The sequence below is a fragment of the Tamandua tetradactyla genome, chromosome 15 (genome assembly GCF_023851605.1).
Source record: "Tamandua tetradactyla isolate mTamTet1 chromosome 15, mTamTet1.pri, whole genome shotgun sequence".
Lineage (NCBI taxonomy): Eukaryota > Metazoa > Chordata > Mammalia > Pilosa > Myrmecophagidae > Tamandua > Tamandua tetradactyla.
In genome coordinates this window covers 85,267,652-85,511,444 of record NC_135341.1, presented here as the reverse complement: position 1 = coordinate 85,511,444, position 243,793 = coordinate 85,267,652, and the positions used below count along the sequence as shown (strand labels likewise).

The 243,793-nt window shown below is 44.5% G+C and overlaps 2 protein-coding genes and 1 non-coding gene across 23 annotated transcripts; 1 reads left to right on the top strand and 2 right to left on the bottom strand.

Moving 5' to 3' along the window:
• Positions 1-2,710: 2,710 nt before the first annotated feature.
• ZBTB38 (zinc finger and BTB domain containing 38) lies at positions 2,711-107,928 on the bottom strand. 18 transcript variants are annotated; one of them, XM_077130273.1, is made up of 6 exons: positions 107,691-107,928; positions 69,545-69,672; positions 53,955-54,020; positions 52,998-53,365; positions 40,735-40,836; positions 2,711-7,364 (listed from the first exon to the last, which is right to left on the bottom strand). In XM_077130273.1, the coding sequence occupies exon 6, from the start codon at positions 7,362-7,364 to the stop codon at positions 3,795-3,797; it is 3,570 nt and encodes a 1,189-aa protein (XP_076986388.1). In that variant the 5' UTR covers positions 40,735-40,836; positions 52,998-53,365; positions 53,955-54,020; positions 69,545-69,672; positions 107,691-107,928; the 3' UTR covers positions 2,711-3,794. The 18 variants fall into 18 exon arrangements, 17 of the variants coding, with proteins under 17 accessions (XP_076986388.1, XP_076986385.1, XP_076986387.1 ...); XM_077130270.1 differs by lacking the exon at positions 107,691-107,928 and adding an exon at positions 71,317-71,731; XM_077130272.1 differs by lacking the exon at positions 107,691-107,928 and adding an exon at positions 70,777-71,022.
• Positions 81,837-81,967, top strand: LOC143658165 (small nucleolar RNA SNORA31). The gene has a single exon (XR_013163174.1). It is a non-coding gene; the product is annotated as a small nucleolar RNA SNORA31 (small nucleolar RNA).
• An 18,017-nt stretch (positions 107,929-125,945) lies between the features above and the next one.
• Positions 125,946-218,393, bottom strand: PXYLP1 (2-phosphoxylose phosphatase 1). 4 transcript variants are annotated; one of them, XM_077130265.1, is made up of 7 exons: positions 218,322-218,393; positions 192,705-192,921; positions 180,235-180,351; positions 151,255-151,413; positions 150,250-150,376; positions 139,375-139,514; positions 125,946-128,310 (listed from the first exon to the last, which is right to left on the bottom strand). In XM_077130265.1, exons 3-7 carry the CDS (start codon positions 180,311-180,313, stop codon positions 127,373-127,375), a joined length of 1,443 nt encoding a protein of 480 aa, XP_076986380.1. In that variant the 5' UTR covers positions 180,314-180,351; positions 192,705-192,921; positions 218,322-218,393; the 3' UTR covers positions 125,946-127,372. The 4 variants fall into 4 exon arrangements, with proteins under 4 accessions (XP_076986380.1, XP_076986381.1, XP_076986383.1 ...); XM_077130266.1 differs by lacking the exon at positions 218,322-218,393 and adding an exon at positions 217,724-217,811; XM_077130268.1 differs by lacking the exons at positions 180,235-180,351; positions 192,705-192,921; positions 218,322-218,393 and adding an exon at positions 178,077-179,207.
• Positions 218,394-243,793: the final 25,400 nt, after the last annotated feature.

The following is a 243,793-nucleotide window of genomic DNA, read 5'->3' as shown; positions in this document are numbered from 1 at the left end:
ATTAAAATGAGTGTGTACAAACAGGGTTACCTTGCATGATTTTTTATGCTTTTAATTGAGTTACTTTACCAATTGTTACAAATTCTTTCAACAGGAAGTCTGTTGTTTTGCTAGATAATAAAGATTTAGTAGATAGCATTATCACATTTTGGTTGTATTTGGTTTGGATTGCCCTTCGAATAAAGAACTGCTGCTCCTGCCCTGTCATTAGGGCGTGAACTGAGTGGCTTTTCTGGGTTGGGGATGGGTGGTGCTGCCTGCCACTGGCAACTCCCCCTCACATTAGCCCTTGGGACTATACCTTGAATATGATTAGCCAAGGTTAGACGTGCAGTGTGTGAACAGAGAATATTTTTTTTTCTTGATGTGAAAAATTACTAGCTTAGAATATCATTAAAATTTAGCTCAATATTCTAAAAAAAAGCATACAAACTCCTAAAACCTAATTTTATAGGACAAGCTCCCAAGATGGAAGAGAAGTCTATTGCCTCAGGCGCTGAGGCCTCAGGTGCGGCCGAGCCCAGCGCTCGCCTCCTTCCTGCCCCGCGCCGACATTCTCAGTACCGCCCCCTCAGGGCCGCATCCCCACATGCGGCCCCGTCTTTATCCTAGTTCTCTGTTCAGCTTTGGAGCCAGGCAGACATGCTGGCTGTGGGATCCTCTCAAAGTCACTGTCAAATGCAGAGAAGGGCTCTGCTTCCCAGGCCTGTCAGGGAGGGCTGAAGGAGACAGTCCAGGTAAAGAACTTTGCCAAATGCCTGGTATTCAACAAATATAATTTGTTTCCTGTGATGAATGGAGCAGATCACACCAGAGAACTTTTCACTCTTTGATCTATCATAGGTTAGACCTATCCAAAGCACTGTCAGAAGACTTCGATTTCTCTTATTCTGCCTTTTTTATTTTTAATGCCATATTCCATTTGAGACCTAAGCAGGAAGTGGGTACCATGGAATGCAAACAAGCAAGGAAACTGAAATGCACAGAATGAATAATATGTGAAACAAAGCTGTGACTCAGAAGATCAAAGAGCTGCTTGGCTGCACAAAAGAATTAACATTGAAATATAAGAGACTTAACATAGGAATAAGCTATTTTAATCAAGCAAAAACAAATTTATATTCATTATTTCTAAAAATAAAATTAGACTTTTCCAACTCTTAACATCTGCATTTAATAATATCTTCTAACCAAAATACAGATGCTAAAACAGCAAATTACAATATATCTTGCACAGCATAAAGTATAGCCACTGCTTACACTTAACTTTTATCCTAGTTGGTCGTTATGTACTCAACGCATACTTAAACGTCACGCAGAATAAAATTTTCACAATTAACAAAAAATGAGACAACGCTGTCTTAAAATGGCTCTGCTATAAATTGTATAGAATATACAGAATTACAAAGTCAAGTATTTTTTTATCAAAATATACACCCCTCCCTGAAACTAACACAGGCTATCAACGTTTTAAACGAATAATACATTATAGAAAATATTTGCAAAATTATTTTTTCATGTATAAATATTCTGCCATATTTACTTTGGTCTAGAATTATCAGCATACAAGTCCACTTAAAAAATATCCACATATAAGGGTTGGGAGACACCACTACATGTAATGATTTTATATTTTTTGAGTTACCTCAAATCAAAATGGCTAAGATACACAGTTATTCTCCTTGATTCATAATCCTAATTCTGATCAAACAAATTAGTGGATCCCGGATTGCTTATTCAATATTCTAATTATCAATTCAAAATGATTTCCATAAGACCTTTATGAAAACCCAAACAATGCAGGTATACATATATACAATGTATAAAATTAAGTTGAATTCGCTTGCATTTTCCCATTTTCCTCTACTATATAATACTGTATGTAGGTGAAAGTAGATGAACAAAAGATAAATGCAGATACAATATTGGGGTTACTGAAGAGTAAAGTATAAAAGGTCAGCTTTGATCATGTCTGTTCCAGGTGTTTGAATACTTCCTTGCCCACCCCAATCCATACTACTTCTTCCTGGACACCTGGAGAGAGGCCCTGGCGTTCTCTGAGCCACTCCTTCCAGCAGCAGCACTGCAGCCTCGCCCAGCGGTGGTTTCTATCTAGCAGACCCAATGAAAGTGAATGGCTGCAGGCCCCCCTTAACCTATGTTCCAGTTTCTGCTCGTACTGGTGATCAAAGGGTAGGAATGTTTTCTTTCTCTCCTATTCTGGTCTAAAAAGTAGGAATCATGAGTTCCAGCTTCCCAGGAACCTAGTTCACGTGATGCAATATCCTGAAGGACAATTAGATTTTGAAGGTAAAATGATGGTGCGGGTCAGCATAAAAGAACATTAAAAAGCCTGGAGTGTGTTCAGCAGGGGGCTAGGTGTCTGCACACACTGAGGACAAGGCATCTAGCTTTGTGGACGACTTCTGAGTCACTTAAGCAAGGGACAGAACCCTGTCCTGCCACCGAATCCCTCCCCACCCTGTTCTAAACATAGTTAAGGAAGGCAGTCACTTCCTCTTGCACACTCATTAATGGGTGTGTGGGGGGGTGATGGTGCCCCTTTGCCTTATAGCAATATGTACTTGTGGGCTGCATAATCTCTAAGAAGGCTAACAATTGTAGGGCTGAGGTTTTCTGTCACTTTCTGGTGCCTGGGAATTTACCACCCTGTGTGCGCCTTATGCTAAATAAATATCCTGGACACGTCTTTGGTGGAGTGGGGATGACAAGTTTATTTGAACCCTTGAGACTGGTTAAGGTTGGCCTGGACTAGACCCCACCATCCATGGCCTTGTGATGACTGGAAGACCGCAAAAAGTTTCAGCAGAATTTGACCCCTCTTCATTCTCTGAAGCAAGGCCACTGCAAAGTAATACATGCATGGAAAATCACAGGGGGTTCTCGGAGGCCCCCCACCACCCCATCACCACAGTTAAGAAGTGGACTGAGTGCTTTCTATGATGTGAACAGACCAGTTCTAACAGCAGCGCGGCCACAACTTCAAGAAAACAGCTTTCCATCTAAAAGCACATACATGCTCTCAAGTCATTTAAAATGCTTTCTACTGATTTTTACATCAGTCCTCCTCGTTTGCAGATCTGCTGCTCATCATCATAATTCTCTACAAGGGAAATGGGCAGGAAAAATTACAGTGATTTATATATATGCATTTTACAAGATTTCTGTTGCAGAAAAGTAGTTCTAGAGAATGTATGAATGTCGAGCTTAGGTTACTCATTTCGCACATATTTTCAGCTATATATTGTTAAGTATTTCATACGTATCCATTAATTTAAATGAATTTGAATAGTGCAGAAGCTGGATGGGAAAAAGACTGCCATAGCTCACGCAGCTTTGCACATATTTGTAAAAATGACATTTTCATGAAATCTGACCCTTATTTTCTCCAGTGATTAAAGACAGTTCAGCAGCCAGTTCCTATTAGCACTTGCTAGAAAGAGTTTTAAATTAGGCTAAATTTAAACTCTTTTTTTCACTGGTAGAAATGCCACAGCTAAAAACTTCATTAACTTTCACAAGAGACTTGGGATATTGGAGGTTTCAGCTATTTTGCTTTTGTGCACTTTGCATCAAGGTAATGCTAAAACCCAAAGCAGATATAAAAGTATCCTTTTTCTAGACTTTTCACAAGTGAGATTTTGTTTTTGTTTTGTTTTACGTATCACTCCTTCATGACTGTTACGTGAACAAAACTAAACCAAAAACCAAAAAAAAAAACAAAACAAAAACACCCAACTTTTATTTCTGAAGAATTTTCTAACTAACGCCACTTAAAGGACGACATTTTCAACAATGGTTTGTACATTATCCTTTTGGTCACTGTCTTCTGAATCAATGAAACGATTTTCCAAGAGATTTGAGTTTTCATGGCACATGTCACCTTCTATTTTTTCCTGCTGACTTGGACTTTTGAATAAGTGTTTCTTTTGGTGCATTCCAAGGGCAGCGGCTGTTTTGCAAATTTTGGGGCACTGGAAGCAGGCATAGCCCTCCCCGTTATGCTCCCGAACATGCCTCTGCTCGTGATTCCGTTTTGTAGAGAGATACAAAAAACTCTGAAAGCAGAACTGACAGTGGTAACGCTTTTCGCCTGTGTGGATTCTTTCGTGGATTTTGAGGGTTTCGTTCAACGTGAACGCCTTACTGCAATACTGACAGATGAACTCCTTCACGCCCAGGTGGATGCGTTCGTGTTTCTGCAAGTTTCCTTGCACTGAGAAGCACCTTCCGCAGGTCTTGCACTGGTATGGCTTCTCTCCTGTATGGCATCTCATGTGCATTTTGAGCGTGGAAGGGCTCTGGAACTGCTTGGCGCAGAGCTCACAGGTGTAAGGCCTGGCGGTGAGGTGTCGGTGGGGCCTCGCTGGGTTCCCAGCGGCTGCTGCTTTGTCTCCATCGCAGAGTTCACACTGCAGCTTGGGCATCTCCTTGTTTTCTTCTTCCTCAAAAGCCTTATCCTGAGGGCCCTTCCCCACAGCACAGTCCAGCTCTGCTGGGTATTTACACTTATTGCTTGGGCTCCTGTTTCCATGCTCTTTCCTCCAGTTGACTTTCCTCATTTTCTTCAGCTGCCTAGACTTCTTTTTGGGCTTGTAGTTGTAGTAAGGGCGCCACGGCTTGTCGGTGGAATCCTGGTCGCTTGTGTCATCGAACATCTCGCTCATGTCCACACATTCCGACTGGCAGAGCCCGAGCGGGCTGCCAGTGCTGGCCTCCGGGTCACTGTCTTGCGGCAAACTTTCTTCCTGCGTTTGACATTTGGGTTTTCTTCCTCTTTTATAAAACAGCTTGGATCCTAGGATATGCCTCTTCACAATCGCCTCATTCCCGATTTTCACTGTTATCTGGCAGAGGGGCGCCACACTGCTGTTGGCGGAGGTTCCCGGTAGAGCAGGTTTTGCAATGTAGGTTTCAATCTTACTGGTTTCTCCAGCGGTATTTGCAGTTTTAACCGGAGACCCTCCGGGATCGACAGTAGATTTTGGCTCCTCTGATATTTCTCCTCTGTTGCATGGTGTCATTTTTTTTTTCTCCTTAATGCTTTTAGGTCTGCTTAGGACTCTGCCCACTTTGTCGGGCTCAGGCCAGCTGTCCTCTTTCAGGGACTGACCAGCAGCCGGGTCCGGAGGGGCCATGGCCGCCAGGGCGTTGCTGTGCACGATGACCGAGGGGAACCGGCTGCTGTGCACGATGACCGAGGGCGCCGGGCCACTGTAGCTGATCACAGAGGCCGAGTTCTCACTGCCCTTACTCACAGGCAAGACTGGCGTGTCCCCTGCCTGGGGGGCAGAGCTGGCAGCGTTTTCACTGGAGGAAATGGACACCTCAGAAGAGTAAACGTTACTGGCAAGATCGATTTTCAGCGCTCCCTCTCCCCACTTGGTGCCCTCTGCATTTGGGACCTTTGTGGGAGGGGGTATGTCCTGACACGCAGGTGCTCCCAGTGGCAAGGCTGGGCTGTCTGTCAGGGTATTCATGCTGTCTGGGAAATTCAGTTCACGTAACTGAGAGCTGTGTGCGTTCTGAATAACATAAGTGCCAGGTGCCGACTCATTCCTTTGACTGTTTTCTCGAGCATTTTCATAGGAAGCATTTCGGTAGCTCTTATAAGGAGCTCTCTTGCATTTCATAGGCAGTAGTCTATAAAGTTTATATGGATAGACACTAGGCTTCAGGCCTCCATTGGCTGTTTTTTTACTGATGGAGAGCCTGTGATCTATGGCATGGAAAGACTTCTGATGGTTTTTGAGTATATAGTAAGTCATGAAAGTTTCAAGGCAGAAAATGCACTGATAACGCCTTTCTCCTGTATGCCAAATTTCATGTCTTGTCCTGTATTCAGCCAATGCAAACACTTTGTTGCAGTAATGGCAAGGATACGTTCTTCTCCAAGAGTGAACGTTTGCATGTCTGCGGAGGCTGGATAAAGTCACGTAACTACGTTTGCACACAACACAACTATAGAGCATTTGCCCGTTAACAAATTTAACCATGTGGTCTGTTTCTGGCAAGGTACCTCCTGTACTGGGAAATTCACCAATCCTATTCTCAGCTAACAAAGGTTCTGAGCCTGTGAATGAACCTCCATTTTGGCCAATGGTAGGATAGTTTTCTAAAAAGCGTTGGTCTCCTCCAGGAATGGGCATGTGGTTCGACCTCACACAGATCTGCTCGTGCCGACCCAATCTGTTCAGGGTGGTGAACTGCTTGTTGCAGTGCTTGCACACTGGAGGCTCCTGGGCTGGCTTGTGAAGCTGCATGTGGGCGCTGAGCAAAGCACTGCTGTCAAAGGATTTGGAACAACAGCTACAATTGTAAACAAGAGGTGGAACCTCTGCGGCCGGAGGCCCAGGAGCGTCAGAAGATTTATCCTCCTCTTCCCTGGGAAAACTGGCATCTCCTTCATTGTCGGGAGAAACTGAACGAGAAAGAACTGCAGCTGGCTGTGGACTTCTTTCCTGATTAACCTCTAAGTTGGAGACTGGAGGGGCTGGTATATTTTCTGCAGGGGATTCAGAATCTTGGGGTATGGGGAGTTTCTTTGGCTTTCGGCATGTTTTCGGCTTTGCTGCAAGAGCATCACAATTTTCTTTACCTGTTTTACAAGGGGAGTTGCTCTCAGGTTCACGCACAGGCTGACTTCTGTAAGCTTCGGCCACAGAAGAAACAGCATACGAGTGCTCTGCCAAGGTACGGACGGGCTCGGCCTCATGGCACACTTCAGTCCTCTCTAGGCAAAGGCTATTTGTCCTCATGGAGTCCGAGACCTTTTTGAAACTTGCCCTCAAGTCCAGTGGAGAAAACATGTTATTGCTATTTTCTGTTTCGATGATGGAAAACGCATTTGTGATCCTTGGCCCATTGGTGATGGCTGGTTCTTCATGCCTTTTGTCATTCTTTTCTTCTTTAACCACTCCCTTCTCGGTGATGCAGAATACATAGGGGCCCGGAGAATTGGAGAAGTTGCGATCGGTAAGATCTTCTAAGAATGATATTCCCAGCTTTTTTCCTGCTGCTGCAAGGTCAGTGACTGTTTCCTGTCTCTTAACAACAACTGTGGAGCTGTAGATATAATTCAGTATTTCTGTAAACACTTCAGCTTTGAGATCATCCAGTTCTAGGACATGGCTGGAAATACAGATTGTATGGCTCCAAAATATATTTTTGAAATAAAGGCTTGATGCAGCCAGGACATTGCTGTGGGCTTTAAACTTGGTGTCCTCCACGATGATGGTGACGTCACACAGAATGCCCCGGATGCGCTGCTCATTCAGGATGGAGAGCACCGTGTCACTGTGAAAGCTGTCCTTGAGGTCTCTGGAAAGGGACATGACTGTCATCTGAAACAAGAGGAGAGAAATGGTCAGAGGGCCTTCCAGGAGCAGCTTCTTTATTACTAGGCCATTTTCAATAAACCTCCTTTCAAATCCCTTTTCTTAGTACGAAAATCTAAGATTTCATCTCATTCTGTTGTTGCTCCCAAGATTTGGAGTCAACATTACAAACTAAGCCTTTTTCTCGCTCCAGCCTGTTTTCATGACACTGCTGATGGTTGTTATAGTTGGAAATCCTCCCACAACTCTTTCCTCTTCTTTCTCCAGTGTTATAGCTATAGATACATGCCCAAATTTAGGGGAAGAATTTTTTTTTCCCAAACGTCAAGTGTCTCATCACACTCAGGGCTGCTGCACTGAAGCCCTGGAGTTAGGAAATGCCAAGGCCCTGCCATGAGCCTCCTACCTATTTTCAAAGAGAACCCTTGAAGTTTTGATTCAAATACAAGTCCTGAAGCAAGAAAATAATTATTTTTTTTAAATAACGAGTTTTCACTAAGGAAGCAGTGCCTATGAGGAAGTACTGCCTGCTCAGAGAAGAAGCAAAACCTGGAGGAAGCTTCCCAAGTTTGTGGCTCTGATGGGTCCCAAGCTTTCCTGCTGGGCCCCCCAGTCTCTGCCCTTCTTCAGCAAAGACCATCTCTGTGTGCAGGAGGTCTAAGCACGAAGGCGCCTTCCCTACTGCACTGCTGGCCCATGCAGCACCCAACACAGGTCTTTCCTGGTCTCCCCGTCATCATAGCCAAAGCAGACTAGGCTTTCAAAAAAGAACTCTGAGGTGCCAAAGGCAAACAAAAAGAGACAAAATATGAAACCAGGAAAGCATTTTCTGAGTCTGCAATAATGAATCCCATCACAGGTTCCTAAATTAACACAATGTAAAGGCTCAGTGGCACTTGTTCTGGCTGAGGACCCCATCTCTGTTGTCCCCCGAGCCCAGATACTGTTGTTCTCTCTGAGTGAACACTGTCCTACACCATGAGCCTGGGCTCTTAGGAGTTGAGCCGCCTAACCAACAGTCTAGTGAGGGACAGTCACAAGCAGTGGCTTTCAAACTTACCCATGCTGAGAAACACACAGCACACAGGGATCTGAGACACAAATGAAAGTAACACTTACCCTTACTATGTGTGACACAGTCCATCCTGTTCTGTCCTATTTCTTTTTAAAAATGTTCACAGAAACTCGCTAAATAAATTTCACTATCCACTAACAGATAACTCCTGCATGTACAAACTCAAAAACACTGGCCTAAGGGACATACTAATAAGCTACTTATCCTGTTTCTTTGCACCATCCCCTACCAAGTAAGGCCTGCATATAGCTTGATGGTATTTCTTTAAAATCCTCAGCCTCAAAGTCTTCCCAGTGCTAGAGTATGAAATCTAGTTCCTGATATTTACTCAGGTTGGAGAGACCAGATGGCCACATAAAGAATCTCTCTTCTACCTTTTGTGAAGCTGCCATTATAAGCTGTGCCCCTTATGTTGTTTAGTATCCATTATGTAAGGATTCATTTGATAAGTTCTGTTATTGCCTCAGCCATACAAAAAAAGTACATTTCTACAAATTCTTCAGTTCAGATGAGAACAATATACTTGTCACATTTCTCTTTTAATTTTGAGACATGGAAGTTTAGAACTAACTTTTTTTTTTTTTTTTTTAATTACATGGGCAGGCACTGGGAACCCAACCCAGGTCTCCAGCATGGCAGGCGAGAACTCTGTCACTGAGCCACTGCGGATCTCCCAGAACTAACTTTTATCACCAATTACCACCATTCTTGGTCTGGGCTTCTGGTGTAACTACTGTCTCACTTTAGTTAAGGCTAGTTCTTTACTCTTGTTTCCTGTATTTGTCTTTAAATGTAATCTTTCTAGAAGTATGGAGGATTAAATCTATAATGAAGAGTAGAGTCAAATGAAGTGCAATGTATATGATTCCTCTCCTTCCTTTATGGGAGAAAGGGGCATCCCTGGACAGATCTCAGGGATTTGACCTTCGCTGGATTATAAACCAATGACATGCTTTGCTGATGTTTCTCTTGCCTTCCTTGAGGTCTCTGCTCTGGGCCCCAGTAGGACCTACCTGCTCTCCTGACTCATATATTCTTACCCTGCTTGGCTTCTCTAAGGTCATTCATTATTTCAGTTCTTCATCCAGTTAGATCTGGTGACACACATATTACAAGATTTAAAAAGGGGGCTTGTATCTCAGCTTAGTTCTATGCTGACTTCATCTACTCTATCTTTCTACCCCAAAACGTCTGCTTCTTTCAAAAAAACTCTACTGCAGCACCTTGAATCTCCCACTAGGATCCACTTTCATATGGGAAACATAATTTTTCATGGCTTATTTTTGGAGCCAAGTCCAATACATGCTCTGGGGTGTTCTGGTTAGATTATAAGCCCACCCAATTCTGTAGGATTCTGTGATTCTTTCCCTGATTGTTCAGTTAGAATGGTTAATAAAAGGCCAATGTTAGGGCAGTGCAACAGTGGCTCAGTGGCAGAGTTCTTGCTGCCATGCCAGAGACACAGGTTCAGTTCCCGGTGCCTGCCCATGCAAAAAAAAAAAAAAAAAAAAGGCCAATGTTAAAACTTAATTAATATTTCAATCATACTTACAGTTAGAATAACAGATATACAGTAAGAAACATCATTATACATGTTATTAAAAACCCTTCGAGGGTGGTGCCATGGTGGTCCAGTGGCAGAATTCTTGACTACCATGCCTTCTAACTTTGGAAACACCAAGTATGCTATCTTTCAGGGGAATACTGACCACCGCGTGGCAGAAATCCTATGATTTTTCAAAAAAAAAACTATGATTTTTAAAATCATAGTTGCTCTATTGCTAAGTAGTATCCTGACTAGCCTTCTTACTACACACACAAAGTTATTTTTGCGTCAATGCTATCCAGCAAATATGCCAATTCTTACCACGGAGATATGGAGGTGACTAAATGAGATGTCTACCCTCAAGGAGCTCTGAGTCTAGGGAATAAAGAAACTTGTGAAGCAATAATTGGGCTCCATGATGCTACACAGGAGGTACTTAGAGGATGAAGTGATGACAACTTCTATTTACAGGGGCCCTGGAATGCTTGGCATCAATGAATTAATAAAACAGGAGCCTGGCAAGAAACTCTAAGCAGAACAAAACAAAGTACAATAATAAAGGGGCACACCATCCCCTAGGGGCCATGGTAGGGAGGCGGTGGGCACTGCCACCTCTCCGGCACCCACAGCAGGGCCAGCCACATTCAACAGCTTCTGTCTTTGAGTAAGATGGGCCAGAAAGGAAGGAGAGGGTCAAATTACAGAGAATTTTCAAAAGCATTCCCCACAGTAAATTTTACAGTGCAGGTAACCGAGAACCATCAGGAAAGTCACAATCATATTTGAGTTACCAAAAAAAAAAAAAAAGAAATCATGCAGGTGGCTGTGTTAGGAAAGGATCTGAGGGAGGCAAGCTGGGGGGCAGCAGACCAATTAGTAGGCATCCTGGTGGTCTGGACAGAGAGAGCCTCAAGAAGAGTGGGCGGACCACAGCTAAGCAATGGGATGGCGGCAGGGATATCCGGACTCAACAAATATTCATTACACAGCTGCCATGTGCAAGGCATCAGACTAAGTGCTATAAGAAAACAAGAGTTCACTCCTCCTTTGAACAAATGCTTCTGGAATACCTACTGTGTGCTTTGAGATGGTGGCTCCCAAACCTGGTGATCAGAATCACCGAGGGATCTTTAAAATAGGACAGACTCTCCAACACCCCCCTGCCCCCACCCCAATTCTGATTTAGAATAGCTGGAGTGAGACCCTAGAATTCACATGCATTTTTATACTTCATTTTATGACTAAGTAATACAGTCATATGACACCAAATTCAAAAGGCATCAAGAGTGTACACTGAAGGGCGGGCCGCGGTGGCTCAGCGGGCAAAGTGCTTGCCTGCTATGTCGGAGGACCTCGGTTCGATTCCCGGCCCTAGCCCATGTAACAAAAAACGGAAAAACAAAATACAATAAAACAAGAAAATGTTTAAAGATGTTTCCCTTTCTTCCTTCCTTCCTTCCTTCTATCCTTCCTTCCTTCTCTCTGTCTTTCCTTTAAAAAAAAAAAAAAAAAAAAAAAAAAAAAAAAAAAAAGAGTGTACACTGAAAAGTCTCCTTCCTTTCTCCTCAAGAGGCTCTTCGGGTGGTTTTTATCAACCAGCCAAATGCAGGCCTGAGGTCTGACACTAAAATCCTTCCCTAAAGGCTTGCAGTGTAGCGGGGAGGAGTGTTTGTGAAACAATTCAAAACAAGATTCACAGTGAACCTGCAGGATCAGGCATGCAGGGAAAAGGTTTGGGAATTCAGAGAAGAGAGATTGTTTTCAGACTGGGTGGGAGGCTCAGGAATGGGCTGGGAGGGAAGGCAGAAGGGAGATAATTGGTAGAGACCTGGAGAACTAAGTGACATTTACTGGATCCTGATGGGTAGAATTTAACTCTGTAGATATGGTGAGGGGGCAAAGGGAGAAAAGGGAATTTCAGGTAAGAGGCACAGAGTTAGAGTTTCAGCCCCTCAAGAAGTTTATATTCTAGGAGTCAATACAACAGGTTACAAAAGACTCCAAATCTGCAAATGCAAATTGCAAAAGCAAGCAACAGCTGTTAAGGATGCAATTTAAAGTCTTTAAGACTCTAGCACCCACTTTTCCAATCTTAATAGTGACCGAGACCTAGACCATCAAGTTTTGTCACAAACAGCCTTCAGAGCATAGTTATCGAGCTCCTTGGCTGATCTCAGGAAGCGCTACAGTTAAAAGCCCAAGGGAAACAAAGAAACCAGTTCTAAGTTTGCAGAGCAAAGGGCACCTGCTGTAGGTCATTGGGCAAATCTGGTTCACCCACAGGTTTCATATGACCACATGGTGTTTTTTGAAACATTGAGTTAATGTTGAAAATCTGTATGATTTAATGTAAAAATCTGTACACCTGTGCTTGAAAATTAGGAAGACAGGGCCACTCTGGGGTGACAAGAAGGGCTAGGGTGAGTAGCCATGTCCCCTCACAGTCCCCACTGAACACCAGACCCACCTGGGTTCTCAGCCCCTGGGGGGGCACGACCTGCCTTACCCCATTACCCAGTTCAGCCCCTGGGGGGGCACGACCTGCCTTACCCCATTACCCAGTTCAATCTGAGTGACCAATAAGAACATGAAGTAAAGTGACAAAGGACCCACAGATCTTATCAGACATACCTGCCTTAAAAAAAAATCCCAAAAATGAAAATTAAGACTTACAAAAGCAATCATTTGAGAGGGCAAACGTTCTCACCAAAAATCAGTATTCTATGATTTAAAATAGTTAAAGTAACTCCACTACATTTCTTCATACAAAGTGACTTACAACAGAAGCCTGAGGAGATCCTGTCAAAAGCTGACAGCATGTTTCAGAGAAAGAAGTATAAATTGGAAAGAAGGCAAGATTTAATTTGCATATAACTTTCTAAAATGTTTTCTGTAAAGCTGTTTTGTGCAATAACTCACTATTCTCAGTAGTATTAAGACAGAGTGGATAAGAAAAAGGCTAACAAAAATGTTACAGATGTGAAACTTCTGGTGAACCAATATTTTTTAAAAATAACTAATCTGTAATTAATAGCCATGGTCATCAGACTTATGCTACTACTTCTTCTGGAGTCTGTATTTTAGCCATAACAACTTTCTAAATACACCTTAAAAAGACAATAGATGTACGGATAGTCTGCATGCACATACAAATACATGTACGCACATATAAACGTGGACATATGCTAAGTGTAGTTATATTTTTAAGCATCTATATATAAAATAGGGTGAACATATAATTCAGCATCCAAAACAGGGCGCTTGAGAGGGAAAGGAGCTAACTAATAATTATTCCAGGGCAAAAGGTATACATTGGGACTGTCCCCAGGGAAATCAGACGGTCATTCTGTATGTGTGTGTGTACATGTACAGGTACATATACATGCCCACATATACAAAGTATATATGAACCTTTATATAAAGTAAATATAAAACTCTATATAAAATGCTTTTAAGCATTTTAACAATTTTATAAATAAAAACATACTTTAAAATTATACTTTATATAAATATCACCAGGAAATTCTAGCTAGTTAGCCTATTTGGACTCTTCTGCTGCTTTTGTCTCCTCCCAAATTCTAGCCTTTTTTTTTTTTTTTTGCATGGGCAGGGACCAGGAATTGAATTCAGGTCTCTGGCATGGCAGGGAGAACTCTGCCTGCTGAGCTACCGTGGCCTGCCCAAATTCTAACCTTTTATAATAAATACTAATATATAGATATTAATACATATAATGTAAACATGGACACAAGCCACTTTTGATGATTAAAATGAAGTTTCTTCACCTGCTTTTAAGAATAGCTTAAAAAAATAAAATAAACCCATGCTTACAGATTCAAACAGTACAGAAGTGTATTAAGGCAAAAAGCAGAAGTCCCCTTCTCCGTCCTAACCTTCCCACCCCTATATACACACAGTCCCGTCATTGGTTCCTTTTCCCATAACTTGGGAAGATTTCTACATTCATCTGTATAAAGCTTTAGGAGAAAAACTGTATTTCATCTTGAAGTGATGCCTCAATCCTAGCTCACAGCTCTTCTGCCTGGCAATTTTTATGCTGACCCTTATCTCAAGTGACACCTTCTCTGGATAGCCTCCCTCCCCTGGAATTTCTAGTTTGGGGTTCATACTTTTAGGCTCATATGATTTGTGATATGCTTACTCACATTTGCACTTTACGCACTTGCAGGGTTCACTTTACACTTCTGACAAAGCTGACAGTGAGCAGAGAAGAACTGGCTTCTCAGACCCTGAGCAGCAAATCGCTTACCTTTCATACAAGAAAGTGACACCCTGTGTTAAATAGTTCTTAATTTAGAGAAAAGTGGACCCAGAAGAACCCAAATTTGACTCTGTAGAAAGCAAAATTACTTGGAAAATAAAAATGAATGTGTGCCAATTTTTTTCCTGGTTTTCTTCTAACAGACATTCATAAAGCATATCTCAAGGACCTCTGGATCTTCCAAGATACTTTCAGCAGGTTCTGGAGGTGAAAACTACTTTCATAATAATACTAATATGCTATATGCCTTTTTTCATTGTGTTGACATTTGTATTAATGGTGTAAAAGCAATGGTTGATTACTGGGCATCAAGCTGTAATAACCAGATGAAGGAGTACAAATTACCAATTTCATTACATCTTGACCTGTGAGTACACATTTTTAAAAAACTCTGTGTGACAAAACGGGGAATTCAGATAAAACATTTCTAGTGTATACTGAAACATCATGGTTCCATCGAGTAAAAACATTTGGGAGGTTCTTTGAGTTAAGAACTAAACTCCAGACTTCCGGAGAAGAGGGCGGCTTAGTAAGACGCACGGGTCTTAGTTCCTCCTCCAGAAAAGCAACTAAAGAAACAAACAATACGAAACAGCTCCCGGAGTCACGACAGAGACCAAAAAGACAGCATACCCCATTCTGGAATGGCTGAACAGGCAGGGAGAATCCGCTGCGGTGAGATACCCGAGGGGCGCGCGTTTTCCCGGCCGGGGCGGCTGGCGACTGGGGTCCCCTCCACGCACGTGGCTCCCCGGTCTGACTGGGAACGTCGGATAGTGGGGCCCTCCCGCCACGCTTGGCATCTCGGGCCAGCTGGGCAATTTGGACCGGCACTCCCCCAAGCCGCAGCGGCCGGCGACCCCCCCACCTCCACGCGCGGTTTCCCAGGCCTACTGCGATTCGGATTGGCAAGTTAAAGGAGCCACAGCATCTTTTACTGGTGGGCCCCGCAGACAGACGAGCGCCACGAGCGCCACCTACTGGGCAGGAAAAGAAAAACAGAGCCCAGTGATTTCACAGAAAAACCTTTCAACCAGCCGGGTCCCATACCCAGGGAAATCTGATCAAATGCCCAGATACCAGCAGAAAATAATGGATGACACTCGGAAAATTGAAGATATGGCCCAGTCAAAGGAACAAACCAATAGTTCAAATGAGATACAGGAGCTGAGACAACTAATGCTGAATATATGAACAGAAATGGAAAAACTCTTCAAAAACCAAATCAATAAATTGAGGGAGGACATGAAGAAGACATGGACTGAACAAAAAGAAGAAATAGAAAATCTGAAAAAACAAATCACAGAACTTATGGGAGTGAAGGACAAAGAAGAAAAAATGGAAAAAAACAATGGATACCTACAATGGTAGATCTAAAGAGACAGAAGCTACAATTAGTGAACTGGAGGATGGAACATCTGAATTCCAAAAAGAAACAGAAACTATAGGGAAAAGAATGGAAAAACTTGAGCAGGGGATCAGGGAACTGAATGACAATATGAAGCGCACAAATATACGTGTTGTGGGTGTCCCAGAAGGAGAAGAGAAGGGAAAAGGAGGAGAAAAACTAATGGAAGAAATTATCACTGAAAATTTCCCAACTCTTATGAAAGACCTAAATTTACAGATCCAAGAAGTGCAGCGCACCCCAAAGAGAATAGACCCAAATAGGCGTTCTCCAAGACATTTACTAGTTAGAATGTCAGAGGTCAAAGAGAAAGAGAGGATCTTGAAAGCAGCAAGAGAAAAACAATCTGTCACATACAAGGGAAACCCAATAAGACTATGTGTAGATTTCTCAGCAGAAACCATGGAAGCTAGAAGACAGTGGGATGATATATTTAAATTACTAAAAGAGAAAAACTGCCAACCAAGACTTCTGTATCCAGCAAAATTGTCCTTCAAAAATGAAGGAGAAATTAAAACATTTATAGACAAAAAGTCACTGAGAGAATTTGTGACCAGGAGACCAGCTCTGCAAGAAATACTAAAGGGAGCACTAGAGTCAGATACGAAAAGACAGAAGAGAGAGGTATGGAGTAGAGTGTAGAAGGAAGGAAAATCAGATATGATATATATAGTACAAAAGCCAAAATGGTAGAGGAAAACATTATCCAAACAGTAATAACACTGAAAGTTGGTGGACTGAATTTCCCAATCAAAAGACATAGAATGGCAGAATGGATTACGACCCAGCAATACCACTGCTAGGTATCTACTCAAAGGACTTATGGGCAAAGACACAGACGGACATTTGCACACCAGTGTTTATAGCAGCATTATCTACAATTGCAAAGAGATGGAAACAGCCAAAATGTCCATCAACAGACGAGTGGCTAAACAAACTGTGGCGTATACCTACGATGGAATATTATGCAGCTTTAAGACAGACTAAACTTATGAAGCATGTAATAACATGGATGGACCTAGAGAACATTATGCTGAGTGAGTCTAGCCCAAAACTAAAGGACAAATACTGTATGGTCCCACTGATGTGAACCGACATTCGAGAATCAGCTTGGAATATATCATTGGTAACAGAGACCAGCAGGAGTTAGAAACAGGTAATTGGAGCTGAAGGGATACAGACTGTGCAACAGGACTAGATACAAAAACTCAAAAATGGACAGCACAATAATACCTAAGTGTAATGTAACTATGTTGGAACACTGAATGAAGCTGCACCTGAAATATGGTTTTTTGTTTGTTTGTTTGTTTGTATCTTTTGGTTTTTGTTTTTTTCTTTTTCCTTTTTTTATATATATATATTTTTTATTAGTATTATTATTTTAATTCTCTTCTCTATATTAACATTCTATATCTTTTTCTGCTGTTTTGCTAGTTCTTTTCCTAAATCGATGCAAATGTACTAAGAAATGATGATCATACATCTATGTGATGATACTAAGAATTACTGAGTGCATGTGTAGAATGGAATGATTTCTAAATGTTGTGTTAATTTCTTTTCTTTTTTTTATTAATAAAAAAATTAAAAAAAAAAAGAACTAAACTCCACATCAATTTTTTTTCATGGAGTGCTATTTTTATTTGAATGAATAACTGATAAACAATGGTTATTCAGACATGGGCAGAAATATTTTTTTAAAAAATGAACTGAGCCTGTTACCTCAGGGAGAACAACGTCATTTTGTTGTTAATGATAAAGTTTGACTTCAAGTGAAAACAAGAATTCTGGAAAACTTGTATCTGCCATCATGAACATGATTTTTCCAATATGTAATGACTTTTCTGATGAGGCAGGTGGTGATGCTAACAAATGTGATTTCTGAATACTGTGTAATGTATTTGGAAGAGTGGCACAACTCTGTGTGCCAGTATTTTCTGAATGACCAATACATGTTGTCAGAAAAAATTATGCATGAGTTAAAAGGTACAAGGGAAACCAGTGGATTTTGATGTAACTGTAAGTTCAATGATAAGATTTTGGATTTCTGCTGTAACCAACTTTCAGGAAATACCACTTGTTGAGTTTTGGCATAATTCAAAGAATATCCGCAATCAACTGAAAAAGGCTATTTAAAAACTCCTCCTTTTCAACTAACTTTTTGTGTGAGGGAGAATTTTCTTACTTCAACCAAACAACAAATTGCTACTAGGGCAAAAGCAGGTATGAAAATTTAGCTGTCTTCTATAAGCTAGACATTAAAGATATTTACAAAAATGTAAAACAGTACCACTCTTCTCGTCATTTTTTTTTAAAGAAACTATGGTTATTTTTCACAAACTATGCTATTTTATCATGTAAAGGGTTTATCATGATTTTTCATGAATAGTTTAAAATTTCTCATTTTTAATTTTGAATATGATAAATATTAATAAATACAACTCAGATAAGCAAAAAAGTTCTCTGGAGCCTGCGCTGGTTTGAAAGTGATGTATGTACCCTAGAAAAGCCATGTTTTAATCCTAATCCCAATTTTTAAAGGCAGATGTTTCTTATACTCCCTATTCAGTACTATATGTTTGAAATTGTAATTATATCATCTCCCAGGAGATGTGATTTAATTAAGAGTGGTTGTTAAGATGGGTTAGGTGGAGGTGTGTCTCCGCCCATTTGGGAAGGTCTTGATTAGATTACTGGAGTCCTATAAAAGAGGAAACATTTTGGAGAAAGTGACAGATTTCTGAGAGAGTAGAGAGTAACAAAACCACAAGAAGCAGAAAGTCTACCAGCCAGTGACCTTTGGAGATAAAGAAGGAAAATGCCTCCCAGGGAACTTCATGAAACCAGAAGCCAGGAGAGAAAGCTAGCAGATGACGCTGTGCTCACCATGTGCCTTCCAGGTGAGAAAGAAACTCTGACTATGTTCACCATGTGCCTTCTCACTTGAGAGAGAAACTGTGAACTTCACTGGCCTTCTTGAACCAAGGTATCTTTCTCTGGATGCCTTTGATTGGACACTTCTATAGACTTGCTTTAATTGGGACATTTTCTCAGCCTTAGAACTGTAAACAAGCAACTTACTAAATTCCCCTTTTTAAAAGTCATTCTGTTTCTGGTATATTGCATTCTGGCAGCTAGCAAACTAGAGCAGGGCCTCAATGATTTGTAAGAGTGTAATGAGCTCCTAGGGCTGATAAATTTGAGAACTGGTACTCAAACCTGTAAGAGAAATGTCCAAAATAATATTTTTTTAAGTACTTAAAAATTATTTGACTTGTTAAAATAAATCACATATAAGCTTAAAAGAAGTAAAGAGAAAGTGAATGCAAGTAGAGTAAAACACAAAGCAGAAACCCCCAAGAGCTAGATGGAGACCAAGAGACAAAGAAACACAGATAAGCACTGAAGTTGCACAGACACCCTCCCTACAGCTGTCCTTCCTTTCCCAAGTGTGAGCAGATGACTCTCACACCTGAGCATGGCTGAAAAGCCAGGTGGAACCATAGTTCCTGCCACACTGTTCCCAGGTGGAACGTGCTCCCTGGTTGGCACAGCTGCTGTCTGTGTTGGGTTTGCAGACTCTATCACTGCTGGCGCCCTTCCTTCCAAGTCCTTCCACACTATTCCCAGGTGGAACGTGCTCCCTGATTGGCACAGCTGCTGTCTGTGTTGGGTTTGCAGACTCTATCACTGCTTGCGCCCCTTCCTTCCAAGTCCTTCCACACTGTTCCCAGGTGGAACGTGCTCCCTGATTGGCACAGCTGCTGTCTATGTTGGGTTTGCAGACTCTATCACTGCTGGCGCCCTTCCTTCCAAGTCCTTCCACACTATTCCCAGGTGGAACGTGCTCCCTGATTGGCACAGCTGCTGTCTGTGTTGGGTTTGCAGACTCTATCACTGCTGGCGCCCTTCCTTCCAAGTCCTTCCACACTATTCCCAGGTGGAACGTGCTCCCTGATTGGCACAGCTGCTGTCTGTGTTGGGTTTGCAGACTCGATCACTGCTTGGTCCCTTCCTTCCAAGCCTCACAGGTCAGCCTGGCCTCAGCATCCTGTTTGTCCTAACGTTTCCCTCCTTTCACCCTTACATTCAGCCCCTCCCCATCTTTTTCTTAATCCCGATTTTAAGCACCGGTTCACTCATTGTGGGACTGGACTTGGAAACAAGATGAAGCAATTCTTGGCAATGACTTCACCAACTATCTTCAGTATTTCCAGCTTAATTAAGTCTCTCTTCCTTCAAATAGTTAAGGCAACTTTATTGAGATGTATTTACTGAAATACACAAAAATAAAAAGAGAAAACTTAAAATGCAAGTTCCCACAAAAGCTCTAATTCTCAGAGTGCAAAAAAAATAAAAGGTCCAAAAACCTTTAAAGCTTGTTAGCCAACATATCTATTATGAAGACCTTTATAGGACATGTAATTTTATCAGAAATCTTGAAGACTTTAGAGAGAGGCATGAAATGATCCCTCCCAGACTAAGCTCTTAGTGTGAGCTAGTAGTTACTCACTCAGGGCCACTCTTCAGGGCCAGGCTGAACCTCATTTTTCTAAATCTTCCCATCAGAGGAAAAGGCCACGAACCCTCTTGCCAGCACCCTTAGCCCATCAGTTCCTAATGTACGTAAAATAACAAAATGGAATCAGCAGAGTGACATTCCCCTTTCTCGACTCCCAGTCTTCTTCTATAAAAAGAAACTCAGATATAAAACCCAACTAAAAAAAGAACATACCGTATTAGGATGCTGACCTGGAATCTTGCAAAAGTCAAACTTAAAATCCATTTTGGGCCAGTGCAGCATGCATATCCAGGCAGACCCTACTGCAGGGGTTTTCTAGTCCCTGTGGAAAATTTTCTAACAAAGAACACTTTGCTTCAGTGATCTGGCTCCACCATCCCACACACATCTTCGCAGTACATTTTCTCACAGTCATGTTGGGTGACTACGTCAGAACTCCTCACGTGACAGGGTGTTAGAAGCACACGCATCAGATCTCGAAAACAGATTACAAAACAGGAGCCCTTTATAGCGTCAAGCTGTGTCTAGGAAAAGGAAAATCCTCTTGATTTCACCTTCCAAATGCAGCTCAAAGGAAGGCAGAGAAGAGCTGCATTTATCAGACTTTAATGCATTTAGCTATCAAATTCAAAAAGGCATAGTATGACCAGGGAAATTGTATTTCTTTTAAACTGAAATTCAGGTGGTTCTAAAGACCAACGTCAGGAAACTGTTAGAATGCATTCGACAGAGAGGCTAGCTTGGACAAATCTTACCTGAATATACTATCTTGAAAAGGTAAACATTCGGTTTCCAGGCTTGTGCTTGCGTGCACACAGACTGTGAGAACGAGTATTGTCAGATTCATGAATGATTCAATGTACCCAGTTAAATATTTTAGGTTGCTTGCTAAAGATAAAAGAGGGGGGAAAGGTCTTTTGTATCTCTTTTCCTTTTTGAACCACAGCAGTGTTTCAGGGAACCCCATGTAACCTGGGGGTTCATTTTGGATCAAGCTTGCCCACACACCTACTTGCCCAAGAAACCTGGCAAACAGGCTTAGATTGTCTATCTCTGCAGCCCATGAGTGCTGCATCTGTTTCTTGTTTCAACCAAGTTCCACTGACACTCAAGAGTTGCTAATGTGGACGGCATTTTTAATCTAAATGCTATGGGTGTCAAGTTACCCACAGGACCAGGACAGAAGGCATATCCCCTGGAATTTCTCATTTTAGGGGTGAGTTTATCATCAAGAGTCGGTTTCAAAGCCAACTACCATTCGCTGGTGAGCCTAAAGGGTCAGCTGACTTAATGGAGGCAGATGCCTTCCTCCCGGGTGACCACTACCTCTGGGGGAGGAAGTGGGAGAGCTGGTGTGCCTTCTGGCTTTGAACAAGAATGGACCTAGTCAAATTTTAGGTCATCCTAAAATGGATGAAGCACCAGCAGCTGCTTTTGTGTTAAATGGTCTAAATCTACTCTGTCTACCCCACACCCATTCTCTACTCTCATGTCCCTCAGCAAACCCACTTTCTGCCGACTCCCCCACAAAGACAATGAATCACAATTTACACTGGTTCTTTCTGGGCAAACCAGAAACTGGACAGAGAGGAGTGAGTGAGACAGAACACAGGAAAAGCACCTAGTGCAGAACCTGGCATGAGGTAAGGTTTCACTGAACATCAGCTGGAAACAGCTTGAGAATTTACTGTGCCCTGCTCTTTTAGTTACTACCAAGAGACTGCTTATGCAGCCCACTCTTCACACAGCACACAGGGTGACCTTCTAAAAGCAGAAATGAGATCATGTTAAGCCCTGCTTCAAACTCTTCAGTGGTCTTCGTGTGGCATTCGAACTTAAAAAATGCAGAGCCTTCACTGTGGCAGACAAGCCGGGATACCATCGGAGGCCCATCCCACCCCCTAACTCTCCTCTCCGCAGAGGCTCTGGAGCTCAGGCCACTCTGGGTCCACTCCCCCACTACGCCCCTGCCACCCAGGCCTCTGGAACACACTCGCTCCAGCTCTGCCTGGGCCAATGGGCTAGCTCTCATCTTTCAGGCCCATCTCAAATGTCACCTGTGAGGGGCCATTCCACCTTGCCATCTGCTCCCTCTCTTTTACTTGTTCTCACATTGCTTATTTCCTTCATACCACTTCATCACCACATACACCTGCTTGTTTACTGTCCATTTTGCCCACCAAAAAGTAAGGTCCGGAAGGAAAGAGGCCTTGTCCACCCGGTGCAGTGCTGTATCTCAAGGTCCCAGCTCAGGCATGGCAGGCACTCAGTAAAGATTTGGGAGTGGACAGTAGGAGTAGCTCGGCACCTAAACACAAAGGAGGCTCACTCGATTAAAAATGCAAAACTGTCCTTTCTAAACCAAACCTGTTCTGCTATTTCTTTTTTCCATAGCATTCATAACCTTCCACTATTCTATTCATTTATTGTCCCTTTGCCCTACTAAAATTTAAGCCCCACACGGGCAGTGATCTTTGATTTTTCTTCACTGATGCCTCTTAAGCACTCAGAAGGCTGCCTGACACATAGTTGGCCCTCAATAAATATTCATTTAACAAATGTTCTGTCCTAAAAATAGACGCATGCTTGTGAATCAGTATGATATAAGGACAGTCACCTTATACTCAACACTGTCAATTACAATTTCCAAATGTCTTCCCCAATCAAGTCTGAATATAATTACTTTTCTCTGATACACTTCAGGTAATGAAGCACTTCATATAGTAATTCATTTGCTCATCTCCACGATTCTGTGAGGCAGGCACATAAAATGAAGATGCTACTACACACCTCTTAGGATACAATGAATGAACACAACATCCAGGAGCTGATGTAAGTACCATGCGTATAGCATAGATGTGGCACGTGAGGCCCAGAGAAGCAATAAGCTCATAGCAGAGCCCATCATTTCTAACAGGAACTGCGTCCAGTCCACTGCACTGGCACACATGCACAGTTGTAGGGGTGTCACAGCAGCGTGACTTGCTCTACCCAGCACAAAACAGCCCTGCACTGAGTTCAAACCATAGGCAAATGGGATCACTGCTGGAGGAGCAGTACAGGAACAGAGCAAGGTGGGTGTCAAGAGGTAGGGCCCATGGGGAACAGCTGGTCCAGGTCACAGGTTAAGGGGTCACTGAAAGATGCCACCAGTCATGAGGGAAGCTGGCCATGGGTCTCCGAGAACCAAGACAGGCTGACCACTGCTGGATGATGGGTCCCGGGCCTGGGGCCCTTCACGCCTGGCTGGTGTGCAACAGCTGTGTGGTGCTTTCGAGGTGCCACCCACCATGTACCAGTCACTGCATCTGTCCCACGGCCCATCCTCACAGCCAGGAGCTGCTAATCTGAAGTGAATGCATCTGGAGAATGAGTTTTCAACTGCTGCCCCCCCCATGAACCCCCAGGTAAGTATTTCGATTAACCCTTCAATTACAGGCCTAGTGATGATACAGTTTCAGTGACCATGAGGCTGACGCTGGAAACCCACTGGTTAGGAAAGAGGCCAGTGGGTGTGAAGCCCCAGGGGAGCCCTGGGGGAGAGAAGCTGTGGGGTGGGCTGGCTTCCATTGTGAGCCATCTCCCTGGCGGTGGGAAGAGTCTTCTGGCCAAAACAGAGCTGCGGCATGATCAACACGGCTTGTCCAAATCCCAAATTCAAATCCCAGTGTCCTTATCAAGGCTTGCGAGACCCTCTTTGATGTGGCCTCATTTCCTGCCACTGTAGCCCACACCAACCCTCTTCCCGCTCAGGAGGGCAGTGGCACAGGCCACTTCTGCAGCCTCGACCCCTCCCTCCAGTCAGGGTCATCTGCTGTGTACTTGCGTGCACTTTTCTTTCTTAATACATATACAACTGTAATTAAAATTCACTTGACAAATGCGTGCCTTTACTGGCAGAATATAAATTTGATGAGGGCTGAGATGATTCGCCACAGCTGCTCCAGTTCCCAGCACTGTACATGGCACAGGATAGGTTTTAATAAATTTTTACTAAATTAATGAAAAAACAAAAAGCTCCCCAACACTAACCTTTTAGAAGTCACAATTCCTGGCACTGTTACCAAGCTTTCTGAATCTAGTGCTAAGTCAACAAGAACTGGCCTGTATTCCTCACCTATGCTGACGGGGGTCAAGGCATTTGTTGAGCATAAAAAAGTCAAGAAGGCTGCTCTGATATGGGGGAGTACACAAAAATGAAAAACAAATCAACCCTACTGGCCTAAAACTGAGCTGCTCAGGACAAGCCAGGGCTGTCCACTGCCCAGAAAGGTGTTACTGCTCAACATGTTAAAACACTGAAATATACCTTGGAGACATTTAAAATCACTTATTAGGGTTTTGGCTTGAAGGAAGGAGAATAATCCTTCAGGCTCCACCAATAGGCTTTGATCAGTCTCTAGGGATTTGGCCTTGGTCTCCTGAGCACTTACACTGAATTGGCAAAACTTCTTACAATTAACTTTAAAAAAAAGCACTAACTCGTTTTTTCTGAAAAAGTTGGCAACACATGGTTTTAGTGTAAGCCCTGGTGTTGGGTGTTTGGAAAGAAGGTCTTAGTTGCTACACAATGCCCTTCCGTCACTGACACCCAAGGGCCACTAATCTCTGCCAGTGCATTTAGCTTTCTTGCAATGTCCCTCACTGGAGGGGCTGATGGACCAGGCAGAGCACAGAGGGGCCTGTGGTGGGTTTCTGGGTCAGAAACTACGCATGCTCATGCTTCCCCGTGCTCCAATCTTGTGACCCCTCCAAAACCACATACATGCCTCCTTCCCACCCCAAACAGCCATCGGTGAGACTGGAAAACACATCGTAATAGTGTGCTCATAATGATGTTCTCATAAGAGCATGCACATCAGACTCCCTGGGGGGCCTCTAAAATATTTAAAATAGGTGCTACCACTAACACTGAATCAGAGTATTGGGAGAAGGGGTCTGGGCAGACTGTGCTTTTTGGCAGGTGATCCACTGTGCAGCTTGCTGATGACAATTCATGAGCATACCACACACAGTGCACTTGACCTGGCATGGGACTTCTGACTCCGCCAAGGAGGCAACAGTGCACAGTGCTCCTACTTTGTTCGTGGAGCCCCTCTGAGCAACCCTCTGCAGGGGACTTAAGAGTGACATCCACATCCCACCACAAGTGCATCAATGTTCCCATTTTGAATTGCTCATTTGGCAAGGAAAGTTCACCTCGTTATGTCAGCCCTGGACTGCTAACAAGCACCGACATGGGCCTGGCACTGCTCTATGCACTGCACAACACCATCCTGTTTGCATCTCACAGCAACCTCATTTTGCAAATGATAGAACGGAGGCTTAGAGAGGCTGTGTAACTTGACCAAGGCCACCCAACCAGGGAGCCACAGACTGGCACTCAAATTCAGGAAGCGTGGCTCCAAAATCCACTGTTCACAATTTCAGATTCAGGAGCGACAAGGATTTAAAAACTTCGGTTTCTCCTTGACATGAAGTTCACAAATACTAGAGGCAAACTATGGAAGTCTCATGGAGCAGCACCGCAGCTTCCTCACCGGCGTGTGTCAGTGAACTGCAGCGTGACTGTGAACAGGGCAGCCTGTCCCGGGCATGGCCGTGTCTGTAGAAGCTGAGGGTGAGGACAGCTGGAAGGCGACTGCCGCCCTTGTTCAGGCAGGTAACCTGTGCCGGCCTCCATCTCCCACCCGGAGGACCCGTTCCTCCAACTGGCACAAAGATGCCATATGGACTACCAGATGGCCCTGGCCGGTGGGGTCTGGCTTTGGGTAATGGTTAACATTTAAGGGAAATTCAGAATTTTCTGTAAAAAATTGACTTAAAATTTATTATCTCAAAAAAAAATGACTGTAAACTTCGAAGTACTATATGACATTCACAAAACTAGACATTTTGGTTTTTTGTTATCATTGTTTGCTTCCCCTTCAAGAAAGCCTTTGCCAAATGCCTACTGTGCACCAGGCATCGAGCAAAGCAGCACAAGGAGGGGCACAGAAATGGACAGCAGGAAAAACTGACGCTACAGAGCTAGGAGACCTGAGAGACCCCACAGCACCGCATCAGTCGATTCATGAACTCGGGCTTGACCTAAGGACAACTTAGGCCACGGCTGTGCAGTCAGTCTGGCACAGTGACTGAGAGCCTGAATTTTGGTGTCAGAGGTGGACTTGGCCCTAAAACTTTCTAGCTGTGACCTGTGGCAAGGTTCTTATATGTTTCTGTACCTCAGTTTCTTCATCTGTAAAATGGAAGTAATAATAGAAGCTACTCCATAGGGTTGAAATGAGGATTAAATGATAATGCCTGTAAGGTACCTGGCCTAGAGTCTGGCACAAAAATCAAGATTAGAAAACATCAGCAATTATTAACATTACTATCACCAATTAATTATTAATTGTCTCAAGTGAGAGGAGGAGCAAATGTCAATTAAGTCTTGACCCCAGGTCTGAAATCTAGAGAATGTGAAATTCCTCAAGGGTAGGAACCAAATCCTATCCTCCCAGCCCCCCTCACCCTGCCCCCCAACCCCCCAGTGCTTGAGGCCCCATCAGGGCTCATGAACTGACCACTCGTCCCGATGCAGAGGGCAGCGCTGGCTGAGCCCTAGCCACAGCACCCAAACGGGCATTCAGTTCCGAGTATCATCTAAATGACAGCCTCTTCTCCTTACTTGCACTGTTTGACAGTCCCTTTAGCTACATGGAGAAAGGCAATAATTTAAATAAAAAATATTCAAGTTGGCTATTTATTAGCAAGTCTTACCGGTAAAAACAAACAAACAAAAAAACTTGGTAGGAAGGAGGCCCAAATAATCTGTTTAAGACAAGCACTTAGATCACCTATAAATTTCCATTATGTATATTTAATTTAACCCTCTCAAGTCAGAAACCCTCTCAAATTTGGCTATGAATTTATGAATAAAGATGAAGCTAGAGTATTGCCTGTCTATGGGGCTATTTGTTTTGCTGACACAGTGACACACTTTGACCTTCATAAAGAAGCCTCCCCTGCTCTGCCTCCTCACCTCTCTTCTGTTTACAAACTCTTGGCAGGCCACATTTGCTCCTTTCTGTAGAAGCAGAGGGGATTTGGGGAGTGCAGAGTCTTGGGACCTTTTCTCTCTTAAACTGGGAACCTAATAACATATCAGTTTGGTTATGCTTTATTTTGAGGATAATTAGATGTTTTAGATTTTTATTGTAGAAATTTTTTAGTTTAAGTCTCAGTTTAATGGATTCATTAGTTTGTGGTTTATTCAGTGAAGAAAAAAAAAACAACTAAAAAACCCTAAAAATTTGTTTTCAGTTTGACATTTGGCACATCTCTGTACTTTTTTCTGAGTTTTTGTTCAAGCTTCCATTGGAGTCTTGATTAAATTATTTATAACGATCAAATGTACTCTAGTTTTCCTTTTCCTCTTTCTCTGAGACATCCTTTTCTCCTTCTGATGGTTATCTTTAGCCTCAGAGGGTAGGGTAGGGCCCCTGCTCACATACTTCTGGGTTCAAACTTCAATACTGTCACTTACTAGATGTATGAACTGGAAAAGTTATTTAACGTCTCCAGACTTGTTTTCTTATCTACACAAAAGAGAGGATAGTGCAACTTTGTTCTTACGAAGATTAACTGAAAAATAATGCAGTATTTCATTCCACTTGTTATTGTTCTTTTTCACTCTGATAATTTTCCATGACTTACAAATTCCAGAAAACAGAACAAAACCTACAACTGTCTTCTCTGGTCCATCTCTAAAGAAGACCGTTACAGATAATAGCAACCAATATAAGGCCTCATGCTTGAAAGGGTATTCAAAACAGGGGTCAGTTTATAATTGGGGATTTCCCTGAAGTTGAAGCAGGGAAGTGAGTAACCTGGAGAGTCACAGGCTCCAAGGGCTTCCAGCGAGTCCAGGTATGATTAGATCTGTAGGCTATGCAACCAGGAGCTGCAGGATTCAGGCCAAGCTGATGCCAGAAGAAGGGAAATCAGTTTCTTTGTAAAATTGTTTTACAAATACTTACCAAATAAGGGACTGTGGGTAATGCATAAGAGCACCCATATTAAAGTGCTTGGGAGAATATGTTAATATTTTAGGTGTGGTGATATTTATAGATATTTACCCTCAAGAAACAGATGCATCCATCACAATTTAACATTAAGATAAACATAGCCAGTGACTGTGTATTAACAGATGCAATATTAGAGACTATTATTTGGGGAGCCCTGCATGCCCATTAAATATATTACCTGCCAAAGCTCAACTGCAAAGTATAACCAGAAAAGGGGCTGGGGTCCTGAATAATCAGGGAGAGTGTCTACCCCTTGAGCAGCTTCTACAAGTTGTCTTCCAACCTGGGAAAAGGGCCCTCAAGTGGCTCTCCTAGACCTGCACCTTAGTCCTAGGTTAGATTATTATCTAGTCTCTTCACACACAAAAACAGCAAAAAGACAGAGGCGGTCAGTCTCACCAAAGTGTCAGGAGACTGGGTCAGGGAAGCCAAAGCATTTTGTATGAGGTCTCTGTCCCCTTTATATCTTCACTCCTTCCCATCCTCCCCTTGGTGGGGAGGCGGTTGAAGCACATTAAGGCAAGTAATGTTCTGAGTGGCAGTCAGTACAGGCAAGAAGGAGCGGAAAAAGAGAAGAGGGGTTGCAGTGTCCTGGCCCAGGAGAGGTGGGATCAGAGGCAGGATACAGAGAGAGGGAGGTCAGAGAGGAAGGGGCTCCCTTCTTGGGAAACAGCACCCACATGTGCTGTTTCATGACTCCTGCTGCACCCGACTGCTTGCTCTTTCAGGTGTCATGGGCCCAATAGTAGGGTCTGAGTAATTAAATTCCCCAAGGCATCCGAGAGCAGGCCGTCCCTCTTAAAACCATGTCCTCTTGTGCACAGCCCTTTTCTGGTGGTAGCTTTTTCACTACTGTGCTTTTAGGGTTCCTTCACACTTGATGACCACAGCCCATGCCCAGTTCTCAGACAACCCTGTGTCCACAACGTGGCGCTGAATCTACACAAAGAAACACTCTTGGGTCCCAAGTGGCTGGTAATTCCTGTCCCCAAACCTTTCTGAAAATGGGGAGAAGAGTAAGCATCACCTCAATATAGGCAGTGGCTGGGGTGTTCTAGTTAATGAAAAGCAAAAAAAGCTTGCTTCTTAGTGGGGTGTGCATTCTAACTCATTCTTCGTTTGCCACAAATAGATCTTACAGATTCTTCAGGCCTGCGGCATGGACCACCCTAGCCAGTGTGGGTATCTCCTCCGTGGAGAAGTCCTCACCCAGCAGGAGCAAGGTGCCATCAATAGGAGGCTCTGTAACCCAACAGCCCTTTGAAGGTTCACCTTGCAGATCCCTCTCCTGGCCAAACATCTCCAATTCCTTAAGCTGTTTTGCTGAAAAGAGAATTTTATAGACAAAAGTAACTTCTAATTATCTATTCCAACCCTCTTATTTTATATGACAAAACTGAGGTCATAGAAATCAAATGACTTGCTTAAGAACTCATACATGACTAAAGCAGGTTTCTAAATTTCCATACTCCTCTCTATACCCCCACTCCTCAAATGACAACTGCTCAGTTCTCACTTACTACCAGTGTGACCTTGGAAAGTACTCAACCTCCCTAAGTCTCAGTCTTATTCATAAAACTAAGAGGATAAAACACACCTCCTGGAGAGTTGGAGGGTTAAATGAGAGTACATAAGCACAAAGCAAGTGTACAGCAAATGATAAATGATGAACAACAGAATAAATAAATAATACCACATATAATGCACAGACTTTTTCTTTTGGGAGGGGGCATGGAATTCTCCTTTCTCCCCTTGTTTCCTTTCCTTGGCTTCCAAACATCCAGTGCTGCATTTTTTTAACTGCAGTCTCAAAACTTATTTATTCTGGTTTAATTTAATTGTATTCATTTGGTCCACCATTTCCAGCCTGCTGGGATATTTTAGAATGTCAATTCTTCCTGGAAATACATTTATTGATCCCTTAAAATGACACTGGTTTCTGCTCCAGAAATTTTCAGGTAAGTTTTGGATGTGATGTCTGCGGCCAGAAGTAATGACTGGGCTCTGCGCTGCCTCCGGAGAGGAGCAACACGTGCAGGCGCTCCCCACCCATTCAAACCATTCGAGATCAGTGCTATCATGCTGACGACTACTTGGAAAACATTTTTTAATCTACTAGAATATAAAGCTTGGTTTTGAGGAAGTGGAATCCACACTATCAGCAAGTGATCCAGTGAGGAGCAGCTCCAAACAGTTTAATATGTGAATACAATAATACGCTAGGAATTAAGACACTGAGCCTGCACAGTAAGTTCTTCACTTCAGATCCAGAAAACTTCAGAGCTGCTGGAACTGAAATTGTTGGAAATAATCTGAGATTTAAAGCACACACTCACACAAGGTATCAAGCTCCTTGGAGCTGATGGGTGGTCCCTGACTCAATGCAAACCCTACCCATCTACATTCCCTCAGCATAGCTGTTTCAATAAGCAAAGCAAGACTCTGATTTACCTTCCCTCATGCTCCCTAACTAGCTCACTCCATTTGCTTTTCACGGGTGTACATGCTGGCCTCCTCCTACCCTGCCCCTCCCCAGGATTCAGACAGACTGTGATTGTCTCAGTGGGGCACGTCCACTTCCGGGCAGAACCCCTCCTTCCCACAAGGGCCACTTTCTGGGCTAAATATAGAACAAAGATACAACACTCAGCCTTATCCTGTTTAGCCCAGTACAACTCACACATCACGTGCACACACAATTTCATTTTCTTTCTTGCAACACCTCGCAGACCATGAAATAATATTTCCATTTCAAAGATGAAGATACTAAGGCTCAGAAAAATTAAGCAAAAATCTCAGCACTACATAGCTTATAATTGGCAAGATTGGGTTTTGAACCCAAGACGCTGTGACTGTTTTTAAAAACTCTTTCTGCCACCCTTGGCAAGGAAAATCATATTTTTATTCCAAATGTTAATAAACATAAACCACCATCTCATCTTTTGATTGATAGTTTAATGGTTGTGTTCGTGTTAGGCTAAATTCAGTGTCAAACACGTAGCTGCCACTCAGTGAACATATTGTTAGCTATTTTTACCAACGCAATGAGTTTTTCCTGATCAGTCTATATACCACTAACACACTGCTGACCAAGGTGATCACCCATGCATTCTACACATTCTCTGCCTTCCTTCATTATCTGATCATGGCGTTTTGTTTGTTTCTGTAAATTGGGAATAGTAATACCTGAGAAGGTTACTGTGATAGTTAAATAAGGAAACTAAAGTAGAGAGCTTAGCAAGCAAGTATTTAATCAATGGCATTACATACTACTTATTACTATTACTAATAAATTTTCAGTATGTTCATCAAAACAAAGTAGTTTTATTTTCTTAACAAGCGTTAGATGAAGTGTAATGCAGTAAGGGTACAATACGCAGAGAAACAAAAAAATTACTTCATCCCCTTGGCTTTGTTTAATCTTTTATTTCCTCCCCCACTCAGCAATCTCTTGGAGCCCACAGTCCGATGAATCTAATATTTATATTGTGCCATCCAGTTTGCCACAATATGACCATTCTCTATACACAGCTCCATTTTAAACATTTATATTACCTCTCTGCCCCTTTAGGTATTTGAGTTCCAGACTCTTGATCTATGAAAACATAAGCATAAATCACTTACAGGTTTTGTTCTGCCTGGAAATTTTAAATCTTTGTACAGTGACTCATTGTCCTAAAATTTACATGGCAAGATGTCAATGTTCAAGCTCTCAAAGCAACTGAAGTGATCCATCTTAACGGAGCCTCGGTGGTGAGATGTCTCAACAAGGGGTGCACTGGAATCAGGACTATTTCTTCAGGGCCTCTCAGGTGTGTTCGCAGAGGGGTGGATATCAAACTCTTCACTTTGCTCCTGTGACTAACTATAGTCTGCTCTTAATCAGCACTTCATGAAATCAGATTTACACTGTCAGAGGTACCCATATCAACTTTTTAAAAAGGGTCCTCTACTCATCATTAATACACGTTGTAATGGGAAAGCAGTTACTTGCTGAGCAATGCACAGGCCTTAATCAGTAGCTTCTTCCTGGCTCAAAAATATTCTGAGTTCATGTCATGCTCTAGCTCTGTAGCACATAAACACAGTAATTCCCCAAAACTAGAGCACTGAAATGGAGCTGGACCACCTGGCAGTTAGGGCTTCAAAACAACGGAGGCAATAAAACATATTCACCAAGATCTAGGGGCCTGCAGGGAATCTGCAAGAAAGCCTCAAGGGGACAATGGTGATCCAAGGAAGCAAACTTTGGTCTGGAGAGCACTGCAAACTCTCCCAGGTGCTAGTGGGGAGCTCCAGAGGCAAGGCTGAGATGGCTTTGTCATCCTCTGTCTGGCCTCCTCCCACGCGTCAGCAGACAGCCCTACATTGGCAGTGGATTCCCAGCTGGTTCCAGACACAAAAAAACAAATGTACAGAGGTTGTTTTTATGGAGCCTTGGCCCGTGGCTATTTATTTGGATCCACTTATATATTTGCATATACATTTCCTTCTCCCCTGGTTTCCACAGGCCTTCCTCCTGTGTTTTCCATCATTTCTCCTCCACCTCCCATTTTTCCACTTGAAGCCACTGCTAGCAAGAATGGAATCTGGAGGGAGGCCAGACATGGCTGCACAGACCTGAGGGAGCATGGGATTGTGACACACGGTCACCTCTTTCTAGGGCTCAGGAGACGTGGGTATTGCAGGGTCATCAAGCAAGCTCTCCAGTAGGTATGTGGGAATAGTGAGATACACAGGAGCTTTTCTACTGAGGAAATGCTTCAAAAACTCTGGCTCGTCACACAAACGGATGCACGGTGGTTTGGACAAAAGAATTCAACTGGGAAAAAAATAGTTGGGGGTTGTGGGGGAAATATTAAAAGAACAAAGTTCTAGTTAGCTTTTAGCAATTCTGCCTAAAGAAAATTTTAACTAAAAACTGAATGAAGATTTCTGGTGGCAGTCAAGTATTCAAAGAGTTCCCCTGCTCACCTGTTTTAGAGTGAAATTATCTGGGGTTAAAGAGGTAGCAATTACATCAATAAATAAGCTACATACTTTTTTTTAAAAGTAAATCTCTCTAAACAAATCTCAAACCCACTGCAGATAAAAACTCACAATATGCTTTAAATATTCTAATTTTTTAAAATTTAAAGAACAGGCTGTTCTTCAGAACAGCTCGAGTTTCTGCTCGTGCTTTCATTTTAGAAAACAAATGTTCATAGACTCTACAGTGGGAGGAGTTTCACACAGGGATTCAAACCCACAGAAAATGGCCACCGGGTTTTAGAAACCTTAACACAACAAACAGGGTACCCAAGAGGCCCTCTGAAAATACAGGGCACTTACCTTTCACAAAGGACAATACATACTGCATTTTTTTCCAACCAGAAACATAAATCATGGCCTCCAATGTATTGTTTGCTGAATGCTTCAAAGACTAATCACCAGAACTTTTATTATTCTCCCTGAGCGAGGGAACCTCAAGGGGGAAAAACAGGTCACCTTTAATGTAAGATAGCTGCTAGGATTGGAGGTAAGACTACCGTTTGAACTTCATAAAATAATTTAAAAGATCTGGAAAAGTATTTCTTAAAATAGAAGTATAAACCATCAGAAGCTTATCTTTAAATAGAAAAGAAAGGCTTAAAATAGATAATTCAAACAAGACAAAAAGTTCTTGATTGATTTCCTGAAAATGTCACAAAGGAAACAAAATATTGAAAATGGTAAGTACACAACAAAACAGGGTTAGAAACAGTAGTGAATATGTGATGTAGAAAAAAAGGTTTTCCCCAGTAACTTACGGTATTTCTGAGCAAAATGTCAACTCAGAGCATGTAACATGGCTAAAGAAATCCAGAACTGCTAGACCTTGAAAGGAACATTTTAAAAGGCCAGTTGTTTGGATGTTTTTTTTAAAACTGTATTTAGCATGCCGCTAGGCATAAGCCAGATTTCTAAAGTCCAAGCAAAACCCCATTCAGGGCTTCATTTTATTTCCATGCCACTCGCTCCCTTTCCTGTCTGTCCTCATGACTTCTGCTTCCTCAAGTGGTCCCCTGCAGCCCACGCTAGAGCCAAAGTGGGCCCCCAGCAGGGCAGCAGCTGCCCAGTGCTGTCTACGGGGCCACACCTCCAGCTTCACCCCCGACCTGGAGAAACCCACTTTCTGAGCTCAGGTCGGGTTTAAGGTGGAGCAGATCAAGACACTGAGCATGTTTGGGGGGGGGCGGGATCCTCACTTTGGTCTAAGAGCCAATCAGTGTTCTGTCAGAGCTAATAAGAATCTCCATGCTTGCCCCCAAATGCACATGTCTGGGGAAACTGTGGATCTGAATGCAGATTTTCCTTGCCTGGCAAGATAATAAATTTCAGCTTTGTTTTCAGTGAATTGGTGGTCTCATTATCTAATAATTGTAATCAATTTGACAAATAATCAGAAGTTGCTGTGACACAGAAACAGGAAAAAGAACACAAACAAAATGGGACCTGGAACAAGTATCCAACTCACAAGGCAGGAAGTGACAGCTCCTGTCTTGCTCACTTTGCACAAATAACCCAGAAATAACCGAAATAACCTAGGGCGCCCCTCCGGGACTCACAGCCAGGGGCTTTCTCATGGAGTACACCCTGCCACGAGCACGCAGACCATCGACCAGCAGGATGGGCGATGCGAGCTGGGCCTTTTTCTCTTTCTCCTTGAGAAAATGTGTCATTCCTCTCAAAACTTAATTGTTGTACAACTTAGTAATTTTCATGTGCACAAGAGAGGAAAAATGTTTTAAAAAAACAAAACAGGAAACAATTGTCCTTCTGCCTCTCCCAGTTTGAAAAACTTTTTTCTTGACTACTGGTTCACAGGATGTGTATTTTGGAAGTATCAAGAAACAGTCAAAAGAAAGAAAGAGAAAAAGAGCCCAGCTGACTATTTGAAACTAAAATCAAGGGCTGACCCAGGTCTTCTTGGGCTTGAAGCTGATGCAATTTGGGGGAGACCATCTATAAAGAAAGACAAAATGGGCAAGAATCCAAGTGCTTCAACTGGCCCGGAAGCTGTCTGTCTGCTGGAAGCCCAGCACAGATCACGGTCAACTCTCTTCCACAGAAGAATTTCTTTAAGCTTTGCGTCCTGCCACCACCTCCCAGTTTTCCTGATAACCTGTCTCAGAAGATGGGGTTCCATTCCCCGTTCACCACTAACTGTGTGACCCTGAACAAGTCTTAGACCTGACCTGACTGCCATTTCCTTAGCTGGTATGTGAAGACTTTAGGCTAGTTTATTTGTAAGATTCTTTCTAGCCATAAAATCAGAAAACCATATGGTTTCTGGCACCCTATTTTGTCAACTTTTGACTGATTCCCAGCCAGTCCCAACCTTTCTGTGAGACTCTTCCTTTTCTTCAGTACAATATTCCACCCTTAAATTCATGCACTTTACTCAAAAGTGTATGGGGTGAAGAAAAATAACAACAACAACAAAAAAAATGTATGGGGTAAAGGCAGAATCTCAAGTCGACTAATTCTAGTATACTTATGTGGACATGGGGGGAGCTTTGAAATTGGGATCCCTGGAGGATCTCAGACATGGTGTTAACCCCATCTGCTTGTCCCAGCATCTCTGCTTTTCTGCTGCCAAGGAAATAGAATATACTGCACCTTAAAGCTGGCAAGAAGGTTAGCCATCATTGAGCCAAGCCTCCTCTTGTTCAGGTGAGGAAACCAAGCCATTAAAGTGATGTGACCTTCCAACCTAAGGGTGCACAGCTGGTCGCTGGTAACAAGTTCCGGCCTCCAGCCTCTTCAACCCTGGTCTGGGCTCTTTCCCCACTACCTGCAGAATTCCTTGGGGCCCAGAGGGTAGTCAACAAGTATCCACTGGGTATTCTGGTCAGTCCCCCAGGGAGATGTTTTAAGCTTTCAACTGGCACAGCCACACTGGGAACATCTGGCCCAGCCCAGCAACAGGGCCAGCTATAGCAAACTCAAATTGACTGAACTTTTATCAGGGCAGAAATCCATTGGTGTTCTCACTGTAAAAGAAAAGCTTGGGGCAGCACACTGATGGTAGCTAAGAACAGGGTAGGGAGATGTGGAGGCCACACAACGGGGTTCAGATCTGGTACCTGGCACAGAGCTGATAATTGCTAAGTATTTGTTAAACAAGTTCGAGTTTGTACATTACCTCTCCTCCTCTTGCTTCATGTAAAAAATGCTGAGGTTACAACAATATCAGAGACAGGGTCTCTGTCTCAATATGTAGCTGAGCGGCAGCATGGGGCATGGGGAGAAGCAGCTAGGCTTTGGCATCAGGACTTCAAACACTCCTCACTACAACTTTGGCCAAGTCACTTAGCCTCTCTGTGCCTCAATTTCCACCACATCTGGTTGTTCTGAGACTCTAATTAGATGGCTGAGATAAGGTACAGAACAACCTCCATGGAAGTCCGTTCTGCCCTCTTGCCTTGGGAACAGGCAGAGAAACTGTTCCTAAGCAAGGCTACAGGCCAGCAGGCCTCCTCTTCCAAAAGGAGCAAACCATCATCATGATGCTGGTATTTAAAAATGACTCAACATAGTTTTTATAAATATATTCACATTAAGTCACCTGGTTTTAAAAGATGTGTACGCAACATAAGGTTCAATTCAACATACAGCAAGTATGTTTTATATTCTCTACACACAAAACTTCAATATCAAACATACATATATCTTAATCCTTTCTCATGAATAAGTAAGGAAGAGAGCTACGACTAGGAAGAAAAAAAGATAAAGTGCTCTTCTCATCTATAAAATGAGTTCGGGATAGATGAACACTATGAACTTTAGCTTAAGAACTATATGGTTCTAAGACAGAGAATGCAGGAGATAATACAACGACAGAGATGGTGTCCACCAGAAGTCAGACAGATAAATACATCAAAATAATTTAATGGCAAGATTGTGCTATGTTGCCGCCATCAAATATGTTGCCAAAAACATTTAAAGCTGCAGTGGGTTTTGCAAACTCTGGCTTAGGGACAGGGTGTCAGCATTTACTCCACTAGAATAGCAGCTGGTTTAGGGGCTGCATGCCACCCGATGCTGCTGTGGGTCTAAGGCAGATGGCTTCCCGACCACTATCAGCCCCTGGCTGTCTGGGACAAACACAATCCATAAAACATCGTTGCTGCAAATACAAACTGCTTGAACATAGATACAGCTCTAATAGAAACAGCATCTGAAATCGGCAATTCCAGTCAGGTTTATCTCCTCCTTAGCTTCCCAGAAAATGACATCTGCTAATCTTCATTACCTACAGTGCTTGTTTAAAGTACATTTTCCCAGGCCCCTCCCCCAAATCCACCAAATCAGAATCTCTGGGCCTGGGAGATTCTGGGAACCTGAAGGCCTGGGAACCTACATTTTTTTAAGTTGTCAATATTTTTTTTGGGGGGGGGTACCTACATTTTAATAATCTCCCCAGTGGGCAGGCCACAGTGGCTCAGCAGGTAAGAATGCTTGCCTGCCATGCCTGAGGACCTGGGTGCGATTCTCGGTGCCTGCCCATGTAAAAAAAAAAACAAACAAAAAAAACTCCCCAGGTGGACTCTTATCCATGCTAATTTACAAGTCACTTGAACTATCACTGGCAAGATCAGCTATAGCAGGAGGTATGCTCCTTCCATGATAAAATTAACACATTAAAATGAGTCCAAAAGATAAAGCTCTGTATGTAGATGCACAGCACACACACATTCACCTATGACAACTATACACACTTGTGAGGTAAAAGGAACCAATGTTGATTAAATGTCTATTATGGTATAAATCCTAATCAAATTATATATTACCCAATCTTCAAAATAATATTAAATGAATTATGATTGGAAAAGTTATTCTTAGAGGAAAAATAACTTTTCTAAAGTCACAAGCTTGGAAAAATGGCCCAATTAGGTTGTGAAACTATATTTATCTGACCCCAGTCTTCTCATTCCATTGTACAAAGCTCGTACCTGCATGAAAACACATGCACACATATATACATACACACACATTAAAAAAATAGCCATAAGGTAAAAAGTAATGGAATTTCATTACTTTTAGAAACTTTTTTGCATCAGCAGACATGTTGTTTTTTTTTTTTTTTTTTTTTTTTAGGTGCATGGTCCAGGAATCAAACCCGGGTTTCCTGCATGGATGGTGAGCATTCTACCACTGAATCACAGACATATAATTTTTAAATGACTTATTCTATCAAGGAATATTCTGCTGACAATGGAATAAAGTACCTGACTACTATCAAAACCACATTTAACAGTCTGAATTTTAGCAATCTAGCATTGGTTGATTCCATGGGTTTCCTGGGCTTCACACCTCCCATCCCACCCTCCCAACCTCTCTGCAGAGGCTGACACTCCTAGGGAAACCCCCTTTCCTTGCCTTCGGGGGTTGTATTCATCTGTGGTTCTTCCTTGCTCTGCTGCCAGAGTCCTCTCTGCCTCCCTGGGCCCTTCTCTGGTTCTTCAGAAGACTCTGTTCTCAACGTTTTTCTCCCTATATTCTCTCTCTGAAAAACCTGTTCTCCCACCTCTTGACTTTTTGTTATATACCAACAACTCCCTGGCTTTCTCTGGAGCACAAAATCCTATTTGTCTGGGAGACATCAGACTTGACTTCAAACTCAGCATCTCTAAAATGCAGCTCCTCTTTCCTCCAGATTTCCTTCCACAATTATTTTTATATATTTTATTACCTCAACTACAAAACAGAATGAGAGGGAAGGGGACAGATCTTTTTGCGGCTGAATCCTTCATTCTCTCTACCAAAGAGTTATGCTCGTAGCATGTACTCAAATATTTGCTATATAACATTTACAGAACTCCTTCAAGTTTACAAAATATATTCACATTTCATAACTCATTTGTCTTATTTGGGCTTAATTTACTACAAATAGTATTCAGGTCCTGTAATCGGATTTCTGTTGCTTATTGCAATTATCAAAATGCTCCCTATCTTTCTATCTTATAAAAGTTTTCTCTTAAATTGCTTTACTTTTGAATACTCAAAGAGTCTTGTGTGGCTTACAAAACTAACAGAGGGGAACATTTCGTGTCACAGGAAGCTCTCTTGCCAAACTGCTTTTTTCCTCTGTCTATGAGTTAAGTATACAATTAAAAAGGCCTCTATTAAGCAGGAGACAGTAATGGCAAAGTCCAACTTAAAAGAGAAGTGAGAAACTACTTTCTAAACGAGTTGCCAATTGAAATTCTATTTATGGGTCAATCTCAAATATACTGGGAGGTGATATTCCAGTATATTAACAATACAAAATGTCTTAACAGTCAAACAAATAATTCTTTGCTAAGAGACCAAACATGACTAACATCCTGATTGTAACAACATAATAATCTGTTTGGTCTTGAATATCCAAGTGCTTATAGGAGCTCAATAAACATTTGTTGAATGAACAAATAAATGAATTAATTCAGATAAGGCTCTACTATTGTTTATAAATTGAAAGCATACATTTTAACAGATGGATGGTGGTGTATATTTAAAGTTGAAAACAATGCAAAACTGAATTGATGGGCAAGAACTCTGATATGCCTGTCACTCTGGACTCCTCCTGTGATGGAGCCTACTCTGGCTGCTGGAGAAGCAAGTGAATGAGGAGGTGAAAGTCAGGCAGTGCCTGTTTGACTACATCTCTGTGGAGTTCAGATTGTATGCTACTCCAAGGCAGGTACTTTACCCTGGACTCTTGGTCCTAGCATAGTGTCTTGTTTAGGTTAAACGTAGGATGAGATGCAAAGCCCTCCACGAGCTGCTTCCAATTTCGTATCTCAAGTCTTTACATCTATTCTCCTTACCTCATAGGAATATTGTCAGGCATAAATTAAAATACTGCATTTAAAGCCCTTAGCACACTGCCTGGCATATGACAATTGTTATTATCACCATCTGGGACTTCGCTGATGCTTCTAAGATAGCATTAATGTGCTAAGTACTTTTCTGTAAATGTCCTGGGCCCTTTGCGCTCCTATCCGCAGTGCCTAGCACAGGGGTTGCTCCATTACACACCCTGAAGCTGGTGTACCCCTGAGCAATGGAGACCTGAGTTCTAGCACTGCCTCTGCTTCTTTTTACTGGGACACCCTAAAGAATCACCTAACCTCTCTGACCCTCAGTGACATTTCTTGGTGCCTCCAGCCTGGGGAAGCCCAAGATCTATGATGTGAATTTCAGAAGTTCCCACGACAATCCTTGCCAGAAATGGAACAAAAAACCAGCTGTCCTGACGCCCCATTTACTTAGCTCCCCCTTCATCACAGGGACCTCACACATCACATCTCCTTAACGGCTACTTTAATACTATTGTCATTTTGTAGTCCCAAAGCCTGGTGGATCACTACTGTGAATCATGCACCCCTTAAGAGTCCCTCAGTAAAAACACAGAAGAAAAACCATTTCTATTTCATGTGGACTAAGGAGAGACATAAATTTACTTACTTCAGTTAGAACAGAGCAGCCTTAACAGAGTCAGTTTCCTATGTTTTGCAAATCACTTGAAAATCCTCCGTTCTGAGTCTTCCATCTCCTCCACATCAAGATCTTAAAAGAAGAAAAGAAAAAATTAAATCACAGTGTCCCATGACTAGACAGATTTGACATTTTCAGTAATGGCAGGAATTGTAGTTAGCATGTACTGCATACCTACTATAAGACAAGCAGTGTACAAAGTGATTTACACGTTACCTCACTTAATCTTCATAACACTCCTCAGATGTAGGAACATTATTCCTTGATTTTACGGTTACGGAAATGGAGGCTCTGAGAGGTTACAGAATTTGTTCACTGTCATCCAACTCAAACCCAGGTTCAAGTGATTTCAAAGTCCTGGCTATCAACCACTAAGTAAGGGTTTTAAAAACTTTCCTGACAGTGACCCACCATTTAAAAAAAAAAAAGAACTATATTATAAAAACTGAAAAACAGAGTCTCATAAAACAGTGCTTATGCTTATTACGTGCAACCATTTCTGCCATTTTCTATTCTGTTCTATTTTTTTTCTATATTGCTCTATATATCCTATATCTTTTTTCAAAATTCCAGTAGCAGCCCACTAAACCGATTTCACAATCCACTAATGGATCCCTGCTCTTCTTGGAAAAACACTACACTTAGATACAATACCTCCTATGCTTATTAACCATGAGATTCTGACTAAGTAGTTGAACTTGACAATTAGAAAAGTCTTTAACCTTTAAAATATGTATAAGGCTCCATAAAGAGTTTCATCTATAATGGATCTGTAAAGCAGATATTCAATTAGGGCCAAAGTCCAGGATGGAATTAGTCACTTAACCTGCGGCAGAGCGGGAGTTATAAAGAGGCACCACAAACCGACTAAACTCTAAGGTGAATTCTTATATACCCTGCAAAGAAGTGGCTAACAGCGGACCATTGTGTTGTACCAACACAGCGGACCTAACTCCTGCACAAGTACAAGGCTGAGATTGCAAACCCTCACGAAGGGCCCACCTGTGCACGCCGCGGTCAGTTTTAGGGGCTTGGTGTCGGACGCAGGAAATTGGCAGGTTCCTGTGGGGCCAGGACCGCGGTCCGATTCACAGTCCCAGGAAGGAGACGGCGACTGTCGGCGCAGTTCTCGAACCTGCGAGCCTGGAGCCCACACTTCCCCAGCCCTCGCGTGCACATTCCCCCGTGGCCCCCGCCTCTGGGCCTCGGGATGCGGTGCAACCTGCCTGCCTAACCCCGGCCACCGCCCCCCTCAAGGGCGCACGGCCCAGTCCGGCACCTGCGGGCGCGCCCTGCCCCGCAGCTCTGCTCCCGGCGCCTGCGACACTGGAGAGCGCTGCGGGAGAGTCACCCAGGCGGGCTTCGGGGCTTCCTCCTGGGCAGATGCGGGGCCAGCAGGATGCGCCCTGCGCCCGCCCGCCCGCCGCGCCGCGCCGCGCCCACCCTGGCTCGGCTCTGGACCCCGCGAAAGGCACTTACGGGCCCGGCTGCTCCCCGGCGGGCGCGCTTCCCCGGGGGTCCATGGCGCTTCCGGACCCGCGAGTCCAGTCGCAGCGCCGCACAGCACCGCCCAGAAAATGGACGCCGGCGGATCGGCTCTGCCGGCCCGGCCCGCCCCCGGCGCGGGGCAGAGGACGCGGCCCGACCCCCGTGCCCGCTCGGGCGGGGAGCTGCGGGAAACCCCGCGCGGAGGATGAGGCCTGGAAGGCCTCAGCGGCACAGGGGTCTGGGCCCACAGCGGATCGACAAGTCCCCAGACCCACCCAGGGGGCGGCGAGGGCACCCACGACGGTCCACGAGTCTTTAAAGTCCAACGCAGGAGCGGCGGCGACGTGTTGGGGTTGGGGGAGGGTGGGGGACATGAGAGGCCCCAGACCAATCCGGGGGGCCGGCGCCTCAGACTCCTCTGGGAGGACAGCAGAGGCCACGACCACAAGCTGCCAAAAGAACAGCCCAGCTGGCCAGTGACGGGTCCATGGCCATAAGTCCCCGTCCGCACAGGGGTCCCTGGGCAGCCCACCTAGACCCCAAGACGGCATCTTAACCCTGCACACTTGGGAGAGGCTGGACTGCGAGAAAGTCATGTGCATTAAATTAAAACTTTAATCATCTTCTCAGGAAAAGGGTGTCACCTATACTTTCCCATGGCTGTCAGGAGAGGCCTGGATTTTTTCCAAACATAGTATAAAAGCTATTCCACGCAAAAGACCCATTCCTCTTCCTTAAAGAAACGGCACTGACCTCCTGCTGGAATCTTTCTTCCTAGATTCGGAGACTGCTCATAGAGACAGTATTTACTGAGGGCCTGCCACAAACTCTCCTTGTGGAGCTAACAGCCTAGTGCACACTCATTTACACGTTTTTGTTTGTTTTTAAAAACAACAGTACTGCGTCCTCATAGTACTGAATCTTATTTTAAATTTTTCTTTAGAAAAGATTGATCCCCAGGCTTTAACTTAAAAAGGTAAAACATCTTTTTTTGCTTGATTCACATCCTGGAATTCACTGTTTGCAACTCTGCACCCCAGTTGCTGACCATCTTATGAGTGTAATCATTTTGACAATCAAGTAGATCACATCATTAAGTACAAAGTCCGTAAAACATTTTATAATAACCAAAGGAAAATAATATTGATTCCATGTCAAATTAAAGAATCATATAATTTAAAAAAAAAAAAATAAAGGAGGGTTTTGAAAGTTGGCAGGTTGGGCAACATGCATACACATGTACACTAGCAGTTCTCAACCTCCTCGATGTCAAGTACCCTTTATTCTCTCCACAGGCCACATGCTTAGAAAGATCTACTCCATAAAGTTGCATTTATTAAGTAATGATTCATCTTCCCCCTTAAAATCTGGAATAAAACAAAACAAATCAGAAAACCTGAAATGTTTTTGTATATCAAATTGCCAATCAAAGCTACAAAACCTGAGCTAACTTGTGTTAACAGTGGATTCCAACCTACAGAAACTTGTGGTCTAATAGCATGTTTGTATGTTTCCATTGAGTCTTTTGGAGTCTCTGAAAATCATTCAAAGATCTCCGTGAAAACCGAAGTGCCAGGATTGGTTGGTAAGTGCTACTAGGAGGTAGTGCTCGCTGTGCTCCCCTGGAAATGGAAGGTGGAAGGTGGTAGAAGAAAAGCGATCTGGCCTTTGGATTCAGTTTATCTGAGTTTGAAGCCCAGCTTTACCATTCACAAGGCCATATACTGTGCAACTTCAGGCATGATATTTAACCTCCTTCAGCCTCAACTGACTCATCTGTAAAATAGGGCTAATTTAATAAATGCCTACCTTGTATGGTTTTTTTTTAATAATTAGATGAGGTAATGCATTATGCAAAGCATCTACAGTAGTTCCTGACACACACTAAATGTTCTGTAGGCACAAGCTGTTGTGGCTGTTGTTAGTGCTGGAAGTCAGGTATCCTGAGCTCTAAATTCCCACCATCTGAGGGATAGAAATCATAGAATTTGCCAAGCAACCCTTATACTCTAGAAACTTTCTATGCTTCACCTGCCAGACTCCCAGGGTGAGTGACATAGAGGGTTTAAACCCAGGTATGACTCCACAGCCCACCTTCTTGTACTGCTAATGCGTTCTCAGTGGTACCTTGATCGGATACTGTCAACAGCTTGTTCAGGTCAAGTCAGTTCTGGTTTTCCTAAGAGGCTTAGTACATGAATGGCTCCTTACATTTACTTGGGAATTCACAAACAGTGGCGTTTATTTCTCATTACAGTCAAATGTTTCCCCAGAAGCAAGTAGATTTCCCCAAATTGTTATTAGTAACTAAATACCATGGCAATGGTTTCAAACGCCACAGCCTAAAACTTATATAAGCAGCCTGTCCTTCAAAATTTTCCACCCTTCCTCATAACCAGTCAGATTCTCTCTCTTAATCATTCTTCTGAGTATGGGGAACTATCTGGAAATTTCCAGGAATATCCCAACTTGTCATAATTTTATTCTTTTCTGTAAAGGTTTATTCTTTCCAAAACAAATATATTTTCTTTGTCTTTATAATACTTTTCATTTCAATATTATTTGCAAATCAGAAAAAAATCTCAACATCTCAAGATTCTCTCCACGCAAATTTCTACCAGTTCACCACCACCGCATCATGGCTCCCGATCCTTTCCCAGTGGCCCACTCTCGGAGGCTTTCCTTGCTTTCTACCTCATGTCCTTTAATTCCCACACAATCTCTGTTATGCTATGGATGCCTGCTTGTGCTTTCTGAATGGGACCTTTGGCTAATTTATTGCTAGCTGCTCCCTTTCTTTTTAAGGTTTCAATATTGTTGTGATCTCACATAAAAAGACCAAAGCGATGTCCCTTTTAAAAGCACATGCTTCCTCTGTTTCCCACCAGGGTTAGGAATACATAACTCATCCCATCTCCCATACTTGGAGCCCTCTTTATTTCCTTATTTACTTTTTTCCCTTTTTCCTTCATCCTGTGCTCTTTCACTTGGCTTCCCTTATATTTCTGCTTATCTCTCTCCCTTAAAACTTTTAAGGTTGTCCCTATTCAAATCATTTTCTCTAATTTCTACCACACTCCTGAAACATCTTGAGATTATTTTAACATCTTCCAAAGCTCCTGAAGAGACAGTGTTTAGAGCAGGTGTGTCGACTTTGGATGCCTCTGGGAACCAGACAGGTAAACGTGGGACGCTGCCTGATGGAAGTGGTAGGAGCTAGGACCTACAGAAATTCATACTCCACTTAAATGGGTGGGTGGGGGTGGGGATGGAGAGGGCTCACTACCCAGGCCTAGATGATTTTTGCCATTTGGGAATGCTAGCCCTGTGGAAATTACTGACAGCCAAATTCTGGATTTCTATAAAAAAAAAATGGAATCTGAATCTGACCAAGCCTCTAGATGTAACTACCAATTTAATGGGGATATGTGAAACAGAGGAACATGTTAAGAACACCAAGAGATGCAATCATCAAATTTCAGACTGTGGGAAACTCTATGGATAAAACAGTTTCTTCACCAATTTTCTTTAGCTCAATAGCAAGGATAAAAGAAAGAGAAGGGAAGCCTACAGAGTAAATGAAACTGTACTATATTGCCCTTATTTGGACCTGTGATTATGAACAAAACAAATTGCTTTAAAAAAATGATCTAATTGAAGAAATCTGAATGCTGGCTATGATATTTGATGTCATTAAAGAATTATTGTTATCTGTTAGTATGATAATAGTACTGGGGTTATTTTTCTTTCTTAGTAACCCATATATAAAATTATCTATCTACATTTTAAAAACTTATTTGGAAATATTTCAACCTAAGAAGAGTTGCAAGAATAGTACAAAGAACTCCTGTATACTCCACTCCCAGATTCAATTATTTATTTACTTAGTTATGTTTTTTCCTGAACCATCTGAATTGTAAGACATCATTCTCCTTTATCTCTAAGTACTTCAGCATTCATTTCCTGAGAAAAGACATTCTTTTAGAATCTTTCAGAGAATCCTACTGAAATATTTAGAGATAAAATATGATAATACAGAAGGGGATTTAAATGAAACAAGACTCCCAGCAGTTGAGAATTGTTGAAGCTGGGTGATGGCAATACAGAGGGTTTATTAAACTAATTTCTCTGCTTTGACATATATTTGTGATTTCCATCATAAAGTTGTAAAAGGCCATGTTAATGAAGGATTTTTAAATGGGATGAAATGCTTATGCTATGATATTAAGTGAAAAGACAGATATACAACTGTCTAAAAATATATTATCTCAACTAATACAAAATTCACCATGAATAGATAAAAGACTGAAAGGATATATGCCAATATGCTGACATTCTAGTTACTTCACAGTAGGTATAATATTACTTTTACAATGATTTTTTTAAGTAATTAAATAAAAATTAGATAATAAGAACAGTGGCAACCGATTTCAATAAAAAAAATCTTATTAGAAGTCAAAACACACATGTGGGCTGGATCTGGGGTCCCCAGTTTGCAGGCTTTGGTTTAGCAAAGGAGTTGACAAATTATGGCTTGCAGGCCAAATCCAGTCGCCTACCTGGCCTTATATGGTCCACAAACAAAAGAATGGTTTTTGCACTTTTAAATTACTGGGGGAAACAAATCAAAAGAAGCAGAATATTTCATAACTTGAAAATTATATGAAATTCACATTTCAATGTCCATAAATGAAGGTTATTGGAACATAGACACAGTTATGCATGTATCTATGGCAGTTCATATGCTATTATATGTAATATTATATGTTATTATTTTATTTTTATTCCATCAATAAAAATTTTGTGGGAATTTGTTTTTTCCTTTGTTATATAAGTACCTATACAACCACCTCAATTTTTGCAGGTATTTTGGGTATATCTCTAGTCTGAGCTTTGTAGAAGACCAAAAGCACTTGGCCACAGTATATGTAAAATGTCTGCTTGTTTGATTTAACGCTTAACCAGATATAGTAGAGTGAGAGGAGAGTAGAGGGCCCTCCGTCATCCTCAGCACATAAAATAGGAGCCTGGAGGGAAACTTCCTAAGATCCTGGGATCAATTGCCTTCAATGACATCAATCTGTAAGCTCTTTATAATCGCTAGCATCAGACAATTAAGCCACAAGGCCAACATTATGACAGAAGCCAGGCTGGACATCATAGCACCCTGCACGTACGCAGCAGGCCTGCAGCCTGCATTTAGGGGCTTCAGGAGCCTTCTTTTTCTAATTGCAACCCCCCACCCTCACCCTTAGCATGCACCCCCAGCCCCAGGACCTACCCAGCAGCATCTCCTTTTGTTTTGCCCAAGCCTGCCTCCTGACTGCTCCTTTTGTTCCCTCTTTCTTATTTTCTGCACTGGCCCCACTCCACCCTCTACTTGCTCTCCCAGTCTGCAGCATCTCCCCATTTTGCCTCCCAGATGCCACCCTCTTCTCTTTCACATCTTTTCCCCAACACCCTGTGGATTTTAGAGAATTTTTCAATAATGTAGCTCCCCCGCTTGCCTACTGAAGTTTCCCCTCTTCCCTTCCTCAGCTGAAGAAAGAAAAGGCAAAAACAACACAGCAACAACACAATCACAAGGGCACTGCCCTTCTGGGATTTAACCACATTCTCAGCTGGTGGCTTTTGTTTTGTCCTCTCACTGGCTGGTAAGGCCCTCGGGGCAGGGACACCACGTCATGCTCGACACTCAGGAAGGTGGGCAGGACAGCGAGGCTCTAATTAGAGCAAGGCTTCAGAGAGGATGGGAGATTTTAGAAGGCAAAAGGAAAGGGGATTTCAAAATATCCATTTGGCCGCAAAGGATGAGGTCTATTTTATTATTTAAAGCAAATCATGAAAGCTCTAGTGCTTTTCATGACTGCAGAACAAATGGTTACATTGGCATTTAAAAACAAAGCAGCACCAGGAAACAAACAGGCCAAAGGCAGTTGTAATATTGTGAGTGTAGAACACGGGGCCAGACTGGCACTCTGAGCAGGAATGGCTGTAGGGGGAAGGGGCCATTAAAGGAGAAGACGCAAAATAAGTTACAAGATCAGAAGAGCAATTTTCTGGTCAATGAGATGTTTAGGCAACGAGAGTCCCATGCTGGAATGACCTAATAAAGACAAGGGGTCTGACAACTGGTCTCAGACTTCTGCTGCCCAGAAAGCTTCCAGAGAACAGCCAACAGGAGAACTCCCATTGGCAACTAGGGAAGGCAGAAAAGCAAAAGCACCTTGCCTGCATCAAAGACTCAAATTTATGCATTCAAGGGCTTCTGTACTTAACATCTGCTCACAAATGAGACAGAGTCGCAGCTGTTATTGAGGTCACCTGGCAATGCAGGCAGGCCAACTTGGAGCAGGGCAGCTAGACATACGGTGGCTTATTAGAAGCCAAAACATCATGGAAAGGTGGTGAGGCCAAGACCCAGGGTCCCAGGCAGGAAGCATCCTTGCCATCAGCAGATTGACCCCCAAAACCTCAGACTGGCCTTTAAGAAACAGTACAAAGGGCACTAAGAGACCCAGCAGCCCCTTCGTTTTGCTCTCAATTGTGCTGGACCATAGTCGGTTCTGCCGGGACTACAGCAGGGTCTGTTTCACAGTGCATGCTCAACAACTGGCTCGCAGACAGGAACTGAATTGTTGAAGGCCCCTCCCCCACTGGCGGGCAATACTCTCCTATGAAGGACCAGAGCAAGCTTTTCTTTATGCAGGGTTTGCATTTCAGGGCCACTGAAAACCCAGGGGAGCGCAAGGAGGCAATAACGTGAGGGCCAGCAAGGCCACTTCTACTGTGTGATAAGCAGCCCACTACATCACAAATCAATTTTAGAAGGATCCTATAGTTTCTAACTCGTATAGCAAACTAGTCCTTTTTCCTCCAACCGTCAATAGCACATTAACCTGAAAAGCATAAAAGAATTTTGGTTCTTAAGAAGAATCTCCTGAGTGCTATTTGCTCCAATAGAGAGATATCACCCCACGTACGGTCTTTAGGAAGCCAGCGACAGGCAAAGACGGCTGTAGAGCTAAAGCACTTTGGCAAAACTTAAACTTCACTGTGTTGGGAGGCATTAGAGGACAAAGACAATCTATGGGCAAGATGGGGAATCCCCTTCCTCCATTTGCCTGTGAACAAAATGAAAGTAAATGGTGACCTTGATGTTTTGTTGTGAGTTTAAATTCTGGAGTTCTTATGAAAAATAAAGCAAGAGACCTCCCAGAAATTTCCTTGTGCTGAATAGTCTTTTTTCTGTGGATTTCTTGGGTTTGTACTAAATCTTTGCCAGAATTTCATCACCACCAAGGACTCCAATGCCCTGAGTCACACCACACTGTCTCAGGAAGCTTCATTGTGGCCAATGGTCTAAGACGTTGAGCAACGGGCAATAACTCTTAGGAGTTTGGCTAAAACCAGTCACCAGGGCCCAGTGTACTGTCACTGTGGGCTGAAACTTAGCTGGGTAAGGCTTGTCCCACAAAGTTGTCATCTCTGGCTCTGAAATAGTTCAACACAGAAAGGAAAGTCTGCATTCTGAGGACAAGCGCTCCCTCTGCCTGGTAATGTTCCCCGCTAGATCTCCACCCAACTAGACTCTTCTCATCATGCCCATCTCCAGTTAACTGCCCCCTTCTCGGGAAGGCTTTCCCTGACCAGCCATTCCAAAGTGCTCTCTCCTGTCTCCAGGCTGCCACCCTCACTGTTTTTTGTGGGGGTTTTTTTGCTTTTATTTTTCTTCACAACACTTGTCTGCTTTAGATATTTATTTACATACTTATTTTTGTTCACTCCCCTCAACTAGAGGCAGGTTTCACGAGAAGTAAGGCCTCTGGTATAACAGTGTCTGGCATATAGTAGGTACTTAATAAATGTGTTGAATAGTTAATTATCAAGAGTTAAGAACAGCATTTCCCATGGAAAGGAGCTATTGGAAAGAACCACATATTACCAAGAATTCAAAGATCTGTATTACTTAGTACTAAAGAGAAAGGTACTAGATTTTTTCTAGACCCTTCTCCCCATACCAACTATCGAAGAGGCTCTAAGTCACGGCCTGGCCAGCAGTCCATCTACAGATAGTCCATAAAAGTGGTTAAGGTAGGCGAACATCACTTCAGCAATAAGAAATGCAATCTTGCTATTTCTACTGAGGTAAAGCCTGGAAAAACATTTCCTATTCCCCAAAGAAAAAAGGAGTTGAGAACTGTATACTATAAATCATTCAGGCAGAAAGCCACAAATTTGCCCATTGCGTTTTGAAGAGAACAAAGCAGTTGTTTGCACATCTTCCTGTCACACCTGCTCTGGCCTGCCCAGTATAAACACCTTGGCCCAAAAGCATACATGGGTTAAGCATAGTCTTTTAAACAATGAGAGGGAGTAAGTACCATCCTCTACAATTGGCAGGAAGAGTTTCTAGCTAATGTAGGAAATTCACTAATAATTATAAATGGGTAAGTTTAGGAAGGTTTTGTGCCTTGTAAACATTTCTGTGAAATATGAAGGGAAAGCATTAAGGCGAAACACAACAAAGTAATAAATGATAATTATTCTTCTATCCACTGGCCCATTTATTAGAATGACAATGGTGCAACATGCTCCCCAACAGTCTTATTTGGCTTTCTAGCTTCTTGAATTGTGTTTAAAATTCTTTTTGGCAAGACCAAGAGCCATATAATTAAGTAATGCCTCAAAAAATTATTATATATGAAAATCTACAACAAGATGACGTAACCACACTTTTTGACGTAAAAACGAAAAGGTTCGACATTTTATAGGGAAATACACTGTTGAATCTATCAAGCATTCATTTTTATGGTGAAACAATTTCACCGCATCCATCTAATCTTGTAATTAAGATTCAAATGGGTTCAAAATGAGTAATTTGTATTGGCCTATCAAAACAGAAGATACAGTAGTTGTCATCTTTCTGAATAGCAGTAGTGTTTTAATTACAGATGCCTGGCTCATTATTTGCCAAAAAGCGAATGGCAATTAGCTTGATCCTACTGCAACTGTTCATGTACTGGCACTAAAATAAATAGGCAATACTGAATCAGGTTTCTGACATTTCCCTTCAGTTTACGATCTTCTGATTGATGCTATACTCAAAATGCACTCAGCATTTTAAGTCACAGGCAAGAAGGAAAATGGCTTCTGCACAGCCGAAAAAAAAAAAGGTGTTGCAGGAAGAATATTTCACAGCAAGCCCAGAGAACAAAATCACTGTAAGATGAATCATGTTCTAATATAATTGAGCCAGAAAGACTCCAGGTAAAATAGTTGTCAGCCTCAAAAAAAAAAAGAAAAGAAAAGAAAACACAACAACAACAAACCATTAGCCTACAAAGGGTTTGATTTTATAGACAGTGCTGTGGAGTATTAGACAAACTGCTTGGATAAAGCAACCAATTGCGCAGATGGTGTTGAATTTCAATGTTCTTCACAGGGGAGCTAACTTCAGGCAGGTTTCAGGTTTGGCATCCTCCTCCTCCCCTTAACACACCTACAGAAAAAGCTCGGTGCATACTTTTCGTTGGGGATGGGCTTGGGTTTGGGTCCTTCCGTCTTCTGAGAGCTCTGAGACTACCAACGGAGGGGTCCAGGAAACAAGAGCATAAGCATTTTCTGGTATTCAGAATTTCTGAAATACCTTTTGTTTCAGTGGCGCTGGTGGACTTGTGATAATGAAACTACACTTTTGTACACAAACCTCGACCAGCATTTTGGAGCACATTACAAAGAAAACCTTAATTTAGAAAGTAATGAGGACAAAGAAGGAAGAAAAAACTCCCATTGTGCAAGCTTTCTCTGATGTGTAGAAATATGGTTTAATTTTTAAAGCTTGAAGATTGCATTTAAAAACATCTAAAACCAATTCAGGCTCTATTTGTGAAGGAAAAGAACTGTAAAAATTTCAATAAACATTTGCTCCTTTTTTTAAAGACCTTTTGCATTTATGTTACAGCATTTTTAAATAGGATTTGGTTACCAAGGAAACAGTTTCTGGCCCGGTGTTAACGTGAAACTAAAATATATTTGAGAAGTTATGCTTAAAGGAAAAAGCTCATGAAATTATTTTTTGAAAAGTGCCAGAATTTGGTACTTATAGAACCACAGCTGTTTGGTCTGCAGTGAACCAGTCCAGGAGCTCAATGAAGCTCTGTTTCTTCTAACAGGACTATCTATATTTAATATTTGCCCCTTTAAAAATTGTAACTCCTCATGTCCCCTCCAAATACATATACAAATAGTCTATTTATTCTTATATATTACTTACGTTTGATTTGGGAAGCATATAAGTCTTTATTTTCATCTTTCATAAAACACGTTTAAAGACCGCTTCTTAAAATTTAAATATTTTTAACATTTCTTATTAAGCTTATTTGCGCTCTTCGAAATTATCCCTAGAAACCCATTTATTTTTAGTTTCAGGCTAAAATGGAGCTGAATCAATAGACTTTTAAAAAAATTCCTTTGTTGTCTAATGGCGCCACACCTATTATACATTTTATTTTTTAAAAGGAAAGCATCATCTCACATTTACAACAGAATCATTCTATAAATTTTTAGAAGCTACATATTTATGTGATATATCAATAGGAGAGGCTATCCAATTTAATACCCTCCCCCCAAAAAATCACAACTGCCTTTTTAAAATTTTTGTTTTAAAAGTCATATTTTAATCCAACTAATGTTCTTGCTGTACGGCTCAAAATAATCTATAAAACATGCAAATTTGAACCTACCTGTATGTATCACTTAATGCAGTGCTAGCATGACAAGACACAGCCATTTTTATGGAAAACGATGGAGACCAACCACCTGATTTCTCCGTCTTCTTGCTCACAAGTTTTAGATGTAATTGTCACACACACACAAAAAATTTCATACGCAGAACAGCTTGAATGTACTGCGATCACGAGAACTGAATTTATCAACAGGAAAATAGGATTGAAAAAAGAAGTTTCTCATCCAAGGTTTCTCTGAGGCTGAAAACCAAGGAGATGGTGTGTTGAATTTTTTTCCCTTCCTCCTCTGAGAGTTCAAAGCCGGGAGCTGACCACTGCAAAGGCCACTGTCACGTCTGCTGAAAATCAAGTCACTGATACCAGCGCTGAAAATACAAATTTGACAACTCAAGTTGTTTGCAACCACGGAGTGCAAAAGAGTTAAAAATAGATTCTACCTTGCCTCCTACCTGCATAATAAATACGTAAGTTTCAAGTGCTTTAATTTGATATTCACATAAATTAACAACACAACATACATTATTTAAAAGACAGCAAATGCAAGAAGGAAGGGGAACACCATCTGGTAGCAGAGTTTTGTTGTTGTTGTTGTTTTTAGGATGTTTCCCCCCCCTTTGGCTTTGTTTAAAAAAGAAAAGGTAAAATCCTATTTTGAATGTGATGAAAAACAAACATCCAGAAGCAAGTGAATCGGAACTGAAAGGTGGTGTTGAGATATTTATCTAAGGCTGTAATGAGGCAAAAACAGGTCTTGGCTACCAGATGATATGGCATACCGAGCATTTACATACCCACATCTCAACTACCAGGCAACGTGTAATGAATTCTCTACACAGCATGCACACACAGCACAAGCACGGCTAATCCTGCTGCCATTTTAGGCTCGCAGAGGCACGGTACGCACTGCATGCAGCACACGAGCACTAGGGAAGGAGGAGGCAAGGGACAGCTCACCTTAAATGCAGTATCTGATTAATGTTGTAAGTGACATTGCATATCAGCCTCAGAGTCTTGGTTCAACTGGGTAGGAGGGAACAAAGAAAAATGTCATCAACTGGTGATGCAAGATGAGCCCAATCACCAAACACTGTTTAGCAAACTCCAAATTCCGCAACCAGACATAGAAGGCATTTCATACACTTAAGCAGAGCTGCTGCACAATGAATATGTCCTGCTTCTGAGAATCCAACAGTCCTTTTGCTAAGGAAGAAAATAAGCTGGGATGAATACTGACATATCCTCTTCTTGAAGAAAGCTCTCAGTTCAGTATGTATCGGTCCGGATGCATTTGATAGATTGCTAATTTCATAGAATTCCTAACAGCACCAACAAAAAGAACTTTTAAGCTACTGCAAAGTATAGAATAATTCTGATGAAGGGCATAGCATTTCTAGATTGTTTTTCAAAATCCTAGATGGTGCTGGCAGGCTTGTAGAAGAATGCATGATCAGCTGTCTGTATCTGTGCTATAACCTTTAACCACAAGCAGTGTAAATGTATCCTGCGAAACGTATCTGAAGTACTGAACGGCAGATACCTCCCCAGACAGAGTTCTATCAAAATGTGAATGAATTTTCTTAAGCTTAAAAGCAAAATTAAATCAGTTCAGAAAAATAAATTGGTGCTGGTTCCTTTCGATATACAGTTTACTTTCATGAGCGACAAAAGCTATCCTTAGTAAACTGACCTAAATAATGCTAAGACTACCAGCAGCATAATATGCTTGCTTAGAGCATAGCAAATGTAAAATGATTTTTCTCCTCCTTCCCCATCAAAAGCTAAATTTTAAAGTGACAAGCCATTAACAGGAACACCAAAGGACTATAGATGATACATACTGTAAGAGAAGAAATCATGTAGTGCTGACATGCAATGTTTCTTTGTTTTACTTTGAGGCTTATTTTAGCTCTGCCTGCACAATGACATTGACATCATGGAGGTCAGCGCTGACACTGGGGTGCTATCCATTTTATGAGTGAAATGTTTTCCGAAAATTAAATCTCATCTACTCAAACACCACATCTTCACGTCTTCTTCAGCACCATCTCCCTACCCCCGCTGCTTGACATTGATGGGATCTGGTTTGGCTGTATGTAATAAATTCAAATCACCTTCTGTAGACTCCAATACATAATTATGAAGGATTAATTTTTTATATAAAAACCTTTAAGAATTCTTATGCACCCCCTTTTCATTCCTTTCTATCAATATGCACACACGCGCACACACACAGACACACACAATTGAATCCAAATTGCAATGAAATGTTTAACATGTGGAACAAAAAGAAGTGGAAAGAGCTGCTTATTCAGGATTTTGAAGAAATGCCTAATAAGCAAATACTGTTTCACTGCAAAACCAGTGTCACCATGTCCCCAAAGAGAGGAAATCAGCGTTGCTTGCTAGAAAAATTTCCTCCAGACCCTGCTGGCAGGTAAAACACAGAAAAGCATTTCATTTGCCATGCTGTATAAAACAAAAAGTCTTTTATTTTTAAGGAAATAGAACAGATTCTTTTCCACTCTATTTCTTTAGTTACAAAGAAACCAGACCCACTCCCACCCTCAGATCCTGGACATAAGCCAGCATTTTTATAAAATGCTATGATACTGATTTTGAATATATAATATTTACATTTTCTTCTTCTTCTCTCCCCAGAAGTCCTTAATTACCTTTTGCTTCACAGAATATGCTAATGTTAATTAATTTGTACAAAAACATTTGTACAAAAAATGAAATATTTTCTGGGGTTGTTAGTTTTCAAACGCCTCTATCTTCTGTAGGGACAAGCTAAAAATAATCAGGTTAGGAAGACATTCAAGTTTCCCAGAAATTTTTTAAAGGAGAAAATTTATTCAGACCTTTTAACTTCAGTACTAGATTTCACAACTAGATCTTTTGTTTCTAGCTCTCATTCTATATCCTTCCCCAGAACACAAATGATTTTTACCTTAACATGTGGGAAGTACCCTGCACGCTTCTACCTCACACACTTTAAAGTCTCTGAGTTCAATTCGGTTGTGCAAATGCTCAATCATACCTGAACCACATGGAGGCCTCTTCTCTTTGGAGCGCCTCTCCCCTTCATAACTATTTCAAGAATAAACATGGCTCTACCAAAAACAGTAGCTCTGGTTTAACATCAGTGGTGGAACCATCTTCCCCACCCCCATGACCCTGCTCTATGAGTTCTGGTTAGCACTTACAGTGACAGAAAATTAGAACAGAGTGTCCTTAGGCCAATCCTTCCTTTACTATGGATGAGAATTAGAAAGACTAGCATTCTGAGCACAAGGTTTAACATATGGTCATCTCGCTACAAAGCAGGGTCCTCAGGCTGGGGTAGGAGAAATTTGAAAGAAACACCCAGGCATTTGATGCTATTAGCATCTGTTCAGATACTGCCCATTAATGACATCTGAAAGCTAGAAATTCGCATTAAACTACTCACAAATTATAAGCATGTGATTCTACACAATCTGGAATCAACTATGGCCACCTAGAACTAAGTCTCTGTTTCCTCTTTCTGGGATAATAAATGACAATGACAACGACTGAACTTCACACCAGACTCCCACTAGACACGTGAACAGCACTATGACTTCTTTACAAGGACAAGGTGGCGTGGGTGATCAGACCCCCTACTGGCACTCATAAGCCGGATGTCAGGATATACACCCAGTACCAGGGTAGGCGGTAGCCAAACTCCCTGCTGTGTTCTCTGTCCCCTCTGTGTAAAAATGAGCCTAAAAGCCACGTATGTATTGGCTTGTTTCGCAACGCTCCACAACGCTTACGGCACAAACCCGGCGCTTTTACCGAGCCTGCCTGGGTTAAATTTGAGCAGTAGTAGCAAGTATTCAGATGGATGAGCTTGTTTAGGCAGACATTTTTCAACTAGTAAATCCTGTTTTGTATTTTTAAAAACCCATACTCACGCCTGAATTATTTAAGCTTTGTCATGGTTACAAGTAGCAAGGGTATTCATTCATTTATGATTTTAAAAAATTACATGTCCTTCATCAACCTCCTCAGGGCATGCGCATAAATATTATTTTAAAAATCAAATCCCTTTCCACCATGAAACTTTTAACCTGTTTCTGCCACTTAAACGAGTCAAGCACAAGGAACCTGAAATAATCTGGCAGGAGCAGGCTGGAAGACAGGGCCAGCAATGAGGGGGCATCTTGCACTCTGATTAACGTTCTTACTTGCTCGCGGTCTTGTTCTTCAGGCTGAGCTAATGTGTGTGTGTGTGTGTGTGTGTGTGTGTGTGTGTGTGTGTGTGTGTTTCAGTGCTGTGGGTTAAAGTTAAATTCCATGGCTTATGTAAAGTACATAATTCAAGTATGAACAAAGCTTGGCTCTCTATGTTTTCCTTTACTTTATTTAAAACAAACATAAAGTCAGGGCTCTGAGTCTCAGAAGAATCCTTGGTTTGTAAACGTTTGGATCAGTTTGTGCATTTTCTGGAGTGTTTACCCCATTCACTGTATTAAAAATTGCAGCTGGTTTCCTTTTATACCTAACATAGCTATTCAACACGTGTGAGTAAATTTGTTAGCCAGTAAAACTTTTCTAATCTAAATTTAAAAAAATTTACCAAATATAACAGTTTTGTTTATTCTTAGAATTAAATTTTTTTTAATTAAATTTTTTTTTTAATTGGAGAGGTGTTTTAGCCTGAAATTTTTGGAAAGTCCACAGCAACTGCAAACATCTACATCTTGTCTAGAGATCTGGGCAGGAACTTCTGTTTTCTTCCCTGAACAGAGCTAAAAGTCTATAATAGCCACCATTTTTAGAATAAATATTTTAGATAAATTATATTATTTAATTCTAACCCAATAATCCTGCAAGGTAAGTATTAATTATCATCACTTTTCAGGAGAGGAACTAGTAGAGATTACTAGTCATACAGTTAGGAGACATCAGAGACAGGATTCAGACCCTAATTTGACTGATTTCAAAGTATAGGTCTTTCCTCCAATCCTAAGAAGAGAAAACTTCTTATATCTATACTCCAACCCTGATGTCAGAAACCTTCTTACTATTTATCTACCCTCTACTTCCCAGGCCTTGAGATTTGTGGGTACCAGCTGGGATCAGCTGGTGGAAACGATAGAATAAAAGAGGAAAAACTAACTAGACCATGTTGGGAAGTTAAGGATAGAAAGTAGAGTAATAACTTTGGTGGGAGATTTGTCATAATTTGGAAAAGTTTTATGAGACAAAATAAGTGGGAAAAAGCATTTACTTCTATCTGCGCAAACTACTTATAGAAAGCGCCTACTAAAGTCCAGTTTTTTTCCTGTTACAGATAAAGAAACTGAGGCAGGGAGTGATCTGACAATTTGCCCATGATCATACACTCAAGAAATGAGTTTATCCTTTAAGTGTATTTTCTTAACTATAGCTGGTTCCTTTTACATCTAATGTATTTGAGTTATAACATATAACATTTGTGAGTTAATATGTTATCAGGTTGTTAAACTATTTTAAATTATCAGTTAAAGAAAAATCAGTGTAATAATAAAAACAACGCAGTTTCAACTCACATATATACTTTTGTCCCAAACAGATAACCTAAGTATGTATTATGAGTTATTTCCCCAACATATGATAAAAGTAGGGATTCTTTAAGCCCAACTTCTGAATAAGATATTTTCTTTTTCAAAGTTCAATGTTTTAAATGCATCATTTAAATAAATGACTCTATATGTTAACATCTGTATATTTTACCTGTCTCAAGACCTTTCTAGTTCTGTCAGTTTGTGATTCTAAAAAAATCCAGCCCAGCTTGCCTTCTAGGTCAGTTAATCAAGGCTTCTTCAGAGCAGAACTGGGGGGCTCCTGAAAAAGAGCTTAACTGGCTGTGGTCTCTGTAGCCACACCCTCTCTAACACAGCCATTAAATTAGAAATTGTAAGTATACATGGTAACACCTTCATATTTTTATGGTGGTAATAATTATCGTATTTCATCTAAGTCTAGGATGCCTTTTTTTACATTGAAACATATCTGAAATTGGAATGCTTCTCACTATCTTACCATTTTAACTGACAATATGTTTTCTAAAGTTTTAGTAGTCATCATAAAATAATGGTGCTTTTAAATTTATCTTGGATTTGTGCTCAGAACACATGATATACTTGCTTGATAGCTAAGCCTGTTCAGAGACTTGTTCCCATGCAAGAGGCGGAAGTGGAGTTTTTCTTCTCTGCATCTCTAGGGGAATCCCATGTGTGCAGGGACCTGGAGGAAGGAACACTTGAAGAGGGGTGAGAAGACCCCAGTGCTGCTGACCAGCCGCGTGGCCTCTGCCTGGTCACACCCCTGGCACAGGCCTCAGTCTCCTGGTCTAAAAAGGAGATGGGTTGAGCCTGGTGACCTTTAAGTTTCCTTCCACATCTATGGGCACCCAATTCTAAGATGCGGCTTGGGAGGCGGAGTTGGGGGGAGAATTCAGCTGGTGGTCTCCATAATCTAAGCCCCCTTATAAAAGCAGAAGTTATTTTTAATAACTTAAAAAAAATTGACAATAAATGTTTGCTGCCACAAATTCAGAAAATAAGGGACAACACAAGAAAACGAAAGTGCTATATATTCATCTCACCTGCAGCCAACCAATGCTAACATTTTGGTAAGCCTATTTTCAGTTATTCTTCTGTGAATAAAGAGAAGTTAAATATATTTGTATATATATATATATATATATATATATACAACACACACACACATTATTTGGTCTTACAAAAATAGGGTAATACTGTAAATAATGTTCTGTCACCTGTATCTTTCATTTAGCAACATTTTGTGAACACTGACTGATGTCTAAATATTCTACTGTGGTTTTTCTAGTTTCAACCCCAGGAAGGGCCAAATCTATGAAATGATCTTAAAATTGGCCCCAAATGGCTAAAAAGCAGTCTACTGTACACACATACCACTTTTAAAAACTCATCTCTTTTGTGGGACATTGACATTATTTTTCATTTTTGATAATATAAATAATGTAATGATCATGGCCTTGGAAATAAATATGTATGCAGCCTTGACATTTTTCTTAAAAGTCTTTAACTTAATTTTTAACTACATTAAGTGTTTTGTAAATTCTCTTTGTAAAGAAACTAACAGAAAGATGAGGGTAATGTCCTTTTTGACAACAGAACTTTGCCCCTTCCTAATATTCTTCCCACAGGCATACGTAGGAAATGTTTTCTATGTGAGTATTTACATAAATGGTGTCTTACTGTATCTATTGTTCTAAAACATTGTTGTTTGCACTCAACAATAAATTTCTACAAGTAGATTCTTGGGACAAATATTATCTATAAATTTCAAAATTTGTTCATACAGTCAAAATGTCATCCAGAAAGATCAGAAAAATTTAACCTCCCACCTGCAATGAACGAGAAAATCTATAACCCCATTGTCTTCTTAATACGAGTATTATAATTTAATTTGTATGTACTTATTTAACGGATAAGATTATTTTGTATTGTTGCTTAAAATGTGCATTTCTTTGATTTGGGAGGAGGTTTTTTTTAATTTAGTTTATTTATTAAACATACCAATATACAAACACAAACATTCTTACCATACGATCACTCCATTCTACATAATCAGTAATTCACAATATCATCACACAGTTGTATATTCGTCATCATGATCATTTCTTAGAACATATGTATCAATTCCAAAAAAGAAATAAAAAGAAAACAGAAAAAAATTCATACACACCATACCCCTTACCCCTCCCTTTCATTTATCACTAGCAGTTCAATCTACTAAATTTATTTTAACATTTGTTCCCCCTATTATTTATTTATTTCTAATCCATGTGTTTTACTCATCTATCCATAAGGTAGATAAAAAAGGCATCAGACACAAGGTTTGCACAATCACACAGTCACATTGTGAAAGATATATCATTATACAATCATTTTCAAGAAACATGGCTACTGGAACACAGCTCTACAGTTTCAGGCAGTTTGGGGAGGAGGTTTTAAATTATTTTTTTCACCTGCTTATTGGCCATTTTTGTTTATTTTATGGTTGAGACCAGATGTTATTAACTCCATTTTCTAAACAAGGAGAATGAATCAAGAAATCAAAGGACTCAGGGTTAGGCCAAGAACTGGACTCCAAGTCTCCTGCCTCCTGGTGGATGTAGCCAGCCAACTGTCTCACTTCACTGGCAGTAACTTTATATGCCAACCAGGTGGCTCTCAAAGGGAGTTTCTAATCAATTATATCAGCTCCACTCTGCCTAGCAATAAGAGAGGAGGATTATCTACAAAGTTGTAGAACAAAGGACTGGGTGAATGGACAGGCCTCAGGAGCTTGTTCCTCAAGCTCTGAGGAACTCCAGAAAAATTTCTCCAATTCTAAGACCTGAGCTTTCTCACTTGAATCTGTTAGCATTGGTGTAAGGCATGGGAAAGGAGTATTCACACTTGATGGCAAGGACTGTGTAGCAAGCCCTAGGGACCAAGCCCAAGTAACCCACCAGGAGAGAAGTGGAAAGAGGAAGAAATGTGAACAATGTGGTTTTCAACATACAAAAAGTAATGAAATGACTTAGGGCCACAAAGGAGACTGTGTGGTCACTACTCCACCCCACCCTAATCCAGATTAGACCCTCCTGTGGGAATACTCCTAACACATCTCACTACCATGATCGATATCATTACCTCAGCTTTAGCAACAAAACTGTCCTTGCTTTCATTTCTAGTGCATTTGAAACATGGCCATAATAATGACCATGAATCCCCACAGAGATCACAAACATTGCTATTTCTATTCACATGTCCATTTGCTGCCATGACTGCCTGCCACTCACCAAATTAAGAACAAGCATAAACAAGGATCAAGTCTTCTAGATCCTGAAATGGCGAAATACATATTCATCAAGATGGCTGTGTTTCTTCTTCCCAAAGGGCCTGGTAACATGTTGGAAAGAAGGGAAGGGGTAAGATCTAAACGAAGGTGGAAAAGAAAGAAACCTTACAGTAGACCTCTCCATAAGATCCACCTCATCTGAGAGCAAAGTATCTCCTTTTATCTTTCTTCACTGAGGGTAATAAATTTTCCAAGACTCAACCTAGGAACAAATTAATTTGTTCTCTCTTCTCTTAGATTAATGACCATGTACCTCTTCTTAGTCAGAGCAGCCTACCAAACCTAAGTGGGTCTTCATTTCCTTTGCACTAAAGAAAAAAGCATAATAATTTTTAGTTGTATTGAATTAGCTACATTTACTCATGTTTTGCAAGATTTTTGCATATTCCATGGCACCTAGAGCATTGCCTGGTACACTGAAGGGGCTCAACATAGATATGCTCTTGACTCCCTAACACCAATAATGGGGGTCCTTTCCCTATTCCCTACATCACCAATTGAATCCTCAGCTTTGTAAAATGAAGCCACTTCTTAAAATTGGAAGGCTGCTCCATGAGTGAAGGAATGGGCTTGGGAACTGAGAATACCTATCAAAGTCTTTCAAGTGCATAATCACTTGTTTGCCAAGGGGAGCAACAAGTTATGTGGCGAGCAGACAGCAGTGCTTTGTTTCAATCTGTCCCTCCTAGAACAGGAAAAGAGGGAGGCAGAAATAAGATAACACCACTGCCTCAAAAAGTGCCTCAACAACTTCCTTGGGCTTGCAGTGGCAGAGTATGTTTCACAGAATTTTAGGAGGAGAAAGTCACTTTAGAAAATATGTCATTTAAACCCTTTCTTTCAGGGAGGAGAAAATCAGATTCAAAGAGAGTAAATATCATATCTGCAGACACCAGTAACCAGAACAGAAGCCAAATTTCTTAATTTCTAGTATTCTGCTCTTTGCAATTCAACACACCTACTCAATATTTTTAAATTCCAAGCTGTCATTAAAATAGATACTTAATAAATGGTTTCAGAATAAGTGAATTAAGGAATAGATGCCAGTATAGAAGGTTTATCCCCGATCCTCTCAGAAGAAAATGTTACAGTACACTTGTTTAATAAAATAAATGTTCAATTAAACATAATTTTAAGCAAAATAGTAAATGATGGCCAAAATATCATGTGGGACAAATAAACACTCAAGACGTATCAGAGAACCAGGCTTGATTGCTGTATTAATCAAGTTTAGCCAGCTGAAGTAGCATTTATCCTATTTGGTTTGCAAAGAAAAATCTCATGAGTTAGCATGAGCAGCTAAAAATAAATTGTAGGTTTCATTTTCCGTTGCTCAGTATGGTTTTTGAAACCAAAAGGTGCAAAACTAGGAGAACCACCAATACCTACTGAAAGTCAACAACTCAAACCCTCACCTCTTTGGCATATTGTCCTCATCTCCCATGTACCGCCAGGCTCAAGAAATGCATACCTCCATCTCTCTCACCCTGGTGTTTGAGATGTGTCCCCCAAATAAATAAGGCATGGCAGGAAAATAGGGGCTGAGGCCAGTCCTGGGGGCCAGTGGCTTGTGAGTGAATGTATTGTCATATCCGGACAGGATGCCACATACACTTCAGCACCAGATGCTCAGACTCGGTCTTAGGTGATGCTGGGGACTCCTCTGCAGAGCAGAACAGTAACTAAAGCTTAAATTTCACCAGGATAGGGCCCTGAAGGTAATGAGTGCAGTGAGTTGCCTTTGACCTAGATACCCTTGGCCTTGTGCAATGCCACACTTCAAATCCAAGCAGCTCATGATAAATTTAATTTCAAAACTGTTTCAGAGAAGGGCGTAAATGCCTCAGAAGGACGGCAGCTATCTCACACGGTAGCGTTCAGCTGTGTGCCATAGTGCTGTTAAAAGAAGGACATGAGCTGAATAAGACCAAAAAGGGACAAAGAGGAATGAAACTCCGTCCATTAAAGGAGAGGCTAGCTGGTCAAGGTGAAGAGAATAATCTGTATGAAGAGCAGAGCAGACAAGAGCCATTTCAGAAAATAAATTATAGTGAGGGAGAGAAGGATGTTTTGTTCTAAATTCTCACCTTAAGACCATCCCAAAGATCTCCAAGACTCTGTTACTAGTTTTGAAGTAACCGTCTCAGAAGGGGAAAAGACGGCATGGCCACACTCAGTGCTGGAATACTGAGCTATGATTTGGTCAGAGATGTGCTCTCTGTGAGAAGCAGAGGGTGAAGCCAGAGCCTCTGGGGACCCTGTAAAGGCTTAACCACAAACAAGAAGGCAGCAAAATAAATAGGTGTTGCTCAAAAAATAGAAGTCAGTGGCTGAATCCCCTCTCCTGGGGTGGGGACTCCCTTTAAAAAAAAAAAACTTTGGAATTGTTACTTTTAATAACTTTTACTTTGAAATAGTTTGAGTTACAAGAATTGAATCCAATATATCAATAGTACTCAGTTCTTAATGTGCATAAGAATTAGAAGGCATATTAAAATTAAAATGCAGGGTTTCTGATGCCACTGGGGCCAAAGAAATGCATTTTAATAGGAGAAATTTCAGGGGAATGGGGTTTTGAAATGAACAATGGTATATTTTTGGAGACCAATATTCAATAATAATTTAAAAAATATTCATACCATATGACCAAGTTATTCCATTTCTAAGAATCTGCCCTAAGATGCCCACAAAGATCTGCCTACAAAAATGTTTGCCCATTTGTAATAGCAACACACAAAAGCAATCAAAATGCCCATCAAAAAATGAATGGGTAAATTAAGACATAGCCATGCAATGAAAATGTAGCCTTTAAAAATCATGTTTTTAAGGACCACTCAGTGTCCTGGAAAAAAAGTTTCTGACATAATGAAGTGGGGGCAAAAGTATATACACTCCCATCTCAATAATTTTTTTTTAGAACACCTTAAATTTTTAATCTTTTCTTCACAGGTACCTAGACCAACTTTTGATTAAGAAACCTGTAGAAAGTTAGTAACTGCCACAAGTGGATGTCAGGCAGTGAGACATGTCAATTTTCCAGGTCCTGCTCTGTGGGGTGTCTGAAAGCACCGCTGGGGTCTCTGCTCACACTTGCTGGAATCAGTTGCAGCAGATTTTAGTCCACAGGTTGTTTTTCCCATATTTCTTTGTAAATTCTTCACCGTTCTTACAGAATTTTTTTACAGTCCTTAGGGTATTCTTCAGCTGGGTCAGCCTGAAGTGGTGCTTGGGCTGGGGGTCATTAACAGTGCAATGCAGGACTGGATTACGTGGTCGGTTTTGGTGGCTGGCTTCCAGTTTTCAGCACTAATTACTGGGAGACAGGCCTGTCCCTTTTCATCGATGTTCGGGTGGTAGATCTTTGTTTTAAATGTGATCTTCAGTGGATTGAACGGGTACTCTGCTGGAAGGTTGATTTAGATTCTAAAGGTCCCCTTATCATATCGAGGGTTGTCAGGAACAATAAGCCCCTGTCAAGTCAATAAAATAGCTTCATTAACCTGGATGCTACGTAAGTTTTTCATTCCATGTTTGTAGATTTCTTCAAGTTTCCTCATCAGCCTCCTGCTGGCTGCTATTTTGAGTCTGGTGCTGCTCCCATCTCAATAAATTTTAAAAGAAGAATATGTACAGGAAAATTTGGAAAGAAATGCATCAAAATATCAATACTGAGTTGTTGAAATACTGATGATTTCTATTTTCTTCTTTATATTTTTCTGTAGCTGCAAGATTTTATACATGACTTGTTATGGCTCTTATATGAAAGATAGTTAAAAAAAATTTTCAAGAAAAGAAAAGGAATTTGCTTCATATATAATGAAAATAGATGGAAGAGAGGCTCTCTTGACAGTCTAGTCTAACCATGGCTTGGCTGCTTCCATGGACTCAAAAAAGACTGGTACCTGGACTGAATTTTACGTTATACTCCCTTTTGTGAAATACCTTGGTACAGTCAGTGCCAATTAATTTCAGTCAGTTAGAAAGTCCTTCTCACTAAATACTATTTACTTTGCTACCTTTGAGGATACCAATTAGCTTCAAAGGATCTAGGGTGTGGATGAAGGTTCACATTTGAAAAAACTTCTCTATTGCTCTTAGGATGAGCTTATTTGTTGCCTCTATGTATTCTCTCCTCCCTCCCCTGGGCCCCCTTTACACCAAACAGACAGATTCCATTCAGAATTTGGGGTTTTTGGACATAGAGTATGGGCTCCACTCTGGTTTGGGGGCACCATCAAGGTCAATGCTTCCATGGGAGTCCCAGGCCAAAGCACTGGGAGCCTACGTAATGACAGGAAGCATCTTTTTTTGGCAGAGAGGTGGCTCAAATCCATCCTCCTTCATGGAGTTTAGAGAATCCAATTTGCTGAATAAAATTAGAAGCCTGTTAGCTAGACCTCTGGCCTAGACTCAAACCTTTCCAAATGTTCTTGAAATTTTTGTACCACATGCTTCAGTTAGTTAGGAAGTGATGCTAAGGAATCCCAGATGAAAGTCAATTTAGAAAGACAAAAATTTTTAAACCACAATATTAGCAGCAATATTAAAAACGAAAACACCAATGCTGATAATAATTATAGCAATTCTTTTTACTGTTACCTTGAGTTGACTTGGCTCTTTTCTAAGTTGCCTAAACTGTTTCGCACATACTACCTTATTCAGTCCGACAGTCTCAGCTTTATATTCTTAAAAAAAATGTCATGTAGGAGGTGTGGGAGGAAGCTTTAAAATCATGATGAAAAACAAAACCTTGAAGTCTTCAGTATGGTGTTTTCCAGGTTGGTTCTTGATAAGAAATTAGGGGACCTCAGAGTGAGAAATTACAAAGCCCTGTTACCATGAATTGTTAGCTCTGGCGAATATGATATGGCCTTATTGTAAAACCCTCTTAATGGAGTAACAGAATTTTCTTAATATACTCACCAGGGTGAGAAGGGGCCTTTCACTTCTATGCTATCAAAACCATAAAACCTCTGGGGTTTTATATATATATTTGTATATCCACAGCTGCTCATTGTGGATCAGCAGCACCAAGCACAGATCTTTTTTTCAATTTATTATATACTGTAACATATATTCAAAGCAAAGAAATAAAAAAGCAATCATTTTCAAAGCACTCTTCAACAAGTAGTTACAGGACAGATCCCAGAGTCTGTCATGGGCTACCATAAAATCCTCTCAGATTTGTCTCTTTCTAGCTACTCCAGCATATAGGAGGCTAGAAGGCTTATATATTTGTTTATCACCACAATCGACTTATTTTTCCTTCTTTTTTTGTGAAAAAAATAACATATATACAAAAAAAGCAATGAATTTCAAAGCACAGTACCACAATTAGTCATAGAACATATTTCAGGATTTGACATGGGTTACAATTCCACAATTATAGGTTTTTACTTCTAGCTGCTCTAAAATACTGGAGACTAAAAATGATACCAATTTAATGATTCAGCATTCATATTCATTTGTTAAATCCTTTCCTCACTGTATAACTCCACCATCACCTCTGATCTTTCTATCCTTCTCTTTGGGGTGTTTGGGCTATGGCCATTCTAAATTTTTGATATTCAAAGGGTCTGTCACTAACATGGGGTAGGGAGATGGAACTATCTGACCAGGCACAGATCTTTTGATGCCCTAAATTCTGAAAAGACTGCAGGGCCCCCAGTGTGATTTATACCCCTTACGTGTAATTACACTTGCTCTTAGCCAAAGGGCCAAGAAGTGACTTGTGTAATTAAAATTTTTAAAATTAAATTAAGGTTAAGGAAGGCCAAGAAAGTCTGACTTTCCCCACGATGTTGAGCTTGATCTTTTTTTTGAAACTGTAGAAGAATCAACATTTTTACAAAATGTCCATTTGTTATCCCTGCTTTGCTGGTAGCCTGTGAGGCCCCCACCATGGTTGTTCCAACACTTAAGAGTATCATGGGGAGCTGTGGCTTTCTTTCACACACCCACTGTTGACAGGGGTGAAATTCTGATTCCCTGCTTTGGTGGTGGCATACCCCTTCCACCACAGAAAGTCAAATCTTCCCCTCACTATGTCAGCTCCAGCTCAGTCCTTTAAGGAGTTATCAGATGGCTGTTGAAATTAACAAGCTGAGACTCTCAAGTTTTCCAACTGAATGGACCCTAACTTCTTTCTTCCTTGACTGTGGCCTCTGGCCCTGACCTTCCTGACCAACACAGTTAGGCTTGAACTTCCAGCAATAGATCATTCCCATTTGGCTCCAGCTTTGAACACCCTGTGCTGGTTCTTGACTTACTCCTTTGGTGCATCCTTCCAACAAGCACTATATTTCCCAAGCTTGGTCTTATCTTTAGCTTACTCCAATAGCCCAGCCAGCTCCCAGCTTGGTAGACAGTTTCAGTCCCCAACAACTCAGGAAAATGGATTTTCAGAGGTTGAAGCACTTTTGTAACAAATGAACTGGACATCCCATTCCACTCCTTCTCAGGCCACTTGTGATGTGAGGAAGACTGGGTACGGGCCAAGCAGCAGTGATAGGGAGTAGGCCAGGCATCAGGCTCCCCAACAGGGCTGGAAGGCTGTGTCAAACCAACCAGCAATAGGTCTTCGCAAACAATGGACAATGCATGCTCTTCAGGGTGTGGGTGTGGGTGCCAGAAATGTCAGGTCCAGGAGCAAAATTAAAGCAGAAACCAGAGTGTTTAAGACAGAAACTGACAAAAGAACTAGAGAACAAGGTATCAGCAAAGACTACAGTCCATTCTTATTGAAGGCTTTCAAATTAGGAGCATCACTGGGCATGTACCACATAGTCTCTTACATTTATCAATAAGGGGACTATTCTACCAAGATCATCAAGGCTTATTATTTCAGTAAATGTTTAGAAAGCTTTCCTGAAAAGAAAGAGTTAGAATTATATATAAAATCCTCTGGGCAGCATTAATTTTACCAGTCTGAGCTTTTTAAATTTACTTTTAAATGCTTCTCTAATAACTTGGTTTGAAGAGCCCACCTTTGGGATTTTTCCCCCAGACTGAAAAGTACACCAAGAAAATGAGGTCCTGTGGCATATGACAACATGGATGACCCCTGAGGACATAATCCTCAGTGAAAAAAGCCAGATAAAAAAGGATAGATATTGTATGATCTCAATATTACGACTCTGGTAAAGATGACAATGTCAAGGCTCAGGCAAGCCGAATGAGGTATTCTGGATAATAGTCCAAGAAATGATCAGCTCTGAGATGGAAAGTCAACGCAACTTCCTCTGACAGTTTGCCCCAGTGTGATCTGGATGAAGATTTTGGGGACAGACAGGAGTTCTTCTGCCAGTATTACCCTTCCTCCTCCCCCCTTCTCCATCCCTTCTCTCTCTCCTCTCCTTTCCTCTCTCTTTTTTTCTTCCCTAATAAAATTAAATTTAAAAATAAATGTAACAATCTTCCCAACGTTTTTTTCCCAGTGATTTTCCTGATGTTCTTTGGAGATATTATTTAGAATCAAGATCCTTGGCATTTTATTCCACTGCCAGAGGACTACCTGTTCTCCAGAAACTCTCCAGAATTGTCACTGGACACAAATAGCCATGGACTACCGTTTGCAGAGCTCCGTGCAGTTAGGAGGAGTCATTTCTCAGTTCAATGGAATCAGAATAGAAGTAACTTACACCAGTTCCAGGTCTGGCTCATGAAAAGCTGCCAGGTGCACTTCACAGTCTTCTCCTTTCCCACTGAGGAGCAGAAACAACTTCAGGTGACCGTGAAAACCACACAGGGCCTCTCTCACCTGGTGTCCCTGAATGAATGTATGACAGAGGATTATCCCACTGACCTGTACAATTACATAGGCAAGAAATAAACTTTTATTGTATATGAGCCATTATACATTTTTTGGGTTGATTTATTACATAGTCTATCTTCATGCACACATATACTCTGATACAGCTGTCATCACTATATGCAGAAGTCCGTGTGCCCTTCTCCCTGTAAATCTTACCACAACCCAAAAGGGTAGAATTAATAGACTTAAATTTAAGCAACTGTTAGGGACAAATGACACTCATGAAATGAGCAGTCACGACATTCAGGTTTTGCTGTCGAGAGGATTACTTCAAAACAGCCTGATATGTTAAAATAAAACAAAAAGTAAAAAGTAAGACGTACAAAACGGACACAGTGGTATGTGGTGGCTAATTGCTAAAGAGTGTTATCAGTTCACAAAGGAATTAACCACTGTTCAAAAAAAGCTTCCTTATTTTCTTTAAAATAAGACTCATTTTTACCCCCCCCCCCCATCTTTTTAACACAGAATTTATAAGGAACGAATCCACTCTCCTAAGTAAGCTATACGGAGACTAGAACCTGGCTCAGAGGATGACCTTCGGGCTGGAAAAATTAGAGGAGGACTTCCATGCCTGCGTGCCCTGTACTTCCTCTACGCATCTGTTAAAACGTTTCTCTTCAAACCTAACTTTCTTGGGTAGTGACTTCCAGAGCTTGAAAGTTATACGGTATGTCAAGACCTAGGATTTTTTGCCTAAATTACAACAGCCACCAGAGACACGTTCTGTCTGCGTTTAATGCCACCCCGGCCGCCGCGGGTAAGCAGGGGCGAGAAGCCCCGGACGCCGACGACTGAGACCGGGGAACCGGCTCGCCACGGCAGCAGGAGCCGCACCCCGAACCTGCCGTGCAGAGGGGGCGCAGCAGGGGCCGCACCCCGAACCCGCCGTGCAGAGGGGGCACAGCAGGGGCCGCACCCCGAACCCGCCGTGCAGAGGGGCGGCTGCGCGCACTTGCTGACCAGGGCTGCCACCCTTCCCCAGGACAAACGTGGAGGTACCCTTTGCCGGCACTGATGTGACTAGAACAGAGTTTGTTTTTACGTCTGATCACTCACTATGAGACTCAGGAAGTAAACGGTTCACAAGTCCGGAGAAGCATTTTCACAGGGCGGAACAGTTCTAAGGCGGGAGGCTGAGGCCTGCCGGGGAAAGGCACGGGGCCATTTACCCCAGCGCCTCAGCTTCAGCTACTTTTCGTCTGGCCCCTTTGGGGCGGTTTCAGAGGGTCTCCCGCGCAGCCCCGCCATGTCAGCCTTGGGCCTGCCCCGCCTGGAGCCATGTCGGCCCGGGGCCTGCCCCGCCTGGGGCCATGTCGGCCCGTGGCCCGCAGGCCTGGGTGTGAGGGGACAAGATGGCGCCCGGAGCGGCCCCGCCTGGGGCCATGTCGGCCTGGGGCCTGCCCCGCCTGGGGCCATGTCGGCCCGTGGCCCGCAGGCCTGGGTGTCAGGGGACAAGATGGCGCCCGGAGCGGCCCCGCCTGGGGCCATGTCGGCCTGGGGCCTGCCCCGCCTGGGGCCATGTCGGCCCGTGGCCCGCAGGCCTGGGTGTCAGGGGACAAGATGGCGCGCAGCGCTGCCTGGCCGGCCTTCACTTACTCAGAGGGGCGGGGGGCTCCGAAGCCTGGCCGCGGCCGGCTCCCTGGGCTCGGAGTGACCACGGCCCTCTTGCTCTGGGTGTTCCACTTCTTGTTAAGATCAGCTCCACATATTTTTCTGGTGATGTCATCCATGCTGACTTCCTACACTTTGAAAGTTGATCTAGGGGTAAAGCCTTCCACAGGTTTACAAACAGGGAGAGGAGAGAGGCGTGCTGTGGGGAGGTGGGCAGGGGGAGGGCGCAGGCGCCTCCTTATTTCGAGGCTGCAGCGGCAAGCGCCGCGCCCGGGCGAGGCCAGTGGCTGGCGTGGTGACGTCAGGGCCGGACCCGAGGGCGGCGGGCGGCAGAGCTGAACTGCACTGGAGGGGACAAAGGAGGCTTTGATGTCCAGAGGCCTCCTCTCGGGACACTTGCCGGCTCAGAACAGCAGGCCGGGAGAACATTCCAGCCGCCTCCCACCCCCGGCCTCCCTCCCTAGTTCCGGAACAGCCCCGGGCAGATTCCACGAGGCCTCCCCAGGGGACGGCCTCCCGCCTGCATGGCAGCGACAGGGCCAGAGAGAAGCAGGCCAGGGTGTGTCTTTGGGGACCTCTCACCTCCCATCCCCCTTCGTCCTCGCAGTGTTCGCCTTACCCAGAGAGATACAGAGAGTGTTAAAGGAGACAAGTGAAAAGGTGAAGGGTGCTGTTGGCACCCTCCCTGAGTGCCCCTGGTCAGTGTCCCATCTCTGCCTTTGTGCTGTGACCCTGAACCTCAACTCCCTGCTCCTTGGGTGCCAGAGTGAGCACCTCTTCGGGGACTTAGGAGGGCACTGCTATTTAAGAGGGATGTTTATATCTCAGTGCCTAGCTCAGGGTTCAGTAAATATATGATGAATAAAGGAATGATAATTTTAAAATAACAATAGTGGAGTACCTATATGGAATACTTACAGTAATGTTCTAGCCTCTGTGCTAAGTGCTTTGAAAACACTGTCTCATTTATCGTTACCCTCACAACAAATCTATGGGTAGGTACTATTATTATTTGCAGTTTTATAGACAAGGCAATGGATGCTCAGAAAGGTTAAGACACTTCCCTAAGATCTCCACTAAGTTGTGTCAGAGCCCAGACCGTCTGATCTTAAATTGTGTTCTTAAACACTAGGCTGGGTGGCCGGCTTGAATGAATGAATGTTAAGCGTGGTCTGTCCAGATTAGGAGGTAAGGATAATGATAGGACTTAAAACCAAATCCTACAAGGAACAATTAGGGATGTTCCATGGAGGGTGGATGGATCACCCCAGCTCTGAGGTTTGGGCAAGTGGGACGGTTACCGAGAACATCCAGGAGACCTGATGGAAGTCAAAGCCAGGCAAGTCTGGTGGGTGCTGGCATGTGGCAGGTTCCCAGAGCCAGGAAGACAGAACACTTCAGCGCCAACGAAGGCCCTGGCTTGTCTCTTTTGCCCCTGGCCTTACAGACATTGGTGGGAGGGTCAGCAGGAACACTAAAAGGAAGAGAAGCATGACAGCAGTCTAGAAGGCTGCAAGGCTCTGAAAAGGGGTTGAAAGTATAGCGCATTTTCAGGTTTGAGAATGGGCTGGATGTGACAGGAAGCAACTCTGGACCTCATAACGACGGTCACTCTCTACTCAGCATTGCCCTGCCAGATAGCAACTGCTTTCTGGGGACTAAGTGAGGGGCCTGTCAGTGGTTGTTTTCAAACAAGGGTGAGGAGAGATGGCAAGAGGAGAACATCTGCTTATGGGGATGTCTGGGCCCAGGATAAGGGTGGCCTCAGAGGCACCTCCTCCCTTTGTGGTTTATGATTCTGTGGTTTGTACTTTTCCAGAATTCTCCTAGGGCAAATGTCTCATTCCAAGAAGAAGACAAAAGCCAGGCATTCCCAGGCCCTTGCAGAAAGGGGAAGTACAGGTTGGTGGCCTCTTTATGAATGCCAGCACAAAGCTTTCCTTCCCGCTGTTGATGTCTGGTTGCTGGGACCCCTCTGCTTGGACCAGGAAACCTGTGCCTCCAGTGGCTGGGGACACTGTGTAGTTTCCTTGTTCCTGGGAGCACTGCCAGTTGCCACTCAGGAATGACACTTGTTCTGCAGGGTCTGAGTCCTTAGGCAAGTGAAATTAACAGAGTTGAATTTTAGAAGCAAGGGACAAGCAACAAGTGATCAGGTTCATGGTCAGCATTCACACAGAACCTGACCTTGGGCTAAGGAAAGTGCTTTAAGTTCCAGGCATTTTTGGCAGCTGGCTTGTTTACTTTTTTCTTTCCTCTCAACAGAAAATGCCTCTAGGCACCTCCCCATACTGTCTCCCCAAAGGCTGGGTCACCTTGCTTGCTTCACATAAACAGGTATTTATTTCTCTGATGAGATGAATAGAGGTTGATTATTTCTTCAGTCTATTTTGTGGGCGCAGGAAAATGTGAAAAGCAAAAGAGAAGAAACAAGCAGAAATGATGAGTAACCTTATGCAAGATGCAAATCTCTGTATTGGCTGCTTGAGAGCTGAGGGTTCTAAGTCTGGGGTTCTAACAAGTAAGGATACAATCAGGAAATTGGGTGAAACATCTACTTGGGGATACAGAGAAGTAATTAAAACGACAACTGTCAGCTTCTACCCTATCTGGAGAATCCTCCTCCTTTGCTATAATAAATGTAATGAGAACTTTAGGGTTCAAGGAATTCTTTGAAAGACTTGTCTATTCTTCTGCCTCCTATTTCTCTAACTTCACTTATTCACACAAAAAAACTGTTATTGAAATATAAATGACGAACCATAAAGTTCACCCACGTAAAGCATACAATTCAATGGATTCTAGAATATTTACAGAGTCGTGCAACAATTACTAGAATCTAATTATAGGACATTTTCATCACCCCTGAAAGAAACTTTGTACCCACTGCCAGGTACTTCCGCCTGCTTCCCATCACCTCCCCAGCCCCAGGCAACCATTAACTAACTTTCTGTCTCCACAGATTTGTCTGTTCTGGACATTCCATGGAAATGGAATCATACATATGTGGCCTTTTGTGACTGGTTTCTTACCTTAGCATAACATTTGAAAGATTTATCCATGTTATAGAATGAATCAGTACTTCATATCTTTTCTATAGCTAAATAATATCCCATGTTGTGGATTTACTATATTTTGCTTATCTATATATCAGCTAATGCATATTTGAGTTGTTTCCACCTTTTGGCTATTAATGCTGCTATGAATAGTGTGCAAGCTTTTGCAGGACATATATTTTTCTTTCTGATGGAGTGGGTACCGAGGGGTGGAACTGCTGGGTCTTCTCTATAACCCTTTAGGGCCTGCCAGACTGCTTTTCAGTGTGACAAAAATGTGTAACTTTTGACAACAGGTTATGAGGGTTCCAATTTCTCTACACATTTGCCAATAAATTATTGACTGTCTTTGTGTTTCTGTTTTAGTAGATGTGATGTGTTCTCTCATTGTGATTTGATTTGCGTTTTCCTGATGGCTAATGAGGCTGAGCATCTTTTCATGTGCTTATTAGTCATTTGTATATCTATTCAGATTCTTTTCCATTTTTAAATTGGTTTGCCTTTTAATTTTTGAGTTGTTCTTTATATATTCTGGGCAGAAGTATCTTATCAGATTTATGATTTGCAAATATTTTCTCTCATTCTGTGGGTTGTCCTTCTGCTTTCTTGATGGTGTCCTTTGAAGCAAAACAGTTTTTCACTTTGATGAAGTCCAATTTATTAATCTTCCTTTTATTATTTGTGCTTTTGGTGTCTAATTTCCTAATCTAACACCATTAAGATTTACTATGGTGTTTTCTATTAAGAGTTTCATGCTTTTAATTCTTACCTTGAAGTCTAGGCCTACTTTGAATTCTTTTTTGTGGATGCTGTGAGGTAGGGATCCAAATTTATTCTTTTCATATGCTATCCAGTTGTCCCAGAATCATCTATTGAAAAGACTATTCTTTCCTCCATTGAATTGTTTTGGCCTCTTCGTTAAACATCATTGAACATAAAAGTTAGGATTATTTCTGGAGTCAATTCTATTCTATTGATCGATGTGGCATCTGTCCTATGTATTTTATATTCACTGTCTTGATCATTATTGTTTCAAAGTAAGTTTTGAAATTAAGAAGTGTGAGTTCACTGACTTTGATCGTTTCAGCTATTCTGGTTCCTTTGCATTTCCATACAAATTTTAGTCTCGGCTTGTCAATTTCTGAAAAAAGAAAAAAGCCTGTTGGGATTTTGATAGGGACTGCATTGAACCCTAGATCAATTTGGGTAGTATGTCTTTCCTTTTATTTAGATCTTTAATTTCTTTCAATGATGTTTTGTGGTTTTCAGTGGACAAGTCTTGGATTTCTTTAGCTCAGCTTATTCCTAAGTATTTTACTCTTAACTGATATTATTTACATTGGAAATCATTTTTTCTCATGGACTTCTTAAGAGCTAATGCTTCAGAGACTGAAAGAGAACTTCAAGTCCTGGATCCATTATTTACAAGTTGTATGACCTTACAGATTGCTTAGCCTACCTCACTCTTCTTTTCTTCATCAGAAAAAACAGCAATATTGATAATATCACCTCATGGATTTGTTATGAAGAGGAAATAAAACAATGTATATGGAACCCTACCGAGGCATTGATCCAGGGATTCCAGTCTCAGGGTGGTGTTGCATCCAAGAAATCTAGTTCAGTCACCAAAAGGTAGTTTCAAATTAATTCATATTCAACATTTGTCTTTCTCAAACATCTTACATAACCCACTGGAATATTTGTTAACATCCCCTGTTTTCCTCCTATTCAAGCCTCTCATTTTCTGCATCTGCTGCCTTCACTTCTTTCTCCCAAACTCTGCAAAGCTTTTTCTCCAGCCCTAACCAGTATTTCTCTGTCCTTCTACCCCTATTCAGACCTTCTTCTGGTAGAGCAGGGGAAGAAACTAGACAGGCAAAACCAGAATCCTTTAGTGGGCAGGAAGGAAAGAAAATCTGAATACGCTAACTTTTATGTAAAGTGCTTAGTACAATATATGATATAGTAAAGCCCTGTAAATCTTGGGTTATAAATATTTCTGTTACGGTGGTTATATTATGCTGAGCTGTACTTATGTTAACAGTGTAGAGCTCAGATCATGGCCTCAGAACCCACTCTGCCTCCCTTACTAGAGAAAGGACCTAGGTATGTCCAGCCTGGAGTTCACTACCCAGTGGCACATCCTTGCTCATTTAGGTGAATTTGGGAAATCTGAATTTGGAATGGTTTGTTCATTTTTCTTCTTCCTGAATTGTTTGTATCTCAGATAATCGGTCTCTGGCCAAAAATAAAAAGTTCTTCTTGGAGGTTCCCTGGATAATGTTTGGAGGTGTCCCGTTTCCTCATTTGTCCTGACGCAGGGCCCTGTGCTCCCTGCCCTGCCCCCACAATACCTTCTAGTCCAGTGTTTTAAAACTGTGGGTCAGGATCCATTAGTCAGGACCAGTGTGTTTTTCAAGTGACAGAATAAAAGAAAACAATAGAAAACACCCCGGTATACTATATAAAAAACTTATATTTCAGTTATATGTGTGTGTGTGAACTGAGTCTCTGTGAAGTACATTTCTTACTGTAGTCTGGATTTCTTTTAATGCTGGGAGAAGTTCCTTCACTTTCACTTAAGTGTTGACAAGTCATAAGAGCGTTAAGTCATGCTCTTCTAAATGGCCAGAACATTTTGAAGGGGATCAAAATGTTAAACCCCAGGGATGAAGTTCTGTCAGTGTGGAGGGTCAGGGCACTGAGGCCTTGTCCTGGGATCTGTGCCAAAGGAGGGCATCTGTTCCGTAATCTGCGTGCACCTCCTCCCCAACACCACCCACCAGAGAGCTCCTCGGCCCACCTCTCTCACTTCCCGCTCCCACAATAACTATCATTCCACACCCTGCGATTTCATGGGATTTTCTATTTTTCAAGACTCTATCACATAATCCACCTCATTTGATTCTCACAACTATCCCATGAAATCAGTGGGTCAGATTCAAATCCTTGCCTGATAGTGTCACTCACCATGTGAACCTCGGCCTCCTAGGCTCTATCAATGGCATCGGGGACGTTAGGAAACTTGGCCACGATCACACAGCCTTCCAGTGGCAGGGCCAGGGGGAAACCAGATCTTTCACTTCCCAGTCTGGAAGTACTGCTACCTCTCTTTCCGGAGATGCAAACCTTTTTTTTTTTTGCATTTGCGATAATATCTATCTGATATGTCTTACAAAGCAAAGAACATTTTGCTCTCCTCCATATCTAAAAACACCAGATCTTGATTTTATGGCAAAGAAGGCAAATAGCTCTTCATGCCTTGTGGTTAAAGGTTATCACTGTAAACATCAAAGACTATTTATTGAAGGCCTAGGCTGTGGGAAACAGAAACGAGTCAAGAGCCAGGGAAACTGTTTCCCAAGTGTTATGTTCTTGTCCTTTGTGTAGCAGTGTTCCCTCTAGTGGCTCTGGAGGAAAACAGCTTCTGGCAAACTATTCACAAATTCAGTTTTGCTGGAATCAGTGAATGGTGGTGCTTCATAGGAGCTTAGAGAGCGCCTGGTTCATCATCAAAGTGTCTGCCTTTGATGATGAGACATAGAGGACTAGAGCAGTGGTTCTCAATGGGGGCAATTTTGGTCCCTCCCCAGGGGACATTTGCTATGCCTGGAGACATTTTTGGTTGTCACAGTTCAGGGAGTGCTATTGGCATCAGTGGGAAGAGGCCAGGGATGGTGCTAAACACTACAACACACAGGACAGCCCCCTATCCAGCCCAGAATGTCGAGAGTGCCATGCCATGGTTGAGAAACCCAGCAGTAGAGAAATGATGTGCCCTACACAAGGTCTTGGAACTTATTTGCAACAAAGTCAGAGCTAAGCCTAGATTTCCCACAGCTCAGGCCAAGCGCTCTCTCTTTTTAAAATTATCTTTTAAATTTCATTAGAATTGTTAAAATTTCAAAAAAAATACATGCTCATAATTTAAAAAGCAATGTGTAAGCTACTTAAAAGACTTCTTATTCCATTGCCCCTTCAACTAATCACTGTTAATATCCTGAATAGTTTATTAGGTTGGATTATATTTAAAAGTCAATATTAAACCATTTTTTACTACAAAAAACGGCAATTTCATAGGGCTCAACTGAAGATGTCCTGCCTTCTTCATGCTCATTCAGAAGCAAGCATGTGTACACATATAGAGGATTTTTTTGACTTTGCATTGTTGTACAAAAGTTGAATTCAACAGCACACACTACTCTGCAATTTTTTTTTTTATTTAATAAACTTGTTATCACTTATAGCTCAAAGATATGGATCTCCTGTGTGTTTCCAGTGTGGGATTCCAGCACTGTGAGAGTCAAGGAGCTAAGGTGGCCCATGACAGGGCAGTCAATGGCACTGAATCATGTGGTATGTTAATGCTCTGACACATGTGCTTCGGCTTTTGGGAGAGAGTTTCACTCAGAATTAGAATCTTCTGTAGGCCATGCAATCTAACTAGAAATTAATAACATTGCGTTGTGGTCTTTGTATTTATTATTCCAGATACTTTCTATCTATAGCAAGTAATACTGGTTTTCTATTGACTATAGTAGTGTAAAGCTTCATTTTATGAAAAATTTAGGTAGAAAACTGAGTCAACTAAAAAAAATACTGTTAAATGACATGGATTAAAGTTTGGGAAAAAAGTCATCTAACTCATTCTTGAATCATTCCCTACTGATGGACAAATGGGTATTTTCCAGATATTTCATTTGTTTTGCCATTAGAGCAATGCTGCAGTAAAAATCGTTATACTTTCTTATCCTTGCAGTTCTGTAGAACAGATCTCCAAAGTAGGATTGTTGGGTCAATTTTTTTGTTTTTATTTTATTTTATTTTTGGCATGGGCAGGCTCTGGGAATCAAACCCAGTTCTCTGGCATGGCAGGCAAGAATTCTGTGTTTTTAATTTTAAGATATTTCCAGATGGTTTTCAGAAAAGCTGAAGCAAGTCATAGTCTAGTAGCAATAAATAAAACTGCAAATTTTCCCACATCTTTGCCATCAATGGATGTTATCACTCTTTTTAAACTTAACCAATCTTATCAGTAAGAAAAGTAGCTCACTTTTGCTTTAATTTGCATTTCCCCAACTCTCACTATAGTGATTGAGAGCATAAACTTGGAGCTGGAATGCCTGGATTTGAATGCAACTCTGACACTTAAGGGCTGTTTCGTTGGTCAAGATTTTACAGATACTTTTCATATCTGTCAAATACCCACTATGGTAGTTAGGTTCAGGTGTCAACTTGTCCAGGTGATGGTGCCTAGTTCTGTTGCTGTGGATTTGAATCATTAGCTTGTGAAACTCATCTGTGGCTGATTACATCTGCAGTCTCTAAGGGGAGTGCCTTCCATAATGAGTGATTTTTAATTTAATTAATAGAAAGCTTAAAAAGAGAGCTCAATGCAGCACAGCCGAAGCAACTCAGCATACGTCATCTCACAACTCTTAGCTCAGCTCAGACCTTAGGAGATGCAGAATGGAATCCCCTGGGGAAAGCTGTGGGAACCCAGAAACCTGGAGAGTAGGCCAGCAGAGATCGTCCTGTGCCTTCCTGTGTAAGAGAGAGAACCTCAGATGAAAAGTTAGATGCCTTTCCTATGAAGAACTATGCTTTTAACTAAATAAATCCCCTTTTATTAAAAGCCAATCCATCCCTGGTGAGTTGCATTCTGGCAGCTTTGGCAGACTAGAACACCCACTCACAGAGTTTCTGGGAGGATTTCATGAATTAATATATATAAGCCTCTAAGAAAAGTGTCTTGATTATAGTGAGCACCATGCAAGTGTTAGTATCATAGGTGAGTTGAACAACTTTTCATAAGTTTATTGGCCGTTTATATTTCTCCTCTCTGAACTGCCTCTCCATATCCTCTATATATTTTTCTATTAATTTGTCTTTTTCTTGGTTTGTAGAAGCTCTTTTATATAGGTATAATTAGGCACATATGACATATGTGTTGTAAATACACATATTTTTCCACTTTATCATTGGTCTTTTGGCTTTGTGTACAGTATATGTTATCATGCAACACATTTAAATTAGAAGGTAGCCCAGTACGGTCCTTTGTGGTTTCTGGGCTAGCCATCTTGTCCAAGATCTCTTTTACCAGCAATGTTAAACAAATACACTACTAATTTTAAAAATATACATTTTTATTATTTTATTTGTTTTACTCAACTATTTAAATCTCCACTAGTATGACCTATGGTAGTAAGAACAAAAATCACAAATTAATATTTCAGAAATTATCTTGCAACCTGGAATCTTCCCATCTTGAAAAACACCTTTCATTTAATTCCATTGCTCTATTTCTCCTGTGTTCTATTTTAAAACCTCCTGAGCTTTTCCACCATCCATTCCTTCACTCCGAAAAGTTCTGCAATCTATCTTCTTTTCCATTAATGGAATGTAGCCATTGAAAGTTACCGGCAACCTCCTAATAACCAATCACCTTTTCTTGACCTTCAGCCTTTTTACCATCGCTGTGCCATTTGGTCTTAATGGCCACTCCCATCTTCATGAAAGACTGTCCTTAGGAAGATGTACTATCTGGATATTCTTTGCTCCGTGTAGCAAATATGGTTCTTTGCTTTCCCAAGTGACATGCCTTCTCCTTTCCTCTGTGCTGGCAGAGCACATTTCCCACCCTACAGTCTAATAATGGCAGATACCCACATTCTCAGCCTACCTTGCAGCTTAGGCATAGAAATGTGCCTGTGTTCTGACCCATGGCTCCTCAGGGTAAGTCTGTTGGGTGGGCTACTGGGAAACGGTTTGCTCCCTAAAAGCACGGAGGACTCATGGAGGAAATGGCCCCTTGTCTGTCACTGTAAGCAGCTGATTGAAAACGTGATTCCTTGAGGAACAGCAGCATCTTGCAGCCACAAAGGCAAAGCCAGTGTGTAAGTGCCCGTGCACTGATGTTACAGACAGAGGCTAGAGCCTGGCAGCGTTGATATGCCAAAGGCCAACTCAAGAACCCTCTGCCTCCAGATTTCCTGTTAGTAAGATAATATGCCCTTGTTATTTAAGTCATTTATAGGTATTTTGTTGCTTGTAGCCAAAAGCTCCTTACTGAGCACACATATGACACCATGACAGCTGCTCACTGGCCTCTCAGTGGCTCTTCTTTGGCCTCCCAACACCCTTCTACCATCCTGCATCCAGACCAATCTTTCTAAAGAGTCTCTGTGATTAGAGAATTCTGTTGTTTAAAAGCCTTTAGGAGTGATCTAGGAGGAAAAAAGCACAAATTAGAATGTAAGTCTCCTACCCTCCAGCCTCAAGGTACCATTTTACTTAATCTCACATTACTTCCCTCTAGGATACAATTGGACGGCTCACTAGTATTCCGGAAACAGCATGTGCTTTTCTGCTTCTCTGCCTTTGCTCCTGTGTTCCCTTGGCCTGGAGCAATTTTCTTTACCACTTTGATCTATCAAAATTTAACTTGCCATGCATCTATGTGACAGACCTGAAGGAGTTAAGGTCTCCTTCTAAGGTTTCCACTACACATGCAAGAAAAAAGATCCTTGTGCTTTCTGTCTCTCTGACTGTGGCAGGAGATTGAATGAGGCAATCCAGGAAGTACTAAAAAATGTGGATGGGAATGTAAGTTTTGCAACTCAGAAATAATTTTATATTGTGTACACACACACACACGCACAAACAGGGAACCCTAATATAAATCATGTTAATAATACAATTATAACAATATTCTTTCATCATTTGTAACAATACAAATTTGTACTGTAACCATCATTAGTGGTTACATCATTTGTAACCACTAATACAAGGTGTTAATAATAGGGGTGTATATGGGAACTGTATTTCTTGCATGATTTTTCTATAAACCTACAACTTCTCTACTAAAGAAAAATAACCTTGTACACAGTGAAGAGCCTGTTTTACACCACAAAAAGAATCTTAAAATTTAAATTAAGGGTTGACCATGGTGTCTCAGCAGACAGAGTTCTCATCTGCCATGATGGAGACCCCGGGTTCAATTCCTGGTGCCTGCCCATGCAATCAATCAATCAATCAATAAAAATTTAAATTGCCTTCAAGGATAAGTTAAAATGCTATCCCTAATCTTCCCAAGCAGAAATGCCCCTTCTACCTCTGAATTCAGAGAATTTAATATAGTTCATATGGTACCTTGTTCTCTTTTATAGGCTTATATGTAGACTGTATTTGCTTCATAGGGACTGTAGTTTTTGAACCAAAAGTTGTGTGGTGATTATATGTCAGTAAGAAAGAATATTGCGAATCAGGTCCATTTTAGAAAATGTGGATTATGTGGTTGCCATAATACTGTTCCAAATAGAGCGCATGCTCCGTGTGGGGCATAGGCTTGAGCTAAACATTTTTTTTTCTTGTATAGTTCTCACCATTGTCTCTCAGACAGATGAAAAAAACTTAGCTTCCCTCTCTTTCTCTAGGACTCATGAATAACACAGTTAGGTGGTTTAATGAATGGTTTTACCCCGGTGTTATATGCCTAATAAATAAAAGCTAGATTGCTGATATAAACAATTAGAAGGACTATAATAAAGACAAGAAGAAAATAAAAGAGACTAAAAGACAATATTTTTATCATCTTATGTTGGAAAAGACCTTCTAAGTAAGTCACAAAATCTCAGATGCCATAAAGAAATTCACTGGTTTGTCTATGTAAGAATGCAAATCTTTTGTATGGAATAAGACACCACAAATGAAGCTAAAGGACAAAGGACAGACTTTGAGAAAATATTTTCAAGAGGAATAATAGTTAAAGTGCTAAATGGACAAATAATGAATTTGAAAAAAAAAGGCAAAGAATGTGAACAACCAATTCACAGGAAAAGTACAAATGACAAATAGTATATGGAAGATGCTCAATATTATTAGCATCATGGAAATGGAAAACAATACAACAATGAGGGTCATAAACTTAGCAAATTGGCAAATGTGGAAAAAAAATGAAAGTATTCATAATTGTCAAAGGTATGGTGAAAAGTTCAAATACCTGTGTGGGAATCACATGAAGAAAAACCCTAGACAAATGGATCTAATTCTTTTGACTCAAAGTTTTAAAGTAACAACCATTATGATTTCCAGGGAAGATGGCAGAATAGGGAGCTCCAGGGCTCAGTCTTCCCATCAAAACAACTATTACACAGGAAGGAACTCTCTGACACAAACACTTAGAAACTCCAGAGGCCAGAAGACACCGTACAGCATCCAGGGAAGAGTGGGAGGAAGAGGCTGTAATTTATGGTAAAGAACTATAGATTGCTCTCTCTACGTGGAAGATACCATCACCCATCTCCTACTCGCATGGTAGGGTGCCCAGCCCCTGGCTAGCTGTTGCTAACAGAAAGGGACCTAAAATTCTCCTCCCTAAAAATAGGGGTGTGCTTGATCACTGACTGTGGCTTTTGTTTAGCTGGGTCTTGGCTCTCAGGGCAGCTATTGTTTCATGCTATGCAGGACAAAGGCAACAGCAGCCATTGTTTCAACCCTGTCCTGAACAAAGGGCAGAGGGGGTGGAGATTTAAAGACCCAGGGCTTCCTCAGGACAGGAGTGGGGGAAAGTTAGATGAAAGGCTGCAATTGCTGGGCAGGCCAGGAAAGCTCATCTTTGAGGAGCAGTCGGATAAGATTTTAGCACCCTTCCTGACACACTCTACCTGAAATGTTGGAGCCAGTATGCACCCCCTATGTGGATTCCTGGCCTTCTTTTGGCTGGGAAAGACTGAATTGGATCATGAGTGACCCTCCTCCAAGAATTTTCCCTCCAGGCAAAAGCAGTGTGAGACAATGAAAGGAGTGTAAAAAACTTTAGAGATGAACAGTTTGGGACAAAGGCTTGCCAGCTTCAGATACCAGGGAGAGGGAAGTTTGTCTCCTGGAGAAATAGAGGAGACGACTAAATTCCTGTAAACAGGAGGACTCCAAAACTACTAAGGAGCCAAAGCCCAGGACAAGACAAAAGCACAGTAAGACTGGGAAAACCACAGTCATTACCCTTCCTGATAGAAGGGCTGAAGCTCAAGAAAATCTCTGTCTTATCATTAGCTGATTACAAAACCAGGTAACAGACATCCAAAGTAGTAAATCCCTGAGTTAAAATTTTAAAATATTAAAATGTACAGTGCTCAATAAAAGATTACAAGACAAACAAAGAAACAGGAAATGATGGCCCATCCAGGGGAGGAGGATGAAAATACAAAAAACACCAATGAAGGAGATGAGAATGTGGCCCATATTGAACAAAGCTTTTTAAAAAATGATGTTAAAACACTTAATGAGATAAAGGAAAGCAGAGAGAAAGAACTACAGGATATGAACAATATTAGAGTCTAAGTAAAGAGATAGAAATTTTAAAAAGGAACCAAACAGAATGACAGGAGTTGAAAATCACAATAACTGTAATGAAAGTGCTCAGGAGGGTTTCAAGAGCAGAATGAAGTTAGCATTAGAAAAAATCAGTGAACTTGAAGCAAGGCAATTGAAATGAATCAGGCTGAAGAGCAGAAAGAAAAAAGAAATATTAAAAGCAAAAGATAGCCCTAAGACAGCTATGGGCCACCATCAAGTGCATGAATACATATGTTATAGGGGTCCCAGAAGGAGAAGAAAGAGAGAAATGGGCAGAAGGAATAGTCAAAGAAATAATGACAGAGAACTTCCCAAACTTAGTAAAAGATGTGAATATGCACATCCAAGAAGCTCAGGGAACACCAAACGGGATAAACATGAAGAAAAATACACCCTGTCATATACTGATTACACTATCAAATGCAAAGGACAAGGAGAGAGTTCTGAAAGCTACAAGAAAAAAGCAGCTAATTTTATACAAGGGAGCCCCAATTATATTAAGTGCTGGTTTCTCATCAAAAACCTTAGAGGGAAGAAGGCTGAGCTTTGAAATAAAGTGTTGAAGGAAAACAACTGCCACCCAAGAATTGTATATCCAGCAAGTCTCTTTTTCAAAAATGAGGGAGAGATTAATACATTTTCAGATAAACAAAAGCTGAGAGAGTTCACCACCTCTAGACCTAACCTATAAGCAATGTTAAAAGGAGTTCTTCAGACCGAAAGGAAAGAACATTAGGCAGTGGTTTAAAGTAGCATAAAGAAATAAGGACTGGTGTGGTAAAGGTAACCATTTGGGTAATTATAAATGCCAGTATTATTATAATGTACTGTTTGGTATCCAACTCTACTTCTTATTTCCTAAAAGTACAATATGCAAATGCATCAAAAGTAATGAAAAATATAGATTTTTGGACAGATACAAAAATATAAGTGCTAACAAGTACAAAAATGATGGGGGTATAAAGTGATATAGGAAGTATATATGTGCATATTATTGAAGTTAAGTTGGTTTCAAACATATGTGATTGTTATATATTTAGGATGTTAAATGAAAAATATATCCGTACAAAAGTGAGAAGGCACACGATATGGTACAAAGCAAAAAAGAAAATAAATATTAAAGTAGGCATTAACAGAAGTGAAGGACAAAAACAGTATAAGACTTACAAGGCTAAATTTAAAAAATAGCAGAACAAAGTCCTATATTATCAGTAATGACTTTAAATGTAAATTGACTAAATTCTCCACTCAGAAGGCAGGGATTGGCAAATGGATTTTTAAAAAATTGTATACAGTCTGCAAAAGATTCACATTTAAATCAAAGATAGAAGTTAGTTGACAGGGAAAGGATGGAAAAAAATATGTACCGTTCAAGTATTAACCAAAAGAGAGCTGGGGTGGCTATATTAATATCAGATAAAATAGAGTCAAAAACAGTTATGAAGGACAAAGATGGTCATTATATAATGACAAAGGAAATAATTTAACTGGAAGGTGTAACCATTATAAATATATGTGTACCTAATAGCACAGTCCAAAAAATATATGAAGCAAATATTGGCAGGTCTGGAGGGAGAAATGGATGGTTTCTCCTCCTACTAGTAGGAGTCTTTTACACACCACTTTCAATAATGGATAGAATATCTAGTCAGAAGATCAATAAGGAAATACAAGACTTGAATAATATACTAAACCAACTAGACCTAACAGACATAAATAGAACACTGCACCCAATGAAACCAGAATACACATTCTTCTCTGTTAGCATATGGATCATTCTTCAGGATAGACTATATGTTGGGTCATAAAACAAGTCTTAATGAATTAAAAATATTGAAATCATACAATGTATATTCTCCAACCACAAGAAAATGAAGCGAGAAATCCGTAACGGGGAGAAAGGGAAAATTCACCAATATGTGGAAATTAAACAACATATTCTTAAACAATCAATAAGTTAAAGAGGAAATGAGAAGCTGAAATTAGGAAATATCATGAGGTGAGTGAAAATGAAAATACAACATACCAAAATGTATGGGATGTAGTGAAGGCAGTGCTGAGAGAGTTTTATAGCTCTAGATGCTTATATTTAAAAAGAAGAAAGTCTTCAAATCAGAGACCTAAACTCAAAACTGGAAGAACTAGAAAGAGAAGAGCAAACTAAATTAAAAGCAAACAAGAAGAAGGAAAAAAAAAACAAACAAAGATTTCAGTGGTGATGAATGAAATGGAAAACAAATAAACAAACAAAATAATAGAATCAACAAATCCAAAAGTTGGTTCTTGGAAAAGATCAACAAAATGGACAAACCTTTAGTTAGACTGACAAAGAAAATAAGAGGAAGGACACAAATAATGAAAATAAGAAATGAAAAAGTGGATATTATTACCAACCTTGCTGAAATAAAAATATATAAACAGCTATATGCCAATAAATTAGATAACCTAGATGAAATGGACAAATTCTTAAACACACAAACTACTTACACTGACTCAAGAAGAAATAGATATTAACAAACCAATTACTAGTAAAGAAGTTGAATCAATAATCAAAAACCTCCCAACAAAGAAGAGTCCAGGACCAGAGGGTTTCATAGGAGAATTCTACCAAACACTCCAAAAAGACAACTCCCCATTCTGCTCAAACTACCAAAAATTTGAAGAGGCGGGAACACTCCCTAATTCATTCCAAGGTCAACATCACCCTCGTGCCAAAGCCGGATAAAGATACCACAAGGAAAGAAAATTATATACCAATATCTCTTATGAATATAGATGCAAAAAATCCTCAACAAAATATTAGCAAACTGAATCCAACAGCTTTTAAAAAGAAGTACACACCATGGTCAAGTGGGACCTTATCAACAAAATGGACAACAAAATGGACAAACCTTTAGTTAGACTGACAAAGAAAATAAGAGGAAGGACACAAATGTGCATTTTTTTGTAAATGCACATCTCTAATAAAGAAAAAAAAAGTAACATCCACTGCATGAAAAAGCAATGGATCAGGCTGTTTGGGAGACACAGAGAAGTAAAAAATTGGGGCCCTTCCAGGAGAAAGGCAACCTCCTGAGAGATAAAGTGATGGATCTTGAAGTACACAATTGGGCTAGGTTGGCCATGAGCAAGCTAGGACATTGGGAACTCAGAGACCCATAGGATTGGACAATCCCTGGAGGAAGGGTTCTAGCAGGAAACCATCCCCCATCCAATTTCATGATTGTAGCTAGCTGGAAGTGAGGGGTGGAGAGGAAAGAGAATGCTCCAGGGAAAGGAAGCTACATGGACAGGGGACAGAGGTCAGAATGGTCACCACCTAGTTAAGAGGCAGTGTGTGTCCGCTCGTTGTTATGGGGAATACATGGACTTAGACCTGAAGGGTGGGACCAGCTTGTGGAGGGTTTTCAGTGCAGGGCAGGGGAATTCAGACATGACACCGTTGGGTTTCCAACACAGGAATTACATGATGAGAGAAGAGTTTAAGGAGCATTAGCAAGCAGCTCTCCTGGGAGATAACCAAGTGTTAGGGGTTCTGTGGGTTAGTAATGATTTCTATGAAATAATGCTTAAAAATACTGACTTCAAGATGCAAGCATTGTGTGTGTTGTGCATAAAACTTCTAAAGAGGTTTATAATTTAATACCTTTTCAACTACTATCACTATGACTCCTTGGCGGGGACCCAGCTATTTGGCTAGGGGACTCTTAAATGCCACATCAGAGGTGTTATCTTTGGTTCATTACATTTCATAGAGAGGAAAACAAGTTGGGTTTTTCTGGAGGCAGAAAGGCCTATCTGGCTGCCACATGGAGTGAGAGGTCAGTTGCTCCTGTGTGGTAGTTTAGCAGTCGCTGTGTTTCAGCCCCATCACTCAACTGATGTTTCTGAATTGCCTGTTCTCCCAAATTCTGCATTGCAAAAAATTTTCTTCTGGTCTCTACCTATTCCATCCCACCTTGCGTAGTTGAGGTTTGGTTTCCTCTGTGCTCTTTCTTCTGCCTCCTCATCTACTGTTTACCTTTGCTCATCTACCAAGAGTCCCTCCACCATCACTGGGTGTCCATCACTTTTGAAATGCCTTTGCTATCATTTTAGTGGGGTCTTGGTTAGGATAAAATCAAGCATGCTTAATCTGCCATCTTTATTCAGATGCTTTTGCACCCTCTTGACAGGTACAGTAGCAGGCTCCATGTCTGAAATTCTAGCTCTTATGTGTGCCTTAATTTTACACTTGCAGGGTCCTTTAAACTTGAACAAAATGAGGGAGGGAGGGAAGAAAGGAATTATTACCCTAAGTGACTTACTCTTAGTTGACGGCTCTTAGAAGATAGTTTACAAATGTATTTCCTTACTAGAATGATACAGTTGATGGGAATTTGCAGTTGGCAGGTGAGATGATTTGGGGCAAAGGTTCAGGAAAGATATTGTAAATAATGATAAAAATAAATCACTGAAAGAGACAGATGTAAATTACTTCCAAGTTCCAAAAGTTATTATGAGCATTGTACTGTAACTACTCCCAGATCATTCTTCCACAACACTATTGCTGGAAGTCAGGATGTATATTAGCTCAGGAATGAATTTGAGCTATTTTAGCTGTAGTTCTATAATGAACAACAATCATTTATTGACTTGTGATTCACAATTTCCATTATCATATGAACATATAGGGTAAAATGGGATTACTGCTTTGAAGCTCAGGACAGTAAAATTCACAAGCATTTAAAAAAATTTTTATTGAAACATAATAACTTCAATAGATTAAGAAATTACCTTTCAAATAAATAATTACAAATAATAATAGATTGGTAGCCACAACCCTAATTAAGGAATCTGCTGATAGTTAATCTATGTTAAAGGGAAATATGTTTAACCTTGACATGTCTATCAGTCAGGGCCTCACCAAGTGTTTTATAACAGAAGGAATTTAATATAGGGTACTGGAATTTAATACACGTGAGGAGAATCTGAGTAGCTTAGATTAGCAATGGCGAGAAGCCCTCCCAATCCTGGGCTGAGGTACAAACAGATGGTGGCATCAAAGCCCTGGGGATGGCGTCAAGGATGGAAGCGGGGACCATGGTGGGTCTTTCTGGCACAGACTAGAGCCATGCTACTATCAGAGACGCCATCCAAGGCAGAGAGGTTTGGGGAGAAACACCCAGGCTTTTTCTTCCTCCTGCCCTCCACTGCCTCTCACTGGGTGAGCCCAGATGGAATCCAGGCAACCTGTCTGTTTCAGAGCAGAACAAGGGAATAATAAAGAATGGATCTGAAAGCAAATAGGCCCAGGACCTGTATAGCATACATGTTGTATTATACACAGCATGGGCATCCCTTAGGTTGAACATGTGCTGTGCCTGTTAGTATTTGTGTATAGCTCAGCAGCCCTCTGTGTACTGAGAATGGATTAGAAGATGAAAAATGCTTTTATTTCTTCCCTAGGAATGATACAGGGCTTCCTACCACAGCAGCTGTGATAGGCAGAATAACACCCCACCCCTCCACCAAATCCAGGTGTTCACGCCCTAATCCTGAGAGCCGGCCTATGCTACCTTACACAGCAAAAGGGACTTTGCAGAAGTGATTAAGTTTAAGGACCCTGATGAGGAGATTATCCTGGATTATCATGGTAGGCCCAACCTAATCACAAAGGCCCTTAAAAGCAGAGGAACTTTCCAGCCTGTAGTCAGTGGGAGAGAAAGATGGACAGAAAGAAAAAGGGTTAAAGAGATACATGTGGCTGGTTTTGAATATGGAGGAAGGGGCTGTGGGCCAAGGAATATGGGAAGCCTCTAGAAGCTGTGATCGGCAGAGATGCTCGAAGGAGCACAGCCCAACAGATATCTTCATTTTTGGCCTGGCGAGCTCCAAGTTTGACGTCTGATCTCCAGAACTCTAAGAGAATTTGTGTTGTTTTAAGCCACCAAATTTGTAGCAAATTTATTAAAAGCATCCTTAGGAAACTAATACAGCAGTCAACTAAAATGTAGTCAAGGCTGGCCATATCTACTCCTGTCTACTGTTACTACAATAAAAAGTACACATGGCTTTCTAAGGTAAATAGGAGACATGGAATACATTTTGTTCTTTAGAGTCACTGTTTAGAGCCATATTCCCCAGAATTCCCAGGATCCATGTTTTCTTGGTTCTGTTTGCTCAGACATTCTTCCCTACCTCCTAGCTCACCCCATGCCTGAAAGAAGTCCAGCCTGTATTCTAACCAGCTACAGGCTTAGGCTTCATGCTATCTACCTAATCTTCTACAGCTGGCCCTTGTTTCTATCCCTTAATGCCCCTCACTGCACTGCTTTCATGACTTAACACCATGCCCAAAACTCCCCAAATGATGCCACTTTTGTGTTCCCTTAGATGGAAACTCCCTGGGAGTCTGTGGCGGATCACAAAATTAAACAGGAGTTTGGCCCCACTCCTGGGATCTTTGTTACTGTGAACTGCCCAAATTCTCCCTGAGTGGGGAAGAATTATTACTTTTATTCCAGATGTTCCCCTCTTGCTGCCGGCTTACTTTCCTGTATTAAATTTCCTCCAACCTAGCAAGCTCCATGACTGGGGTCCTCTCCTGGTAACAGTGTTCAAACAGTGGTCAAGTGCCATTCCCAAAACATAAGAAGCCAATGGGAAATATCTTGCAGTTTTGTTTCCGATGTTATATTCACTGCCATAACTATATGTAATTGCACACAGCTCCATATATTAACTTTTGCAGATTTGTTCACTCATTGTCAGTCAACTTTCTCCAAACCAAACAATTTCCTTCCACTCCCAGCTTAAAAGAACAGTTTCCTCCTCTTCCTGAGCCTAACCCCTTTGCCTGAGCACTCGTTCACATTCTTTCTTCTCTTGTTCCCTGAATCAGTGTTTCTTTCAACACCTCCAGTCTTTAGCTTCTCAATGTCTTCTTTCCCTCTGCCCGTTTCATTTGACTGTGTTGCCTTCTCTAGCTAATATCCTATTTCCTTCCTTCCTTTCAAAGCAAAACTTTATGAGACTTCTGCACTCCTGCGCCTCACCTCAAATCTTCCACAATCTGAGTGTCCCGTCCAATTCTCAGCCACAGCTGTTTATCAAGGGTCACTAAGATTCTATTCATTACCAAATCCTGTGGCCTCTTTTCAGGCTTTGTGTGCTTATTTGGTTACTTTAGAATTTCTGTAATTTTCAAATAGAAAAGTGGGGAGACTAGTGTAATGAACACATATACCCCTTATTTAGATTTAACATTGCCAAGACTTTGCAAAAATCCTTTCTTCCATTTAATTTTGCTGAAATGCTATAAAATAAATTACAGACATTGACATGTCACCCTACAATATTTAAGCATGTTTTTTTTTTAACAAAAATAAGGACATTTTCCTACACACCTATATTATAGCCATACAAAATTAACAATAATTTTGTCATATCATCTGCTATTTGTTCCACATTCCAATTACTTCAATTGATCTAGAAAATGCCTTTCAGCTGGTGTGTTCAGACCAGGATGCAATCATGGACCTCATTGTGTTTGACGGTTATCTCTGCTTGGTTTTTATCGATGACCTCACTGTATCATTTGTCTCCTTAAAAGAAAGACCTTTTCAAAGGGCCTTCTTGAGAGTCCTCTCTTGATTTTCACTATATCAACCCTCTCTCGCTTTTTATCCTGACCATCTGTTTCCTTTACAGACTCTTCTTTTGCTATTTGTCTTTTCAGTATTGTTGCTTCACAGGTTTCTGTCCATGGCTGCATTGTCACCTTAAATTTGCTTCTCAGGCAATTCCATAGACTATTCCATTGTATGGCTATTCCACCTTTATTTACCCATTCATTAGTTTTTGGCCATTTGTGTTCTTTTTACTTTTGGCTAATACTACTACTATGAATATTTGTGTTCAAGTTTTTATGTGGACATCTGTTTCTGATTCTCTTCGCTATATTCCCAGGAGTAGAACTGCAGGATCATGAGGTTACTCTATAATTAATGCTTGGGGGAACTTCCAATATGTTTTGCAAAGTGGCTGCATCATTTTATAATCCCACCAGCAACACATGAGTGTTCCAATTTCTCCACATGCTCCCCAACACTTGTTTTCTGTCCTTTTTATTATAGCTATCCTACTGGGTGTGAAGCTATATCTCATTGTGGTTTTCACCCTCATTTCTCTGATGGATAATGATGTTAAATGTCTTTTTATATGCTTACTGCCCATTTGCATATCTTTGGTGAAATATCCATTCAGATGCTTTGCCCATTTTTTAATTGGGTTACATGTCTTTTTATTTTTGAGTTGTAAGAATTCTTTATATATCCTAGATACAAGTCCCTTATCAGATGTATGGTTCTCAAATATTTTTTTCCTTTTCTGTGAGTTTGTTAGGATATGTTTTAATCATCTCTACCACAGTAGGCACATGGTAAATATTTATTGAATTCAATTGGATTGATTCCTCATAAGTCTTTAGGTAAAGTCTTTAATCATCTTTTTTATTCTCCATTCAACTCCAACTTTCTGTCTTAGAGTATAAGAAAAATATAAATACTGTGCAACTCATGGTCCCCTTAACCTACTTTGTTTATTCACAGTACTTAATGTTCCTTATATTAAAGAGTGTATTTGCTTGTTTACTTCTTTTTTTTTTCTTGCTTGTTTATTTCTTAACCATCTTTCTCACTTGAATATAAGCTCTGTGGGGGCAGAAATCCCATCTGCCTTGTTTATTGCTGTATTCCTAGTGCTGGGTATATTTCCAGCACATAGTAGGTACTCAATAAATGTTGTTGAGCAAATACATAAGTTGATGACATTAATTTATCATCTGAGAGCAAGCTCTGGTTTTTTGTGATCTGGTCCTGCCACTTACTAACTGAAAAACTTTTGGGCAAATCATTTTACCTCTCTAGTTCTCAGTTTTCGCATCTATATAACATTGAGCTTATGATACCTACTGTAAAGGGCTGTTGTGAAGACTAGAGAAAAGGAATGAAAGTAGTTGGTGCTAGGTGCTCAACTCAAAGACCTATAATTATCCATAAAAGTAAACATCCTTCTTCATGCATCATTTGGTTGAGAGACAAAAGGGATTGTCAAATTTGCTCTCCTAGAACCAGAACATATTGACTGAAAATGTCACACTAGAGTTAAAGAAGGAAGTGAGTCAGTTTCAGTGCAATAACCTCAGAGGGCTTCACTTCTAAACCAGCCAGCATATCCCGGCTTGGAGATACTGCTTTCAAACTCAAGTTAAGGCACCGCTTTGTTTGGTGGCCAGCAGCAGGGTTGGAGGGAATGACTCAAAATGACCTCAGCTTTTGTCTAATCCAGTCCTGTGACCAGACCACAAACGACGCCTCCTGTAAGGTCATAATTTCCTTTGGCACTCTCTGTAAGGGGTCCATCAAGATGGCCAAATACTGTTCAGCAGTTAACAAAGGATGAGGTATTGCTATGTGTTCTGACATTGAAAGATCTCCGAAACATATTGTAGAGTAAATAACTCAAGTTGCAGATGAAATATAAAGAACAAACACAGCAACAAAACTCAGTTACCCTCATATTCTAAATATGTATGTAAACATATTAGAAAAAGGTCTGGAAGGCCAGAAACCACATCAGTTATGTGGGCTTCCTCAGAAAAGTGTGTGTGTGGGTGGGTGGGTGGGGTGACTAAAAGTGGAAGTAGAGGTCAAAGGTTAAATAATTAACATTATTTAAAATTTTGTTTTACAAGACTGTGTATCACCTATTTAATTACAAGTTAATTTTTAAAACTGCTTGTGGTAGGCTGAAAAATGGTCCCCAAAATATATATTCACTTCCTAATCCCCATAATCTATGACTATTACTTTATATGGCAGAAGATGTGGTTAAAGATGCCAAGAGGAGGAGCTTATCCTGTATTATCTGTGTGGACCTTAGATGCCACCACATATATCCTTAAAATAAAGATGCTGAGGGAGTTTTGAAGAAGAGGAGGAGCCCACGAGACCTTGGAGGCATTGATTGGAGTGATGAAACCATAAGCCAAGAAGTATTTGCAGCTACCAGAACCTAGAGGAGGCAAGGAACATATTCTTTCTTAGAGTCTTGGGAAGAAGTGTAGCCCTGGTAATATCTTGAGGTGACTTCTAACCTCCAAAACTATAAAAGAGTAAATTTCTGCTGTTCTAGGCCACATGGTTTGTGGTAATTTGCACAGCAGCTGTAGGACACTAAGGCACTACCCAAACTAGATGATGCTAAAACACTATATTTAAGGTAAAATGAAGCAGTTTAGTTCCCTATAACTAGTGGTTCTCAAATAGAACAGTATCATCTCTACTGGGTGTTTGGAAATGCCTGGGGGCATTTTTATTTGGTTGTCACAAGGACACTAGGTCCAGGCATTTAGTTCTCCAGCTATGTGTAATGTCTTAGTATATGGGAAAGTCCTACACTACAGACTAATGTCCCATTTCCAATGCCAATATTGGGCCTGATAAGAAACATGGCGTAAAAGCTGGGGTTTGTTTGTACTTCTAAATTTATTTATGACTCATGATTAAGAATTGTTTTTCTGTTTTGATTGTCTGACCCACATTTCATCTGGATATATGAAATTGTAAACTTTAGAACTGATAGTTAAGAGAAGTAAATTGAAAATAATTCCAGTTGCTCATCAGGCCAGGAAGGCCTGAAAAAAAAGACCCAGGTTTTAACAGAGTTACTGGCTTGGGTTTGAGTTTGGCCATCTAGACTACGTGAATATTTCCAAGAATAAGGGTTTTCCAGGCACCAGCCATTATTCACAGTGACCTGAGGCTTTAAGACACATGCCCCATTTTCCAGCAGTCAGACAAGGGCTGAATTCTTCGAGAGAAAGTTGGGAGTATTCCTTCTCCTGTGGTTCGTGGTTTCCAAACAGGACAGTCTATGTTCAGAATTCCAGTCTTTGGGAAGCAATTCCCAGCTCCCAGGAGCAGGATACTGAAAGGTGATGATAGGCAAAACAGAAAGAATGCAGCATTTTCCCCTTTCACTTTCATACTCTCTGCTACTATTTTGGTTCACACATTCAACAAATATTTACTGAGCATCCAGCATTGTGCAAGGTGCTGGGATGTAGCAGAGAATGAGACAGATGAGTTTGTAATCCAGTGGGAAAAGACATAAGTAAACAGATAAATACATAACTAAAATCTTAAATAGCAATAATTGTTTTGATGAAGCAGCATGGGGTAATGTGATTGACAAGAGACTGGAGGCAGGATCAACATATGATAGAGAGGCAAAGACCTCTCTGGGAAAGTAACCTGAGGTGAGCCGGGTCCTCTGAAGTGGATGACAATTATGCTGGCAGAGGCCACCGCTGTGGTGGAAAACCTTTGCCTGTTGGAGCTGTTCCTGTCTTTTCTGCTGAGACATGGGTTATACTGTTCGCAAAGCAGCTGCGCTCCTGACCTTGGGAGTTAACTGTGATCCTGTGCAGGGAAAATCATCAAAAGTAATAACAACACTGAAGCTTATTTGTTTTTCAGCTTTCTCAGCCCAGGCCTTCAGTTGCATCTCAGCCTCGTTTTTCACCTGCATCTGTGGAAGTCAATTTCACTGGTTCCAGATGGAGGTATTGGAGTTTATTGGCAGATAACACTGGCATAAAAATTTTGAAATTATTGTTACTTAAAAATACTTTTATGGCATTTACTTTGTGTTAGGCACTGTTCTAGATACTTTACAGATATTAAGTCATTTGGTCCTCACAGCAAACCTATGTAACATGAGCTGAGGACTACTGGAATAGTTCACAAACCTGAGCTTGTTTCTCCAATCAAGGCCCTCGAGAAAGCACCCTTGCCAGTGATACGCAGAGTGGTCCTGGACCTGGCACTTCGGCACTGGGGAGGGGAACTTTGTGGTGGTAATGGCAATGACAGAAATGCTCTGACTTCAGAGCTAAGAAGTCAGAATCTATACTCCCCAGGTGATTCTTCTGAATGGTCAAGTTTGAGGACCGGTGATAGAGTGCATTATCTCATTTCTAGGGAGAGTGCTCAAATTGTTCCAACAGGCGAACTGAAAGATTAGCTTTCCATATTCGCTAGTTTTCAAAACCAGATTAACTGTTCTATTTTTATGCATCCTTTTCTCTCTTTAGTTAAGGTTCACTTCTGAGGTAGGGGAACCAAGCACAGCAGAGATAGAATCAACCAGTTAACTGAGGAACATTTAAGCAGGATGAAGAATATGCAAATGACTGGGATCTGACGTAGTGGGAGGGGGGAGGTTGAAGGGAGAGGCTGCAAACTGCAAGAAGTTTTCCCTGCCTTTTAAAGAGCACCGTAACCCTGTGTGAAGAAAAGATATCTACGTGCAAATGGGGGAGACAGATATAAGTATGGTCGTTTTATAGTAATGTTTCATTCCACATGCAATTAAGTCAATTTAACCCTATGTGTCTTTGGCATAAAGAAAAAAAGAATGATTTAATGTTGTGGCGCATCACTCCCCAAATTCCAGTGAGGAGCTGCCCCAGAAAGAAGCTGCATTTCCCTGGGATACTTGGTCCCCTTGGGCCTCCCTACGGGGTGGATCTCTCTATTCTAGCTGAAAATGGATCTGTCGTTTAAAGATTTTCCAAAAAAGATGCCTGGTGAATGCAAGCCAACCACATTACCCAATTTTCAGCTAAAAAACCTGGTCATGATGAACTCCCTGAGGGATGTAACTGCCCCAAATTCTATGGGAGATTTAAAGGATTCTCAAGAGATATTTTGATTATATGTACTTGCCACCTTGGCCGCATATTTTCTTACTTGCCCTGTTGCCAAGGCTGAGAAACTGGCCAACCAGCTTCCATCCTACACTGCAAAGTCCATAGTGGGGTGGGGGGGTGGGAATGAGATTGCAGCCCGAAAAGGAAGCAAGAGCCTTTGAATCACTGATGGAATTTGATGGTAAAATATCCATGGCAATGTTATTGTGCCTGCACAGGACATGTACATACTCAAAACCTTGCAGATGACAGCGTGTCTCCATGTCCATGTGGATGCCAGACAAAAGGTTGCTGCTGTCAGGCACTCCCTGCCCACACCTTCCTTGTATAGACAGCTGGGCTCCCAGCCCTCCAAGTCAGCTTGCCCCACTGATGTTTCATAATCCTGTGGCAACCCATTCTCTCTCCTGATTAAGTGAGGAGTGAATAACTTGGCATGGACTGTGCCCAGTCAACCACAGGGTCTCCTTCTTACAAATCTGATGTGAGGGGCAAGCCTTCTTCATCCAGATGGCAACAGGCTCTGGAGCTGTGATGTCCTATGGAACCTGGGCTGGTGGCCACATTGAACACAGAGCGGGAGCTGGTAGGCAGAGTTAGGCAGAGAGAAGCAGGGATGAGGGAGGCTAGAGGTGAGCCAGCAACCATAACAGCAGCTTTCCTGTGCCCTTAAGGTTTCCTGGGCCTGGCTGCACATGGCTCGCTATCCTAGGTCTCCTTTACATAGGTAAAGAACTTTGTATTGTTGGAGTAGGATTCTGTCTCTTCCATCCAAACCAACCTTTGTTGGAACAAACAGTAGAAGCCAGGCTGTGCACTGTCCTGAGGACTCCTCAAAGGCCTGCAAGGCCCCTAAAAGGAGACAGGTCTTCCAACCACTTGCAGACCTCACTATGGAGCTTCAATCACTGGTGACCCAAAATGCAAGCTTCTAGAATTTGGATGGTCTTGGCAAGTCCATTTGGCTAGGAAATTCCTTTCTACAGGAAAGACAGACAAGGTTTCAGGTGCTGCCTAACATGTCCACTCTTTGTGCCAAATCCTTTTTGCTACGTGCTGGTTTTTCTATGTGCTGTGCTACAGGCCTGCTTTTCAACAGTGGAAATGAACTTCCTCCACTGTTTATTACTTTAGGCACAGAAATAATAACACTGGTGTCCAATGATTTTCAAATTTTCAATTATGATTTTTTTTAATGAATGCTACTTGAAACCTCAATACAGAAGTGATATAAACTGGGACAATCTCTGGGTTTCTTCTTAGTGTACCCCCTTCCCCCACACCCACCTGCAGGCTTCTCTGTAGAACCTGAGGGCTCCAAAACAAACATTCAGTGCGGCAGAGCGTTTCATCATTATCAGGAGCAGATATCATGGAACACCATTACATAGACTAGGCTGTCCCAGCAATAAAGTGTCAGACAGGGTCCCTACCATGAGGAGAGGCTGAGCAGATAAGAAGCAAACAACAATCAGCCAGAGCCTATGCCAAGCAGAAAGGGTTCTAAGTACAGGTTGGACTATGGGGCTCAAAGGTGCGCATACTGGCCACAGGCTAGAGCAGTAAGGGAGGGCTCCCTGGAGGACACAGCACTTAAGCAGGACTTCAGTAGACCTACACTGAAATGGAACAAATCTGAGGGGTGGGAATGGTGGGGTGCATCCAGGCAAAAGGAGTAGTGGAAGTAAGGGTTCTGCCTGTGGTGTATTCAGGGAATGACTAGCTGATGAATTTGGTTGGAATAGTGGGATATCCTGAATGAAGGAGGGGGAGAGGCCAGATTTTGAATGACAGACTAAAAAAATTCAACTGTTAGGAAACCATCAAAAGCCCTGAATGGTTCAACTTAGGGGAAAAACCCATTAGGAGGAAAAGGAAAACAAAATAAAAGCCAAAATGAGATGTCAAACTGTTAAGATGCAATGTTTGACATGGGACTGCAGGAAAGGTGAAGAGTCAGCCAAGGGAAAGGTTGATAACACATTTCCTTGTTGCTGAGCCTTTCTTCTAAAGGCCACAAGTCTATGAGACTGGTGAAGGCCAGAGGTCTTAGCTTCCATTTATTCAGGAACATCAAGAAGCACGGTGACTCATTTGAATTCGCCCAGCCAAGAGGCCTCCCGGGGGTCCTGACTCACAGGCCTTCCCAGAAGAATCTTCTCTCATCAAACACATTATCAGCTCCATAAGAGCAATTGTTCAGCAGCTCCATAAGAGCAATCTCCCAGTCTCCCAATTAAGTCGGTGCTTCTCAAACTTTTCTTCTTCTGCCCAAATGCATGAAAGGGAAACATCTGACCTCTTCTCCAGCCTCAGCCTCTGCTTAGTATGGCAACCTTAAGCCCAGGGAATCCAGAGAACTGCTAAATATCATCAAAATGAAAACCCACATGCTGTCATTCAAGACAAGGAATGAGTATCATCATTGCTGAAACGGGTCCTGAAAAGGTCAGGCCTGCTCTGAAGGAAGGATACTGATGCAGCAAACTTCCATGGGGAAGATGTTAAAAGACATTCCTACACCTGATACGGTTTGATGGTGACATATCTGTGCTGGCCCCTGCTCTCTTCCTGTCTCCTCATAAGGCTGAGTTTTTTTAATGGTTGCCTGGAGTGAAATGGTTTTACATGTGGGCACCTACTCAAAGCATTTGTCCAACTGCAGCGGCTGAGGCATAAGCTATCTTGCTCCACAAAACACATGCTCACCTCTGTCGCCATTGAAATACGCGTACCACCATAAAAGCAAGTTAGACAGAAAATTGGAGTAGGAGATTTTATAAGTGTAATTTCAAAGAGTTCTGGCTACTAATAAAAAATATTTTAGCTGACAGAGAACTCTTCATATATCCTCTCTCTTGATTTTCATAAGAATCCAGAGTATGGGGAAGCCATGTTATGGAGAGGAAATAGAGGCATTAAGAGTCTGCATGTCCTGCACAAGGTCCCTGGACAAAAGGGTGCGGAGCCGCCTCTCCTCCAGCCCTCCCCTTCCTTGTTCACTCCTAATTCCGGGCCAATGAGAGTGGCCTTACCAAAAAGGGAGCAAGGGCAGCCACTGGCCACACCCCACCGGGGAGGAAGACTTTGTTGGGCTGATTTTCCCAGCACCTCCCTTAGCATTCCCACAAGATGATTCCTGAGGCTCTGGCAGAGCCCAGGCAGAGGGCATTCCCTGGTGCCCTCCCAGTCAGGAGAGCACATCAGCTTCAGTGGCAGGGGTGACTCAGCACTTATGGGAAAGTCTAGCCTCCACTGACGCCGAGGCTAGACCTCCTCCCCAAGGTCGCTAGCTGCAGGGAAACATGGAGACTCCTGATGACTGGGCCACCCCTCTTTTCACAATAAACATGCCAACTCCCTTCATTATTTTCTGTTTTCTAACAAGCATATACACATATTAATGTACACCTGATTAAAAATTCAAGCAGTACAAAAGGCTGTACAATAAAAAGAAAAGCAATAGATGTTTGGTATATTTTTCTATTTCTTGATGCATCCATATAAGGCAGCATCTTGTGATTTGGGATGGATGGAAGAAACGAACTCACTTTGTGTGACTTTACCCTTTGGCTCCCTTCCAACCTAGTCTAACCTCTGGTCCACTTGCCCTCACTGTTTAAGAAATATTATTGTTTGTGCTTTATCTATAGCTTGGTTCTTAAAATTAAAAATGAATAACTAACATTTATAATATTCTGAGTATGCAAGTATTACTCCACAGGCAAATGGAAACCCTAGAGAAGGACATGCCACTAACCTGTGCTGCTGAAAAAGAAATACTAACTAAATTGAGAGGAGGATTTCAGGTCAGGAGAGAATAGCGTATTAAAGTTATTTTTCCTCAGCACACTGAAGGCATTTCTCTAACTCCTATCACTGAATGCATGAAGGATAAAAGGATCAAAAGCAGGGATGTTTATTCATGTATCCATCTGTATTTATTGAGCACCTGGTATGTGCTGGGTACTAAGCTAAGTGCTTAAGATGCTTATAAGAACAGTATTTACCTCCAAAGATATTTGATTCTTTTTAATTGCTATTATAAGTGGATTTTTTTTCTTCATTTCTCTTCAGATTGTTCATTACAAGTGCATAGAAACAATACCGATTTTTGGTGTTGATCTTACACACTACTACTTTGCTGACTTTATTAGTTCTAGTAACTTTGTTACTGATTTTTCACTTTTTCTCTATATATGATCATGTCATCTGCAAATAGTGAGCGTTTTACTTCTTCTGTTCCAATTTGGATGTCTTTTATTTCTTTTTGTTTCCTAATTGCTCTGGCTAGAACTTCCAGGACAATGTTAAATAACAGTGGTGACAGTGGGCACCCCTGCGTTTTTCCAGATCTTAGAGGGAAAGCTTTCAGCCTTTTGCCATTGAGTATGATATTAGCTAGTGGGTTTTTCACCTATGCCTTTTATCACATTGAGACATTTTCCTTCTGTTCCTAGTTTTCAAAGTGCTTTTACAAAGAAGAGGTATTGTATTTTATCAAATGCCTTTTCTGCATCAATTTGAGATGATCATGTTTTTTCCCCTTAATTCTATTAAAATGGTATATTACAGTAATTGATTTTCTTACATTGAGTGATCCTTTTGTAAATCTTGTTTGATCATGGTGTATAATTCTTTGAAAATGCTTTTGGATTTTGGTTTGCTAGTATTTTATTGAGGATTTTGGCATCTATATTCATAAGGGATATTGGCCCATATTTTTTCTTGTGGTATCTTTATCTGGCTTTGGTGTTAGGGTGATGCTGGCCTCACAGAATGAGTTCTTTTCAATTTTTTGGATGAGTTTAAGTAGGATTGATGTTAATTCTCCTTGGAATGTTTGGTGAAATTCACCAGTGAGGTCAGCTAGCTGTGGGCTTTTCTTTGTTGTAAGGTTTTTGATTACTGAGTCATTCTTCTGTAGTTCTGTTAAGATTTTTTATTTCTTCTTAAGTCAGTGTAGGTAGTTTATATGTTTCTAGGAATTTGTCCATTTCATCTACATTATCTAATTTGTTGGCATACAGTTTGTTCATAATATCCTCTTCTAATTCTTTTTATTTCTGTGGGATTGGGAGTAATGTCTCCCTTTCATTTCTGACTTGAGTTATTTGCATCCTCTCTCCTTTTTTCTTTGCCATCTAGTAATTTTGTTGATATTTTCAAAGAACCAACTTTTGGTTTTGTTGCTTTTCTCTACTGTTCGTAAATTTTCTTTTTAATTTATCTCTGCTCTAGTCTTTATTTCCTTCCTTCTGTTAACTTTGGTTTAAGTTTCTGCTTCTTTTTGTAGACTGTCCAGTTGTGAGGGTAGGTCTCGGATTTGAGAACTTTCTTCTTTTTTAAAGTAGGCATTTGGAACTATAAATTTTACTCTCAGAACTGCCTTTATTTTATTCCCAAAGTTGTTGTATGTTGTATTTTCATTTTTATTACCTCAAGAGTTTTCTAATTTCCCTTGTGTTTCATCTATGACCCATTTGTGCTTTAAGAGTGTGTGGTTTAATTTCCACATATTTGTGAATTTTCCAATTGTCCCTCTGTTACTGATTTCTACCTTCATTTCATTGTGGTGAGAGAAGTTACACTGTATGATTTCAATATTTTAAAATCTGTTGATACTTATTTTGTAACCGAACATGTGGTTTGTCCTGGAGAATGACTCATGTGCACTAGAGCGAAGTGTGCATTCTGCTGCTGTTGGGAGTAATATTCTAGATGTCTGCTAGATCTAGTTGGTTTAGAGCATCATTCAAATCTTCTATTTTCTTACTGATCTTCTGTCTAGATGGTTCTATCATTATTGAAAATGGTGTGTTGAAGTTTCCTACTATTAGTGTAGAACCATCTATTTCTCCCTTCAAATCCTGTCAATATTTGCTTCATGTATTTTGAGTCTCTTTTGTTATATATATATATATCATTGTTATGTCTTCTTATTTAATTGACCCCTTTATCAGTTTACAGTGGCCTTCTTTGTCCTCTGTAACAATCTTTTACTTAAAAGTCTATTTTATCTGTTTAGTATAGCTAATTTGTATATTAACCAGCTCTTTTGTGGTTTAGTTTTTTTTGCATGGTATATTTTTTTCCATCCTTTCACTTTCAACCTACTGACGTCTGAATTTAAGGTGAGTCTCTTGTAAACAGCATATAGTTCAATCATGCTTTTTTAAATCCACTCTGCCAGTCTTTGCCTTTTGACTGGAGAGCTTAATCCGTTTACATTTAAAGTAACTATGGATAAGTCAGGATTTTCTTCTGTCATTTTTCTGTTTGGTCTGTGTCTTATTATCCTTTTTTTGACCCTCAATTCTCCTGTTAATGCCTACTTTCATCTTTATTAGATCTTTTGTACTGTATCACTTTGAGTTTCTTCTCATTTCCTTCTGTTTATATTTTTCAGGTATTTTCTTTGTGGTTAACATGGAGCATAAATCTAGCATCCTAAATCTATAGCAGTCACGTTTGATTTGATACCAACTTAATTTCAATAGTATACATACACTGTTTCAACATCCTTCTGTTCCCCCGGCTATTTGTTGTATTTGTTACAAATTATATCTTTATATATTGTATGTCCAAAACATACATTTATCATGACTTTTTATGTACTTACCAGGGATCTTTATTTCTTTATGCCACTTCGATCCACTGTCTAGTGTCCTTTCCTTTCAGTCTGAAGAGTTCCCTTCACCACTGATTATAGGATAGCTCTTGTGGTTACACTCCCTCAGTTTTCATCTGGGAATGTCTTAATCTCTCTCTCATTTTTGACGAACAGTCTCAGTGGATATAGATTATTGGTTGGCAATTGTTTTCATTCAACAATGTAAACATTTCGTCCCATTCTTGCCTCCATGGTTTCTGCTGTGCAACTGGCACTTAGTCTTACTGGGATTCCCTTGTACATAATATGTTGCTTCTTCTCTTGCAGGTCAGGCCTCCCTCCTTGTTCCTGTCATTTGATAGTTTGATTACTACATAACTGGGCATGGTTCTCCTTGAGGTTTTCCTGGTTAAGGTCCGTTGGGCTTCTTGAACATGCATTTTCATTTAATTTGGCAAGATTTCTGCTATTTCTTTGAATAGTCCTTCTGCATTTTTCCTTCTTTCTTCTCCTTCTGGGACTCTCATAATACATATATTGTTATGCATGATGATCCCACAGATCTCTTAGGTTCTGTTCACTTCTCTCATTCTGCTTCCTTTCTTCTCAGCCTGAATCATTTCATCATCTTATCTTTGAATTTATTGATTCTTTCTTCTGCAAATGCCAATATGCTGTTGAATTCCTCCAGGAAATTTTAAATTTCAGTTTAAATTTCAACCTCCACATTTCTGTTTGGTTCCTTTAAAAAAAAATCTGTCTCTTTACTGAGATTCTCATATTGTTCACTTATCTTTTTCCTGACATACTTTAGTTCTTTCTCTGTGTTTTCCTTATCTCCTTGAGCACATGAAAGATAATTAAAAAAAAAAAGTCTTTTGTCCAGTATATCCTAAATCTTATTTCTTCATTGATGGGTCCTGAATTTTTATCTTGTTTCTTTGGATGGACCATTATTTCCTATTTGTTTGTCTTGTAATATTTTGTTGCACACTGCAGATTTTAATGTTTTAAAGTGTTTACTCTGGGATTTAGTCCCAGAGCTATCTGGCCCTTAGTTTTGTATCCATCTAATGATATGACAGAGATTTCCATGAGGGCCAGGAGGTAACAAAAACAAACTAACGCAAAAACACCTTTCACAGCCTTTGGCAATTGGATCTGCATTGGCTTGTGCTCAACTTCAGATTTTAGCCCTCCTACAAAATCAGCCAGAGGTGAAAGTAAACCTATGTTGTCTTATCCTGGGCTTATGCTCACTTGTGGCCTTAGGCATGTCCCTCTATAGAGGAATTTGAAAGTCTCTTCTACTCCCTATCAAACAGACTGCCCCCCCCCCCCACGGTGTATTCTATTGTATATCTTAAAGCTTGTAATTCTTTGCTCTAGGCTTCTTTGTTCTGTTTCTTACACTGCTTTGCCTATCTGCAACCTGCTTCTGCCTGCAGAGCAAGCTCTGGGAGGGTGAGCCAGATATGAGTTCCTATTTCAGTCTTTAATGATATCAATAGATAAATTGAAACTGATACACAGGCACCCAAATGTACACATTGGGGTTACTCTGCTCCCTCTGGAACAGGGCCAGGGACCCACATGGAAGCACAGGTTGGCTCCATACCACTCTAGTAAGTTGCTGTGGGGAGGAATCAGCAATTGCATCACAAGCTTCTCCTACAGTTTTTAATGCTTCATTTTCTTGATTTGATATTCCCCAGTTACCATAACCCATTAACTGTCTTCCAGAGTTTTGAGGAAGATGTTTCTGCCAGATTTTGCTAGTTGTTCTAAGGTTCTGTGGGGGAATATCAACCTGGAGCATCTTACTCTGTCATTCTGGTCGACCAGAAGTCTCTCATAGTATTAATTTGAAATAGTCTAAACTTATTATTATTTTCCTATTGAAGTGTTTTTCCAAACAATGCCTACCAGAGATGATTTTAGGTGGTAATATCCACTGTTACCTCTTATATTTAAGCTAAAAAAATGTAATCTGATTTAAAAAATAAAAATGTGAAATAGCAATACTAATGGTAAAGACAGGGAAAAAATTATCACTGGCTGAATGTTGGAACCCACCACATTCTTGGTGTCATCAGTTTCAAAAGTAAAATTTATTGCCCATCAATATTGCACTCTAATTTTGGAAACAACCTGCAGGAGCTAAGATGATACTTTTTTTTTTTTTTTTTGCTACTTACCAGTTATCATCTATGTAAATTACCAACAATTTTCTTTCATAATACACTTGTGCTGATCATGATAGTTAAATTATTCTAGTAAACCCTTCAAACTCACCTAACCACACTTCTCATCAACACCGTATTTGCAAAGCTAGTGTCAAAAGGGAAGCTTCTCTGCATGTACTTTAGAATATGTTTTTTAGATTTTTCTCCTAGGTTATATCTTATATTTCATTTCCCCCAATTATAATAATATGGAAAATTATAGTGATTCTTACTGACATAATACTTTAATATAAGTTGCTATCTGAACAGCTGAAGAAGGTCTTGATTTAGTAAACATTCTATGTGTTAACTACTCTTCTTCCTCCATTGTGGTGCTGTATTCTTTTGCAATGTATGTGTCATTTAAAGTTGGTTGTCTAGATCTGAATTGTTTAGCTGCATGATCTCAAATAAATGAAAAACTGATAACAAAAAAAATGCTAGTTCTTCAATTTTTTTTTTTTTTTTTTTTTGTGCTCCTCATCTTCTCCTAGTTCTTCAATCTTAATCTTTCCCTGCACTGAGATGTTTTTTCTTGATACACAATTAAGTATTTTGGAGCTTTTGCTGAATTACTGTGTGGCTAATTCCTCTCAACGGCAGGAAGCTTAGATATTTGCAAATTTCCTCTGCACACCATTTCTGATAGTTGATGTTTACTACATGCCAAACTGATCAGTTGCAGTGAATTCTATCACTTCTGTAATCAGCCTGCATTTATCCATAAAATTCTCTGTGTTGTGGAGTTCTTAGCTGTTTCAGTTTTCTTTTTAGGACTGGCATAGAGTCAGAAAAAAATGGTTGTTATATTACAGAGTTTTAAATCCATCTTAATATATTATCACTGCTATTTATGCTTAAGTTCCAACCATTACATTTGTTATTGTGGCTTTCTACTATTATTTTATCTTTATAAATACACTCCATTTTTCACATTGACTTATTTTGTTTAATTGATTCTATATGCTAGTGATAATGCACATAATGAACTTTGAAAACACATCTCTGTTATACTTTATATCTGAATACTATATAAACATTCTTTTCATTTATACCCACTCTTTAATCCTTTTCTCTTCATGCTCCCTCCTTTCTTCACTCCCCACTCTCCCTCCTTTCTTTTTTTCCTTTCTTCATCAAATATTTATTGAGCATCTACATGGCAGACAATATGCTAGATGCTGGAGAATCAAAGAAGGATAAACATCTTGCCCCAAAGAAGCTTATTCTGTAGATTTTAAATCTTTCTTTCCTGTTTATTCCAAAGGTCTTTTGGAGAAAATACACCAATGGAATTCATGGAGGGAAAGCAAACATGGTCAGCTTTCAGTGAAGGAAAAATCATCACCAACCTTAAGCAACTGTAGAATAATCATTCTTCTTTTTTGGGCTCTGGCTATATCAGGTTCTTCTTTTCACCAAGAACTGGCTCCGGGGAGAGTGTTCTTTGTTCTCTAGCACAAATAACCCTGGGTGGGAAGGTTTGGTTGGACACCAGCTGGTGGAGACCGAGGGCCTCAGGAGAGGCCGGCCCACGTTCATCTGGTGTGACTGCCAGAGGTTTCTGGGAGAGAGCTCCTGTAGGAAACCACAAATGCACAGGAAATGGGGGAAAATCTGATAAAGGCAAACCATTAAATGACACATGTACAGAAGGGAAACAGTTAAGAATTAACCCAAACTAATTTAAGGCTACAAGAGCAAGTGGTGCAACAGTCTAGTTAATCAGTAGCTAGCTGTCAATGCTAGGGCGCCTGAGCGAAATGACTATAAAGACTTTCAGAGCTATCAGGGACAGGTGGATGGAGAAAGGGACTGATCACAAAGAGACTCAAACACTGCTGCAGGAACTAAGACCATACACTGCAAACTGGACCGATATAAATTTGTTTACATGTCCATCTATCCATACAAACTACTATTGATCTGCTCAGCAAATACTTGTTGAGAACCACTATTCTAGTTGATGGTGCTGAGGATAAAGGAATGAGTTTGTAATTCAGCAGCATGCAGGAAGCATGCTGAATAATCAACAGCAACTTAGGTAGGGATTGTACAAAGAAAAAGGCAATGTTGAAGCATTAAGTCTATTGAGTTTTGCTACTTTCTTTGAAATACTAGGGCCCAAAGAATCTTACAGTGGAACAAGCTATGACTCACTCTGTCATCTTTTCCCGATTCTGGAGTTGCCCCTCCTGCCCTCAATTTTTTTCTTCCTCTCAGCTCAGCGAGACCAGGTAAGCATCCACATCTAGAGGCTCAGATCCATCTTCACTCAGGCTTCCAATCTTGCCCTATCATGGAGCATGAGGTCTTTGCTATTCTGTATTTTCCTAAGAATCAGCTTCTTGAATTTCTTCACTGTTTTTGACCTTTAAAAATTGGTTTCCACTTCCTGGATTTCCCAAGCTCAATATATGTCACTGTTCTCTGACGGATGGCCAAGTATCTACATGACCCCACTCAAATCCCTGTCATATGCCTCAAGAATTGGAATATGGCAACACAGTCAGAATGCTAGGGTATGCAGTCAGTGGTCAGAAGTAAACAGATCCAAAAGTGAAATGGGTTAAGTGTCTGAAGACCAGGTCAGAGGTGCAATCTATAGGGAATAAAAGTCTATAGAGAACATGTTTCCTCCCAAAGCCCCTCCTAGAAATAATTCATTCTATGTTCTGTTTTTGGAGATAGTTCAGTGGTGAGAATAAGACGCCTCTATGTAAATAAAATCAAGGAAAAGTCCATTTGTAAAGTCAAACAAAACAGAAAAGCAGAATATATAGACAACTACCAGGGGAAGGGGTGATTGTCCTTGAGGAGTCCAGAAAAGAGGAATCTGAGTAAGGATGTATCAGTGTGCCTCCAGCTTGGGCAGGCTGAGAGATGTCTAACTGGTCTTCTGGTCCATTTGGCAGGCACACCCTATAAAACAGGCACGTGATAACATAATTTCATTTATTCTCTTGTTCAACAAATATTTATTGAGCACATACTGTGTTCTAGATACTGTTGGAAATAAATAAGTAGGAAGGCATATTCCCTTTCCTTCTAGGGTTCATGGTCTAAAGAAATGGAGACTTGTAAACAGCTAATTAAAAAACTACCTGTTGGGGGTTTCTGACAGAAGGTTACTTGGGACCTCAGAGCAGGAGCAACCCAATGCCTCCCAGGCATTTCAGGGAAACCATTCCAGAGAAAGTGATGTTTCATTTGAGTTCTGAAGAAGAGTCTTTCCAGGTAGATTTTTTTTTGTCTTCAGCTAGCCTTTCTTAATGGGAAAAGATTGTTTATGATTAGTTTATCATGCATATTTCAGACTTCTTAGCAAATATGGTTCTTTGCTAAACTAAAATCCCCATAAATTATTTGAACCAATGTCTAAATCACTCACTTGGGCTGGAACTGAAAAAGTTTTTAAATCTACACAGCCAAGCCCATCTTTGAGGAGAGTTAGAAGATACGGTAACTGAGGGACCCATCCTGATAGGCTAGAATCTGTTCTTCTTTACCAACTTACTCTTAGTGACTGGCTCAATAGGAGCCCTCTTGGAACAGTATAAAAGTTCCACACTCCTTGAACAATAAGTAAAAACGTGTTAAATGAATGCAGTACTGGTCTCTTCCATACTCAGTGGGAAATATTTCCAAATATTTAGTCATCAATAATGGTTAGCTAGAAGACTTGAATTAATTTTTATTTTCCAAGGATCCTGACTAAGCTTTACACCTGAGGGCCCTCCTTCGTCCCTTGCAGACTCTTGCTCTCTGAGTTGCCCTGTGATTCACTGGGGGGAAAACTGCATGAACCAGAGAAAGGGCCAGTGACATAAGGGCCCTCTACTTCCTAAAAGAATGCCTGCCTTAAACCAAGCGAGAACTGGAAGACCCTTGGGGCCTGTACCCCCTGCCTTCAGTCTTTTGCAGAGAAAGCCTCCATTCACGTTCACCCAAGATTTGGGATAGCTTCCAGAGTTTTAAGAGCAATAAAGGAAGCTTCTACTAAAGACCAGCGAAATGTCTATTTTGCACCTTAGGGTCACACAATCTCTGACGACCAAGATACAAACCATTGGTCATCAGAGGGTTCAGAGGGAGTCTTCAAAGATCTCAGGTTACATTTTAGAAACAAACTACAACATAATAACAGAGCCAAAAAGAGAGGGAGTAAAATAACACTGCAAGACACAACTGCAAGGCACTATTCATACTACTATGAAAATTACAGGACTTCCTGTTGGCTAACAAACCTCATTCTTTTGCAGAGACCTTGCTCAGTGTTACAGGTCCTACTTGCCAGTGGCTCTCAGTCAATTCACTAATGCTCAGTTGTTTCCATTTCCCCTTCAAAATCCCTGCTAATCACACCCTTTTCCTTGAAGTCCTTCTTTTCAAGTTTCTTCAGTTCTTCCCACTCATTTCAAATTCCTCTCCCTGCCACTTGTACTCATTTCCACCAATCCCTCCAAGTGCCTCTTGGTTCCTCCAGGTCCTTGACCCTCCTACCCCAGTCAATTCCACTCCCTCCTAATCACTCCCAGCCCCACAGACCTCTCCCTGATGTCCATTCCCCTACTCCCTCCCACTCTTCCCAAGATTCCCCCTACCACAAAGGGTGTACATGCATCAGAACCTTGATCAACACAGCGAAGTTGCCTAGCAAAAATTCTGTACCAGTTTACACTCACATCAACATTGTTCTCTGTGAAAGGGTTTGACTGCAGAAACACTGTCACCAGTGCTATTGCTCTTTTTAATTATGTGGTAATATGTTTTGTAAAAGCAACACCTTACTGCTGTTATATCTTGTATTTTCTTGTTTACTAGCAATGTTGAAAATGTTTTAATATGTTGGTTGTTCAACAGCATTTCTCATTCTGTGAATTGCCTGTTCATATTCTTTGCCTATTTTTTAATTGGGCTATCTTGTTCTTATTGATTCATATATTCTGTTAGTCTTTTATCTATTTTGTGAATGTTTTTCTCCAAGATGTCCCTTGGCTTCTAATGAACTGGGCTGATACAGACTGAATATTCCTTAGACTTCTGTTATGAAGACATACAGGATTGCTAGCCAACTAAAATTTTGCAGAAATGTCCAAAAGTTGTTTAAAAAATTGCATTCTGTATGGACTGCTGTAAACTTTATAAATAGGTAAAAGAAGCAAGTAAATATGATGGATTGGTCAATTGGTGAATTGAGTTTCAGCAAGCAGTTCTGCTTCTTTTCCACCACATCTGTCTCAAACATCCAAAGTATTACTGCATTTTAGGTTTATATGTCCATTTTTCCTTCACATTCATCATCTTTCTTTTCTCTTTTAAACACAAGCAATATATTTAATTGTGGAAAAATTTTAGATATATATATACATTTGTAGCAGACATTTTTGTGCCTATCCAATAACCATTTCCACTTCTTCCATGCTAGCAAATTCCAGATTTTGTTCAGGTGTCCAATCACCTTGAATTTGTTTTTTTACTGCAAAATATATCACACCCAAAATAATTTAATATGTATGAGGTAAAGCAGACTAATGAACATCATGTGCCAATCTTCAGCTTAAGAAACAGAACATTACCTATCCTTTTAAAGGCCTCATATAAGTTTCTATTTAATACCTTGGGAAACTTAACACAGCATCTTCGCCTCCTTTCATTGGCCAGAATTGCACCACATTTCAATGCCTGAATGTGGTATTGAAAGAATAATGGGACCACCACGATTGCTCAGACAAATGGCTTTCAACTTTTTGGTCTCAGGATGCCTTCACACTTTTAAAGAGAGTTGAGGACACAAAAAGAGTGTGTGTTTATACTGATTATATCTATTTATACTTATTATATTAGACATTAAACGGAAAATTTTAAATCTTATTAACTCATTTTAGGGTTATGATGCTAAATCCAATACGTGCTAACACACAAAAGTATTTTTAAGAAAAACATATTTTCCAAAATAAAAAATAATTTGTGACAACAGTGGCATTGTTTTACATTTTTTTGAAAATCTCTTTAACTGCCTGGCTTAACAGAAGACAGCTGGATTCCTGTATCTGCTTCTGTATTCCCGTCTGTTTTGTTGCTCTGGTTGAAGCATATGAAGAAAATCTGACCTCACAGAGATACGAAATTGGAAACAGAAGAGTATTTTCATAGCTTTTAAAGATAATATGGATATTCTTCTGTGATAGCTTCTTTTTTAAATAATTTTTTTTATTTTGGAAATAATTTCAAGCTTGGAGTATGGCTGGAAAAATAACACAAAATCCAAACCCACCAGATACCCGTATCTATCAAGTTTTAACATTTCCTCACATTTGCCATATCATTTTATCTGTCCATGCCCTTATCTATTTATCTGTTTTCTAAACCTTTGAGAGTAGGTTGAATATATCATATTCCTTGAATACTTCCATGTACATTTCTTAAGAAGGACATTGACGAATGCAACCACCTTAAGTAGTTATCAAGTTCAAAAAACTTAACATTGATATAAACCTTCATTTTTAATACAATTTTTAAAAATGTGGAACATATATACACAACTTAAACTTTCCCATCTCAATCACTCTCAAACATAGCATTCAGCGGGATTACTCACAGTCACAATGCTGTGCTACCCTCACTGCCCAGAGAACTCTTCCATCACCCCAAACAGAAACCCTACACCCATACACAGGAACTCTGCACTCCACCTCCCACCCTGCCCCTTGCAACCAGTACTCTACTTTCTGTTTCTCTGAATTTGCATATTCTGGCTACTTCATGTAAGTGGAATCGTACCATACCAGTCCCTTTGCGTCTGATTTATTTCACTCAACATGATGTCTTCAAAGTTCATCCACGTAGCAGCATATAACAGAAGTTCATTCTTTTTTTAAGGCTCAATAATTTTCTATCACATGTATATACCACATTTTGATCATCCATTTTCATGGACATTTGGGTTGTTTCCATAGTTTGGCTCTTGTGAACAACGCTGCCCTGAACACTGGTGTTGAGAGCTTCTTAAAGGTTAGTAGCAATTTGGAATCATTCAATGAACTTTGGTACTAGTACATTAAAAATCCACTGTTCTATCTTGAGATTTGCATACATCTTTTACCCACGCATCATGGTTTCATAACATCATGCATTGGTCATTTGGAAAATACTGGTTCACTGAATGTAGTGGTATTAAACTATGTCCACATATTCTTGGGTACTCCTCTCTTTAAGTGGAACTTAACTCCCCTCTTCATGAGTGTGTGCTGTAAAAGGAACTTGCTCTGATAGGAAAGCATGTGGTGGAAATCACAGAGCATGACTTTTGAGGATAGGTCATAAGAGACACTGAGGCTTCTATCTTCTGTTTCTTAGATTACTTGCTCTGGGGAAGCCAGGGACTATTCAATTAAAGCCTGATGGAGAGGTGGTAAGTAACTGAGACCTTCTGCTAATAGCCATGTGAGTGAGCCATCTTAGAAGCAGAACCTCCAGTTCCAGTCAAGTATTCAGATGTCTGCAGCCCCATCAGATATGTTGATTGCAATCTCAGGAGAAACCAAAAGTTAGACCACATGGATAAGCTGCTCTTAAATTCTTGACCCAGAGAAACTGTGAGATAATAAAGTTTTGTTGTTTTAAGCACTATGTTTTGGGGTAATTTGTTATGTAATAATAGATACAAATACATTGAGTTATGTGAATCTTCCAAATGTTAACACATTTCATTCTTCACTATAAGGAAATCACATTTACTATAATCACCACTGAGCCTGTCAGAAACATTTTTTTGCAATTAAAGCTAGAAGCATCTTTTAAGTATTGGGAAGCTGTCTTAGTCATGGTGCTAAATATAAGCTTTTCAAAATTCTAATTTTTGCGTGAAAGCCCAAATGTTATCATTGGAACAAATAATGTAAGTTGTTTTCATTGGAGTGACTATTCAAACTTTGTTCATTTTTTTAAAAAAACTTTTTTTATTAATTAAAAAAAATTAACAAACAAAACATTAAGATATTCCATTCTACATATACAATCAGTAATTCTTAATATCATAGTTGCATATTCATCATTTCTTAGAACATTTGCATCAATGTAGAAAAAGAAATAAAAAAAGACAACAGAAAAAGAGATAAAATGATAATAGAGAAAAAAAAGATTGCACATACCATACCCCTTACCCTTCGCTTTCATTTACCACTAGCATTTCAAACTAAATTTATTTTAACATTTGTTCCCCCCATTATTTATTTTTATTCCATATGTTATACTCTTCTGTTGATATAGTAGCTAAAAGGAGCATCAGACACAAGGTTTTCACATTCACAGAGTCTCATTGTGAAAGCTATATCATTGTTCAATCATCATCAAGAAACATGGCTACTGGAACACAGCTCTACATTTCCAGGCAGTTCCCTCCAGTCTCTCTGCTACATCTTGAACAACAAGGTGATATCTACTTAATGCATAAGAATAACCTCCAGGATAACCTCTCGACTCTGTTTGGACTCTCTCGGCCATTGATACTTAGTCTCATTTCACTCTTCCCTTTGGTTGAGAAGGTTCTCTCAATCCCTTGATGTTAATTCTCAGCTCATTCTAGGGTTTTTCTCAGTCCCTTGATGCTGAGTCTCAGCTCATTCCAGGATTTCTGTTCCACGTTGCCAGGAAGGTCCACACCCCTGGGAGACTTTGTTCATTTTTGAGAAAATGTCTGCCAAATATCCAAGTCCAAACAACCACACTTTGTCAGTCGTTCATGAAAAGTGGTGTTTGGGGAAGAAAGTCTAGTTCAGCTAACAAGACAAATAAGCACAGAATTGTTTTTTCTCAAGACAAATACAGTACCTAGGTATGAAGTACACATACTTCATGCATACTTCCCATTTTGCCATGCAAAATGTTAAAAAAAGATATACTCAAGGTGCAAAATCTAACAAAATCAGGAATTTTTACTGTTTCATTAGCAATATTAAGTGAAACTGTTGCCCCTCCCCCCTGTAAGTGTATGTGTAAAGAATACAATGAGGGTGTGCATGAGTGGTTCAGTGGTAGAATGCTTGCCTTCTAGGCAGGAAACCAGGGCTCAGTTCCCGGATCATGCACACCCCCCCCAAAAAAAAAAAAAAGTACAAGAATACAATAATGACTAACATCGTTTGGTGCTGCTGCTTTGATTCATGTCAAGGTGCCAGAAGATTTATATGGTACATTGGCTTTGCGCTATTCCTGTAAATGTCAATATAGTGAAAAAGTCATGTAACATATTAGTAACATTATGAAAACAGTTTTGACCTCGAAGAACCCGAGAGGAGCACCTCACTCTGAAAAAAGCTGCACTGGGAAATGTGGCACCATGGAGTAACACAGCATTAGAAGTAGCATTCTGGGGGCTGGGGGTTGGGGGTAAGCGTCAGCAAGCTGTAGGACGTCTGCACTTCATGTATCTGTAGTTGTAGAACAAACTGAGATACCCTACGAGCAGCTGGAGAAGTGCACACTTCACTTAAAATGTTTAGAACACAACTAAATTATTATTTGTATCTCTCATAGAGAAAAAACATAGTTCTGGAAAATATGTCCTTCATCTGCCTAATTATAGGTTTATTATTTCTTCCTTTTGAAAAGTACTTTTACTCTTGACTCTACTCCTGCATCCCAAGCCTCCTATTTTGCCCAGTAACTTTCTGTTCCTCACATGACCTGCAGTTCCCCTGGTTCACAACTTCCCTCCTATTTCCCTCTTTCTCTCCAAACGCTCCAAATTTCCTATCTCATTCCCATCAATTGCTCCTATTTCCTGCCAGGTGCAGTGCGTGGCCTCTGAGGGAGAAGATGAAGCCAGGCAGGGGGGCATTGCTGGGGCTTGGGGGAGGAATCTGGGGGCGTGAGGTCGGAGGAAGGAGGCTGCCGTTCTCCCGAATACAGGCACGGGTCGGATATATTCACGGCGCGGGGGCCCCAGACAAGAAACCTCGGGGACAAGACAGTCATCACATATCTCCTCCCCACTCCCGTCCACATCTTCCTTCCTGCAGCCCCCCCCTCGAGTAACAGAGGGGCCGTGCGACACACACGCGGGGCCCCTGCGTGTGAGGCCTTCCCTCGGCGCTAATGTCTTCACTCCTTCCCGGAAGACAGGCAGAGCAGGGCTGGGAGGAAGGGGCGGCCGGGAGCCCTACAGCCTCCGGACTCCAATCGCCTAGGGACGCCCGCGGCGGGCAGAGAGAAAGTACTGAGGGGCGGGCCGACGAAGCCGCGGGGAGGAGGCGGGCGCTGAGGAGGGCCGAGCCGTACACGGACACCGAAGAGCAAAAAAGCAGCAGAGCGAAGCGCGGAAGGGCCGTAGCTGGGCCGCCTTCCCTCCCAAGTCCCGGTCCTCTGACTCACGGACGACCCCTGGAGGCAGACACTCCACAAATCCTCACACGCTTCTGAGCCTGCAGAAGCCTCCTCCACAGCCGGATCGGCCCCACCTTCCGCCTTCCAGAAAACAGCGTACATCCGGGGCGCGGACCCGCCCCGCGGAGCCTTCTGGGAAGTGGCGTCCTGTTTCCAGCGGGGCGTGCCGGCGGCCCTGCGCACGCGCATTCCCGTTCCTGAGCCCGGGTCTCCGCGTCTGCTCCGCGGCGCCTGTGCACTCCCGCCCCTGGGCTGCGGCGCTTCCACCCCCGTCCCGCGGGGAAAGGCCCGGGGTAGACCGTGACAGGCGGGCTTGGTTCTCTCGCGGTGTGGCAGATGCGGAGGAGCGTGATAATCACCGAGATGGGGGACGTAGGGGTAGTGTGGTGGGATGGGAGAAGGCGACTTCCTGGGCGGAAGCCCGGGGCGGGAGGGGCCCGGTTGAGGGCGAGCTTCCAGAGCCGCGACCTCGCTTAGCAGGCCACGAGCGTCAGTTTCCTGGAGTCAGGCTGAGGAGGTGGGCTTTGGACTCCGGCGAGGGCGCGCTGAGACCCTGACTTCAGTGTTTGCACGTAGGTGTTTAGAGCAGTGGCTAGCTTCCTTTTGTTGGTGTCCGCGTTTGGGAGGGGTCACGATGGGAGGACGTTGGGCACCTAGCAGGGTTCCAGGAAGACGTGATGGCCGCTGATGTTGGGTCTGGCTGATGATGAGGGCTCAGGAAAAGGAAGGAGTTGACAATTCCCAGGTACCTGCTGTGGGCGGCACATTGTTTGCAGATACTCACCTGGTGACACTCAAAAAAGACCTGCGGGGGTGCATCCCTGTAATCCATTTACAGATCCATTCACAGAACCATTCACATGCACTGATCCAAAACATTCATGCGATGCACGTAGAGGTCTGTTATACCTACCCCTGTGAATATCCGGTGTGTAAATATACACAACCACATAGCTATTGATGAGCACATGTTCACACGTGAAATGGATCAAAAGCAGTGGGTTCTCTACTTGATGTGCTCAAATGACCAGTTCCTGAGACACTGGGGTTCCAAAGAGAGGAAGAGAAGTAGGAGAGCAAGATGGTCTATGGGCCTAAAAATCTGTCTTCCTAAATTGCGGTAACTCTATGATAGTTTTATAGTATCAAAAGATGGGCAGTTTTTAGGATAATGAGCACAATGGCTCCAAATGATGTAATTACAGGTGATACAATTACTGAGCATGTGCAGACTGATTTCAGTAAGAAAATATTGGCCTTAATGTGAGGATGGGTGTGATTTTATTGCATGTGTCAGGCCAATTTTGGTTGGATCCAGCTTCATCTAGCAAGATAGTGTAGCCTTTGGGGTGGGATAGTCATGCGCTGACACAAGTTCCTTCATTAATAAACATTAGGGCTGTCTTTTGTGACCATAAAACTCTAAAGTTGAAAAACAGGATTGGGGGTACAAATGGGGGCCAGTAAAAAGGTTTTTTACAATCGCAGGGCTATTTAGTTACATAGTCATTATCAAAGATTAAGGCAGCTGGACCACAGGCATTTCCCTTTGGTCATTTTACAATATATGAGAAAGTAAAAAAAAAAATCTATATAAATGATTCAGGAATCTTAATTTTTGTTCATTTTTAACTCTTGGTTACACACATACTCCCTCCTGCAAACAACAAAGGCTCTGATCAAGGTATCCATCTCGTGTCAAAGAGTCTCTGCCAAGAGCTCCTCTGCCATCTTGGGCAAAGTATGGCCTCCAGGCCAGGAAGAGGAAGGTTGACTTTCTTGGGCCTCTCTCTGGAAACTTCACCCGTAGCTCAGCCTCTGCCTTCACTCCCTACTACTGCCATCTCCGCTGTGTCTCTCTGACTCTTCATGGTCATTTTTCTGCCACCCTGGCCTAATGGGAAGGAGAGAGAAATGGGGCTTGAATTCAAGGAAACATCTTCCCAGAGCAGCAGTTCTAAACATGTTTTGTGTGTGTTGGACTCTTGAGAATTCCATTGAAAGCTGTGAATCCTCTTCCCAGATAAACACACAACTTTACCCACACTATTTTGAAAACAGCACTAAACTATCTTTGGGCCCCTGGTTGAGAACCCCACTAGAAGTGGCTCAGAAAGTTAGTTTGCTGGTTGTCCTCTCTGCAGCCTGCAAATGGGCTCCAGAGGGGAGAAGAGAATGGCCCTAAACCCTAGGGGAATCAGGGCCCGAGGAAGGCACAGCTTCCCCTCCCATCTAGCTGTTAACCTAATTAAGGAGCCAAGTAGGCATTGCAGGCCCTGGGTAGTCAATCACGCAGTTGGTTAGCTGCAATGTCAGCAAGGCAATCAGTGGTTTAGTTATTAAGGGTTAGTCTTTCAGTTAAACCAGTAGTCAGTCAAGTGATATGTGTGTAGAAACTTAATCAGCCAACCAGACAATGGTCCATCAGGGTCTGTCAGGTCAATTTGATGTTCAGCCTATCAACCAGGGAGCTAATTGTTGATGATGCTGAACAGCTGGTTATCAGTAGGTTGAGCCTGTCTGTATACAATGTGTCTCTACTTGCTACAGCTTGAAGACAGTGTTTGCAGGTGGAGACAGGAGCTGACTCCTGGGCCACCAGTGGGAGCTTCTATTGCTAGAAAGCCTCGTGACCAGGGAAGGGTGAAGCGGCTGCAGAACAAGGACCAGGCGCAGCTACCACTAGAGGGCGGGGTGGTGTCCTTTTCCTCCTATGCCCTGCACACTCCTTGGGCTCAACCTCAGGCTTGAGGCAAGGCACTGTGGACTACTTCCTATCCTGGGGAGTGTCTAGCAGACTGAGATATACTTAGCTCCGAGCTGGGAGGAAACCAGCCAGCTACATGCCTACCAGGAGAAGGACCTGCTCCACCCCAGGCCCTGTTGCCAGGGGCTTAGCAGCCACAGCACTGGGCAGTGGTGGCGGCCAGAGGGAGGACTGTCTCACCTCTCTGCCCAGGAGCAAGAAGGGGAGCAGCTCTCTGAAGCTGGGGCACAGAGGGCAGGATCTCTCTTTGGCTAAGATGCATGTCACGTCTGGGCTGTTTCTTCTTCACCTTTTCTAGCAGCCAAGGAGGAGCCAAACCAGTGGCTTAAAGTCTCCAAACACCTATTTCTTTGCTGAATTCTGTGGTCAGAGGATTCTTCTCAAATGAACAGGAGCTCTGACTAAAGCAGGAAGGATTGAGGTTAGACACCAAGATAATGAAGGAAACGTGGGGGAAGGATAAGCAATGAGTTTAATTCCCCTTTAGGAATAATTGAGATCTTTATATAAGAAGAGCATGTTGGCCACAAAAGTGAGATTTTTTTGGCCACGAAATTCAGGAACTTTGAATTCTTTTCTCCCCAAAAAAGAAGTGCATGGACCCAGTCATGTCTACAGATGAATCTCTGCCTCCCTATATGCTTCCTGACTTAAAATGGGGGAAGGGGCATATTCTGGATACAGCTATTGTTTCAGTGATCCAGAGTAATAATAATAAAGAGTACTGGGGCAGGACGGTGGGGGGCCAGAATGACTGCTGCCCTTCAGAGATGCCCCATGTGCCTGGAGCATTTTGTACAGTCTCGTATGTGAGGTTTACACACGAGGACTTCAAGGCTTAACGGTTAGATATTTTGCCCAAGGTCCCACAGCGAAGAAGTGGTATACAACCCCAATTTGGACTCAGTTTGTATGGTGCCAAAGCTCTTTTCTTTTTTGGGGTATCACACTCGAGACATAATGGGCAGATGAGGGAGAGGAGAATGGTAGGATGGGAGACGCTAAGCTCACAGGATGGTTTGCTGGGGGCTCTGGAAGGGACTGCCCCTCAGAGAGCCTGCCAACCTGCCAACCCACAGGCAGGCACTAAGACCCCCTTTTTTTTCTCAGACACTCAGGACATGCGTTAAGGACTGCAATCCGTGTGCAGCTCCTTCAACCTTGTATGTATCCCAGGTAATAAAGCTGGAGAGGTAAGTGGGGGTCCGATCACCAAGGACTCGTGAGACCCTTAGGGAGCTTGGGTTCTGGAAAGTCAAGGTTGAGTTTTCTCACAAGAAGGGACATGATGTGATGTGCCCTGCTGTAAATATACAAGCTATATGTAATCAGGAAGAATGATTTAGCATGTATTTTTCATTCCAAGCCATCACACATACTCTGTGTGAGACTGTGAGAAATGTTCAATATAAAACTATAGTGACTGAGCAGGGGCTCAGGAGTCTGGGTGGTCTGACTCCCATTTCTGCCATTTCCCACCTGGGAGGCCTTGACAAGTGCACTCTCAGTTTCTTTCCCCTTCTGTAAAATGGGGATAATATTAGCAATAATAATGATCATGATAATTTCTAAGTCACAGGAATGCTATGAGGATGCTGTGAAAATTATGCTCATAGAGCACAAAGTAGAGCCTGGCAGTTAAAGTGCTCGCTGAGTGTGGGCTGTCATTATAATTCCTCCTGCAGGAGCAGATGACTGCACATCACGTGCACTGGTGCACCTCTCCTTTTGGCCTCATGTCTTTTCCCTGCCACTGTGGGAACCAGGTGTGCGCAGATTAAATCCAAAGCATCTCCCTTCTCTTGCTTCCTGCCCAAGGGCTTGTCCGAAGCCAGCGTGCCCAGGGGAACCTGCTGGCACTCCTGCATGTACAACCCAGGAGGGCATAGGAGATAGCCATGGATGGGAGGCAGTGAATAAACGACTTCTTGCTTCCCTCAGGTGAACAGTTCTGAGGTGCATTTAGTAATGAGACCAGTCATCCCCAAGGAGAGTCAACCCCATCTGCATTCTCACACTGGCTTTCCTGCTCTTTTTCACTAACCCCCACCCCCCCCCATCCTTCACTCCTTCTTGGGGCCACATTCTCAAATAACGTACCCACACTTTTGTTTCACACTGTGCTTTTAGGGGAACCCAAGCTAATACAACCTGTGAAAAGACAATCTCCTTTCTTAGAAATGCTGCATCAGGGGGAAAAAAGTGGGCAAAGAGAAATGAAAGGAGCTAGAAACCGGAATGACTGTATCAGAGATGCAAGAGGGGTATCATTCCCTTGAAGAAAGCAGACTCTTGGCTCCAGCCCAGCTTTCAGCTCTTGTGTATTCACTTACCTGGGGGTAATGGAGTGATGGGGTAGAGAGGTGCTATGCTAGAGGAACCTGGAAGAGTTCTGTAGCTTAGGGTGAGCCACATTCAGTCCTGACTCTTACTTACTACTCATTATGTGGTCCTGAGCAGAGGTCTGCCTCTGAACCTCAGTTTCCTTACTTGTAAATCGGAATGATGAATGCCTGCTTTAAATGGTTACTTATGAGATATAGAGACCCGTCAGGTGAGTGCTTAGCCCAGTGTCCAGACTATGGCAAATGTTCAACAAATGGTAGCTCTTGGTTTAACAGCCCCCTGTAATTAGCATCAGGCTGTCCAGAATCCAATTTCTCCCATTGCTTCAAGTAAGCATACTTAGCTTCCACAATAAAGTGGAAAGCATTTCAAAGGCATGAGAAAAGGAGAAAGTTTTTATCAACAGATACATTATCCCTTTCAAACAAATGGCTCCAGCTTTCCTGCTCCATCTAGCAAAGACCTCTGACCCTAGGATTTGCTTGCCTACTGTGGCAGATCTGCAAGAAGCAGACTCTGACTCAGCTCTGTGTATGGGAGGTCTATTGGGGAGTGCTCTCAGGGACAATACTAGGGAAGGGGAGGAAGTGGGAGGGGGCAGAGGGAGAAGCTGGGCTGTGATGCAGTCACAAGGCCTTGGTGGACCCCAGGCGAAGCCCTGAAGCTGGGGTGGCCCTTCAGGGTTGCTCCCAGGCCTTTTAAATACCTGCCCTAACCAGGCAGGGGATGTGACTGTCCTGGGAAGGAGGCATGCGCTTGGGCAAATGCTCTCTTCACCAGGGCAGTTCCCCGACAAGGCTGGCAGCTGAGCACTGCCAGCCGGCACGCTCCCAGCGAGTGGGAACAGAAGCCCTGAAACCAGGGATCTAGGTAATGTGGGTGGTAAAGCATCCCTGATTCTTCAATGCTAATGGGGTGGTGTTGGAGAATGTGACGGCCACTCCTAGTCCCCCTTCTTCCTTATTGAGAGGAGCTTGATTTTGTTTGGGACAGCAGTGTGACCAACTAAAATACTCACTTCCCTAGACTCCTTGGCAGTGGAGGGTGGCCAAGTGACCCTGTTCTGGCCAGTGCGATATAAATAGGAATCTGATTCCTGACGACAGTGTGGAGCCACTGGCTATTTCCACAAGCTCCTGGAGAAAGTGAAAGGTTTCTGCTGTATGTAGCCCAATGCAGTCCCCAGGGGTTCACAGGGGACTATGGTATCACACTTGAGAATATGGCCTTTGGAGTTGGATGGACACAGCTTTGAATCCTGGCTGTCCTGCATGCCCGCCAGCTGTGTGACACCTCGGAAGCATTACTCATCAGGCTTCATCTTTTCTGTTGAGGGGATGGCAGTAGTACTCAGTGCAGCCTTCAACATATAACCCTAGGGTGACCAATTTGTCCTAATTTGCCTGGGACTTACCCAGTTTTAGCAGCAACTGTCCCATTTCCTAGGAAACTCCTCAATCCCAAGGGAACCAGATAGCTGGTCACTCTGTTGAAATATCCCAGACTACCCTACTTCTTCTGAACAGGGAAGGCTGGGCCCAGAAGACAGAAAATCATATTGATGTTGCTCCCTAGTGGCTGAGCATGATAACATACCATCAAGTCAGAAATCAGTGTTACATGATAATATCAAAGTAGTTAACAGAAATAGCAAGCCACAGGTGGTCAGAGGCAGAGTTGGAATGTTCCCCTAGCCTCTCACATCTAAATTGGCAGCTGCTGTGTCGCCACTGTGTTTTAGCACTCACTGATACGATGCATATCTTTTGGTTATGGGAACACATATATGTATTTCAGGGTCAGTTGAACCTTTTTAGTTCATATTCAAAACTCATCATTTTCTGCTGGATTCCAATATCTAATATAATTGTGTTTCCGTGAAAAAATTCTTAAGATTTTCTCCTATAATACCTTTTTTTAAAGAATCACTTTCTATCTGTGATGAAAAGCCCTTGCTTTTACTAACTTCTTTGTGAGAAAGCATGCGCCATGAACATCTGTCTGCAGCATTCACCACAAGGCGATCTTGTAGGGCTATTGTGAGGATTAAAGGAACTAGTGGAGGTAAAGCCTCTCAGTTCCCTGTGGCTGCACACACCTAGGTTAGACACTGAGCTCTCAGTCTTCTCTTGGAAAGGTCATCTCGCCCCCCATGCCCATCCTCCCTCCTCCTTTGTGTCGGGGGTAGTAGCACCTTCCTCAGATGGCCCTGGGGATTAGTGAAGAAATGCTTGTGCAGTCCCTGGAAGGAAGCAGGTACTTTTGACTATTGACAGGAATTTTCCAGAAGCAGGCCTCAGGCCAGCCTTCTGCTGAGGGCTCAGCAGCTCTGGGAGGACCTGGCTGGCCCCTGGGGGACACCTTCTCTTCACCAGTTTCAGCTGGCAGTCGGGCTTCCGGGTCCAGGACTCTGGTTAGTTCTGCTCTTAAGTGGAAGCCAATCATCAGTACTTCTCTGAGCTGGCCACTGGCAGCAGGCCACTAGGATTGCACCTAACACACAGGTACAACCCAGACTTTGAGTATGGTGGCCTTGGACTAACCAGTCTGGGCCAGAACTCTGAGCTAGCTGTTTTTAAAAGCAGAGCTGGAGAGTACATCTCAGCTGGCTTCTGCTTTCCCCCGTGGCTCTGCACACACTATGCCACACACACCCTGCCAAAGCTGCTCCATCTGGTCAGGAGCCTTTCCGCCAGTCCCGGGGACAGCAACACCTGCCCCTGTTGCTCCTGCACCATCTTAAAGACTTCACGAAAGGGGATCACCTGGACCTTTCAAATAGTCTAATTCTGTTGTGGCTACAAAGGTCCTCAATTTGGCTTAAGAGCAATATCAGATTAATTTTCAGTTCCATTCACAAATAAATTTAGTGAACGAAAATTCCACTAAAATTAATAAATACCTGCAGCTGTGCCGAAAAAGGGCCAACTGCTCAGACAGGCTGGAAAATCAACACACACGATTGCTGGCCTGCCGTCGTGTTCAGTGTAGCCCCGGCGCCTTGGAGGCCTGTTTTAGTACCTTGGCTTTAAAGTTTCAATTTCGTGTATTTTTAATAAGAGTTTTAAAATACGTCACATCCATACCATGAAATGTTATGCAGCATCTAGAAAAAAAAAAGAGGCCTCTATTTATCAACATGGAAATATCTCCAAGACATAACTGTAAATGGAAGCAAGTTAATGAGAAATACTTCCAAGACATATTGTTAAAGGAAAGAAGTTAATAAGATATATTGTTAAGGGAAGCAATCACAGGACACTATATATAAAATGATTCTGTTTTAGCATCTGCACGGATAACTCCTGGGAGAGTATTGGTTAAACTGTTCACAGTGCTGTCTCTGGAGGTGGGATTAGGGGACTTCCCTTTTGAAGCTGCATTTCAGTCTTGTTTATTTTCCAGTGTCCATGCACACATTTTAATAAAAAAACAGGAAAGCGAAATCTAATGCATGTACGGCCACACCTGTCACAAACCAGGCCATGCTAATGTTCAAATGTAACACTGAACAAACACAAAGAGAACAGGCTGGAGTGCCAGCGACGCTAGAGAATCTCACTTGCACTTTATATTACTTTGTACAGTACTAGCACCATTAGTCCAGAAATCACAGATTTAATTATAATTTCTTCTAATATATAAAATACCATATAAAGATTATTTAACCATCTGGTAATTAATGTTGACTATGTATATTAATCTCAGCTCTGTGCTCAGTGTTGCTTACTGAATGACATGCCCTAGTAACTTGACAATGAGAAGGTCCCTTAATGTGCTGAGCCGGTGTCTGGGGAGGCATAACCTATATTTTTGTTTCATTGTTGGCTCTTATACAAAATAATTTGCTTTTACCAACCTATGTGATTTGATTTTTAAAAACTCTTTCGACTCACTTTTATTTTTATATCTTCATCCTGGGTTCAGCAGTTCTAATTCAGATATACTATGAGTGGGTGGGGGAAAAACTCATTAGGCTTAAAATACTACAGAGATAACACATGATTCTTAGCAATAAAAGAAGCAGTGAAGATATTAAAAACCTTGATTTTCACTTGAAAAGAACTAGAGTGGCTTATAGGTACAAACCATTAGCTGTAGAGCACAGTAGTCTTTAAAAATTTATTTGTAGAAACAGACATATTCAAATCCAACACTGAACAAATACAAAGAGAACAGGCTGGAATGCCAGTGACAAATAGAGAATCTCACTTGCACTTTACATTTCTTTGCACAGTACTAGCACCGTTAGTTCAGATATCACAGATTTAATTGTAATTTCTTCTAATATATAAAATACCATATAAAGATTATTTGACCATCTAGTCACAAAGCTCTTTCAAAACCTTATTTAAAAATCAGTCAGAATTTACCATATGAAACTGATGAAAATGGTTTAAAAACTGATCCAATTCTACGGTTTGTCCAAGGAAATGAGCCATAATTAGTTTTATTGGGAGAACGTGCCTGAATTCAGCCTCTGGTCCACTTCTGACCACTAAGCAGGTATGGTAAATTGAACATTTCTATATGAATAAGAGCACATCTAAAACTGGTCTTAGAAAATATTTTCCTAGACTATAAAAATACTAAATGGAATACAAAAAGTTCAGCATATACAGCAAAGAGACGACAGCAGACAAATATTTAAAACATACTTAAAACTACCTTGTACCACAATCATCATGAACATCAAGTATTATGCTAATTTTTTTTCCATGATTCATTCTGATTCAATGTTTATTCCCCCACCACTCAAATTTTGTAATAATGTCAGATGCAGACCAAATTCTGTGTTTCTAACAGAAGTTCCTGGAGGCACCACTACTGAATAATTCTTGGTATTCAATTGGTTCTCAAAGTGCTGAAAGTGCAACTATAGGAGAGACTGTTCCTTACACTGGGGGTGGGTGAACCACAGGCTGCGGGGCAAATCTGTCTGCCACGTGTTTTGTACCGCCAGCGGGCACAGCCACGCTCACCTGTTTAAGTACTGCCTGTGGTTGCATTTGCGCTACAACAGCAGAGTTGGGGAGCTGCAGCAGAGTTGGGGGTAGCCTCCTGGCATGGGAAGTCTATTAAAATATTTACTGTCTGTCCCTTAGCAGAAGTTTGCTGATCCCTGTTTTAGATAAATCACTTGAGGAAATTTTTCACTGAACAGGACAAAGGTAACACTGTACAGTACTAAGAAAATTTTGCCTGGGACTTGCCGGTTCCATCATCCAGTACCGTGGCAGGCCAAAAGAATGCAAATTTGAACTGGCCAACATGGGTGTTCTAACTTAGATCCGCCTATGGCAAAGTACCTTCCTTTCACTATGAACTGGCAATTGTGTACCAGATAACTCACATCCCAGATGACAGTGATATCCTCATTCCTCAACCCAAACCATCTGTCTGGCCCCCAAATAGGACTTCTGGCTTTTAGGAATCAATAGTCATGTACCCTTAGCAATGGAAAGAACTAGAAGAGGACTTTTCCCATCCCTTCCATACTGGCGTGGATCCTATAAGCACTGTGCTGTGTGCCTTTCAGAATCCCTCCCTGTGACATGCATCATAATAACTGGCACTGCTGCCACCCAGGGCCATAAACATGTCCCTTTTGACAAAGCGGGCGAAGTTTTCGAGTGGGCACATGGGTTTGGGAGAGCGCTTGTGGTGCTCCTGACAAAAGGAGGTGTGGGATGTGACATCCACACCATTGTAGAGAATCCGGACAGCATGCTCCCGGGGCTTCTCTCTATCTTGCCAGAGCTCAAAGATCAGCCTGGCTGCAAACCTTGGGAACCTGGCTTCCGTGAGGCCCAAGGCACAGAGGACCGGCGACAGGGTGACATCGTGGGCAGAGTACAGGGCAAAGAGCTCTTCCTTCCTGCCTTCCGCGGCACGCCGCATCCGGTCCACGGTTTGGTTCAGGATGGGGTGGGCACCCAGCAGCGCATACCCAAGGTACAGTTTCTTCTCCCGCCTCTCTCGCTCATCCTCTATCTGATGCGTCTTGAGCACCCTGAAGTGCTCCATGCCAATGCAGCCGTTCCTGGTGCATGGGAAGCTGACGTTGTGACAGAAGTGGCAGAGCATGGAGTCTATGGGGTTGGCGGCCCTGAGCTGCTTGGTGGGAATGTCCACAATCCTGGCCATCTCCCCGTAGGTCCTCTCCAGCTGGCTGTTTTTTAAACGTAGGAGGTACTGACGACGCTGCTCCTTTTCCAGATACTGGTTTCTTGTGGGACAATAGCAGTTTCCAGAGCAGAACAGAGCACTTGGCTGGTGCCTGAAATAAATATTCTTCCAGTCAAAGTCTGGGAGAAAGCCATAAAGCAGGGCCAGCCCACTCTGTAAAGTCCGGCTCTTCCCGGTGGTCTCTAAGTAAAGGTGGTTTGGGGACCAGTCACTGGGCAGGAGTTTATGCTTCTTTAGATAGATGTCCCTCAGCAGGTGCCCGTTCTGCAAATGCTGCACGACTCCTGAAACACAGCATGATACACAGCCCTCCTTACTGCCAGCTTAGGAAAAGGAATCCACAAAGGGGAGCTGAGACCGTGAGCAAACACCTCTGGGAGGGTGCAGAGGAGTGGGCGGAAGCTGAGAAATGGGTTCATGACACCTGGTGAAGGGAGCCTCTGCAGGATATCCACATGGGGCCAAGCAGGGCAGGGAGCTATCCTCTAGAGCCATAGCCTTTCTAGGGGACACCAGGAGCACCGGCCGCTCCCACCCTCCTCCCCCTTGGCCAGCCCCTTCTCTGGGGAAGGCATCGTAATTGGCTGGACCAAGGGGCCAGGAGTCACAGGCTGTCTTGACATAGACCTAATGAGAGCTTTCTCCCCCCTGGCCCAGGGACACGGCGCTCCCTCTGCACAGGCAGAGCAGAGCCCAGCGAAACCAACCACATGGGGAGAAGTGGCCTTGCCTGCTTGGGCGTCGGCCCCTCCCTGCTGGGAAGTTCCTGTACTGACCCCATCTTCCCTACGTGGGAGGACACTCCGCTCATCTTCTCTCTACTCCTGTCCAGGCCTTAAGGGATCTCATCAACAAGGAAGCCCTCTTTGTGCTGAAATGGGACGATCTCCCAGATATAGCACTTAAAAAAAAAATGTCGAGCTGTATGTTTCATGTGCTTCATTTAAGAAAGAGGAAAAAAATAAGAATGTGCATTTGCAGTTGTTTGTATTTTGCATAAAGAAACTCTGGAAGGAGTCCCAAGAAACTAACCTCAGTGGTCACCTGGGGATGTTGGGACACAGAAATGGGGTGGACAGAATAAGGATGGGCAGCAAGAATTCTAAGTTACCTTTCAATATTGTTTTAGTTTTTGACTACCACAGTACATAATATATGATCTTCTAAAAAAATTAAAAAGCTTATCTCCATGCAAGAGAAGTCAGTTCGAGACAAAATCAAGTGCACCTTCTGACCAGCAGGATGTAACAGGGCACAATCTCAGTGACCATGCTTAAGCCCAACAACCAGTAATATCATCTATTCAGATGTCCAAAAGGTTTGAAAAGTCCCGCCACAGAGATGAGACAACTTTAGACAGAAATGCGTGAGACAGAGGGAAAGGGATTGGCCCAGGAAGGGAAACAGCTCAGAAGAAAACCCAAAAGATGCCTGGGTCTTTCTCTGAATCAAGACTGTTGAAAGCAGCAGCCCCTCAGTGATGTGGGCTGTGACAGGTCCCAGCATTTCCAAAGCGATGTGTAAGAGACAAATCATGAAAGAAACTGTCGGCCCTGTTTTACATGTCAGCCTGACTCTGCAGCATGCGTTCCTTCCAGACCCAGCAGCTTCTGGCACTCCAGTTGGCTGTCCCCATGCGCGCCATTCCCTGCTGCTGGAGGCTTCTGTAGGACAGGCCACACCTCCCCCGCCCCCCACACGCTCAGCAGCTACCCAAGCATCTCGCACCGAATAGGCACAAATGATCAATCTCATAAAGTTGTGGGATGCCAATCCTAAATGATGATGATAATAGTTATGTATTTCTAATGACATTTAAAATAGAAGGTAAGAGTAACCATTAAAAGAGAATGATGAATGGGCCATGGTGTCTCAGTGGCAGAATTCTCGCCTGCCAAGCCGGAGACCCAGGTTCGATTCCCGGCTCCTGCCCATGTAAAAAAAACAAAAATAAAACAAAACAGAATGACAACACTTTCTTGATGAAAACACGTCAAAGGATAGCAATAGAAGGGAACTTCCTCAACATGGTAAAGGGAATATATGAAAAACCCACAGCTGATATAATCCTCAATGGGGAATGCCTGAAAGCTTTCCCTCTAGGATCAGGAACACGACAAGCTGCCTACTGTCACCATTGTTATTCAACATTGTGCTGGAACGTCTAGCTAGAGCAATTAGACAAGAAAAATAAATAAAAGACATCCAAATTAGAAAGGAAGGAAGAAATAAAACTATCATTATTTACAGATGACATGATACTATATGTTGAAAATCCTGAAAAATCTACAGCAAAGCTACTAGACCTTATAAATGAGTACAGCAAAGTGGCAGGGTACAATATCAATGCCCAAAAATCAGTAGTGTTTCTATACATTAGTGATGAGCAATATGAGAAGGAAATGAAGAAAAAAATTCCATTTAGAGTAGCAATTAAAAGAATCAAGTACTTAGGAATAAATATAACTAAGGATATAAAAGACCTATATACAGAAATCTACAAGAAATTGCTAAAAGAAATCATGGGACACCTAAATAAATAGAAGGGAAGACCTAAATAAATGGTTTGGAAGACTAAATATTTTTAAGATGTCAATTCTACCCAATTGATTTATAGATTCAATGCAATACTAATTAAAAACACAACAACTTACTTTGCAGAAATAGAAAAACCAATAACCAATTTTATTTGGAAGGGCAGGGTGCCCTGAATAGCTGAAAATATCTTGAGAAAGAAAAATGAAGTGGGAGGTCTCTCACTACCTGACTTTAAAGCATATTATGAATCTATAGTGATCAAAACAGCATGGTACTGGCATAAAGATAAATATACTGACCAGTGGAATCTATTTATCTTTGACTCAATGAAATCTAAGTGAGTGTTCAGAAATAGACCCTCTGATCTATGGACAACTGATCTTTGATAAGATGGTCAAGCCAACCCACCTGGGACAGAGCAGCCTCTTCAATAAATGGTGCTTAGAGAACTGGATATCCATATGCAAAAGAATGAAAGAGGATCCATATCTCAAACACTATATAAAAATTAACTCAAAATGGATCAAAGACCTAAATATTAGAGTTAAGACCATAAAACTTTTAGAAGAAAATGTAGGGAAATACCTTATAAATCTTGTAATAGGAGGCAGTTTCTTAGACCTTATACCCAGAGCACGAGCATTGAAAAGAGAAATAGATGAATGGATCTCCTCAAAATTAAACACTTTTGTGCATCAAAGAACTTTATTAGGAAAGTAAAAAAGGCAGCCTGTCCAATGGGGGACAATATTTGGATTTGGGAGACAACATATCAGATAAGAGTTTTGTATCCAGAATATATAGAGATTCTTCAACTCAACAACAAAAAGACAAACAACCCAATTTAAAAATGGGCAAAAAAATCTTGAAGCTTGCTCTCGTGAAGCTTATATATGTAGTGGAGATGCTTAGCCTACCTATAGGTATGTCTAAGAGTCACCTCTGGAGGACCTCTGTGGTTGCTCAGATGTGGCCTTTCTCTCTAAGCCCAACTCTGCAGGTGAAACCATTGCCCTCCCCTCTACATGGGACATGACATCCAGGGATGAAAGTCGCCCTGGCAGTGTGGGAGGTGACGCCCAGGGATGAGCCTGGCCCTGGTGCCATGGGATCAACAGTGCCATCCTGACCAAAATGGGGAAAAGAAGTGTAACAAATAAGGTATCAGTGGCTGAGAGAGTTCAAACAGAGTCGAGAGGCTACTCTGAAGGTCACTCTTACACAAGCTTCAGTTAGACATTACTACCTATCATAACTTGCCAAACCCCAACCAAAACCATTCCTGCCAATCCTAAAGAACACCTAGGGCATTATATAAGATTCTACATAGGTTCCATTCTCTAGGGTAACTCTCCAAAACCTACAACCTCCAGATGGGTCCCTGGCCACATAAGTCCTGAAATGCAGAGGGGTCAGCCTCTCTAGAACACCAGCTAGTTCCATCCCCCTATACCAAATTATCAACAGCCCCTTCAAACATGAAAAATTTAAAATGGGAATAGCCCAAATACCTCTAAAGAGTGGGAGAAAGATCCAAGGTGATGGTGGAGCTATATAGAAGGTCAGGTTTAACAAATGAGTATGAGTGCCAAATCATTATATTGATATTTCTTTTAGCCTTGAGGACCTTAGAGCAGCTAGAAATAAAAACTTAAAACTTGTGGAATTGTAACCCATACCAAACTCTGAAATCTGTTCTACAACTAATTGCTGCAATGTACTTTGAAATTTCCTGCTTTTACGTATATATGTTTTTTAAAGAGAGGAAGGGGTATAACAGAGAACATAGGATTTAACAAATGAGTATGACTGCTGAATCATTATATTGACATTTCTTTTGGTCTCCAGTGTCTTGGAGCAGCTAGAAGAAAAAATGAGATATCGTGCATCTGTAACCCATACCAAACTTTAAAATCTGTTCTAAAACTACTTGTTAAAATGTATTGCTTTTGTGTAAATATGTTATATTTCACACACACACAAAAGATTATATGGAAAACTTTGGTAAGTTAATGATCATTCTAAGGTTACTATAAAATTTAACTAATTTTTAACCTCATGCCTTAATAAAACATGAAGATATGAAGAAATGAAGTTGGAAAAAATGTAATTAACAAAATATTTTTGAAAAAATGTATAATATAGTAGTAAATATATTCTTCATGTAAAAACAAATAGCAAAAGACATGAACAGACAGTTCTCAGAAGAGGAAATACAAATGGCTAAAAGGCACATGAGAAGATGCTCAAGTTCATTGGCTACTAAGGAAATGCAAATCTAAATCACAATGAGATATCATCTAATACCCCTAGAATGACCATTATCAATAAAACAGAAATGACAAGTGCTGGAGAGGATGTGGAGAAAGAGGCACACTTATCCAGTGTTGGTGGGAACGTAAAATGGTGCAACTGCTATGGAAGGAAGCTTGGCGGTTCCTCAGGAAGCTAAGTATAGAATTGCATATGATCTGGCAATACCATTGCTAGGTATCTATTCAGAGGACATGAGGGCAAGGACACAAATGGACATCTGCACACTGATGTTTATAGAAGCATTATTTATGATTGCCAAGAGATGGAAACAGCCCAAATATTCATCAATGGATGAGTTGCTAATCAACCCGTGGTATATTCATACAATGGAATATTATGCAGCTGTAAGACAGAATAAAGTTATGAAGCATGTAACAACGTGGATGAACCTTGGAGACATTATGCTGAGTGAAATTAGCCAGAACCAAAAGGACAAATACCGAATGATCTCACTAATATAAACTAATGTTAGTGAGTGAACTTTGAGAGTTGAAGTTAAAAACAGAGGTAATCAGGAGATAAAAAAAAGGGTAGAGATTGGGCATTTGGTAAAGAAGGAATACAGATTGTACAACAGGACTGACTGTAAAAATTCAGAAATGGATGGCACAATATACTACCTGATGGTAGCACAGTAATGTGAGTACACTGAATGAAGCTGAATGTGAGCATAATAGAGGGAGAAGGGTTAGGGGAACATATAAAATCAGAAGGAAAGATAGAGGATAAAGACTGAGATCGTATGATTTAGGAATGCCTAGAGTGGACAGTGATGGTGTGCTGGTTTGAAAGGATGTATGTCCCCTAGAAAAGCCATGTTTTAATCTAAATCCCATTTCATAAAGGAAAATAATCCCTATTCAATACTGTATGTTTGAAACTGTAATCAGCTCATTTCCCTGGAGATGTGATTTAATCAAGAGTGGTTGTTAAACCGGATTAAGGGATGACATGTCTCCACCCATTTGGGTGGGTCTTGATAAATTTCTGGAGTCCTACAAAAGAGGAAACATTTTGGAGAATGGAAGTAGATTCTGAGAGAGAAGAGAATGCCACAGCACCACGAAGCAGAGAGTCTACCAGCCAGGGAGCTTCATGAAACAGGAAGCCAGGAGACAAAGCTAGGAGATGATGCTGTGTTCACCATGTGTCCTTCCAGATGAGAGAGAGAAGCCCTGACTGTGTTTGCCATGTGCCTTCTCACTTGAGAGAGAAACCCTGAACTTCATCGGCCTTCTTGAACCAAGGTATCCTTCCTTGGATGCCTCAGATTGGACATTTCTATAGACTTGTTTTAATTGGGACATCTTCTCGACCTTAGAACTATAAACTAGCAACTTATTACATTTCCCTTTTTAAAAGCCATTCTGTTTCTGGTATATTGCATTCCGGCAGTTAGCAAACTAGAACAGATGGTAATTAAATGTACAAATATAAGATATTTTTACATAAGGTGGAATAATGAATGCCAACATTGCAAGTGGTTGAAAATGGGATGGTATACAGGCAACGGTACAATCAGTACAAGCTAGGGTCTATATTCAACAGTAACATTGTAACATGCTTCCACTGAATGTAACAAAGGCATCATGCCCACACTACAATGTCAACAGGCAGGGGCATGGGGGCAGGCTATGGATTCTTTGTGAAAGAAAAAGAAATGTTTTCATATAGATTTTGGTGGCAAAGGCATGGCTATCTACTTAAGTTGGATTGCATGACAGGCAAATAAAACCATTTAGAAATGAACACAGAGAAAGAAATACTAGAGAGAATATGGAAAAAAGAGATGCACCTATTCACTATTGGTAGGGAAATAAGAGGTGCAGCCCCGTGGAGGGCAGTTCTGCAGGAGGCTAGGGGTGGGGTTGCCATATGATCCTGCAACCCCATTGCTCAGTATATACCTGGAGGAAGTGAGAGTGGGGATATGAATGGATATTTGCATATGACTGTTTATGGCTTGTGACTCACAATGGATGGAGGTGGCCTAAGGGTACAATGACTGAGGAATGGAAGGGGGAACTGTGGTGTATAAATAAACTACCAAAAGAAGGAATGAAGTGGTGAGGCATGCAACTAGATGAATGAACCTTAAGGACTGTATGTTGAACGAAATGTCAGAAACCAAAAGACAAATAGCATGCCTCACTCATATGGACTAACTATAATGTACAAACTCGGTGACTTGAAATCGAGACCATGGGTTATCAAGTTGGGGCCTATTGTAAAGGGTCTTACATTGTAAGCTCTTACAGCAGTCATATCTTTTCAGAAGTTGTAACTGTTATTTCTAAATTCTGAGATACTGAGCTGTTTGGATATAACCTGTTCGCGCACAGAAACTTTGGGTATTTATATGACACCTGAGACTCAGAATTAGAGCTCTAAAACTATGAAAATCAGCATTACCCCATACAGGAACTGTTTAAAAAATTGAAAAAGTGACAAGACTTCAACTAGAGGTATAAATGAAGCTGATTTGGATAGGACTAGAGTAAATCAGAATACAAGGTAAAGGATGATATGGGCTATATTTTAAAACTCAACTTCCGTGTGAGACCAAAGGGAGAGATGTTTATTTGGTACAAAATTTATATTTTGGGTAGGGCATTACCTAATTTAACTTGTCTGGTCAGTTCAGTTGAACACCATAAGTACATGGAACCATGAAAAGGGCATGAGATCTTATTGGTTTGTCCAGGTTAATGTGATGCTCTGATACATCCCAGAGTAATCTGTGCAGTGAATAAAAAAGTATTTGCAGAGTCCCCTTGGGGGACTAGGGAGAAAGGGGGAAATATTAAATTTTCTTATCTGGGAATTCCTGATATTCTCGCAAGCAGTGGGGACAACCAATTCAATAAGCTGAGCCCTTAATCTGGGGTTCACCCCTAAAACTTATTCCTGCAAAGGAGAAGCTAAGCCTACTTATAATTATGCCAAAGAATTGCTCCCAGAGAAACTCTTTGGTTGCTCAGATGTGTTCTCTCTCTCTCTAAGTTAACTCAGCAGGTGAATTCACTGCCTTCCCCCTCCTATGTTGGACATGACTCCCAGGGGCATAGAGCTCCCTGACTGATAACGTGGGACAGGACTCCCAGGGATGAGCCAGGATCCGGTATCATGGGACTGAGAAAGCCTTCTTGATCAAAAGAGAGAAGAGAGAAATGAGACAAAATAAAGTTTCAGTGGCTGAGAGATTCCAAACAGGGTCGAGAGGTTATCCTGGAGGTTATTCTTATCCATTACATAGGTATCCCTTTTTAGTTTATAGTCTATTGCAGTGGCTGGAGGGAAGTACCTGAAACTGTTGAGCTGTGTTCCAGTAGCCTTGATTCTTGAAGCCTGTGTACAGCTTTGACAATGTGACTGTGTGTGTTCTAGTTTGCTAGCTGCCAGAATGCAATATATGAGAAACAGAATGGCTTTTAAAAAGGGGAATTTAATAAGTTGCTAGTTTACAGTTCCAAGGCCAAGAAAATGTCCCAATAGAATAAGTCAATAGAAATGTCCAATCAAAGGGATCCAGGAGAAGAACCTTCTTGGTTCAAGAAGGCCGATGAAGTTCAGGGTTTCTCTCTCAAGTGAGAAGGCACATGGCAAACACAGTCAGGGCTTCTCTCTTGGCTTCAAGGACATATGGCGAACATGGCGTCATATGCTAGCTTTCTCTCCCTGGCTTCCTGTTTCATGAAGCTCCCCGGGAGGCATTTTCCTTCTTCATCTCCAAAGCGTTGGCTGATGGACTCTCTACTTCTCGTGGCTATGTCATTCTTCTCTGCTCTCTCTGAATCTCCTTCATCCTCCAAAATGTTTCCTCTTTTATAGGACTCCAGAAACTTCTCAAGACCCACCCAAATAGATGGAGACATGTCATCATCTAATCCAGCTTAACAACCACTCTTGATTAAATCACATCTCCAGGAGATGATCTGATTACATTTTAAAACATACAGTACTGAATAGGGATTATTCTACCTTATGAAATGGGATTTTGATTAAAACATGGCTTTTCTAGGGGACATACATCTTTCAAACCAGCACAGTGTGATTGTGAAAACCTGTGTCTTATGCTCCTTTTATCCAGGATATGGACAGATGAGTAAAAAATATGGATAAAAAATTAAATAAATAATAGGGGGGATAATGGGGTAAAAAAAGTTGGATAGATTGAAATTCTAATGGTCAATGAGAGGGAGGGGTAAGGGGCATGGGATGGATGGGCTTTTTCTTTTTATTTCTTTTTCTGGAGTGATGCAAAAGTTCTAAAAATGATCATGGTGATGAACACACAACTATGTGATGATACTGTGAGCCACTGATTGTATACCATGTATGGAATAGTATATGTGCAAAGATTTTCAATAAAAATATTTTTAGGAGAGAGAGACAATGAGGGAACAGAGGCACACAGTTCTACAAAATTAATTCTAGAGCCATACTTGTTTAGAAAATGATTTGATGTTAATAGATCAGTTGGGAAGAAAGGTCCAAATGAATGATCGCCTCTCAGTGTAAAAGCCACCACCACCTCTTCTGAGGGAACAAACCTGGCTCCAGAAACTGGGCCCCCTGTCCTCGGCACAGTCATGCCCCACCCCTGGCAAGCACCCATGGTTACTGACCCTAGAGGACCCCATCAGATTGGCTTTGAACTTGCAAGTTCCCCTCTGGGTGTGGCTAGTCGCTTTGTTGACCAACACAAGGCAAACCCACTGAGAGCAGCAGGGGCATGACGGCTTTTGGCACTCCTGTACCAGCCTCTGGGGTCCTGGATGGAACATTATCCTTGGGGCCCATGCCACTCCTGGATCCTTATATCAATTTTCCCCTTTTTGTTTAGGTTGGTTTCTATTACTTGCAACCAGAGCCTCTAACCAGTGGTTCTTGGCAAACATGATACTGCCTGGGGCTGGGTGGGTGGGTGGGCAGTGGGGGTCGGATGGTCCTAATAATGTGGGGGGGGGCGGGGTGCTAGACACCCTCCACAAGGAACAACAGTTCTCCATCCCATGTTACTTCTGAATATACCATGAGATATTCCCATAGGTGAAAAACCTGCTTGAAACCTGTTGAAAAACCGTGTTTTACATAAACACAAAACATTTTTAGCCTGATATTAGCATCCACTGAATTTTCCAGAAATGCAATGTCAGTTAAGTGAAGTCTTCACTTCATTTAAGTCCCTCAATCAGACTGCATCCGTACCTGCCACAGTCACCATGATTCTCTGTTTAGGTGCATGCATTATACTTTTTCATTTCATTGTGATCAAGCGTTTACTTATGTTGAAATACATAGGGTTATATAATAAATTAGCTCCTTTTTATATACTGCAGTAAGCGCCCTGATAGAATGGATTTTTTTAAATTATGTAGACAGGAAGGTTATATTACATTTTAATTTTACGTCGAGATAGTAAAGGGAGCATCATAAAATACCTATTACCAAAAGGGGGTGCTCAATCTGGTAGGTGAGGAACCCCAGGTCTAAACAAATGTAGAACTTGTGCATGAAGAACCAGTTCCGTAAGGATTTTAACAAAATCGGCTCTCTAGAAACTTCTGCTTGTCCCCCCCCCCCCACTCTGTCACCCAATGACAATAGTTTTCAACAGATGGTAAAAAGTAACAGGGCCACCTACTATAGGGCAGAAATCTTCCTTCCACCAAAGGCGAAGGCCTGAGCTGCCAGTGGAACAAGTAAACAGGACAAGGCCAACAAGGCTGTGCTAGCCAAGCAAAGGTCCTGAGGGGCCCGGGCTGCACATCTGGGACCCTGGAACTCCTTGGGGACTAACCCTCTTCTCTGTCCACGGTGAACTCACCACCTTACCTGACTGTGCACGGACTATGCCAGCTGCCTGGGGAAAGATGGGCTTCTGTGAGCAATGCATTAGCAGAGCACACTCCATGCTCACGGCGTACGTGCCCCACATTTTTCTTCCTAAGGTCTTATAGCAAAATCTATCTGGTGTTTTGTTTGAAATATTCACGAATAGGGGATTGGTTAAATACATTATATAGGGGGATGTTTGGTACAGTCACCAACATAATGTTGTAGATGAATGCTGCTCACTGTGGAAACATTAACACAATGTTTTGCTAAAGGAAATAGTGGGTTACAAAATACCACATTTAGTAAGACACCCGTGTGTGTGTGTGTGTGTGTGTGTGTGCCTCGCACAGAAAAAAAAGATTACTAAGGGCCTAATTCTTTGCTTGGTGGGATTATGGGTCCTTTAAATTTTTCTTCTTTTGCTTAATTGTGTTCCCTAATTTCTCTTCCGTGAATATATATTGCTTTCATAATAAAGTTATTTTTACATTTTGGAAATCATCTGTCTAATTAGCCACCTCAGTGGACTCGGAGCCCCGTGAGGTCCTGGTTCTCCCCTGTGAGCCGTGCAGCACCTGCAGCCTTGTGCAGGGGTGTGTGCCCCCTCCCACCCCCAGGCCAGATGGAAGAGTGTGACTGGCGGCCACACTTACCTGTCTGCGTGAGCTCGCCCATCTCACACAGCGGGTGGTTGGGGTACAGGGGCAGGGAGTGTAGGGGGCTCTCGAAAGACGTTCCGGCTCCTTTGGACATGTGACTAACGAAAGCTTCCAGTTTAGGGTGATACGGTTTCCTAGAAAGACAACACAGAGAATTAGTGGTCAGTGTGCTCAAAAAATGCCCACCTTTCCTACAGAAGGTGACAGGCCTAGCAGTTTCCAACTGCAGCCCTAAGTGTACTGTTGTTTGCCTCACCCACAGTAACATACTGGCTTGATCACTTACATTCCAGTTTCATTAACACCTGGCCACTGACACCTGCACATAAACCTCCACGCGGTAAGAACCTTGGGCTGGGGTCCCCAGCCTCTGCTGGACCAATGTCACTCTTGGCTCCCCAGGACTCTGCTCTGTCCTCTGCCATGCTATTCCCGACCTGTGCCACCACCTGTGCTCCCGCCGGGAGGGCTCCCCCTACTTGCCCGGCAGCCACACGCTCCCCTGCCCAGTCCTGCAGGTACCTCTCCTGACGCATCCCCTCCCCTCACTTCCTCACATCTACAGCCACTGCCCAGGCTCTGGCCTCAGGCAGCTGTTATTGCAATGGCAGTGGGCTCCTGACTGGCCTCCCTACCTTTAATCTCGCCTCTTGGATCTGTCATTCTCGACAGCCAGAGGGATCCACCCAAAGGCAACTCTGATGCCGTGACTCCCCTTCCTGTGACTGTACACGGCCACCTCCTGAAGCAGTCCTCACCTGCCCACCGGACCTGGGTGCTGGGTCCCGGCTGCACTGAGCCTCCCTGGCTCCTTCCCCAGCGTGCCTACGCATCCACACAGCCACACCGGGCCACACTCTATCCCTTCCTCCCAGATAACCGCTGCCCCCTTCCCCCCCGCCAGCCTCCATCTGGCTAACGCTTAATTCTTATCTGACCTCTGCTAAATGTCGCTTTAAGAAAAATGTGTAAGGTGGTTTAAGGTAATTAGGATCCCTCTAGCTCTTTACAGTCCACTCTGCATTTTTTCATGTATTACATCTCATTTACTGTGGAAGTGGTAAATATATCTAAAAATAACTATCAGGCCTAGACTGAAACATTCTTTATATTTCTGCCACAAAGTACCTATAGTAAGTCAAAACGTCATCTATCCTTCTTGTCACTAATACATAATTCCCCTGAATAAGGAAATGACCTATGAATATATAGATATTTTCTCTGAATAATGAAATGATAAAAAAATATACAGACATTTTCCAGCTGGACAGAAGTGGACAGATAGAGCAATTCACAACTAAACTGCATAAAAATCATCATGAAAAAAAGCAAAAGTAAACTGTTCTAATGTAGACCCCTGCTGTCTAAAAGCCCAATTAACTGTGGCCATGCTTTTAAAATGGACGCCAAAATGGTTTTATTATTTTTCAAAACCATGATGCTAAAAAAAAGTCATCTTTTAAAAACTGTTTTAAAATTAGAGAATGCTAATCCTGACATGCAGTGTAGTCTAATAAATCACCCTGGATTGCTGCAGGGAATTAAGTCTTACTATAAAAGCAGAGGGTATGTGATTTTGCCTGAGGCTAAAACACAAAAATGTTTGCAAACTGGGAAATGAAATTTCCAGTCTGACAATGAGGTCACCAGTATGAATCCACATACAAAACAGGCTGTGAACAGGGGTCACGTGTTCCGTTGCACCTTTATTTCGGGTTGGTGATTTTTGAGGATCTAAGAAAACTTTGCAGCCAATCTTAGAAATGGAATTTCTGCCCTGAAGGTGTTTGCTGAGATGTGTCAAGGCTTCAGGGCACCTGAGTGCTTAACGGTTCTTTGATGTCTAACTGTATGCATTAAAACTTGTCTTTTTGTATGGAAAGATGAAGATTCCTGGATGAAGAACTTCAACATGGAGAACAGAGGACAGTGGCTGGTCCCTTGAAGAGGACCAGGTAACCTGAGTCCCAGGACCCGTCCCGGATGTGCCTGCCAGGCCACTGCTCCATCCATGGGGTCTAGAGTGTATCCAGCACGTGGCAGATAACCTCAAAGTGTGTTAATAAATCCAGCTATGAATTGTCCATCCTTCGATGTTTTATGAGAAGGCCAATCTTCTCGAAATCTGCAGCAAGGCATATGGCAAATTATCTTAGTTTAATAAAATATCCTGATTCACGTGAAGGTGGTAAAATAAAGGCTGTTGTGGATGAGACTTCTAGTCATACACTAAATTCTATTTTCCTCATCTTCCTGGGAACTTGGTTTAGATCCCCTCTCCATGGCCCTGGTGGTCAGGTGGAACCACCCGACTAAGTAGTCACCAGCGAATGGAAGGATTCATGCTGCCTCTGGGCTTTGGGCTTGAAAACCATCGCTGTGCCTCCTGCACACTCTCTTCGTCCCCTCTGGCTACTCTCCAGGCACGGCAGCAACCCAGGGTCAATTCTATTTCTAAGACTGGCTGCAAAGTTTTCTTAGATCCTCAAAAATCACCAACCTGGAAGGAACTGTGGCCCTCAGTGACCTGGTGGAGCCGAGACTCACGACCTGGAATATTTTTACCTCCTCCCTTCACATAAGGAAGAGACATACTTATTTGCTGTCAAAGCAAAGGATTCTTGGATGTCTTTGTTACAACATCCTAGCCCTTACCCTAACCAATTATTAGCAATCATTATATCAGTGAAGATGAATTTTTCTTCAGCAGAAACTCATTGTTGTGGCCTCATTGGAAATCAGCTTTCATACTAAAAACTCAAAAGAATCAAAAGTGTTACTAAAGCCTCCAAATCATTCACCTTGGAATTCTTCCTGGTGTTTTTATATGCAGTGCTAACCCCTATTTATACCACAAAGCTCACAACAGAACCCTGAGGTTCATTTACATACCCATGAGAAAATTTGTGTGTTGGCTATAACTTGAGCAATTACTGAGCTCTGCAAAGAACATTTGACAAGCAGAAAACCAGTGAAGGGGCCAGTAAAACTCTTACCAGAAAACACAATTCAAAACAGCTTATGTGGCTAGAATTTGGAATGAACTAATACCATACATTTTAAAAATGCATGCCAGTGAAGGAAATTATTCTTTTATATTATTAATAAATGAGATTCTGAAAGGACAAGCCCAATGTGTTTTTCTCAGTCTTTAGCCTTCTCGACCTTTTTGCCTTACTTGAGATGTTTAAATGCCTCTTGCTCCTTGAAATGCTCCCTCCTTCCTTGGCTCCCATGACACTCTCTTGCTTTCTTTTCTCTGTTCCTCCAACCTCTCCTCCTGGGATCCTTTTCTCTCTGTGCCTATGAAGCGTCACTGTCCATCAAGACTCTGTTTCTGGCCCTTTCCTCACTCCATGGATTCTTTCTATGACGAGATCTAAGCCTAAAGCTTCAACTGCTATCTACATGGGTGAGACTCTCCAATAAACCTCTACTTCCCAGCAAGATGATGCTCCTGAGTCCCAAACCCATACAGCCTGCCACCTGCCAGAAACTGTCACTTCATGTATGGTGACGGTTCACACTTAGCACTGACACCTCTACTCATAACTTCTTTCCAGCACTTCCTTCTTCTGTGCTCCCTGCCCCCTGGAGGGGAACCACCAGCCAGACACCCATTCAGAAACCTGGACACCCCCCCATTCTCTCATCCAACCTGTCACTAACTCCTACTGAGCGTACCTTGTAATTGTCATAGCCACCCCCCTCTGCTCCATCCATCGCCGTTGCTGTCCCCTGAATTCCAGCCCCCATCATGCTTTTCATTCAACAAATACCAAGTGATCTCTAACCACGTACAGGCACTGTTCTGGGTGCTTGGGATACAGCACTGAACAAAACAAACAAATATCACTGCCTTGAGGATGCTTACATTCTAGCATGGGGAGACAGACGACATACACCGAACACAAATGTGTGTGTATATGCTGGAAGGAACCAAACATTAGAGAAAACTGAAGAGCAATGCGGGTCTGGGACACTTGGGTGGGGGGAGGGGGCTCTGTAAATTTTTTTTTGTAATTTTTTAAATGTAATTTTATTGAGATGTATTCACATACCATATAATCATTCTAAGTGTACAATCAGCACCTCACAGTATCATCATATAGTTGTGCATTCATCACCACAATCAATGTTTGAACATTTTCATTACTCCAAAAAAACAGAATAAACTTTAAGAAAAATAAAATAAAAAAGAACACCCAAAAACCTATTCCCTTATTATTTAATTTTGTCCTTATCTTTTACTCAGCTTTCCATACCCTGGATAAAGGGAGTGTCAGCTGTAAGGTTTTCACAATCACACGATCGTACTGTAAAAGCTGTATAGTTATATAATCATCTTTAAGAATCAAGGCTACTGGAACATAGTTCAACAGTTTCAGGTATTTCCTTCTAGCTATTCTAAAACACTAAAAACTAAGCAGGGATATCTATATAATGCATAAGAATAACCTCCAGAATGACCTGTTAATTCTATTTGAAATCTCTCACAGGGCGGGCCACAGTGGCTCAGCAGGCAGAGTTCTCACCTGCCACAGACAGAGACCTGGGTTCGATTCCTGGTGCCTGTCCATGCCAAAAAAAAAAAGAGACTGAAATCTCTCAGCCACTGAAACTTTATTTTCTTTCATTTCTCTTCCCCCTTCTGGTCAAGAAGGAGTTTTCATTCCCATGATGCCAGGTCCAGGCTCAGCCCTGGGAGTCATGTCCCGCGCAGGGGGAGGACAGTGAGTTTACCTGTGGCATTGGCTTAGAGAGAGATGCCACATCTGAGCAACAAGAGAGGTTCTCTGGGGGTGACTCTAAGGCAGAATTGTAAGTAGGCTTAGCTTTTCCTTTGCAGGAATAAGCTTCATAAAGGCAAGCCCCAAGATTGAAGGCTTAGCCTATTAAATTGGAAGTCCCCAATATCAGGAATTCCCCAGCTGGAGGAAGTTTAATATTTCCACATTTTTCCTGAGTCTGCCAAGGGGATTTTGCAAATACTTTTTTATTCTTTGCCCAAATACTCCGGGGTATATTGGGACAACACACTAACCTGTACAAACCAACACGATTTTATTCCCTATTCAAGATTCCATGTAATTATGGTGCTGGAATAAACTGACCATACAAGTTAAATTAGATAGTGTGCTACAGAAAACATGAATTTTGCACCAAATAAGCATCTCTTCCTTTGGTCTCATGCAAAAGGTGAAATTAGAAAACAGTCAGTATCATCCTTTATCCTTTAGTCTGATTTACTTTAGTCCTAACCAGATCTGCTTCATTTCATATCTCTCATTGAAGTCTGATCTCCTTTATAGCGTTTTTGAACAATTATTGTTTAAAAAGTCAGGTACTGCTGACTTCCAGAGCTGCAGAACTCTAGCTCAGAGTCTCAGGTGTCACATAAATACCTGAAGTTCGAGGGAACAACCAGGTTATACATAAAGAGCTCAGTATCTCAGAATTCAGGTAGAACAGTTACAGCCCAGGAGCAGATGTGACTGCTGGTCCTACAATCTAGGACCCTTCACAACAGGCCTTCCCCTGATAACCTGTGCTCGCAAATTCAATACTCAGAACATTATAGTGAAGTGCTGCAATGTTTGTCTTTTCATTTCTGTCTTATTTCACTCATACTGTCCGTCCTCAAGCTCCATTCATCTAGTTGCATGCCTCACTAGTTCACCCCTTCTTGCAGCCCCTCAATATTCCACTGTATGTATACACCATGGTTCACCCTTCAGTTCCTCAGTAAATGTACCCCTAGGCCACCGCCACCCACTAAATCAGAGTATAAACATCAGTGTCCATTCATGTTCCCGCTTCCAGTTCTCCCAAGCACATACCTAACAGCAGGGTTGTAGGATCCTATGGCAACCCTATACTTAGCCTCCTGTGGAGCCACCACACTGCCCTCCAGAGGGGCTGCGCCTGCCCACAGGGACTCTGCGACCTTACAGGAGTGCTCTGAGTGCCTTGTTGAGAAGGTCACATGCAAACAAAGACTTGAAGAAGTGAGAGAGGTGCCCACAAATCTCTCTGGGAATAGCCTCACAGAGAGGGGACGCCAGGGCTCAGGCCCCGAGGTGGCAGCCACGTGCCCCAGGGCCTGAAGGGCAGCAGGCAGCACAGGGCCTGCACACAGCGAGCAGGTGGGGGGGACAGGTGAGGGCAGGCAGGTAAGGGGCAGGGCAAGTCCAGACAAGCCGTGGAGGCCGCCGTAAGGGACTGGGCTTTGTGCTGTGGCATCTCCTGCCTCTCCACCGCCCGCTTCCCACCCGGCCCCACGCTGTGGCTGCAGGACATCGTCACAGTTTCATTGCTGTGCACGGCCGGACACTTCACAGCTCCCTCGCTGCCCTCCAGGCCTGGAGGCCACACTGCAGGCTGGGCAGGGGAGCTAGCTTCCACGCTCCTCTCCATGCCATGCAGCAGATGGCCCAGCTCCCACTCACGTCTCCAATCCATGCTCAAGCCCTTGGAAGTCAAGCCTAGCCATCCACAACCCCACACCTCTGCACAGGGCAATCCTCACCCCTCGAGGGGCTGTTCCTAGTGGCCTCTACCTGACTTGCCCCTGCACACCTTTTGGGTCCATTTCTCTGGCCTTCTCTGATCTTCCATCCTCCTGCCCCCTCCTGCCCTATCTGAGCCCAGCTGACCCTCTCCTGGCTCTCACTACAGTAGGGGGGCCCAGACTGCTGCCACCTCTATCTGGTCCTCCACTTCTTCCTGCCACTGCAGCCGCCTCTGCTGGCCAGGAGCCCTGAGTGCCGACCTTGCTCCAGGCCCTGCAGGCTGGGGGATGCCCTGAGGGCAGGGACAACCTTTGCCCTGTGAACCCCCAGGTGCCCCATGGTAACTGGCACATGATCGGAGCTTAAAAATAAAATGGGTTGGATAAATACAGATTGAAGTGAATATTTTTTTCTTCTTTGGATCCAGAAAAGGCTACTCAATTCATAGTAAAAGGTATTTACCAAGCAGGGCACATCAATAGCTAACAATCTTCCGGCTGGCTGAGTGAGGTGCTTTAACGATGCCAAGTGCACCTGTCTCATGAGGCACGTGGAATTCAAGAGGCAGCTTCTACCATGAGACTTGGAAAGCTGTGGAATGTCTCATTGTTGATGGAAACACGAGCAACCAACTTGTAGAGACAACCAGCTCCTGCTTGACTGAGCTAGGTCCACCTGCTGGCCCAGATACTCCCTTCCACCGGGCTAGAGGAAAGGGCACTCTGGGCAACTGTTTTGGATCTGTTGTGTACCCCAGAAAAGCCAAGTTCTTTAATCCTCATTCAGCACTGCTGGGTGAGAGCTTTTTGATTGTTTCCATGGAGAGGTGGCCCACGCAATGGTGGGTGGTAACTTTTGATGAGATGGTTTCCATGGAGATGGGTCTCCACCCATTCAAGGTGGGGTTGCTTACTGGAGCCTCTGAAGAGGGAACCATTTGGAAAATGCTTTAGAGCCACGAGAACCACCAGAAGCAACAGAGCCCACGCAGCCAGAGACCTTTGGAGATGAAGGAGGGAAAACCCCTGGGGAGCTTCATGAAACGAGAAGCATTGAAAGAAAGCTAGCAGATGTTGCCATGTTCGCCATGTGCCTTCCCATTTGCACTTCATCAGCCTTTCTTGAGTGAAGGCAACCTCTTGCTGGTGCCTTAATTTGGACCTTTTCACAGCCTTAGAACTATAAACTTGCAACTTAATAAATTCCCCTTTTAAAAAGCCATTCGTTTCTGCAATATTGCATTCCAGCAGCTAGCAAACTAGAACACCAGGACTCACCGCTTTTGTGCTGCATTCTGAGTAAGAGCTCAAAAGAGTCATAATTCATGAAGGCCAAACAGCACCTGGGAAGGCAGCAGCTCCACCAGTGACCCAGACCCCACAGCTCCAGGGGACTGAGCTGCCCAAAGTGGACCCCTTTACTGGGGTTACTAAGTACATATTTCTCATGATAAGTCAGCTTTTTTTTTTAAAGATGGAATTAATTAAATAGCATACATTAATAAAACATGCATATGCCACCTTTTTCTTATGAAGGATTTTAACATCACTCATAAAACTACAGAATGTTCATGAAAGTGAGGGGTAAGGGGTATGGCATGTATAATCTTTTTTTCTGTTATCGTTTTATTTCTTTCTCTGTTGTCTTTTTTATTTTTTTCTAAATTGATGCAAATGTTCTAGAAATGATGAATATGCAACTATGTGATGATATTAAGAATTACTGATTGTATATGTAGAATGGAATGATATCTTAATGTTTTGTTAATTTTTTTAATTAATAAAAAAAATACAGAATGTTCAATAAAATAACATAATAAAACTAGGCCACAAGATTGAGGCAAAGGAAAACGAGGGCAGAAGCAGTCAGTATCATGTCCCTAGGGGATGCAGCCTCTCGAACACGAGGTCCAGGAGTGGCCCCATCAGAAGCCTGTGCCAGTGCGAAGGGGCTCTGGGACCTGTCCCGGCCTTGGGACCACACCCACTGCAGGAAGGGAAAGAGGAGAGAGGCTGGGCCCCAAAGGCCTCTGGGCCGCTGCAGCGACCGACATTTTACCATTTAACAAGCTCTCAGTTTGGACAAGCAAAGTGCTCCATGCCCCTAACTTACTTCAACTTCACAGGGGTGCCGAAAGGGAGGTGTGGCATGCAGAGGTTCAGAGAGGTGAAGGGACCTGCCCGTCACCAAGCAGGAGACGAGTTCTGCCTCTCGGGGCCCTGGGGATGCCGAGGCCAACGCATAAGGGAAGAGCCCAGGATGAGGATGCAGGACCCGAGAGTCCCGATTCACTCGGCTGCCAACCCAGGCCGGCCATGGCTGTGCGCCAGGTTCAGTGCTGGGCACAGGGAGGAGAGGGCCTGGCTCCCAAGGGCAGCCCGGGGCCTGGGAGGGCAGACATCTCTGTGCTGGTGGGTGGGGGTGGGAGCTGTGAAGGGCCAGGAGCACAGGGGCCCTTCTCTGTGGGTGGGGGTGGGAGCTGTGAAGGGCCGGAGCACAGGGGCCCTTCTCTGGGAAGAGCCAGAGCTGGAGGGCCAAGAGGCTGGCCATAGCAGACTGGGGCGACACCCTGGTCTGAGCCCAGCCAATACTGCTCTCACTCCCGGAAGTCTGGGGCCCGACTGCAGAAAAAGGAGCAGAACCGAGGAGCTGCTGGGGCTGTGCATTGCTGTCCACAAGGTCCGAGAGACTGTCCTGGGTCCAGCTGGGTGGAGGGCCTTGCGGGCCAGCTCTCCTTGGGCGGACACCGGCCAGGGACAACGGCAGCCATGCTACTCACCAACAGAGTGAGACGCCGCTCTACCCAAGGGGGAAAAGACACTGCCAAACCTGCCCTATCTCGTACCCCACTCCATTCCCTCCTGCCACCCCACATGCTCTTGCCCCTCCCCTTCATCCAGAAACGAAGGGGTCAATGCTCAGCCCAGCACACAGCCCCCACCCTGCCCCAGCCCTTGGGCCAGTCAAGGTCCAATTATTAAATACTGGGTCTCGCCCTACTTGTTCTAGGACCCCTTTTCAATTTGAAATAAGCCAGGGGAGAGTTCCTAGAGGAGGGGGTATCTCAGGGGAGCTCAAAGGGGCTCCAGGAGTGGGCCCTGCAGGGATGGGGACAGCAGTGCAAAGAACAGGGCAAAAGCATGAAAGGACAAAGGACTAGGGGTATGGCAGGGGCAGAGGGTCCTGGAGGAACGGGCAGGACGAGAGTGGGGCGCCAGCCTGTAGGAAGAAAGCGTGTGTCTGCAGGGCCACCCTGACATGGGCTGGTCTCGGCCCAGTCTCCACCCATGGAACACTAGGAGGGCATCCGTGTTTGCTGAATGCAGGAAAGAGACACAAATACCCAGGCAAGCACCGTGGCCTCCAGCATTAAACGAGTGAGCGTGTAAAAGCCCACGGTCACACAGCAGGCCGTGATGTTTTTATATAGAATGGGTCACTTGATCTTCACTTAATACTGGATGCTGAGAAGGCTTGAGATGCAAAGAGTTAACCTGAAATTTGAGGTCACATTGCCATCAGCTTTTAAAGACCAGCCCTGCCTGCCACAAGCTACTCCATCATTCCACCAGGCCTGTCGGCCCTGCTCAGTCGGCACCTGAAAGCATTCCGTCAACATAACGTCTTCTCCACGGAGCCCTTCTCGCCGTCTCCTCCCCACATGTAGTAAACTCTGCTAGGGATGTTATACGCCCCCAGACACATCTGCTGAGATCTGGTCCATCATTTTATGGCTAACTGTGCCTCTAATTTTAGGGCTGGGCAATTTCCATACACACAATTTCTACTCTGCTCAATTATTTTTCATCCTAAGAGCTCTCAGCCAAGAACAGGCTGTCTCCAGTCCTGTGAAAAATGAAAAGGGAGAAGTAATATCTTACATTTGCATGGCTTTGCATCTGAGAATATCCATCCCCTATACCATCTCCCACCAACCCTGTGTGGTGGGCATCCTCACATCATTTGAGAGCCAGCAGGCTGAGGCTTGGCGAGAAAGGGACTCGTCTACTGCCCTGGAGGAAAGGATTGCTGAGCCAGGCTCTGAGGGACTCCTAATCCAGTGCTCACTGGACCATATCCCAGCTAATTCTCAAACTGAAGCCCAGCAGGGAGCAGGGTGGGAGAGTGGACCCCTCTCTGGCCCCAGCTCAAATCCCAGCTTACGTGCAGCGTGGCCTCGCCGCTCTGGGTCTCGGTCTCTTTTTCTGTAAAACGCGTTAACCTGAAGGACAGTTCTGAGACCAGGCGCCTGCAAACAGCAGTAGTCACCTCCTGCCCTGCAATTATCCACGGCCATCACCTCAGGACACGAGACAAATGATGCACGACAACGACTGGTAGAAAAGGTGTCATTTACCTGTCAGCCACAAGAGTGCAGTCGATTTCTGGTCGCTTGGTCTTGGGAATGGCGTACAGTGGGTACCTGTCCCCGTGGCGAATGAGCACATGCACGGACACCAGCTTAAAATGATGCGGGGCGTGACCTGCAGGAGGGAGCACAGGTGCGGCCACCGCTCAGGAAGTGGCAGCCCCTTGGGCTCCACGGCGCACAGTTCAGTCCCACCACGGGCCGGGTGCGGGAGAGGCAGCAGTGCCTGCTCGTGCCCGGGCTGGGGTGTGGAGGGGGCAGAGGGGCCTCCAAAGGGCTGGGGGCCTGGCCACAGGGACCCTTGTGCAGGGTGGGGACCGCTGGAGCCTCATGAGGCTGGGCAGAGGAACGTGAGGGGCTGGTCGTGTCCCAGATCCCCCAGAAATAATGGGAAGGCTCTGGGGACATGTCTGCTGGATGTCAGCGAAATGTGGCACACCCTCCCTCCCATCCACGGGTAAGGGGGTGGCCCACAGAAATGCTGCCCGCAGTGACTTCTGCTTTAAACCTTTTAGGCAGGGTACACACAGATAATATAATATTCACATCCTTCGATACATTTACAAAAAAGCAGAACCTGACATGGAAGTCATGTGTTTTTCCCCACACCTTTACTGCAGGACACAAGTCGGGCATCCCGTGCCCGTCCTCAGGGCCGAGAGCACCTGACCTGGGAAGCCGAGTAACTGTAGGTAATGCCACCAGGGCCACCTTTCCGCCTTGCCGACGCCTCCCTAAAAATCCTGACACTGGCGAACATCTGCAGCAGCTCACGGGGAGCCAGGCACCAGCTGAACGTTGACTCAGTTTCCCCGCCGGCTCTGCAGGAAGCCACGGCGAGTCCCCCCATGTGACACCAGGGGACTCACTCAAGGGCCCCGCCCAGTAGCACCTGCAGGCTGTGCACCCAGTCCCGGAGCTGCTCACCACCGGCTGTGGGGTCCCCCGAAGGGGCGGCGTGTCCCGGGCGGCCGAGCGGCGGGCCGGGCCTACCTTCCATGCTGCGCTCAGCCACGCTGGGAATGTTGCAGTAGAGAAGCGCTTCGTAGACGGGGTCCATCCGCGGTGGCTCCGTCACCGGCTCGGGCAGGATTCTCTTTCGACTCTTGCTGCTCAGTCCATTCTTAGCTGTGGACACCGGGATCAGGTGGACTGCAAGGAAAGCAAAGTGGGTTGCACAGAGCCCTGGCAGGCACCCAGCCAGCTCCAGCAGAGCCAGGACGGACTTGAAGGGAGCAGAGCCCCCACATTGGGCCCTGCTTCTGTCTTGACGTCTCCCCCAATCCTCACCACTAAGGATCTGTGCAACACTGGGCGGGAGTCCCAGAGAAGGGGGCCCCATCCAACCTGACCACCTCACTCCCAACAGCTTTTGAGTTCTGCCATCAGTCACGCAGAGTAGGACCCCATCATGCAGTGAGCGCCAGCTAAATGCCAGGTGCGGGCGGCGGAGGAAGGTCATTTAGCACCATCTGCTCTGCCCGGTGCGCCCCGGGAGCCCACTCGTGCAGCGGAGCTTCGCTAATCCTCAGGAGGCCCCTTCACGAGGAGACAGCCCGGGACCGGGTGAGGCTGGAGCGGCTGCCAAGGAGGACGCAGTGGACAGCGCCCGCTGCATGCTCACTCCTCTGACTCCAGGCCAGGCCCCCACCCCCATGTCCTTCTGGGTGTCAGGCATGGGTCCTGTAATGTTTTTCCATCTAGAGCCCCTTTTTCTGTCGGTGAACAACTGCTCCCCATCCCGTGGGGCTCTGGTAGACCCCATCCCAGGGTCCTCTACCCCTGGGGTACCCAGCTGGCCGGCATCCACGAGGACTGGGTCCCACCCCCAGGCCCAGGGAGGGGCAGTTAGACTCCTTTTCTCGAAAGGCGGGGTACCCTGACACTAGAAGAGGGCTTCCTTTCCTTCTGAATGCTGATCTGCAAGACATCTGCAGGACATCCTTAGAGCCCCTGAGCCCAGCTGTGGCCAAAGCCACCACTTCTCTTAGACAGCCCACTTATGTACGTTGAGAAAGCCCTCTTCTTGCTTAAGCTGGTTTGGGCTGGATTTCAGATACTTTTGACCAAAAGAGTCCTGGTGAATACAACTTACCAATAATTTATAAGCAGATTCCTGGCATTTCCCTGGGCCAGGAGTCCCCAGTTGGGGAACTTCTTTTTAGCATCATCAAGGATTTTCTAGGACTTCCTGCATGATAGTACTTGTACTTTTATCCTCCACTGATTGAGGAAACATGGAAATAAGTATGCTTATTGATTTATTTAACTTCTAAAAGGTTCATTAATCATTTGGAACAATAGTGAAAACGGGGGCCCAACCTCCAGTCTAAATCAATTTAAATTCACTAATAACTGCAGAATCGATAAATTCTACCATATAAATATTTAAAACTTCCCTTCAGCAAAAAAAAAAAAAAATCACAAATAAGGTAATAGATAAGCAATACATTAAAGGGAAAAAAAATTACAACATACCTAAACAGACAAATGATTACTATCACATACAGAGCTCTTACAACTGAAAAATCAGTAAAGGATATGAGCAGACTGATGACAGAAAAATAATTCCAATGAGCTCAACCTTATTCATGATTAAAGAAATACAAAATAAAACAGTAATGGTTTATGATTTTTGCCCCCATAAGACTGGAAAAATGGGTTTTAATGGTAATATCCATTACTGGCAAAGGTGTAACGTGACACCTCCGTACGCCGTAGGTGAGAGCAAAGCTGGCGAGCCCTCTGAGAAGCAGTATTTGGCAGTAGCCATCAAAATGTTATGTATGCACTATCTCTCGATCCCATTATTCTGTCTTGGAATCTATCCTATAAAGACAGAAATTCTCAGGCACAAAGAAGTACGTTCAAAGAGATTCACTGCAGGGTTGCTTATAGTTACAAAAGAGAAACAACCTAAATTTCCATCATCAGCGGTACAGCGTTACATCCACACTGTGAAATCATTTTGCCACCGTTCAAAGAATGGAAAAGAATCATAGACAAATGAAGAGGGGTGAATTAAGTCACTGAATATTTATATAATCCTTTGTCTAAAGAAAAAACAAACTGTGAATGGATGAATATACCAGCGTTTGTTCTCAATGTAAATGCACAGAAACATGTCCAGAGGGAAACTCATAAGGCAGTCGCAGTGGTTTCCTCTGGGGAGCAGATGGGACGGGGAGTGAAGAAGGAGTTTTATTGTTTTCGTATAAATGTCTATGTTGTTTTATGCACAAACAGAAATGAACAATATGCATTTATTACTTACCTTCTATATGTATGGAAATACACATGTATATATTTCTAATTGTCTAAACATGCAAATGCTTTACAATAGGCATATTTTCTTTCATTACCTGTATTACCAAAACAACAATCACAGACAGCTAAAGAGATGATCCTTCCTTGGCTCAAATCAAGTCCTCTGGTTGCTCCAGAGCCGCTTTTTCTGAAGGAGCCGCAACTGCTCATATGCAGCTGGGTGCCCGGGTGCTGTGCACTACGGGGGTGGGGCGAGGGAGGGGTGGGTGGGGGTGTGGGGGCTGGTGCTGGGGCAAAGGAATACAAAGAGCAGATGCCTAAGGTGCCGGCTTGCCGACCGCCCCTCCACCCTGCACCTTTATGAACTCCCACCTAATACTGGCCCCGAGGGCATCCATGCGGGGCTCCTTTTTTTTTTTTTCTTTTTTTAACTTTTTAAATTGTAATAATATAACATATATACAAAGCAAAGAAAGGAAAAGCAGCGGTTTTCAAAGCACTCTTCATCAAGTAGTTACAGGACAGATCCCAGAGTGTGTCATGGGCTACCATACCATCCTCTCAGATTTTTTTTTCTAGATACTACAGAATATAGGAGGCTAGAGGGCTTAAGTATTTTTTTATCATTACAATCGACTTTCTTCTTTTTTTGTGAAAAATAACATATATACCAAAAAAAAAAAAACCCAATAAATTTCAAAGCACACCGCAACAATCAGTTGTAGAATAGATTTCAGAGTTCGGTGTGGATTACAATTTCACAATTTTAGGATTTTATTTTTAGCTGTTCTAAGATACTGGAGACTAAAGGAAATATCAATATAATGATCCAGCAATCATACTTGTTTGCTACCTTCTCTGTATAACTCCACCATCACCTTTGATCTTTCTCCCACTCTTTAGGGGTGTTTGGGCTATGCCCTTTCTAACTTTTTCGTGCTGGAAGGAGCTGTCGGTAATATGGGAGGAGGGGTGGAACTGGCTGATGTTCTGGAGAGGCTGGTGTGGGGCCCCCTTTGAGTCTGGGCCAGGGGGGAAGCCAGGGGGGCAGCGACAGGAGGAGTTACACAGCGGGACTCGGGGCCCTGGGCATCCTGGCGTCCCCAGGGCTGGCTGGCTTATCTGGAAGCCGTTGGGGGGGGGGAGGTCTAGGGGCTGCCACTTGGGAACTACGGGAATTGGGGCCAAATGACCAGGTAGATGGTTTGAAATCCACACAAAAAAAGGCTGAGTGACAAGCAGAGTGAGACCTTCCATCCATCGAGGTTCTTCTCTGCCTCTCCCTCTCCACAGGGCCTGCTGCGGCTGCTCCCACTAATTCAGGCGGAGATCACCCTGCACTCTCTGTGCCTCCTCGTGTCACTGGGAGGCAGTGTCAGCCACACGGGGACTTCAGGGGGTTCCCAGATGCCAGCTGCTCAGGGGCGGTTCTGATGCAAAGAAGCCGAGGGGCAAGGATTCTCCCCAGACCCCCCCCCACCACCACCACTTGGTTCTCACAGCTCTAAAGGGTGCTGGGTTCCCTTCCTCAGGAGGTTTCTCACCCATGCTCCCTCTTTGTATTCAATACCACCCTCACCCCACCTCTGCTCCCAAATCTTGCCAGCTCCATCATGGGAGATCACCTCCTTTGGGCAGTGTGTGGCCCCTTCTGTCTGCTTACACAGAGCCTGCTGCTGGCATGGCTCAACTCTGCATGGACGCAGGGGTGTGCACAGAAGGCACAGAAGCAGGGGTGTGCACAGCTTGCCACCTGCCGCTCCAAGCACCCAAAGCGCTCAGACAATGCCTCTTCACGATGATGTCGCCTCTCCCCCCCCACGCCCCGCAGCACAGCACCAAGCCAACCTGCCACGGGTGCTGGACAGAAGGCCTGCTCCGAGTCAGGCACTGTGCTCAAGCTTTCGATGAAATACCTAATTTAATCCTCAGGTGGGAGCACGGAGAGAGGGGCTACCAACCAGCCCGGGGGTGGGAATCATCCAAGACAGGTGCCCCAGAGAAGACACCCAGGCTGACCCTGAAAGGCTCAAAGGCAGCTGGCTGCCTGGAGGAGAGGAGGAGAAGGGAAGGGGGAGAGCTGGGGAAGGGCAGCTGGCACGGGCAAGCATGGCACACAGGAGCCACCACCCCGGCTGAGATACACCTTGGATCCCCTTTGAGGCCTGGGCCAGTCTCCCCACCAGGGCTGACACGCAGGGGGCCGGCCGCGAAGGGGTGGGAAGCAGCCAGACCGGGCTGGGGGCTGCTGGGTGACTTGCACCAGCTCTGCTGGGCTCGGCCTGCTCACCGGTGCGGGGGGGCCTGGTAGCAGACGCCGGGGCCCAGGGTGGCCTGGCCTGGGGAAAACCATGCCCGGCTCCTCCACTGCCTTGTGGACAGTCAGGAGCTCTGCTGTCACCAAGCAGGTGACACAGCTCGGATGCTTTTGGACACCACAGGGTGACTGCGGGGGTGGCAGAAAGAACAGCAAGCAGGCAAGCAGACTGAAGACTAAAGAGCGCCATCCTGTAGGGGGGCAGCACCCCTGCGTCCGATGAGTGCTGGGAGGCCACTGCCCCAGCAGGGCACCGGGAGCCGGAACTGAGAGGCGTCGGGTGTCTTTCCCAGACACTCAGCTCCATGGTGCGAGCGTGCACTTCCTCCATGAGCCTCTGGGGCGGGAATGCCAAGTAGGAGGGAAGATCTCTAGAAATCGCCCGTGGAAACAAGTGTCTCTCATTCACGGCTGCTCTAACCGAGCATCTGCAGTCACTTTCATCCTGGGCACAGAGCCAAGCCTCTTACCTTAAGACACCGATTCAGAGCAACAGCAGGAGACACGGCCTCCAAAGCATCTCCTTATGTCACTTAGAATCCTGAGTGAACACCTGGACGTTGTTTCCTGGGGGCTCCTCCGCACCATTTCCCACACTCCTCAAGGGCACAGAGGTGACTCCACGTGCACATTAGTCAACATCCATAGCTACGACAGGGCACAAGCCAAGCTGACCCCATCTGCTGTTTCTCACTTTGGAGCTCACCCTCAGCCAGCAATGGACCTTGATTCCACAACCTGCAAACCCCGGCCTGTTACCCTTGCATCTGTCTGTGGAGCCATCCCATATTTATTGAGTTTCTTCTCGGAGTTTCTGTAGAATAAGGCTGACAACCCAGCTGGGGTAGGTGGTCACATATTAAACAAGAAAGAGGGAGCACAGAGCATATGACTTGTGTTCTAGTTTGCCAAAGCTGCGAGAATGCAACACACCAGAAATGGACTGGCTTTTAATAAAAGGGGATCTATTTAGTTAAAAACATGTAGTTCTTCAGAGGAAAGGCAGCTAACTTTCATCTGAGGTTCTCTCTTACATAGGAAGGCACAGGGTGATCTCTGCTGGTCTTCTCTCCAGGCCCCTGGGTTCCAACAACTTTCCCCAGGGTGACTTCTTTCTGCATCTCCAAAGGCCTGGGCTGAGCTGCGTGTGCTGTGCTATTGTGTTAGATTCAGTTGTCAACTTGGCCAGGTGAGTGTACCTAGTTCGGTTGCTGTGGACATGAGCTAATGGTACATGAACCTCATCTGTTGCTGATTTACATCTGCACTCGGCTAGGAGGCGTGCCTGCTGCTATGAAGGACGTTTGACTTAACTGGCTGATGCTTAAATAAGACACTGCAATGTAGCACAGCCTAAGCAGCTCGGCATTCCTCATCTCAGCACTCGCAGCTCAGCCCAGGCCTTTGGAGATGCAGAAAGAAGTCACCCCGGGGAAAGTTGTTGGAACCCAGGGGCCTGGAGAGAAGACCAGCAGAGACCATTCTGTGCCTTCCACGTAAGAAAGAACCTCAGTGGCAAGTCAGCTGCCTTTCCTCTGAAGAACTAACAAAATAAATCCCCTTTTATTAAAAGCCAATCCGTCTCTGGTGTGTTGCATCCCAGCAGCTAGCAAACTATAACAGCTATGTTGAGCTCTCTCATTTAAGCACCAGCCAATTAAATCAAACATCGCTCACTGCAGCAGGCACGCCTCCTGGCCAACTGCAGATGTAATCAGCAACAGATGAGGTTCACGTATCATTGGCTCATGTCCACAGCAACAGGACTAGGCACCTTCACCTGGCCAAGGTGACTCCCACAGCTAGCAAGGGGCAAATGGCCTTCTCGGTCTGGCACCTCTCACTCTCCCCAGTCTTTGACATGGGGCGGCAGGTGCAGTAATGGTGCCTTGAAGACCAGGGATCCAGGAAATACGGGGAGTCACCATCAGACTGGTCAGTAATAGCCATGGGCACATGGGACCCGGGGTAGGTACAGCTCACTGCCAACGGGGGAGAACAGAGGTAGGGAGATGCTTCACTTCTTGATGATTTGCTTATTTCAATGTTGCTTATTCTACTGATAGGCTCCAAGGGATAAAGGAAAGGAGGGAGAGATCCACGGTCAGGATCAGGGTCAGATCAGAATGTGGACGCACAGGGTCCTAGACTACGGGTCCCGGTCCAGCCTTGGGTCTCAGACCCCCAGTCACTCACACAAACTCAACAATCCAGAGGGGAATGCTACAGCCAAGTGTCCACTGCCAGCTCATTACCTGGAAGTCACCCTGACTTACACAAAGACAAGTCAGTGTCCTTCTTCCAAGGTGCTTAAGATAACGCCTGTGGTCTCCAGCTCATCTCCCACGGTGAGGTCCGGCTGAGCAGAGGGCTACAATCTCCCTGCAAGCCTGGCTTTCCTCTACCGTCTCCAGTCTGAAGAACCTTCTGTCACACATCACCTCCTCTCACATCATATCTCAAACCAACTCTGACAGAGCACTGTGGTGGGCCGCCTTCTCTGGGCTAGCTCAGGGCCCTCCCTTCCTTCTGGGGGGTCAGCCCCATCTTTCCTGGGGAGTGGCTCCTACCCTGTGCCCTGGTGGGGCTGACATGCTGCCCTTATGGGACTCTGTCCTCCTTGCTACACTGAGTGGTCCAGGGACGGGGATCCACCTCCAGCCACTTCTGCCAACAAGGTGGGACTCTTCCAGGAGAGAGAGGAAGGTTTCACCGCGTTGAAGATGCCCTTTAGCAGCTGGAGTGGGGCGACCTGTGAACCCCTGCTTCCAGTCTTCCCTGTGCGTCTGTGGTTTGGTTGCCAGTCCTTCCTCTGACTATACAGACGTCCTGGCAGATTAAAGTTGGGTATCAGGCACCTACACATGTGCCTGAAATGTGAGCATAATGAGAGAGAAAGTTGGCCCAACCCCATCTCTCCTGCCCCGGACTCAGCTGCCCACACCACTGAATGCACTAGCATGGAACCTCTTGGGACCAAAGTCCAGTGCCACCGTGTGCTTTTTACCTTCCTGGCTCCACAGCCTGCCCCGTGCCTAAGGAGGCGATGAGCCCTGGCACTTCAGCTCTGGGCTCATCATCTCCTTAGGAGACTTCAGTTACCTCTTCCTCGGGACTCCTCTCTTCTCGTCACTCCTGCTTCCTGATGGTCTGTGGTTCTGAAGCAGGGAGGAGGTCAGGGACTGGGGGCTGGGCATAAGCCAGGGTCACCAAGGCCTGGGTTCAGTCCTGGCTCTGTTACTTCCTAGCAGTGTGTCCTTGGGCAAGCATCTTTGCCTCTCTAAGCCTCATTTCCTTCATCTATAAAGTGAGGATACTGATACCTATTATCGGGGTTGTGGTGAGAATGACCTGAGATGTCACTGTGCCGTACCTGCCTGGGATGTAGTAATGGATGAAGAAATGCCATTTCCATGCCCACCCCCTTAGAAGATGCTCCCTTCAAATAGGGAGTAGGAAGGGATGCCGGCCCTGTGTCCATGCCTCTCGCAAAACCACAACGAGCCAGTCTGCCTTCCCTTTTGATCACCCTAATTTTAGCAAATTTCTGACCTAAATGCATTCATCTTACCCAAAACAGAGCCCTCTCATAAGCTGCAACACCTCTGGCCCTGCCATCTAATTTCGCTCACTTCCTCCTACAATAATTCAAAAGGCTCTTGAGTTTCCTTCACTGATCTGCCAAGGGATAATGATTTGTTCTGAGAGGCAATTCCCACAATCCCCTTAGGGCTCCTCAGCCCGCTAAATTATCTTAAACGCGCTACTCTGCCCCATGTTGCTTGGACATAAAGATGTTTGAGTGTAATTGTTCCAACGTAAACCAGAACCACAATACCAGAGCCCACCGTGCTGTTACTCGTTTTTGGTCATCCTGCTTTCAAAGGCAGGGGTGGAAATCCGGTTTAGAAACATAGAAAACATCCAGGTGAACTATGAAAAGTCAAGTCCACACTTGCACATGTTCAGAGCATTGATTTTATAAAGGCAAGATGGATCAAACCGTTGCACCACTATTTGGGGCAATGGCATGAAACCAACCTTTCTCATTTTCCTTATTTTTAATGTTGCCTCATGGTGAATCGCATTAGGTAGGGATTTGGTACCTGCTTCTGGGGCCATTTAGGGGCTTGGCTACATTCAGCAACCTCATCCCCGCTGAAGCTCTTCCCCCTAGGCTGCTCACAAGCTTCTCGCCTCCCTGCCCTGACCCCTGACCCTTCCCAAGGTGACCTATGTCCATGCATTGCCTGAGCTGGAGCCCTAGTTGCAGACTTGGGGACTTGCCCGGAGACTGCTGGGACCTGGCCTCGCATCACAGGGGGCTTTGGATTAGATGATGTGACCACCAAGGGTTCCAAATCATGAGAGAAACTAGAAATAGTAGAGGTCGGTTCGAGGACAGGCCCCGAGAAAGAACTGTTAGAGATCCCTCATGGTTTGGGGTCAGAAAGGACTCCTTCTCCCACTTGCTGCATATGAAAACGTTGGCAAAGACGTTTTCTTTGTCAAAAATTTTGTAAAAAATTTTTTTTTTACAAATTTCCCTTCTGCAAAATGAAAAGAGAACTATAAAATTCATACGAATACAAGGGGCCAAGGGTTGACCAAGATAGCAGTGTAAGAGACTACAGGGTGCTGTTTCTACCACAGGATCTTTGAATGATTAGCAAAGCCTAGCAAAGCTATCTTCCTCAAAACTCCAGAAAACAGTTGAGAGGCTGCAGTAACCAGGTGAGTGTCAAATCAAGAAAGCACAGCTTTAAGAATGGTAGGAGAAGCTCATGGAACCCTTGCTAGTCCCTTCCCCAAAACTGTATGGAGCCAAATGAATGCCCACTCAGGGGTCCCTGGTCCCACTTGGAGGGAGAAGAGTAACTCCAACGTGCTTACAGGGATGCCTGCAGGTCAATGCCAATCTTTACGGTGGCAGCCTGGAAGACTGAACTAGGAAACTTGTTTCGGCAGACCCTCCCAGGATGTGCTCTGCAGGCAGAAACAGCTGGCAGACAGTTAAGAAATGCAAGAAACAATGAAGTCAAAGTGGGCTGGAGCAAAAAAATTACCTGCGTTAAGTCATACAATAAGGCATACAAGAAGGGGAGAAAGTCTGCTTCATGGAGAGTAGAAGGGCGCTCCTATTTCTGTAAATGCGGGCGTTCCTAAGGTCACGAGTGAGCACAACCCGTGGACAAGACTCAGGCTGGACAGAGAGGAACCTGCACTTCACATCCGCCCTCTCCGATCTTCCTGACAGGAGGGCTAAACCCTGAACTAGACACACTGCCAACACAGAACCAGTTTGCCAATTTTGTGGCAGATGTTTTTTCACGGGTTGGTTTGTTTTTTTTAGCTCCTGGCACTCCAGAAATCTCTGACATGTCACTAATTCGAAACAAACTGAAGGAACAGTTTTAACACTTTCAAGTATTAAAATATACAGTATACAACAAAAAATTATAAGACAAACAGAAATGATGGTTCACCCAGAGGAACAGATATAAATCAAGAAACCAGTAATGACGAGAACCAGACTTCAGACATTCCAGAAAAACACTTTTAAAAAATCCTCAATATTCCCTCTAGCCCCTTATATTATGCAGCAGCTAGGAGAAATATGAGCAGATTGTATGGCAGCCCATGACAAACTCTGGGATCTATCCTGTAACCACTTTTTTTTTTTTTTATTAATTAAAGAAAATTAACTAACACAACATTTAGAAATCATTCCATTCTACATATGCAATCAGTAATTCTTAATATCATCACATAGATGTATGATCATCATTTCTTAGTACATATGCATCGATTTAGAAAAAGAAATAGCAAGACAACAGAAAAAGAAATAAAATGATAATATAGAGAAAAATAAAAATAAAAATAAAAAATACAAAAATATATAAGAAAAAAACTATAGCTCAGATGCAGCTTCATTCAGTGTTTTAACATAATTACATTACAATTAGGTAGTATTGTGCTGTCCATTTTTTTTTTTTTTTTAGAAATCATACCATTCTACATATGCAATCAGTAATTCTTAACATCATCACATAGATGCATGATCATGGTTTCTTAGTACATTTGCATCGGTTTAGAAGAACTAGCAATATAACCGAAAAAGATATATAATGTTAATATAGAGAAAAAAAATAAAAGTAATAATAGTTTTAATAATAGAAGAACAAAACAAAACAAAACAAAAACCTATAGCTCGGATGCAGCTTCATTCAGTGTTTTAACATGATTACTTTACAATTAGGTATTATTGTGCTGTCCATTTTTGAGTTTTTGTATCTAGTCCTATTGCACAGTCTGTATCCCATCAGCTCCAATTACCCATTATCTTACCCTGTTTCTAACTCCTGCTGAACTCTGTGTAACCACTTTTTGAAGAGTGCTTTGAAAACCATTGCTTTTTTATTTCTTTGCTTTGTATATATGTCATACTATACAATTAAAAAAGTTTAAAAAAATCCTCAATAGGCTCAAGGAAATAGAGAAAACCATGGAGAAAGAGCTAAAGGATATCGGGAAAAGAGAAAATGAATGAACAATATGAGACTCTCAATAAAGAGAGAGAAAATTTAAGAAGGAACCAAACAAAAATACTGGAATTAGAGACCACAATAACTGAAATGAAAAATTCCCTAGAGGTTTCAGAAGTAGACTGGAGGTGGCAGAATAAAGAATCAGTGAACCTGAAGGTAAGACTTTTGAAATGGTTCAGGCTGAAGAACAGAAAGAAAACAAAATTAAAAAAAAGCAAACAAAGACCTCTGGGATACCATCAACTAAACCAGAATACATATACGGGAGGTACAAAAGGAGAATAGGAGAGAAAGTGGCAGAAGGAATATTCAAAGAATAATAGTGAAAAAACCCCCACAAAAACAAAATTTAATGAAAGATATGGATATGTACATTCAAGAAGCACAAAAAACACAAAACAGGATAAAATCAAAGAGAAAAACACCCAGACATATAATAGTCAAAATGTCCAATGCCAAGGACAAAGAGAGATCTATAAGCTGTAAGTGAAAAACAATGTGTTATGTACAAGTCACAGATGTTTGGAGAAACTCAGCTAAGAGATGAAATCCAGAATTTGCTCCAGAGAAGCTGAGTGAGGGCCCACAGAAGTTCAGAGAAGATCAAATGCTGATTTCTTGCCATGGAGGCAAGAAGACAGTGAGAAGCAATATTTAAAGTGCTACAGTAAAATAACTACCAATCAAGAATTTTATATCTGGCAAGTCTGCCAAAATGGGGGAGAGATTAAAACATTCCCAGATAAACAAAAGCTGAAGGAGCTCTTTACCACTAGAACTGCCCTGTAAGTAATGCTAAAGGGAGTTCTTCAGACTGAAAGGAAGAAACACCTAGATCAAAACAGCACAAAGAAATGAAGACCTCTGGCAAAGGTAACTGTTTTGGTCTGCTAACGCTACTGGAATGCAATATACCAGAAATGGATTGGCTTTTACAAAGTGGATTTATTAGGTTACAAATTTATAGTTCTGTGACCATCAAATGTCCAAATTAAGGCATCAACAAGAGTACACCCTCACTCTAGAAAAGCTGATCACTTCAGGGTTTCTCAGTCACATGGGGAAGCACATGGCAATGTCCACGGGGCCTTTGCTCCCAGGTTTCATTGTTTTCAGCTCCCGGTTTCAGTGGCCTTCTCTCTGAACTTCTGGGGGACCTCACTCATCTTCTCTGGAGCAAACTCTGGATTTCATCTCTTAGCTTAGCATCTCCAAGCATCTGTGTCTTGATTTTATTTCTCTGCTCTCTGTGTTGGTTCTGTGTCGGCTCCTCAACCATCTGTGCTTTCTCTAAAATGTTTTCCTTTTGAAGGACCCCAGCAAACTAATCAAGACCCATCTTGAATGGGCGGGGCCAAGACTACATGGAAATAATCTAATCAAAAGATCCTGCCCTTACTGAGCTATCTGTGTATAACCTTGTCATTCCCTGAAACTTCAGGTATTTGTGCAACACTTGAGACTCACACTTAGAGTTCTGAAGCTATGAAAGTCAGCAGTACCCCATATAGCAACTGTTAAAGTTGAGAAAGTGATCAGACTTTGACTAGAGATATGAATGAAGCTGATTTGGATAGGACTGGGGTAGATCAGAATAAGGGGTAAAGGATGATACTGCCCACATTTCAAAACTTCAACTTCTGTGTGAGACCAAAGGGAGCGATGTTTATTTGGTGCAAAATTTATATTCTGAGTAGCACATTATTTAATTTAACTTGTATGATCAGTTTATTCAAACACCATAATTACATGGAATCTAGAATAGGGAGTGAGATCTGTTGGTATTTCCAGGTTAGTGGGATGCTTTGATACATCCCAGAGTAATTTGTGCAGTGAATAAAAAAGTATTTGCAAAGATATTTTGGGGATAAAGGAGGAAATATTAAACTTCCTCACTTGGAAATTCCTGATATTCTCACAAGCAGTGGGGACAACCAATTCAATAAGCTGAGCCCTCGATCTTGGGCCTTGTTCCAACTTATTCCTGCAAAGGAGAAGCTAAGCCTACTTAAAATTAGGCCTAAGAGTCAACCTCTTGTTGCTCAGATGTGGCCTCTCTTTCTAAGCCAATTTAGCAGGTGAACTCACTGCTCTCCCCACTACATGGGACATGACTTCAAGGGGTGTAAACCTCCCTGGCAACATGGGACATGACTCCCAGGGATGAGCTGGGACCCAGCATCATGGATTGAGAAAGCCTTCTTGACCAAAAGGGGGAAGAGAGAAATGAGACAAAATTAATTTTAAGTGTCTGACGGATTTTCAGAGTCAAGAGGTATCCTGGTAATTCTTACGCATTATATAGATATCCCTTTTTAGCTTATGGCATATTGGCATGGCTAGAGGGAAGTACCTGAAACTGTTGACCTGTGTTCCAGTAGCCTTGACTCTTGAACACACTATATCTAAATAGCTTTCACAATGTGACCATGTGATTGTGAAAATCTTATGGCTGATGTTCTCTTTATCCTGGGTATGGATATTAAGTGAGTAAAAAAATGACAAAAAATAAATAAATATTAGGGGAGTGGGACAAGGGGTAAAAAATGGGTAGATTGCAATACTAATGGTCAATGAGAAGGAGGGGTAAGAGGTTGGGGATGTATGGGTTTTTTCTCTTTTCTTTTTATTTCTTTTTCTGAAATGATGAAAAATGAAATATTCTAACAATGATCACAGTGATGAATACAGAACTATGTGATATTGTGAGCCACTGATTATATGCTTCAGATGGACTGTATGACATGACAATATCTCAATAAAAATATATTTCAAGGAAAAAGATCCTGCCCTACAATAGGTCTGCCCCCATAAGGTTGGATTAGCATTAAAAGACCACAGCTTTTCTGGGGTACATAACAGCTTCAAAACAGCATAGTAACCATATGTGTAATTATACATCTAATCCTACTGTATTATAATTTTTAGCAGGCAACTCCACTTTTTACTTCTTAAAGGTTCTAAAATGCAAATGCATGAAAAGCAATGATAAATCTCTAGATTCAGACATACAATGTATAAAGATACAATTTGTAACAAGCACAACAAATTGTGGGAGGTGGGGGAATAGGAATAGTGTATGTGTATGCTATTGAAGTTGGTATGAAATAGGATAGTAAATCTAAATCTCAAGATAACCGCAAAGAAAATACGTGAAAAAAACATACAGAAAGAAATGAGAAGGGAATCAAAATGATAACATACAAAAATCAAATAAATATGAAAGTAGACATTATCAGGAGAAATGAAAAACAAAAAACCATTAAGACTTGTGAAGACCAACAGCAAATGGCAGAAAAACATGGTGCATTATCAGTAGTTACTTTAAAAGTAAATGGATTAAACTCCAGTCAAAAGGCAGAGATTGGCAGAATGGATTTTAAAAAGCATGATTCAACTATATGCTATTTACAAGAGACTTATCTTAAATTCTAAGACAACAGTAGGTTAAAAGTGAAAAGATGGAAAATACACCTTGCAAATAGTAGCCCAAAGAGATCTGGAGTAGCTATACTAATCACATAAAGTAGACTATAAGTAAAACACTGTTACAAGGGACAAAGAAGGTCATATGTACTGAAAAAGAGGTCAATTCAACAAGAAGACATAACAATTATAAATATATATGCACTTAGCAGAAAACCTCAAAATATATGAAGCAAATATACAAATTTGGAGGGAGAAATATAGATGGTTCTATGTTAAGAGTAGGAGATTTAAACACACCGCTTTCAATAATGGATAGAACATCTAGACAGAAGATCCAATAAGGAAAGAGAAGACTTGAATGATACTTGCTCTAGTCTACTAGCTGCCAGAATGCAATATACCAGAAACTGAATGGCTTTTAACAAGGGGAATTTAATCAGTTGGTAGTTTACAGTTCTAAGGCCGAGAAAGTGTCCCAATTAAAACAAGTCTATAGAAATGTCCAATCTAAGGCATCCAGGGAAAGATACCTTGATTCAAGAAGGATGATGAAGTTCAGGGTTTCCCTCTCAAGTGGAAAGGCAAATGGCAAATACAGTCAGAGTTTCTCTCTCATCTGGAAAGGCACATGGTGAACACGATCAGGGTTCCTCTCTCATCTGGAAGGGCACATGGCGAGCATGGTGTCATCTGCTAGCTTCTTCTCCTGGCTTCCTGTTTCATGAAGCTCCCTGGGAGGCATTTTCCTTCTTCATCTCCAAAGGTCGCTGGCTGGTGGACTCTGCTTCTCGTGGCTATGTTGTTCTGCTTTGCTCTCTCTGAATCTCCTTCATTCTCCAAATGTTTCCTCTTTTATAGGACTCCAGAAACTTATCAAGACCCACCCAAATGAGTGGAGACATGTCATCACCTAATCCATCTTAACAACCACTCTTGATTGGGTTACATCTCCAGGGAGATGATCTAATTACATACAGTATTGAGTTGGGATTATTCTGCCTTTACAAAATGGGATTTTGATTAAAACATGGCTTTTCAAGGGTTCATACATCCTTTCAAACCAGCACGCTACTCTATACTAGACCTAACAGGTATCTGTAGAACATTCACCCAACAGCAGCAGAACACACATTTGTCACTATTGCACGTGGATCATCCCCCAGGAAAGAGCATATGTCAGGTGTCAAAACAGTTTCAGTAGATTCAAAAGTATTGAAATCATACAATACATCCTATCCAACCACAAGGGAATGGAGCTAGAAATCAATAATAGAAGAAGAATTGAAAAATGTACAAACATGGAAATTAAACACTCTTAGACAATGAATGTGTCAAAGAAGAAATCGAAACTAGGAAAAATCCCAAGGTGAATGAAAATAAAATAAAACATACCCAAACTTATGGGATGTAGCAAAGGCAATCCTGAAAGTGAAATTTATAGCTCCAACTGCTTACATCAGAAAAGAATTAAGATCTTAAATCTGAGACCTAACCTCACAGCAGAAGGATATAGAAAGAGAAAAGCAAACTAAACTCAGTGCAAACAGAAGGAAGGATTTAACAAAGACTAAAGCGGAGATAAATGAAAGAGAACAAGAGATAAAGAGATTCAACAAAACCAAAAGCTGGTTTTTTGAAAAGATCAATAAAATCCACAACCTTGAACTAGAGTGACAAAGAAAGAAAGAGAGGATACAAATTACTGAAATATAAAATGAAAGGCGAGGCACTACTACTGATTCACTGAAATAAAAAGGATTATAAGAGGATGCTATGAAGAACTGTATGCCAACTGTGCCAGTCTGAATCTGTTGTGTACCCCAGAAAAGACATGTCTTTGATCCTCATTCAGTATTGTGGGGTGGGACATCTCTGATTGTTTCCATGGAGATGTGATCCACCCAATTATGAGTGGTAATTTTTGATTAGATGGTTTCGATGGAGATGTGTCCCCACCCATTCAAGGTGGGGTTCCCTTTAAGAGGGAACCATTTTGGAAAAAGCTTTAGAGCCCACGCAGACAGAGATGTTTGGAGATAAAGAAGGAAAATGCCCCTGGGAGAACTTCATGAAACAAGAAGCCAGGAGAGAAAGCTAGCAGACTTTGCCACGTGCCCTTCCATGTGAGAGAGAAACCCTGAACTTCATTGGTCTTCTTGAACCAAGGTATCTTTCCCTGAATGCTTTAGATTTGGACATTTTCATAGCCTTGCCTTAATTTGGACATTTTCATAGCCTTAGAACTATAAACTTGCAACTTATTAAATTTTCCTTTTTAAAAGCCATTCTGTTTCTGGTAGACCATATTTTGGAAGCTAGCAAACTAGAACAACAAATTAGATAACGTGTGGTAGTTAGGTTCCGGTGTCAACTTGGCCAGGTGATGGTGCCCCGTTTCTGTGGACTTAAAATATCATTAAGTGAAATTCATCTATGGCTGATTACATCTGCAGTAGGCTAAGGGAAGTGCCTTCCACAATGAGTGAGGTTTAATTTAATTAGCTGGAGGCTTAAAAGAGAGAGGTCAGAAGGGAGTTCCACAGAGTACAGCCCAAGTAGTTCAGCATACCTCATCTCAGCACTCACAGCTCAGCCCAGATGTTTGGAGACACAGAAAGGAATAGCCAGAGAAAGCTGTTGCAACCCAGGAGCCAGGAAAGAAGCCCAGGGGACGTCACCATGTGCCTTCCCAAGTAACAGAGACCCTCAGATGAAAGTTTGCTGCCATTCCTTTGAAGAAGTATAAATTTTAAACTAAATAAATCCCCTTATTAAAAGCCGATCTGTCTCTGGTGTATTGCATTCTGACAGCTTCAGCAAATTAAAACAACCTAGACGAAATGGACAAATTCTTAGAAACATGGAAACTACCTATACTGACTCAAGAAGAAAAGGAAGATCTTAACAGACCAATATCTAGTATAGAGATTGAGTCAGTATTCACAAACCTCCCAACCATGAAAAACACAGGGCTAAAATGATCCAAAGGTGAATTTTACCAAAGAGTCCAGGAAGAATTAACACCAACCCTGCTCAAAACTCTTCCAAAAACTTGAAGTAGAGGGAAAATGTCCTAAAACATTCTACTAGGCCAACATCTTCATACCAAAGCTAGATAAAGACACCACAAGAAAGAAAATTACAGACCAGAATCTCTTATGAATATAGATGCAAAATACTATACAAAATACTACCAAACTTGATCCAAAACACCTTAAAAGAATTACACACCATGATCAAGCAGGATTTATCCTAAGCATGTAAGAATGGTTCAACATAAGACAATCAGTTAATGTAATTCTCCACATTAATAGAATGAAGGGGTAAAACCCACCTGGATCATATCAACTGATGTAGAAAAGCATTTGATAAAATCTAGCACCTCTTCTTGATAAAAACACTTAGAAAAATAGGAATAGAAGGAATCTTTCCAAACACGATAAAGGACATATATGAAAACCTACAGCTAACATCACATTCAGAGGTGAAAGACTGAAAGCTTTCCCTCTAAGATCTGGAACAAGACAAGGATGCCCACCGTCACCACTATTATTTAATATTGTACTGGAAGTTCTTGACAGAGCAATTAGGCAGGAAAAAGAAATAAAGAATATCCAAACTGGAAAGGAAGAAGTAAAATTTCATTATGTGCAGACGACATGATCCTATATAGAGAGAATCCTGAAAAAATCCACAACAAAGCTATTAAAGCTCATAAACGAATTCAGCAAAGTGGTGGGGTAAAAGAGTAGTGTGTAAAAGTAAGTAGAGTTTCTGTACACTAGTAACGAACATTCTGAAGAGGAAAGCAAGAAAAAAACATCCATTTACAATAGCAACTAAAAGAATCAAATATCTAAGAATAAATTTAACCAAGGATAAAAAGGACTTTTACATAGAAAACTACAACACCTTGCTAAAAGAACTCAAAGGACAACTAAATAAATGAAAGGATATTCTGTGTTTGTGGGTTGGAAGATTAACTATTGTCATGATGTCAATTCTACCTAAAGTGATTTACAGATTCAACACAATCCCAATCAAAATTCCAACAGCCTTCTTTGCAGAAATCATCAAATTGGAAAAGCCAATCACTGAAAGTATATGGAAGAGTAAGCTGCCCCAAACAGCTAAAGCCATTTTGAAAAATAATGGAGTTGGATTTAGGTCATCAACTCCATCAACTACCTCCAGTGAATTCTGCATATAAATTTATTAAAACACCTAAGTTACCACACACAAAAAAAAGGACTGGAGCTGGAAGACTCACCCTGTCCCAGGGACAATTGAGAGTTCAGAAATAAAGCCCTCACATCTATGGCCATTGATATTTGACAAAGGGTGCCAAGGCCACTCAACTGGGAAAGAGTACTCTCTTCAACAAATGGTGCTGCGAAAACTGGATCTCCACACGCAAAAGAAGGAAGGTGTCTTCTACCACATACCACATATAAAAATCAACACAAAGTAGCTTAAAGACCTAAATATAAGAACCCAAACTATAAAATTTCTAAAACAAAACACAGGGAAGCATCTTCAGGACCCTATGTTAGACAGCGGTTTTTATAGGTTTTACACCAAAAACACTAGCAGAAGAAGACAAAAATAGGTAAATGGAGCGTCATCAAAATTAAAACCTTTTGTGCATCATGAAACAGACAACCTATATAATGAGAGAAAATATTTGGAAACCACGCATCTGTAAGGGTGTATTATCCTGAATATACAGTTGTAATAAATCTCCCCCACCCCCTGGAAAACATTCTGAGGTTGGGGAGAAGGAGAGATGTGAGGGGCCCCCCCAGAGGACACAGCCTAAGTGGGAAGCAGGGACAGGCAAGAGGTGATGCTGGAACCCCAACCCAAACCATCATGGCTGCCTTGCTGATGCCTGAACAGCTTTCCTGGGCCACGGCAGGGCAGAGCTAGCACCCTGTGGGAGGACAGCAAGGCGGTCCGGCCCTCAGGGGTGTGCCAGCTTCACTTCACCCCCCGTACAGAACTCTAACTCTGCCCCCCTGGCCTCATTCCTGCCCCCAGCCCCTGTGGTGGAGCTGCCATCAAGATCACAGGGCTGTGCCTCTCCTTACCAATGACCTCATGTGAAGCAGGACCTTCTCGGTTTAAGGCCATCTGCATGCAGCAGGAGCTCTGTTGCCAAGGCAACCGGGAATGGGGCCTGGGATGGTCTGCTTGGCTGGCCCAGGCTCCATCTGTGTCCCTGGCTCACCTCCCTTCAGTGGTTACACCAACGTCAGCATCCCGCAGCTCTCCTCGCCTGTTTTGTCTCTCCATACAGTCTTGACAACCTCCAAATATTCCTCTGAATTCACTGCCTATTTTTACTAACGTTTTCTAGTTTTACTAACTTGCCCTGATTTTTTCCTCTGCTCTAAAATGACAGCTATCCCTTCTTATCTGTACTGTTGACTCAAAACACACACATCTATATTCCTTTATACAAGCAGGAATATACCATATGTACTTTGTTGTATTTTGTTTTGGCCCCAGGGTGAATCCGTACACTTGGAGAACGTGTTCAATTCTTAACCTGCATTTCTGTGGATACAAACCCATTTGAAAATGGTATCTCTGACTATGTTACGGTGAGTCAGGGTGTGGAGTTATCTGACAAGATCTTTGAAGATGAATAGGGTCTTTGAAGATCATTTGGTAGAATTCAGTGAACTGAGCCTGTTCCAACTTGGCCTTGTTCATAAGCAAAGGAAATTGAACGTGAAGATGAGAAGCAAAGAACCCAACAGAGAAGCCGGAGAACGAAGAGAGATGGTCCTGGGGCAAAGGACTGCCGATTAGAATGCAACCCCCTCTGAGGGAAAGCATGGTCTGGCTTGGATTTAAGCCTTAGCTTCAGGAGGATTCGCTTTGTACCTTCTTATCAAGTTGTGTTAGATCCACCTTCTCTATGTTCCCATAATACTTTTTAAAAGCGTCTCAAAGGCTTGTTTTGTGAGAATTTGCAGGTTTACAGAAAAAAAAAACATGCAGAAAATACAAAGTGTCCACTGCATAAACACTGTTTTCCCTGTTGATATTTTGCATGGTAGTATCTTTGTTAGAATAGGTGATATATTTCTCCCCACTGGGAGAAATTGGAAGATAAACAGGAACAATTCATCCCAAACAATTCTGAAACCCTGCAAGGCATGCTCCGTTAGATTTTGAGGTCTGAGGGGAACTAATGGAAACATGTCTGTCCTCCTGACTGATGAAGCAGCAGCTTCACACCTTTAAGGTGCTCTCCAGATTCACTCCAACCCTGGGGTCACCGTTCCAGCCTCTCAGAGCACAGGGGTTCCTGCACATCTCCTGAAAGATGGGCTTGAAGGCCCACCACCTCTGGGCAGACTCACCCTTTCCACACATGTGGGTGGGCCCTCTGTCTTGGCCTGAGAAGACATCTTAGGTCTAGAGTTCAGCTTACAAGGCTCCAACCTTGAAGTGATTTTTCCTTCATTCACTCCCTTTTCTGTCTCTTTTAGTACAGGCAGTGGTTGCATTCATACAGCTAATCACAAAAAATCTTGTGGGTATTGCATATAGTACAGAGGGGTCCACACCATGAGACAGAAGGATTTTTCACAGATCCAGTCCTGACTTACTCAGAAATTGCTGACTGGTTCCATGTACAGTTAAACCCTCACGTACGTGTAGCACTATTCTCTGGGGACTTGCTTTCTGGAAGCTCAGAATTCTTCAAACCATAAACTTCTGATCTCTATATGCCCAAGAATTCAGTTCTCAGCTTATGCCATTCCTCTCACATTCTGATATAAGCTTCAAGAAGAAACCAGGCTGCACATTCCAAACTTGGCTTGGAAACTGCCTCAGACAAATACACAAGTTTATCACTCTCAAGTTCTTCCTTCCATCCAACACCAGAACTCAGTTTCACACAATTCTCCACCATTTTCAAAAAAGGATCACCTTTCCTCCAGTTTCCAAAAACACATTCATCATATCCCTCTAAGTACTCAATGGAAGAACCTTCAGCATCCATAGTTGTAGCAATAGTCTCCTCAAAATAATTTACAGTTTTTCTACAAAGCACCTCAAAATTCTCCCAGCCTCTACCCATTATCCATAATGTCTAAAATTGTTTCTATATATTTTGAATTTGCGATGGCAGCACCCCACTCTTCTGGTTCAAAATTTTCTTTTCATTTCCTAGGCTGCTTAAACAACGGTCATTTATTAGCTTTTGGTTTTGAGGCAGGGAAAATGTGCAAATCCAGGCATCATCAAGGCAACACTTTCTCCCCAAGACTGTAGCATTTTGGGGCTGGCTGCTGGCCACAATTTATCCTTAGCTTGTCATATGGTAAGGTACATGGTGGCATATCCCATTGTCCTCCGTCACTTCCAGATTTTGTTGATTTCAGATTTTTACATCATATGGCATCCTCGATTTCTCTGAATTTCATTCTCTTGTAAATGACTCCAGAATAGGTTTAAAACATATCTTGGTTGAGGTGGAACATACTTGAACTGAAGTAACCTCATCAAAAGTTCCTCATACAATAGGTTAACATGCAAAGGAATGGATTCAATTTAAGAACATGTGTTTCTGCAATACATACAGCTTCAAACCACTGCAGTGACCAAAGAAGCAAAAGGAAAACATTGAAGGTCAATCAAGGAGACTGTACCCACTGAGACCAGAGGACTGATATTCTCCAGCACCACATTTGGAACAGCTTTCTCTGGGATGTGTCTAGCAGAAACCCTCTTCCTGGGCAAAGTCTATAACTACAAGTTTCAAGTTCACGAATTCCAGTGGCTGCTTTGCAATAGCTCAGCTGACAACTGTCTTCCTCTGGGTTTTCATTCACAAACGGATAAGCACTCTCAGAAACTGCAAATTTGTAAATAAATTAATCCCCTTATTAAAAGCTGATCCATCCCTGGTGTGTTGCAGTCCAGCAGCTTCAGTAAATGTGGACCAATAAGATGTTCCAGAACCAGGGACACCTCCCCGTGGGTCCTGCGGGGACAAAGCAGGACCCAGCAGCACAAAGGTCTAGGGACCTGAACTGCGAGAAGTCTCTGGGATGGTCCGAGTCTTCATGGGCTGGAAAAAGCGTGTTCAGGTGCCCACTGGAGGCTGCACCCCCATGACCCTGTCCCTCTGGTTAAACTTCTGAGACTGGGCTGAGAGTCCTCGATGCCAGTGAGCTGGCTGGGTGAGGGAGACCCCTCAGCGGTCAACAGGGAAGGGGGCGGGAAGGAAGGACCTACAGAAGGAACAGGGCTGGTCCATGTGCACTCTTATCTAATATGTTACGGACAGCCTTGCAGGTCAAGAGACATGGATGTCACCGTGCGGCGGCTGCAGAGTATTTGTTGTTGGACACTATGGTAACACAGCCATCCTCAGCTCGCAGACGGATCTGCCACGTAATACACTCACCTCCCTCCGGTGCAACTACATGAGTTTAAGAAGTTGTGGTGAAAGCTAATTTACCAGATTTAATTTTGTCACTTTATGTGGCTGCTGGACATAAAACATTCAGAGAAAAAGCAAAATCAAAACTCCCAGAAATCAATGAAACAGACAACACATTTTCAAAAGTAGGACCAAATTATTTTTAAAATTTTAAACTTTAGTGACTGATGAAAATGGGGATATGGGGACATGACCGTTATTTTTAATTCCTCATTCTCTTTGACTCCAACTTACCAAAGTAAAAACCCAAGGGGAACCTTACTGTGGCTTTTTAAAGTGATTATAGAGCCCACAGACCCTTGACATCCCAAGGTTTGCACCCTAAAACCTTTGCTAGGGAAACACACCGAGATCTTCATGAATCCCCAAATCAGCACACACCACGATGGCACATGATTTTCTCTATAAGCTGTTCGGGGGCCAAAGGGTAGAGGACGATAGGGGTCCCCTGGATGGGCTGCAGGACCAGGTCTGCTCAGCAGCTGTGCTTCCTCCCAGCTGGTTCTGGCAGCATCTTCAGGGAGTCCCACAATCCCAAGAGCTGAATGCAAGACCAAGCTGAGGCCGAGCAAGCAAAGGTGTTTGCACAGCCAAGTAGAAATGTCCAACACCCAGGCACTTTTCACGGGCTCCTCACTCTCCTGCTCAGAGGCAGTTTTCTTTTCATTTCTGTATGCACGGTAAGTCCCTTTCCCAGCAAACATCAGAACCAAACCCACCACACACACACACACACGCACACGCACACGCACACGCACACACACACACACACACACACAGAGACTGGGCTCCTCGCTGTCCACCTGGCAGGGCACAGGCTCAGAAACAGGGATTGGCGTGGGCTGTGGCAAGAGAGAGCGGCCCTCCCCTCACAGGGCCGCCCCTCCCCAGGGGGTCAGCCCAGCAGCTGAGGGTCGAAGGCCGCTGGAGGGGAAGAAGGAGGGGGCTGGCTTTTTAAAGCGGGCCTGGGAAATTCTGTGAAATTGCCTAGTTTTTACAAACATTGGTAAATGAATTCAAAAATGTAGAAACACTGCCTCGGCCAAATCAAACAAACACAGAGGTTGTGGGGCTAGAGCTGCTTCCCCAGGCTCTGGGGAGACCCGGCCCTCCCACTCCTGAGACCCACGTGCAGGCAGGGGGTGGCCCCACCCGGTCCCTATGGCCTCCGGCTCCGGCTCGGGTCACCCCTGTGCACCTCCCCGACCTCTCCCAGCCCGCCCCGACCTTGTCCCACTCCCCTCCTCGCTGTGAGCGCTTCCCTAGGCCTTCGCAGCCAGCCACAGCAGCCACCCGCCTACAGACTCACCTCCCGTCTGCGTTCCTGGTACTTAGATGAAGGAATGCATGTAGGAATGAATGAATGAGGCAGCCAGGGGCCCGCCCAATTCTAGGTGTCCTGTAGAGTCCCCCTCCATCAGCCTGGCCCCCCACCCCCACCCCATCGACCACACAGACCAGAGCGCATCACCCAGTCTGCCCTGGCTGGTTTAAAGTGACTTCAAACTCCAAGGTTCAGTGAAGTTTCTCATTCCCTGTTGCTCTGGAGCTGTGCGAATGGGTTGTTTTGTTCTTTAGCAAATGTCCTCGCTCCCCGTGTGAGTGAGGCCCTGGACTGCCCTTTCTGTCCTAAAGGGCACAAGGGGCTGTGTCTGGTGAGCGAGGACACGAGTGGACAGCTGGAAGCTACAGGCTGTGGTGTGCAGGGATGGGTAGCAGGTGGCGGCACAGTGAGGTGGGAAGGGACGTGGGCTTTGGAGCCACACTGCCCGGCTTGAACCCCTGTCTGGCCACTTACTACTTGTGTGGCCCTAGACAAGTTACAAACCCTCTCCATGCCTTGGTTTTCTCATTTTGGGATTATGCCAGTGCCCATTTCATAAGGTTGTTAAAGGATTAAATGAGTTAATATTTATAAAACACCTAGAACAATGCCTGGCGCATGGCAATCACTATATATGTGTTTGCTCGGTAAAATAAAATAGAGATGATTTATGGCAGAGTGGTATAGGAGGATAGGGGATGCAAACCTAATCCAGCCTTGGGGATCAAAGCAAATCCCCAGAAGTGACATCTGAGTTTGGTCTGGTCCAACGACCTGCTGAAAAGGCTACTCTTCAAAGCCTACTCCCCAGAGCTGGCGCCGTTCACAGAGGGGACACACCTCTGCTGGGACACACCACCCCGCTCACCTCCGTGTGCCGGTGACGTAGGAAGTTCCACCTTAGGCTCGGCGGAAATATGTCTGCAAGGTCCCCTCGGGCCATACAGGGCAAACCCTGCCCCTCTTCACAGAGGCTTTTCAGATAGTGCAGGTTCTCACTTCTGAGGTTAGCCTTTCCCCCTTGCACCCGGGGCTTTGCATTTCCAGCCCCCAGAACCTGCCCTGGTCAACCAGGGGGCCTGCCTAGGGGATTGGGGCAGGCCCTAGCTCTGGGTGCCGGGTGTCCAGTGTAGACTGACATCTACTAGAGAAGGGTACTCTGATTTAAAATAAAACGAAAACAAGTAGATGAATGATATATTTCAAAAGCTTCTCCCCCAAATGGCAAAGAAGCACAAGCCCTGTTTTCTGACAGTGGGGCATGTATGACAAGACTCCGTACTCATCTGCTTAAAAGGTTTATGCTGGCCATACACTTCCATGAGCCAGAGGTTTTTTGATAAGGAAAACCCCAATCTTTTAAAGCAGCAATAATTAATCCTATTTTATAGAAGAGGAAACAGAGGGTCCAGGAGGTTCAACGTGCCCAAGCCCAACTGCTGCTAAGCAGCAGAGGTGCTGTTCAACCCCAGGGCTCTTTGATTCCAAACTGTGTGCTCTTTTCATGCCACCATTTTGAGAATACTAGCTGGAACATGGCAAGAATGAAGAGAAAATAAATATCAAGCGAAGGCTGGGTTGAAGTCGGAAGGTGGATGATTATAAACGAACGCAAAAAAGCAGAAACATAACTGATCATCCATAACTCTTCACATCCCAACAGTCCTTCCCTGTGGCGCTAAAGGAACCCCTCAATTTGAGAAGTTCGTGTTCCACTAGTGAATACTGAGTATCAGCTAGAGAGACATTCATGGCTTACTTGATTTCCCTCTGTAATTCTAACATCAGGAATCTTGGAATGTTGCTGTTTCTGAATTCAAAAAACATCAACGACTTGAAAATTCAAACAAATTACTTTCCCTAGGAACTATTAACATTTACTAATGCCATTTTAAATAAACGTTCTTCAAGAAACTAGGAACTGTGTTGTTAAGCTCTTGCTTTGTTTCTATTCCCTGCCACCTCCACCCCCACCGTGTAGAAAACTCTCCCCCACACATAAGCACTTAATAAATACGTGTGGATTCACGTAGGCACTTTGTGTACTAAGAGGAAGAAATGCTGATTTAAACAACCAACTTTCTGAATCATAACCTGGGTCATAACTTTTTCATATTCAAAAATCAGAAAAAGAAACCAAACAAGGCAAAATAAAATGTATAATTTCAGATAACAACACTACCCTGCTTACTTAAATCATGAGCAAACCAAATGACGTTTGAGTGCCTCAAATCTATTATCTAAAATAATGATACATGCTAATGTGGTACTCACAAATTAGTCAAAAGAAACAGTGAAGGAAAAGCCCATATGTTTTAGGGTAAGGATGAAAACATAAGCATAACTTAAATGTCAGCTTTGTACTACGAATTAGTACAGTTTCCTCTATCATAACAGTTAGCAGCGTTAAAGCAATGAAACCCCAGTTCTACAGAAATGGAAAATTCCAAAGTTACAATTTACCTAGAAGTAGCAGAGCAGAAAGAACGGCCATCTCTCAGTATCTTCCTGAACTGCAATGTCTCCAAGAGTGAAGAGCCCAGATGCAGCTAAGGCTAATTTACCCTGCAAAATTTTCCTTAAAAAGTATGGCTGAGAATTGGCTCTCTTAAAACTGAAGGTACTTTCAGAGGAGTTATATAAGCAAAACACACAGGGCTATTCAGTGACGTGGAAACCAGCTCATGCGAGAGAAACGCAGCAAACACAAGTAACCCACATTCATGTCTTAGGACTTGTCAGCTTCTCAGGATAAAAATCAGGTGGGTTGTAACATACTACGTCTCTAAACGAAGGACAGAAAAATTTTATGAGAAGTTATAAACAATTCGACCACTGAGAGTCCTGACGTACTTTCTGGAGAGGATTCCTATTTTAAAGTTCATTAACCATCTGGAGCATTGATCTTTTTATGCCCACCCATATCCTTGACCTCTTTTCCTACTCCAAAAGGATAAAAGGAGTATCCTTTATTCTCATTACTATTATAAATAGCCTGTCATATGCTCCAGTGTGTCCACGGGGATATGTCAGAAGTGGCAGTGAATCCGGGACACTTTCTCAAGGCCATCTCTCTCCAATCCACCTACTCCAAATGCCATGTCTTCCCTTATGTTCCTCGGCACTCTCAGAGCCTCCCACTCACTAAGGCACCTGCTGTTCTTTCCATCACTCAAACTGTGACAAAACACCAGCTCCTCACAGAGCCACCCCGGGCTGGGGTGGGTGCAGCCCTCGTCTCCCAGCCGTCAGGGTGTGGTGTGGACGGAAGGAAGGCCAGCTATGGCAGGAATGCAGCTGCCAGCAGCCCATGGGAGCTTTCCGGGCTTCAAGCAGCCAGTGCGGGCAGACCAGGGTGCCAGGGTCAGCCTGCCTTTTGGAGCAGGCATGGATTCACTCCTCCACTCAACAAGCACAAAACACCTACTGTGTGCTCGGCAGCACTGGTTCCTGGGGTAGAGGGGTAGGACATGTGGTCCTTGCCCTCAAAGAGCAGACAGTCTTGGGGTACACAGGTGGTTCAGTGGTAGAATGCACGCCTTCCACGCGGGGGACCTGGGTTCGATTCCCGGACCATGCACACCCTGGGAATTTTTTTTTCAAAAAAAAGAGAGCAGATAGTCTCATAGGGCAAAGATGCACGAACTAAAAATTAGATGATGCGTGATCCGTGCCAGGAGGCGAGCAGGTGCAGGCCTCCTGGGAGCACACCGAGAAGCTCTGACCCTGGAGCAGGTCGTGGAATGTTTCCGGGAGGAGAAAAGGCAAGGGGCGGGGGCCAGACGGGGGACGAAGAGGGCGCTCCATGCAGAGGACCTGGCACATGCGCCCAGGTGGGTGACACCAAGCAGCTGGCACGGCAAGGGCAGAGCTCAAGGCAAGACAGCCGCTCCTGAGAAGGCAGAGGGGCTGCCACAACTCCGTGGGCCAGCACAGAGCGGACACTGGAATTGAGTCTGTGTGTGAGGACTTAGGGGACAGCTATGGGGTAAAGGGCTTGGGATACAGCTGGAGCCCCGGGCACCAGGGCAGGGAAAAGTGTAGGAGGACAAGGCCGTGAATTGGCTTCCTCACCTGTGGCTCCTATCTGGCCACACCTGGGAGCAATTTCCCATCCCCAGCCCCTATGGCCCGAGTGGCCAAGTATGGTACCAGGTGACCAAATCCCCCACCTTACTGGACGGCTACAGGCCAGCAGCTGACCGCCTGAAAGATGGGCATCCAACCCTCAAGCAACCAAGCTGCTGGCCAAGCAGCTCCGGCCCTGGGCCGTCCAGCCCTCAGGGTCACCACACTGGGAATCTGGACGAAGAGTCCTGGGCATAGCCAGGTAGTTTGGGAATCTATGCAGAAGGCAAAAAATGCGGCATGAGGCCTAATGGGTGCTTTTATTCTCCACGGCCAAAGGCGCAACCCCAGGACACTTAGCAGCTTGGGATTCCCACCCGCGAGCACCCACTGTCTGCACCAGTGAAGAAAAGACGCGGTTGTTCTAAACTCATCATCCATTAAAAACCAACCATGGCTTTGGGAACTGCTTGTCTGAGGCCCAGGAGGGCTCTCTATCTCAGGGACCCCTCCCGCCGGCCTCCCTGGTCCGGCCACGCTCCCTCATACTCACAGAACTGCAGGCTCAGGCTCAGGAAGGCCAGCAGCGCGGCCAGCGCCAGCAGCAGCAGGAAGCGGTTGCGGAAAAGCATTATTATTTGCTCTTCATGGTTCCAATCAGGAACATGCCCTGTGAAGCAAGCAGAGGCGGTCAACAGGCGCTCAGAGGGGGAAACTGAGTTTGTCCACGGAAAATAATCCCACGAGCACAGTGTACTGGGCAGGGAAGCGTGGATCCCTAGGCAGCGAGCCAGAGCACTCTCTGATTAGCCTTTGCCCCCCAAAAAGCCCACCTGAGAATGCACCCTTCAAATAACAGAGAGCAGACGCGTTCCTGAGTGCTCCACAAATCTGACATCGCATGGGAATGAGATATTTTGCAGACGTGGCCTTTGCCAAGAGAAAACGTAAAGGAGGTTGTTTGAGCACTCACAATGTGCCAGAGAAGAAGGTATTTACATGGATCAGCTTGTACCCACCCTGCTAGGACCCCCAATTCTCAATCTTTAAGCTTTTCTGATAAAAGCTCTCGCCTGATGGCCTTGGTCTCCCAACTTCTGTCCCTCCAGCAGTGCCGCCAGGGCCAGGCGTGCGCACGGGGAGATCTGCTCCTGCAGCCATCCTCCCGTCCAGGACCCCGGGACCCCTTTTGGCCACACCCCGTCTTCCTGCAGTCCCGCCCGCCCCTGCCCCTGCCTCTGCCTCCCCATGCCTTCTGCAGAAAGAGAAGGGTCCCCACGGGTTTGACCCCATCCGTCTTGGAGTCCAAGTTTATTTCCTGGTTCTCACCTGGGCTTTTGAATAGAACTTGAAAACCACAATCTCTTCAGAGCAGGATCTGAAACTGCAGGAAGACTCTAAGAGTCTAACCTGTTTTTAGCAGCACAATCCTCCCCCCCTTGAAGTATAATCTCCTTCCACGCCTTGGCAGACAAAATCAGATAAAAGAACAGGCGCTGGAGTGAGCGTTACACAATTCTGTGAATATATTAAAGGCCACTGAACTGTATGCTTGGAGTGAATCATATGGTTTATGAATTGTAGCTCAATAAAGTTGCTAAAAAAACAAGTCCATCTGCTGGGAATGAGAAGGGGCCAGCACCCCGGAGCCCCCGCATCCTACCCCCGGCCACGGGGAACTGTGGGACCTTCTCCCAGGAGGGGGCATCTGCCAGGAGACTGAGAACCACCCTCTTGCACCCCTGGGCTGAGCCTCCCCATCCCCAGGGCCCAAGCTGAGCGGCAGCCCTCCTGGGCCCCCGCCCCACCTGTGGCAGGTACCCAAAGCCTCTCCAGCAACCCCGCACGTCTGGCTGAGGCACCATCCTGACCGCTCCCTCCCGTGACAACGCTTGGGATTCCAGAGGCTTTCTGCATCTGAAATGCATGGTGCTGAAAAGGACGTGCACAGACCCGAAGGCAGCGCTCCAGAGCCTGTGCATGGCACGGGGCCCGGGCTTCCTCCTGAGCAACCTAGAGGGGCCCCCCCACGGGGCTGGTGCACCCCGGCCAGGGCCTCGAGGCCAGGGGCTCTCAGCCGGCAGCCTCCGGACCTCCTTGCGGCCCACTCCCTCCACCCTCGGCCTGGGGGCCAGGGGGCGTCCTCGGCTCCCCTGTTGCTGCCGTGGAAACCCAAGGGAAACCACCCAAGACAATCAAAGCCTCATCTCCTAGCCGGTGTCCCCAGGGGATGAGCGCAAGGCAAGTCCTCAGGCACCCTACACCAGTGTGCCCTCTGGGGGCAGGGGCAACCCCCGCCCCCCGGAGGTGGGATTGGGCAGGGCAGTCTTTCCTTGTAAGGCACCGAGTCCCAGGTGGGGCTGCAGATCAGCCTGGGGCAGTGGCCACCCAGGAGAGGTCCAGGCCGGTTCCATCCCTTTGCTCAGGCTTCTGCTTCCTAAGCGTGTACCACTCGCGCCCTGCACCCCCGCCCTCGGGCCCCGCACCCCAGCCCTCGGCCTTGCAGGCAGGTGCGGGGCCTCAGACGCGGGCGAGAAAACAGAAACTCAAGGTGCCAGGATACAAGATGAGAATGCTGGGCCTCTAATGTTCTTTATGGCTTAGGGTTGCTGTCACACACGCGCGCGCGCACACACACATATATACACACACACACACACTAGCCGCAACACAACAAGTTAACTCTTTTCCGACCCTAGAAGACAGCTGGCAGCCCCCGGCTAAGTAGACCAGGGCTCCAGAGGCCTGTCGCACCTCAGTCCTTCCTGTGGGATTTAGTATGCTTTATCGCTGACCTTCCCAAAGGTGATGCTTCTAGCTTGGGAGGGTAGGTGGGACGTGTGGCGGAGAGATTATGAAGGGGGCAGAAGGTTCAGCGCAAACCCCCCTCTTTTCGGGGGCATTTATTTAAAAGTAACTACACTGGCACTTTTCGTAAAGTCTTCCCCACCTCCTGGTGCCCCACCACTGTCTTCTGAGGCTGATGTGGATCTGGAAGTTCTCCTTCTTTACACGGACACTTCCAGAGCTCCTGCCTGGAATGGGCTTTGGGTCTCCTGTCGCTACTGCCCAAAGACGCTTTCTGAGCAGCCCAGGGTGCAGAGAGAGGAACGCGGTGCAGAGAGAAGAACGCGGTGCAGAGAGAGGGCCGCGGTGCAGAGAGGAATGCGGTGCAGAGAGAGGGCTGCGGTGCAGAGAGAGGGCCGCGGTGGAGAGAGAGGAGCGCGGTGCAGAGAGGGCCGCGGTGCGGAGAGAGGAACGCGGTGCAGAGAGAGGAACGCGGTGCAGAGAGAGGAGCGCGGTGCAGAGAGGGCCACAGCACGCTTGGTCAGACGTGGTCTGGCCCCTGAGGAGCTCCGGGCCTTTGCCCAACCTACTCAACTCCTCCAGGGCCCAGTGTCTTCAGCTGTAAATTGACAAATGAATCAGGATGTATCAAGACCAAATTAAATGAGAGAATATACACATCCCCAGCACTCAAAAAGTAAGTGGTTGTTACTAGCTTTATTATCTACTCATCTCTTATCAGTTCATTTTTTCAATCTGTCTGGATTTTAATTATGCTTTTATGCATTTATTTTTAATGTCTTTATTGTGAAATATAACATAAATACAAAAAAGCAATGAATTTCCAAGTACACTGTAACAAGTATTATAGAACTTACAGAACAGATTCCAGAGTTTGGTGTGGGTTACAGGTCCACAATTTTCCTTCTAGCTGCTCTAAGACACTGGACACTAAAAGAAATATCAATATAGTGATTCGGCAGTCATACTCATTTGTTAAATCCTATCTTCTCTGTTATAACTCCTCCTTCTCCTTTGTTTCTTCTCTCAATCTTAGGGTATGATTAGGGCTGTGCCAATTCCATGTTGAAAGGGGGTGTTGACAATACGGGATGGGGTGGAACTAGTTGATGTTCTGGAGAGGCTGGCCCCTCTGGGTTTCAGGACTTATTTGGCCTAGGAACCACCATCTGGAGGTTCTAGGTTTCAGGAAAGTAAACTTAGCGTGTGAAACTTTTGTAGAATCCCAGATAGAGCCCTCGGTGTTCTTTAGGGTTAACAGGAGTGATGTTGGTTGGGTTTAGGAAACCGTGGCAATTAGCACTATGTAACTGAAGCTTGCATACGAGTAGCCTCACTGATACCTCATTTGGTTACACTTCTTTCTCCCCTTTTGGTCAGGAAGGTGTTGTTGATCCTACAGTGCCAGGGCCAGGCTTGCCCCTGGGAGCCATGCCCATGCAGCGGGAGGGCAACGATTTCACTTGCAGAGTTGGGCTTAGAGAGACTGAGGCCACATCTGAGCAACAACAGAGGTCCTCCAGAAGTAACTCCTAGACATGACTATATGTAGGCTAAGTTTCTCTGCTACATAAATAAGCTTCACAAGAGCAGACCTCAAGATCAAGGGCTTGGCCTGTTGACTTGGGAGTCCCAAGTTTGAAATGTTTAAAAGAGTATCAGGGGGTTCCCAGGTGAGAAAGTTTAATAGTTCCACATTTTTTCTCCAGTCCCTTAGGAGATTTTGCCAATATTTTTTTTTTTTTTTTTGCTCTGTTGTTGTTTTATTAAAGTTTATGCAAAGTGACGAACCATTACTTTGTTAATAAAAAAGGGAAAGTTTTCTGATGTTCTGGTTTTTCACAGTCTCTAATTTGAAACAAGAATTCAACTAAAAAGTGATTTCAGAAGTTGGTTATGGTGGTATCCCAAGAATGGTCTTTTTTTTTTTATTTTTTTTTTATTTTTTTTTTATTAACGGAAAGAAAAAAAAAAGAAATTAACACAACATTTAGAAATCATACCATTCTACATATGCACTCAGTAATTCTTAACATCATCACATAGATGCATGATCATTGTTTCTTAGTACATTTGCATCAGTTTAGAGGAACTAGCAACACAACAGAAAAAGATATAAAATGTTAATATAAAGAAAAGAAATAAAAGTAGTAGTAATAGTAAAAAACAACAACTAACAAACCAACAAGCAAACAAAAACAAAAAAAACCCTATAGCTCAGATGCAGCTTCATTCAGTATTTTAACATGATTACTTTACAATTAGGTATTATTGTGCTGTCCATTTTTGAGTTTTTGTATCTAGTCCTGTTGCACAGTCTGTATCCCTTCAGCTTCAATTACCCATTGTCTTACCCTGTTTCTAACTCCTGCTGAACTCTGTTACCAATGACATATTTCAAGTTTATTCTCGAATGTCCGTTCACATCAGTGGGACCATACAGTATTTGTCCTTTAGTTTTTGGCTGGATTCACTCAGCATAATATTCTCTAGGTCCATCCATGTTATTACATGGTTCATAAGTTTATCTTGTCTTAAAGCTGCATAATATTCCATCGTATGTATATACCACAGTTTGTTTAGCCACTCTTCTGTTGATGGAGATTTTGGCTGTTTCCATCTCTTTGCAATTGTAAATAATGCTGCTATAAACATTGGTGTGCAAATGTCCGTTTGTGTCTTTGCCCTTAAGTCCTTTGAGTAGATACCTAGCAATGGTATTGCTGGGTCGTATGGCAATTCTATATTCAGCTTTTTGAGGAACCGCCAAACTGCCTTCCACAGTGGTTGCACCCTTTGACATTCCCACCAACAGTGGATAAGTGTGCCTCTTTCTCCGCATCCTCTCCAGCACTTGTCATTTTCTGTTTTGTTGATAATGGCCATTCTGGTGGGTGTGAGATGATATCTCATTGTGGTTTTGATTTGCATTTCTCTAATGGCCAGGGACATTGAGCATCTCTTCATGTGCCTCTTGGCCGTCCGTATTTCTTCTTCTGGTAGGTGTCTGTTTAAGTCTTTTTCCCATTTTGTAATTGGGTTGGCTGTCTTTTTGTTGTTGAGTTGAATAATCTCTTTATAAATTCTGGATACTAGACCTTTATCTGATATGTCATTTCCAAATATTGTCTCCCATTGTGTAGGCTGTCTTTCTACTTTCTTGATGAAGTTCTCTGATGCACAAAAGTGTTTAATTTTGAGGAGTTCCCATTTATTTATTTCCTTCTTCAGTGTTCTTGCTTTAGGTTTAAGGTCCATAAAACCACCTCCAGTTGTAAGATCCATAAGATATCTTCCAACCTTTTCCTCTATCTGTTTTATGGTCTTAGACCTAATGTTTAGATCTTTGATCCATTTTGAGTTAACTTTTGTATAGGGTGTGAGAGATGGGTCTTTTTTCATTCTTTTGCATATGGATATCCAGTTCTCTAGGCACCATTTATTGAAGAGACTGCTCTGTCCCAGGTGAGTTGGCTTGACTGCCTTATCAAAGATCAAATGTCCATAGATGAGAGGGTCTATATCTGAGCACTCTATTCGATTCCATTGGTCGATATATCTATCTTTATGCCAATACCATGCTGTTTTGACCACTGTGGCTTCATAATATGCCTTAAAGTCAGGTAGCGCGAGACCTCCAGCTTCGTTTTTTTTCCTCAAAATGTTTTTAGCAATTCGGGGCACCCTGTCCTTCCAGATAAATTTGCTTATTGGTTTTTCTATTTCTGAAAAATAAGTTGTTGGGATTTTGATTGGTATTGCATTGAATCTGTAAATCAATTTAGGTGAATTTTCTGGCACTCCGCCTATTATTGATTTCCAACTTCATTCCTTTATGATCTGAGAAAGTGTTGTGTATGATTTCAATCTTTTTAAATTTGTTGAGACTTGCTTTGTGACCCAGCATATGGTCTATCTTTGAGAATGATCCATGAGCACTTGAAAAAAAGGTGTATCCTGCTGTTGTGGGATGTAATGTCCTATAAATGTCTGTTAAGTCAAGTTCATTTATAGTAATATTCAGGTTCTCTATTTCTTTATTGATCCTCTGTGTAGATGTTCTGTCCATTGATGAGAGTGGTGAATTGAAGTCTCCAACTATTATGGTATATATGTCTATTTCCCTCTTCATTGTTTGCAGTATATTCCTCACGTATTTTGGGGCATTCTGGTTCGGTGCATAAATATTTATGATTGTTATGTCTTCTTGCTTAATTGTTCCTTTTAATAGTATATAGTGTCCTTCTTTGTCTCTTTTAACTGTTTTACATTTGAAGTCTAATTTGTTGGATATTAGTATAGCTACTCCTGCTCTTTTCTGGTTGTTGTTTGCATGAAATATCTTTTCCCAACCTTTCACTTTCAACCTATATTTATCTTTGGGTCTAAGATGTGTTTCCTGTAGACAGCATATAGAAGGATCCTGTTTTTTAATCCATTCTGCCAGTCTATGTCTTTTAATTGGGGAATTCAGTCCATTGACATTTAGAGTTATTACTGTTTGGATAATATTTTCCTCTACCATTTTGCCTTTTGTATTATATATATCATATCTGACTTTCCTTCTTTCTACACTTTTCTCCATGTCTCTCTCTTCTGTCTTTTTGTATCTGACTCTAGTGCTTCCTTTAGTATTTCTTGCAGAGCTGGTCTCTTGGTCACAAATTCTCTTAGTGACTTTTTGTCTGAGAATGTTTTAATTTCTCCCTCATTTTTGAAGGACAATTTTGCTGGATATAGGAGTCTTGGCTGGCAGTTTTTCTCTTTTAGTAACTTAAATATATCATCCCACTGTCTTCTAGCTTCCATGGTTTCTGCTGAGAAATCTACACATAGTCTTATTGGGTTTCCCTTGTATGTGACGGATTGTTTTTCTCTCGCTGCCTTCAAGATCCTCTCTTTCTCTTTGACCTCTGACATTCTAACTAGTAAGTGTCTTGGGGAACGCCTATTTGTGTCTAATCTCTTTGGGGTGCGCTGCACTTCTTGGATCTGTAATTTTAGGTCTTTCATAAGAGTTGGGAAATTTTCAGTGATAATTTCTTCCATTAGTTTTTCTCCTCCTTTTCCCTTCTCTTCTCCTTCTGGGATACCCACTACACGTATATTTGTACGGTTCACATTGTCCTTGAGTTCCCTGATACCTTGTTCAAATTTTTCCATTCTTTTCCGGATAGTTTCTGTTTCTTTTTGGAATTCAGATGTTTCATCCTCCAAATCACTAATTCTATCTTCTGTTTCTTTAAATCTGTCATTGTAGGTATCCATTGTTTTTTCCATCTTTTCTACTTTATCTTTCACTTCCATAAGTTCTGTGATTTGTTTTTTCAGTTTTTCTATTTCTTCTTTATGTTCAGCCCATGTCTTCTTCATGTCCTCCCTCAATTTATCGATTTCATTTTTGAAGAGGTTTTCCATTTCTGTTCGTATATTCAGCATTAGTTGTTTCAGCTCCTGTATCTCATTTGAACTATTGGTTTCTTCGTTTGACTGGGCCATATGTTCAATTTTCTGAGCGTGATCCGTTATCTTCTGCTGGCGTCTGGGCATTTAGTCAGATTTCCCCGGGTGTTCGGCCCCACAGCTTGAAAGATTTTTCTGCGCAATCTCTGGGTTCTGTTCTTCCTATCCTGCCCAGTAGGTGGCGCTCGTGGCACACGCCTGTCTGTGGGTTCCACCAGCGAAAGTTGCTGTGGGTCCCTCAACTCTGGAAAACTCTCGCCGTAGGGGAGGTTCGGCAACCGAAGCGTCTTGGAAGAATGCCAGCCGGCCCAGGGTTCCAAACGCGGGGAGGGTCGCCGGCCGTCGCAGCACAGGAGAGCGTCCGGCCAAATTAGCCAGTCGGCCCGGGGCACCAAGCGTGGCAGGAGGGCGCCAGCTGTCGCAGCCCGGGAGAGTACACTGTTCCCAGCCGACGGGGGAGTCACGTGTTTGGAAGGGATCCCCCGGTCACTGTTCTCCGCAGTCTGGGGATTTCCGACCCAACTATCTCAGTTGTTCCGGGGGGCCTCGTGTGGTGGGGGCACCAGCCGCCGCGGCCTAAGGGGACCGCCTGTCCAATTCTACCAGCTGGCCCAGGAAGGTGGAAGGGAGGGACTCCGGTCGCTTGCCGTCCCACCCAGGAAAGCCCGTGCCCCTTGGTGATCTCACCGGAGCTGGTTCTCCCAGATAGTCAGCCGTTCCAGGATGGGGTACGCTGTCCCTTTGATCTCCCTCGTGGTTCCGGGAGCTGCTCTGTATTATCTCCACTCCCCCAGTAGCTGTTCTGGAGGAGGAAAGGTGAGGGCGGCAAGGCTGTCGAGGCTGGTGGCGGAGGAGCACGGTGAAGGCGGGGGAAGAGGGCACCGTGGTGGTTGGAGAGCAGCCGGAGCAGGAGGGGGAAGAGAGGGGAGAAGGAGGTCGGGCGGCTCGGCTGCTGCGGGGCTTGGGCGCTGCGCGGCGTGCCGGCGGAGAAAGAGAGGGGAGGAGGAGGTCGGGCGGCTCGGCTGCTGCGGGGCTTGGGCGCCGCGCGGCGGGCCGGCGGAGAAAGAGAGGGGAGGAGGAGGTCGGGCGGCTCAGCTGCTGCGGGGCTTGGGTGCCGCGCGGCGGGCCGGCGGAGAAAGAGAGGGGAGGAGGAGATCGGGCGGCTCGGCTGCTGCGGGGCTTGGGCGCCGCGCGGCGGGCCGGCGGAGCGCCAATATTTTTTAATTGCCTGCCCAACATACTCTGGGATGTATCCAGGTATTACTTATCAGTTTATTTTGCTGCTTCTTCCCTCCTTCCTGGGAATTAAGGTTTAGAATGGAATTTCTCAACCCGTTTGTTCATTCTCAGGATATGTGAGTACAGGAGGTTCTCATCCACAGCCTTCCTTCTGCAGCTCCAGTTGGAGTCTTGTCTCAGGCCATTCCAAGACATTCCCAGCCTCACTCTCCAGGTCTGAGAAGATGCCATGCTGTCCCTGGGAAATCACCCATCCTGATTTCTGAACCTGAGTGGTGCCTCTTGCTTTTTGAGACCCCTCTCTGTGTGCTGATAAAGTAGAATAAATCCGATCAGGAATGACTGAGATAATGAAAGTACTCTGAAACCCAGGAGGCACCCAGCCCGTGAGCCACAACCTGCTCCCAGCTTCCTGCGGGGGTTGCCACCACACAGCTGGCAAGTGAGGCCACTGGACCTGCCGAGTACGTTTCCTGTGGTTGATCATATATTGCTTTATCATACAGAGATGAACCACAGCACGTTTCAGAGCTGGCATCCGCTCGGCCCTACCTGGACACAATGGCTACTCGTGGGGCTAAACCTCAGGGTCTATGGCATAGTGGACTCCTCGGCCCCACAGTGTGTTTTGTCAAAGCACCTGTCCAGTAAAGCATGGAGGGTTTGTGGCAGGACTGGCCCCCTAGTTTATCCATGCCCTTCTATGTCTTTGGCCTTGTGTGCTCTCCTCCTGCATGGGCTCTGAGCTTACCCAAGGGGTATTCTTGGGCCAATGGGACAAAAGTGAATGTGTTGTAAGCAGAGGCCTGACAAGGGCTTAGGCACTGGGACTTGTCCTCCTGACGACTTTCGGAACTATGTGAAGAAGCCTGGGCCAGCTGCTGGAAGACGAAAGAGCTGCGGAGCTGAGCTGAGCTGAGCCGAGCTGAGCCGAGCTGTCCCCGCTGAGGCTAAGCAGCCAACCTGCCGATCCCCACCCCTGTGAGCGAGGCCATCCCACATCAGCCGGGCCACCAGTAGACAGATGTCCATACAGTGACCCGCAGACAATTCACAGAGTCAATGCAAGTGTAATGGCTTCTGCTGAAAGCTATTCAATTTGGGGTGTTTGATACAAAGCAAAAAAGCAAGCTGACGCAAGAGAGAGGAAATGTCTTGCACGTTTATCAGAAAATTCTAAGCCAGGGTCAAGTTCTCCTCCTCGGTGGGCACCAAAGGCAAAGCTCCATCTTGTCTATGCTTGACAAGATGTACCTGAGTACTGAGTGCTTTTTGGGAAGGGGCTATATTTAGCCAGGTTAAAAATACTGAGAAGTGTTGGGTTTACCCAGATGGCTGAGAGCGTGTGGTGGCCTCACTGCTGTGTCCAGGCTCCTGACATCTCTGCTTATCGATGACTTCCCATGTGACAACACGCGCCTCGGCCTGGGAACATCCATGGCTTCCCCTGGCCGCTGTCCGGCCTCTGAAGCCGGGTTTCCCTCCTCTGACTCTCCCTTGGAGTCGGCGGCGTCCCCCGCACGTGGTGTGACCGTGGCCCTAGGGGTGGGCACAGAGCCTGGGGTGAGGGGACACGGAGCCCAGGGCAAACACGCGCCTTCCTCTGAAGCCTATTTTACTAGACAAATTTGGAGTTAAAGGTCATGCTTTGGCTTTGGTTAAAACATGGCAAAATAACGACGTTAGAATCAAAAGTGCACACGGACCGAAACGGTCTGTGTTTGCAGCTAGACTAAGGCCCCACAGTGTGTGTGTGTGTGTGTGTGTGTGTGTGTGTGTGCGTGTGTGTGTGTCCACTGTGGGAATTTCTTCACTGGCAACACACTGAGTGGACAAGGCGTAGAGGAGACCTGTGGTACCGAGAAGGATGGGGCTCCAGGGACCTGAAGTCCATGTTCAGTTCCCAGCTCCTGCAGGTCCTTCTTGTGCTGCTTCCTGAGAGCTGACCCATTCACCAGGGACTGGGGATAAAAGTGTGAAGGAGCAGAGCGGCTGTGGGGGGTTGATGTCGCTATCAAGCTGAGCCCCGGCAGAGTCAGGGTGCCTGTGCCGAGCTCCCCCAGGCTGGAGAGTCGCACAGCGGCCCCGGCGCCTCCCCACCCCACCCCCCACCCCGAGCCAACACCTGCCTTCTCCCCTGAGCAGCTGTGTCTGCCGCACGCTGTGGTTCCTCTTCCAAAGCCCGGCCCTGGCCTGTCCCTCCCCATGGGCCGCTCCCCACGGCCAGGTGCGTGGCTGTGCACGGTGGGGCCCCTGGGGCTGGCCCAGCAGCGCCGCCTCCGCCTGGGTCCACCCGCCTGGAACACCGTCTCAGCCTCTGCTGGGCCTGATCCCAATTTCTCAGAAGCTCCCCAGCTGGGAGGCTCATGCAGCTTCTCAGGAAATCGCACCCTCCTGGGACGCCCCCTTTCTGCATGACCCCCACTCCCCGACGTCCCCTCACAGGGGCTCGGCTCACATCCCTGGGGTCTCCTGCAGCTCCTGAAATGTGAGCAGCTGCAGAAAGCCTGGGCCTGAGCAGACACCCTGTAGCTCACCCACTCGCAGCCCAGAAAACAGAATCCACGGGAAGACGCACCACTGTGCTGGTGGGGGGCTGGGTGTACGGTCCACAGCGCCCAGCTCCCACCCCTTCCGAGCCCCGGCAGCTCGCATCCCATCGCCGTCCACAGAAAAGACGCTCTTGGCTACCACGGCTTCAGGCCCATATCCAGTCCCTTGAAACGCTTCTGTGGAAACTTCTGTTATATGCTCCAGATGAACAGTCATCAGAGGTCTCCTGTGCAGGCCCTCAGACCCAGAGTTCAAAACCTACACAGCAAAAATAGCTCAACCCCAGAACTAGAATTGCTACTCTGAAATCCTAATGAAACCAGCAAGAAACAAAACCAAAAAGCCCCTGTTAACTTAATTCAGTCTTAGAACCAATCTGAGCAGTGAAAAAAGATTTTAGAGTATAATTTTTTAAAAATGTACTAGTGCCCATTATGTTATAATAAATACTATTTCTGAATTAAGAGGAAAAAGGAACAGATTGAAAGCATTTTTACAAGCTCCGCTTCTACCACCAGAGATTTCCAAATCCCAAGCCCTGACCTGTTTTTACCTTGTTAAGAGCTGGAAATGTTACGTCTAATGACAAACTCTGGTCTCAGGACCCCTTCAAAGAGTTCAGAATCAGAGTATTAAGCATGACCACGAATGCATGAAAGAAAACGTGCATTTAATTATCTTTTATTTATGCGGTAAAATCCCATTACCAGGAATAGAGAGATGGTATTTGAAGAGAATGGCTTAGATGTATTCTATACTTTGATATTTTTGGTTCTGATCATTTTGGCCTAAGTAATTACAGTATTACAATTAAAAAAAAATCCTCAAGTCTGTAATTGTGAACTAAATTTGAAACAAGCAAGGGTAAATGCCACCTTGTAGCAGCCCTCCCTTTCCAAGGTTACCTCAAAGGGGAGTTTAATTGCAAAAGCAAAGATGCTTGGCTAAGAACAAACCAACCTTGAAGAGTGAGGCGTGACAGATGGGTTCCAGCACCTCCTGGAAACCCCAGGAGCAGAATGGGTACCGTGGAGGCTGCGGGGTCGCAGCAGCTGTTCACTTCCCAGGGTCTCCGGGCAATGTGCAGACTCAGTTCTGAAGATGGGCTGAATCCACTTCATTCATTCAGTCCATTCAAAATGGTGCATCTCCCAAGGGCCAATATGCCAGGCACGTCCTAAAAGTAAAGACTCGGGATGAGTGACTCTCAGACTCCACCGTCTTGAAGCATGCAGTTGAAATGCACTCAAGTATTTACAGGAAAAATGACAGGAGATCTAGGACTAGCTGCAAAACATTCCAGGGAGAAAAAAAAGAAGGCTGAGAGGGAATCAATGAAACAAGATTGGTGAGATGTTAATTATTGTCGAAACTGGGTGGTAGATCCTTGAGGGTTCATTATATGATCTTTTCTTTGTACGTCTATTAAATGTTTTGTAAAAAATTTTGCAAGGTTGTAAAAGTTTGGGAGGGAAAAAAGGGAAGCTCAGAGTTTGGTGAGTGAAGTAGTGAGTCAACAGAGCCTTAGGTCATAGGAGACCAGGGAGGGGAAGGGAAGGGAGGAGAGGGGTGGCTGCCCAGTCTGGGAGAGGGCTGGGCACGTTTCCTGGTGGTGAGGCTGGAGCACAATCCTGAATTGCACCTCAGTGGCGCGTTTGTGGTTGTGTCTGAGGGAAACAGAAGGAACCAAAGTGACTGCATGAAATAAGACTGTTCAGTAAGTGTGTGTGTGTGTGTGTGTGTGTGTGTGTGTGTGTGTGTGTGTGTGTGTGTGTGTGTGTGTTGGGGGGATCACAGGAGAAGGAGCAGGAAAAGCAAGGTCAGCTAGTCCAGGCACCACACTTCTGGTGAGCCCGGAGAAAGCCAGAGTGCTGTGCCAGGGAACGCAGGCTGCCCGCAGAGCCCAGGGCGTGCCGGGAGCCTTTCCTGCCCTGAATCTGTTCCTGAATTCTGCCACTCGGAGGAAGGTGGGCTGCAAGCGTCTCCTCCCTCTACCCAGCTACCCATTGGCCCAGGGAGTCCCACCATCAAGGAGCCCAGACAACGCACCCACTGACGAGCCCACCCCTGCTCAAAGCTGACTCATCTCCAGACGGGAGCGGGAGGAGGCTCCAGGGTCCATGTCTCTGAGTGGTGCCAGCTTGAGGGACAGACCACTGCATGGACTGCCTCTCATTTCCAGGGCCAGGCTCCAGCTCTGCCCTCCTTTGGGGACACTGGACAGGAAGTCGACCTACAGACCACCCTGCCCTCTCAGCAGGCAGCAGCTCCCTAAAGGATGCTTAACTCCCAAGGGATGTGCCTCCCTTGAACACTTTGCATTTGACCATAACTAGTACTCCCGGGGCACTCTCTCACCCAGGCTCTCCCTTCCTGTCACCTGTCCAGGGTCAGGGGGAGGAGGGGGGTGGAACCCCTGGTGCTGTCACTCCCAGATGTCACCTGTCTGGGGTCAGGTGGAGGTGGGGGGTGGAACCCCTAGTGCTGTCACTCCCAGATGTCACCTGTCTGGGGTCAGGTGGAGGTGGGGGGTGGAACCCCTGGTGCTGTCACTCCCAGATGTCACCTGTCTGGGGTCAGGGGCAGGTGGCGGGGACCGGGCCAGCGCTGACATCGCGGCAGGCCCACTGCCCTGCTGCCCTGTGCTCTGCTCTGGGGCCCGTGGTAATCCACCACTCCCCACAAATCCCACCTCCTTTCCCAGTACTCCCCACAACAGGCAGTTAAGATGCTGGGGTCAGGGCTCGGCTGGTTTGGGTCTGGACCCCTCCTTACACCTTACCGAGCCTCAGTTTACTCATCTATGCATGAGGACAGTCACAGGGCCCACCTCACAGGCTGTGGGAGGGTTACGTGAGCTGCCCATGCAAGGCACATGCACGGGCTTGGCTGCTAGGATGCTAGCAGGGCTTCCACGCATGGTTCCAGCACCCCCCCCCCGCCACGTGACGGGCTCCCCCTGCTTCCTCCCTGGGTTTGCTTTCCCTCCCCAGCTCTAGAAATCGGTGCCCCCCCAACCATCCAGACAAAGTCACATTTGAGGAGGTTTTAACTACCACCTGCTTCAGGTCCCTGGACTGGCCTGAGAGAGGCCAGGCCAGGTGAGGAGCCCGGCTCTCAGGGCTCACACCCTCCTTCATCAGCACGGGGGAGCCGGCGCTCTGCCCGTGCCCCGTCCTGCCTCTCCACTGTAGCACACGCACCGCACGCAGACACTTGAGGACCCTCCTTCCTCGCATGGACAGGAGCCTCTGGGTGTTAGCTGGCACATGGCCATCCGCCCAGGGCAATGCTTCCCAGACTCCCTTGCAACCAGCTGGGGTCATGTGATCATGGCCAAGGACCTGCGACTGGAGGTCCAGGTAAAAGGGGGCTGCTGCCCTCCCTGCCCTCCCTTCTCCCCTCCCCGTGCTCTGAAACATGGAGGGTGGTAGGTCAGCTTTCACGATGCAGGTGGAGAAAACATCCCAGGAGATGGCAGAGGACAACTACGGGTGGCCCCATGGAGCGAAGCTGTCCATCTCCTTGGGCGCCGACCAGCTTTCTGGGGGAGAGAAAAACCGACCTCACATCTTCTAAGCCATTGTTATCTGGCTCTGTTAAAGCAGCCAAACTGGTCTCCTTGCTAGAACTCACCACGTGGCGCCAAAGAACCGTGTCCCCTCCGCAGGAGCTCACCTCTGTGGGGTGTGGTGGACTTCCCCGCACGCTCGTGGGGAATCGCATTAGGGGGAAAGTCTCAGCGCTGACCCGGCTGACCGGGCCCTGAATGGCTGGACGTCACTCTTGGATATGACACAAAGGAGACAGGGTCGTGGTAGCCTTTTTTCTTCCAGAACTTTATTGTTTGTTTTATCTTAGATTAATTTGTTTTATCTTAGATTAATCCAGGCATCCAGGAAGATGCCCTGGCTGCAGATGACAGAAAACATCACTCGAGGCGACTGCCCAACGCCCTCACATCACAGGACAGGGGCAGGGCAGCAGCTCCAGGGCTGCTGAATTCAGAGACTCAAAGGCGCCATCCGGGAGTCGGGTTCTCGCACCTCTGTCCCTGGCCCGGGCTGGCTCCCCTCGGGGTCCAGATGGTGGGCACACCCCCAGCATCCCGTCCGCACTTGGCAGCGCGCAGGGGCCGAAGGGGCGGTCCTGCCCGTCTCCACCGAACTGAGGAAGCCCCTCCCAGCGCCCCCCGCAGACGTCCCCGCGCATGCGCCCACACACGCACCCATCACGGGGCCGGGCATGGACCACAACCACTGGGTGAAACCCATGGAGAACGGCCTCCCGGCAGGGGCCCACGCAGAGGCGAGGAGAGAGGCCCAGGCACCATCAGGGCGCAAGGGATGTCTGCAAAAACCTGCAGCTGGAGGCTTGGTGACACGCACAGGGATGCTACAGATTCATTCTCAAATGCCACCATCGGACGACGCTCCCGGCACTTTTCAGATCTTGCAACCAAAGCACATACAATCATAATTATATGTTTAAAAACATCAGTGCTGGTTTGCTCAGGTCTTTCTCATTCAGCAGTGACAAACGACGGCACAGCTGCCTTCAGCCTACGCTGTATGCGTCCGCCAACGAGACCTTTTATTCCACGTTTTAGGTTTTCAGCTAGGCATCATGAATCATTTAGCTACTCTTTCTCTCCAACAAGGATTTGAAGCAAATAATCTGAAGGTTTAGTATTTTTAGATCCCTGAAATATTAACGTGTTGTGTTTTGTTTTTGGCCTCATTTAGTGAACTACACATTCCTAACACACTCTCCGTGGAGGTTTTTTCCAACTCTACAAAGGATAAATTTGTCATGGCAGCTGATCTTTTCTCAAGGCCAGAACAGACTGAAATAACTAATTCATCAAGCCAAGGTTTTCACATTTATTTTTTCTGACATTTGGAAGAAGTCTGTGTTCCATCCAACTTCACCGCTTTGCTGTTTCGTAAGTGTTTGAAGTAGCTACATCTGAAATTGGCATTCTGATTTTAGAATGTTAAGAGCAACTATAAGTACCCCAACAAAAAAAAAAAAAAAGGGAGAAGAAGCACTTGGCATGATTTACTCCCCGCAAAACCAGTTAAAATATATAGCTGATTCCTTTTATTTTATTTTGCAAGCAAACTGTGTCAATTAAAATTTTCTTAAAATGTCAAGGAAAGCACAAAAAGAACTAAACAGGCAGGGCTGTAAGATGGGAAATGCAAGTGGAGCACAATGAAGGTTTAAGTGGTAAAAAGTCAAAAGGGAACAGAGGGACCTGAGAATCACAGACTGCCAAGGCCACGTGGAGATTCTGACACGTGCATTTCGGTGTCAACAACACTCTGCCCAAACTCTGCCCCGGAGGGCAGCACGAGAGGGGGGGTGCAGGGGAGGGGGTTGCCCAGTACACACTGCAGAACAGGCACCTTGCCCAGGGGGACTGGGCGCTTTGGCAAACCCTGTGCTCACCGTGCGTCCCACAACAGGGTCATGTGGGGGGCGTGGGGAGCAGCGGGGACGCTGTCAGATGGATACCGCTGCCTGTGCTGGCGGGCAGGAACTCCACGCCCTTAAAATATGCTTTAGAAAACAGCTGTGCCTTGGGGGGAAGTCGGCCTCGGTACAGAGCGAGCCCTTCTGGTGGGGATGAGGTCATGCTCAGGAGCCACCTTCCCAGGGCCAGGGGAGGGTCTGTCGTGGGAGCCCTGCAGAGCTGAGATCCAAGGATTCTCTGACCAGATCCCAAGTGAGCCCCAGAAGCTTTTCTTTGTGGTCTCTTTGCACTTCAAAGTGACAGGCAGAACAAAAACACAGCTAAGGACTCTGTCACAAGCATCACAGACATTTAGTTCGGGAAGGAACCTGACCTGCTATCCAGTGCCAGCTCCTTTCCATCAGAGGAACAAAACTGGTTCCACCTCCTAACTGCTGACTCAGTTTAGGTTAAGGTTGTCATGAAACCGCAGGCCTCAGTGCTATGGTACCTAGTGAGAAATCTGCAGGAAGAAACTACTGACACAAGTGCTTTTGAGAATGCAAAGCCCCGGGGCAGCTAGGACGCCTGTTTACACATGGGTGCAAACGTGAGTTAGATAGGAAAGCACTGCGCTGTATTAACATCCTAAAATTGCTTCTACATTGAGTTTCTACACATGTCTACTACAAAGGGCAAAGAGCTATCCTGTAATACTTGGACATTTGTTTAAATGGTCATCTTCCAAGGTCTCCTGAGGTATTATCTGTGCACATTAGAGGAAAGCACAGTGGTGAGACTGTGGTCGTAGATGCTGATAGCTGAGTTGCCGGCGGTAATCTCTGCTGGTGACAGAAAGTTGACTCTGCTCAGGGACCTTGTCATAAGTGACCACAGACTTCACATCCTGATCTCGCTATGAGTGATTCGATCAGGGTATACATTGATGCTTCCTCTCCTTAAGCTAGCAGTATATCTCAAAGTCTTCTTTTGTAAGAAAAATAAATAATTCTAACAGTTTAATTTTAAAATATAATGCAAGTGTATTTGCTCTTATTAAAGATCATTCTGCATTTCTTAAAAAAACAAAAACAAAGGTAAAGCATACTTGTACTTATATAAAATAATAACAGTAATAATACAGACTGTTACTCCTCTCAGGGAGGATCATCCTGTATGATCCTCCTGGCAGGTGGCCACCCAAACCATGCTGCTCTGGTGATGAAGACGCGAACCTGCCCACGGCCGACACGGCCCCCCAGTGCAGCCTCTGAGCGCTCACAGGGGCCCCGCCCGGCCATCTCCGAGCCCCACCGGGGAGCTCTTCTCTGGAGGAACTTCGGATGTGGGCCCACGCTTGGCTCCCTGCACAGCCCACCTGCTGGGCAGGTGCCCGGGATGTGAGCCCACCCACCAACCCACCCGAAATAACCTGAGATGGAGAAAACTGTGCCTCTCTGGAGCGGCCTGAGGCAGGCACGGGAGGGGCGATCCCAAGGCGCATGCTGGGCCCATAACGCACTGGACTGTCCCCTCGGGAGGACTCTGCTGAGCTGAGCTGGGGGGTGGGCTTGAGGTCCAGGATAAGTGCTCAGGAGAGCACAGCACAAGGGGGTGGTGGCCTTAAAGCACACCCACGAGTTCTCTGCCCCATCTCCCACCAAAAGGGGCTTCCAGGTCCCCTGGGCAGGCCTCTGGGGATCACCTTGATGAGTAGAATGAAAGGGAAGTGCCACTGCACACCTCCAGAAAAGCCCACAGATACGCTGCCCGGCTCACGCTTGGGACACCTGCTTTGGAGCCTGGAGCTGCCAGCAAGAAGCCAGGCTACCTTGAAGCTACCACATGGGAGAGACCACGGGAGAGGCAACAAGGTCAGGGGTGCCCGAGAAGCCCCTCTGTCTTGGGCCCCAGCTGTTTAAGTCTTCCCAGCCCAGGCGTCCAACAGGTGAGGGAAGGGCCTTTGCATGAGGCCAGGCCAGCCACGGGCCCGGCTTAGCCAGGTGGGAGCCCTGAGCGAGTGTCCCGAGCCGAGCCCTGTCACCCTCCACCATGGCAGATCCTGTAGAATGATGGCTGTCCTAAGCCACCACGTTCGGGGAAGATTGGAAAGCAACAGTGAGGTCCCCGAGGCTGGGAATTACCAGTCCTGCTCACTGCTTCTGTACCCCAGTGCCAAGACAGTGCCCGGCCCGCAGCAGGCCCCAGCCAGTCCGTGCTGAACCAATGCATGAACGAAGAGACGAGCAAAAGGAGAAGAGGCTGGCTGCCGCCTCCGGACTCAGCTCTCTCCGCCTCCCCCGAGCCGGCCCTGCCTGCTGCCCACCTCCTTCCCCGCCAGCTCAGAGGCCTTTCCCAGGGACAAGGCCTGCCCTCGCCCCGACCTGCCCCCGCCCCGACGGGCCAGGCATCCTCTCTGACACTGCGAAGTCGCCCACTCTTCTCCTTCAGGACATCTGTCAGGAACACGCCGGCATAAGCGTGCGTCAGTGGAGAGGCTCCCGGCTGGCTGGCTGCTCTGCCGATGGTCCGTGAGCCACGGGGATGGGGCTTGTCTGCTCATGGGGGTCCCCAGGGTCGGCGCAGCCTGCTGCAGGGCCTGCCAGCACGTTTCTGAGAGTGGGCAGTGGACAGCCACCCCATATTAGAAGATGCCCATTCTGAGATCTCATTAACACTGGCTGGAGTCAACCCTGCTGCCAGCTGAGCCCTAACCAGCCCTCCAGGCCCCTCACTTCCAGTCCCTTCACCCCAGGCCCCCCTTACCTCCAGGTCCCTCACCTCCAGGCCATCCTCACCTCCAGGCCCCTCACCTCCAGTGCCCTCACCTCCAGGCCATCCTCACCTCCAGTGCCCTCACCTCCAGGCCCCTCACCTCCAGGCCATCCTTACCTCCAGGCCACCCTCACCTCCAGTGCCCTCACCTGCAGGCCACCCTCACCTCCAGGCCACCCTCACCTCCAGTGCCCTCACCTCCAGGCCCCTCACCTCTAGGCCACCCTCACCTCCAGTGCCCTCACCTCCAGGCCCCTCACTTCTAGTCTCTTCACCCCAGGCCCCCCTTACCTCCAAGCCCCTCACCTCCAGGCCACCCTCATCTCCAGGCCCCTCACCTCCAGGCCCCTCACCTCCAGGCCATCCTCACCTCCAGGCCTCTCACCTCCAGTGCCCTCACCTCCAGGCCACCCTCACCTCCAGGCCACCCTCACCTCCAGTGCCCTCACCTCCAGGCCCCTCACTTCCAGTCCCTTCACCCCAGGCCCCCCTTACCTCCAAGCCCCTCAACTCCAGGCCACCCTCATCTCCAGGCCCCTCACCTCCAGGCCCCTCACCTCCAGGCCACCCTCACCTCCAGGCCCCTCTTACCTCCAGGCCCCTCACCTCCAAGCCCCTCACCTCCAAGTCACCCTCACCTGCAGGCCCCCCTCACCTCCAGGCCCCTCACCTCCAGGCCACCCTCACCTCCAGGCCTCTCTTACCTCCAGGCCTCTCACCTCCAAGCCCCTCACCTCCAGGCCACCCTCACCTCACAGACCCCAGCAAGGCCAGGAGGCCGGGGGTGGGGGGGCTGCCCGGGCTTTCACAGCGGCCAGCGTACAGAAGACCCCAAGGCCAGCTCTTCTGACCCGTCGGTTCTACCCCACTGCTGTGACCCCGCACTGCCTCGCAGACACTTCCACCAATGTAACATGCTCTGAAACTTCAACCAAACAACAAGCAAAGCTGTGCGCTTTCCACGGGAGCAGATGAAACAGGCCGAGTGTCCTAACATTTGACATCTATTACACATACATATGCAACTGATGTTGTAGATTAATACAATGCCCACATGTAATCAGAGCTCAGGTGATATTTTAGGCCCCTCCTTGCCAAATACCCAATGGATGAGCCCTTGAGAAAACATCTAATTCAGATTTTAATTTGGTTCCTGTTCACTGGACAGTCCCTGTGTCAACTCTTTGCAGGGGAGGCTGCACTCTACTCCCCTTTCTTTTTTATTACTCATCATTCCCAGGGTCTTAGGAGATTCAGGACATAAATAAAGTAAATTAAGGACCATGCGAAGTGACTGGAAATAGTTCAGGACAGTAACCCTGAACAAGTGAGTTCTGAAGACAATGCAGTGATCAGGAAAAATGTCCCTGACCTAACGTGAAGGGAAATAAGGCCATGGAACCATGTGCTCACATACTGCACAAATCTGCATTTTTAAAAATGTGTCTAGGTCTATGCTTGGAAAAGTAGGATGGAGAGAAATGCAAATTTAAAAATGAGATGCCATTTGCCAAACTTCAAACCCGAAAAAAAAATAAAAAAGATTACTCATTTCCAGTGAACACTATGTTTAGGAGGATGAATTCTTTCATACACTGTTGGGGGAAAGCTTAACTGGAACAGAATTCATGAGGCACAACTGGCGGTCGCCATTCCAACAATAAAAGTACATTTGCTTTGCCCCAAAAATTCTTCTGCTGGGAATATATCCTAGAAAACTGCTCATTTGTGTACAAAGCAGCATCAGGAGTAATTATCAAAATCTGACAGCAACCCAAATGCCCACCATAGAAACACGGGTGGAAAATCACATCTGTCTATACCACGGGCCATGATTCTGCCTTTAAAGAGACGAGGCAGAGACCCTGCCCAGCCACAACAGGGGAGGAGACACACAGGGCTATCGTCCACAGATGCACTGGACAACCAGGAAGAACAGGCAGAAACGTCTTTCTCAAAGCTCCAGAGAACAGTAAAAAGACTGCAGTCTTGATGCCAAATCAAGAAAAAAGCAACGTAAAAGCGGGAAGATTTCTTGCCACCCTGGCCCATCCCCCCATGGCTCGCACGGTGCCAGCCCCTGCTCCGCGTCCGGGTCCCAGGTGCTGCGCCCGCAGGGTCGGGTGCCCTCTGCACACGCAGAGCAGGCATGCCCGGCCCCATCTGCCTGGGGGCGGCCGGAGGGACTCGCTGTCCCAGAACTTGCCTGGAGCTCCTCTGCAGAGTGCTGCGGGAGAGCAGGCAAGTGGCTGCTGGGGCAAGGGGTTGACGGGTGTAGGACATAGAGGGCAGTGCCCAGGGCCCCGAGGAAACTGACGCATCGGAAGGAGGGAACATTCAGAACTGAGTACACGGCGGACCCCTAGGGTACGCGCCAAGGCAAGACGCATGCGCAGAAAGGGCCAGGGCCGTGGCTGAACGTACGGCAGGAGACACTGCGAGGGGCGCTCGCTCACAGCTCAGTCTGCAAGGAGCGCTGGGAATGGTGTCGCTTTTTCTTGCCCCTTCTCCTCCTCCTCCTTCATTTTTTTTTTTTTGGTGTGTGTGTTGTTGTTGTTGTTGTTATTAGCTTCTGGCATTTAAGGAAAGTTCTGACATAACCGTAGCTGAATATAAGAACAGAAGGCTCTGAGTCTAAATTCCAGCAATAACACATCATTAAAATATCAAAATGTGGGCAGTGAAATGGAGGCTCAGTGGGAATATTCTCGCCTGCCATGCTGGAGACCTGGGTTCATTTCCCGGAGCCTGCCCATGCCAAGAAAAATCGAAATGTCCAGATTTCAACAAATTATAAAACATACAAAGAAACAGAAAGTGACAGGACAGGCCAAGGAGAAAACCAAAGCGTTAGAAACCATCGATGAGGAGGATGCACAAGACTTTTAAGCTACAAAACAAGGTCACTAGATTAGTCATTCAGTTATTGTTACAAAGCAAAGCATCAAGGCATCTAGACTACCATTCAGTGAGTTATAGCAGTTACAAGTATTTGCCTTTTGTAGCCAACATATCAGAAGTTAATAAATACCTAGGCAAAACTCGGTAAGCTATAATTATTTTTGTTAATTCTTGGCTACAACAGTAATAGATATTAAAATGTCCTTAGAGGGATTCAGCAGTGATTGGAGCTGGCAGAAGAAAGAATCAGTGAACTTGAAGATAAGACAATTGAAATAATTCAGTCTCAGGAGCAGAAGAAAGAATGAAGAAAAGTGATGAGAGCCTGTGGAACCAGTGGACACCACCAGACACACCAATGCACATATCTGGGAAGTCCCCGGAGGAGAAGAGAGAGAGAAAGGGGCAGAGAGAAGATTCAAAGAAACAATGCCTGAAAACATCCCAAATTCAACAAAAGACACAAATATACACATCCAAGACGTTCAACAACTCCAAACAGAATAAACCCAAATAGACCGATTCTGTGGCATATTATAATCAAACTGCCAAAGGCCGATGAAAGAGAGAATTCTGAGAGCCACAGCAGAGAAGCAGCCTGTCATGTACAAGGCGCCTCGATAAGATCAACTGCACGAAGGCAGGGTGGTGACATACTTAAAGTGCCAAAAACAAAAAGCTGTCAACCAAGAACTCTCATCTGGTAAGACTGTCTTTCAAAATGAGGAAGAGACTTAGACATTCCCAGATAAACAAAAGCTGGGGGAGTTTGTCACCACTGACCAGTCCTACAAGTGATGCTAAATAGAGTTCATCGAGTTGAAAGAAAAGGACACCAGACAACAGATTGAAGGCACATGACAAAATAAAGATCTCTGGTAAGGGGAACACTGGGGGAGATATAAATGCCATTACTACTGTATCTTTGTTTTTCACCTCCTACAGGATCTAAAAGGCAAATGCATTAAATGTCATGACACTCACTGGTTTTAGACTCACGATATGTTACCAGGTAATTTGTGACAAGAGCTCCCCAGCTGAGGGGATATAGGGGTACAGGAATACAGTTTGTGCATATTAATGGAGTTAAGTTGGTATCAAAGAAAACGAGATTTTCATATCTAGACTGTTAAACTTAAGCCCCATGGTAACTACAAAGAAAATACTGGAGAATGTGCACGCTCACAGAGACAGACTGTGTGGGAGAGGCTGCCAGCGTGGGGTCAGGGGCCGCGGGGAGTTAGTGTCCAGCCAGCCCAGGGTTTCTGTTGGGGAGACGGGAAAGTTTTAGCAACGGGAGGTGGTGAGGGTGACAAAGTGGAGGAGATTAATTTCCTGAATGGTGTCGTTGTGGGCGGCTGAAATGGGAATCTTATGTTGGATATATGTTCCCACAATAAAAAAGAAAGAGCAACTAGGGAGAAATGACAATTAGATGCAATAAGTGATTCTGAATAGGATCTAACAAGGGAGAAAAAAGGCACAAGGGGACATTATTGGGACACATCAAAACCGGAACACAGATTGTAAGCGTCTATCAATGCTAAATTTCTCGAACTTGATAAATGTACTTACGGTGGTTACGAAAGTGAGTACCCTTTTTCTTAGGAAATGTGCATGACAGTATTCAGTGTTCCAGGAGCATAATGCATACAACCTATACTCAAGTGTTCAGAAAAATGCATGTATAAATAGAGGAGACAGACAGACGGATAGATGGATGGATAGATAGAATGATACAGAAATGTGGCAAAATGTTAAAATTGGTGGATCTGGTATCTGGGGGGATGGGGTTTGGGGGCAGTTCTCTGTATGGGGTGTGCATTATTTTTGTAACTGCCCTGATAAGTTTGAAAGTATTTCAAAATATAAAGTTGAAAATTTTTAAAAAAGAAGCAGCAAAGATGGACTTAGTGGGGACATGCACAAAGCTCCAAGAAATACTGCCAAGTTAAAAACAAAGGAGAGAAACCAAGTAGTAGCATAACAGATACAGTATAGTCTCACTTGGACAAAACCCACATTGCATATCTTGAAATGCATACATAAATTTTCAGAGCACATGGAAGCTTACAGAAAAAGGTACAGAAGACCCCAAATTAACAATGGGCATCTCTTGGGTGGTGAGGGAGGGACTTTTCAATATTTACTCCAATATTTCATTAATGCTTTGTTCTTACAATGTGTTATATACAATCAAAAATATTAGTAATAGCACAGAAAAATGTTATATCATTAAATCAAAAAAGCAAGCTACACACAGTATGTGCAATTTGATATCAATTATGGAGAAGATATGTTGTAAGACTGGACTCAGAGGTTGGAAACCAGAGAGGGGGGTGGGGCAGGACTTACTATTGTGCAGTCTTTAAAAATGCACACTTAGTGATTTTTTTAAATGAATAAAATCAGCGAAAAAAGAAAAACACTGGAAAGAAAATATGGCCTAAATATTATGAGTGGTCACGGCTGGGATTTCAAGTAATATTTATTTTCTTTAAAGCAAATAAGAAGGAAGGTTGGCTTATAACTCTAAAAGGTAGTGGAATCTTGGAAGTCTTAACTTTCTCATTTATACTTTGATGCCTTTTCCCAGTTTTCTAAAATGCACCTGTATTACTTTCTTCACTTAATTTTTTTTATTTTGGGGGTGCATAGTCTGGGAATGGAACCCGGGTCTCATGCACAGAAGGCGACCATTCTACCACTGAGCCACCTGTCCACCCTGTATTACTTTTAAAGTCGGAAAAACAGAATGCTTACAATTTGTCTAAATTCTTTTTAAACAATATAGTTGACCAAGATTTCACAAGTGGCCCGTGACGAAGCATAGTAAGCTCAGCTGACGGGCGGTTCTGCAACAGTATCCCCTCTCACAGCTCAGCGCACTCCGGGGCACGTTGTGTGTGACAGATAAAAGCAGAGCTGCCGGGGGTGCCAGGAGGGGTCCGAGCCCCACTCAACCCTGATACCACGAGGAACACCATAAGATGCACTCTGAAGTCATCTGTGGGCACTCGGAGACGGCACGAGCCCTTGGCACTGGGATGGTCAGAAAGGGTGGGAATTATCAAACTGGAAGGTCAGGGAGGACATCAGTGGGTCGACACTTAGAGGAGGACAGATGATGTATGCAACGGTCCAGAGGCAGAGGCACGGCGCGGGGGGTGACGGACGCCAGGCCTTACCAGCAATTCATCAGTGGACAGGGTGGAGGAAGGCTGAGGTTCCTGTAGGAGGAGGGAGCCACGGAAGGTTTTAGAGAACAGGCATGGCAGAATGAGGTGGTATTACAGAGATGTCACCTGAGAGCAGCTGACAGGTATACTCACCCCTCCTCCATATTACTGTAAGACACCAGGAACAAGGAGCCACCCTCCCATCTTCTGAGCCTTGACACTTGGGGACTTGCAGCTCATCGCCAGAGAGCTGGTAGTTACTGCCAAGGCTGTGCTGCGTGTGGTCAGCCCATCAGGCCAGGCGTGCTGGGCCCGTCTACAGTGCTGCCTAGTCAGAATCCACAGGGGTGCGTGACCTTTTTCTCCTCCACTCACCAGTTGTGTGCCTTCAGGTAAATTCCTTAACCTCTCTGAGCTTCTCCTGTAAAAGGTGATTCACTTATTTGCTCAACAGATATTGACTGAGTAGCTACTGTGTGCCATGTGCTGCTCTTAAAGCTGCAGATTAGCGGTGACCAAATCAATCAAACATTCCTGTCCTGGTGAAGCTTATAACCGAATGGAACGTAACCTTTGTAACCTCATGAGGCTGTTGGGGGACTAGCTACTTCATGGAGAGCAGCTAGGGCAGTAAGAAACAGTCCTCCTCCTCATTTTGTCTTGTGTGTTCCCCACAGCGCATGGCACAGAGAAGGCTCTCGGCAAACCTGGCAGGCTGTCAGGGCTGCGGCTTCAGACTCCCTACCTTGGCCAGGTGCGGGTTGGCCATAGGCCCACACCAGCGCCAGGCGCCCCTCCCAGGCCCTGCCAAACCCACCTGCATCCTAAAGAGGGCTTAGGGGAGGACAAGGAAGCCACTGGGGCCGTGCATCACCAGGAGGGCAACTGGCAGCTCAGCTTGGGCTGCGGGCTGTGTGCAGAGCTGCTCGTGGTGCTGCTGCTGCCCTCCCAGCTGTCCCCCCCCAGACCCTGAGGTGCTGCTGCTGCCCTCCCAGCTGTCCCCCCCTGGACCCCGCAGTGCTGCTGCTGCCGCCCTCCCAGCTGTCCCCCCCGGACCCCGCAGTGCTGCTGCTGCCGCCCTCCCAGCTGTCCCCCCCCGGACCCCGCAGTGCTGCTGCTGCCGCCCTCCCAGCTGTCCCCCCCGGAACCCCGGTGCTGCTGCTGCCACCCTCTCCCAGCTGTCCCCTCCCAGACCCTGAGGTGCTGCTGCTGCTCTCCCAGCTGTCCTCCCCCGGTGCTGCTGCTGCCACCCTCTCCCAGCTGTCCCCCCCCAGACCCTGAGGTCCTGCTACTGCCCTCCCAGCTGTCCCTCCCCAGACCCCGCGGTGCTGCTGCTGCCGCCCTCCCAGCTGTCCCCCCCCCCGGACCCCCCGGTGCTGCTGCTGCCACCCTCTCCCAGCTGTCCCCCCCAGACCCTGAGGTGCTGCTGCTACCCTCCCAGCTGTCCCTCCCCAGACCCTGAGGTGCTGCTGCTGCCCTCCCAGCTGTCCCCCGACCCCCTGAACCCTCGACCCTGTGGTGCTGCTGCTGCCGTCTCCCACTCCCCCCACCTCGGACATCGGGTGTGGGATGACAGAGGACGTTATGGCCCCACGGAGGCAACCTGGGCTCCCAGCCCAGCCCCACCCACCCCTCATGGCAAGGTGCGCCCTCACGAAGCGCGTCAAGAGGGCTCTCGAAGACAGGGGTGGGCGTCAGGCCCGGCCAGGTGTTCTGAGCTGACTGCCCACAAGCCTTGGCCTGAGTTCACGGGAGAAAGAACAGTGTGAGCCAACGCAGTAAACCTCATCCTGGGGCTTCGAAGAACGTGCTCCACCCAAAATTGAGCTGGCACGTATGTGGATGTGTAATGACAGTTTCAGCTTTCCTCACTGAGGACATGCGGTGCTCTGGGGCCAGCCTCGATTTTTTGAGCCTGAGTAATGCCCGGGAAAAGGACCAGAAAAGAATTGGGGACAGAGGGATGGGGCATGAGAGGTGACCGCCCGGGGCAAGGTGCCCAGTTCCCACCAGCCGAATCTGGAGGTGCAGCCGGGCCCTCCTTGATTTCTGGCCCCGCCTCCTCTGCAGCCTCAGGGTCCCCCCAGCCACCTCCCCAATCTCTGTCAGGTCCATGACTTCATCCACCTCACCCCAGGGCTGTAACCCCACAGCAGTGCCGGATGGGTGAAGGAGCACATTGCCCCACTCCAACCCCAGCACCCTGGGCCACAGGCTGTCACTCCAGACCCCCAAGCCCCTTCTTGTAACTCACTGTCTGTGCCGATGCCCCTCTCGACCTGGTTAACTTTTACTTATCCATAAACTCAGTTTGAAAGCCACCTCCTCCGGGAAGCCTTCCCTGATCACAAGGCCCGGGGAAGGGCCCCACTATTGGGCAACCACAGCCCTGAGGCCTACCCTGCCCACAATATTCATTACACCACAGCTTCACCCTGGCTTCCATGCTGCCTCCCCCCACCTGCCTACCCCAGAGCTGGAACCACACAGAGCCCCGTGAGCAGCAGGTGCTCAGCAGGCCTGCGTGGGAAGGCACGAGGGATGGGGTGGAGAAGCACCTGTCACAGAGACCTACAACAAGCTGAACAAGAAAGCACCAAAACCCAGCAGATTAATAAACTGGGTGAGAAGATAAGCAGAAGTGGTGGGAAGTGGCTGGGTGTGGGAAGTACAGGTCGGTCTTTGCTGTGTCCTCTCCTCCCTCCCACAGTGGGCTGGGGTAGGGGCTGGAGAGGAGGAGGAGGAGGAGGAGGAGGGGGCAGAGGAGCTTTGGAAGGTTGGGTCAGTGGGGACCCCGAGAGGCTCAGGGGGAAGGCCTCTCAGGCTGCGCAGGGTCCTGGGACTGGAGGCCATCCGCTCTGGGGTGACCTCCCAGTGCTGAGATGAATCTACTGGCACCCAGGCCCACAAAGCTGCGAAGCACAAGCTCTAGGTCAAGAAAAATGGGGATCCTCCACTGTCCTGCTAAGTTATGGGACCCCATTCCAAAAGGTGGGAAAGGAGGGAGGGGTTGAGGACAGAGGATTCCCTGGGAATGAAGACTTCTTGGGCTGGAGCCCTAAGCCTTGCGTTTCCTTCTAAGGCAGACATCCCCAGTTGCCCCTGAACACCCATTCCTTCTTCCCTGCGCAGAGAACCCTGACTGGGAGGGAGCGGTGTGGAAGGGACCGCTGGCCAGCCGTGAAGCCAGTCTCCTCGTCCTCCTCGGCACGCACTGGGCCACACGTCCCAGCCTCCCGTGAGGGAAATGTGGCCAGGTGGCCGAGCTCTAGCCAAGGGAAGGCCAGAAGAAGTGATTCTTCGCCTCCAAGACTGGGCCATGAAATCCCACGGCACCCCCTGGGGGCTCCCTCCCCTTTCAGTGCTTGGTGTGAGCGGAGTGGGCATGGCAACCCAGAGAGCGGGGTGCCGGAAGCAGCTTTGGGGGGCGAGCACCCCACCCCATCAGGAACAGCCACTTTGGACTCTGGGTGAGTAAAAATGAAATGTTTGTCATAGATGAGCCATTAAACAGACTGACTTTGCTTGTTTCAGCCCACTCCTCTCCTATGACGGGAGCTAACTGCTCACACAGCCCCTTTCAACTGGGGGTGACCAGGTGACGCAGTCCTGGGTGTTTTAGGGGTACATGTCTGCTGTCCTGAGAAAAGGCACCGATGTGGCTGGTGTCTCTTCCTTCCCACAGCAGCCACTGTGCAGTCATGCAGGAGAGGCCAAGAGGACAATAAAGCTGTCAGCCAAGACCGAGTCCAGGGCCAGCGGCAACCAGACACACCGTTAAGAGAAATAGCCCCCTATTGGCGTAAACCACTGGGGTGGGGCTTTCTGTTACCTGCAGGAAAGACAATCGGAACTGAGAAGCGTGGCAATCACTCCCACATCCCTCCACCCAACCCTTACTGAGGCCATCTCAGGCCAGCACAGCTGGGGTTAAGCACTGAAGACCCAGAACCGTGCATGGCTCCTGCCTTCCAGGGGCTTCCCATTAAGCTGGGGAGACAGGCCCAAGAACTGACAAGCAGAATGAAGTGGGAGGGGTGCCATGACGCCGTACAATGTCCCAGGGGAGCATAGGCATTGTGAGATGGGTGGGGGCTGAGGCAAAGATTTCCCAGTTCTCTTTCTGGCATTTCGGCACATAAATTCAACGCTTTGTGAAAAAAAGCAAATAAAAAGCACACGTTATTGTCAGCCAAGCCGAGTGCAATTACTTACTGTAAGTAGAGCTGCTAAACACCATCAATTGATGCAGCTGCTTCAAGATAATCAGCAGTCACTAAAGCAAGATGCACAAGTGGAGAAAATGAAAAATCATATGTTACTAGCTTAGAAATGCTGGAAATTATGAGCACCAAGGATGAAAAGACATGCTTAGATCTTCCTGCCATCTGATGTTAGCCGTTCCTGAAATATACTCTTTCTCAAAGAACATGCAGTAATTTTTCACCTTGAAGACAGAGCCAAAACCTCAACCATCCATGCCGTGACCTTCAACCATAAATGTCCAAGCTTTGATTTTTGGGTCTGCATTTCCATTAGGAGCTGTGATGGAGAGAGACAGACACACAGCAACGAGAGAGAACCTGGGCTGGGAGATCAAGGGACAGCCAAGACCAGAGGAGCAAAACCTCAGGGGGAGCGATTTGCAGAATGGAGAAAAGGTCTTTCCTCTTTTAGGACTATTTTCCCCCACATATAAACAAACGGTTTTTAAAAAGGAAAGGCATAGTTCAGCATTTCTTTATTTTCCAAATATGGGCAAGTATGAAGCAAAAGCAGAAAAAACTTCATTCACTTCAAATCCCAGTAGTTTCAAAGTGAATTAAAACAAGCAGACTCCCCATTAGGAGACGCAATCGTCTGTTTTCCAGTGTGATTCCTGGTGTGCTGGTGTGAAGTATCCCGGTGCAGAGCTGCTCACACCGGGCAGATACCAGCTCGAGTTCCGGAGGCGGCAATTCGGGGTTTCCCTTGTTCCCAGCCCAGGGTTGGGGGGGGGGTCCATGCTGGCTCCCAGATGGCAGGTGCTGGCCAGGCTGCAGCCTCTCTGTAGGACACACAGGCGGGGCAGGGAGTGAGCACAAAGGCCCGCCTTTCCCAGGCCTGTCCTCGGTTTCCCCAAGGTCTCCAGCTCAAGAAGGCTCTGGCTATTGCGGCCGCAGGTAACTCAGGCAACCTGGCTCCCTGCCTTTGGCTAGTCCTTCCTGTGCCTCAGAGTTGCTGTGCCGCTTCTGCCCAGAGAACTGGGTCTCTGATGCAGCTGAGAGCTCCTGTGGCTGCGGAAGGGTCAGTGGGACAATGTGGCCAGGGGCAGCTTTCTGTCAGCCGGGACCACGAATTCTGCTGCCAACCAGGTGAGTAAATATTGAGGCTTCGGTCTCTGCTCGCACTTCCCTCTAATAATCTGTGCTCCAGGGTGGTAGTTAAAACATTACAGCCTGCTTGTGTCAGACACTGGCCAGTCCAAATGCCTGCCTGCATTAAGCAGCCGGAAAGCCATGCCATAGAGTGTCTACACATCGTCATGCCCCCTCCCTCAAGGGCCACCCCTTCCAGGCACCCCCTGCCCCCGCCTCTCTGGAGCATAAGAGGTGGCCGGGAGCCATGGGAGCGCCCGGGAGATGGGTCCACACTGACACTCATGTCCCTGAAGACAGAGAACACACATGCTTTATCCATTGTCCTATCCCCAGCAGCTCCGGACAGTCCACTGGCACCTAAAATGCATTTTTAAAGCACGAATGAATAATAGTAATGGCTAGTGATTATTAATAAAAGCATGTGCTAGGAGGCACTGTTCTAAGCTCCTGTCATGTATTCTCTCTCTTCAGCCTCACAACAAGTCCACGACGTAAGCATTATTATCGTCATCTATTTACAAATGAGGAAACTGAGACACAGAGGGTTAAGTAACTTGCCCAAGGCACAAGAGGGTGGTGGGAGATTCACAGCCAGCCTGGCTCCGGGTCCACACTCTGGCACTGTGCTGGCACACCTGGACTCGGGTACATGACATCTGAAAGGCGTCAGCAGAGACCCCAGAGGTCCACAGACCCTGAGAAATTCTCCCAGGAGGTTCCTGATGGTACTCAACATACATTAGTTTTCTTTGTTTGACTTTCAGAACAGTTTAAAGAAAAGCAATACCTATTTCTACCCCCAAGTAGGAAACTACCTGCAATTCTCACATAACTACATAACTACATTTGATTATCAAGCAACTGTTTAAATAGTATTTCTCTGCCCAGAGATTTGAGCTCTCGGCTTTCTCAGTGGCCATGCGGATCGCTGCCCCATCTCTAAGTGGACCCCAGAACTGCTGGGCGACCAAAGGTGATTGGGGTCATCCACTTAAATGGGAAAGTACTTGTATAAATGTAATTGGATCATAATAATTCATATATTTGAATAAAGTGATGGATAAAAATTTTCATACTTAATCTAGACTTATCAAAATTTCTATACTTGTTTATGTCTATGGAAGTCCATATTTATATCTCCCCACATTTTAGTAACCAAGTCAAAGCTTAATAGTTTATTTCTATAGGACTGTCCCAACCCCTTTATTCTTGAGTGTCCAATGCAACCGGCTCTTTCATTTTAGAAGCATGGAGCGTTTATGAGCCAGTAAGTAAAAGGTTTGTCCTAATTTCAGAATCTCCTATATTAACAGATAACAAAATTAACAAGCAAGAGTTTCATTTTATTTCATAATTAAAAAATTCAAAATGATATTGCTTTGTCTCTGAAGGCTTGAAAGTTGCTGCTGGGTGCAAGAATGTAGCCAGCTGTGGTCTCCTCGGCTGGAAAGACACACGACTCCATAAAATCAAAGGGTAGGACAAACAGTATACAAACTATTTGTAAATGTGGTGTAAATGATGACTCCAACTTCAAACAGGGGTGGCGAAGAGGGGAAGCAGTGGGGGAGTCAAACCAGTGCAGAGATTTTCATCTTAGTGTGTTTTCTGGAGCTCTGGTTTCTACGCTATTGATTTCAGCTCTCCGTAAGGAAGTGGGTCACACACAGAGGCACAAAGGGCAGCAAACCAATGCCAGATGGATGCCTCGGAGTACAGAAACACGAATGTGTAAGCTGGAAAAGCGGCTTTGCAAATGTAAACAGAATTTTCAAGAGCCTCTGCTTGCTACTGCTAGCTGTGTGAAGTCCCTGAACTCTCCTCACCCCAGAGCACCTGGCAGAGGGGTGACTCCCCATGTGTACAGCGATATGACAGGACGGATGGAGGGACGGATGGAAGGATGGGTGACCCAGTCGAGAGGTCGTGGGAAGGCTGCTTGCTGGCTGCAGGACCCACTCCACTGTGCTCCTCCAGGTCCTTTTATTGATGCCTTTTAATCATTAACTTCCTCTGTGCTCCAGGGAGTCTTCCTCCTTTCATTACGGACTGCTTCTTTCCTCTTCAAAAGTCAGCAGCTTCATTTCCTAATATAACTTATGTGGACAGCTTAATTGAACACCACAAGTACATGGAACCTTGGGTAGGGCAGGAGATTTTGTTGGTTTGTCCAGAGTGATGCTCCGATAAATCCGACAGTGATTTGAACAGTGAATAAAAAAGTATGTGCAAAGTCCCCTTTGGGGAATGGTGAGAAAGGGGGAAAATTCAACTTCCCCAAGTTGAATTCTTGATATTCTCACAAGCAGTGTGGACAACCAAAGCTATAGGCTGAGCCCCCAGTCTTGGGGTTTGTTCATATGAAACTTAACCCCACAAAGGATAGGTCAAGCCTACTTAAAATTAGGCCTAAGAGTCACCCCCAAGAGAGCCTCTTTTGTTGCTCAGATGTGGCCTCTCTCTCCAGCCAACACAACAAGCAAACTCACCACCCTCCCCCTGTCTACATGGGTCATGACTCCCAGGGGTGTGGACCTTACTGGCAATGTGGGACAGAAATCCTAGAATGAGCTGAGACTCAGCATCAAGGGATTGAGAAAACCTTCTCAATCAAAAGGGGGGAGAGCGAAATGAGACAAAATAAAGTGTCAACGGCTGAGAGATTCCAAACAGAGTTGAGAGATTATCCTGGAGGTTATTCTTACATATTAAACAGATATCACCTTGTTAGTCAAGATGTAATGGAGAGGGCGGGCCGCGGTGGCTCAGCGGGCAAAGTGCTTGCCTGCCATGCCGGAGGACCTCGGTTCGATTCCCGGCCCCAGCCCATGTAAAAAACAAACAAACAAACAAAATACAATAAAACAAGAAAATGTTTAAAGATGTTTCCCTTTCTTCCTCCCTTCCTTCCTTCCATCCTTCCTTCCTTCTCTCTGTCTTTCCTTCCCTTCCTCCCTAAAAAAAAAAAAAAAAAAAAAAAAAGATGTAATGGAGAGGCTGGAGGGAACTGCCTGAAAACGTAGAGCTGTGTTCCAGGAGCCATGTTTCTTGAAGATGATTGTATAATGATATAGCTTTCACAATGTGACTGTGTTTGTGAAAACCTTGTTTCTGATGCTCCTTTTATCTACCTTATCAACAGACTTGAGTAAACATAGGAATAAAAATGAATAATAAGGGGAACAAATGTTAAAATAAACTTAGATTGAAATGCTAGTGATCAGTGAAAGGGAGGGGTAAGGGGTATGGTATGTATGAATTTCTTTTCTGTTGTTTTATTTCTTTTTCTGAATTGATGCAAATGTTTTAAGAAATGATCATGATGATGAATATACAATATGTGATGATATTGTGAATTACAGATTATATATATAGAATGGAATGATCATACGTTAAAATGTTTGTGTTTCTTTCTGGTCATATTTTTAAAAAAATTTTAAAATAAAAAAAAAAAAAATGTCAGCAGCTTCCCCACCAGGCCCCAGAGGGCTCAGGGTAGCTGCAGGCTCCGAGGGTGGAGGGACACAGGCCAGGTCAGTGGCTCGGGTAAATCTCCCTGGCCCTCTCTGGCCTCTGCACAGAGCCTGCAATTCACTCCAGCTCACAGGTGCCGGCTCACGGCTGCCCGTGGTGCCTGCAGGCCGAGGGGCTGCAGCAGACCCTAAACCCACCCGTGAGGCTGCCCAGCAGGTCCAACAAGGGTGCCCGGGAGGCGGCATCTGAGCGCAGGCCTGCCCTCCGGCCGGAGGCCATGCCTCCCTCCCCTTTACTCCCTGCAGGCAGGTGCCTGAACGTTCTCAGCTGCTGCAGTCTTTGACATTCCACTGGGTTCTCCTCTCAGCACCTTCAGTGCATTCCCTCCCCAGGCCAGATCCCAGACCAGCTTCCTTCCAGCCACTGTCTCCAAAGTGGCTCAAGACTCATTCAGAAACTTAAAACAGCCCAGTGCTCTCCCACCTTGCTGAGTGCAGCTCTCAGCCGGCTTCTAAGGCCTTCTGGGAACCAGAACGGCGGGCCCAGCAAACCTTGTTTCAGATTGCTGTGGGGCTATTCGTCCTGACTCAGTGACTCTGACACTAACAGAGACCCCCCACCAGAAGGGGGGGGCACGTCCCAGACCCACCGACCCAGAACAGGGCAGATCCGGGCGAAGAGCGGACAGTCCCCCGCCTGCCGCCACCCCTCTCCAGGGAGTCATATAGCTCTCACCCTTCCTATATCGCGCTCTCACCCTCCCTGGCGCTTTCATTTACAAACTGCAGGCATTAATTAAACCTCTTCTAGAAAACAGATTTCACCAGCCGCAGGAATTCTGGGTAAGAGACCGTCTGGGTGAGAAAGCTTAGCCGGTGACAGGCAGGGCAGGGCAGGTCCCCATGCCCAGCTCGGAATCCCAGGCCTTCCCAGGGCGCTGAGAGAAGGGGCACAGGCTGAAGCGCACATTTAAAAATGGTTAAAGTGGCTAATGTCGTGTTCATTACGGGTTACCACAACAAAAAAGGGGAGGCGGGTACAGGTGCTCCCACCTTCTCAGCTGCCAGCTGCACCCCCAGGGCTGACCTTGACAGAAGCAAGAGGGCTGAACTTGGCTCCAGCGGCCAATCAGGTCACGGTCACCCCTGACAGTAACACCATCCCCCAAACACCCGCCACCCCCCCACCAACAGAACTGCAAAGCACACGGCCAGGAAACAGGACAGACGGGGCACTGGAGCAGGCGGTGGGAAGGGGCACGGGGTGGGAAGGGGCAGGGGGCTGGAAGGGGCGTGGGGTGGGAAGCAGCTACCCCTGGGGTGAGGGCGGTGTGAGGCACTGCTGGTGGCACCCCGTTTCCTGACAGCCTCCATGGCTAGCGGGCAGGGGCAGGGGATGCAGAAGGGGACTTGCGCCACAGCTCAGGACCTACTGGTCAAGCTGATGGATTCACCTGTCAGCCGATGGCCTTAGCTCCCCAGGTGTCCATCCTCACCCCAGCCCAGTTTTTTGACAAGAATTGTTTCCTTCAAGGAAATTCTGGAGTCCTCCCCAAGGCTATAGACTCAGCAGTTGAGTCTGACCTACGTACTGAGCTCTCTGCCTCCAATCACACTTCTACAAAAATGAGTTTGCCTGTAGGTTGATCATGTATAATTACTTGAATTTAAGGATAGTTTGAAAACAGTGTAGTATCATGGACAAAAACCTGGACTGTAAATTCAGACGGACTGGATTCATTTCTCTCCTGGACAGACACTGAGTGCTGAGATGTAGAGGGTCGGGGCTGGGTCCCCAGGGTGGATGCCCACCCCAGTCCTGCGGGGCTCCTGGATGGGGCATCAGCCGGTCAGCCCCCCACAGAGCACTGGCATGAGGCTGAGGGCGAAGCTCAGGGGAACCCTGGTGCACCCCGGTGTGACCCTGGGCAAATTGCTTATTATTACTCAAGAATAATAAGTAGTGAAGCGAATTGCTTCACTACTCAATGGTGAAGGGAAAATGAGCTCATTACTACTCAAGTAAGTCAACAGAGAAAAGAGTTACAGACACTGCAGGTTCACAAATGCTCAGTGTCCTGCTCCAAGGGCCAGATGTCCAGAGGCCTGCCTGTCCCTGGTGCCCAGACCCCACCCCACCCTAAGGCATCAGGGAGTGTGGTCTGGCCAGGAGCCAATCCCTGCAATAGAAATATCCCCACATGTTCGTTCTGTAAGACAAGCAGGCAATTAATTTAATGCAAGTCTTAATGAAAGGAAAGAAAGGGACTGGGAAGACTCCTGCGCTGCCCTGCCATGCTCTTCCGCCTCTCAACCCATGGGCTTGACGCTCTCCTCCCAGAGTGCCCACAGGGCAGCAATACCTGCTTCCAAACCCGCCCACGGTCACGTCACGCTGTGAGAGTGGGCCCAGACACCGTGCGCTGCTCGCGCGGGCGATGAGACCCTCACCCGGCACCGAGCCCCTTCGCCACCGCAACTGACCGCGCGCCAAAGCCGGAGAACCCACAACACGCGCGCCGGCGGGGCCAGTCCTTCCACCATCCACAGGCTCAACTCCAGAGAACGCCCAGCCGCGAAGACAGGGATCTGCTCCGAGCAAAGCCACTGTTTGTGGACAAAGCCGGCTGATTTGAACGATCGCGTCACAGCAAGTCACAGCAAAAGCCATGCCGTGGGGTCTAAACCACGCGCTCCCACCCCGGGCATCCGCGCTACCGCCCGCGCGCCCAGCCGCCCCGCGCCCGCAGCCGGCACCCCGCGGCAGGTAGAGCCGAGAGGAGCCCACCCAGCCCCGAGACAGGCCGCGGAGAAGTTCCCGCCGCCTTCTTACCTAGAGACCCACGGGCTGGGGGCTGCCTGGAAGCTGCACACTCGGGACTCGAGTTCCGGCTGGATTGTGCAGACAGGAGTGCGGGGGCCGAGCGGGAGCGCGTCGGCGGGACGCGGGCGGAGCAAGGCCAGGCAGAGTGGGGCAGGGGCTGGGGGTGGAAAAGCTGGAGGCGGCGGGGCGGGGGCAGGCGCCCGCCTGGGGGTGGGGGCGGGGGCTTGGGGGATGGAGGTGGGGTCGCGGGCAGGGTTAGGGCGCACCGGAGCTTGGAAAGCGGGCGCCTGGGGGGAGGGTGGGGAACGGGACAGAAAATCTGCGGGGAGCGGCTTGGGCCGCAAGCGCGAGCGGAGAGGACAGGGGTCTGGGGAGGGCGCGGGAAGGTGCAGGGAGCTCGGTCGCGGGTTCAGACCCGAGAGAGCCCGGCCCGGCTCCCCCTACCCGTCTCCCACCGGGGACACTGCCTCTTCGCCCCGGCTTCGGCAGCGTAAGGGGAACTCCCTGCGTCTCTCAACGCCGGACCCCGGGGCCCCCGCTCGCCCCGGACCTCCGCACGGCTCAGTCCCCGCGGCGACCGCCCAGGTCCCGGCCCCGCCACACTCACCGCGCGCAGCCCTGGCCGGGCCCCGGCTCCGCTGCGACGCGTCCCCCTCGGCGCCTGCCGCCTCCTCGGCCCGCGCGGGGCTCCGGGGTCCCGCACCGCCCCCTGCCGGCTCCGCCGCGTTCCCGGCTCGGCCCGCCCCGAGCCCGGCGCCCTGGAGCCCCGCCCCGGAGGTGGTGGGGCGGGGGTGGGAGGCCGCCCGCGCCGAGGGGGGGCGGGCAGGAGGCGGCTCGGGGAGGCAGACCCTGGCCCGCCTGGACACGGGCTAACGTGCGCAGCTCCCGGCGCACGGAGGCCACGGTCTCCGGCCCCCGAGTGCACCAGGGCCGCGCCCACCACCTCTGCGCGCCCCACAAAGCCGCACTTGGGATCGGGGACTGCGCGGGCTCGCGCCGGGGCCGGGCACACCGGCGAGGCCCCGGTCGGGTCTCTGGGCGATGGGCGAGGCCCGGTGCCACCCCGCTCCCGGGGCCGCGGCCGCTGCGCCTGGTCCGAGCCCGACCCCCGCGGGTGCCTGGGGTCCTGCCGCCGCCTGGACCCAGACTGTCACTGTTCTCGCCATTTTCTCCCCTCCCCGCACCTTTCACCCTACCCTGTGCCCTGCTTCCGGCGCCGACCACATCCGGCCCTGTGGGTCAACCCTAGAACGCTGCCACCCTGCCCAGGATGGCCTGTAGGCCCCCGGGCAGGTCGCGGCCTGGCGCTTCCGTCCCCCTCCCCCTCCCCCAAGTCCAGGCATTTCACCCTATTTCCCCCCATTGCCCGGTTTTCTGCTTAGAATTTTCCAGTACCTCCCGCACCAAATTCTACGTCTTCCCAGCTCCTAGCTCCATCCCCGTCGTGCCCACACCGATCTCCCAGCTGCACCTGAAGCCGCGAGGTGCGGCCAGGAAGCTGCGCGTCTGCGGCGGCCGCGCTGCCCTGGCACAACCTCGCCCGGCCCGGCCCTGTGTGTGCCCCCGCACGGCACCTCTCCACTGCCCCTTACAGCGTCACCCCAAGTCTCACCTGTCTATCAAGTCCATCTGAGGCCCGCCCCATCCCATCCTGCTTTCTCCCTCCCTCTGAGTCCATAACCCTCTCACTAAGTCGGGACCTAACGTCTCTGCTCGTTTTCTTCCCATTTGGGGTTTCAGGGCACGCTCTGTCTTAAGGGACAGAACACCCAGCCCACAGGGGCTTCAACAAAAAGAAGACTTCATTGGCTCGTGGAGAGCGTGTCGGCTGCAGGCGCAGCTGGGCCGGGTCTCCACAGGGTTTCTCCCCGGCTCTCTGCTCTGCTCCATGTGGGCTGAAATCTGGGCCCCGTGGGAAATCCCAGTCGCTCCAGGCTCAGCCTCCCAGTTCCCAGCACAGCCGAACAGCTTCTTTTGCCAACTTTCCAACAAGCCTTGAGTCTTTGCAGGTGGAACTGGGCCACCTGTCCCAGCCTTTGCACCCCACCGTGGGTCAGCTCCCCACTTCTTGGCTACCCTCTCAGGCCCCGCCGGGAATGTGAGGCACCTCTGGATTCCTTCACTGTCGTGGGGGAGCTAAAGGTGACCCCGGGGCACCATCTGCAGACACTTCCCCACCACAATATGCCACGCCACCCTTTCACTTATGGTAGCCTGTGTGGCTGTCTCCTCTGTGGCACCAGGTGCCTGCTGTGGGGCAGAGCTCCAAAGAGGACCTGGGACTCAGCCCCCTGCTCTCGGCTCCACCTCTGTTGGCCTGGCACTACCCCTCTGTGGGTGCAGGCTTGTCACGGGGTGCTCTCCAGCCTCTCGGCTGAACCCGCCTCATACTCTCCCGAGACGCATCCCTTCGGTCCCTTCCTCTGTGTCCCCCTCTATCCCGGCGGCCTCCACCCCCCATTCCTTATGCCCTGAGGCTCCTGTGTCCCCTCTATCTCAGCGGCCTCTCCTCCTGGCTCCCAGGACCCCTGGGTTCTAAGCGGCACCACCCTTCCCGCCTCAGGAGTGATAACCCCCCTTGGCTGAGCTTTCAAGGAGAAAGAACCTACAAGGAGAGAAAACAGAAAAGGTCCTACAGGGAAAACATACATTGGAGAAGCATCTCAAGACCACTGTCCCCCTTAAATCCCCTTCCTCTGTGGTTGCTGAGGAGGTAACAGATGGGCCTGAAGCAGTCAGTGGCCTCTGGCCAGTACCTCCTGGTACTGGCCAGAGGATTGTAGGTGACCCAGGGGGAAGCACAGTCAGAGACAGAGAGGCTGCTTTCTGCCCTGCCTGAAACCCACACACCACAGGATCTTCAAATACAAGTTCCAATAAATAAATACTCCCCACTTTTCCTCCAGCAATTTAGGATTGGGTTTTTCTGTCATTTGCAACCAAGAGTCCTACTGAGTACAAGGCAGGCACACACTGCCTGGCACACGGGCACCTGCACCAGAGTAACTGTAATCATCACCATCCACCTGCGCCAGGGCAAGCTGTGCCCGTCAAGGATTGGGACACAAGTAGGAACAAAGGAAAGAGCGCCCTGCTCGGAACTTGCTCTCCCCTCACCCCCAGCCTGAGCCTTTGTCTCACCCAAGTCATGAATATTCTGCTAGGAAGCCTTGCTGCCGTTTTACTTGGGCAATTCCTGCCCAGACCGCAAGCAGCGGGGAGCAGGTGCCCATCTTCAATTCAGCTTCAATCCACTGAACAAAAATTGAGCAAATATTTGCAGAGCTTCCTTTGTCCTATGCGGCAGACTTAGAGAAAGAGAGAGAGAAGAGCTACTGCCCACCCTGAAAGGTGCTTGACTATCAGATGACAGATGGTCTGGGAAAGAGAGTGCGAGTACAAAGTCCTTTCGGGAAGGGGTGGGGTGGTTTGTTTGCACCAGCTTCTAAGTTCCACCTGCCTGTGCTGCCAGCAATCCTGCCCTGCAGCTGAATTATGCACCCACAGCAAACACTATGCCCGTACCCACCTCGATATACAAATTGCAAATATATGTATATATATATATTTAATTCCATTTACTTTGGCTTTTGTTTCTCTGATTACAAAAGAAGTTCCTATTTATTGTAGAAACTTGGAAAAATACGAAGTACACAAAAATAAAGATCAAAATAAAAATCATGCCTAATAGAGTTATACTGATTAACTTGGTAGAGAAGACATGAGGAGAGAAGATTGCTCTGTCCATTTTCCTTCCCCACTGTTGGCAGCTCCCAGGCCTTGGAAATGGGAAATGTCTTTAGGCTAAAGAACATTTTTTGGCTTCTTACAGAAATGCTGCACTCTCCCTAACACATGGAGGTTTATATAAGGAAATCCTTCAACTTAGTAACAAAAAGACAAACACCCAATTAAAAAATGGACAAAAGACTTGAATAGATGTCTCTCAAAAGAAGATATCCAACTGGCCATGGAGCACATGAGAAGATGCTCAGCATCATTAGCCTTCAGGGAAATGCAAATCCAACCCACAATGAGATGCCATTGCACACCCATTAGAATGCAGCTGTTTAAAAAAAATAAACGGAAAATAAGTGTTGGAGAGGATGCAGATAAATGAGAACACTCATTCATTGCTGGTGGGAATGAAAAATGGTGCAGCTTCTGGGAAGACAGTTTGGCAGCTCCACAGAAAGCTAAGTACAGAACTGCCGTACGACCCAGCAATCCCACTGCTAGGTATATACCCCAAAGAATTGAAAGCAGGACTCGAACAGATATTTTCCCACCAATGTTCCTAGGGCATTATTCACAGTTGCCAAAAGATGGAAGCATCCTACATGTGCATCACCCAATGAATGGATAAAGAAAATGCTGTCTATACATGCAATGGAGTATTATTCAACCACAAAAAGGAATGACATCCAGATTCGTGCTACAATGTGGAAGAACCTTGAAGACTGATGTCAGGTGGTGTAAAACCAGCCAGACACATATGATCTCACTGATTGGAAACAATTAAGCAAACTCATAGAGTCAGAATCTAGAGTATAGGTTATGAGGGGACAGGATGGGGACAGAGAATGGGAAATTAAGGCTTAAAACGTACAGGGCTCCAATGTGGAATGAGGGAGGTGTTTAGGTAATGGGTGGTGATGGTAGCACAGCAGTGGGAACATATTAACAGCACTGAAATATATACGGATGTCATTAAAAGGGGAAATGTTAGATTGCATATATAATAACTGAATAAAAAATGTTTTTAAAATTCCATGGAACTACACTATACGGTGAACCCTAAGCTAAACCAGGGACTGTAGATAATAGCACAACTGTAAAAATATGTTATTATCAGTTGTAACAAATGTCCCACACCAATGCAAGGTGCTAATAATAGAGGGGTTGTTTCGATTTGTTAAAGCTGCTGTAATGCAATATACCAGAATTGGATTGACTTTACAAAGGAGATTTATTAGGTTACAAATGTAGAGTTGAAGGCCACGAAGATGTCCGACTGAAGGCATTACCAAGCTGATACCTGGACTCTGAGGAAAGGCCACCGGCATCAGGAATGCCTCTGCCCGCAGGGAAGGCACATGACTGGCATCTGCTGGTCCTTGCTCCTGGTTCATTGCTTTGAGCTTCTGATTCCAGTGGCTTCCTCTCTGTGTCCTGTGGATCTTCCCTTGGCCTCCCTGGGGCATTTCTCTCTCTAGGCGTTTATAGGTCCTCTTTTAACTTCTCCAGGGCAAATTCTGAATTCCATCTCTTAATTTAGCATCACCCAGGGCATTTTCTTTCTTAGTTTCTTTAAAATGTCTCCCTCTCAAAGGACTCCAGTACGTGGATTAAGACCCACTTTAAATGTGGGGTTCATACCTCCATGGAAACCACCCAACAGGGTCTGCCCAGCAAGATTGGATTAAAAGAACATGGCTTTTCTGGGGTGCATAACAGATTCAAACCAGCACAGTGGTATATGGGAATCCTGTATTTTATGCATGATTGTTCTGTAAACCCACTTCTCTAATAAAGAAGAACAGAATAGTCCAGCCCTCCCAGCTCAAGGTTGGTCTGTTCTCCATTATTTACACATGCATGATTCATTTTATTTTCTTCTGGAGACAATACTGCCTCCCCTCCCTCAGCAGGTTTATTATGCAAATCCCTTCCCTAGCCTTGGAGCAACTAGAGAGGACAAACTCATTTGATCATCTATCTGGGTGAAACTTAATTAGAAAGGCAAATCTGCAAGGGCAAAACACAACATAACCACGTTAAATAAAAATAAGAGACAGGCTCCAAACATGACCTTGAATCAATAATCACAAAGAACTGCAGTCATTTGCTGAATCATATAGATCTAAGTATTCATTTTGTCCTTTAAACTCTGAGCCCAACCAAAAGAAACAAACAGGCACGGTATGAGCTCACCTAAATCACATTTAGAAATCCCAAGAAGTCAGGAAGGGCGCTGGCTGTTTCACCTAAAACAGCGCCCGGCACGTGGTAGGTTCTATACAACAGTTGAATGACTAGACAAAGGCCTGAGAGTCAGTGCCTCTCATTTTGCAGTAAGATGCCCATCCGAAGGGGGACAGAGGACGTGTGACCTGACGGCGCAGTCTGCAGTCTCACGTCCACCTGGGAGGCAAAAGCTGGGGTGCAATGGGGGTCCACGAGGGAGGACGGCCTTGGGGGAACACCCTGTGAGGACCCCAGAACACAAAAGATGGAAGCTAGAAACAGCTTTAAAGCACTGGAAGAAAGTCATTGCATAGAATTCTATGCTCAGCAAAAACAAGGACCAAGAGTAATGGACTTACCCCAGATCAGCCTCAGCGAGCAGTAGGAGAGCTGGGACAAGCATCCAGGCCTCCTGTACATTACTTCAGGGCCCTTTTCCCTCAGCTAAGGTGTTTCGTTACCTCATGTAGTTTTTAAAAACTGCTGAATGAAAAGAAAACACATCTCAGTGTTCTCCAAAGAGAAGAAGATAAGAGTTTATCTTATGTTTGGTTTGAATATTTTCTGAATTGCACACCAGGTGCACCTGGGGCCGCCTGGTCTCTCAGTATATTCCAGGTCACTTATATTTATGAACACTGGCGGACTTGAGTTGGGCTCTGAGATCCTTTGTCTCTAGCTGGGGCCTCTTGTATAGTGACAGACTAGAATATCTAATGGCTTACTCAGCGCTTCCACCTGAACCTCTCAGAGCATCTCAGACTCCAGCATGCCCAAATCTGACGCTGTGCTCCCGTAGAGAATAGCTCCTCCCCCACCTTTCCTACCACCAGCTAGAAACCCGCGTGGCATCCACGCCTCCCTCGTCCCCCATCTCTGCTCCGTTCCCAAGCCCTGCCATCACTTTGCTCCTCCAGTTTGTCCCTCCACCATCACCACGATAGCCCAAACCACTGATCTGCTTTCTGGTACTGTAGATTAGTTTGCATTTTCTAGCATTCTATATAAATAAAACTATACAGTACATATGCCTTTTTGCTGACTTCTGTCATTCAGCATAATTATTTTGAGATTCACCCACATCATACATGTATTGATAATTTGTTCTTTTTGATTGCTGAATGTTATTCTATTGCATGAACATACGACAATTTGCTAACCCGTTATCCTATTGATGAATCATGCTGTTTCCAGTTCAGGCTATTACAAATAAAGCTGCATTTATGGACAACTGTTGCTGTAGATGTGAGCTCTCATTGCTTTTGGCTAGCTAAGAGGGGCATGGTCAGGTCATATGGTAGGTACATGTTTAATATTTTTTTTAAATTGCCGAACTGTTCTCCAGAGTGCTTGCGTCATTTTACATCCTCACCAGCAATTCCAGTGGCTCCATATCCTTATCAACAGTAACCAGATTTTCAGTCTTCTTTAATTTTAGACATTCACGTGTGTGTGAATTGCTATCTCACTGTGGTTTTAATTTATATTTCATCAATGTTTGATGTTGAGCATCTTTCCATGTGTTTATTTGCTGTCTAAATATCTTTCTTGGTGAAACATATGTTCAAATCTTTTAAACCATTTAATTGGGGCATTTGTCTTATTATTATTGAATTATGGGTGTTCTTAAAATATTCTAGACACAATCTTTGCCAGATGTACCTTCTGTAAGCATTTTCCTCCAGCTTGTGTTACTTTTGTAACAGTGCATTTTGAAGAGCAAACACCTTAAGTTTTAATGAAGTCCAATCTATCCATTTTTTTCTCTTACAATTCTTGGTTTTTGTGTCCTATTTAGAAATATTTGCCAAGTCCAATGCCACTAAGAGTTTCTCCTGTTTTCTTTTAGAAGTTTTACAGTTTTAGTGCTTATGTGTATGATCTAGTTCAAGTTTTTTTTTTTTTTTTTTTTTTGCATGGGCAGGCACCGGGAAACAAACCCGGGTCTCCAGCATGGCCGATGAGAATTCTGCCACTGAGCCACTGTCGCACCACCCTCAAGTTAATTTTTGTGTGAGCTGTGAGGTAAGAGTCAAGGTTCATTTTTTTACAAGTGATATCTAATGGTTCCAGCAGTATTACCCTTTACCCATTCTTTGGTCTTGACGTCTTTGCAGAAAATTAATTTGTATTTCTGGGTCTATTTCTTTTCCTTTGATCTATATGTCCATCTTTACCCGAATACTACACAGCTTTTATAATAAGCCTTAAAATCAGGTAGCATGAGTCCTCCAATTTTGTTTTTTTCTGTTTTAAAGTAATTAAACTTGAAATACTATTTTAAAGTATACTTTCAATACTGTTTTAAGAACTGTTGTAAGTAGTCCAGGTCCTTTTGCACTTCCATGTCAATTTTAGCCTCAGTTTGTGAATTTTTACAAGAAATCTTACTGGAAATTTCACTGAATCTGTGCATCACTTGAGAAGGATTGCATCTTAACAATATTGGACCTTCTGAAACGTGCACTGTCGGCTTCTCTTTATGCAGGTCTTTAATTTCTCTCAGCAGTGTTTTATAGTTTTCATTGTACAGGTCTTGCACAATTTTTGCTAAATTTAACCCTAAGTGTTCCTTGATGCTATTATAAATGGTGTTGTTTGGAAATTTCAATTTCTGATTGTTTATTGATAGTAAACATAAGTACAATTGATTTTTGCATAATAATCTTGTATCCTTCAGGCTTGCAAAGCTTACTTAGTAGTTCTAGTAGCTTTTTCAGTTCTAGTAGCTTAAGATTTTCTAAAAAAATAATCATGTCATGTGGGTGAATAAAGACAGTTTTGCTCCTTCCTTTCAAATCTGGGTGCTATTTATTTCCTTCTCTTCCCCTTACTGCACTGGCTAAAACTTTTAGCAGAATGCGGAACTTGAGTGGTGAGAGTGGACATCCTTGCTTTACTCCTAATCTTAGAGGAAAAGCAGGCCCTTTTTTTGGTCATTAAACATGATGTTAGCTGTGGGCTTTCTCACTGATCCTTTCAGCAGAATGAGAAAGTTCCCTTCTCTGCCTAATTTGCTAATTTTTTATCAGTAACAGGTGTTGGATTCTGTCAAATGCTTTTTATCTAGCGAGAAGATCATATATTCTTTTCTTCTTCATCTTACGTGATGAATTACACTGATCGATCTGTGACTGTGCAACTAATCTTGGATTCCTGGGATTAATTTACCTGGTCATGATATAGTGCCCTTTTAGTACATTCCTGAATCTTATTTGCTAAAATTGTATTAAGAATGTTTGCGTCCATGTTCATGAACGGTACTGTTCTGTGCTTTCTTTTCTTGTAAAGTCATTTTCTGGTTCTGGTACCGGAGACATGTTGGACTTACAGAGAGTGTAGGGAGTGCTCATAAAGGCCCACTCTGGTTCAGTTCACCTTACCTGACCTAAAAATAACATCTTTAAAAAAAAAAATATTTAGTAAGACGCGCGGATCTTAGTTTCTTCTCCAGGACACCTACTAGGGGAGTAGAAACGATACAGAAAGCGCCCAAAGCCACAACAGAGATAAAAAAGACAGCGTACCCCATCCTGGAACGGCTGGCTGGCTGAGAGAAGCAGCTCGGGTGAGATCGCCGAGGCGCGCGGGTCTTACCGGGCGGGGTGGCAAGCGGCCGGAGTTACTCCCTTCCCCCTTCCCGGGCCGGCTGGGAGAATTGGAGAGGTGGTCCCCTGAAACCAAGGCGACTGGCGCCCACACCACGCGCAGTCCCCGGACCAACTGAGAGAATTGGATCGGAAACCCCCAGGCCGCGGAGAACGGTGACGGGTGGGGGAGGCCCCTTCCAAACCCGTGACTCCCGGGGAACGTGCACTCTCTCGGGCGGGCCGCTGCCGCTGGCGCCCTCCCGCCACGCTTGTTGCCCAGGGCCGACTAGGAAATTCGGACGGGCTCTTTCCCTGGCTGCGGCGACCAGCAACCCTCCCTGCGTTCGGACACCCTCCCTGCGTTCGGACCCCGGGCCGGCTCAAGCCACTTCGGCTAGCGAACCCCCAGGACGGCGAGAGTTTTCCAAAGTTTAAGGTCCCACAGCACCTTTTACTGGTGGGACCCGCAGACAAACGTGTGCCACGAGCGCCACCTACTGGGCAGGATAAGAAAAACAGAACCCAGAGATTTCACAGAAAAATATTACAACCTTGCTGGGTCCAACACCAAGAGAAATCTGAATAAATGCCCAGACGCCAGCAGCAGAAGATAACTGTCCACGCTCAAAAGATTGAGAATATGGCTCAGTCAAAGGAACAAACCAATAGCTCAAATGAGACACAAGAGCTGAGACAACTAATGCTGAATATACGAACAGAAATGGAAAACCTCTTCAAAAATGAAATCGATAAATTGAGGGAGGACATGAAGAGGACATGGGCTGAACATAAAGAAGAAATAGAAAAACTGAAAAAACAAATCGCAGAACTTATGGAAGTGAAGGATAAAGTAGCAAACATAGATAAAATAATGGATAGCTACAATGATAGATTTAAAGAGACAGAAGATAGAATTAGTGATTTGGAGGATGGAACATCTGAATTCCAAAAAGAAACAGAAACTATAGGGAAAAGAATGGAAAAATTTGAACAGGGTATCAGGGAACTCAAGGACAATATGAACCGCACAAATATACGTGTTGTGGGTGTCCCAGAAGGAGAAGAGAAGGGAAAAGGAGGAGAAAAAATAATGGAAGAAATTATCACTGAAAATTTCCCAACTCTTATGAAAGACCTAAAATTACAGATCCAAGAAGTGCAGCGCACCCCAAAGAGATTAGACCCAAATAGGCGTTCTCCAAGACACTTACTAGTTAGAATGTCAGAGGTCAAAGAGAAAGAGAAGATCTTGAAAGCAGCAAGAGAAAAACAATCCATTACATACAAGGGAAACCCAATAAGACTTTGTGTAGATTTCTCAGCAGAAACCATGGAAGCTAGAAGACAGTGGGATGATATATTTAAAATACTAAAAGAGAAAAACTGCCAACCAAGACTCCTATATCCAGCAAAATTATCCTTCAAAAATGAGGGAGAAATTAAAACATTCTCAGACAAAAAGTCACTGAAAGAATTTGTGACCAAGAGACCAGCTCTGCAAGAAATACTAAAGGGAGCACTAGAGTCAGATACAAAAAGACAGAAGAGAGAGATATGGAAAAGAGTGTAGAAAGAAGGAAAATCAGATATGATATATATAATACAAAAGGCAAAATGTTAGAGGAAAATATTATCCAAACAGTAATAACACTAAATGTCAATGGACTGAATTCCCCAATCAAAAGACATAGATTGGCAGAATGGATTAAAAAACAGGCTCCTTCTATATGCTGTCTACAGGAAACACATCTTAGACCCAAAGATAAACATAGGTTGAAAGTGAAAGGTTGGGAAAAGATATTTCATGCAAATAACAACCAGAAAAGAGCAGGAGTGGCTATACTAATATCCAACAAATTAGACTTCAAATGTAAAACAGTTAAAAGAGACAAAGAAGGACACTATATACTAATAAAAGGAACAATTAAACAAGAAGACATAACAATCATAAATATTTACGCACCGAATCAGAATGCCCCAAAATACGTGAGGAATATACTGCAAACACTGAAAAGGGAAATAGATTCATATACCATAATAGTTGGAGACTTCAACTCACCACTCTCATCAAGGGACAGAACATCTAGACAGACGATCAACAAAGAAATAGAGAATCTGAATATTACTATAAATGAACTAGACTTAGTAGACATTTGTGGGACATTGCATCCCACAGTGGCAGGATACACCTTTTTCTCAGGTGCTCATGGATCATTCTCAGGGATGGACCATGTGCTGGGTCACAAAGCAAGTCTTAACAAATTTAAAAAGATTGAAATCTTACACAACACTTTCTCGGACCATAAAGGAATGATGTTGGAAATCAATAATAGGCAGAGTGCCAGAAAATTCACAAATACGTGGAGGCTCAACAACACACTCCTAAACAACGACTGGGTCAAAGAAGAAATTGCAAGAGAAATTAGCAAATACCTCGAGGCGAATGAAAATGAAAACACAACATATCAAAACTTATGGGACGCAGCAAAGGCAGTGCTAAGAGGGAAATTTATTGCTCTAAATGCCTATATCAGAAAAGAAGAAAAGGCAAAAATTCAGGAATTAACTATCCATTTGGAAGAACTGGAGAAAGAACAGCAAGCTAACCCCAAAGCAAGCAAAAGGAAAGAAATAACAAAGATTAGAGCACAAATAAATGAAATTGAAAACATGAAAACAATAGAGAAAATCAATAAGGCCAGAAGTTGGTTCTATGAGAAAATCAATAAGATTGATGGGCCCTTAGCAAGATTGACAAAAAGAAGAAGAGAGAGGATGCAAATAAATAAGATCAGAAATGGAAGAGGAGACATAACTACTGACCTCACAGAAATAAAGAAGGTAATAACAGGATACTATGAACAACTTTACGCTAATAAATACAACAATTTAGAGGAAATGGACGGGTTCCTGGAAAGACATGAACAACCAACTTTGACTCAAGAAGACATAGATGACCTCAACAAACCAATCACAAGTAAAGAAATTGAATTAGTCATTCAAAAGCTTCCTAAAAAGAAAAGTCCAGGACCAGATGGCTTCACATGTGAATTCTACCAAACGTTCCAGAAAGAATTAGTACCAATTCTCTTCAAACTCTTCAAAAAAATCGAAGTGGAGGGAAAACTACCTAATTCATTCTATGAAGCCAACATCACCCTCATACCAAAACCAGGCAAAGATATTACAAAAAAAGAAAACTACAGACCAATCTCTCTAATGAATACAGATGCAAAAATCCTCAATAAAATTCTAGCAAATCATATCCAACAACACATTAAAAGAATTATACATCATGACCAAGTAGGATTCATCCCAGGTATGCAAGGATGGTTCAACATAAGAAAATCAATTAATGTAATACACCATATCAACAAATCAAAGCAGAAAAATCACATGATCATCTCAATTGATGCAGAGAAGGCATTCGACAAGATTCAACATCCTTTCCTGTTGAAAACACTTCAAAAGATAGGAATACAAGGGAACTTCCTTAAAATGATAGAGGGAATATATGAAAAACCCACAGCTAATATCATCCTCAATGGGGAAAAATTGAAAACTTTCCCCCTAAGATCAGGAACAAGACAAGGATGTCCACTATCACCACTATTATTCAACATTGTGTTGGAGGTTCTAGCCAGAGCAATTAGACAAGAAAAAGAAATACAAGGCATCAAAATTGGAAAGGAAGAAGTAAAACTATCACTGTTTGCAGACGATATGATACTATACGTCGAAAACCCGGAAAAATCCACAACAAAACTACTAGAGCTAATAAATGAGTACAGCAAAGTAGCAGGTTACAAGATCAACATTCAAAAATCTGTAGCATTTCTATACACTAGTAATGAACAAGCTGAGGGGGAAATCAAGAAACGAATCCCATTTACAATTGCAACTAAAAGAATAAAATACCTAGGAATAAATTTAACTAAAGAGACAAAAAACCTATATAAAGAAAACTACAAAAAACTGCTAAAAGAAATCACAGAAGACCTAAATAGATGGAAGGGCATACCGTGTTCATGGATTGGAAGACTAAATATAGTTAAGATGTCAATCCTACCTAAATTGATTTACAGATTCAATGCAATACAAATCAAAATCCCAACAACTTATTTTTCAGAAATAGAAAAACCAATAAGCAAATTTATCTGGAAGGGCAGGGTGCCCCGAATTGCTAAAAACATCTTGAGGAAAAAAAACGAAGCTGGAGGTCTCGCGCTGCCTGACTTTAAGGCATATTATGAAGCCACAGTGGTCAAAACAGCATGGTATTGGCATAAAGATAGATATATCGACCAATGGAATCGAATAGAGTGCTCAGATATAGACCCTCTCATCTATGGACATTTGATCTTTGATAAGGCAGTCAAGCCAACTCACCTGGGACAGAGCAGTCTCTTCAATAAATGGTGCCTAGAGAACTGGATATCCATATGCAAAAGAATGAAAGAAGACCCATCTCTCACACCCTATACAAAAGTTAACTCAAAATGGATCAAAGATCTAAACATTAGGTCTAAGACCATAAAACAGTTAGAGGAAAATGTTGGGAGGTATCTTATGGATCTTACAACTGGAGGCGGTTTTATGGACCTTAAACCTAAAGCAAGAGCACTGAAGAAGGAAATAAATAAATGGGAACTCCTCAAAATTAAACACTTTTGTGCATCAAAGAACTTCATCAAGAAAGTAGAAAGACAGCCTTCACAATGGGAGACAATATTTGGAAATGATATATCAGATAAAGGTCTAGTATCCAGAATTTATAAAGAGATTGTTCATCTCAACAACAAAAAGACAGCCAACCCAATTACAAAATGGGAAAAAGACTTGAACAGACACCTCTCAGAAGAGGAAATACGGATGGCCAAGAGGCACATGAAGAGATGCTCAATGTCCCTGGCCATTAGAGAAATGCAAATCAAAACCACAATGAGATATCATCTCACACCCACCAGAATGGCCATTATCAACAAAACAGAAAATGACAAGTGCTGGAGAGGATGCGGAGAAAGAGGCACACTTATCCACTGTTGGTGGGAATGTCAAAGGGTGCAACCACTGTGGAAGGCAGTTTGGCGGTTCCTCAAAAAGCTGAATATAGAATTGCCATACGACCCAGCAATACCATTGCTAGGTATCTACTCAAAGGACTTAAGGGCAAAGACACAAACGGACATTTGCACACCAATGTTTATAGCAGCATTATTTACAATTGCAAAGAGATGGAAACAGCCAAAATCTCCATCAACAGAAGAGTGGCTAAACAAACTGTGGTATATACATACGATGGAATATTATGCAGCTTTAAGACAAGATAAACTTATGAACCATGTAATAACATGGATGGACCTAGAGAATATTATGCTGAGTGAATCCAGCCAAAAACTAAAGGACAAATACTGTATGGTCCCACTGATGTGAACGGACATTCGAGAATAAACTTGAAATATGTCATTGGTAACAGAGTTCAGCAGGAGTTAGAAACAGGGTAAGACAATGGGTAATTGAAGCTGAAGGGATACAGACTGTGCAACAGGACTAGATACAAAAACTCAAAAATGGACAGCACAATAATACCTAATTGTAAAGTAATCATGTTAAAACACTGAATGAAGCTGCATCTGAGCTATAGGTTTTTGTTTTGTTTTGTTTTGTTTTGTTTTGATTTTACTATTATTACTTTTATTTTTTTCTCTATATTAACATTCTATATCTTTTTCGGTTATGTTGCTAGTTCTTCTAAACCAATGCAAATGTACTAAGAAATGATGATCATGCATCTATGTGATGATGTTAAGAATTAATGATTGCATGTGTAGAATGGTATGATCTCTAAATGTTGGGTTAATTTCTTTTTTTCCGTTAATTAAAAAAAAAAAAAAAAGAGAAGGGATAATTGGAGATGAAGGGATACAGACTGTACAACGGGACTGGATATAAAAACTCAGAAATGGACAGCACAATACTACCCAATTGTAATGCAATTATGTTAAAACACTGAATGAAGCTGCATGTGAGGTATAGGTTTTTTGTTTTTGTTTTTTTTGTTTTTTTTTCTTTCTATTATTGTTTTAATTCTTATTCTGTTGTCTTTTTATTTCTTTTTCTAAATCGATGCAAATGTACTAAGAAATGATGAATATGCAACTATGTGATGTTATTAAGAATTACTGATTGTACATGTAGATTGGAATGATTTCTAATTGTTTTGTTAATTCTTTTTTTAATTAATAAAAAATAAAAAAAAAATTAATATTGTACAATTTCAATATTTTTTAGTTTGTTGGGTCTTTTCTTTGTTACCTAGGATATGCTTTATCCTGGAGAGTGATCCATGCATACTTGAGAGGAGTGTATGTTCTGTTGCTGTTGGGTGAAATGTTGTATAAATGTCTGTTAAGAGTATCATTCAAGTTTTTTATTTCTTTGTGATTTTATGTCAGGATGTTCTGTTCATTTTGAGAGTGGTGTATTGAAATCTCCTGCAATTAATGTGGAACCATGAATTTTTCTCTTCAAATTTACCCATATTTGCCTCACATATTTTATAGATCTGCTGTTAGATGCATACATATTTACAATTGTTTTGTCTTCTCATTGAATTGACCCCTTTATCATTGTATACTGACCTTATTTGAAGCACATAAGTTTTTTACTAAAAGTCTATTTTATCTGATATTTGTATAGCTACCACAGCTCTATTTTGGTTACTCTTGTGGCCATGTTTTGTTCCATCCTTTCACTTTTAACCTGCTTGTATTTTTTAATTAAAAATTATTCTCTTACAGATAGCAAAAAAAAAAAAAAAAAAAAAATCTTCCTATGTACAATGAATTTACACCCACAAGGACACAGGTCAGGATTAAGACCATGTGTGTGCTGGGGTGCACAATCCAATTTACACACTGGGTGTGTAATAGTTTCCTCCATGTGCCTTCTGTTTGGGGTTCATTAACCTTCTTTGATCTGTGATCTTATAGTTTTCACCAAATTTGGAAAAGTTTCTTTATTCTTGAAATATTTTTTCCGTCTAACCCCCTCCTTTGGTGATTTCAACTACATACATATTAGACCATTTGAAATAGTACCACTATTATTCTACTTTTAACGTCTCTACTTATTCCATTACTTTTATATTTTCAGGGTCAGTCTTGATTGCTTTATTTTTTCTCTTCATTATGGGATATAGTCCCCTGTTTCTTTTCATGCTCAGTAATTCATTTTCCTCCCCCAGCTGTCTTCATGGACAATCGTCACACGATTTTAGCAGATTTATGTGGTAACATTCTACCCATTATTAAGCTGACATGAAAAAACCCTCACTGATGACATTCCATGCTTTGCCTAACAGTATGGAACCTCTCTCTCTGGAGGGGCTTTTAGGAAGTCTGTAAGGTCCACAAAGGGGGAAATACTGCTGGACTTTGGGGCCCTGTAGTTTTTGAGATATTTCCCATCTTGAGATGATTTAGTGACTTGTGATACTGAGAAGGCAGGCAATGGAGAGGCAGCAGGGAACAGGGGTAGAGAAGGCTGGAGCCCCCAGCAGTGGTTCAGAGCCCTCTGCTCCTGTCTGCCGTCTATTCTGAAAGCAGCCTCAGCAGTGCGAGGGGGTGTAACCCGGTGCAGAGACCTGGCTTGAAGCATGGGGTGCATTTTCACTGCCTGTGATGGCTCCTGTTGAGTGAGAAAACCTACCTGGACTCCTTATGTGGTCATATTCATGGCTCAGGATTCCAAATTCCTGCAGTAGCTCGCCCCAAGGTGAAGAGCAGGGCAATATGACACCGTCTGGATAAGAACTGCCTCTGCAGCTTGGGTATTTGTTTTACCATCAGAGTGTCCTTCCACGAGCCACAGATGCCCGGGTTATTCAGACTGGATCTAGACATGACTGTCCCTCCAAACTCTTAGGAAGACTCTTTCTTTATCCTCTTACCATCTGTATGAATCAGGCAGTCCGTGGGTGTTCCAGGTGCACTTTCTTCTCCTTCCCCAGAAAAAAAGCAGCATGTATCTACACATCTCAGCAAATCTTCTCCAACCTGCTTCTTTGAAGTCAGACATTTCTGAAGAAGACACAGCTATATCAGACCACACCCAATTTCTTACATGTCCCATGCCTTGCAATTTTTTATTGAATTCCAGACATTGTGAATCAGTAATGCCTTGTTGGGTGCTAGAAGACATAAGTTCCTTGGGAACAGTCTGATCCTTCCAAAGCATGCTTTTCAGCTTTATTGTATCAGACAAGCACAGCCTTTAATCTGCAGTTTGTTTTGCTCCACTACTGTGATTATACACTTTTTGAGGATTCTACCTAATTCCCCATGTATTACAAGGTTTTCCATTCCGGCTGTTGAGAATTACAGAGTTGGGTGAGCTCTGTGGATTGTCCCATCTGCTCCTTTAGGATCATTCTTTCCTTAGCCTTAGGTAGTTTCCTCAGGGCTGGCCCTGATAAGGACTCAGCAGAAGACCTGATGATGTCCTGCAGATCTTCAGTTCTCTCTCAGCGTGCAGCCTTCTCTTCTCCTGGACTCTGCCCAGTGATTCTGTCTGCCATAGCCTCCTAACTTTGTGTCCTCATCTCAGAGATACTGCTGGGCTCCCTCTGGGTTCCCCCTCCCTGTGCTGTGGCCTGGAAACTTTCTCTAGGCAGTAAACTGAGGCATTCACAGGGCTTGCCTCTTTTGTATCCTCTCTTTCTCAGGATTACTGTCTTGCATTGCCTGTGGTCCAGTGAATGAAAGTTGCTGTTCCATGCATTTTATCACATGTAGATATTTAAGGTGGGCATGTAAATTTGGTCACCCTTGGACCATCTTGGCTGGTAGCTGAAGCACTGGTTATTTTATAATGTCTGTTGCCCCCGCAGCATCATCAGCCCCATCAGGCTGTGTCTATTTCAGCTTTGCATTTGTACCTGGTGCACAGCCAGGCCATGGGTGTCAGAAGTCTGTCTGCACGTGGCTGGAGGCAGTGGTTACCCCAAAGGGAGCACAAGAGCCCCCTGTGAAGTAAGACCCTGCACCATTAACACACAGGCCAACACTGGAGCAGGGCAGCCCTGAGCTGTGGACCGCCCAGACAGCACAAGCCACATAGAAGCAACACGCTAGCTAGGGCGGAGGAGTGTGTCACGATCACAGGCCCAGGCCACATGGCCAAGTGTTTCTGCAACTCGTTGCTAATCCTCTGGCTGCAACACAGCTGTGACACCACTCCCTCCTCCTGACACTGCCGCTGTGAGGTGGGGCCACGAGGTGTGCCTGGATTGTAGAATGTGATAACTACTAGTCTTAGACCTGGAGAAATACACCAGTTTATAGGCTTTTTTTTTTCCATGCAGGCAATCTCTCCTCACCACATCCATTCTTTTTTCTCCAAATGAAATCTTATAGGGGCTCCCAACCTGTGAGGTCAGTCCTGCTTCAGCCCCATGGTTAGCCAGGCTCCCAGAGCGTCTTCCCAAGGCACCACCTTGCTAGGGCCCTTTGTCCCGGGGGGCAGGCCAGACAAGGCCACTGCAATGGCGTTGCTTCCCAGGCTGGATTATCTGCAAGCCTCTTACTTGGAGGGGCTTCTGTTGTTTCCTTCTTTTACTTCTTCTTGTTTCTGTACTAATTTGTCCTCTGTGGTCTACAGGTCTCACACACACACACACACACACACACACACACACACACACACCAAGCATAACTGCCTTTAGCACAAACGGAACTGATTGGATCTGAATGACCAGGGTAGCTTGGTGTCCTGGCGTGGTGCACCCATGCCGTTGGCAATAGCGGGCACTGTGCGTATATCGCTGTTCTCTCTTGTGGAGTGGCTTTACTCGCGGGCAGGCTCTGTGCTGGGGTGACAGGGATGGTGGCAGCACTCGAGACTTCCGTCCAGCAGCTTGTTAATCCCGGAGGACAGAGAACAGAACCGTCCGCCGTTCCAGTGAAAGTCCCAGCGCTGCTCTCATCAGGCTGCCTCGTGACATGTGCCCATCTCTGAATTTGTCACTGTGGCTGGGAAAAGAGGTACTTCGGCGACCTAGGCCCACCCAAGCCACAAGAATGCGAGTGGGGGGCTACGTTCTCTCCAGAAAAAAAGACTGGGGGGGGTGTCCTCTAAGCAGAAGGATGAAGAAACTGCACGCCAGTTACGCAAACGCTGGCAGACTTTCACTGTGTCCTCTGATTTTTATTTCATGTCTTGCTCCTTTCAAATTCACACCTACTTTCAATTCATACCTTAATACTACCTGATTCACATCTACTTCCAGGTCACACATCTCTACTTCCAAAAAGCCCACATAAGACTCTCTTCTTCCCTGTCCCTGCTCAGCACCCAGCACAGGGCGGATCTGCTAAAGGTGCTCAGGCTGCTGGGTGCTCTCTGGCGGCCCGCTGGACCCTGCTACAGCCTGCGTGCCAGAGGCCTGCCCAGCTGCCTTCAGGGTTCAAGGGGTCCCTTCCACCCAAGAAACAGAAGTAGCGTTAGAGGGGGCTGCTGCCTCATGCCGAGAGCGCCCGCACAGCTCACACCTCTTGCAGGCAGCACGGAGCTAGGGAGCCCCGGCCCCTCCCTCCTCTTCGCCCTTCTCCCTCCTCCTCGCACTTGACTCCAACACCCCATCTCATCCCCTTGGATCTTCCCCAGGTTGCAAAATAAAACAGAGAGGCTGAGTTGGGCCAAGACTGGAGTGTGATGGGCAGCAGGCCTGGGACAGCTGGAGAACCAGAGGTGGGGTCAGCCTGAGTTCCTTTGGGAGAGTGAGAAGCAGCCTGATGGCCACGCGGAGGGGTCAACACAGCCAGGAGTGTGCTCGCAGGAGGCTCAACCCCACTCATTCATTACTGAATGCCCAGGATGCTCCAGCCCCATGCTGGGCCCATAGAAGGCAGCAGTGGAGAAGGCAAAGGCGGCCCCTCCGGAGCAGCCCCAGGCCCGTCTGGGACATGCATGATTGAACAAACAGCAGACTGCGGTGTGGCGGCCCAGGGACAGGAGTAACACCGGGCGCTGAGCAGGGGCCCCCAGGCCAACCTGGGAAGGAAGGCAGGCTTCCTAGGAGAACCTGAGAGCCGAGGCCCACTGGGTGAGCAGACACCAGCCTGGCTCTGCTCCCGTCTAGGGCCCTGGCAAGAGGGGCAAAGCCGTGCCCCAGGCCCCAGGGTCTCTGGGCAGCCTGGCCTCTGAGGGAGCAAGCAGCTGGGAGATGGAGCGTTCAGGCTGTGACTCTCAGCTGAAGCTTACAGACAAAGCATCGTCCGACGTGCTTCTCTCTCATGGGAGAAAGGCTTCCTTCAGCTGGAAATGATCTTGCACCAGCTCCCGTCTTCCACGTGCCTCCCGTGTGCCGGGCCATGTGCTCCCCAGGAGTGGGGCTCACGCCTCACCTTATTCAATCTCTGAGTGTCGCTGGGAGTATCAGCTCCATTTTACCGGTGAAGAGACTGGGCTCAGGGGGTCAGCAGCCTGCCCAGCTAGCGCACAACTGCCCAGGCCCTGCTGGGTTTGGACCTCACGTCGCCCGGACTCTTGTGCTAGCTTCTCTGACCAAGCTCTGCACTCCCACCCCTACCACACCTGGGCTCCTCCACCACGCCCCACTCCTCGTTCTAGCCTCACGGCCTCCCAGGCAGAAGCCCCAGCTGGGCCTGGGAGGAGGGGAAGGTCCGAGGAAGACTCAGCAAAGGTCACGTCCCAGCCCCGGCTGGTCTTCAGAGTATTTCTAGGTCTCTCTTTAGGCTCCCAGGTCCTCATAAGTTATCACCCAGACCCCCATCAAAGCCCACTTTTGACTTTTTTTGGGGGGGAGGGGGCCGTTAAGGGAATTTATTAAGTTACAAGTCTACAGTTCTAAGCCACAAAAATGTCCAAACTGAGGTGTCCAGGCAAAGACACCTTGACTGAAGAAAGGCCAAGGGGTCCGGAGCCCCTCTGTGAGCTGGGAAGCACGTGGCTGTGTCTGCTGGTCCTTCAGCTTCTGGTTTCAAACAGCTTCCCCAGGGGCGTTTCCTTTCTGCATCTCCAAACGTCTGGGTCTCATGCTGGCTCTGAAGCTGCTGTTCTCCAAGTGTCTCCATCCCCACTTTTGACTTAAAAGGATCCAGATGACCAGTCTTTTGAGTGAATGTTGGCGCTGTGCTTGTCCTCCAGGCCACGTAGGGTGACCCAGGCTAAGGGAGGCTTGCCCTTCTGAGGAGGGGACCCTGGGAGGGATTTGGGGTACCGAGGCCCTTGGCACCGACTCCCCTCTCTTCCGTCACAGTTTAGACGCCAGGTTCTCTAGGCTCTGTGCTGGGTGCGAACTGGGGGTTCCCAGCACCTGTGTCCCCCTTAGGTCTCCCTCCCCATTTCGGTTTGATAGAGCTGATGAAACGAAATATATCAGAAATGGGCTCGCTTTTACAATGGAGATTTATTAGCTTACAAATTTACAGTTCTCAGGCCGTGAAAATGTCCAACGTGATGCATCAGTAGGATGATACCGTCTCTTAAGACCAGTTACCCAGAACTTGGACTCTTCTCTCAATTCACAAAGGCACATGGTGATGTCTGCTGGTCCTTCTCTCCTGGGTTTCACTGCTTCAGCTTCTAGTCCCAGTGGTTTTCTCTGAGCATCTGTGGGTCCTCTCTTGGCTTCTCTGAGGTTTTTCTCTATGAGCTTCTCTTAATTCTTCTCTTAGCTTCTGTATGTGTTTTATCCTCTTATAAAGGATTCCAGCGAGTGGATTAGGACCCATCTTGGATGAGGTGGGTCACATCTCAATTGAAATGACTTAATCAAAAGGTCCCTTCTACAATGGGGCTACACCACAGGAATGGGTTAAAAGAGCCTTTTCTGGGGCTCATAACACCTCCAAACTACCTCACTACCCCCTCTCTCCAGCCTGGTAGGGGCAGGGAGGTGGGGACTACAACTTGATCTTGGGCAGTGGACCTTGGGGTCAGGGACTCTGGGATGGCCACCAGGCTCCAAAGCATCTCCCTGGTCACCTCGTGCAGGCTGCACACAGGAGGGGAACCGCAGCCTTACAGAGGTGCCCCTACTGACTCTTACCCCAGGTGTAAGGGACAAGCATTCCAGAAGAGGATGGGGAGCTGACCTTCCGAGGTGGGGGAGGAGAAAGGAACTGGAAGGCGCTTCTAGATGGGCTGGGGGAGGGCTGCAGCATCCAGCCTGCTGTCCTTCCTGGGCAGGCAAGAGGCAGGAAGGCCCTTCTCCAGAGAGCACGAGCAGGTCCTGAGCGCAGGAGTGTAAGCTGCCCCGGCCATCCTGCACGAAACCACCAGCGACCTCCCAGCTTCTCCCACAGCCCAGGGCTTCCTGCGAGAGCAGAGGATGCATGCCTACCATGTCCCTGAGAGCGGGAAGCGTTTCTGGGAACCTTGATTAGAAAGGTGACAACATAAGGAAGCTCTCTCTGGGCTCGGCCTCCCCCGCAGTGGCCTGCCTCCTGCCCCCTGCTGCTCCCGGCCTCCCCTCTCCCCTGGCCCCGGCTCCCCGGGACAGCTACGGCGGCCCAGCAGCACTCACATCGCAGGCGGGTGCTCCAGGCCAGGCAGGTCGCCCCGGCGCTGGCGGCACTCGCTGAAACACAGATCCTAAGCCACCCTTAGAGACTGGTCTCCAGGAGCTGGGCTGAGGCCGAGGGGAGGCAAGAGGGGGGCCCAAGCCATGCATGGAAGGAGGCGCTGAGCTGAGGTCTTGCCGGCATGGGGCCAGCCCCGAGGTCAGCGTGTGCTCGGCTGCTGCACCCAGGCGGGGGGTCTGGGAGGTCCTGGGAGTCCCTGGGAGGCCCTGGCTCTGGGACATGGGCACCACGAGCAGGATGATGGGGGGTGGCTGCAGGGCTGCGTTCGTCCTTCGCCGTGGCAGGGGTGGCGCTGGGGATGGCTAGACGAGGGCAGATGGGATAGAGGCCGAGGGAGAGGAGGGTCCAGGGCAGGGCAGGGCAGGGCAGGGACGGTGCAGGTGGGAAAGACGGTGGCAGAGGGGGTGGACCTGCCCACTCTGCTACCTCGCGGCCCCCCACCCTGCCTCGTCCTTCCGGGGGGGCAGGACGGCAAGGCGCTGGGCCCCCAGGGGACGGCGGAGTGGAGCTGGTGTCAGGGTGGCCGCAGGACAGCAGGGCTCTTTCCCGGCCTGGCCTGGCCCTGTCCCCCAGCCTCCTTGGCTCCTTGCCGGCGATGCCCCTCCAGGCAAGGGGGGCCCTTCGCCCGCCCCGCCCCCGCCCAGCCCCGGGGACCTCACCGGTGCGCATCACTCATGCTGTGAGCAGAGCACGGCGTCCACCCCACTGCTCCTGCATTTGCTTCTGTTTGATGTCCCACCGGGCCAGCAGGGGAAAGCTCACACGGGTTCAGGTTCACGGCCCGGCTGAAAGCAAAGGCCAGACTCTGTCTCTCTAAGCCCAGCTCTGCAAACAAACTCATTACCTCCCCCTAGGTGGGACGTGACTCCCAGGGATGAACCTGGTCCTGGTGCTGGGCGTCGGCAATGCCTTCTTGACCAAAAGGGGGAAAAGAAGGGTAACAAATAAGCTATCAGTGGCTGACAGAGTTCGAATAGAGTCGAGAGGCTACTCTGGAGGTCACTTTTTAAAAAAAATTTTTTTATTGTGTAGTGTAACATATATTCAAAGAAATAAGAAAAGCAATACTTTTCAAAGCACTTTTCAACAAGTAGTTACAGGACAGATCCCAGAGTTTGTCATGGGCTATCATACGATTCTCTCAGATTTTTCCTTCTAGTTACTCCAGAATAAAGCCGGCTAGAGGGCTTACATATTTTTTTATCATCACAATCGACTATTTTTCTTTCTTTTTTTTTGTGAAAAATAACATATATACAAAAAAGCTATAAGCTTCAAGGCACAGCACCACAATTAGTTGTAGAACATACTTCAGACTTTGACATGGCTTACAATTCCACAATGTTAGGTTTTTACTTCTAACTGTTCTAAAATACTGGAGACAAAAAGATACCAATTTAATGATTCAGCATTCATATTCATGTGTTAAATCCTATCTTCTCTGTATACCTTCACCAACACCTTTGATCTTTCCATCTCTCTCTTTAGGGTTGTTTGGGCTATGGCAATTCTAAATTTCTCATATTGGAAGGGTCTGTCACTAATATGGGGTAGGGAGATGGAATTATCTGATGTTCTGGAGAGACTGGGCTAGGTTTCAGGATTTATCTGGACCAGAGACCTTTCTGGAGGTTGTAGGTTTCTGGAAAGTTACTCTAGTGTCTGGAACCCCTGTGGAATCTTATATTTTACCCTAGGTGTCCTTTAGGATTGGCTGGAATGATCCTGGTTGGGGGTTGGCAGGTTATGATAGATAGCAAGGTCTACCTGAAGCTTGCGTAAGAGCCACCTCCAGAGTAGCCTCTCGACTCTGTTTGAATTTTCTCTGCCACTGATATTTTATTAATCACACATCTTTTCCTCCTTTTGGTCACGATGTAATTGCTGATCCCATGGTGCCGGGTATGGGTTCATTCCTGGGAGTCATCTCCCACGTCGCCAGGGAGACTTTCACCCCTGGATGTCTTGTCCTACGTGGGGGAGGGCAATGATCTCACTTGCAGAGTTTTGCTTATAGAGACTGAGGCCACATCTGAGTAATAACGGAGGTCCTTCAGAAGCAACTCTTAGGCATGCCGATAGGTAGTCTAAGCTTCTCTGCTTAATAAACTCTAGGATGTTTCCAGGCATTACAATAATCTATACAGGATTAAAGGACCTTATTCTGTGCTTCCTGTGTTTCAGTTGTTCAAATGAGCTATACAGATAGGTTGAATTAGATTATGCATTACAGAAAATTTCAGTTCCAGACCAAATAAACCTTTCTTCCATTCGTCTCAAAGAGTATGCGTGGTTCTAAAATATAGACATTGTCTTCCTTAACCCTATGTTCTGAATTATTTTAACCCCAACCTGTTTGGCTTCATTCTTATCTCTAAATATCAGGTTATATATATAAAATAGCCTCTCAAAATCCAGAAATAATAATCACCACTCCGGACTTAATGTGTCTGCTCTAAAAATTTACAATCTAGCCCCTATTTTCTTATAAACATTTTTTAAAGGTGACCATACCATTGTTTTTTGTTTCTGGCTTATTTTGTCTCACCAAATGTCCCACATGTCGATTCACATCATTGCATGCCTCATGACATTGTTCCTTTTTGTAGCAGCACAACCTTTGTGCATAAGCATACACCATCATTCACCAATCTACTTCTGTGTGGGTGCATCCCCAGCCACCTGCATTCATCAGGCATCATGTAGAGGGCCCAAAGTCCACAGTCCATCAACATTCTCAATTTTAGATAATTTCATTGTTCCCAAGAGAAAGGAAACCAAAAAACACACCCTTGCCAAATAGAAAATCTAAACCTCCTCTTAACTCTTGTCCCTCCCCCATTATTTACCTCTGCTTTTGCTGTGGTAGTGCTGATAGTTTCCTTTTGAGCATAACTCATAGCATGTAATAGCAG

What these genes read in the sequence shown, in the direction of transcription:
- PXYLP1 (XM_077130265.1), bottom strand. Translation starts at nt 180,313, where the DNA reads ATGCTTTTCCGCAACCGCTTCCTGCTGCTGCTGGCGCTGGCCGCGCTG. An exon ending in GGCTGAGCGCAGCATGGAAG is followed by an intron (nt 150,377 to 151,254) that starts GTAGGCCCGGCC and finishes TCCCTCCTGCAG; the next exon opens with GTCACGCCCCGCATCATTTT. An exon ending in TGCACTCTTGTGGCTGACAG is followed by an intron (nt 139,515 to 150,249) that starts GTAAATGACACC and finishes TTGTCTTTCTAG; the next exon opens with GAAACCGTATCACCCTAAAC.
- ZBTB38 (XM_077130269.1), bottom strand. Translation starts at nt 20,470, where the DNA reads ATGCTGCACTGGCCCAAAATGGATTTTAAGTTTGACTTTTGCAAGATT. An exon ending in CAGGTCAGCATCCTAATACG is followed by an intron (nt 7,365 to 20,401) that starts GTATGTTCTTTT and finishes CTCTTGTTTCAG; the next exon opens with ATGACAGTCATGTCCCTTTC.